We start from the raw sequence: 253,346 nt of genomic DNA on the forward strand, positions 1-253,346 counted from the left end.
ACCATCCATAACAAGTATGTCCTACTCTGTGTCAGGCATTGTACCAAGTGCTTTATTCACATTATCTCATTTAATCTTCACAATTCTATGAAGTCAGTGCCATCCCTGCTTTATGGATGAGGAAACAGAGGCCCAGAGAGATTCAGTTAACTTGCCTAAGGTTATTCAGCCAGGAAGTGAGGCAGCCAAGATCCAAACTAAGCAGCCTAACTGCAAAGCTGGACTCAAAGCCACTGCGGTGTGACGAACAGATTCAGACTCATGTACTTGGTAAAACTCAGATGCCTTCTGATTTCTTTGGAGGTAGAAGGTGAGGTGAAAGGAAATGACTCCAAGGTATCTGGCTTGGATTACTAGCAATTAGAAATTTGGAACTACAAAAGTCCTTAATGATCACCCAGTCAGGCTGCCTATCCAATGCCAAAATTTCTCCTTTACCACCTCTAACAAATAGTTATCCAGCCTATGACTGACAGGACAACACATGACTTAGCTGAGTCAAACTCTGCCTACCATTACTAAGACCCTAACGATGTCAAATATGTTGAGAGTTGGGCCTTCTGAGATTTTTATCCCCTGATTTTCATACTGCGATATACAGAATTCTAGAATTCTGCTAGGACCCCGGGGGCTATCCCAGGCTGGCTCTTCCTCCTCTCTCCTGCTTCAGCCAAGCACTAGCAATTTTATAATACTCATATGTTGAGGGTCCTTGTAAGATGTCACCGAGAAAAAAAAAGTACAGTACTTTTAAAGGTTTCATGATCAAGGCCGGGCGCGGTGGCTCAAGCCTGTAATCCCAGCACTTTGGGAGGCCAAGGCGGGTGGATCACGAGGTCAAGAGATCGAGACCATCCTGGTCAACATGGTGAAACCCCGTCTCTACTAAAAATACAAAAAATTAGCTGGGCATGGTGGCGCGTGCCTGTAATCCCAGCTACTCGGGAGGCTGAGGCAGGAGAATTGCCTGAACCCAGGGGGCGGAGGTTGCGGTGAGCCGAGATCGCGCCATTGCACTCCAGCCTGGGTAACAAGAGCGAAACTCCGTCTCAAAAAAAAAAAAAAGGTTTCATGATCACTGGTCCAGACCAATACCCCTATTTCATGGCAAAGGAATTTGAGGTTCAGCAAATGCGACCTTGAGTTGGTCAAGGTCACATGGTCATGGTCACATAGACAAACAGTCACAGAGCAAAACAGTCCTGCAAGGATTGTGAACCACCCCACTTCTCTCAGCCATCTTCTTCTCTTTGTTTGAACTGTATACAACAATCTAATTTTTAACAGAACGTTTAAATTTAAAAATATATCAAAATACACATCCTTTTTAGTTTTCCAATAGCTCTAGGTGTCGCCCTAACACTTAATCCCCTTCTGTCTCAGAACTGGTATGTAGTAGAAGGTAACTAATATAATGTATTAATCACTAATCACCACCTGCAAGCTCATGGTAAATGGAGTTACAGCAAGAGATCTAAATTGACTGGCATGGTACAAAATCACAGACATTCTAGGTAACATTTCTGCCTTGTTATTTATGGCCTTGCCTAAGAAAGCAAGTCAACTCTATTAAAATACATGCTTTGGCTTGGGGTCCTTCCATTCCTTGATTCTTTAACTCTCATTCTTCTCTCTTGAAGCTTATAACATAAAACTTGTAATTGATTAAAAGCTATGACTTGATCAAAAAAAAAAACCACAAACATTCCTGCACATCTGAACAAGGACTCAAGACTCACGCATTTCTATGAAGAGCTGCCTCTTCTCTGCCATGGTCTTCCGCTTGTTCCCACTTTCCTCAATCATCCTAGAGACAAAGAAAGATACAATAAACCACTGTATAATTTGACAATTCAATCAAGTGCTAATCATTCTATTGTGAAGAGGTACAGAAAACCAAGTTGCAAATACACATTTTAAGATGGTATCAATAAAAATAAACAGGAAGCCTGATTCAGAAAAAGATAAACCACTGTCCTTTTACTTGATGGCTTCTAAAATATTAATCAATATTTATTTGAGCTCATACAATTGCTTACTGTGCTAAAAATATAAGCTGTCTTATTTTTAACTTCAGTTATTTTCTCTGCAGATTCCTGGATTAGTTGAGATAATTTCCCGTATCTCTACTGTTTCATTTAGATAAACATGTTACTAAATATAATTTAGAAAATAAATGTAATGAAAGGCTGTAATAAAGGACATAAGAACAGTTAGTTAATACATAAAAATATATATAAATAAAATATTCAATTTTATATTAAAGAAATAAGGTATTCATCCCTAATATGGTTTAGCTGTGTCCCCATTCAAATCTCAACTTGAATTGTATCTCCCAGAATTCCGATGTGTTGTGGGTGGGACCGAGAGGGTAACTGAATCATGGGGGCTGGTCATTCCCATGCTATACTCGTGATAGTTAATAAGTTTCATGAGATCTGATGGGTTTATCAGGGGTTTCCGCTTTTGCTTCTTCCTCATTTTCTCTTGCCGCCGCCATGTAAGAAGTGTCTTTCACCTCTAAGGCCTCCCCAAGTCATGTGGCACTGTAAGTCCAATCAAACCTTTTTTTTCTTTCCAGTCTTGGGTATGTCTTTATCAGCAGTGTGTAAATGGACTAATATAATCCCCTAACTAAAAAAGCTCCTAAATACGAATTTTCTATTACATGGTGACAGTAGTTTACATTAACAGACAGGCTATTCCAGTCACTTGGCAATCTCTTTATATGCATTATCTCATTTAATTCTCACAAAAACCCTATGTGCTGGAATTATTATTATCTCTATTATGCAGATTAGGAAGCAGACGTCTAATCTCTAAGTACTATAGACACTATTCTTTTTTTTTTTTAAAATGAATTTTAAATTTTATTTATTTTTAATTAATTAGAATTTATTTATTTATTTATTTATTTATTTATTTATTTATTGAGACGGAGTTTCACTCTTGTTACCCAGGCTGGAGTGCAATGGCGCGGTCTCGGCTCACTGCAACATCCGCTTCCTGGGTTCAGGCAATTCTCCTGCCTCAGCCTCCTGAGTAGCTGGGATTACAGGCACGCGCCACCATGCCCAGCTAATTTTTTTGTATTTTTAGTAGAGACGTGGTTTCACCATGTTGACAGGATGGTCTCGATCTCTCGACCTCGTGATCCACCCGCCTCGGCCTCCCAAAGTGCTGGGATTACAGGCTTGAGCCACCGCGCCCGGCGACACTATTCTTTTAGTATGTCTAAAGGAGTACTAACTTGCTCAAGGGCACACAACTATGAAGTGGCAGAATGGAATCCTAACTCTTTCATTAAACTTCTTAAATAATTATTGCTTGTAGATACATATTTCTAAACCTCTATGTCTAAAAAGCTAGAACAGGCCAGGTGTGGTGGCTCACACCTGTAATCCCAGCACTTTGGGAGGCCAAGGTGGTTGGATCACTTGAGGTCAGTAGTTTGAGACCAGCCTGGCCAACATGGTAAAACCCTGTCTCTACTAAAAATATAAAAATTAGCTGGAGATGGCGGTACACACTTGTAAATCCAGCTACTTGTGAGGCTGAGGCAAAAAGAATCGCTTGAATTTGGGAGGCACATGTTGCAGTGAGCCAAGATCACGCCACTGCAATCCAGCCTGGGCAACAGAGAGAGACTTCGTCTCAAAAAAAAACAATTAAAAAACAAAAAATAAGAAAAAACTGGAACACAAATAGCCTATTACATGAGCCTCACTGATACAAAGTTTGTGACAATTTCAGCTGCAGTTTGCCTTACTCTATTAAGAAAAAAATATCTATAGAGCATATGCCAAATAATTTCCCTAAGTAGATTAAACTGTGTAAATCATTTTCAAATATGATTAAACTCTTGCAGATTTAACTGTTGTAAGTCATTCTCAAATACACTGGAATCACAAATTATATGATGACTACAAATTACATATCCATTAAAGCAAGTTGCCTGGTTATAAAAAGTTGAGTTGTAATATAAAGAAAATTTTAAAATATAAATATATTTCTTAACATTTTACAATAAATATTCTGATTAAGACTGGCTCTTGCTGGGCGCAGTGGCTCAAGCCTGTAATCCCAGCACTTTGGGAGGCCGAGGCGGGTGGATCACGAGGTCAAGAGATCGAGACCATCCTGGTCAACATGGTGAAACCCCGTCTCTACTAAAGGTGCAAAAAATTAGCTGGGCATGGTGGCACGTGCCTGTAATTCCAGCTACTCAGGGGGCTGAGGCAGGAGAATTGCCTGAACCCAGGAGGCGGAGGTTGCGGTGAGCCGAGATCACGCCATTGCACTCCAGCCTCGGTAACAAGAGTGAAACTCCGTCTCAAAAAAAAAAAAAAAAAAAGACTGGCTCTTTAGGCCAAGTACAGTAGCTCACACATGTAATCCCAGCACTTTGGGATGCCAAGGTGGGAGATCGCTTGAGCCCAGGGGTTCAAGACCATGCTGGGCAACATGGCAAGCCTCCATCTCTACCAAAAAAAAAAAAAAAAAATCTTTAATTAGCCAAGCATGGTTACATGGGCCTGTGGTCCTAGCTACTCAGGAGGCTGAGGCAGGAGGATCACCTAAGCCCAGGAGCTGGAAGCTGCAGTGAGCTGTGATTGCACCACTGTAATCCAGCCTGGCTGACAGGGCAAGACTCTGTCCCTAAAAAAAAATTTATTTTTTTTTAAATAAAAGAGTCTTTGGACTTTCTGAAATAAAGCACAAACTAGATACTTTACAAATTATCTAAACTTACAAAATGATAGTATCCTAAAGTCACGTAAACGATTATTACAAACCTGAATCAAACAACACATAAAATCTGAACAGACCCCTTACCAAACGAGATATACAGAATGGCAAATAAGCATCTAAAAAAATGTTCAAAGAAAAAAAAAAAAAAACTCCACATCCGTTAGAATCGCCAAAATCCAGAACACTAATTGTAGGGAGGAGATCCCATAGTGCCGAAGCAGGAGCCAAAAGCCTCAGCCTATTTCCATATAAATAATGAAGAAGAAAGTAACTAGAAATATAACTATAGTAGTTATTAGTTATTCATAAGTGATCTTAATTCTTTTACTAATGCCTCTGATGTCGGATGTGTGAACTTGGGGCGACATTGTGAAATGAATGACCCTAAGGCAAGACACTTTAAGCCCTCTGTCACAGCCCCATAAAGGTTGCTGGAGGGCGCCTTGGCTGTGCAGCAGCGGAAGCACTGGGAAAGCGCCCGCTGTTCAGCCAGCTAGGGAAGGAGACATCCAAAACAGCTGAAACATCTCCTTCCTCGGAGGAGTTAGGAGAAAACTCCGATTCTCCAAGCTCTTGTCTTAAGGCCTGATGGCTGTCAGGTAGGCCTGCAGACATCCGGGGGCTTAATTGTCTCTATGTGATGCTGTGCTTCAATGGTCATGTTCCATGTCCACTCCCATGTTCTGCTTCTGCACCTGGTTCCTTTTTTCTTCTAAGAATTAATCAGTAGAAGTAACATAAATCTTAATGTCTTTGTGACAAGAACAGAAAAAGTACTGACGCATTATGCCCTTCCTGAGCCCCTACCTGCATGACACATGATGCACTTGACCCTATCACTGCCATGCCCTATCTACCCTGCCTCCAGTCTCCAACCACCTAGGCCACGCCCTACCTATCCTGCCCTCAGCAACTCAATAGAAGTGTAAGCATCCAGGCATTGGGGCCACTGCTGGTCTCCACGATTTGGTTAGCAGTGGACCCCTGGGCCCAAACTCTCTTTTCTCTCTCTCTATGTCTTGTGTCTTTTATTTCTACAATTTCTTGTGTCCACATCAGCAGGGAGAGGCTCATAGAACCCTGTAGGGCTGGACCCTACAACTAACAACAGCAAATGCCAGCGAGGATATGGAACAACAGAAACTCTCATTCATCGCCGGTGGGAATGCAAAATGGTATAGCCACTTTAGAAGCCTGGTGGTTTCTTATATAACTAAACATAATCTAACCATATGATTCAGCACACTCCTTGGTATTTACCCAAAGGAGGTGAACACTTATGTCCACACAAAAGCCTGCTCACGGATGTTTACACCACATTTATTCATAATTGCCAAAACTTGGAAGCAACCAAAGTGACTGGGTAAATTTTAGTATATCCAAATAATGCAATGTTATTCAGCACTAAGAAATGAGCTATCAGGCCATGAAAAGACATGAACGAACCTGGAATGCTTTCTACTAAATGGAAGTAGCCAATCTGAAAGACCATATACTGTACAGTATCAGTTATAGGATGTTCTAGAAAAGACAAAATTATGGTAAAAATATCAGTGATTCCCGTCATGGTGGAGAGGGAGGTGTGGATAAGCAGAAGACTTTAAGGGCCATGAAACTATTATAATGGTAGACATTATGTCATTATACATTGCCCAAACACATAGGATGTACATCACCAAGGATGAACCCTAATATTAAGTATGGAATTTGAATGATAATGCTGTATTAATGTAGGTTCAGCCACTGTAACACATGCAGCACTCTGGTGGGGGGCGGTCACAATGGGGAGGCTGTGCATATGAAAATCTCTGTACCTTCCACTCAATTTTGCTGTGAAGCCAGAACTGCTCTAAAAAATAGTCTATTTAAAGAAAAAAAATTGCCTAGAAAGCTTATTAAAACACTGATTATAGTCACAGTGAATAGAAGCAAAAATACAGAATAAAGCCTTTGTTTTTCTTTTTGGAGATGGAGTCTTGCTCTGTCGCCCCGGCTGGAGTGCAATGGCAAGATCTCAGCTCGCTGCAACCTCCACCTCCCAGATTCAAGCAATTCTCGTGCCTCAGCCTCCCAAGCAGCTAGGATTACAGGCACGTGCCACCATACCATGTGCCACCATGCCTGGCTAATTTTTATATTTTTAGTAGGGACGGGGTTTCACCATATTAGCCAGGCTGGTCTCCACCTCCCAGCCTCAAGTGGTCCAGCCGCCTCAGCCTCCTAAAGTGCTGGGATGACAGGCATGAGCCACTATACCTAGCCCCGTTCAGAAATTTCTTCCAGACTCAGTTGCCTGGGACTGGAGTGTGGGAAGAGGACAGATGTGGTTCGTTCACCGGCCATCTTAGACCTTCCCAATATACCTCTCACTCCTTCTCTTGACAACTCCCTTCTGTATCTTTCCTTCACTTTCTTCTACTACAGAATACTTTTTTTCCTTTTTTTCCCCGTCATCCTTCCATGCATATTATCCTCCAGCTTAATCACCAAAACCCTACCAGAGAGACATAATGCCCATTTTACAAATGAGGAAACAAAAGCTCAGAAAAAACAAATTATTTAATCAAGACTACAGGAACTGGCCGGGCGCGGTGGCTCAAGCCTGTAATCCCAGCACTTTGGGAGGCCGAGGCGGGTGGATCACAAGGTCAAAAGATCGAGACCATCCTGGTCAACATGGTGAAACCCTGTCTCTACTAAAAATGCAAAAAATTAGCTGGGCATGGTGGCACGTGCCTGTAATCCCAGCTACTCAGGAAGTTGAGGAGCCTGAACCCAGGAGGCGGAGGTTGTGGTGAGCCGAGATCGCGCCATTGCACTCCAGCCTGGGTAACAAGAGTGAAACTCCGTCTCAAAAAAAAAAAAAAAAAAAAAAAGACTACAGGAACTGATAAGTGCCAGGGCCAAGAGATGCAGCAATTCCACCCAATTCCAAAGCTCATGTTCTGTCCACCACACTGTACTGCTTCCATTTTAAAGCAGTATAGCTCCCTACTCACAAAACAAATTTCTGAGTTACTCTAGGTGAGTTCTATCATAACACAACCACCTTCAGAGATTGACCTGGTTCTCAACCAGGGACAATTGTGCCGCCATGGGACATTTAGTAATATCTACAGTCAGTTTTGGTTGGCACAACTGGGAGGGTGCTACTGGCATCTAGTAGACAGAGGTCAGGACACTGCTAAACATTCTACAATGCACAGGACAGTATTCCACAACAAAGCATCATCCAGTCCAAAAGGGCAACAGTGCTGAGGTTGAGAAACCTTGAGACAGCCCATTTAATGGAATTTTAAAAATAGTAAACGTTATAAAGCGGCCAGTATTAAATTTAGCCACTGTTCAACATGATATTCAACAGCAAAATAGTATCCTGAATTCTAACTATAGTTTTCTTTAGCCTTGAAACTCACCTTGTCATTCAATCTCTGCATCTCAAGTTCATCATTTATCAAATGGATATAATTGGGATATCTATTGGGAAGCGATGTGGAATAACAAAAGAATGAGTGTTTTAGTCCATTGAACTAAATTTCAAACACTAGCTCCAAGTTGGACTATGGAAAAATTACTTAATCATTCTGAACCTCAGATTCATCATCCGTGAAACTGTGATGATCACAAGCATCTTCCTCATGGATTATTGTAAGGACTCACATCAAATGCCTAGAACAATCCCCAGCACATAGTCAGTGCTCCCTAAGTGTTAGAATGAACCAGCACACCCAACTGATGCTAAGAAAAGTCTGTTACCCAACAGTAGCCATAACACTGGCATCATCTGTTGACCTAGCAAGTGTGGCAGACCCTGCCTTTACTGCATTACCCATGCTCCTCTAAGGCCTCACTGTCCAGTTTCTGGTTGCCAGCATCTGCATTTCTTTGCCTGAAGACAGACTGTGCTAAAAATTAGACCCAAGTTCCAATTATCAAAGCAAGCAAATTACAGAGATTCAATTCACGGTCCTGACAAGATTCTCCTGAACCCTCTAGGCCAGAAGCAGCTTTCTTCCTCTTACTACAAGAAGGCCGTCTCGCCTGTCTAGAAACTAAGCAGAGGTCTCAGCTGGGATGCATGCCTCCAAAGATGCCTGCCCTCCTGGAGATACGTGCCTACCTTCCTCACTACTTCTAGGCTAACAACCAGGCATTGTCAGAATAGGGAGGAACTGATCCTCCTTTAGATGAAAGCACTGATTCACTAACACAGTATGATATGATGGGATGTACTGGCAAGAACTGGAAGAACATAGCTGGATCTTGAGAGTGCTGAACTTGGAGGTCAGTATAAGGCTGGTAAGGAAACGTCTGTTGATATGGACCACTCTTCCATGACTCACAATTTAATGTTCCAAAAAGGACATCCTGAGCCAGTCCTAACATGATACTAGAATGGCTCATTTAAGGCGGAAATAAATGTTTCCAATGATGTCTTAAAGGAAAAGAACTGAAGATCCTGGAACTGCACGGCAGGATAGTAAGGAAGGTGTCAAAAGAGTGCCCGCATATCCCCCAACCCTTACCAGGTACACTGGCCTGACAGCCCCTGAGGGTTCTTTCTCTAACCTTGAGTCCATTTTGTTCCCTGCCTGGCAGGCCTGACAGGTTGTAGATCTACCACCTCCTAGAAACAATCTTAACCAATTACTGAAAGAGACAGTATATAAATACTCCACCTACCTTTTCCCTGAAGGACTGTAACTCTAAGACACACGTTTCACATTAGCTCCTAGAGTTTCTCAGTGGGAACGCGGTGAAAAAATCAGTACCTGGCTTGATAACAAATCTTGTATTTGCAAGCTTTGCTATCCTCCCTCTCCTGTCTCACTTCCCACTCCCCTACTGGCTTTTCCAAGGACAACCTCCAAAATAAAATACCTGCATTTAAATCCTTGTCTACAAGTGAGCTACTAGGGAATTAAGGCATTATGTAGTTTCATTTCAAGCAAGTTTATAATTCAGGTTACATAAAATCCAAATTAATGGATTTGGGATACATAAAAACTGAGATTACTATAAACCATTTCTCTAGGCCCAGTAAAAGGGGACTCCATGCCAGTGCTTTATGTACACTAATGCCTGTATCTTTGTGATTATGCTTTTAACAGTTCCATACCTAATAAGAATATATTTACTCCAATACCACAGCTGATTAGATGCCCTTGCCATTCTGATATAATGTTAAAGACCAACCACTACCATGAATGTAAGTTCATCTCTCTACTTCCTTCCAGCTGGACTCCTAGCACTCTGCCTTTTCTTAACCACACCATCTAGATATAACCAATATAATTACGGTAAACACTAACTCTAACTTCAAACCCTGCCATTTCCTTCCTCATAATCACTTTCATATCCACCCTCTTTTCCCATTTCAACTGCCAAAATCTTTGTCCACACTAATGCACAAATAAAATTTTATGACCTTGTGATCGCAGGACTCTCCACCCCTGTCTTCCTATATAGTTCATCCTGTGAGCATACAGAGAAATCCAGTAGGCACATTCATTCAAACATGTCTGATCTTCAGTGGGTCCAAATCACCCTACTCAAGACCTTTATTTCACCCAATTTAAAAAACCAGAATACAGCTTCAGTCTACAAAGTATAAAGAAGACCAGAGTCCTAGGTATGCAAATGTAAGTGAAGTTTCTTAAATCTAAAAGGGTTGAAACCTGGCCAGGCACAGTGGCTCATGCCTATAATCCCAGCACTTTGGGAGGCCGAGGCAGGTGGATCACTTGAGGTTGGGAGTTCAAGACCAACCTGGCCAACATGGTGAAACCCCATCTCTACTAAAATACAAAAAAATTAGCTGAGTGTGGTGGCACAAGCCTATAATCCCAGCTACTAGGGAGGCTGAGGCAGGTGAACCTTTTAAACTCAAGAGCTGGAGGTTGCAGTGAGCTGAGATTGTGCCATTGCACTCCAGCCTGGGCAACAGAGCAAGACTCCATCTCAAAAATTAATAAATAAAAGGGTTGAAACTGAAAGTTAACTAGAAGAAGCTGTTTAATATCTTAAGCCCAAAGCAAAACCAAATGAATGAGTTTGGAAAGCACAACCCCTGAAATAAAAAAAATCAATAAATTGGATTTTATGAAAATTAACTGCCCTGCAAAAGATAATATTAAGTGAATAAAAAGGCCACTGAGTGACAGAAAATATTTTCAAAACACATATCTGATGAACTACTTGTATACAAATTATATGAAGGACACAGGGCGTGATGACTCACACTGGTAATCCCAACAGGATTTGGAAGGCTGAGGTGGTCAGAAAATTTCAGCCCAGGAGTTCAAGACCAGCCTGGGCAACATGGTAAAAGCTCATCTCTACAAGAAAAATACAAAAATAGCCAGGCATGGTGGTACATACCTGTAGTCCTGGCTACTCAGGAGGCTTAGGTGGGAAGGATCACTTGTGCCCAGGAGATCGAGGCTGCAGTGAACTATGATCACATCACTGCACACCAGCCTGGGTGACAGAACAAAACCCCATCTCAAAAAAAAAAATCAAACAAAACTCATAAAACTCAGTAACAAGACAACAGCTCAATCAAAAACAATCAAAAATTTGAACAGAAATCTTGCCAAAGAAGATACACACAGACAGTAAATAAGCGTATGAGAAGATGTTCAACACCACTTATTATTTTAAATTATAAATTAAAACAGCAAAATAACACTACACACCTACTAGAATGGTTAAAAGTCCAAAAAAACTGACAACATCAAATGATGACAAGGCCCGGGTGCAGTGGTTCAGGCCTGTAATCCCAGCACTTTGGGAGGCCAAGGCAGGTGGATCACCTGAGGTCAGGAGTTCGAGACCAACCTGGCCAACGTGGCGAAATCCCGTCTCTACTAAAAATACAAGAATTAGTTGGGCATGGTGGCACACACCTATAGTCCCAGCTACTTGGGAGGCTGAGGGAGGAGAATCGCTGGAACCCAGGAGGTGAAGGTTGCAGTGAGCCGAAATCGCACCATTGCATTCCAGCCTGGGCAACAGGGTGAGACTCTGTCTCAAAAAAAAAAAAAAAATGCTGACAAGGATGCAGAGGCAGCAGAAACTCTCATCATCGCTGATGGGAATGTACAAGCAGTCACGTTGTAAAAAACTTGGCAGTTTCTTACAACACTAATCATAGTCTTACCATATGATCCAATAATTGTACTGCTAGGTATTTGCTCAATTGAGTTGAAAATTTATGTCCACACAAAACATCTGCACCCAAATGTTTACAGTTTTATTCTTGATTGCCAAAAGCTGGAAGCAGTGATGATGCCCTTCAATAGGTGAATGTATAAATAAACTGCAATACTTCATAAATGGAATATTGTTCAGCAATAAACAGAACATAGTATCAAACCATCAAAAGACATGGGGGAACCTTAAACACATAATGCTAAGTGAAAGAAGCCAGTGTGAAAAGGCTACATACTGTTTGATTCCAATTTTATGACCTTCTAGAGAAAACAGAACTACAGAAACAGAAAAATCATCGGTGGTTGCCAGAGGTTTGAGGGAAGCAGGCAGTGAACTGAATAGGTGAAGCAAAGGAGAATTTTTAGGGCAGAGAAACTTCTGTATAACACTATAATGGTGAATACATGATACTATGCATTTGTCAACACTGAAAGAACCTCACAATACAAAGAGTGAATCTTTATTTTTTAATCTTTTATTTACTTTATTTATTTATTTATTTATTTATTTATTTATTTATTTTGTACAGACAGGGTCTCACTATGTTGCCCAGGCTGGTCTCGAACTCCTGGGCTCAAGCAGTCCTCCTGCCCCTACCTCTCAAAGTTTTGGGACTACAGGAGTTAGCCACCACACCAACCACAAAGAGTGAACCTTAATGCATGCAATTTTTCAAACAAAATCAGAGGATCCCAGAATGAAATACAGAATGTGACAAAGCAATCCAGTTGTATTACACATGTATGAAATGACCTCACTGAAGAGGATCAGGGAGAAGGTAGTGACAAGGATGTGGAAGAACTGAGCAACACCATCAACCAAATAGATCAAATTGACATCTATAGAACATTCTACCAACAATAATGAAATGTATATTCTTTTTAGGTGCATGTGAAACATGTACCAAGAAAGACCCGATCTTGGGCCATAAAACAAGCATTAGCAAATTCAAAAGAATTAAACTCATACAGAGTGTGTTATCTGAGCATAATGGTTTTAAACTAGAATTTACTAAAAGAGATAAGTCAATGAAACCAAAAGGTGGTTCTTTGAAAAGATCAATAAAACTGATAAACCTCTAGCAAGACAAACAAAAAAATACAGAAGGCATAAATTATCAATATTACTAATCAAAGAGTGGAAGTTATCACTGTAGAACCCATGAACATTAAAAGAAACACCATAGAAATATTATGAACAATTCTATTCTATACATAAAACAACTTAGATAAAACTGACCAATTCCTCAAAAACTATAAATTGCCAGAACTCGTAACGAAAATAACCTGTAACTGCTAAAGAAATCGAACTCGTAGGGGAAAAAAAAAACAAAAAAACAACCTTCTGTAAAAGGAATCTCCAAGCCCAATTCTACAAGATCCCTTCCAGAAAACAAAAGACAAGTTAACACTTACCTACTCATTTTGTAGCCAACATTACCTACATAACAAAACCCAACAAAGGCAGTACAAAAAAGAAAACTCCCAGCCAGGCACGGTGGCTCATGCCTGTACCCAGCACTTTGGGAGGCCCAGGCAGGCAGATCATGAGGTCAGGAGATCGAGACCATCCTGGCCAACGTGGTGAAATACAAAAAAATTAGACGGGTGTGGTGGCCTGCACCTGTAGTCCCAACTACTCTGGAGGCTAAGGCAGAGGAGCCACTTGAACCCCAGAGGCGGAGACTACATTGAGCCAAGATGGTGCCACTGCATTCCAGCCTAGGTAACAGAGTGAGACTCTGTCTCAAGAAAAAAAAAAAAAAAACTACAGACCAATGTTCATGAACATTGTTCATTTTCATTGCAAAAGTCTTCAACAAAATATTAGCAAATGAAATCCATGAATGTATGAAAACTTACTACAAAGCCACGGTAATAAAAACATGTAGTATTGGCACAAGGATAGCAACAGGAATCAATGGAACACAGGAATCAGTGGAACAGACTGAAAGTCCAGAAATATATCCTTACACTATGGTCAACTGATTTTCAACAAAGGTACCAAGACAATTCAATAGAGAAAGGATACTCTTTTCAACAAATAGTGCTGGAATGAAACTGCAGTATATTCATACAAATTGTGGCAAACACATATAATGGAATATTGCTCAGCCATAAAAAGGAATGAAGTACTGAAGCATGCTACAACAGGGATGAACCTTGAAAACATTACGCTAAATGAAAGAAGCCAGTCACAACAGACCACATATTATATGATTCCAGTTCTATGAAATGGCCACAACAGGTAAATCCATAGCAACAGCAAATTAATCATTGGTTTGCAGGGTTTGTGGGAGGCTGATGGGGGAAAGTATATAGGGGGTAACTGCTGAGTACAGGGTTCTTTTTAGGGATGATACAAATGTTCTGAAGTTAATAGTGATGGTTGCACAACTCTAGAAGTATACTAAAAACCACTGAATTATAAGTTCAATTACATGGTATGTGACATATAACTCAAATAAGTAAACAGAAAAAAGATATCTTACTATACATAAGCCTTGGGTAACTGTTTTCACTAAATATTACATTGCTAAGATGCATCCTATTGTTCATTCATTTTTTTTTTTGCTGTTGCATAATTCTAAAACTGCATTTAAATCTACTCTCCTGCTGATGGAAATGAGTTATTTCTAGCTGTTTTTTTTTTTTTCTCCTATCATAGACAGTGTTGCTATAAACACTGTTGTACCTGTCTCTTGCTGCACAAAGTCAAGAGTTTATCTTGGCTGTATATCTAAAAAGGAATTGCCAAAGTTTTTTGGTTTTTTTTTTGACTCTGTCACCAGGAGCTAGGCTGGAATGCAGTGGCACAATCTCGGCTCACTGCAACCTCCACCTCCCGGGTTCAAGCAATTCTCCTGCCTCTGCCTCCCAAGTAGCTGGGACTACAGGCGCACGCCACCATGCCCAGCTAATATTTGTATTTTTAGTAGAGACAAGGTTTCACCATCTTGGCCAGGATGGTCTTGATCTCCTGACCTCGTGATCTGCCCACCTCAGCCTCCCAAAGTGCTGGGATTACAGGCTTGAGCCACTGCGCCCGGCCGCCAAAATGTTTTTTACAGTGCACCAAAGGACGTTCCTGTCAGTGATATATTTGAGATCGTGTGAATTCCCAATCTCTCCAACACTTGGTCCATCAGGCTTTTCCAATTTTGCCAATAGCATGGGTATATGACATCATCTCACTGTGGTCTTGATTTGTATTTCTTTGATCACTAATGAAGGTGCCCATCTCTAATACATTTACTGGTCATATGTTTCCTTTTCCGTGAGGTGCCTGTTCTTGTCTTTTGCAGTTAAGCTTTTGTTAGTCAGGCGTTCCCAAACTACGGCCCTCGGGCCACATGCGGCCCCCTGAGGCCATTTATCTGGCCCCTCCGCCGCACTTCAGGAAGGGGCACCTCCTTCATTGGTGGTCAGTGAGAGGAGCACAGTATGTGGCGGCCCGCCAACGGTCTGAGGGACAGTGAACTGGCCCCCTGTGTAAAAAGTGTGGGGATGCCTGGTACAGTAGTCTCAAAATATATATATATATATATATATATATATATATATATATATATATATTTTTTTTTTTTTTTTTTTTTTTTTGAGACGGAGTTTCGCTCTTTGTTACCAAGGCTGGAGTGCAATGGCGCGATCTCGGCTCACCACAACCTCCGCCTCCTGGGCTCAGGCAATTCTCCTGCCTCAGCCTCCTAAGTAGCTGGGGTTACAGGCACGCGCCACCACGCCCAGCTAGTTTTTTGTATTTTTAGTAGAGACGGGGTTTCACCATGTTGACCAGGATGGTCTCGATCTCTCGACCTCGTGATCCACCCGCCTCAGCCTCCCAAAGTGCTGGGATTACAGGCTTGAGCCACCGCGCCCAGCTAAAATATCTTTTAATCTCAACATAGGGGAAGGACTTTCTAAGCAAAAGTTAGCCTAAGTTAAAGTACACTTTTAAAAAAATCTATATATCCAAACTCACAAGAAAGATGAAAAGACAAGTCACAGACTGGGAAAGAGGTATGCAATTCATATAACCAAACAACTGGTATCCATGACATGCACACAACTTGTACAAACCAGTAAGAAAATTTGACATAAGATATGAGCAGGCAATTCACTGAAGAGGCAACACACTTTGGGAGGCTGAGGCAGACAGATCACCTGAGGTCGGGAGTTCAGGACCAGCCTGACCAACATGGTGAAACCCTGTCTCAATAAAAGAAAAAATAAAAATTTAAAAAAAAAAAAAAGAAGAAGAGGTAACAAAAATGGGAAACAAATATATAAAAAGTTGTACACAATAACTCAAGACTAAACTAATATCTAAGGATCTACAGTTGGGGTATAAACCCATAAAGAAATCCAAGGAAGAGATTACTATGCAAATCGGGGCAGTGATTGCTCTGGGAGGGAAGGAAGGGACTATGAGTGGGATGAGGTACACAGAGGAGCTTCTAAAAGGGCTGGCAGAATTCTATTCTTCACCCGGGTGATTATGACAGAGTATTTGCTGTAGGATAATTCACTAAGCTATAAGTTTTTTAGTATCTGTTTTATTCTGCAACACAAAATTTACAAAAATGTAATTTATCCATCACACACATCAAATAAAAAAATGAGTCTGAAAATATCATTTATATTGGCAAAAATATGAAGTGACACTAATTCTCATATACTGCTGGTGAAAGCATAAATATAACACTTTGAACAGCAAAAGCAGTATCTAGTAATATTAAAAATGGATATAGGCCAGGCATGGTGGCTCTCACCTGTAATCCCAGCACTTTGGGAGGCTGAGGTGGGCAAATCACGAGGTCAGGAGTTCAAGACCAGCCTGCTCAACATGGCGAAATCTCATTTCTACTAAAAATACAAAAAAAATTAGCCGGGTGTGGTAGTGGGCACCTGTAATCCCAGCTACTCAGGAGGCTGAGGCAGGAGAATCGCTTGAACCCAAGAGACAGAGGTTGCAGTGAGCCAAGATCATGCCAGTGCACTCCAGCCTGGGCAACTAGGGCAAAATTCTGTCTCAAAAAAGGATATACCTAATTACCCAAAAATTTCCCTTCTACAACTATGTCCTAAGGAGACATATATAAGAATGCTTACAATATTGTTTGTAAATGCAAAATCAGAAACAACCTAAATGTCCATCAACAGAAGCATGGAAAAATAAAATTATAGTATAGTCAAGTGCACAACAGAATATAGCAGAGCTACACTTATTGAGATGGATCAATTTCACATTATTAAGTGAAAAGACTTACAAGAGAAAACACACAAAAAATTATTTCCATAAAACTTAAAAACATGCAAATTAGGGAAGGGCACGGAGGCTCACACCTGTAATCCCAGCACTTAGAGAGGCTGAGGCGGATGGATCACAAGGTCAGGAGATCAAGACCATCCTGGCCAACATGGTGAAACCCCGTCTCTACTAAAAATAGAAAAATTAGCTGGATGTGGTGGCACATGCCTGTAATCCCAGCTACTCAGGAGGCTGAGGCAGAAGAATTGCTTGAACCAGGGAGTCGGAGGTTACAGTAAGCCAAGATTGCGTCACTGCACTTAAAAAAAAATGCACATTAGCAGAAGGAGGACTGGGACTACGGTGAGGTGAACAAGGCACCTAGGCACCAAATTTTTTTTTTTTTTTTGAGATGGAGTTTCGCTCTTGTTACCCAGGCTGGAGTGCAATGGCGCGATCTCGGCTCACCACAACCTCCGCCTCCTGGGTTCAGGCAATTCTCCTGCCTCAGCCTCCTGAGTAGCTGGGATTACAGGCACACGCTACCATGCCCAGCTAATTTTTGTATTTTTAGTAGAGACGGGGTTTCACTATGTTGACCAGAATGGTCTCGATCTCTTGACCTCGTGATCCACCCTCCTCGGCCTCCCAAAGTACTGGGATTACAGGCTTGAGCCACCGCGCCCGGCCAGCACCAAATTTAAGGAAGCGTCACTCTGCAGGTCACGCAAGCCTAAGACTGAGGGCCTCCTTACCTTACATTGGGGATCTACATGCCTCTTCATTTCACCCTGGCCCTGAATATAACACACACACACACACACACACACACACATACACACACACACAGAGCTAAAGTATAAAGAAGTATATGGAAATGATAATCATCAAATTCAGAAAAGTGAGTATCTCTGGGGACGGAAACAGAATCATGACTGCAGAGGTATACCAACTCCACCAGCTATGTTTTCTTTCTTAGGCTGGGTTCTAAGTACAATATATTATTCTCTTTCTGTGTTTAATTTATTTAAGTGGAAATAGATACATATAGAGAGAGAGACAGATATAGATAGATAGATAGATAAATTCTTTTTGAGATGGAATCTTGCTCTTTCACCAGACTGGAGTGCCATGGCACAATCTCAGCTCACTGCAACCTCCACCTCCCGGATTCAAGCGATTCCCCTACCTCGGCCTCCTGAGTAGCTGGGACTACAGGAGCATGCCGCCACGCCTGGCTAATTTTTTGCATTTTAGTAGAGATGGGGGTTTCACCATGGCCAGGATGGTCTCAATATCCTGACCTCATGATCTGCCTGCCTTGGCCTCCCAAAGTGCTGGGATTACAGGTGTGAGCCACCGTGCCCGGCCAAAATATATATATATTTTTTTTAATTTACTTTAAGTTCTGGGATACATGTGCAGAATGTGCAGGTTTGTTACATAGGTATACATGTGCCATGGTGGTCTGCTACATCTGTCAACTCATCATCTAAGTTTTAAGCCCAGCATGCATTAGGTATTTGTCCTAATGCTCACTCCCCTCTTAACCCCACTCCCTGACAGGCCCCTGTGTGTGATATTCCTCTCCCTGTATCCATGTGTTCTCATTGTTCAACTCCCACTTGTGAGAACATGTGGTGTTTGGTTTTCTGTTCCTGTGTTCGTTTGCTGAGAATGAGGCTTCCAGCTTCATCCCTGTTCGTGTCCCTCCAAAGGACATGAACTCATTCTTTTTTATGGCTGCATAGTGTTTCATGATGTATACAGGCCACATTTTCTTTATCCAGTCTATCACTGATAAAGTCTTTATCCAGTCTATCACTGATGGACATTTGGGTTGGTTCCAAGTCTTTGCTATTGTAAACAGTGCTGCAATAAACATATGTGTGCATGTGTCTTTATAGCAGAATGATTTATAATCCTTTGGGTATATAACCAGTAATGGGATTGCTGGGTCAAATGATATTTCTGGTTCTAGATCCTCAAGGAATTGCCACACTGTCTTCCACAATGGTTGAACAATATATTATTCTTTATGCTTCATATGTCCTATTTCTTTATAACATTTTAGATCATCTACTTTTAGTATATTCTCTGGTAATTTTTTTTTTTTTTTTTTTTTTTTTTTAGACGGAGTTTCGCTCTTGTTACCCAGGCTGGAGTGCAATGGTGCAATCTTGGCTCACCGCAACCTCCGCCTCCTAGGTTCAAGCAATTCTCCTGCCTCAGCCTCCCGAGTAGCTGGGACTACAGGCGTGTGCCATCATGCCCAGCTAATTTTTGTATTTTTAGTAGAGACGGGGTTTCACCATGTTGACCAGGATGGTCTCGATCTCTCGACCTTGTGATCCACCCGCCTCGGCCTCCCAAAGTGCTGGGATTATAGGCGTGAGCCACCGCGCCTGGCCTTCTGGTAAATCTTATTCTGAGTGGTTTGGAGGCAGGGAGAGGCAGTTCTCCATATATTTTATTATTAAAACAGAGTATACCAAATACCACAAGCTCTGTATTTTTAGCCAAATATACACGAACTCTCACAAACTCTACAATTTGGTACAATAGCCATCATTTCAAATCTTCAGCAATGTGTTCTACCAGTATCTCAATAATAGTTGCTAATAAAGGATACATTTCAGTTTTACATCATACTCAAATTATTTATCTATATATCATTTCAGCCACTGTTACCAAACTGGCAGAACAAAGGTTTATGGCTTTTTTGTCTTTTATTCTTAAACCTCAAAAAAAACTTCTAAAATTTATTATTGGCCAGGCTCATGCATGTAATCCCAGCACTTTGGGAGGTCAAGGTGGGTGGATCACAAGGTCAGTTCAAAACCAGCCTGGCCAGGATGGTGAAACCCCGTCTCTATTAAAAATATAAAAAATTAGCTGGGCATGGTGGCAAGCACCTATAATCCCAGCTATTTGGGAGGCTGAGGCAGAGAACTGAACCTGGGAGGTGGAGGTTGCAGTTAGCTGAGATCACGCCACTGCACTCCAGCCTGGGTGACAGAGTGAGACTGTCTCAAAAAAACAAAAATTATTATTAAGCTTAATAAAATTTTAAGGTACTGGATTAATTACAGCACAACTGAAAAACATCAATAAGTCTGTCTTCATATTCTGAATGCTTACTTTTTAAATATCTCAATTTATAACATGAGCTCATAATACCATTAGTGAATACCTTCAGACACAATGTACTCAACAGTGTATATAAATCCATATTTTAAATAGTTTTAGTAATTCTAAGCTATTTTTTTTATTACTGATTCTCCATCCGATTGGATTACCATTGTTTTTCTATTTTGCATTTGACTGATAAGTTCATAATAGAAATAGAAGTATCCCTGTTTTTCTGGCTGTCCATGTGTGTTTGCATTATTGTTTCAATCTTCAGTTGACTCTGAAACTTCATTCTGCATTTTCTTTGCAGGAATCTTTGTAAACCATTTGTCTATTCAGTAAGGTTCATTTTATTCAAATAATATAATATGATCTGAAAGACCCCTAAATTCAGCAGAGGTGAACTAAAATATGTGCTAAAACAATATAAGCAGGTAAATAAGGAGGATCACATTATCGACTGCTTCTAGCTTATCATACTGGACAGACAGCATCAGACTCACAGATGAAGTAAAAGTGTCAACTTTACTCATATTTTCTTGTAATACCCTGCCTAGAGAATGATTTTACATACCTCCCACACTTTGGAGACTATTGCTCTTTTTAAAACTAGGTGAGAAGACAGGACTGTGCTGAACTTGAGGAGATAATCAGGAGTAGGGATGTTAGAAGCAGAGAGGAAACCAGGGGTCTAAGTGGTCAGGTAACTTGGCCTGAAGTTGCAAAGCTAGGAATCTGTGGAGTTTTGACCACCACGAAGCTCAAGCCCACTCTCTTTTCTACTGTGTCACATCGCCCCCTCCAGGGCAGCATGAGGCCTCAAGGAATGAGGAAAGAATACAGCTCCCAAAAATGGGGTGCTAGCTCAGACCTTAAAATCAGAGAGCTACGTAGGGTTTGGAAGAGAGTGCAGCAAAAACTTTGGATCCTTGTTAGTCCTTATACTCTGTTCTAGTCATAGAAGATAGAGTTTCAGACCTAGACTACGTCTACACGCAGAAGTGATATAACTCCCACAGTAAAGACTAAAGGAAAAGGAGAGAAGGCTTTGAAAGTATCTCCAAAATGTCTCTGTACTGCCTTGGTATTAAATAGCCTTTATTTCCTTTAAATCTTTTTGTTAATTTCTTAACCCTGCCAGCTCTCAGCTACGTCAAAGCATCCAAGTACTGAGATTTCTTATATAAGTTCACCATCTCCCAGTCAGGTTTTCTTTGGATGTCGATTTAATTAAGAGTCATTGGGCCGGGCGCGGTGGCTCAAGCCTGTAATCCCAGCACTTTGGGAGGCCGAGGCGGGCGGATCACAAGGTCAAGAGATCGAGACCATCCTGGTCAACATGGTGAAACCCCGTCTCTACTAAAAATACAAAAAAAAATTAGCTGGGCATGGTGGTGCGTGCCTGTAGTCCCAGCTACTCAGGAGGCTGAGGCAGGAGAATTGCCTGAACCCAGGAGGAGGAGGTTGCAGTGAGCCGAGATCGCGCCATTGCACTCCAGCCTGGGTAACAAGAGCGAAACTCCGTCTCAAAAAAAAGAGTCAGTGATAACTAATATTCTCAGTAACACTCAGTTGTAACAAGCCAAAATTTACTGAAAGAGAACTTCCTTATTTCAGAAAATTCTCAAATATCCTTCCTCTGACACTTCTTTTCTCTTCTCTTTCAGGTTAAAAAAAAGGGGGGGCCAGGAAAAATAAATGTTCATAAAATCTTAGAGATTTGCTTTTTACAAACCTAAAAGAGTTCTCTAGGTTACAATTAAAAAATTCAGTAATTGCACTCCAATACTACAAAGAGTTCTAAATAGCTAAATATAACCTCATATGGCTATAGTAACTATTAAATATACCATGTAAAGCATTTAGCACAACGACTGGCATCAAATAAGAGCCCAATAAATGTTAGCTATTATTATTGATATAATTATGTACTATTTGAATATAATGAAGTTACAATGATATTTAGTCCAAATAGTCCTATTTTGACTTATATATATTGTTAATATACAAAAATTCAAGTTTAAAACGTGTTTCCTTTAAAGGTCGTGAAGTTTTTTTGTTTAAAACGAATTAACAAGTACATCACATACATCTGTTTCTCTCAGTTACCTACAACTCAAGAGAGGTCTATCCTACTCTCGGCATGTTAAAGAGGGGAAAAAATAATTCCAAGAAATGCCAAACAACAACAAAAAAAGGCCTCGATAAAATTCAACACCCAATTAAAAATACCAAGAAAACTTCCATAAATTGACAAAAGACATCCTCCAGAAACCATCAGTAAACATTGTATTTAACAGTAAATCACTGGAAACATCACCACTCAGGAAAAAGATTTAAATGCCCACTATCATACTTCTTGTACTGGAGGGCCTAGGCAATGCAACAACAAATAAAAAAGTCATTCGTATAAAGTTGAAACAGGAGTTTGGTTAACTAAATCTTCTAGTCAAAGTGGCCCAGTAAGTACATTCTTTGATGCAGCCTTTTGGCTCCAAATATACAATAATGAATAAAATATTTTTTAACAATATTTTTTAAAAATAGGCTCAAAAACAAGATAAATCTCTATGTGGAGACACAATGTTGCAAGCAGGACTGAGGCTCTGGGCTTGCTGGATCCTGAGTCCAGAACCAGGTGTACACTTCCTGCAGGGCGGTAGTAACAGAAAGCACAAGATGATGAAAATGAAGACATCTGGGCCAGACTCACCGCTCAGGGCCAGCCATGATGCTGGAGCTGAAGGGATGCTAAAAAATACTGCTGCCAATCTCTGCCTAGAACTACAGTTTATATAATGCTCTAGGCTTAGGTAAGTGGGAAAATATAAACAGCCTCAGGACCAGGAACTGAGTCAAGACTCATATGCTATGAGGGGTGGAAAATAGCCCCAATTAACTCAAAGGGCAGGACCCTGACCCACAATTATCATATCTGATTCCAGACTGAGGTCCTGTAGGTCAGCCCAAGCACCTGAAATATCACCACACAGAGGAGAGTGGGTACAGAGATAAAAAACAAAATCAAAAGCACTCACTCTCAAGATGGGTCTGTAATTAAGGGGAGCATGGTGGCTCACACCTGTAATCCCAGCACTTTGGGAGGCTGAGGCAGGCAGACCACTTGATGTCAGGAGTTGGAGATCAGCCTGGCCAACACGGTGAAACCCCATTTCAACTAAAAATACAAAAATCAGCCAAGCATCGTGGTGGATGCCTGTAATCCCAGCTACTCGGGAGGCTGAGGCTGGAGAATCCCTTGAACCTGGAAGGCAGAGGCAGAGGCTGAGCCAGACTCTGCCTCACACACACAAAAAAAAAGCAAGTCTGTAATTCACAACTTCAAAACACATGAAGAGATATACTGCTAAGAAAGACAGCCAACAAAACCAACAACTGAATATTATTCCAGATGAAGTTTAATTTTACAGAACAGTCTGACAGACTTATTCTATAAGCACATTTAGGGTACTTGGAAATAAATTTTTTAAAGTGAGAATGCAAATGGTACAGTCACTTTGAAAGACAATTTAATAGCTTCCTACAAAGCTTAATACATTCTTACAATACGACCCAGCAATCACTCTCCTAGATATTTTCCCAAGGGAGTTACAAACTTAATGTCTACACAAAAACCTGCACACAGATGTTTATAGCAGCTTTATTCAAAATGCCAAAAACTAGAAGCAACCAAGATGTCCTTCAGTAGGTGAATGAATAAACAAACTGGTAATTCCATCAAATGGAATATTACTATTCAGTGTTAAAAAGAACTGAGCTATCAAGTCACAAAAAGCTTAGAGAAAACATACATGCATATTGCTAAGTGAAAGAAGCCCATCTGAGCAGGCTCCATACTATATGATTCCAAATCTACGACATTTCCAACTCTAGAAAAGGTAAAACTATAGCTATGTGAGGACATTTATTCTGTCTGTACTGTTGAGTGTTCTAGAAATGAGTGTCCTTCTGAGCCAATTTGCAGAGTTGTAACATGCAGTGACGCCATGTAATGACATTACACGTAATGTCATATTAATGATACATGACATTATGCATTTGCCAAAACCCACAGACCTATGCAAAACAAAGAGTGAACTCTAATAGAAATCGTGAACTTCAGCTAATAACAATGTATCAACTTGGTTTATCAATTATAACAAATGTAGCATACTAATGCAAGATGTTAATAATAGGGGAAATTTTGTATGGGAAAGGGTGGGTATATGGCAACACTGTACTATCCACCCATATTGGTCAAGGTTGTGTTCATCTATTTTTATCCCATTATGTATATTATTTTTAAAATTGTATTACTGACAATTACACTTGAATACATACATAAAAGAGTTGGAAACAGAGACTTACACAGACATATGCATACCAATGTTCACAGCAGCATTCCTTACCATAGCCAAAAGTGGGAAACAACCCAAATGTCCATCAGTGAATAAACAAAACCTGGTATATTCATACCATGGAATATTATTCAGCCTTAAAAAGGAAATTTTGACACATGCTACAATATGAATGAAGTTTAAGGAAATTATACTAAGTGAAATCAGCCAGATACAAAAGGGCAAATTTTGTAATGATTCCATTTATATGAGGTGCCTAGAGTAGTGGAATTCATAGAGACAGAAAGCAGAATGGTGGCTGCCAGGGGATGAGGGAAGGAAGAATGGGGAATTGGTGTTTAAGGGGTACAGAGTTTCAGTTGGGGAAGATGGAAAAGCTCTGGAGACAGTGGTGATGGCTGCATAACAATGTGAATGTATTTCATGCTACAGAACTGTACACTTTAAAATGGTTAAAATAGGGCCAGGCGCGGTGGCTCACACCTGTAATCCCAGCACTTTGAGAGACCGAGGCGGGTGAATCACAATGTCAGAAGATCAAGATCACCCTGGCTAACACGGTGAAAACCCGTCTCCACTAAAAATATAAAAAAATTAGCCGGGTGTGGTGGCACGAGCCTGTAAACCCGTTCTCCACTAAAAATACAAAAATTAGTTGGGTGTGGTGACATGTGCCTGTAATCGTAGCTACTCAGGAAGCTGAGGCAGGAGAATCACTTGAACCCAGGAGGTGGAGGTTGTAGTAAGCTGAGACTGTGCCACTGAACTCCAGCCTGGGCGACAGAGCAAGGCTCCGTCTCAAAAAAAAAAAAAAAAAAAAAAAATTGTTAAAATGGTAATGTTTATATTATGTGTATCTCACCATAATAAAAAAAAAATGAAGTGCTGGAAAACTAGTCATCCTAATTGAAAAAAAAAATTCTCTCTCCATCATACTATACATAGAAATAAATTCCATATGGAAAGAAAAACTTTTTAGAACTTTTGGAAGAAAATATAAGAATATATAATTCACACCCCAGGATAGAGGAAATTTTCTTAAATCAGATACAAACCCAAAAGAATGACAAGTCATTTAAGGAAATTTTTTGTAAATATTACATTAAACTTAAATGGTATATGCAACCAAACACATTGCTAATAAAGGGAAAGAAAAGCCTAGCACTGGCAGCGTACATTTGCAACACATAGACCCATAAAGAATCAGCATCTAAGGGAACCCAACTGTTCTTCAGTGAGTAAAAGACTCTGTGTAGACATTATGCTGTGATGTAGGTCTACAGTGGGGCCAGGTACAGGGGCTTACGCCTGTAATCCCAGCACTTTGGGAGAATCACTTGCCAGCATGAACAACATGGTGAAACTGCATCTCTGCAAAAAACTGTAAAATTAACCAGGCCTGGTAGCATTCAACTGTGGTCCCAGCTACTTGGGAGAATCACCTGAACTCTGGAGTGCCACTGTACTCCAGCCTGGGCAACAGAGCAAGATCCTACCTCAAAAAAAAAAAAAAAAAAAGTCTACACTGAATACTGAATACACTCAGCAGTTAAAAATAAATGGATTAAATCCACAAGTAGCCACATGGGTAGAGCCCCATCAATTATATGGTCAAACGCATACCTCTGACCCAGCAATTGTATTTTTTCATTCACTGCACCAATGGCCCTTTTTTTTTTTTTTTTTTTAATTTGAGACGGAGTTTCGCTCTTGTTACCCAGGCTGGAGTGCAATGGCGCGATCTCGGCTCACCACAACCTCCGCCTCCTGGGTTCAGGCAATTCTCCTGCCTCAGCCTCCTGAGTAGCTGGGATTACAGGCACGCACCACCATGCCCAGCTAATTTTTTGTATTTTTAGTAGAGACGGGGTTTCACTATGTTGACCAGGATGGTCTCGATCTCTTGACCTCGTGATCCACCCGCCTCGGCCTCCCAAAGTGCTGGGATTACAGGCTTGAGCCACCGCGCCCAGCCACCAATGGCCCTTAATGAGAATACTAAACAAACTACAATACGTACTGCATAAGAGACTGCGTAGTAAGAAGACTCAGGTTGATTCCTGTGTTCCAACACGAAAAGATCTCAAAATCATTCTGTTACAGGAAAAAAAAAACTGCAGAACAATGTGTACGGTATGATGTCATTAATGCAGAGGAGAAAAAACTGCTCTTTTTTTATTCTGTATTACCTATACATACATGAATCTACATAAAGGTCTGGAAAGACCACAACAAACTGGTAACTTCAGTTTCCGTGAGTAGGTCAAGGGGGCCTTTATTCTGTCTGTACTCTTTGAGTATTTGACAAGCGTGTGTGCATTCTGAGCCACCTGCAGAGTTGTAGCACACAGTCAAACAGAGCGCGCACTACACAACTCCAGGAGCTGCCAGGCACAGGGACTCCAATGTGAATGGTGCTCCCTAAAGCTGATCTATACAACTAGATGCCACAGCTCTGATGCTCGTGTAATTAAAAATCAATAGAAGGGGGTGGGGAAGGATGGTGAATGGACTGCAAACCAGCATACAGGAACATTCCGGGGCCATGGAAATGTCTTGACTGGAATGGTGGTTACAAAGTATGCAGCAGTCCCCCCTCAGAAATAAACAATTCATAAGTTTTAAGTTGTGCACCATTCTGAAGAGCGTGATGAAATGTGCCATCCCGTTCTGTCCCACCTGGGATGTGAACCATCCCTTTGTCCAACATATCCACACTGCATAAGCCACACCCTGGTTACTCACTTGTAGCTCTCTCAATTATCAGATTGACTGTCATGGTATCACAGGGCTACTGTTCAAGTAACCACTGTTTTACTTAATAATAAACCCAAAGTGCAATAGTAGTGATGCTGGCAACTGGGATAAGCCAAAGAGAAGTCAAATATATGCCTAAGAGAAGTTATTAATCTCTCATGGCACCTAACTCATCAGTTACAACTTTATCATAGGTGCTTATATACAGGAAAAAAAAAAAAAACAGTCTGTATAGGGTTTGGAATTAGCTGTGGCTTCAGGCACCCACTGGCTCTTGGAACATATCCCTGAGCTAATGGGGGCACTACTGTGCGCATTTTTTCAAAACTCATCCAACCACTCATGGGAAATCGGTGCATTTTATCGTGTCAACTATGTGTCAAAAAGTTAGTTTTAAAATAAATATATAAACAAAATGAGAGGGCCTGGAATAAGGCACCCAGAATTGCAGAATCTAGGCACCCCTAAACAAGAGTCCTGCTGGTTGTACAGTCCTAAAACAGGAGAAAGTAATTTACTTCTTCAATGCTTCCTATACAATGGCAGATTTTGATTATTACTCTTATTTTTCATACGAAGAAACTAAGGCCCCGAGAGATTAATATAAAGCCATAAAATAAACAATAAATTGAATTTCTCTTGGTTTTGAGTCTAATTTTCCAACCATAGGTAGAAATTTGTCTTTCAAATTTCTAGTGGACATCCAAAAACCCTGCCAGCACTACCTTGAGTGCACAACCCCCTTCAAAGGCAACTCCACTTATGCATGATAAAAATCCTCAAAGAACTCATAAAAGGTCAAGTTTTAATTTGGCAGACAAAGTAACCCAACAGGCACTGCAACCCAGCGAACGGAAACAGCAGCCTGGAGCTCCAGACTTCAGAGACTCAGCCAAGGCACAGAACAGGTAGAATTCCAGCCCTTCCAGAAAAGCAAAGACACAAACAGGCTCGGACTACAGATCTAAGATTCAAGAACCAGGATAAAAATGAAAACGTGTTCTCTAGACAAAACTACCCTCTTCCTTCTCAAGTGACAGAAAAAGCCAATGGGAGAAGGAACAAAATGGGATGATCTCAAGCAACAGATGAAGGAGCAAGCTCCTGACAGCCAACACGCAAGCAACATGGGAAGGTGGTAGCATGGCTACAGGAAACCAAGATCTCGCCCCCTTAGCCATTGCTTTAACGTGCCCAGACCTAAGAACCGGGGTTGAGTTCAGAGAGAGAGAGAGAGAGAGAACTTGAAGAACAGGGGAAATCCAGCAACCTTCCCTAACACTAGAGTGGCTGATACTGCTCCATGTCAAATGTGGCAAAACCTTGCCTGTCCATTCATTCTTGCAATAGACATTAATGGCTCCACCGCTGTGAGCCAGGCAACATTCTGAGGATTTAGCAGTGAATAGTCATGGAGCTTAGTTCCACCCGGCAAGGAAGGAAACTTCCTTTCTTTCCAAACGTCTTGTTTCCCCTCTGAGAGTCCCCTTTAAATGGTACCCATAGGAGCCTTCAAAACGATCCCAAATTTCTCCCACAGACTTCTTTGACCTTTCTGCTTTATCCCCAAAACCACGGAACTTATGGCTCCAATTTCCCAATACTGAGAAAAGACAAAAGAAACCTCAAGTGAATAGGACACGAGACATAAAACTCGATGCTCCTTTGTACTTTATGTGCATCCATCCCTTCACACCCACACTGTCAGCACCTCAATAACAAATGACGGTGTGTTTCACACTATCTCGTGGCCCCAGTGCTGACTAAGGTTCTCTACCCACGGTAGACGGAAGGTCCCCCTAATCCCAAGGCCTGACACAGGAATTTAAGGGCAAGCATTCGTTACCGGCATCCTCCTCTCGGGACACTTTCCAGTCCAGGGTGACCTCCCGGACAGGTTCGCTATTAGGCGCCTCGGAAAACAGTGATTGGTGTGATCTGAAACAAATGCTCTTCCCTCTGCCAGGGCCTGCCCGCCTCACCTGCCCTCTGCCAGGACCTGCCTCCCTCGCCCCTTCAGCACCTAACGCAGAGCCGCCTCCCGGCGAGCCGGGATCGGGCAGCATCAAGCCGGCGCCGCGCCCCCGCTCGCGCCCGCGCCCGCGCCCCGGCGCGCTCCGGACCCCGAGATCCCTCGCGGCCCGGGCTCAGCCGCATCCCCTCCGCCTGGTCCTCCTCGCAGCCTCGAGGGTGCAGCGGCCCCGGCTCCCTGCGCCCTCCCCACCTCCCGCGGCCCCGCACCCGCAGGCTCCCGGGTCCCTGGTCCCGGGTCCCGGCGCAGCGCAGGCTCCCGTCCCGCACCTCGCGGGCGCCAGGCTCCAGCCCCGCTCTGCTCCCCGCAGCCCCAGCGGCCGCCGCGGACCCCCACCTTGCTCACTTCCCAGCCGGAGCAGGGGGCGTCGGGAAGGTCTCTGGCGGCCTCACTCCTCCGCCCGCTCCAGCCAGGCCCCCTCGGCTGAGGCAGCAGCGGCGCCCACTCAGGCCCCGGAGCCGCCCCCGCGGCGAACGTTCGCAGCGCCCGGCTCGCGCCGCTTCCCTGCCCGGCACGCGCAGCGCCCGCCCCCGGCGCGAGGGCGCGAGGGCGCGAGGGCGGAGGGCGGAGGTGGCGAGGGGGGCGGGGAGGGGGGTGCGCGCTCAGCGCGCGCGCGCGGCCGGGGGCGGGGCTTCTGCGCGTGGGGAGGGGGCGGGAGGGGGCGGGAGCAGCCGAGCACCCCCCTCGACCCCGCCCCCGAGGCCGCGCCCCGCCCCCCGGTCGCCCGCGGGTTCCGGGCAGGCGGGAAGCTGGCTCCGTCCAGGCTTCTCCCGCTCGCTGGCGCCGGGCCGGGTGCCTTTCCATCCGCAGGTATCTGCCCGCGGGGTGCCCGGCCCGACGTGACTACAGGGCAAAGAATGCAAAGAGCCACCCCGTGAATCATTCCCAGCGCCTGAGCACGAGCCTCTGCCCTAGTGACCCTCTGTGAACTCTGCAAGCTCGCTCGGCAGCGACGTGCGCCCCGCGCTGCACCAGGTGCCTGTGGGCGCACGGTCACGATCACGGTCACGGCGCCTGGATTCGAGGCGCCCATAACTTAGCGGGGAAAACAGCCATGTACACAGCCCGGTCCGGTGACCCGTGCAGAGCCAAGCCTCGGTGCGGTGCTTCGGGAAGGCACAGGAGCTAGAGATGATTTCTACTTGGACGCTGCGGAGAGCTTCCTGGAAGAAGCGGCATTTATGATCAGCCTCGAAGGAAGAAAAGTCTTAGGAAAAAGGGAGGACATCAGGGCTGGGAAAGCAGCTTGGGCAAAGGAGCCAGGGGCAGCCAGGTTTACCTTCTCAGTGCCAATTTTTTTGTTTTACTGTTATCCATCTTTTATAGAATTCTTTCCAAACTATGTGAAATGCAGGAGATGGTGCCAAATTAGGAATAGGTAGAACTTTTTAAATGGCTCGAATGGTCATTTTTCTCAATGTTACTTAAGACTCAAAACAGCAATGTCCTTTAAGTGCTGTTGGTCAATGACCAAGGCTGTAAGCTCCCGAGCTAAGCAACCCAAGGCCTGCATGCTGGGAGTATGGTTTTCACTGTTTTTTGGCACCTTATGGTAAGGCAGATCGTGCCACCTCCTGCTGCTGTCTGCCTGCCTGCCTTTAGAACACCCTCTTCCTCCTCCTCTCCTCTTTTTATTTTTAAACTCCTATGGTGAAGGAAATGCTGATAACCAACTTTGTTAAATGGGAACAAATCGGTTCCTCAAAAGATGGGCATTTTCTGGCTGGGCACTGTGGCTCCGCCTGTAATCCTAGCACTTTGAGAGGCTGAGGTGAGTGGATCACTTGAGGTCAGGGGTTCGAGACCAGCCTGGCCAACATGTCGAACTCCCATCTTTACTAAAAATACAAAAATTAGCTGGGCATGATGGCATACGCCTGTGATCCCAAGCCTGTAACCCCAGCAGTTACTTGGGAGGCTGAGGCAGGAGAATGGCTTGAACCCAGGAGGCAGAGGTTGCAGTGGGCTAAAATCGTGCCACTGTACTCCAGCCTGGGCAACAGAGTGAGACTCCACCTCGAAAAAGCAAAACAAAACAAAAAGATGGGCATTTTACCTTTCATGCATAAAGTGTGTGAATATTTTCATGCTTGAGGAGACTTATCTCTTGTAGGCGCAGTCTTCGCTATGTTTTGAACATGTTAAGATACTCAGAATACAGATAAGAGACATCTAGTTTCTTCATTTGCCCTTTTTGAGCACCCACTATGTGGAAGGCACTGAGAGTGTAAATATTGATTCTGTTCTTTGGAGAAAAGATGTGTAAATAATATAAAGTAAATGTGTAAATATTGCTTGATATGTTTGTCCTATCGATTGAAACCAAGGTAATTATAATACGTGGACTAGACAAGCATGAACCATAAGGGAATTAAATCCTTCAAGTACACTTGTATTCGCATCTCACCATCTCTGTTCTGTATTTCTTCACCTCCCACATCCTCAGAAAACTTTTCAAACATCTTTCAATCATTCTCCCCCTCTCACTCCAAAATTACCAACTTCTCTTTACTTTTCTCTTTCCTTCATCATCTTGTCCTCAAGAAAAAGGGAGAACCCCTTTCTCTGTCTCTCTGGATTCTGATTCGGTGACTAGTCCCTCTCCATGTTTCCCTTCACAAATGTCTTGCAAGTCACCTTCTCTCATCTCTACCTCGTTGGCAGCTCCTCAGCTCCTCAAAGCTATGGAGTTTCTGTCCACACCGCATCACTGCACTGCTCTCAGTCATGAATGGCCTGTTTGATCCTAAATGCCACAAGCCATATTTGAGTCCTCCTATTATTAGAACTCTCAGTGACATTTGACAACACAGAGCACTCCACTCTTTCTGGAACTCCCTTGGTGACATGGCGTGACTCCTCTCTTAACCCCTGTGACCACTTCTCAATCTCACAGATTCCCTCCTCTGCTCATTTCACTCCACACATCCTCCCTGTCTGCATCTGCCACAGATGAGCAACACCCAAGTGCTCTATCTCTAGCTCAGGCCACTCAGCTGGGTTCCTTATTCACAAAAGCCTGCTGGACTTCTGTACCTGGGTGTCCTAGAGACACCCACACTCTACACATCTAAACTACTGTCCAAACAGTTGCCCAATTCAGAATCCTGGGAGCCATTCTTCATTGCTGCTTCTCCCTCCACCCCTCTGCCCTGACTCCATACCTAACAACCGCTAAGTCCCATTGATGCTGCCTCATAAAAAAATAACTAGAATCTGTCCCTTTTATCCCCTTTCCCCTAAACTAATGCAGCAGTTTTGTTTTTTTTGTTTTTTTGTTTTTTTTTTTTTTTTGAGATGGAGTCTCGCTCTGTCACCCAGGCTGAAGTGCAGTGGCGTGATCTTGGCTCACTGCAACCTCTGCCTCCCAGGTTCAAGCGATTCTCCTGCCTCAGCCTCCCAAGTAGCTGGGATTACTGGCTCCTGCCTAATCAGGCTAATTTTTATACATTTAGCAGAGATGGGGTTTCACCATGTTGGCCAGGCTGGTCTCCAACTCCTGGCCTCAAGTGATCCGCCCTCATCGGCCTCTGAATTAGAGGTGTGAGCCACTGTGCCCAGCTGGGAATGCTTATTCTTAAAGCCCTGAGCTGTTATGTAAAATATGTAAGTCCCCAGAAAGGTCCTACATGGAGGAGAGCACCTAGCTGATCCTTGCTGGTATGAGTGAAACTGTCATAAATGCCCTATATTACCCCAAACATAAGCTGAATACCACTGAGTGACCTCAGTTGAAGCCATGTGGAACAGAAGAATCATCCAGCCAAGCCCTACCCGAACTCCTAACCCCAAAGACTGTGAAATTATAATTTAAATGATTCTTACTTTAGCCCATTCTTTTTAGGGTAGGTGTTTTATTATGGCATCTGGTAGCCAAAATAGTTGGCGTCAGACTTCTCAAGAGCAACATACAAAGCTAGGCAGTAGTGATACAGCATTTTCAGCATTTTCTAGAAACTTAAGGAACAAAGATGCAAGCCAAGGATTTTATATCCATCCATTCGTGCTGTTTTTAAAACATCCAGTCGATAAAAAAGAACTATTTACAAAATGTATGACTCAGAGAATGCTGTACATACAAGCCCATCTTAAGTGTCTAGTAGAGCAGGGTCAGCAAATTTTCTAAAGCATCTGATAGTAAACATTTTAGGTTTGGTAGCCTGGCTACACCAGCCTGCTGCTGTAGCACAAAAGCAACCATACATGATATGTCAGTAAGTGATCCTTGGGCAGATCACGAGGTCAGGAGTTTGAGACTGGCCTGGCCAATATGCGGAAACCCTGTCTCTACTGAAAATACAGAAATTAGTCAGGCGTGGTGGTGGGTGCCTGTAATCCCAGCTACTCAAGAGGCTGAGGCAGAAAAATTGCTTGAAACCAGAAGGCAGTGGTTGCAGTGAGCCGAGATCACGCCACGGCACTCCAGCCTGGGTGAAAGAGTGAAACTCCATCTCAAAAAAAAATATTTTACATTTCATATTTCCTTTGACACATCTCCTTGACAGGTAGTTTGACTATATGAGTATAATTATCTTTTGAAATTTAAGATTTTGCCTAGATGCTGTAAGGAGATATTGACCATATGTTTCAATCTCAACAAATGGCTTGTTATGTGACTGAATGAAAATATCTTTGCTGCTTTGATCACGTGCACCTTGAAGGAAGGAGTAATTTAATAGAGGCTGTCATAGTTCATCATTGTCCATAAACTTTGACCTGACCTTTAAAAAAAAAGATTACATTCTGACAAAATTATATTTACAAAAGCAGACATTGGTCTGGTTTTGGCTCATGAGCTATAGTTTGCCACCCCTATACTAGAGGAAAATAAATAAATTTATTAAGTAAGCACCTCACAAAACACATGGCCAGTATGATTTAAGAAAATAATATACCGGCCGGGCGCGGTGGCTCAAGCCTGTAATCCCAGCACTTTGGGAGGCCGAGGCGGGTGGATCACGAGGTCAAGAGATCGAGACCATCCTGGTCAACATGGTGAAACCCCGTCTCTACTAAAAATACAAAAAATTAGCTGGGCATGGTGGCGTGTGCCTGTAATCCCAGCTACTCAGGAGGCTGAGGCAGGAGAATTGCCTGAACCCAGGAGGCGGAGGTTGCGGTGAGCCGAGATCGCGCCATTGCACTCCAGCCTGGGTAACAAGAGCGAAACTCCGTCTCCAAAAAAAAAAAAGAAAATAATATACCATGATTCAAGTGGGGTTTATGTATTAGTCCACTTCAGCTGCCATCACAAAGTATTCAGATTGGTTGGTTTAACAGAAATTTATCTTCTCACAGTTCTGGAGGCAACAAGTTCTAGATCAAGAAGTTGGCAAAGGTGGGGCATGGTGGCTTATGCTTGTCATCTCAATACTTTGCGAAGCAGAGGAGGAAGAAGTACTTGAGCCTACGAGTTCAAGACCAGATTGGGCAACACAGTAAGACCCCACCTCTACAAAAAAAAAAAAAAAAAAATTTGAGATAGAGTGTTGTTCTGTTGCCCAGGCTGGAGTGCAGAGGTGTGATCTCAGGTCACTGTAACCTCTGCCCCCCAGGTTCAAGTGATTCTCCTGCCTCAGCTTTCCAAGTGACTGGGATTACAGGCACCTGCCACCACACCCAGCTAATTTTTGTTTGATTTTTAGTAGAGACGGGGTTGGTCTCAAACTCCTGACCTCAGGTGATTCACCCGCCTCAGCCTCCCAAAGTGCTGGGATTACAGGCACGAGCCACCACACCTGGCCCTGCCCCAAAATTGTTTTTAAATAGTCAGGCATGGTGGTGGGTGTCTGTGGTCCCAACTACTCAGGAGGCTGAGGCAGGAGGATCCCTCAAGCCCAGGAGTTCGAGGCTGCAGTCAGTCGAGATAGTGCCTCTGCACTCTAAAGCAAGACAAAGCAAGACTCCATCTCAAAAAAAAAAAAAAAAAAAAAAAGATGTTGGCAGGGTCAGTTGTTCTGAGGCCTCCCTCTTTGGTTTGTAGGTGGCCGCCTTCTCCCTGCGTCTTAATGTGCTCCCTCTCCACTGTACATGTGTGCACCTTAACCTCCTCTTCCTACAAGTACACTAGTCCTATTGAAGTAGGACCCATCTATAATAACCTCATTTAACGTAATTACCTCTTGAAAGACCCTAGCTCCAAATATAGACACATTCTGAGGTACCAGGGACTAGGACTTCAGCAATCTAAATGTAAAAGCGAAGACCATGAAACTCTTAGAAGAAAACATAGGTACAAATCTTCATTACCTTGGGGCCGGTAAAAGCAAATGACAAAAGAAAATATAGCTACATTGGATGTTATCAAAATTTAAAACGTTTGTACGTCAAAAAATACCATCAAGAAGATGGAAAGACAGCCTACAGAATGGACAAAAATATTTCCAGATGATATATATAATAAGGAACTTACATCCAAAATATATAAGGAGTAACTAGACACAACAATTATAAAACAAATCAGCCGGGCACGGTGGCTCACACCTGTAATCCCAGCACTTTGGGAGGCTGAGGCCGGCAGGACACCTGAGGTCGGGAGTTTGACATCAGCCTGACCAACATGGAGAAACCCCGTCTCCACTAAAAATACAAAATTAGCTGGATGTGGTGGTGCATTCATCCAATCCCAGCTTTTCAGGAGGCTGAGCAGAATTGCTTGAAGCCGGGAGGCAGAGGTTGCCGTGAGCCGAGATTGCTCCACTGCACTCCAGCCTGGGCAACAAGAATGAAACTTCATCTTAAAAAAAAAAAAAAATCACCCTATTGCAAAATGGGCAAGATATTTGATGAGTCATTTCTTCAAAGAAGTTATATATAAGGCCAAGAGGCACACAGAAAGATGCTCGACTTGATGAACTATTGGGGATATGCAAATCAAAAACACAATGAGATATCACTTCATCCCCCCAGATGACTATGTTATTGGGCAATAAAAAAAAGAACGGAGTGCTGCCACATGGATAAACCCAGAAAACATTACATGCTAAGTGAAAGAAGCCAGTCACCGAAGACCACATATCGTATGATTCCATTTTATTTTATTATTTTATTATTTTTTATTTTTGTTTTTATTTTTTTTTTTTTTGAAGCAGAGTTTCACTCGTTACCCAGGCTGGAGTGCAATGGCGCCATCTCGGCTCACCGCAACCTCCGCCTCCTGGGTTCAGGCAATTCTCCTGCCTCAGCCTCCTGAGTAGCTGGGATTACAGGTATGCACCACTATGCCCAGCTAATTTTTTGTATTTTTAGTAGAGACGGGGTTTCACCATGTTGACCAGGATGGTCTCGATCTCTTGACCTCGTGATCCACCGGCCTTGGCCTCCCAAAGTGCTGGGATTACAGGCTTGAGCCACCACGCCCAGCCTCCATTTTATTTTATTTTATTTTATTTTATTTGTTTCTTTTTTTGAGACGGAGTCCTCGACTGTTCCCCGGGCTGGAATGCAATGGCACAATCTCAGCTCACTGTAAACTCTGCCTCCCGCGTTCACATGATTCTCCTGCCTCAGCCTCCCAAGTAGCTGGAATTACAGGCGCACACTACCGTGCCCAGCTAATGTTTATATTTTTTTAAGTAGAGATGGGATTTCACTATGTTGGCCAGACTGGTCTCGAACTCCTGACCTCATGATCTGCCCGCCTCGGCCTCTCAAAGTGCAGGGATTACATGCATGAGCCACTGCCCAGCCTGATTCCATTTTATGAAATGTCAAGAATAGGCAAATCCACAGAGACAGAAAGGGTATCAGTCGATACATGGGGCTGGAGAGGTGGGAAGGAGTGAGGAGGAGCTGCCAGTGGGTATGGGATTGCTTTTGGAAGTGATGAGAATGTTCTAAAGTTGATCGTGGTGATGGCTGCACAACTCTTGTTAATATACTAAAAACTATTTAATTGTAAACTTTACATGGGTGAATTATACAGTTTGTAAATTATATCTAATAAAGTTGTTTTTTTGTTGTTGTTTTGTTTTTTCACTGTTGTTGTTGTTGTTGTTGTTGTTGTTTCAGACAGGGTATTACTCTGCTGTCATGCTGGACTGCAGTATCACCCAGCTCACTGCAGCCTCGCCCTCCCAGGCTGAAGCCATCCTCCCACTTCAGCCTCTCTCACAAGTAGCTGGGACCATAGGCGTGCACCATTGCACCCAGCTAATCTTTTTACTTTTTTTTTTTTTTTTTTGTAGAAACAAGGTGTCACAATGTTGTCTAAGCTGGTCTTGAACTGCTGGGCTCAAGTCATCTTCCTGCCTTGGCCTCCCAAAGTGCTGGGATTACAGGTATGTGCTAGTGCACCCAGCCAGCTGTTTCCATCAAAAAAATAAAACTATGAAACCCTCCTCAAAGATGCATATGTATACTTGAACAAGACATGACTTGGTTTTGTTTAAAATATCTCAACGTTGTTAACAGTTCTCCTTGTATTAATTTATAAATTTAATATGATTCTCCAAAAAATCTGAACAAATTCTTTTCTGTAGCTATACAAGTTGATACCAAAGTTTATGTGGAAAAATAAACACTCAAGGATAACCAGCAAGACACAGAAAAGAAAGAGATATGAGAGGAGACTAGCCCTAGCAAATATTAAAACATGCTATAGAGCTTTCTGAATGAAAACAGTGTGGTTCTGTTTCATTTGATTTCATAGGCAAACCAATGACATCAAACAGAAACTTCAGAAATTAACCTACTGCTTATGAAAATCCAGTAGACAATAAACAGCCAAATGACTGAGGCAAAGATGGGCTTTTTAATAAATGGTGTTGGGAGGCAGGGCTCGGTGGCTCATACCTGTAATCCCAGCACTTTGGGAGGTTGAGGCAGGCGGATCACTTCAGATCAGGAGTTTGAGACCAACCTGGCCAACATCGTGAATCCCTGTCTCTATCAAAAACTACAAAAATTAGCTGGGTATAGTGGTGGGCACCTGTAATCCCAGCCACTCAGGAGGCTGAGGCAGGAGAATCGCTTGAACCCAGGAGGCAGAGGTTGCAGTGAGCCGAGATCACTGCCATTGCACTCCAGCCTGGGCAACAGAGCAAGACTCTGTTTCCAAAAAAAAATGGTATTGGGGCAATTGAATATTTGTACTCTGTTGGTGAGATTATGGAAAAACACATTGCTGTAAGAAATGAAAAATAGTACAGCCCTTATGGAGAAGCATTTGGTAAGATTTAAAGAAACAATTTGTACACTTACATTTCAACCTAGCACTCCCACTTCTAGGATTTTATGCTGAAGATACCTCCAAAATACATAGTCATGCTTACATATGTAAGCTTCTTCATTGCACCATAATTTGCAAAAATATTTGTATTTGCATGGGAAACTAACTAAACACCCAAACATAAAAGATTGATTGACTACACTATGGTACTTAAATACAACGGGATGTTAGGAGGCCATCAAAAGAAATTCAGAAGATTTTTACTGACTGATACATAGTCATTAGCAAGATATATGATTGGGTTTTTTTGTTGTGTTTTTTTTGTTTGTTTGTTTATTTTGAGACAGGGTCTTGCTCTGTAATCCAGGCTGGAGTGCAGTGGCGCAATCCTATCTCACTGCAACCTGGACCTCCCAGGCTCAGGTAATCCTCCCACCTGAGCATCCCGAGTAGCTGAGACTACAGGTACATGCCTCTATGCCCAGCTTATTTTTTTGTAGAGACAGGGTTTCACCATGTTGCCCAGGCTCAGAAATCTCAATTCTTAGAACTTATTTTATTAAAACATTCAGTTGTGTGTAATTAAATGTATGCAATAGAATATCTTACCAGAGTTATTTCTCAAAACCAAAATTAAAAAAAATACAGACCTCTGATTAAATTACGTGATAGAAGAGTCCCAAGTCATTAAAATAACACTGTAAAAGAATGTTTTAGATAATATAAAATGGTATATGTAGTATGGCTCAAATTTTGTTTAAAAATATGTGTGAGAGACCAGGCATAGTGGCTCCTGCCTGTAATCCCAGCACTTTGGGAGGCTGAGTCAATTGAATCACCACCTGAGGTCAGGAGTTCCACAGCAGCCTGGCCAACATGGTGAAACCTCTTCTACTAAAAATACAAAAAAAGCAAAGAATTAGCTGGGTATGGTGATGCATGCCTGTAGTCCCAGCTACTTGGGAGGCTGAGGTAGGAGAATTGCTTGAACCCCAAAGGCGGAGGTTGCAGTGAGCTGAGATCCATCACTGCACTCCAGCCTGGGTAACAGAGCAAGACTCCATCTAAAAAAAAAAAAAAAAAAATGTGCGAGACAACACAATAGAAAAAGGGGCAAGCATTTTATGGAAGAGAAAACACATGGCCAATAAACATAGAAAAAGATCCTCGATTTCATTAGCATTCAGGAAAATGCAAATTAATACTGCAAAGTTGTACAGCTACTAGCATGGCAAGTTTTAAAGTTTCACAATTCCAAATGTTGGAAAAAAGACTAATCAATTGGAAACTCCTGTACAGTAATGGTGAGAGTATAAATCGTACAACCATTTTGCCAATACTTAACAGAGTTGAAATTCTACATACCTTATATCTAGCTATTCAACCCCAAAGACACTCTTCACGCATGCCCCAAGGGGAATGTACAATCACTGCACTGTCCTTAGTACTTTTTTTTTGGAGGCAGAGTCTCGCTCTGGCACCCAGGCTGGAGTGAAGTGGCATAATCTTGGCTCACTGCAACCTCTGCCTCCCGGTTCAAGCAATTCTCGTGCCTCAGCATCCAGGGTAGCTGGGATCACAAGTGAGCACCAGCACACCCAACTAATTTTTATATTTCATAGAGACAGGGTTTCACCATGTTGCCCAGGCTGGTCTCGAACTCATGAGCTCAGGCAATCTACCTGCCTCAGCCTCCCAAAGTGCTGGGATGACAGGCATGAGCCACCACCCCCAGTCTGTTCTTGGGACTTATGAAAACAATCCAAATGGCCAGCAAGAGAAAAATGAATGTATAAATGTGTATATCTCCACAGTGGAAATATTAAACAGCAGCAAAAATAAAAGAACATTTGCATAACACAACATGGATAAATTTAACCAACATCTTTCTTAGTGAAAAACGCAAGAAACATATGACTCATAGCATGTTACCATTTTTACAAAGCCCAAAATCAAATAAACACAAGCAATTTCTAAAATTACTTTAATAAGGCAAGGAAAAAAAATAAGGCAAGGGAATGATACTCCCACCCCATGAGAGGAAGTGGTAGTCTAAGGGGTACACTTAGGTAAATGACAATTACTGCCATTATTTATAATGGTTTTTTTTTTTTTTTTTTTTTTTTTTTTTTTTTTTTTTTTGAGACGGAGTTTCGCTCTTGTTACCCAGGCTGGAGTGCAATGGCGCGATCACCGCAACCTCCGCCTCCTGGGTTCAGGCAATTCTCCTGCCTCAGCCTCCTGAGTGGCTGGGATTACAGGCACACGCCACCATGCCCAGCTAATTTTTTGTATTTTTAGTAGAGACGGGGTTTCACCATGTTGACCAGGACGGTCTCGATCTCTTGACCTCGTGATCCACCCGCCTCGGCCTCCCAAAGTGCTGGGATTACAGGCTTGAGCCACTGCGCCCGGCCTATTTATAATGTTTTGATTCTTATGGGGGGAGTGTAATGTTACATATATTTTTTGAACATATCAAATATATTTTTCAAAGATAAAGGGGAAAAGTGTGTGTTTGTTGTGTTCCTTGAATAAGACTGGATGAATATAAATCAAAATATTAGAAGAAGTTATCTCTAGGTAATAGGATTAAGAATTATTTTAATTTTCTTTGCATTTGTTTGTATTTTCAAACTTGTCTTAAATGAACATGTACTTTTTTGGAGGCAGGAAGAAAAATATTTTTTAAAATCTGTGCTAGAACCCGTTCTATTTCCATTCCACAGTCTGAACATCCAAGTCTTAATTACCATAGTGATAAATGATCTGGGGAAGAGGTGCGTGGTGGAATCGCCAAGGTCATGTGCCAGGTAGCGAGTGAGCTGAGAGCGGCAGGGAGGAGGCTACAGAAGGATGTGAGCGAACTGCGTGGGAGGGCAGACACCTGCCCCCGAGTGTCAGTGTGGGCAGGAGGAAGGTAATAACAGCTGAAGGAAAACAATTTAATGAACCTGAAAACCATTCCTTAAAGTTGTAAATAAAATCCACTGTCCAGCCTGCTCTGGCTTCTAGCCTCCTCCTCCCACCTCCACCCCCATCCCGCCAAAAATACCAAGAACATGCAGATAGCAATACTCAAAACAAAACATCATAATTGCATCTTTGTATCAAATTATTATACATTGACACCATAATGTGTGTCGTTCTGTTCTCTGCCATTTACAGATGGCGTGACAGGACTGGAAGCGGTCCAAGAGAGAGTAATTAAAATGATTAGCAGAAAGAGGGTCCTTCACAGGAGGCAAAAACCAAAATCCATCTTTCAGGGGACGGTGAGAGCTTGGCTGCCAAAGGTCCGCACAGTCCGGACACAGAAAATGTTGCCAAATCTCACAGTACCAGCAGTACGGGGTAGCGCGCCATCAGTGTTGACAGAGGCAGATTTGGAAGAAATGAATAGGAACTGCTATTTTGCATGGCAAATAACAATGTGGAAATCCTTACCCCCAGAGGCTGAAGCCTGAGTCCTCAGTCTTGTCCAAATGTGGAATGAAGCTGGCACAGAAAACCAGCTCCAACACCTCTGAGTGGGATTCGGAAGGCAGGGAAGAGAGGCAGTGCTGGATGGCGGTGTTGATCTTTACTCTGTATCATCCTGTGGATTATGAGAGCCTGTGACAAATTGCATGAAAAACCTTTCGAGACAAAGCTTTCTAAGATTTATCTCATGAACAGCAGTTGTGTTCTTCAATAAAACTGTCCTTGGGTGTCAAGCTGAAGTTTGGACTGGCTTGGATAGCTAGCGAGACTTCTGTCGTAGTATTTTCTGGGCGCTGGGATTACAGGTGTGAGTAGCTATCATTCTGCCATACCATGCAAAGCTCATGAGGCCGGAGGCTTGATGTCACCCCAAAAGATCCCCAAGAATTACCCCCAAGAAGGCAATCCAGAGGCTAGAGTGTCCAAGGAAGAGTGTCTTATAGGTTTTGGTAGTTTATCAAAGGCTGTTTATTTATGTAGTGTTGTCAAACACCTGAAAATGTCAACAAATTCTATGTTGACAAAACTTTCTAAACTGGCTCAAGGGTCATTCAAGCTGTTCTCACACACCTGTCACCTGGTATGCCTTTGAGAAAATATACCTGCACCCAAAGTTCATCTAGATGAACAAATTTTTTTTTTTTTTTTTTTTTTTTGAGAAGTTTCACTCTTGTTGCCCAGGCTGGAGTGCAATGGCGTGATCTCGGCTCACCGCAACCTCCGCCTCCTGGGTTCAAGCAATTCTCCTGCCTCAGCCCCCTGAGTAGCTGGGATTACAGGCACACACCACCACGCCCAGCTAATTTTTTGTATTTTTAGTAGAGACGGGGTTTCACCATGTTGACCAGGATGGTCTCGATCTCTTGACCTCGTGATCCACCCACCTCGGCCTCCCAAAGTGCTGGGATTATAGGCGTGAGCCACCGCGCCTGGCAGAACTAATTTTTTTTTAAGAGATGGAGTCTTGATCATTGCAGCCTCAAACTCTTAGGCTCAGGAGATCCTCTGGCCTCAGCCTCCCAAAGCACTAGGACCAGGCATGAGCCACTGCACCTGGGCTGAATTTTTTTAAGTGACCCCAAGTGGTATAATGTGCAGCCTGAGCTTCTCCTATTTGTTAAAGTTAATTATTTGAAGGGTTTCTGGCTGTAGGAAGAGTGCAAAGGGCGCTGGAAGCTAGCTGGGATGGAAGTAGAGACCATTCCGCCGGCTCAGCACGCAAGGTCTGAAATACGTCCCGGGTTCCCCTGCATGGTGGTGGGAGAGGGAAGGGAGGCTCAGCTGCTTTATTTTTAATTTATTTTTTAATTTATTTATTTATTTATTTATTTATTTATTTTTTGAGACGGAGTTTCGCTCTTGTTACCCAAGAGTGCAATGGCGCGATCTCGGCTCACCACAACCTCCGCCTCCTGGGTTAAGGCAATTCTCCTGCCTCAGCCTCCTGAGTAGCTGGGATTACAGGCACGCGCCACCACGCCCAGCTAATTTTTTGTATTTTTAGTAGAGACGGGGTTTCACCATGAATGAATTCACCATGTAATGAAGGACCCTCATTACAGGCTTGAGCCCCCGCGCCCAGCCTAATTTATTTATTTTTGAGATGGAGTCTTGCTGTGTTGCCCGAGCTGGAGTGCAGAGGCACAATCTTGGCTCACTGCAACCTCCGCCTCCCAGGTTCAGGTGATTCTCCTGCCTCAGCCTCCTAAGCAGCTGGGATTAGAGGCATGTACCATCATGCCCAGCTAATTTTTGTATTTTTAGTAAAGATGAGGTTTCACCATGTTGGCCAGGCTGGTCTCAAACTCCTGGCCTCAAGTGATCTGCCCGCCTCGGCCTCCCAAAGTGCTGGGATTCCAGGTGTGACCCACCACATCCAGCCTCAGCTGCTTTAGATTTCAGCATGTACCAGACAGCCGTGGGCAGCATTAGGGTATGTTTCCATGGTCCCTGTTATCACGTGAGGAAGGAAAGAGAAGCGAGATACACACTCCCTTCCTTTCCGAGGCCTCTTCCATGCCATCTCTCTAGAGCTGGAGAGAAGGAGGCGTGAGGCCAGCGGGACCCAGGCACAGGAAAGAGCTTTCCAGTTGTGGATGCTGAGCTGCTCCATCTCTTTCTTGTTTCACGTTCTCAGCCTCTCAACATTTGCTCACTTCCTCATGCAGGGTTCACCTGTTCCGCTGTGTGCCTCGAACGTTTGTGTGCTGACTCAGCATTTCAGAGCTCAGCCTCTACACAATTCAGCCCCTCTTCTGGTTCCACATGACTGATTTATTTAGGGCCTGAATCATTACTTTTTTTTTTTTTTTTAAGATGGAGTTTTGCATTTGTTGCCCAGGCTGGAGTGCAATGGCGCAATCTCCTCTCATTGCAACCTACAGCTCCTGGGTTCAAGTGATTCTCCTGCCTCAGTGCCCCCAAGTAGCTGGGATTACAGGTCCGCGCCACCACACCTGGCTAGATTTGTGTTTTTAATAGAGACAGGGTTTTAGCACGTTGGTCAGTCTGTTCTCTTGACCTAAGGTGATCTGCCCACCTCAGCCTCCCAAAGTGCTGGGACATGGCCACCATGCCCAGCCAACGTCAAGTTCTTCAGAACCCAGCACTCATGGTGGTCAGATACATGAATAAGTCGAGCAGCTGTGGTTGTGACTGATGAGAGGCAGGCCTAGGGGCTTTCTTTCTTTTTTATTTTGAGACAGCCTTGCTCTGTCGCCAGATGCCAGGCTGGAGTGCAGTGGCGCGATCTTGGCTCACTGCAACCTCCGCCTCCCAGGTTCAAGCAATTCTCCTGCCTCAGTTTCCTGAGTAGCTGGGACTGCAGGTTCATGCCACCCCGCCCAGCTAATTTTTTTTGTATTTTTAGTAGAGACGAAGGTTTCACCATACTGGCCAAGATGGTCTTGATCTCTTGACCTCATGATCTGCCCGCCTTGGCCTCCCAAAGTTCTGGGATTACAGGCATGAGCCACCGCGCCTGGCCAGGCCTGGGCTTTCTGATTGGGCCCTACAGGATCTGCACCTGGCTGCAGTGCAGGTGTTAGCTGTGATGATGATGAACAAGGCTTTTTCTGCTTGTAGACTAACACAGCTGAAGCCATATTTCTGCCAGCCAACAGCTTTTCATGACTTTTCAGAAACCTGAAACAGTCATAGATCCCAGGAGATTCAGAACCTGTGCAGCACTTTGGGTATCTGTTGAGAAACACCAAGGAGGAACCCCTCACACAAACAGCAATGCCCTGCGCTGTGCTGCTGGTACTCTTTCGCAAGCAGTTCATATTGAATGAATGTCTGCCCCATACTGGCCTATGAAATAGAAGATAGGATAAAAAACAGACCTGGCAACTTCTGCTTAAAGAGGTTTAAAGGTCAGGCATGGGCCGGGCGCGGTGGCTCAAGCCTGTAATCCCAGCACTTTGGGAGGCCGAGGTGGGTGGATCACGAGGTCAAGAGATCGAGACCATCCTGATCAACATGGTGAAACCCCATCTCTACTAATAATACTAAAAATTAGCTGGGCATGGTGGCATGTGCCTGTAATCCCAGCTACTCAGGAGGCTGAGGCAGGAGAATTGCCTGAACCCAGGAGGCGGAGGTTGCGGTGAGCCGAGATCGCGCCATTGCACTCCAGCCTGGGCAACAAGAGCGAAACTCCGTCTCAAAAAAAAAAAAAAAAAAAAGGTCAGGCCTGGTGGCTCATACCTGCAATCCCAGCACTTTGGGATGCTCAGCTGGTAGAATCCCTTGAGGCCAGGAGTTTGAGGCCAGCCTGGGCAACATGATAAAACCCTGTCTCTGCAAAATAAATGTAAAAATAAATTAGCCCGATGTGGTTGCATGCACCTATAGTCTCCGCTGCTTGGGAGGCTGAGGTAGGAGGATCACTTGAGCCCAGGAGTTTGAGGTTGCCATAAGCTATGACCGTGGCAATGTATTCCAGCCTGGATAACAGAGCAAGACTCTGTCAAAAAGAAAAGAAAAAAGGGAAGGGAAGGGAAGGGAAGGGAGGGGAGGGAGCAGCTTAAAGATGGCAAGTATGGCAAGTGAGTTACATGAAACTGATGATTTTCAAGAGACTATATTAAGTGATTTTTTGTTTGTTTGTTTGTTTTCTGAGACAGGGTCTGACTCTGTCACCCAGGCTGGAGTGCAGTGAAGCGAACACAGGTCACCGTAGCCTCAACCTCCTGGGCTCAAGCAATTCTCTCACCTCAGCCTCCCATGTAGCCAGGACCACAGGTGTACACTACCATGCCTGGCTAACTTTTAAAAATATTTTTTGTAGAGACAGGGTCTCACTATTTTGCCCAGGCTTGAACTCCTGGGCTCAAACAATCCTCAGTCCTCCTGCCTCAACCTCCCAGAGTGCTGGGATTACAGGTATGAGCCACCACACCTGGCTGTTAAGTGCTTTTTAATAGAGCTTCAGAGAGTTATGGGAGCCCAAAGACTCATTCCATCTGGAGCCCTGGTGTGGAAGACTGTCACAGTGATGGTCCCCAATGAGTCACACCTCTTCATATGCGTGCTTTTCTGTGTTCCCCTCCTACATGGACTTTGAGGCTGCCATGTGACTTAAAGCAGTGCACACATGACATAAGCAAAGACTGGATAAATACTTACCACTAGGGCCTGTCGTCTTGGCACGTTGCCCTGAGACCACCTTGTAAGGAAGCCAGTCTCCTTAATGGAATATGCAAGGCCTTGTGGAGGGAAACTGAGGCACTCCAGCTGTCCGGCAGCACCTACTGTCAGGCATGGGAATGAGACCAACTAGGGTGCTCCAGGCCAGCTGACCTTACTGTTAAATGCAGCCACTTGGCTGGGCCCTGGCAATGCCAGCAGAGGACCCTCCCGCTGACCTGCAGAATTGAGAGAAACAATAAATCGATATTGTTTGAAGACTAAAAGTTTTGGAGTGATTTGTTATGCAGCAATAGCTTACAGACAGAAATTGGTACCCAGGAGAAGAGAGTGCTGTAATAAAACAAAACACAGCATGTCATTTTGGCTTTTGACAGCATGGCAGAAGGTAGCTAGAAGGGTGGCAAGGAGGTTGCTGGTGCAGTCCAGACGGTTCAGGAGGAAACAGCTGCCAGAGGTTGGAAAGAGAGTGACTTGTGTGTCCCAGCACTGAAAGAAGGAGTAGAGGGAAGAATTCAAGTCATGGACGTAGTGCTGCCAAACTGTCATCTGTAGCAACTCGAAAGACAGGAAACATACCTAGCGGGCCCAGCGCCATGGCGCAAGCCTGTAATCACAGCGCTTGGGGAGGCTGAGATGGGTGCTTCACTTGAGGTCAGGAGTTGGAGACCAGCCTGTGAAACCCCGCCTCTACTAAAAATACAAAACCTAGCTGGGCATGGTGGTGCATGCGTGTAATCCCAGCTACTTGGGAGGCAGGGGAATGGCTTGGACCTGGGAAGTGGAAGTTGCAGTGAAGCGAGATTGCACTGCTGCACTCCAGCCTGGACGATAGAGAGAGACTCTGTCTCAAAAAAAAAAAAAAAGAAAGAAAGAAACACACCTAATGAACTTGTGAATCCAGCTAAAGAAATTTCCAGGTAGAACAATAAAAGTGTAAACTCTCTTTTTTTTCAGAAGCTTTAACCATAAGCTTCCAAAGGAAGCACTGTTCAGTTTGCAAACAGAATTTAGAAGAAACACACAGAGAGGCTGGGATGTGCTGGGCTGTAAAAATAAAATGGCAGATTTCTAGTCTCTCCAACCTACAAAAGAATTGCAAAGACATCGCTTTAGGGTAAAGATCAAATTAAGTTGGAGGCTGGAAGACTCTTTAAGACCTCAAAGAGATTTAAGATGGTGCCGAATAACCCTGTCAGCTAGAAAAGGGGATTTCTAAGAATCTTAAGGGCATTGTCTCACAGCTCTATGACATGCTGCCTAAAGTAGAGGAAGGACCAGCTCTAAAATAATCCTGGGTATGGCTTTTTTCTAATTGAGTGGACTATTTTCTTTTTCTTTTCTTTTTTTTTAAGACAGAGTCTCACTCCATCGCCCAGGCTGGAGTGCAGTGGTGCTATCTTGGCTCACTGCAACCTCTGCCTCCCAGGTTCAAGCAATTCCCTTATTGCCTCATCCCCCCCGAGCAGCTGAGATTACAGGCACACACCACCACACCTGGCTATTTTTGTATTTATTTTTAATAGAGACAGGGTTTCACCATGTTGGCCAGGCTGGTTTCGAACTCCTGACCTCAAGTGATCCACCCACTTCAGCCTCCCAAAGTGCTGGGATTACAGGCATGAGCCACCGCACCTGGCCCAGTGGACTATTTCTGATACATTAGAAGCCGACAAAGTGTTAAGGGAGTTGTGGGACAGAGACAGTTGAAAATGGAAAAGAAGCCGGGCGCGGTGGCTCAAGCCTGTAATCCCAGCACTTTGGGAGGCTGAGGCGGGTGGATCACGAGGTCGAGAGATCGAGACCATCCTGGTCAACATGGTGAAACCCCGTCTCTACTAAAAATACAAAAAACTAGCTGGGCGTGGTGGCGCGTGCCTGTAATCCCAGCTACTCAGGAGGCTGAGGCAGGAGAATTGCCTGAGCCCAGGAGGCGGAGGTTGCGGTGAGCCGAGATCGCGCCATTGCACTCCAGCCTGGGTAACAAGAGCGAAACTCCGTCTCAAAAAAAAAAAAAAAAAAAAAAAAAAAAAAAAAAATGGAAAAGACATCTGGGTCCCAAACTTTCTAAGAAAAAAGAAAGCTACTACCGACAGGAGCCAATTCTTATTGAAAAGGAAGTATACCTCAGAAGACAGAGCCAAAAGCTCAGAGGGCAAAGCTAAAGGCCAAAGACAACAGAGGACTAAGAAATAATTTCCCGGGAGCTAACAGGTGGTCATGCAGTAGCAGTCCTTAGCTCCAAAGCAGAAGGCCTTGACAATGAGTCCTGTTCATTTCAGATGTACAGAACTCCTATGCACCCCCCATTCCTCCTCTTTGTGAATGTTGAGTATTTCCTGAGGTTGTCCCATGCCTGTCTGGCCACCGTGTGTTGGGTGCATGAAGGAGGAGATACTTTGTCTTTTTTTTTTTCTTTTGAGACAGAGTCTCACTCTGTCACCAGGCTGGAGTGCAGTGGCAGTGGTGTGATCTCGATTCTCCTGCCTCAGCCCCGCGAGTAGCTGAATTACAAGCATGCACCACCACACTTGGCTAATTTTTGGATTTTTAGTAGCGATGGTCTTGATCTTCTGACCTCGTGATCCACCTGCCTCGGCCTCCCAAAGTGCTGGGATTAGAGGTGTGAGCCACTATGCCATGTCAATACTTTGTCTTTTTAGATCAAGAGGAGCCATCTGAGGAACTGCACTTGAGCACCAGGGCCACACCTGGGGCTGGTATAGATCATGAGACCCTACACTTTGAGCCTGGGGCCAAGATTGGACGAGACTTCAAGAGATCTGGAAACAGTGATTGGGTTTAGCATGTGGGAGGGATGTGAACCATTTGTGACCCAGGGAGAACTGTAGTAGATCGTCTGAGTAATGGTCCAATGAATCATGGATAACCCTCGCCCATGGACCTGACCTTGGCCTTGTTATTTGCTTTGGCCATGGGAGAACGACACACATCACACAGCCAGAGGCTTGTAAGCACTTGCACAGTGGGGCTTGTCCTCTTGGAACATTGCCCTGAGACTTCCATGTAAGGAAGCCAGTCTGGTCCACTGGAGGATGAGAGACCATGTTGAGGAGAATGGAGGTACCCCTGGTGGCAGCCAGCAACAACTGCTAGATGGATATCTTGGACCATCAGATGGGGTTACCTTATGCTGAATGAGCGTTTCCAGGCACATTCAGCCAATCCACAGAATCATGTCAAATTATAAATCATGATAGATCCTTGTTAGGTAAAATTTTCAAGATGGTTTTGCTAGACAGCAATAGATAACCAATACACAGGAAGACTAAAAAGGGCTTCTTGGCTGGGTGCAGTGACTCAGTCCTGTAATCTCAGCACTTTGGAAGGCCAAGGTAGGTGGATTGCTTGTGCCTGGGAGTTTGAGACCAGCATGGACAACATGGCAAAACCCTGTCTCTGTAAAAAATACAAAAATTAGCCAAGTGTGGTGGCACACGCCTAGAGTCTCAGCTACTAGGAAGGCTGAGGTGGGAGGATCACCTGAGCTTGGGGAGTTAAGGCTGCAGTGAGCCGTGATTATACACTGCACTCTAGCCTGGGCAACAGAGTGAGACCCTGTCTCAAAAAACATAAAAAAAAAAAAAAAAAAAAAAAAAAAAAGCCGGGCGCGGTGGCTCAAGCCTGTAATCCCAGCACTTTGGGAGGCCGAGGCGGGTGGATCACGAGGTCGAGAGATCGAGACCATCCTGGTCAACATGGTGAAACCCCGTCTCTACTAAAAGTGCAAAAAATTAGCTGGGCATGGTGGCACGTGCCTGTAATCCCAGCTACTCAGGAGGCTGAGGCAGGAGAATTGCCTGAGCCCAGGAGGCAGAGGTTGCGGTGAGCCGAGATCGCACCATTGCACTCCAGCCTGGGTAACAAGAGTGAAACTCCGTCTCAAAAAAAAAAAAAAAAAAAAAAAAAAGAAAAGAAAAGGAAAGGAAAGAAAAAGAACAAGGCTTATTGACGGAGCTAGTACTTAAGGATCAGAGAGGGTTAGCACATGGAGAGGTAGAGAAAGGGCATTCTTGGCATCATGAGAGAAGGTAGAGACATAAGAAAAGGCATGGGGGACAGACAGCCTTGAGGCCACTTCACACTTATTATGCCAGTCTGCAGGGATGACTTCAAGGAGAAATAGTGATGGCCCCTTTTAGAAGGTAGTGCCATTAAGTCTTACATTATTTAACAGAGGTCTTGGTTTAACTGTGGGGTCTTAAAGATCCAGAGCAGGCCAGGCCAGGTGGCTCATAACTGGAATCCCAGCACTTTGGGAGGCTGAGATAGGTGGATCACTCGAGGCCAAGAGTTCGAGACCAGCCTGGCCAATATGGTGAAACCCCATCTCTACCATAAATATAAAAATTATCCAGGCATGGTGGTGTACACCTGTAATCCCAGCTACTCAAGAGGCCAAAGCAGGGGAATCACTTGAACATGGGAGGTGGAGGCTGCAGTGAGCTGAGATCACGCCATTGCACTCCAGCCCGGGTGTGCTGGGAGTACAGGCCTTTTCTTTTTGAGACAGGATTTTGCTCTTATTGTCCAGCCTGGAGTGCAATGGCGTGATCTCAGCTCACTAAAACGTCTGCCTCCCAGGATCAAGTGATGCTCCTGCCTCAGCTTCCTGAGTAGCTGGGATTGAGTAGCTGGGATTAAGGCACCTGTCACCATGCCCAGCTAATTTGTGTATTTTTAGTAGAGATGGGGTTTCACCATGTTGGCCAGGCTAGTCTCAAACTCCTGACCTCAGGTGATCCACCCGCCTTGGCCTCCCAAAGTGCTGGGATTAAGGTGTGAGCCACCAGGCCCAGCTAGGAAAAGATTTTAATGCACAATTAAATATGAAAGTGACTTCCACATAATAAGCAATCAAACATCTGTTGAATCTGAATAAGAATGAGCAATACAATGGACGATGGGAGCACTGAAATACTATTATCTATAAATCAGTACAACTCTATAAAAAGCATGTGAGGATAATAATCAAGAGTCATAAAAACATTCATCCTGCGACTTTGTAATCCCAAGGAAGTAATAAAACATAAGATAAAAGTTACATGCATCACCTCTAAGGTAAAAAAACAGAAACAACCTAAATGTCTAATGAAAAGAATAATTATCACCTGTGCAATATTATACAGCCATTAAGGATTATTATGAAAGCTGTAAAATCATGGGTGTTCATGATTTCCTATCAATGGAGGAAGTAAAATATTATCCTATACTATTTCTAAACCTATCTGAAAATAGATAATGCATATGGACAAAGGCCAGAAGGAAACATGCAAATATGAAAATAGCTGTACAAAAGAGCTGAGGCCCAGCGCAGTGGCTCATGCCTGTAATCCCAACACTTTGGGAGGCCAGGGCAGGTGGATCACCTGAGGTCAGGAGTTTGAGACCAGCCTGACCAACATGGCGAAAGCCTTCTCTAATAAAATACAAAAAAATTAGCTGGACATGGTGGTGCACACCCGTAGTCCCAGCTACTAGGAGGCTGAGGCAGGAGAATTACTTGAACCTGGGGGGTGGAGGTTACAGTGAGCCTAGATTGTGCCACTGCACTCCAGCCTGGGCAACAGAGTAAGATCCTATCTTAAAAATAATATAATTTTTAAAAAGCTGAGATTATATTGAAGATTTTTAAAAACACATTATTTTCCTTAAGGCTCTTATAGGTTACCCTTATAATAAGGCTTTAAAAAATGTATTAAGAGCCGGGCGCGGTGGCTCAAGCCTGTAATCCCAGCACTTTGGGAGGCCGAGGCGGGTGGATCACGAGGTCGAGAGATCGAGACCATCCTGGTCAACATGGTGAAACCCCGTCTCTACTAAAAGTGCAAAAAATTAGCTGGGCATGGTGGCACGTGCCTGTAATCCCAGCTACTCAGGAGGCTGAGGCAGGAGAATTGCCTGACCCCAGGAGGCGGAGGTTGCGGTGAGCCGAGATCGCGCCATTGCACTCCAGCCTGGGTAACAAGGGCGAAACTCCGTCTCAAAAAAAAAAATGTATTAAGAGACAGGGTCTCTATCATTGGGACTGGAGTGCAGTGATTCGATTATAGCTCGCTACAGCCTCAAACTCATAGGCTCAAGAGATCCTCCCACCTAAGCCTCCCAAGTAGCTGGGACTATAGGTGCACGCCACCACACCTGGCTATTTTTGTTTTAAGGGATAGGGTCTTGCCATGTTGCCCGGGCTGGTCTCCAACTCCTGACTTCAAGTGATCCTCCCGCTTCAGCCTCCCAAAGTCCTGGGATTACAGGGATGAGCCACTGTACCCAAACAGGCTTTTAATTTTATTATTTTTAAACTGGTCAAGTACAGTAATGAGAAGGAGGGAAAGAGTTCAACAAAGAGCTTGATCCATGACTGCGAACAATCAACCGAGATAACTAGCTGCCTTTGGACCAGCCTATAATAAGGCTTTCTAAAAGACTACCATGTCTCTGAGTCCTTCACTGTAGTGACTGACCAGGTGTTCCTGTGGGAGAGTGGGAAAGCCCATGCCCTCAGCCCCAACACCACTGCACAGCAGGTCTGGGGGTCACCTGGAGCCCAAGCCAGCAGGATCCCTGAAACAGACATGAGCCTCTCCTGGTAGCATCCAAGAGACCCACTGGGGATTAAGAGGGGCTCACCAGGAGTCCCTGCCCAGCGAGGGTCATTCATGTCACCCAGAGCCACATCACAGAGGGGAGCCAGGGAGAGAGTAACGAGGCAATTCAGAGAGACCCTCAGGCGCCCACCTTTTACCCACGATGGTTCTGGCAGGAGATCTGACAAAATGGAACCTGTGCTGACCGGACATGACCTGACCAGTGTTTTTGTTGCTGGAAACCAGAGAAGCACCAAGAAAAGAGGCATCACCTCATCCTCCCATCAGCAGTGAAGATCATTTCCATTCAAACCGGCTGGCATCATTGAGCAACCGCTTTGTATAAGACCCTGAAGAGGGTAACGAAAATGAGTAAGATGGGGTTGTTGCTACAAGGAGCTTGAAACTGGGCGGGGAGGGACAGAGCGGACTATGCTACCAGTCAGGACTTTGAAGGGAGGAAATCGGTGCTACCAAAGTCAGGAAGAGATCATGGTCAGCTGGAAGGTCACCTGCAATGGGTTTTGAAGGGTTTTGTCAGATGGAGGTGATGCCTGGGGAAGGAGTTTCGGGCTGAGTAACCAGTGTGAGCCAGAAAGCAAAGGTTGGGGAGCCACAGCGCACTCGGGGAGAGGTGAGTGGTCCCGCTTAGCCAAGCCAGACAGCACAGCAAGAGATACATGGGAAAGAGAGGTTGGACCCGGGAGGGGCTGCATGGTGAATGGTCTGCCTGGCTGTGCTTTAGAATAATGCACAGCGCCAGGAGCGTGAAGACACAATCAGCGTGGGGAAGCCAGGAAGTGAAGCACAGGAGAAGTGATGAGAGTTTGATTGGGCTAGGATTTCAGCCGCTGAACGGAAAGGCGAAGACAGGTGTGAGCAGCACCGCAGGGCCAGGATTGGTAGATTCACTAACTTGCTTTTCCTGGTCTTAAGGCCTGGGAGACAGAGCACTAGTGACACTGATGATGAGAACAGAAAACCCAGAAGAAAGGGGCTTGGGATGTGGTGAGTTAAATGCAAGTGGCTGTGTCTTACAAGCAGTTGAGTTTAGGTGTGAGCTTGGGAGAGCAGTCGGGGCTAGGTTTGGGAGCTTTTCACTGAACAGGCTGCAGCTGAAAAGGTAGCAGTGTCTAAGAACAACTAAGGCCAGGCGCGGTGGCTCACACCTGTAATCCCAGCACTTTGGGAGGCCAAGGCAGGCAGATCATGAGGTCAAGAAATCAAGACCATCCTGGCCGGCATGGTGAAACCCCATCTCTACTAAAAATACAAAAATTAGCTGGGCATGGTGGCAGACACCTGTAGTCCCAGCTACTTGGGAGGCTGAGGCAGGGGTATCGCTTGAACCCGGGAGGCAGAGGCCAAGATCACACCACTGTACTCCAGCCTGGCGACAGAGAGAGACTCTGTCTCAAAAAAAAAAAAAAAAAAAACCCACAACACTGAAGGCAGAAGCTTCGAGAACGATGTTTAGGTGTTAGAAGAACAGATGTTAGAGAAACCGGTGATGGTGATGGGGTCAGAGGAGATCAATGCCCCGAAGGCTGGGACAAAGAGAACGTCTGCTGTGGAGGGCGCCGGGAATTTGGCTGAGTAAGGCAGCTGGGGTGGGGACGGGGCCTCATGAGAAAGCTTGCGGGTGGGGGAGAAGCCAGAGTGTCAGGAGTTGAGAGCACAGCCACAGAATGGAGACACACTGATAAATTTTTCATTAAGTTTGATGATAAGGAGAGGAGAGCTGGGCTGCCAAGCTAAACGCCTCAACAAGATCAAGAGGAGTATTTTTTTTTTTTTTTTTTTTTTTTGAGACGGCGTTTCACTCTTGTTACCCAGGCTGGAGTGCAATGGCGCGATCTTGGCTCACCGCAACCTCTGCCTCCTGGGTTCAGGCAATTCTCCTGCCTCAGCCTCCTGAGTAGCTGGGATTACAGGCACGCGCCACCACGCCCAGCTAGTTTTTAGTATTTTTAGTAGAGACGGGGTTTCACCATGTTGACCAGGATGGTCTCGATCTCTCGACCTTGTGATCCACCAGCCTCGGCCTCCCAAAGTGCTGGGATTACAGGCTTGAGCCACCGCACCCGGCCCAAGAGGAGTATTTTTTAGGGTGTGTGCCTCTGAGCATGTTTGCAGGTAAGAGGTTGGTAGGTAACGATTATGTGAGCATCAGATAATCAGTGTGTGCAGGAAAGGGGACTGGGGCATTGGTGGGTCAGCTTCCTCAGGGGACAGACACTTGAGCCTCCAAGGCAATACCATGAAAAAAAAGTTTTTAAACAACAGATACTTTCAGACTAACCTTATTTAGAATCCCAATATCTAAAATCATTGATGCTGAGTTGAAACGGGATGGAGAGGGTTGTAGAAGGCCTTTGTCGCCCTGGGGCATCAGCTCCAGGACAAACGAGTGGATGGAGACAAGATGGATAAGAACATGATGAGGTTAGAGAAGCAGGAAGGGAGATATTTTGCTGTGGGCATGATGGGGATATGGAAAAGTGAAAGCTTAAAGAAAGCAGAAAACTTTGGAAGAGTCGCAGTGAAAAATGAGCTACTGATTTGACCGGCTGGGAAAAATGGGATTGCCAAGCAACACAGAGGTCCCTGCTGGGCGCAATAGCATTGAGTCCGCAGCAGAGCCAGCTGGCTCATTGCTTCTCCCCAGCAATGCTGGCAGCGTCACGCCGAAGCAGCATACGATGGTGATTATCCAGGCTGGGGACCCACTGAGTCTAATGGAAGTTTGGGACATGAGGGCTCTTAGGAGCTCTCAAGGACATGCTGAAGACAGCCAGCCTTTTCTGAAGCCTCCTGTTTATCAAGCCAGACAGCAGGGCTGTCCCTGTGCCTGGGAGTGTGTTCCTTGGGTGGGTATCCATGAGCAGACAGCTGCTTTAAAAGAGAAGACATTGGCCAGGTGCGGTGGCTCGCACCTGTAATCCCAGCACCTTGGGAGGCCAAGGCAGGTGGATCACAAGGTCAGGAGTTCAAGACCAGCCTGGCCAATATGGTGAAACGTCATCTCTACTAAAAATACAAAAATTAGCCAGGTGTGGTGGTGCATGTGGGTAGTCCTAGCTACTAGGGAGGCTGAGGCAAGAGAATCGCTTGAACCTGGGAGGTGGAGGTTGTGGTGAGTCGAGATCGCACCACTGCACTTCAGCCTGGGCAACAGAGCAAGACTCTGTCTCAAAAAAAAAAAAAAAAGGACACGACATTAACAACCTGGAGGTGAGATTTTCAGTGATATATATGTTTTAATTTTTGAAAATTGTGATAAAATGCATAAACCTAAAGTTTACCTTAGTAACCATTTTTGTGTGTCCAGTTCAGTGGCATGAATTAGATTCCCATTGCTGTGCAGCCATCACCACCCTCCATCCCCAGAACTTTTCCATCCTCCACAGATGAAATGTTGTACCCCTTAAACAATAACTGCCCATTTCTTTGCCTCCTATGCCCTTCCAGACTCCAGGGACCTGGGACCCCTCTGCTCACTGGCACATTAGCCTTAAGCTGCCCAGAAAAAGAAAAAGGCAGAAACACTGCACCTTTGCCTTCTAGTGGTGAAATAGGCCCACTGCGGGTACATGCAATAAATTACAAGTTCATATTTTATTGGTTTATGAATCAGGGGTCAGGTCTAATTTACAAATATATATCTGAGTCACCAGCAATATATCACTGTAACTAAAGCTTACTGCCTAGCATTCATGGTTAAATATCATATAGCAGAATGATAAGAAGACATCATTAAATGGCTGGCATTCATTGGCTTTGCCTGACTGACTGTAACACTAACTGTATATTTAGCCTCGTGTTCATTTGTTTGTAAATGTTGAAGGGTGGGTGACTGAGGACAGCAAGAGACCACTGGGTAGTGTGGCCTGAATGTCTTCAGCGCAGAGATATCCTAATACCCTGGGCAGGAACACAAACGAGCAGCAGGAGGCTGAGGTGGGGGTCGCCAGGAGTTTGAGACTATCCTGGGCAACAGAGTTGTTTTTTGTTTTGTTTTGTTTTGTTTTGTTTTTGAGACGGAGATTCGCTCTTGTTACCCAGGCTGGAGTGCAATGGCGCGATCTCAGCTCACCACAACCTCCGCCTCCTGGGTTCAGGCAATTCTCCTGCCTCAGCCTCCTGAGTAGCTGGGATTACAGGCACGCGCCAACATGCCCAGCTAATTTTTTATATTTTTAGTAGAGACGGGGTTTCACCATGTTGACCAGGATGGTCTCGATCTCTTGACCTCGTGATCCACCCGCCTCGGCCTCCCAAAGTGCTGGGATTACAGGCTTGAGCCACCGCGCCCGGCGTTTTTTTTGTTTTTTTGTTTTTGTTTTTTTTAAGACAGAGTCTTGCTCTGTTGCCCAGGCTGGAATGCAGTGGCACAATCTTGACTCACTGCAACCTCTGTCTCCCAGGTTGAAGAAATCCTCCTGCCCCAGCCTCCCAAGTAGCTGAGACTATAGGTATGCACCACCATGCCTGGCTAAATTTTGTATCTTTAGTAGAGATGAGGTTTCACTATGTTGGCCAGACTGGTGTCAAAGTCCTGACCTTGGGTGACCCACCCACCTCTGCCTCCCAAAGTGCTGGGATTATAGGCGTGACCCACCACAGCCAGCCAAAACAATTTTTTTTTTTTTTTTTTTTTTTTTTTTTTTTTTTTTTGAGACAGAGGCTTGCTCTGTTGCCAGGCTGGAGTGCAGTGGCACAATCTTGGCTCACCATAGCCTCTGCTCCCTGGGTTCAAGTGATTCTCCTGCCTCAGCCTCCTGAGTAGCTGGGTTACAGACGCACACCACCATGCCCAGCTAATTTTTGTATTTTTAGTAGAGACAGGGTTTCACCGTGTTGCCCAGGATGGTCTCAATCGACTTTGTGATCCGCCTGCCCTGGCCTCCCAAAGTGCTGGGATTACAAGTGCTCACCACCACACCTGGCCAAGAATTTGGTTTGATTAGCCGGTTTGGTGGTTTGTCTGTAGCTTATCTACTCAAGAGGCTGGGGGTGAGGATTGCTTGAGTCCAGGAGTTTGAGACTTCAGTGAGCTATAGTTGCAATACTGCACTCCAGCCTGGTCAGAGGAGTGCAGCCTGGGTGACACAGTGAGACCCTGATTATTTTTTAAAAGCACAGACTGGGCACTGTGGCTCATGCCTGTAATCTCAACACTTTGGGAGACTGAGGCAGGCAGGTCTCTTGAGTCAGAACTTTGAGACCAGCCTGGGCAATATGGTAAAACACCATCACTGAAAAAAAAAAAAAAAAAAATACAAGGCTGGACGTGGTGGCTTACACCTGTAATCCCAGCACTTTGGGAGGCCAAGACAGGCAGATCACAAAATCAGGAGACCATCCTGGCTAACATGGTGAAAACCTATCTCTACTAAAAATAAAAATAAAAAAAAAATTAGCTGGGTATAGTGGCAAGCACCTGTAGTCCTAGCTACTCAGGAGGCTGAGGCGGGAGAATCACTTGAACCCGGGAGGCGGAGGTTACAGTGAGCCAAGATTGTACCACTGCACTCCAGCCTGAGTGACACATTGAGACTCTGTCTCAAAAAAAAAAAAAAAGAACAATTCACTGTGTGTGGTGGCGAGCATCTGTAGTTCCAGCTACTCGGGAGGCTGAAGTGGGAAGATCACTTGAGCCCAGGAGGCAGAGGCTGCAGTGAGCTGAGATCACACCACTACACTTCAGTCTGCATGCAAAAAAAAAGGCAGGGTGGAGATCTGGAAAGATGTGATTTTGGAGGTGATCCATGAAGGCTCCAATGCTGTTCTTTAGGAAGGCTGACAAAACAGGAGCTAGCAGTAGACCAGCAGCTGCCAAGCAGGGCGCCCACTATGGCTTCAGGTCTGGCTGTTTTGGGTTCTCACTGGAGAACAGTTCTCTTAGCGGCAGGATGGGCCCAGCAGAGAGGAATTGGCATGCAGAGGTAAGACAAGCTCAGGGGCAGCACGGAGGAGGCAGCGTGAGTGCACTCAGCAGGACGAGAAGGTCCCCCACAGGACTCAGAGTATGTTGGGTTTGGGGTGGGAAGACGGGCTTAGAAGATAGAAGAGGAGGCAGATGGGTGGCTATCACCTGGTGACCTCCCCAATGGCCTGGCAGACAATGATGGCTTCTGTGCTGGACAAGGCTGTGTCCCGCATTTGAGCAGATGGTGTCATGGAGGTCTGTGAGCCGGCAGTTGGGCCCAGCTGGGACTGGGGAGGGCAGAGGGAGTTAAACAGATCCCCATTTCTTGGGAACTAGGCAGAATCCACTGGTAGAAACCCAGCTATAACATCAGGAGGTGCTTCCAGCCTGAAAACAGTCTTGTTACAAGTCCCTGAGCTAGGTTCCAAGGCAGCGTGTCTCACATCTACTTGATCATTATAAAAGGAAAATTGATGTACTTGTCAAAAATGCTCACTCCTTGCTCCATCCCAGACCTGTCCATCAGAGGGCCAGGACTGAGGATCTCTACTTTCAGCACTCCCTTCCCAAGGCAGTTCCTACCACACTGGAGTTTGAGACTCACAGATCAGCAGTCGGGGATGCCAGGTGCTCGGGCAGGGCCACGTGGCGTCAGCTATGACATGAAGAACTGGGGAAGCAGGAGGTCATCACACAACCCAGGTCAGTCCCCAGCACTGTCCACTCCCCAGTTCCTGCTTAGAAATGCCTGCAGCAGCTATGCTATTCCTGGGGCACAGTAGAAGTTTTATCATTTGGTGACCAGCGGGCTCTGGCTCTTGGACCCTGGGAGGGCACCATTTGATTCATCCAATACTACAGAAGACATGAGCCTCAACATTTTTTCTTTTCATGAGTTTTTTTTGTTTGTTTGTTTGTTTTTTGATGAAGCATGAGTTAAGGTACATAGAACCAGGATAAGGCAGCCTCTGATAAGGCCGGTGAGTGACTTGTGTGGGGCATCATACTCCAGCCCTCACACAGCAGTGGGCATCAGCACCCTGCACTGTGGCACCCTGACCACCCCCCTCTGCAGCACTGAATTCATTGGCACCCTTTACCCTAATGATTTTGCTGACAAAAACTTAACATACAACAAGCAAGGAAATGGTATGTCATCTGTTATACATACTGACTCAGTGAATGTGGCAGTCATTTCTTTAAATGAAGAAATCCTTAAATTTCTTATAAAGATTACATAGAAACTTAGGGAAATGTTTATAGTATTAAATATATATTTTCATCAGTATGCAAGACAGACTGCAAAAAAATATATTTTTCAAGAATAGAAAATACAAATATGACAAAGCAATATGCAAAAAATAATGTTTGTGAAGAATTGTGTCAAGTAATCTTAATTTCTTAAAAACTTTTAGGCTGGGCGTGGTGGCTCACACCTGTAATCCCAGCACTTTGGGAAGTTGAGGTGGGTGGATCGTTTGATGTCAGGAGTTTGAGACCAGCCTGGCCAACATGGTGAAACTTCCTCTCTACTAAAAATACAAAACTTAGCTGGGTGTGATGGCATGCGCCTGTAATCCCAGCAACTCAGGAGGCTGGGCAGGAGAATCACTTAAACCTAGGAGGCAGAGGTTGCAGAGAGCTGAGGCCATGCCACTGTACTCCAGCCTGGGTGACAAGAGTGAAACTGCATCTCTTTTTTTTTTTTTTTTGAGACTGAGTTTCGCTCTTGTTACCCAGGCTGGAGTGCAATGGCGCGATCTCGGCTCACCGCAACCTCCGCCTCCTGGGTTCAGGCAATTCTCCTGCCTCAGCCTCCTGAGTAGCTGGGATTACAGGCACATGCCACCATGCCCAGCTAATTTTTTGTATTTTTAGTAGAGACGGGGTCTCACTATGTTGACCGGGATGGTCTCGATCTCCTGACCTCGTGATCCACCCGCCTCGGCCTCCCAAAGTGCTGGGATTACAGGCTTGAGCCACTGCACCCGGCGAAATTGCATCTCTTAAAAAGAAAAAGAAAAAGAAATGTGTTAGTGTTACAGTTATCAATCTTTCTACTGTCTCTTTTCTTCCCTGAATTACGGGATAACCCATACTCAGGACTGAAACCTACAATAACAGAACTGTATATAGTTATAGCCCATTTGAGAGCACTTTGCTTTATTGTCCTTCATAGATACTGCATTTTTGACAAATGGAAGGTTTGTGGCAACCCTGTGTCGAGCAAGTCTATTGGGGCCATTTTTCCAATAGCATGTGCTCACTTCATGTCTCTGTGTCACATTTTGGTCATTCTTGCAATATTTCCAGCTTTTTCATGATCATGATATCTGTTTTAGTGATCTGTGATCAGTCATTTTTGATGTTACTATTATAATTGTTTGCAGGTACCATGAAGATAAAAGTCCATAAAAACCAGGGAACGTAATCAATAAATGTGTGTGCGTTCTGACCACACTCCACCAACTGACAGTTCCCCCGTCTCTCCCCCTCTCCTTGGGCCTCCCTGTTCCCTGAGACACAATATTGAAATTAGGCCAACTAAGAACCCCACAATTTCTTCTAAGTGTTCAAGTGAAAGAAGTCACAGGTCTCTCACTTTAAATCAAAAACCTAGAAGTGATTAAGCTCAGTGAGGAAGGCCTGGTGAAAGCCCGAAAGGCCAAAAGCTAGGCCTCCTGTGCCAAACAGTCAAGTGAATGCAAAGGAAGAGTTCTTGAAGGACATTTAAACTGCTGCTCCAGTGAACACGGAATGATAAGAGAGCAAAACAGCCTTATTGCTGATACGGAGAAAGTTTCAGTGGTCTGGATAGGAGATCAAACCAGCCACAGCATTCCTTTTAGCCAAAGACCAATCCAGACCCAGGCCCTAACCCTGTTCAATTCTTTGAAGGCTAAGAGAGGTAAGGAAGCTCCAGAAGAAAAGCTAGAAAGAAGCTAACAGAGGTTGGTAATGAGGTTTAAGGAAAGAGCTATCTCCATGTCATAAAAGTGCGAGGTGAAGCGGCGTGAAGCAGCAACTGCTGACGGAGAAGCTGCAGCAAGTTATTGAGAAGATCTAGCTCAGATCACTGGTACAGGTGGCTATCCTAAACAACAGCTTTCTAATATAGATGAAACAGGTTTCTATTGGAAGAAGATGCCATCTAGGTATCTTCATGACTAGAGAGTAGAAGTCAATGCCTAGCTTCAAAGTTTCAAATGACAGGCTGACTTTCTTGTTAGGGATGAATGCAGCTGGTGACTGAAAGTTAAAGCCAGTGCTCACTGACCATTCTGAAAATCCCGGCCACCCAGGAGCTGTAGTGGAGATGAATAAGGAGATGAATGCTGTTTCATGCCTGCGAACGCAACATCCATTCTGCAGCCCCTGGATCAAGGAGTAATTTTGACTCACTAGTCTTATTCTTAAAGAAATATATTTGTAAGGCCATAGCTGCCATATATTGTGATTCCTCTAATGGATCTGGGCAAAGTAAATTGAAAACCTTGTGGAAAGGATTCACCATTCTAGATGCCATTAAGAACAGTCATAGGAGGAAGTCAAAATATCAAATTAATAGGAGTTTGGAAGAAATTGATTCCAACCCTCCCAGATGACTTTGAGTAGTTCAAGACTTTAGTGGAAGAAGTAACTGTAGATGTGTAGAAATATCAACAGAACTGCAATGAGACATGGAGACTGAGGATCTGACTACATTGCTGCAATCTCATAATAAAACTAGAATGGATGAGGAGTTGCTTCTGATGAGCAAAGAAAGTGGTTTATTTTTATTTTTATTATTTTTTTTTGAGATCAAGTCTTGCTCTGTCACCAGGCTGCAGTGCAGTGGCACAATCTCGGCTCACTGCAACCTCTGCCTTCTGGTTCAAGTGATTCTCCTGCCTCAGCCTCCCGAGTAACTGGGTCTACAGCCACCCGCCACCACGCCCAACTAATTTTTGTATTTTTAGTAGTAGAGACAGGGTTTCACCATGTTGGCCAAGATGGTCTTGATCTCCTGACCTTGTGATCCGCCCTCCTCGGCCTCCCAAAGTGCTGGGATTACAGGTGTGAGCCACTATGCCTAGCCAAAAGTTGTTTCTTGAGATGAAATCTACTCCTAGTGAAGAAGCTATGAACATTGCTGACATGACAACAAAGGGCTGAGACTATTACAGAAACTTAGTCGGTAAAGCAGCAACAAAATTGGAAAGGATTGACTCCAATTTTGAAAGAAACTCTACTGTGGGTAAAATGCTGTCAAACAGCATTGCATGCTACAGAGAAATCTTTCATTAAAGGGAGTCAATTGATGTGGTAAACTTCCTTGTCTGATTTGAAGAAATTGCCACAGCCAGGCCAGCCTTCAGCAACCAATATCCTGATCAATCAGCAGGCATCAACACTGAGGCAAGACCCTACCAACAAAAAGATTAAGACTTGCTGAAGGCTCAGATGATCCTTAGTGTATTTTAGCAGTCAATTATTATTATTATTATTTTGAGACAGTTTCGCTCTTGTTGCCCAAGCTGGAGTGCAATGGCGCAATCTCAGCTCACCACAACCTCCTCTTCCTGGGGTTCAAGCAATTCTCCTGCCTCAGCCTCCTGAGTAGCTGGGATTACAGGCATGCACCACCACACCCAGCTAATTTTGCATTTTTAGTAGAGGTGGGGTTGGCCAGGCTGGTCTCAAACTCCTGACCTCAGGTGATCCGCCCACCCTGGCCTCCCAAAGTGCTGGGATTACAGGTGTGAGCCACCGTGCCCAGCCCATAAAGTTTATATGCACTGGGAAACGAAAAAATATGCGTGACTCACTTTATTGCAATATTTGCTTTATTGTGATGGTCTAGAACCAAGCTTGCAATCTCTTTAAGGTATGACTAACTTTGAAAGGTCAAAAAATGTTCCCCAATTAAGTCTACCATAGATACACTGGCTGGCAGCTCCAAGCTGGCCTGTTGCCAGCAGCCAGGGCCTGAAGCAGCTCACTAATGGCCTGAAGCAGACATCGGGAAGGAGCAGCAGCTCCTTTGCAGCTGTGGAAGCAGCAGGCTGGGCCATGCTCTGTTCACAGGATGAGAGGGTGGCGCTAGGGCTAAGGGGCGTGAACAGCTCAAACTCTAGCTTGGTGTGTGGACAGTTTTTGGTCGAGCTGTACTTTGACTTGATTGGTGCCTTGTCCCATGCTTTGTTCTAGAGTGGCAGATTCCAGCCTCTGTCTATACGTGGATGGAGGAAGAAGTGAGCCTGAAAGGTACCCAACTCCTTTCACAGCCTGTGAAACAGGGGAGCTGTGATAACAGCCTATAAATACCCCAAGGTGGAGATGCCAGGGCTGGCTACTCCTGGGCAGAATTGTGTAAGTAAGCAGTGTTGCTATGAAAGGAAACACAGAGAACTATCAGCCTGAATGTCAAGTTTTCCTCCAGTGAACTCCTGAGATAGCAGAGTCAGTTTCCCTTGGGGGAAGAGAGCAGTAGGAGGGAGTGCCAGCTCCCAAGACATAAGGAGAAATTTGGAGGATTTTGTTGGAGAGAGGAGACCCACATGGAACGCAGGGGAATGCTTGAGTACCGAGAGAGGGTTAGTACCATAGTGGTGGTGGGTACAATAAGGGAAGGAATTGGGAGAAGGTGAAGGAAAAGTCTCTTTTTCAGAGGGAAACATGGAGGTACAGGCTCATTCTAGTGCTTCCCTTTTTAGCCTTTGGCTTTTCCAATCCCTAGGAAATATAAGGACATACTTTATCATTGAGCTAATTCCACCTGTGGGTCTTAAAAATGGTTCTATAAAAATGGAGGTGACACTGGGCACGGTGGCTCATGCCTGCAATCCCAACACTTTGGGAGGCTGAGGCAGGAAGATCATCTGAGGTCAGCAGTTCGAGACCAACCTGGCCAAAATGGCAAAACACTGTGTCTACTAAAAATACAAAAATCAGCCAGGAGTGAAGGTGCACACCTGTAATCACAGCCACTCGGGAGGCTGAGGCAGGAGAATAATTTGAACCTGGGAGGTGGAGGTTGCAGTGAACAGCCAAGATGATGACACGGCCCTCCAGCCTGGGTGACAGAGTGAGACTCTGTCTCAAAAAAAAAAAAGAAAGAAAGAGGGAAATGGAGGTGACTAGACAAAAAGTTGCCAGTTTCCTGATAAAATTGGAAACATGCTGGGCTCAGTGGCTGACAGCCACTGTAATCCCAGCACTTTGGGAAGGCGAGGCAGGCAGATCACCTGAGGTGAGGGGTTTGAGGCCAGCCTGGCCAACATGGTGAAACACCGTCTCTACTAAAAATACAACAATTATCCAGGCATGGTGGCGGGCGCCTGTAATCCCAGTTACTCAGGAGGCTGAGGCAGGAGAATCGCTTGACCCTGGGAGGTGGAGATCGTAGTGAGTCAAGATCGGACCACTGCACTCTGGCCTGGGTGACAGAGTGAGACTCCGTCTCAACAAAACAAAAAGAGCAACAACAACAACAACTCAAACAGTGATGCGCTGAAGTGAAAGACGCAGATTTCACACAGTAGTCTGAAGCTTATCAGCGTTATTGAGGCTGTTTCCTTCTAAGCACAATGTCTAATTTGGGTAACTTACAGGAAATGTGTAATGGGGTCAAGATTTGGCCCTGCTGCCTTTATAGTAAGACATATCTAGGTATGAATAACTAAAAGTAAAAAAAAAGTGAGGAAATTAATACATAATATCTTCATACTCTACACACTATAATTCTTTTTTTTTTTTTTTTTTGAGATGGAGTTTCGCTCTTGTTACCCAGGCTGGAGTGCAATGGCGCGATCTCGGCTCACCGCAACCTCCGCCTCCTGGGTTCAGGCAATTCTCCTGCCTCAGCCTCCTGAGTAGCTGGGATTACAGGCACGAGCCACCATGCCCAGCTAATTTTTTGTATTTTTAGTAGAGACGGGGTTCCACCATGTCGACCAGGATGGTCTCGAACTCTTGACCTCGTGATCCACCCGCCTCGGCCTCCCAAAGTGCTGGGATTACAGGCTTGAGCCACCGCGCCCGGCCTCACACTATAATTCTTAATCCACGGCTACTATCTCATTATTCAGTAAGATACTCTCCCTCCTTAAAGGTGAGTAATACATTTTATATGTTTTTATCTTCAAAATTTCAGTTACTAGTACCTATGTAAATTCAAGTCAATAACTTAACATACAATAGTTTATTTAAAAATTCAACACAACATACCAAAATATGGGCTGCAGCTAGCGCAGTGCTTAATGGAAATGTAGAGCTATAAATCCTTCCATTAAAAAGAACACGCTCAAATCAATAATTTACCTTCCACCTTAAAACAGAGGAAAAAAAGAGTGAAATAAACCTAAAACAAGCAGCAGAAGAAAATAATAAAGATTAGGATGGAGATTAATGCAATCGAAAATAGATAAAGGCCAGGCGTAGTAGCTCATGCCTGTAATTCCAACATTTTGGGAAGCCAAGGTGGAAGGGGTCAATTGAGTCTAGGTATTAGAAACCAGCCCGGGCTACTTCGTGAGACCCTGATTTTACAAAAAAAAAAAAATTAAAAATTAGCCAGGTGTGGTCGGGCACAGTGGCTCATGCCTATAATCCTAACACTTTGGGAGGCTAAGACAGGCAGATCACTTGAGGCCAGGAGTTGGAGACCAGCCTGGCCAACATAGTGAAACCTTGTTTCTATTAATAATACAAAATATTAGCTGGGTGTGGTAGCATACACCTGTAATCTCAGCTACCCAGGAGGCTGAAAATTGCTTGAACCTGGGAGGCTGAGGTTGCAGTGAGCCGAGATCCTGCTGTTGTGCTCTAGCCTGGGTACCATAGTGAGACTCTGTCTCCAAAACAAAACAAAAAAAACAGCCAGGTGTGGTGGCGTGCGCCTGTAGTCCCAGCTACTTGGGAGGCCGAGGTGGGAGGATCATTTGAGCACATGATGGCGCCACTGTACTACAGCCTGGGCAAGGCAACAGACTGACAGCCTGTCTCGACCCCCCCGCCCGCCGCCACCCACCGCCCAAAAAACAAGAAAATAGAAAAAAATAGAGAAAAATAACAGAGAACATCAATAAAACCAAAGCTGTTTTTCTGAAAAGATGAACAAAATTAACAAACTTTCAGCTAAAATAACCAAGAAAAAGACAACATTCAAATTACTAAATTCAGACATGAAAGAGGAGGCGTGTCTACTGACGTCACCAAAGTAGAAAGGATCACAGGCAAAGCTGTGCCTAACCGTATATTAACACATTCGGTAACTGAGAGGAAATGAACAGATTCCTAGAAAGACAACTATCAAAACTACCAAAATGGATGCAAAAGAAATAGCATCTAGGGAAAAAGGAGATGAGATTCCACTCTTACACGCCTTCCTTCTCTAGACAGTCCTGCCATTCTTTCCGGCTTCGAGATGGAATCTGAACAAGAAGAAGGATTCACGGTGGCTCACGCCTGTAATCCCAGCACTTTGGGAGGCCGAGGCGGGCTGATCACGAGGTCAAGAGATCGAGACCATCCTGGCCAACACGGTGAAATCCCGTCTCTACTAAAAAATACAAAAATTAGCCAGGCATAGTGGAACGCGCCTGTGGTCCCAGCTACCGGGGAGGCTGAGGCGGAAGAATCACTTGAACCCAGGAGGCGGAGGTTGCAGTGAGCCGAGATTGAGTCACTGCACTCCAGCCTGGCAACAGAGCAAGACTCTGTCTCAAAAAAAAAAAAAAAAAAGAAAGAAAAAGAGAGAGAAAAAGAAGAAGGATTTATACATTTTCCTATTGTGGGGTTTAGATGAAAACATGGCTGGTGGCCAGGCGCAGTGGCTCATGCCTGTAATCCCAGCACTTTGGAAGGCTGAGGCACCTGGGTCACTTGAACCCAGGAGTTCAAGACCAGCTTGCGCAACATGGCAAAACCCTGTCTCTACTAAAAATACAAAAAAAAAATTAGCTGGGCGTGGTGGCATGCACCTGTAATCCCAGCTACTTGGGAGGCTGAGGCGGGAGAACCGCTTGAATCCGGGAAGCAGAGGTTGCAGTGAGCTGAGATCAGGTCACTGCACTCCAGCCTGGGCTATAGAGCAAGACTTCATTTAAAAAAAATAAAAAGAAAAGAAAAGAAAAGTAAATACAAATTACCAAAATTCAGTGGCTTAAACAACACAGAATGATTCTCTTACAGTCCTAGAGATCAGAGACGCAAAATGAGTTTTTCAGGAATAAGTTCAAGGCGCCTGACGGCTGGCTCCTCTAGAATCTCCAGGGAAAGCCCATTGCCTTTCCAGCTTTAAGAGGCTGCCCCCCTGTTCCTTGTCTTGGGGCCTTGTATCACACTGCCTTTCTCCCTCTGCCTCCATCATTACATCACTTTCTGCCCACACCAGTCCTCTGCCTCCATCTTACAAGGAGTCCTGTGGCCCACACAGATAATCCCAGACAATGCCCACATCTCAAGATCTTTAACTCAAGTGCACCTGCCAGGTTTCTTTTCCCTTTTGTCACAGTTCCAGGGATGAGGGCACGGACCTCTTGGAGGGGCCATTATTCAGCCTCACAACACACTAAATGATAACAAAAAAGCCTGCCCATCCAGAAAGCTCTTATTGAGTACTTCTTAAAAATTGCCGCAGATTTATGGCACAGCTGATTCATTTATCGTGTATATTATTTAATGTGGCTGAAAAAATCATGACCCATACCAGCCCATTGAAAACATAGTAGCTGCTGGGCGTGGTGGCTCTCGCCTGTAATCCCAGCACTTTGGGAGGCTGAGGTGAGCAGATCACCTGAGCTTGGGAGTTTGGAACCAGCCTGACCGACATGGAGAAACCCCATCTCTATTAAAAATACAAAATTAGCTGGGCGTGGTGGTGGGCGCCTGTAATCCCAGCTACTCGGGAGGCTGAGACAGGAGAATCACTTGAACCCTGCAGGTAGAGGTTGCGGTGAGCTGAGATCATGCCATTGATCTCCAGCCTGAGCAACAAGAGCAAAACTCCGTCAAAAAAAAAAAAAAAGAGGGCAGAGCTGAGTGCCCCTTCTGACAGAAGGAACAGATGCAAATGGGCTTATGCTCTATAAGGACACTGGGGAGCAGGGAGAAGATCATTCGGAGTGAGCTTCAGAGTATTATATAGAACAATAATGCATTGTCGTGGTTAATGTGTTTATCCCTATTTGGAATTTTATTGTTTACATACATGTTTCTTTCCCACTATTACCCCTCACCAGAATGTCAATGCCGTGAGAGCAGGAACTATCTGTGTCGTATGTCCCCCCAGGGTCTTGAAAAAGTCTACAAGTGCTAGTAGGAGCCAAATAGTAGTTCAATAAATATCTGAATACATTTTAATTTTTAATTTTTTTATTTTTTGAGACTGGGTCTCATTCCTGTCACCCAGGCTGGAGTGCAGGCGTGATCACGGTTCACTGCAGGCTCAACTTCCTGGGCTCAAGCAATCAATCCTCCTACCTCAGCCTCTCTAGTCACTGGGACTACAGGTGTGTGCCACCACATCTGGCTATTTTTTTCTTCGTATTTTTGGTAGAGATGGGGTCTCTACTCTCTATTTTTAGCAGAAAGGCTGGTCTCAAACTCCTGGGCTCAAGTGATAAACCCACAAAGAGCTAGGCCTCCCAAAGTGCTAGGATTACAGGAGTGAGCCGCTGTACCTGGCCTACATTTTTTTAAAGTACAAACTACTAACTTTCTAATTACTGCTATACAACTAACTTTCTGGCCAGGTGCGGTGGCTCACACCTGTAATCCCAGCACTTTAGGAGGCCAAGGTAGGCGGATCTCCTGAGGTCGGAAGTTTGAGACCAGCCTGACCAACATAGAGAAACCCCATCTCTAATATAAATGCAAAAATTAGCTGGGTGTGGTGGCAGGCACCTATAATCCCAGCTACTCAGGAGGCTGAGGCAGGAGAATTGCTGGAACCCAGGAGGTAGAGGTTGCAGTGAGCCAAGACTGTGCCATTGCACTCCAGCCTGGGCAACAGGGCAAACTCTGTCTCAAAAGACCAAACAAACAAACGAACAATTAATTTTCCATGCATTAAAAAAGAAGTGATAAGGAAGGACCAAACATTTGCGTTTACCTACATCAACAGAATTTGATTAATAAAATAATAGAAAATAATTTTAGCCTGTTATATGTAATATATGACATGAGTTCACATTATGAAGGACAGGGATATCATAGGTTCAATTGTTCACATATCATTTTCCCTGCAGAATTAAGAACAGAATTTGATGAGTACATAGATTTGCTTCCTGTCAGGCCAGAGTATCATCACCTCTTTTCTTTTTTTTGAGATGGAGTCTCATTCTGTAGCCCAGGCTGGAGTGCAGTGGCACAATCTCGGCTCACTGCAGCCTCTGCCTCCTAGGTCCCAGTTCAGGCAATTCTCCTGCCTCAGCCTCCTGAGTAGCTGGGATTATAGGCATACACCACCATGCCTAGCTAATTTTTATGTTTTTAGTAGAGATGGGGTTTTACCATGTTGGTCAGGCTGGTCTCGAACTCCTGACCTCGTGATCCACCCACCTCAGCCTCCCAAAGTGCTGGGATTAGGGCATGAGCCACCACACCCGGCCAGTGTATCTCCTCTTTTTTGTTTTCTTTTTTATTCTCAAAACCACAATCAGAAGAATAGTGTGTCTTCTCTTAAACAACAGTTCTATCTAGATGGAGGGGTGAGGTGAACCCCATCCCATGTCCTTGTTGTGAGATGCCATCCTGATCTCCTTACCTCAAGTCAACCTGCTCCCTTGTCCAGGAAGAACCGCCTACCCAGGCTTACACCTGGTGTGAGTGGTGGGGGTGCTACACCACTCGTTTATTTGAACTTCATTTCTGTTCTGTTTTCTTTGGTTCAGCCTACATCTCCACAGCAGACCTAGCTTCCTCCCTGCAGTAGTGCTCCCAGTTAAGGGAAATGGTGTCACTGTGCCCTGCCGCTCCTCTTTGAATGAAAGCATCTTGGTTTCCACCATCTCTGCTAGAAATGGTTATGTGCTTGGCTTTCTGTGCTGCCTGGTCGCACTCACTGACTTACACCAACAACCAGGTTGGTGACCACACAAATGCCCAAAGCAAAACTTTTTTTTTTTTTTTTTTTTTGAGACAGAGTCTTGCTCTGTCGCCCAGGCTAGAGTACAGTGGCAGGATCTCGGTTCACCGCAGCCTGTTTCCTCCTGGGTTCAAGCAATTCTTGTGCCTCAGTCTCCCTAGTAACTGGGACTACAGGCATGTGCCACCACGCCCAGCTGTTTTATATTTTTAGTAGAGATGAGGTTTCACCATATTGGCCAGGATGGTCTTAATTTCTTGACCTTGTGATCCACCTGCCTCAACCTCCCAAAGTTCTGGGATTACAGGTGTGAGCCACTGTGGCTGGCCAAAAAGCAAAACTTTTTTAAAAGAATTAAAGAGCCCCGTGAGATAAATATATGTAAGAAACAGCTTCTGTATCCAGCTAGCTTTATGCCTCACATACGTGTGTGTATGCGTGTGTGTGTGTGTGTGTGTGTGTGTGTGTGTGTGTGTGTAATCTAGAATGCTAGCATGCATGCTCCCCAACACTGCACCTTCCCCTGGTGGGGTCTGGGCAGCTGCCAAGACCTCCGGCTTATCTGATGTCAGGGATCTTGCTCAGGCCTCTCTGGGAGGCAGCGATTCACTCGGTGGTCCTGTCTACAGCAGGAGCAGTGAGCAAGTGCCAGATCATGAGTTCTGCCTCGTCTTGTTCAATCTCATAATAAAGCCTGCATGTTTTGCCTCTGCCTGTTCTTAGCTGGCCAGTCCAGTCCTGCCTGCTGTTTGTCCTGGTATTCCTGCTGCACAGTTGCTTGACAGAGCTTGAAGGCTATTGGCTCTGGACCAGGTCCTGTTCATCTGCTCCTCTCAAGCCCACACAGTAGAGACTACAAGACCCCTACTCAAAACCATTCAGGGAATTAGAACACATGGGATGCAGGAATGGCAATCACTAGCTCCACTCTGGAAGATATGTGTGGAACAAATATGGAGTCAGCCCAACCTTGCATGGTTCAAATCCTGGGATACCAGCTAGCAGCTTTGTGATTTGAACAAATCATGCAACCTCAAAGGGCCTGTTTCCTCATTTGTACCGTGGAGATGATACAGTAAAACCCCAGCATGATGTGATGAGTGGAGCAGAAGTGGTCAATCTTATAAAATGCAAGGTGCATTAGTGAGAAATGAATGTCATGACTTGGGTTTCCAGGGTGCTGGAAATGTGAGCCAAATCCTTCCCAGGCTCAGCTGTGATGTCGTGCCACCTGGGTATTGCTTACTCTAGTTTAAATATTGATGGGGACAAGTACGGGTTTTGTGGCTGACTGACGTTCCCAGGAGACAGCAGGAATTATTCCAGGGATCTCCTACTTACCAGCCACCTTGTCGTTTGGATCCAGAGAAAGGTGGCTGAGCAAATACAGAGGACATGGGGACTCACTCTCTGCTTCTCCTCTTCCCAAAAGTGAGTCGCAGTCCTCCCACTTCGCGTGCGTAGAAATTTTAGCTCATTTCCATAGAAGCTGGGGGAAGGCAAGGAACTGGGAATCAAATAACAATTACATGACATCTGGATTTGCTTTGAGGAGACTTACTTGGACTTGCTTTATTGAAGAGTCTTACTTTAACACCTATCCTATTAGTGTTGTTGTAAAGATTAAGGATGATATATGAACATGTCATAGTGCTTTGGCATATAGCATTTGCTCATTAAATGGTAATAATGTCACAAATGTTTTTAAGCACATGCTATGCCCAGGGCACTATACTGGGTGTAATAACCATAGTAGTAAATATGACATGTGCTGTTCCTTCCCTTTTGAAACACAATAGTTCAGCAGAAGTCATGCTTGGAGCAGTGCCCTGGAACCTATGAAGGTTAAGCTATCACTATTTTTTTTTTCTAAAACATCATCTTTCCCTAAATATTTACAAACACTTAAGCTCTTACATGTATATCTTGGAACAGAATATTTCACCCCCCTTCTCTAAAGCAGTGGTTCTCAAGAGGAGTTGATTTCCATCTCCCAGAGGATATTTGGTGATGTCTACAGACATTTTTTATTGTCATAAATTGTGTGTGTGTGTGCGTGTGTGTGTGTGCGTGTGTGTGTGTGCGTGTGTGTGTGTGTGTGTGTGTGTGTACTCCTGGGATCTAGTTGAGTGGAGGCCAGTGATGCTGCTAAACATTCTATAATGCCCAGGTCAGCCCCTACCACAAAGACTTACCTGACCAAAGTTTCAAGAGTCAAGGTTTAGAAACCGTGGTCTAGAAGGTACCTGCTTCATCCACGGTCATTTATTTTTTGGCTGCAAAGGGAGAGGAACCCCTTTTACTCCTAAAAATCTTAGAAAACCTGGCCTTTATATTCTGTGTTCCATGGAACTTGCCCATGATTGAGGAGAGAATGAACAAAGCCTTCCTAACTTCTGGATTCAGAAACACATTCCTCTCAGGGAAGAGAAAATTGACCTGGGAATTATTGCTTCAGGGTTTTTAGCACTCTAACATAGTAATTCTTTTGGTGAGGGTTATAGTTAACTGGTTTTCTTATATAAATATGTTGTTTAAACAAAGCTCCTGGAAAAGATCTTGCCTTCTCTGCCCTTTGAAAACCCTACCAAGATATGCAAATGAGCCAAATCATCTCCAGGTCACTGAACCCGTCTTCAGCTCATTTGGCCTTCTTTCTTTCTTTTTAAAGTGTTTTCAGAGTTTGCTTGGGCATAATTAATCCAATTTGGTCTTTGGGGCAGCCCAGATTTCCAGAGTAACTGGGTTTGGATCACAGTGTGCAGCAAAGCAATCAGATTTTGGACAAAGCAGAGGATCAGGAAGAGTGAGGCAAAATAGGATGACGTAAGGGAGGGGCGGGTGTAGCGCAGAGAGAGAGGGCGAGAGAGGACACGCAAGGAGTAGGGAACTAACCAACACCGAAAAATCAAAACCACCGAGACGGCCAGTCCTCTGCCCGGGTTCATGCGCCCTGGTTCCCCACCTCAACTCACTTCTTTGCCTCCTGCTCTGTTTCCCAGAAGCACTTCAGTGGATTCCAGCCTACTTCCTCTCTTCTACCTTCTGGGTAGAGTGGGGACTGCCTCTCTTACAGCTGGGTTCTGAAGCAGAATCCTGTCTTGTAGCAGCATTCCCCTCTGAAGGGAAGCGAGGAAGTATATGTAAAATTCATATTAGGTTGGTGCAAAAATAATTGTGGTTTTTGCCGTTAAAAAAAAAAAGGCAAAAAGCACAATTACCTTTGCACCAACCTATTAATTTTGGCATGTTTATTCACTTTATCATAGGGGATTATCAGTAAATATGTACTGTTGTTGTTAATGAGGCTTGGAGAGCCACTGGTTAGTGCCAGACACAAGATGTATGAATCGTCTCTCCACACTTTGGTTGGATGATGATTCAAACTGTGACATGAACCCTTTGAACTCTATTTTGTGGCCCATTGGCAGAACAAGCTACAACTTTTTTTGATTTTTAAATGTGCAACATCTGATCTGAAATGTGCAAAACATTTTTTTTCCATTTCAGTATTTTACTTGGAACTTGTTGCAGATATCAAATATGCTATTATAGATTCTTACTCTATTACATATATAACAATTTCTGAGGTCATCAACAGATGTTATGCCTACATGAGAAAATCACCCACAGTGGAAAGCAACAAGTTAATAAAAGTCATTTGTGGCCGGGCGCGGTGGCTCAAGCCTGTAATCCCAGCACTTTGGGAGGCCGAGGCAGGTGGATCACGAGGTCGAGAGATCGAGACCATCCTGGTCAACATGGTGAAACCCCGTCTCTACTAAAAATACAAAAAATTAGCTGGGCATGGTGGCACGTGCCTGTAATCCCAGCTACTCAGGAGGCTGAGGCAGGAGAATTGCCTGAACCCAGGAGGCGGAGGTTGCGGTGAGCCGAGATCGCGCCATTGCACTCCAGCCTGGGTAACAAGAGTGAAACTCCGTCTCAAAAAAAAAAAAAAAAAAAAAAAAAAAAAGTCATTTGTAATACCTGTGGTTAATAGAATTTTATCTGTGTTCTATGAAGCACTATTCTTTTTTTTTTTTTTTTCTTCTGAGACACAGTCTCGTTCTGTGGCCAGGCTGGAGTACAGTGGTGTGATCTTGGCTCACTACAATCTCTGCCTCCCAGATTCAAGCGATTCTCCTGCTTCAGCCTCCCAAGTAGCTGGGACTACAGGTGCAGGTCACCACACCCAACTAATTTTTGTATTTTTAGTAGAGATGGAGTTTCACCATGTTGGCCAGGATGGTCTCGACCTCTTGACCTCGTAATCCGCCTGCCTGAGTCTTCCAAAGTGCTGAGATTACAGGTGTGAGCCACCGCGCCCAGCCAACACTATTTTTTTTTTTAAATGTTGTTGCTGGTTGATGGCAAATATTCTATAGATCTTTCCTAAAAGAAACAATAATTTAATAAAACCATCCTGAAACATATTTCATTGCTTAAACTTGCCCCTGACATACTGACCTTCAATAACGATCCTAAACCTTAACGGCTATGCGCACGTTTTGACCAAAGTAACTTTCCTTCTTTTGAATTTCTCTAACTTTGGTTTCCCTAACTCTTAGGGATCTATTGAGTTTGTTCTGGCTTCCTTCAAACATGAAATTTAATAAACTGTCCACATGGCTTGCACATAGTATGAGTGTTCAGTGTTTGTTAGAACAAGAAGGGCTTTGCAAAATGGGATATCAATACATTACACAATTGACTGTCAACTGGGTTTCCACCGATGGCCTTTCCTTGTTCCCTGTCTCTCATCTGAGCATTACTAGGACTGAAGAATCTCTCACCAGGCCAGTGTCCCTCCAATTCTGATGGAGTCTGGATTGTGCTGGAAATTGAAGCAGAATTATCAACATGGTCTTCCTCAGCAGCCCAGACGTTTCTCAGTCAGTCAGCATGTCTGCTCTGTTAACATTTATCTCCAAGCCCGAGGGGTGAGGTCAATTATATAGAAGCCCAAGCTAGTGAGAGGAATGGCAATGAGGCTTGAAAATTCTTCAGTCTTTGTTCTTCTGATGGGTGACAGGATAATTAGTCCAAATGAGGTGCAACCTCTCCCAGACTATATTTAGTCTAATTGCAGAGCTTTCTTTCCCCTGGAGGAGCCTTGGACCCCTCCCTGGTAGATGGTAGTGCCCGCAAGAGAACAATGTGGAGCAGGCCAGCGGCAGTCACAGTGGGGATGCTCTCCCCGTCTCGGGAGGGAGGTGGGGCTGGGGCAGCTCAGCTTGTGTCCAGGATTCAGAAAATGGGGTTCAACCCCTAACTCTGCCACTGGCTGTGTGACTGAGGACGCCTGATCCCCTCTGAGCCTCGGTGTTTTGTATGTTCAATAAGCATGATAATCTCTACCTCACAGGAATGTAATGAGGATGAAATGTGGTAACTTTTGCAGAGTGCTTTGAGAAATGTACCTATGCGACACAAATGTAGGTGGATTGCCATAAATAACAGAAATGCCCAGATTTCCCCTTTCTCAAAGGGCCAGTGCCTGTTTAACCTTGACATGTGAGGCTCTGTCACACTTATGTAGAGATTTTGTCATTACCTTTGCTCCCTTCCTCCTGTCTGAGACCACTGTTTCCAATCCTTAGGTACATGGTTAATGCTAAAAAAAAAAAAAAAATTCCCAGTGTTACTATTTGCAATTAAAATAGAAGTATTGATTCAGCAAAGAGAAGAGACACAGTGTTGTAATTAGTCCATTTTGTGCTGCTATAACAAAATGCCTGAGACTGGGTAATTCACAAAGGATAGAAACTTAATTCTCACAGTCCTGGGATCCAGGAAGTCCAAGATCAAGGCACCAGCATCTAGTGTGGGCCTTCTGGCTGTGTCCTCACCTGTTGGAAAGCAGAAGGGCAAGAGAGAGCAAACCCCCTCCCACAAGACTCACCCTTTTTAACTTTTTTTTTTTTTTTTTTTCCAGGACACAAAGTCTTGCTCTGTCACCCAGAATGGAGTGCAGTGGCACCATCACAGTTCACTGTATCCTCAAACTTCTGGACTCAGGCAATCCTCCTGCTTCAGCCTCATGAGTAGCTAGGACTATAGATGTGTGCCACCATGCCCAGCTAAATTTTCAATATTTCTTTCTGTAGAGATGGGGTTTCACTATGTTGCCCAGGCTGGTTTCAAACTCCTGGCCACAAGCGATTCTCCCACCTTGGCCTCATAAAGTGCTAGGATTATAGGCATGAGCCACCATGCCAGGCTCCCTTTTTATAATAAAGCAGTAGTTATCCATTCATAAGGGTGGCGCCTTCATGACCTAACAACACCCTAAAAGCCCCTACCTCCCAACCACTGTTGTATTGGGGAATATATTTCCAACACATGAATTTTGGGGGACACATTCAACCATGGCAACTGTATACTGAATTGTCTAAATATACATATTTGCAAATAAGTTGAGGAGAGGTCATGGTTAGAAAAGCATTTTTTTCATTCTCAGTAGGAACACGTAAAAGAATATAACATTGATATACCTTTATCCACTCAGCTATAAGTTTATGAATTTAATCATTTTAATATAATTTGATATTAAAGTATTTAACTTTTCCCTCTCTGAAATGCTTCCTTCTCCTTCTTGTTTTGTTTTTCCTGTTTGTCCACCTCTCAAATGTAAAAGAAAAGAATTTGAAAATTGCAAATGAAGAATTATATTAAATTAGACCTATATTTACGGAACCCCTAGTATGCAGAACTAAAAAAAGATTGAAACATACGGGGTTTTCCTTCCAACTCATCCTTGTCATGGTACTGTAGGTAACAACATACACATTAAGAACCATTCATTACCCAGGCTCTCAGTGTTTGAAACTTTTCCTTCACCATTGTTAACACTACTGATCCAGCTGAGGTAATAACACACTTCTCCTTCTCAGTGGTTCGCCTTGCACCCTACCCTGCCAAACCTTTCAGTCGAACAATAAGGTTGAAGCTTACTTCTCAAGGAAATTGGATAGACACTGGCTAAAACAAAGACGTTATGGCTCAGCTTTGGGCTTCAATCAGACTTTTTTTTTTTTTTTTTTTTTTTTTTGAGACGGAGTTTCGCCCTTGTTACCCAGGCTGGAGTGCAATGGCGCGATCTCGGCTCACCGCAACCTCCGCCTCCTGGGCTCAGGCAATTCTCCTGCCTCAGCCTCCTGAGTAGCTGGGATTACAGGCATGCGCCACCATGCCCAGCTAATTTTTTGCACTTTTAGTAGAGACGGGGTTTCACCATGTTGACCAGGATGGTCTCGATCTCTCGACCTTGTGATCCACCCGCCTCGGCCTCCCAAAGTGCTGGGATTACAGGCTTGAGCCACCGTGCCCGGCTTTTTTTTTTTTTTTTTTTTTTTTTTGAGATAGAGTTTCGCTCGTTACCCAGGCTGGAGTGCAATGGCGCGATCTCGGCTCACCGCAACCTCCTCCTCCTGGGTTCAGGCAATTCTCCTGCCTCAGCCTCCTGAGTAACTGGGATTACAGGCAGGCGCCACCATGCCAAGCTAATTTTATTTTTTATTTTTTAGTAGAGACGGGGTTTCACCATGTTGACCAGGATGGTCTCGATCTCTTGACCTCGTGATCCACCCGCCTCAGCCTCCCAAAGTGCTGGGATTACAGGCTTGAGCCACCACGCCCGGCCTCAACCAGACTTTTTTAAAGTCCATAGTGAGACAACTGTCTTGGATGCTAGGCTTTTTTTGAGAAAGACAGAGCTATTTCTCAGATCTCTAAAGCCGGGTTTCTACATGCAAAGAAATAAAGCCTCTTACAGGGCTTATAATAAAGAATAAACCACAGAGAGTAGGAAGCATAAATTTGTGCCATTCATGGAGGAGAAAGCCCTTCCACCAGAGAGGGAAGGATCTGCAGACGAAAAAGAGAAGGGCAGGAATTTAGGTGCAAATTCTCTTGGCTGACCTGTGTCAAAACTGCAATAGTGACATACTTACATGAGTATGGGTTAATCCAAGAATATCAAGGCTGGTGTCCTTATTCCCCACACTGAGTGTGAGGATACTAATTGCAAGTCTCAGAGAAACTGTGGCACTAGACTGATAGAGCAGCAATGGCTGAGAGAGGGTGTCTCAGTAGGTGGGCCTGGAGTGTAGCCCCATCAAATACCTCATAATCCAGAGCAGGGCAGAGCAAGGTTCTCAAAGTTTTTGATTTTGAGAAGGCAGACTAAGTGTCTACTGAGACTGTTTCTCTAGGGAGTGATTTTTGGATTCAGGATACAATATCCAACATACATATGTATGTGTGTGTATATATGTATGTAGAATTTTAGTATTTTTAATTCCTCAAAAAGTCTTGAAGTGTTGGGAAACTGTCAAGCTCGTGGTGGTGGGTATATATTTCCCCCCAGTGTTTTACTTTAAAGCTCAAATTTTAACATTGCCAACAAATACTGTCAATTGTTCTTTTTTTTTTTTTTTTTTGAGATGGAGTCTCACTCTGTTGCCCAGGCTGGAATGCAGTGGTGCAATCTCAGCTCACCACAACTTCCACCTCCTGGGTTCAAGCAATTCTCCTGCCTCAGCCTCTGGAGTAGCTGGGATTGCAGGTGCACACCACTGCATCTAGCTAATTTTTTTTTTTTTTTTTTTGAGGCAGAGTTTTGCTCTTGTTACCCAGGCTGGAGTGCAATGGCGCGATCTCGGCTCACCGCAACCTCCGCCTCCCGGGTTCTGGCAATTCTCCTGCCTCAGCCTCCTGAGTAGCTCGGATTACAGGCACGCACCACCATGCCCAGCTAATTTTTTGTATTTTTAATAGAGACGAGGTTTCACCATGTTGACCAGGATGGTCTTGATCTCTTGATCTCATGATCCACCCGCCTCGGCCTCCCAAACTGCTGGGATTACAGGCTTGAGCCACTGCGCCCGGCTAATTTTTTATATTTTTTAGAAGAGACGAAGTTTTGCCATGTTGGCCAGACTGGTCTTGTAACTCCTGGCCTCAGGTGATCCACCCACCTTAGCCTCCCAAAGTGCTGGGATTACAGGTGTGAGCCACCATGCCTGGCCAGTCAATTGTTGTTCTTAAGTGATAGGCTTTGTTCATTTTCCAGAAAATTCCCAAATCTGAACCACCACAGTCAGTCATTCTCTTGAGTAGTGTTACATGAAAAAAGCACTAGCTCAGCTCATGATTCAACCACACAAATACTTTTTCTGTGACTATCCCTTAATATGCAGTGAAAGTGTTTTATGTATGAACTCCCAATTTTGTCATACATACGGAAATGACAGGAAGTGGGGTTGAGATTCAACACGTTTTGAAACGTTTATTCTAATAGACCATTTAAAAATGGAACTTACAATGTATTTTGAAAGGAAGGAAAATGACATAGCAGCATATCAGAACTGCTGAGATGCTGTGAAAGAAATACTTGGAGATCTATAGTAATGAGCACCTACGTTCGAAGAGAAGAAAGGCCTGAAATGAATAACATCAGCTTCCAAATTAAACACTGGGCAAAGAAGAATTAAACCTAAAGAAAGCAAAATAACTGAAACCAATGAGTATCAGAGTGAAAATCACTGGAAAAGAAAACAGAAAACCAATACAGAAAATCAGTGAATCCAAAGCTGGTTTAATATCCTGAAGTCAATCAACGTAATTCATCATATTAACAGACTGAGAAGGTCAAACTGTATCGTATCAATAGATGCAGAAAAAGCGGTTGACAAAATCCAACATCCCTTCCTGATTAAAAAACAGTAAAAAACTCTCAGCATATAATAGAACAAAACTTCCTCAGCCTGACAAAGAGCATCTAGGAAAAACCTACGGCGAACATGATATTTAACAAGAAATACGAAATGCTTTCTCCCTAAGATCAGAACAAGGATGCCCTCTCTCTCCACATCTTTTCAACATAGCACTGGAGTTTAGAGCCAGAGCAGTAAGGCAGGAAAAGTGATCCAGAATAAAACTGTCTTTGGAGACGACACTGTTATCTGTATAGAAAATCCAATGAAATGTTCAAAGAAGCCAGGAAATCCGTGAGTTCAGCAAGGTAGTAGGATGCAAAATAAGTACAAGAATATAAATTGATTGTTTATATCGATTAACATTCAGAAAATGAGTGTTAAATTTTAAAATTTAAAGTTTTTTTATGGTATCATTTAAAATATTAAAATGTAGGGTTGAATCTCACAAAAGATGTGTAAGACCTATTCACTGAAACCTATATAAGACATTCAGTGAAATTAAAGAATACATACACAAACAGAAAGATGGATGAACAATATTGTTCAGATCTCAATTGTCCCCAATTGATGTATTGTGTAAAAATAATCCTAATCAAAATTACATTTTTGCAGCAACTGATAAGCTGATTCTACAATTCATATAGAAACCAAGGACTTAACAGCCTAACCAACTTGATACATGAAAAGCAAAGCTGGAGGACTAACATTACCGAATTTTAAGATTTATTTATAAAGCTATAGTAATTACGACAACGTGGTACTGGTTCAAAGATATATAAATTTATCAGTGGAAGAGTTCAAAAAATAGACACACACACATAGACAAAACTGATTTTCAACACAAATATGGAAGTCATTCAGCAGAAAAATGTTTTTTTTTTTTTTTTTTTTTTTTTTGAGACGGAGTTTCGCTCTCGTTACCCAGGCTGGAGTGCAATGGCGCGATCTCGGCTCACCGCAACCTCCGCCTCCTGGGCTCAGGTAATTCTCCTGCCTCAGCCTCCTGAGTAGCTGGGATTACAAGCACGCGCCACCATGCCCAGCTAATGTTTTGTATTTTTAGTAGAGACGGGGTTTCACCATGTTGACCAGGATGGTCTCGATCTCTTGACCTCGTGATCCGCCCGCCTCGGCCTCCCAAAGTGCTGGGATTACAGGCATGAGCCACCGCACCCGGCCGAAAAATGGTCTTTTTAAATGTGATGGAACAACTGGATATTAACATGCAAAGAACTTTGATTTATATCTCATGATATACAAAAACTCATGAACACTTCATGAAAGATATATGGATAGCAAATAAGCACATGAAAAGATGTTCAGTAACGTTAGTCACCAAGGAGATACCACCACACACCTGCCAGTGGCTAAAACACTGACCCTATGTTGATAAGGAAGTGGAAGGACTGGATCTCCCATACTGTGGGTGGGAATGTAAAAACAGTACAACTTTGGAAAATAATTCGGCCATTTCCTAAAAAGTTAAGCATATATCTACCTTATTATCCAGCCATTCTATTCTTAGGTATTTGACCAAGAGATATGAAAGCGTATGTCCATACAAAACCTTGTGCAAAGCAGCTTTATTTGTAAAGATGACTAGAAACAACTCGAGCGTCCATCAAGAGATGAATGGATAAACTGTGGCATATCCATACACTATTACTCAGCAACACAAAGGAATGAACAATTCATACAGTGACAAGACAGATAAATGTCAAAATAATTGAGCTGCGTGAAAGCCAGACCCCCAACCAATAAAAGAAACCATTCTGTAGGATTCTATATATATAAAATTTTAGAAAATGCAAAATAATATATAGTGACAGAGAGATCAATGGTTGCCTGGGATGGAGTCAGGGAGGGTCGGGAGGGACAACAAAGGAGGACACTTTGACAGGTGATGAATATGTTCCTTATGATTGTGATGGTGAAACATGGGAGTATTTATCATATTGTACACTTTATGTGCGGTTTGTTTAAAATCAATTTTTTTTTTTTTTTGAGATGGAGTTTTGCTCTTGTCACCCAGGCTGGAGTGCAATGGTGTGATCTCGGCTCACTGCAACTTCCACCTCCCAGGGTTCAAACAATTCTCTTGCCTCAGCCTCCTGAGTAGCTGGGATTACAGGTGCATGCCACCACGCCCGGCTAATTTTTTTAATTTTTAATAGAGATGGGGTTTCACTATGTTGGTCAGGCTGGTCTCAAACTCCTGACCTCAGGTGATCCACCCGCCTCAGCCTCCTAAAGTGCTGAGATTACAGGTGTGAGCCACCACGCCTGAGCCAAAATCAATTTTACCTGTTAAAATCTAAACCACAGAACACGTAGGAAAAGAAAGGGGGTTAGGCGTCTTTATACTCTGTGTGGGGGCTAAAGGGCTTTTTTTATCTTTGGAGACAAGGTCTTGCTGTCTCACCCAGGCTGGAGTACAGTTGCTCAGTGATAGCTCACTGCATCCTCAAAACTCCTGGGCTGAAAAGATCTTCCTGCCTCAGCCTCCCAAATAGCTGGGACTATAGGTGTGCACCACCATGCCTAGATACTTTTGTATAGATGGGGTCTATGTCGCCTAGGCTGGTCTTGAACTCCTGGCCTCACACAATCCTCCTGCCTTGTGGGTCTGATCCCACATTCTGGGTTCCTGGCTGTACAGGATGTTCTAGTTGGTTCCATTTTTGGCTGTAGCTTCTTAGTTCCAATGACACTATTCCAAGTCACTGGAAAGTGGTCTCTAAGAGGCTTGTTTCCTTTGAAGACACATGGCTGCTGCTTACATCACGACTAGTTTCTCTAGACCTACAGGCTTTTTCTTAACTCTGCTGGTTCTGTATTTCCTTAAACAAACTGGTTTTAATTTAACTTCTTCAGCTTGTTCAGACAATATACATTTTCCTCTATCCACTTAGTTTCCTTAAAAGAGGTAAAATATGCATAAATTTGCCATTTTAACAATTTTTAAAGCATACAGGTCTGTGGCATTAAGTATGTTCACAATGTTGTGCATACATCACTACTATCTCCAGAACTTTTTCATCTTTCCCAGTGGTAACTCTGTACTCTAATATTAAACACTAACTCCTTAATCCTTCCCTACTCCCTAGCCCCTGATAACCAGCATTCTATTGTCCCTAAGAATTTGGCTAGATATCTGATATAAATGGAATCATCCAATGTTTGTCCTTTGGTCTATTTCACTCAGCATGTCTTCAAGGTTTATCTATGTTGCAGCATGACAGAACTTTTTTATAAGGGCAATATTCCTTGTATATATTTATACACACATTTTGTTATCCATTCATCAATGAACATTTCCACCTTATGACTACTGTGAATAATGCTAAAAACATTGACATACAAATGTGTTTGTGTCCCTGCTTTCACTTCTTTGGGGTATATACCTAGAAATGGAATTGCTGGATCACATAAATTTTTTGAGTATGGTTTATACTGTTATCCACAATGCATACATTTCCACCAGCTATGCACAAGGTCCTTTGTGCACATCAAGTCCTTTGCCCATTTTTTGAGTTGTTCTTTATATATTTCAGTTATTATCAGAAAATGATTTGCAAATATATTCTCCCATTCTGTGTGTTGCCTTTTAACTGCTGATAATGTCCTTGGAAGTATAATTTAAAAACTGTTTTTCTTTTGCTGCCCATGCTTTTGGCATAACATTCAGAAATCATTGTCAACCCAATTGTGAAACTCCCCGTTTTCTTCTAAGACTTTTAATTTTCCCCTAGTTAATTCCTGTATACTGTTTAAGGGTCCAATTTCATTCGTTTGCATGTGGATATCGAATTTTCCCAACACCATTTGTTTAAGACTGTCCCTTCCCCACTGACTGATCTTGGCACCTATGTTGAAAATCACTTGACCATGTATGTGAGCAGTTCTTTCTGGGCTATTCTATTCCATTGGTTTATATGTCTGTCTTTATGCCAGGACCACACCTTTGCGATTACTACTGCAGCTCTGTAGTATGGGTTTCCTTTTCATTCCTGAAAGATACACACTTTGTCTGGCTCATGTTGAGTTCTTAAACCCCCTTTGTTTTCTGACAAGATTAGCACTCCCTGTAGTACTCAACTTTAGTTAGGTCCAGCTGTGCACGGGGGACTGGACAACAAACAGGTAAGCCATTCCACATGGTGTCTGGTTCCCCTGTAACAGAAAAGGGACAATCACTAAACTGTATGCCTTTATTCACCATAGAATGAGTCAGTAAAATATGGTTTGTCCATGTGCAGAAACATTATACATTCAACTTTGAAGGTAGTTTTTAAACGACCAATGAAAGAAAAGTCTAAAACTGAGAGGTAAAAAGACGATAGTGAGGAGCTAAAAGGCATAGTTTATTTGTCAAAGTGCCAAGGCCGATGTGCACAAAGGTCTTAAGTGAAAAAGAATTACATAGGGTCAATTCTTCCATTCCGACTTCTCTTGGTGCTGGTGGAGCATGTGATGCATTCATAGAATTAAGACAGGTTTTAAAACAAAGGTGAAAGCACTTACAGCTAAGTTTTTTTTTTTTTTTTTTTTTTCTAGAGTTTCATTTGTCATGCTCTCTAGATCTTTCACGGATTCCAGAAATTTTGTGTATTCTCCAAGAACTTGCTCTCTAATCAGTGCTTTATTATTAGAGAATAAATTAAGATGTTTGTCCCAACCTAGAATCTATCTCCTTACCTAACAAAAGGGTAACCAAATCCAAGACTTTGGAAGGATCTAATTAACTTAAAATGTGTGCAAAATGATTTATATGTAGGTTAAGCTGGGGTCACTACTGAAGAGGTCTCCAAACTACTGAAACTTGCCTAAAAACCTAAAATGAAAAGAACTGCTGACTTAGGGTCAAAGCCCAACTCTAGCATTTCGAAGCTCTAGGTATCTGAAGACATTAGATTCTGTTTTTTAAAAGAATGTAAAATTTTATGTACAATACTTTCCATAGGAAAGACATAAGCTGTGTGTAAAATAGTTCTAAAGTATCTTCAGATACTTGGTCACATTTAATGCAGTGCTTTTTAATTGGGTGAATTTGAATCTTAAATATTTAAATATTTCAAGAATCCCTAACTTAATAATTGTTTACTCAAGTTGGTCTAATATAGTGTTTAGAAAGCCAAGTTCCATTTCACTTGGTAAGAGGTACACAATCCTAAATCCTGATTAGTGGCAAAGCCACCACAGTTCAATAGAAAACTAGTCTTTACCCCAGAGAATGTCTCAAATCAAGCTCCAGGTTACACTTATGGCAATTCAACATTACATTAAGTGAGTCTAAACCCTTAAAAAGAAATCTCTCAAAAATGGAATAAGCTACTTAATTCAAAGTTTACTTAAATCCATTTCAAACCAAATTCCAAGAAAGAGAACCAAGGTTATCTTTCTTCTCCCTAAAGCATCCTCTAGGTTTTACAATTAAGAAGAAAATCGGGGTTTTAAAAAATTCCCTTTAGGTTCTTTAGGGTTTGAAGCAGTACAAAGACGGAGGTTGAAGTTTCTCTTCAGGAAAACCCACTATCTAACCCAGTCATACCCAAACTTTTTACACAGGGGCCCAGTTCACTGTCCCTCAGACCGTTGGAGGGCCAAGACATACTGTGCTCCTCTCACTGACCACCAATGAAAGAGGTGCCCCTTCCTGAAGTGCGGCGGGGGGGCCGGATAAATGGCCTCAGGGGGCCGCAGTTTGGGGACGCCTGATCTAGCCACACCCCATCTCCAAGTTGATCATTCCTGGCTCTTCTGGTTTCACTTTTTCTTCCTGTCACAAGATCTCCTTCCAGGGAATCTCTTTTTAGGTTAAGGCAGAAAGTTACATCGAAGTACAGTACACAATATCCATGAAAAAACAAACAAACAAACAAAAAACAAAAAACAAAACCCCTCAAAACCCAATCTATTGTTAAAGGTTACCAAGTATTAGGAAAACCGAGGACATCCATCCTCCTGGTTCCTGGACAGAGTTGAGACTACATTACATAATGGAATACACCAAATACTTCTTTGAAAGGCGCTAGAGTTCTGCTGAAAGCCCTTTTTAATTCAAGTTGTGACTTAAGAGAAAAAAAAAAAGAAGAAAAAGTCAGTTCTACAACATTAGAAAAGGACACAAAAGTAATTTTATCCATTATGGAGAAAAAAAAAAAAAAACTGGGATGCAAAAATTCCAAATGAAGACATACAGTTACTTATCATCTATAAGATGAAAATCATGTTTTAGGAAAAATTCCCTTTAGCTCCTTTTGGGTTTGATCAGTGACAGGAAAGCTGCATTATTTACTCAGCTGTATTTGAAAGGGTTAGTTTAACCCTTTCAAAACACAAACTTACTGACCTAAATTAGAAGACAGGGATTGCTGTTGGCCTGCTTCTAATTTAGATGTTACCGACTTCTCGAAATTTCTATTAACAACTTTAGCTATTCCAGTAATGGAGTTCTCAAAAAAGGTGCATTTTATTAATAATGGCTACTCATTTCCACACTTTCTTCGTCTAGGGACCTTCTTTCCTTTCTTCATGTTTGCCACTATTGTGTCCAGTGTCTCAATTTTTCAACGTATCTTGGGAAAAAGTTTAGCATTTATTACTCCTTGAGCCCAGAACTTGAAATATGCTGTATGGTCACTACTTTAGGAAAATCTTTCTGCAATTTACATGACTATTTTCACTTACCTTTGTATAACCAGCACTTTAATAGTGCTTAGCGCACGGTAGGTGCTCTATAAACATTTGAATTAGTAATTAACATGATTTGTACATAAAAAATTAGACTTCTAAAGACCAGTTGAGGTCAGGTAGTCTCAGAAGCAATGAACACAGGTTTCTATGACTCTGTGAAGTAAATAAAGGGTAGCTGGGGGTCCAAGTTGAAGCTGTCTTGTCGTCTGGTATGTTGCTTTCTCCCTCAGCTGCAGAACAACTCTACTTGCAGGCACCCAAGTCATCACCTGAATACAAATTTTATCTTCCCATTATCTTCCCAGGAGGCCCATCTAAATAATGATAAATATGTACCAGAAATGAGGAGTCAATCTTTGTAAATGGTCATTATGGATTAGTTTGTACAGATTTAAGTATTTTACCTGCATTCTTATATATGGAAATTATGAAGATGCTGACGTTCCCTGAGACTTAAGTTTCCTTTAGAAATAGCAAATTTTCAGTTAAGATCTAGACTGCTGTTTTCTTGGAAGGTTGAATTACCTTCAACGTCTCGGGACAACCCAGATATTTGACATTTCAGTATTTAAAAAATAAAAATTGTCTTTTAAAAAGCCAGTGTATCCTTAACTTCCAAAATACACTTTGCTTTCTTTTTTCAGTGAAAATAACCACAACTGGGCAATTATGGGAACTAGTGAACTACAATAAAAAGACAAAGTCTCATGGGTCATCAAGACACATTCTTGAAAATCTGACCTTAATAATTTTTCTTTCAGGTCATCAATGATTCAATGTATTACTCATTTGTTAACAATTGGGCTATATACCTTTCTTTACAAAGACCATGTAGGCACCATTTTTGCTCCTATCATATCCTAAAATCAGGTATTTACTTTGAAGCCACAAATTAGTTCTCATGAATTAGACAGCAATCTCAGTATGGCATACAATTAACCTCTCCTAACAATTGGCTCAGTTCTCATTTCCATAGCTACCCTTCCTGACACAAGGGAGTTCAAAATTCAAGTGGCACGTGCTGAAATAGAACCTAATCAAGGCACAGGTGGTTTTTTCACACAATTCTCCCAGCTCTTTAAACTCTCCAGATTAGACAGGCAGGAAGGACGTGATTGGCTATGAAACTCACTTCTGAGAGAACTGGGAAGCGGAAAAAAAGATTTTTTTTTTCTATCATCTTCAAGAGATTATTTCTTCATATTCCCCTAAGGCCTGGAAGGTGGTGGCAGTAAATGTCTGCTAAGAATTATTAACCACTGTGGAGAAAGGAAAACCTATTTTTTTTCCCCTGAGATATTTCCTTACCATTCTTTGATTTAGAAGCAAACAATGGGCACATTAACCAAGAGGCTGCACCACGTTTCTTCACTTCTCCAGTAAGTTAGGTAGTTAGGAGACAAAACAGATTAAGGGAGAAAACATGGAGACAGACAGACGAGGAAAATTTAATCAGTTTTACTTAAATTCCGAAACAAGTAAATACACTACCCGGATTTATCACCAAGTTCCTCATTTTACTCTCGTCCATACAATCTGTGGGAACCATCCCATAGTAGTATAAGGCAACAACTGAGGCCCTTCCCCACACCACTCTCAGATGTATGTCAAACCTTAAAATTCACCAAAAACTCCAAGATTTTTATTTTCACTTTTAATGATCTTTTACTTAATAATAAAATGAAAAATAAGAATATAGGAATACATACAATCTATATACATATATTTATTGCAAATACTTAAAATTCTTATGTAAAATGATTTTCTATATTTGTGAAAAAATATGACTTTTTAAATGGTGTTGACACCAACTTCTCTGTACATACCCTCAATTCCAATGTTAACAATTCCTTTAAAAAGGCAAAAGACACAAAAGTTTAGCATTTACCAAACCAGTCTGTACAAACCTTATAGCCAGAAGGGAAAAAAATAGCTTGTGGTAAATAAGTCAATTTTCTTTTAAAATAAAAAATAAACCCCAAAACTATTCCCCTTATTGCATTTTTCTGAAATAATCTGAGTGTCTTTAGAGTAACTTCCTTTGAAATAATTTGTGCCTTAACAGTGAGGTCCTACATCAAACATACCATATATGAGAAATTCAGTCTTCCACTGTCACTTTTTACATAGATATTAAAATATATATTACTTAAAATATATTACTGGAAAGCTATTTTTAAAATTGATCTTTAATAGTTGTATCAAATGTAAAGCATTAAAAAAAATAAAGTAACCAAGAATCTACGAAGCTACTGCTTCAACTTTAGGAAATGTTTTACCTACTGTTCTCTTTCAATAGGTTTGTAGGTATTGAAACATGGTAGAAAAGGTCCCTGCCTATCATCATGTTTCTCAGAGTCTCTTTGGACTATTCTATAAATTGAGCTGAAACTACCCTTGGCCAAGTTACTTACTTAGCACACTGTTGGAATGAGATGGGGAGACTTTTCACTCCTTGCTATGATGTGAAACCTCTAGGTCAAAGAGAAAACACTCTGGCACTGCTCATTGATTGACAGTGAGTTCTAGAAATAAATAGCAGTGTAATGACCAGAGAAGCCCCCAACCCCCCACCCCCTTACAGCAAATCACTTCACCAGAGAGTTAGTTATGGCCCTCTGAGATGGAGAAAGGCAATAATAATCAACAGAATGTTAACTGTCAGGTCATTAATATGTATGACTTTGCACCTTCACCTGGAAGGCAATGAGGTCTTCCTTTGGCTAGTTAAATCTGAGATAAGATCTAAAACAGGTACTTCTGTGTGCCTTCACAGCCCAATAGGTATGCTCTCTCCACCCCAAGAAAAGTTTCCCATTTGCCAGCTCTTAGAAATGTTCCATGAAATACCATAGATAGCTTCAGTATCTTGAGCACAGGGGTTAAGGAACAGAAGCAGGACAAACAACTCCAGGTTATTTGGCTTTACTTTCTGTTTAATAGGATGGAAAATTCTAATCAATCAAAATTATTTAAGATTCAGGGAGACTTCTTTGCTAGACAACTTCTAATCTGTATAAACAAGACTGAGGCTATATTAATAATGCTATCTCCTGAGGTGACCTGCAGTGGAGGGTATTTGAAGGCTGGAGAAGGGTACACGGAAGGCGTATGCATCAGACATAATGCCTGACAAGTCACTGGAAATAATGCCAGGTCATACCCTAAGAATAAGCTCAGCATTTATTAAAACTTTTCAGATTGAGCTGAAAGGTAAAACAATTCAAAAACTAAGGTAAAGATTACTTTAAATGTGCTGTTAGAGTACCATACTATTAATTTAAAGGTTTTCTTGTTTCTACTGCTTCATTTTCTAAAAGGTCAGATTGTAATTTTTTTTCTGTTCAGCTTATAAGAATAATTGCTTTCCACCGGAAACCTCTGTGTTGAAACAAACTAATAAATAGATTGGTGTTCAATTTTACTACTCATCTAAGAGAATTTAACTGTTCTCTCATCTGGTCAAGATTGAGGCAGTGTATCTAGATGGCAATATCTGTTTTAGGAGTATTCCTAAATGCAAATATTTAGCTGAGTATTATTTGTTAAGATAATCTGGTGAAGAGCAATGTTTAGGACCTATCTATAATAGCCTGGGTCAAGATGGAGAGGCACAATATGGTTTGCTCTCTAAACGAACTTAAAAATCCCTGATAACTTTCCTCCTTTCCTGGTTATAGTCTGCTCATCCTCAAGTTAAGGGAACCACAGAGAAAAACCTTTCCAATAGGAAAGGAGTAAAGCAGAAAAATTACTTTCATCAATCCAAATTGGTAACTGACATTTAGCATGCAGTCAATTCTGAAACTCTCAACCTCTTCCAGCATGCAGACCAGCCCTCAGCCCTGGGACTATGGTGGAGTGAAGGGGTGGGTGGGGCAGGGAGAGTTCTACTCAGCAACAGGTCTCTTTAAACTCATCTTGGATTGCCTGAACGTTTGGGAGCACCATGATTTCTGTTTCCTACTGGTTCTTGGCTTGAAAATATACTCCTTATCCCCGATCCTTGCAGTCTTCTTATCTCTTAGCTGTGTGTGTGGTGGAAGAAAGGCGTAAAGATGGAAGAACATATTGTCCTGACTGAAGCTGGAACACAGATATTAATCCTATATTGGCTTTGGGCCACAAAAAAGCCAGAAGTGAAAAGTGAAAAACAGGGAGTTTCTTAGGGGCAGAGTAGGGACTGTGGGAAAGCATTAAAGAGTTTGTGATGTTGGGGTGCGGTGAGCAGAGGTGGGTAGTAGAATGGGGGCAAAACAGAGATTATTGCCTATTTTCTCCTGATCTGGAATGTGACTTAACAAGTTTAAACTGCTTTGCATTTTGTAAATATCACATCCTGAATATGAATGACAAATACAACTGTACTATGTTGCACTAACATTTGTACTTTACACATTCCAAATCAGGAGACTTGAAATCAACATGCAAATGATGCAAATTGACACCCGCCCATTTAATACAAAATTCTGGTAAACTGCAGGTTTATTTTACTGTTCCTTAACCATGCTCTAAATATTATGTACTCACAAATTCTTCAATCACTAGAGAAGGATTAAAAAAAAAAAAAAAAAAAAGGAAACAAGAAGGAAAAAGAAACAAAAACAAATAAAAAAACTTCGGGGCAAAAAAATTTTTCTTCCTTTCCAGATGTTCCCTTAGCCATTCACTAAGACCCCTTTACATTAGAAATTTCTAATGCTCAGACAGCAGTAATTCAAACAGGAAACATATTTTCTAAAGCAGGAAAAGTGTCTTGTACTGTGTCTGCATGTGCACATACACGTATGTGTAAAGTAAGATATAATAAGATTATGTCATCATGTTCAGATGCCTGGGAGGTCTAACAGGTTGAACAGAATGAACAAACGTGGCACTGGTGAGCTTTTCTACTTGTAACAGCTGACTACAGAGCACTAGGTTCATAGGTTGGGAGAGAAGAGGAAAAGAGAAGCTACCTCGTTTTAGTGTCAAAATTGTTTTCCGAAGTTCTTTACATTCAATTTGACAGTTTCTGTGGTTTCACTCTCCTTGCTCAACAAGATGTAGGTCAAATCACCCAATCACTAACACTTCCCTGTTCATTTTCTATTAGTACTTAAAAACAGTTATACTGCAAATGAGTAAGTGCAGGGACAGGATGTTTTTGTTGGAATTGTTGCACTGCACAGCCTATAATAATACAGGGGGTCCCAGAGAGGTACTCCCTTCACAGACTACATTCACTGTCTCAGGGCAGGGGGTGCAATTAGGGAGCAGCAGGGATCCACAAATTCCAAGCAGAGTGCTTGGCAACAGTACTAGTCCATGGAAGTCAAGAACCAAGTCAGGGCTTTGAGAGTCTGAAACACTACCTGTGAAATGAATACCTTGCCAAAAATTTCAACTCAAGAAGATTCCACCTAAGGTAAAGGGACTGAGTAAGCCCTGAATCCAAGTCCTGCAAAGGCTGAATAATCTAGGAATAACCTGTGGTCAGACTGTCCAGACACAATCAGTGTGAATGGTCATTCCTTCACTTTCCTTTTCCTAGCTTCCTAGGAAATGTCAGAAGGGAGACAGCTTCCTTTCACCATGCTGGCATTAAATTTTTCTCAGAGTCACAAGTAGTAGAACATAAATCTGAATTCAAAGTAATACATTATTACCTAAACACTTGGAAAATAATGTTTAAAAAAATGTGACATATTTACATGATTTTGTAAGTGCAAACTTGTCACAAATTCACAAAGTCTTGCTTGACTCAGACTTACTACACAAGGTGCTCTTCCTCTATAATGTACTTTGTATTCCTGATTAAGTAACATTTGTCTCTGAAGACAACTGAAACCTACTTGTTCATTTCTGTGATTCCAAAAGGACGCAAAAACACCAAAAGCAAAACAAAACAAAACAAAACACAAAACCAAACTGGTCAACCCTTCCCTTCCCCCTCCTTTACAGTGTGTCTCTTTCTAGTCTCCTTACCGAACGACAAGGCAGGAGACGCACAGTTTGGAGGGGCCAATGCAATCATCGTGGCAGAAAGCTCCACACCCTTTGCACATGATCATGGCTTTCAAGCGGCAGTAACATTTCGAAGGCGTGCCCTCTATGCTGTTCTCTTCAGGGAAGGCCTGAACAGGAATGGTCTGGCCATGGCTGCTGGGATTCATAGCTTGGGTAGCAGGGATGGTAGTGACAGTCACTGAAAATGACATGACATCACCTACATTGCTAGATACCTGGCTACCTGGTATAGTAGAGTTATGGTCCATGTCAGATGAGGTGGAGACATTGATCATGCCTCTGTAGCTTGGCCCTATCTGAGTGGGGCTTCCATACAACTTCGGGGTTTGCAGGGGTGGGAGGAGCAGAGGCTGGTGGGTGGGGCTGTCTGCAGGCAGAGGAAGAACGGTAGAATTGAAAAGCTCCGGGCTGCTACGCACTGTCTTACCTCTTACTGCATGAACCATCTGCTTCTGTGCTGCCTGAATTAAATCTCTGGCTAGGGTCTTTTCATCAAATGTTTGACCTCTAGTGAACAGGTAATTCTCCTTACTTAGAGTGGTTTGCTCATTCACTGGTATCTCAGCCTTCACATTCTTGCTAGCTAAGCAATCACTGGTAGATAGAGTTTCCCTGCTGTGGGGTGCTGAACTTGCATCACCTCTGCCAGTACTCTGGGAAACCTGGGGCTCCTCTTTCCCCATGACAGATTCCTGCTCATCACCAGTACTTTCCTCCTCAGTGTCATCTTCTTTGCTGCTGCTGCTCTCTCCTGCTGCATTTTTATAGTCCGTATATCCCATTTTCAAGGCTTCAGTGGGGCTGCTTAGACAAAAACGGTCTTCAGGGTTTAAGGAATGGGTCCTCCTAAAGCTCTCTGAGCCCCGGCCATAGGTAGAAATATTCAGTAAGTAGTGCCCTGCCATTGCAGGTTTGGATGTCCTTCTGCCAGCAAAACCCAGCATGAACCTCTGGCTTGTGGAGATGTCTTCCAGCTGGAAACCTGAGTGAGCAAAGTTGAACTGCGAGGGTGGCACAACTGAGAGAAGATTCTGCCTCCGAACCCTCTGAATGAGAGTCTGAAGGATCTGATCTTGGGTTGCTTTACTTAGTCCTTCCTGGTACTGGTGTGTGTCAATGCTAGAGTCCCTCAGCTCCTTAGCTGAAAAGAGCTGAAGAGGTCTTGGAACGTGGGGGAGCTGCTTACTTTGCAAAGTTTTGCCCAGCTGCTGCTGCTGCTGTGTAGCTGGATGTGACTGTCTCTCATTAACTTCTTCTCTGGTGCTATTTTCTGTTGTGTTGGTACCTATGAGTGCTCCAATCCCCCTTTCCTCTTTCATAGTCAGTGGAACTGTTTTCATTTCAACTTTGGTGAGAGGTTTAGGCAGAATTTGCTCCATGGGAACATCTTTGCCTTGAAGCAGCTGAGTCACTAAAGGATTATTAGCAGGGATACTAGAGGTTGGTCTCAAAGTGGGTCCATTCATGTTTAAAGAAGTTCCTGGGGTTTTAAGGCTAGAGGCTGCTGGCAAAGTGCTCGAGGGTGGAGCTGATCCGGCAGGTCCTGTAGTTGCACTGACCTGGGGTACAGGAAGCTTTTCTAAAGTGGCTGTGGTCAACAAAGATGTTAAAGGGGAGGGAGTTGCAGCCACTGGCACACTAGCGTCTGCCTTTGATGAAGCTGAAAGGTTAGGTATATTCTTACTGGGACCTGCTTTGAGCTCAACTATGCCGTCAGCTGCAAAATGAACAGGTGAGGCACCTGAGATTAGAGCAAGACCTGTTGGAGGAGAAGGTGCTTTCTCCCGTCTGCAACTACTGGGCCCCTGTGGATGGCTGAGAGAGGCCACTGTGGCTGTTGCCCTGGTGGGGTTCAGTTTTTCATTATCCAACTTCTCTATGTGGGCTGGTGATGGGACACTTGTGCATGCTCCACTGACGGCAGGTGTTGGAGGCACTGGGGGGGTTTGCTGTAGTTGTGCTCCAGAGACACTATGAGGCTGTGCCTGGCCTGGGGTGGTCTTGGTCTCAGACTGGGGCTGAGTCTCTGGACCACAGGGTAAAAGCTCTCTCGTACCTCCCCTGCTTCCAGTTCCTGCCAGTTCCAGTGTGGAGCCCTTTCCGGCTTCACTGACTCTGTCTGAGGCTGGACTGCCTCCTCTAGCAGTCTGCCCTTCACCATCCTCTCCTGGACCTTGTCCACCCCCTGGCCCAGGTCCTGGAATGGTCCCTCTAACTGAGGCGGCTGCAGCAGCTGCGGCGGCAGCTGCAGCTGCTGCCCTCTGTGCTTTGACCAGTTGGGCTTTTGCTTTGATGTCTGCAAGAGTTCTGGCTCCTGTTCTGTTAGGACTAGTGATGGAGACTGGAAAACGAGCCCTGGGAGAGACCTGCGATGGATGAAATGACATTGGGGAGATTCTGGAGACCGGGATCTGAAAAAAGTAGAGGGGAAAAAACAACAGAGCTTAGTTTTCATTTATAAGAATAACAAAACTGCATTAGCCCTCATACTTTAAAAACAGATGAACACTACAGTACCTGTGACAAACATGGGAGGTCTATGGCTGAGAGGTCAAACCTTGGAGACAGTAACACCAATTTGTCTCTAGGGTCCTTACATCCACTTTTTCTATTATTGGTGCCAAAGATGACTGCTTCTGCTCTCCCCCCAAATCCCCATGCCTGTTTTCAACCTCAACATCCTCATAATGTTACTATTACAAGTGCTCATTATGATACAAAGCTTCCTATGGTCTTTGCTTTTTTTTTTTTTTTTTGAGACGGAGTTTCGCTCTTGTTACCCAGGCTGGAGTGCAATGACGCGATCTCAGCTCACTGCAACCTCCGCCTCCTGGGTTCAGGCAATTCTCCTGCCTCAGCCTCCTGAGTAGCTGGGATTACAGGCACACACCACCATGCCCAGCTAATTTTTTGTATTTTTATTAGAGACGGGGTTTCACCCTGTCGACCAGGATGGTCTCGATCTCTCGACCTCGTGATCCACCCGCCTCGGCCTCCCAAAGTGCTGGGATTACAGGCGTGAGCCACCGCACCTGGCCTGGTCTTTGTATTTTTAAAAAGTGTGTCTATGTTTGAGAAAGAAGAGAAAAGCAAGCCTGCCACCCATAACACTTCTTAGCTTTTTTCTTTTACTTCTTAGCTTTACTACCAAGGTCCAAAGGAAAATACTTGCTCTTCTCTGTTCTACACACATACACACACGCACACAGAGTTGGGCTGGATTATCTCAATTTACACAGGCTTCTAGACAGCACTGGAAGGAAGACAATGTGTGATCTATAGGAGCCCCCACAATGCCCACACACATAAGGGAGTATGTACATAATGTTTACCAGCCATTCTCATCTCTGGCTGGTATTATATTTACTTGAGCAACCTTTTAAAAATATACATGCTTGCCGGGCGCGGTGGCTCAAGCCTGTAATCCCAGCACTTTGGGAGGCCGAGGCGGGTGGATCACAAGGTCGAGAGATCGAGACCATCCTGGTCGACAGGGTGAAACCCCGTCTCTAATAAAAATACAAAAAATTAGCTGGGCATGGTGGTGTGTGCCTGTAATCCCAGCTACTCAGGAGGCTGAGGCAGGAGAATTGCCTGAACCCAGGAGGTGGAGGTTGCGGTGAGCCGAGATCGCGCCATTGCACTCCAGCCTGGGTAACAAGAGCGAAACTCCGCCTCAAAAAAAAAAAAAAATATATATATATATACATGCTCTGGGTCCTATCCCAAAATGTACAAATTAGAACCCCCAGGACCTTAGGAATTTTTTTTCTTTTTTTAGACAGGGTATTGCTCTGTCACCCAGGCAGGAGTGCGGTGGTGTGATCTTGGCTCACTGCAACCTCTGCCTCCTGGGTTCAAGTGATTCTTGTGCCTCTGCAACCCGATTAGCTGGGAATACAGGTGTGTGACACCACCTCTGGCTAATTTTTGTATTTTTAGTAGAGATGGGGTTTCGCCATATTGGCCAGGCTAGTCTGAAACTCCTGACCTCATGTGATCCACCTGCCTTGGCCTCCCAAAGTGCTGGAATTACAGGCATGAGCCATTGCACCCAGCCTGAAAAAGCCTGGCTAACATGGCGAAACCCTGTCTCTACTAAAAATACAAAAATTTGCTGGGCGTGGTGACAGGCGCCTCTAATCCCATCTACTTGGGAGACTGAGGCAGGAGAATCACCTGAACCCGGGAGGTAGGGAGGTTGCAGTGGGCTGAGATTGTGCCACTGCACTCTAGCCCGGGCAACAGAGGGAGACTACAGCTCAAAAAAAAAGTGTTTCTAAAAAGCCACTGTGAGATTCTGATGTCTGTCATGTTTGAAACCACTGATTTTCTTTTTCTTCTTCTTTTTTTAAGATAGAGTCTTATTCTTGTCACCCAGGCTGGAGTACAGTGGCACAAACTCAGCTCACTGCAATCTCCACCATCCTGGGTTCAAGCAAGTCTTGTGCCTCAGCCTCCCGAGTGGCTGGAATTACAGGCGTCTGTCACCACTCCAAGCTTTTTAAAAAAATTTTAATTTTTAGTAGAGAGGCAGGGTTTCACCATGTTAGCCAGGATGGTCTCAAACTCCTGACTTCAAGTGATTGACCCATCTTGGCCTCCCAAAGTGCTGGGATTACAGGTGTGACCCACCACACCTGGCTGAAACCATGATTTTCATACCATAAAATCATCAGTCTGAAACAAATCTGCCTTCTGTCATGAATAATACTTTGATAATGCATCAAAATGTGGACCTTCTAGTAACTGGTTGAATTTAAAACAGCTAATAACTGTTAAGATATTCTAAAGCATTTAATTAAAAAAAATTAACCCACTAAACTCTAAGAAAATGCATGCAATTTTTCTTAATGTTCTTAAGAATAATATAGTCTCTAAACATGTTTAATGATTTGCAATACTCATTTCTCCAAAGATCAGTAGTCCTGAAAAATTGATTCTCTCTAATTCAGAAGTGAGAGCCATGGGACTTCATAACAGGCATCACAAAGTATCTATTTTCAATCAGGAAATGGACTTCATCTCTCTAAGAGATATATCTATTTTACATCCAATTCTAATAAGCCTAAATAGTGTATTTACTCAGCATGTAGTATTTTAGAGGCTGTCCACAGTAAGAAAGAAGCAGTTACTGTCCTTTATTTATATCATATGAAAGAAACTGCAGGGGAAAAAATGGGAAAAAATAGGTAAAACTAAAGAAGTAAATACAAGAAAGGTGTTTAGGAGAATTTATTTAGGGACAAACAACTTTATAAGAGAATACTCTTGAGAGTAACACTATACCTAGCATAACACATGATATCTATCATCATGACACAATCATTAATAACATGTTGAAATCAAGTAAGACTAACCATTAAAAGTGGTTAAAATTAAAGGTTTCAATAACTAAAAATAAGTTTCAGTTACTTATGTAATAGCCCTATTACCTGATTATGCAGAATAAATCATACTTCTTTTTAAGTGCAATACCACTCAACGTTGTCCAGGCACTGATAACAATTTAATTTACTGAGAAGCTCTACCCTGTGAGAGCAGAGAGATTCAATCCTTTTCTTTTTAAGTGTACAGTCATCCCTTGGTATCCATGGGAGATTGGTTCCAGGGCCCTGGAGGATATCCAAATCTGAAGATGCTTAAGTTCTTTATATAAAATGGCATAGTATTTGCAGATAACCTATACATATCCTCCCATATACTTTAAGTCATCTCTAGATTACTTATAATACCTATACAACGTAAATGCTATATAAATTGTTATACTGTATTTTTACATTTGTATTTAATTTTCTTTTCTAAATATGTTCGATAGGCAGTTGGTTGAAAATATTGTACTAACCTTGACGATGCGGAACTTCATACAGAGGGCTTACTGTATATGGAATGTAAAACATACGATGTGCATGTATGTGTATACAATTTTTTTTTTCTGAGACAGAGTCTTACTCTGTTGCCCAGGCTGGAGGACAGCAGCATGATCTCAGCTCCACAACCTCTGCCTCCCAGGCTCAAGAATTTCTTCTGGGCCGGGCGTGGTGGCTCACGCCTGTAATCCCAGCACTTTGGGAGGCCGAGGCGGGTGGATCACGAGGTCAAGAGATCGAGACCATCTTGGTCAACATGGTGAAACCCCGTCTCTACTAAAAATACAAAAATTAGCTGGGCATGGTGGCGCACGCCTGTAGTCCCAGCTACTAGGGAGGCTGAGGCAGGAGAATTGCTTGAACCCAGGAGGCGGAGGTTGCGGTGAGCCGAGATCGCGCCATTGCACTCCAGCCTGGGTAACAAGAGCGAAACTCCGTCTCAAAAAAAAAAAAAAAGAATTTCTTCTGCCTCAGCCTCCTGAGTAGCTGGGAAACAGGCACACACCACTAGGCCCAGCTAATTTTTGTACTTTCAGTAGAGATGGGATTTCACCATGTTGGTCAGGCTGGACTTGAACTCCTGACCTCGTGATCCACCATGCTCGGCCATATAATTTTTATATACATATGTGTGTAACTAAGTTATAACATTTATACCACATTGTAAATTTTGTTTTCTATTTAAATTTTGTTTAAAAGGTTTTGTCCCATTATAAATTACATTAAGCTTTGTCTAAGAAAGCAGTATTTGAGGTAAGGACTAAGCAAAGAGGTTCTGGAGAAGTCTTTTTTGAGGGAAACAAGAAAGGAGAAAAGAAAAGAATGAAAAAAATAAAATTATATTAATTTGGTCACAGTGGATTAAAGTTTCTGTATAGTCTCTCTGGACTAGCAGAAAGCAGACAAAATATAATGCAACCCAGCCTGTTTACAGGTAAAGAAATAGAAATGATGGGTCTTGACAACATTTTTAGCAAAACCTAAAGAGTTACTCAGCTCTCAGGTCTGGAAATAAGCTGTGAATGACATTTATTAAAGAAAAGTTTCTAATATATTTAAAAGTGACTATAACAAAAATCAGAATCTCTGGCAATACATGACAATGTATGTTAATGGTTAAAAAAAAAAAAAAAAACTCATAATAGTTTTTTTTTTTTTTTTTGAGATGGAGCTTGCTCTGTCACCAGTAATCCCAGCACTAAGAATCTAAGAAGTCCTGTGGAGACAGTAAGAATCTAAGAGGTCCTGTGGAGAAGTTCTATAAAGGCTGAGAATTATAACTGAGTTTTTGGAAGTCCATTTAAATTCTACTTGGTCTAAATCTAAAATTCTGAGACCAGGTGCCTCTGAGCTCGAGTAGTGAGCAGGGGGGTGGTTTACATTAGATGCCCAGGTACCTTCCTTATTCAAACATCAGGAAAGACCTATATGTAGGACTGCAGTTCTGAATGTCTGTTTATCATTTTTTTGTGTAAGACCATAGTTACATGCTTATCAAATACATCTAACTGCTTCTGCATTAAGAACTACCACACATTATTTGAAATTTGGTAGGTATGACCAAAAACAGAGGGTTCAGATCATCTCTCCTTTTCAATTCTTCCCACTCTCTTACCTTGAGAGGTGGTACTTTTCGCACCTGGACCCTGTCCCCTCTGTTGAGAAAGGGCTGTGGTGAGACCTGAAATGGCTGCTGGTGCTGGCGATTCTCAGTGACACGTGGCCTCTTCTCCCAGCTCACAAGAACCTCTTCTTGGGTGAGGGAAGACTTCCTCTTGAGGCTTTCCAGGTTCTGATCAACAAGAGATGCTAGAGGTTCTTTCATAGTGGTCTCCTGTGGACCTGCTTCTGCTATGGGCTTCATCCCAGGACTAATGGGTTTGCTTGGCGATGTAACCAAAGACTCTTGGCTTTCACTTTTGTTATAATTAGAAGCTATGGTGAGATGATTCTTCTCAGATTCCTGTTCAGCAGAGGTGACTGGCTTCTGCTCCAAGAGATCCTCATCGTTTGGGCACTTGATGGGAAGAACGCTGCTAAGCTCATGTGTATTGAGAGCTGAGGAAAGCAGGGGCTCTGTGGATGTGGAGAAGTTTGGCTGCACTTCATCTTGGCTTTCACACTCTTCTTTTCTGCCTGGTGATGACGTATGCAATGCTTCTTCTTTACACTCTGACTGGGGGACTACTGGAACTATCCTGACAAGAGAGGCCTCTGATACAGGCATGGATTTTGGTTGTTCAGCTGGGGTTTTCTTTACTTTGGGATCGCTGGGAGAAGCTGTCAATTTCTTAGAATCTTCAAGGCTCAGGCCAGAACTAAAAAGGGGGGAAAAAAAAGATATTCTAGTTGAAATGTAGAAAAATCAGCTTATAGAACTTTTTTGAGATAGGCTCTCGCTTCATTGTCCAGGTTGGAGTGCAATGGCATAATCTTGGCTCACTGCAACCTCCACCTCCCAGGTTTAAGTGATTCTCCCACATGAGCCTGGGTCTACAAGTACACACCACTACACCCAGCTCATTTTCTGGTATTTTTTTGTAGAGATGGGGTTTTGCCAGGTTGCCCAAGTTGGTCTCAAATTGCTGGGCTCAAGTGATCTATCCACCTCAGCCTCCCAGAGCATTGGGATTACAGGTGTGAGTCACTGTGCTTGGCCACAACTTATGGAACTCCTTTTTTTGAGAGAGTCTCGCTCTGCCACCAAGGTGGAGTGCAGTGGCAGGATCTCTGCTCACTGCAACATCTGCCTCCCAGGTTCAAGCGATTCTTCTGCCTCAGCCTCCAGAGTAGCTGGGACTACAGGTACAAGCCACCACGCCCAGCTAATTTTTGTATTTTTAGTAGAGATGGGATTTCACCATGTTGGCCAGGAGGGTCTTGATCTCTTGACCTCGTGATCTACCCACCTTGGCCTGCCAAAGTGCTAGGATTACAGGCATGAGCCACGGTGTCAGGCTGCTTATGGAATTCTTAACCTCAAGAGGAATCTTTCCTAAATGACTGTGAAGGAGATGGATAAATACTAGTTGGAGACAAGGAAAAGGAGCGCTTAGTTCTCAAGCTGTGGTTATGGGTCTCCTTAAGGGCTGCCACTGGTGTGCAGAAGGAAGGAAGGGAGACTAACAAGTAGGAGTCTAGGTGTTCAATCCTATTTCAAACCAAACATTTCCACTACTATCTATTTAAATGTCCCATTACAATTTCATTGTTGGACCTTTTATTGGGGGAAAAAACTGATTTAGGCTACAGCCCCTTTTAAACAGAATTTATCTCTTGATTCAGCTATGTACATCTCCCAGCATGCCTTTTAAAGAGGAGAGGCTGTTTAATCACAGGTTAGTTCTAATAGTCCATGTTACAAAATTCCTAAGATTCCGTAGTGATTCTGGATAGCTACATTTTGGGATAATTAGCTACTATAAAGAGTGGACAGAACCTCAGTATTCTGTCCGGGTGCAGTGGCCTGTCTGTAATCCCAGTACTTTGGGGGCCAAGGAAGGCAGATCACCTAAGGTCAGGAGTTCTAGACCAGCCTGGCTAACATGGTAAAACCGCATCTCTACTAAAAATACAAAATTTGCCAGACATGGTGGTGCGTGCCTATAATCCCAGCTACTTGGGAGGCTGAGGCAGGAGAATTGCTTGAACCTGGGAGGCAGAGGTTACAGTGAGCCTAAGATCATGCTATTGCACTCCAGCCTGGGCAACAAAAGGGAAACTCCATCTCAAAAAAAAAGGAACTTCAGTATTCTTCTGTCTTATAAAGTAACCAGAAGAAAAGCCAATCTTTTCAAAGAACAGAACTCTTAATTCAAGATTTTTTTAAAAATTTATTTTTAAAGAAACCATCTCACCTACAATGACAGTTATAAGGGTAAAGGATTATGAGTAATCTAATTCTGTGAACCTGTGATTTATAATAAGAAAAAAAACTCCCTAAAGAAGAATCGGTGAGACAAAAAAACCAGAAGGAAACTAGGGCCTAGATTTTCTGTTAAGGTAATGAGATAAAGCACTACATGACATATATGCAAGAAATAACATTTGGTTTATAGAACCTGTCCTAATATTACCTCTGCCCATAGTAGCTTTCAAAGAATTGTTCTTTCCATGGCTCCACTTTTTTCTCCTTCTCAATCTCTTGCCGAATTCTCACCTGCATCTCAGGTGTAAACTCACCTGTAATGTACCCAAAAAAGGATATTCAATGGAAAAATGCTATTTGCAACACACATGTAACTCTTTATAAATCATGAAAGACTCATGCAGGAATCAGAATACTAACATGTGAAAGTAACCAAAACTTCCCAAAGCTCCTCACTGTAAAGGAGGACCTAAATGCCACTAGGTGAAATAAAAGTGTTTGCACACCACTCCATGTAGCTTTCAGTACTCATCTGAGGCTGACAGAGCCTTTTCCCCGGGGCTTCCCTGTGGTACCTTCCTCAAGCTCCAAACATCACATTCCATACAGATTTATTTTATTTCTTACTTTGAACTTCCAATTTATTTTCCACTAAAAAAAAAAAAAAAGTGATGTGTTTTCAATAAACTACACCACTAGACATTTTTACTATTTTAAAGTTCAGTTTCTCCAAGGCAACTTAATTTTAGGCCTTCTACCTCTAACTGCATAAAGAAAAGCTGTGGCCCGACTTAAAAGCATTTGAGATTCCCATAAAAAGGTAGGGGGGAGTTATTTTTGAGTTGTCAGTTTTCTAATTGTTCTAGAAACTGTACCAGGCTAATGCTCTAGCAAGAAGGTACTCAACATGTGAAAAACCCAGCTGCTCTGAATATGCCATTTATTTGCATATGCTACCAACCACCTCAATCCTTCCCACTCCATCAGCAGACAACAGTGAATGTGCTTGGTAGGCCATCTTCAAACTTGTGTCTCAGATAGGCTGCTCCCTTTTATACTCTAATACCCAGGACATCAAGGAATAAAAGGTAGAAATGGCAGAATTTGAAGTTTAAGACCTCCTGGGGGTGAGAAGAAGGAAAGGAAAAGTATTGTTAGAGGACTGTGAACATCACAGTCGTGGGCAAAGGATTGGGAAAAGAGGGATTTAGCTTTCAGAAACCAACCCAGAACTTCTGATGTTGAGTCTACTGTGTATCCGAAAATAAGGAATAAAATGTATTGAACTCTGTTCACATACGTACGGTGTTCCAAGTTTTTGTTGCTCATAAAATACGATCACATGACTATAGGTATAGCAGTCACTGCTTGCATGTTAAAAAAAATGTAACACTGATAATAACTGTAGTATCACTGCTGACAGTGCCTACTTACAAAAAAGTGGGGGCTGAGGAGGTAAATCCTTTACCAATTTATTCTTAAAGAAAGGTATTGGTAACTGGTATGTTTTAATGTTTCTGGAAAAAAAAAATGGCTGGGGGGGGGGTGTCTCTGCCTCAAAAAACCTATAGGAAAAATAAAGGACCAAAGTAATCAGAGCAAGAGATCCCTTCTACATAGAACTTCCTCTAAAAGAAGCGGATGGGAAAAAGTCAACAACTTCAAGAAACAACCTAGATTAATTTATTAGCTATTCATTTAACTCGAATTGTTAGGGATCTGACAGAAAATAAGCATTGCATAGCATTCCTAATGTGCTCTTTACAAATGTATATATTTTAGAGTCTCTCACACTTGTTTTAGGCTATTCTTTGGTATATGACTTTTCTCTTTTTTTTTTTTTTCTTTGAGACGGAGTTTCGCTCTTGTTGCCCAGGCTGGAGTGCAATGGCGCGATCTCGGCTCACCGCAACCTCCGCCTCCTGGGCTCAGGCAATTCTCCTGCCTCAGCCTCCTGAGTAGCTGGGATTACAGGCAAACGCCACCATGCCCAGCTAATTTTTGTATTTTTAGTAGAGACGGGGTTTCACCATGTTGACCAGGATGGTCTCGATCTCTTGACCTCGTGATCCACCCACCTCGGCCTCCCAAAGTGCTGGGATTACAGGCTTGAGCCACCGCGCCCGGTGGTATATGACTTTTCAAGTGCTACTTTTTATTCTATGTATACTGAAAAACAGATGTAATAAAAATAATTCAGCCAGTGGTTTTACTTATGGCTGCATATTAGAATCGTTAGGGAAAACTTTGAAAAAAGAAAACTAGGTCGCTTTCTCTCAGTGGATCCCTGCGGCAGCGTGATGGCGGAGCTGCGTCATCCACAGCATAGACCTAGCGGGCACAGCCTCCCTTTGGGACAACTCTGGGCCTCCTCCACGTATTTCAGGACAGCCATGCCGGGGTGCGTGTCCACCAAGAGACTGAGCAAGAGTGTCTGTGATGAGCTCTGGTGCCACCAGAGGGCGCCTGAACCCACTCCTGACCAACTTCCCTCTCTGGTACCAGAAGCAGCCAGGAGCTTGACTTCCTCGGCAGCACGAGGGTCCTGTCAACTAAGCATTGTTCATGGTGTGTCCCCAACAAAGTGTCAGAGCCTTTAACCTAGACCTTCCAATGGAAACAAAACAAAACCAGTATAGTCATAAAAGAAGAACATTTTCCACGAACTGTGTGTGGATTCATCCCCTAAACCAGATGATGAAGACTTGACTTACTACCAAGGTTACAGTATCCTATTAACCCAAAATGAAATCTCAAATGTCTTCGATTCTGCATAAAACCCATGCTGGCCCCTCAGTGGAAAATATCAACCATGAATTCTGGGTCTCTTCACTTCACCTTCACACCACCGATTTCCGTCACACTGCCTGTGCTTATTACCATCTATGTCTAGTATTAGACTGGACTCCTACGGAAGAGGAACTCACATTCATTTCTGGGTCCCGAGAGCAAAACTCCCAAGTGTAATTAAGGAAAGAACTCCAATTCTTTCAAGTTCTGAATTCCTGGTCCTTTCAAAAATGGCAATGTGTATTCAAGCTCTGCTTGTTTTCTTGATTCAGTTCTCTCCCTTACAAATAGGCCAGGAAGGCAAAAATGTCTAGAGATTACTCCCTCATGATAATATCTGCAAATAAAACTTTTAGACCTAACTTTATACAAATAAAATTTTCATGATACCTTTAAAAAAAAAAAAAAAAGAAAAAAGAAAACTAGTAAAGTTCAGACACTAATCCAGAGCAATAAAAACAAAATAATTGACAGTGGTGTCTGTACATCAGTATTTTTAAAAACATCACAGGTGTTTTTCAATAGTAGAGATGAAGAACTACTAGTAATGACAGACACTACATGCAGTGCCTACACACAGTCAGTCATCAGAAGCACGGCACACATGGCAGACCAGTGATTGTAGTCAGTAATTCTACGTCATGATCCATACTTACTAAAATGTTTTGACTGCCAATTAACTGTACATTTCAAATGGCTGAATTTTATGTTATATGAAATATACCTCAATGAAGTGATCTTTTTACAAGTTCTCACTGATTCCTTTTACTATTAGTTTCATTAAGGCTAGGCAGTGATAAACAGGTTATTTCATTGCTTACCGAACTGGGATGCAAAGCACCATAAAATGACTAATTCTATACTCTTATTAGGGAGCCTACTGAAACTTCAATTCCTAGGCATTAATGTAGAATTGCTGAATCAGAGTCTTTAGGAACAGGGCCCCAAAATCTGTATTTTTATTTTCTTAGAAGACTTTATATCATTAAAGAAGCATTTTGCTGGACTCCATCTGGTGTTAATCTGGTTACACAGGCTCCAGATAGAAGTCTAATAACGTGTTTCACAAAGGATAGCTAATTCTATCCTATAGAAACATCCTGTCCTTTACCTTCCAAAATTGCTTAATTACCTGATGAAGAAGAGAGGTGCTCCGAGTGCACACACCGCCTGGGAGACACATTAGGTAGAATACTTACCTTCTGAAAGTCTTTCCTTCCAGCCTTGGGCTGCTGAAGTGAAGAACTCATTGTTAAGGGCTGAGCCATTTAACTTCATTAAACCATCTGGACCAACCTGGGTCAAAGAATAAGCCAAGGAAAGCTTACAAAGAAAGTGAAAGGTATCATGTAGTATTTGACTTCCCTTTCATTTTAGAAAAGAATGTATGTGTATTACATTCCTTTCCTATTTACCTTTCCTCACTCCTTTCTCTCCATTCACGTCCATTCCCTAACAATTAAAGATCTACTCACAGAACCACACATAGAATGCTGGAACAACTATTTCTACTGGCTATTCACCCAGTAGAAAATAAAACTGAATCCCAGATTCAGATTAAAAAAAAAAAAGATGATGAATTAAAAATCTAAATGTCAATTTTAAGTCAAAAATAGTTCCTTTTGAAGAAAATTAAGAAAATGATTTGGACATCCTTAAGACTGAGGAACTCTTCTTAACCCACTTAACTTTCTAAGCCTATGTGGGTTGACAGCATTTCCCCATGGTTCTACAGCAGAAATTGGTACACTTTCTATTAAGGGATAGACCACAAATACTTAAATTTTGCAGGCAATATGGCTTGATTTCAGCTACTCAACTCTGCCACTGTAGCACAAAAGTAGCTATGGACAATATGAAAACTAACAGGAGTGGCTTTAAGTCAATAAAACTTTATTTTATTTTATTTTATTTTATTTTATTTATTTTTTTTTTTTGGAGACGGAGTTTCGCTCTTGTCACCCAGGCTGGAGTGCAATGGCACGATCTCGGCTCACCGCAACCTCCGCCTCCTGGGTTCAAGCAATTCTCCTGCCTCAGCCTCCTGAGTAGCTGGGATTACAGGCATGCACTACCATGCCCAGCTAATGTTTTGTATTTTTAGTAGAGACGGGGTTTCACTATGTTGACCAGGATGGTCTCGATCTCTCGACCTTGTGATCCGCCCGCCTCAGCCTCCCAAAGTGCTGGGATTACAAGCTTGAGCCACCGCGCCCGGCTATTTTATTTTTTTGAGACGGAGTTTCGCTCTTGTGACCCTGGCTGGAGTGCAATGGCGTGATCTCGGCTCACCGCAACCTCCGCCTCCTGGGTTCAGGCAATTCTCCTGCCTCAGTCTCCTGAGTAGCTGGGATTACAGGCGCGCGCCACCATGCCCAGCTAATTTTTTGTATTTTTAGTAGAGACGGGGTTTCACCATGTTGACCAGGATGGTCTTGATCTCTTGACCTTATCATCCACCCACCTCGGCCTCCCAAAGTGCTGGGATTACAGGCTTGAGCCACTGCGCCCGGCCTAATAAAACTTTATTAATTAGGCGGTCAGCTAGAAATTGCCTAGTGGGCTATAGTTTGCTGACTGCTGATTCATACTCTAGAGAATTGGTACAAGGGTAATGGAGTTCCCTATAAGAGCAGTTAATCCAGCCTCCACTTGAGTATTCCAGTGATAAAGCAAGTTACTCCACTATAAGCCAATCTATTCTGCAGTTTAATTCTCCAATTGTAAAAAAGTTATTTTAACCCTAAATCTGCTTTCTGTAAAACAAAGTTTACCTCTTCTATATCATGGGCCTTCAAATATATTGAAAGAGAGGTGTTTTCATCCAAACCTATGTTTTTCTCTGGTCTAAATATTTTTCTACTGCTCATTGCTAGATATTCCACACACTGACGTATGACTTCCAACTTTTCATTCTAGTGACAATTAGAATTCTTTAAACATTCTAAATTTCATCTGACAATAGTTTGTATTTCACTTAATCGAAATTCCATATTCTCTACACATAAGGACAATATTACTCAGATTAATGTGAGCTCCAACCATATTAACAAGGACAATATTACTCAGATTAATGTGGGCTCCAACCATATTAACAACTGAAAAAGACTAGCCAAGTAACCTCCTATTAAGAATATCCCTCCAGGATTGCACTCTATGGGAAAATGAACTAGAAAACCTCCAAGATTCCTTTTAATTCTAAAATTGTATGTGGCAATCCTCAAGACTCAGAGGTTGATAAAGGATATCAGTCAAAAGATAGTTCTGAGGAAACAGCATTAGAATTCCATAACCAGGCCCTCATATTGGGTCCTGTACTAGTATTCCCAGTCCAACAACCTTGAGTCTTAAAAAAACAAAACAAAAAAACAAGATGAGAGCAATCTTCAAGAGGTTCTCTTAGAACTGCTGAAACTTCAGTCTCCTAACTTGTCCTAACCAAGAACTGGCATCCTCAATGCTGTAATTTCTCCAAGAAGAGTTAAAATAGGGAAAACAGTCACCGAGAAGGACTACTTCTTTGTCCCTACTGCTGTAAGAATATCTCATTTATTTGCACTCTCTGGACAATGGACTCTGAACTTCTTTGACATGTTCTGATTCATAGCACTACGAAATTGATATCAAGGTAGTTTCTAGTAGAAAGATGATTTTCAGAATTACAAAGACTTAGTTTTAACTTTATGAGTCAATTAGCTAATAATGAATTCTGTAGCTTATTCTCTATTATCCTCTTACTATGAACAAGAGAGTATAATAGTCCTTTTACTGTAAACTAAGGAAAATAACTCTTTCATCATTTTAATAAAAATTCTTAAAAGTTGGGGGTTGGGGGAACCTATCACATTACTTAGAACATAGTTGGTATTTGGAAATAATACATTTTTTAAAAATCTCAGAAGTGAAGAAAGCTTAACAAATCATAATTGTTCTATCTTCCTTTTACAGAGGAGGAAACAGAAGATCAGAAGGGGAAGTGACTTGGTATACCGTTTTCATTGATGAAAGCCAGAGTCTCAGACTTTTACTTTATTCCTGACCAAGCTAAATCACTAAATCTCTCTGGTCCCTGCCTTGATGCTTGCCAAACCTTTGGCATTTCTTTTTGCTACTTTTTTTTTTTTTTTTTTTTTGAGACGGAGTTTCGCTCTTGTTACCCAGGCTGGAGTGCAATGGCGCAATCTCAGCTCACCGCAACCTCCACCTCCTGGGTTCAGGCAATTCTCCTGCCTCAGCCTCCTGAGTAGCTGGGATTACAGGCACGTGCCACCATGCCCAGCTGATTTTTTGTATTTTTAGTAGAGACAGGGTTTCACCATGTTGACCAGGATGGTCTCGATCTCTTGACCTTGTGATCCACCTGCCTCGGCCTCCCAAAGTGCTGGGATTACAGGCTTGAGCCACCGCGCCCGGCCTACTTTTGTTTTTTTTAAAGCGTAACTTACACTGGGTTTTCTTTATTATGAAAGTTATAAATGTTTTTCTTAGAAAAATGTAACAAAAATGCAAACAGCAAACATTCCTAAGTACACCACTGTTATACCATGTTGTACTGTCTTTCTAGCTGTATTTATTTATCTGGACCCATGTTTTTGGCTTATTCTTGACATTTTACCATGTTGGCCAGGCTGATCTCGACTCCTGACCCTCAGGTGATTCGCCCTCCTTGGCCATCCAAAGTGCTGGGATTATAGGCATAAGCCATCACATCTGGCCCTCCTCCTGAATTTCATTCTATGGATATCTTACATCCTAATTCAGTCAAATTAATTCTGTAATGTTGAAATTCTGGTAGGAGAATTTTTTCCTTTTCTTCAGAAGCCTTATGAAGCCCACCTATTAAGAAACTTAGGTAAAAATATTCTTACTTCTCACTTAGTACCATTAATACCACTTTACAAGTATACATAAACAGCTGTTTAAAAATCTTAAGGAGTTCAGTGACGCACCTGTCGATCTACCTCTGGGAGCAGTAAAAGCAGTCGCTGTTGGCAGTCTCCAGGAAGGACTGAAAATGTGTGCTTGTTGATCAGTGCTCGCAGATTTGTATTAACCAGAATGGAGTCCGGTGTCTCAACATCGATGTCGGCACATTTGGTTCTTTTCATTTGTCCTACAAAAACATGGAAAAGGATCATTTGGGCCTCCCTCACAAGTCCTATGTCTATATAAACTGTAGCTTTCTGTGCAGTATAAAAAAACCCACAGGTTGTATTTAAATATCACACTGTGAAGAAAAGAAGGTAACACTTAAAATCTTAGGATATTCTTCCAAAACTAACAAAACAAGTTTTGCTCATTTATAGAGGATAAAAGAATATAATGTAGTATCTTCTCTGAAAAAATCGAACAAGGTCGGTAAAAGTGGGTCTTTTACCATACTAAAACTTCATTTTATGTTTGAGACTAGACTATTTCCCCCCAAAAGAACTGAGAAAGTTTATGATACAAAGAATGTCTAAGAAAGAAAACTCAAAATCTATAAATCATACTGACATCCTTTGCCATGAATTTTTTTTTTCCACTGATTTTAATTTACATTGACTAAAAATGTTACGATTTAATAGCTTAGCAGTTTCAGGAAATCTGTCCATAACCAGAAGGTTACAGTCTTTAGAAAAACTGAGTACACAAGGGATTAAAATGTAAAAAGAATTTACACACACACACACACACACACACACACACACACACACACGCGCGCGCGCGCGCGCACAAGACTAACTTCAAAAAAAACATTTGCGGCCGGGCGCGGGGTGGCTCATGCCTGTAATCCCAGCACTTTGGGAGGCCAAGGCGGGTGGATCACGAGGTCAAGAGATCGAGACCATCCTGGTCAACATGGTGAAAACCCGTCTCTACTAAAAAATACAAAAAAATCAGCTGGGCATGGTGGTGAGTGCCTGTAATCCCAGCTACTCAGGAAGCTGAGGCAGGAGAATTGCCTGAACCCAGGAGGCGGAGGTTGCAGTGAGCCGAGATCGCGCCATTGCACTCCAGCCTGGGTAACAAGAGCGAAACTCTGTCTCAAAAAAAAAAAAAATATTTGCAAGCCATGACAAAAGGTTGCTATTCTTCATATGAAAATAGCAAGCTGGGTGTGGTGGCTCAAGCCTGTAATCCCAGCACTTTGGAAGGCTGAGGCAGGTACATCACCTGAGGTCAGGAGTTCGAGACCAGCCTGGCCAACATGGTGAAACCTTGTCGCTACCAAACATATAAAAATTAGCTGGGTGTGGTGGTGGACACCTGTAATCCCAAACACTCAGGAGGCTTAGGCAGGAGAATTGCTTGAACCTGGGAGGCAGAGACTGCAGTGAGACAAGATTGTGCTATTGTACTCCAGCCTAAGCGAGAGAGTAAAACTCCATCTCAAAAAAAAAAAAGAAAAAGAAAAAAGAAAACAGCAATTACAAATCAATAAGAAAAAGACATGGAGAAACACTGTCTCTTCTAAAAATACAAAATTAGCCAGGTGGTGATGCACACCTGTAATCCCGGCTACTCAGGAGGCCGAGGCAGGAGAATCGCTTGAACCCAGGAGGCTGAGGCTGCAGTAAGTCAAGATAGTGCTACTGCACTCCGGCCTGGGTGACAGAGCGAGACACTGTGTCCAAAAAAAAAAAAAAAAGCAAGCTGACTTCATATTAACAAGCTTGATCCATCAAGTACAAAATTCTGTGTTGAACAAGTAGAATATATTTATAAAATTCAGTATTAGGTCAAAAAAAGTAGGTCTCAGTAAATTTTGAATAATAGTAGTGCAGTAACAGCAGTAACAGGAGCGGCAAACTCATATAGGGCTTCCTAAGTGCCAGACACTATCCTAAGCATTTACATATATTTGCTCATTTTTTCACACAAGCCTATGAAGTAGGTAACTATTACCATCCCATTTCACAGGTGAAGAAAATAAGGCCCAGATATGATAATGCCCAAATTACACTATTAAGTTAGTGTAGGAATTTAAACTCAGACATTTTGATTTTAAAGTCTGTTGTTTACAATTACTACATAGGCATAAGCATCACACAGTCCATGACATCTGACCAGAGGCTTCATAACAAATAGGTAAAACAAAAATCTCTATATATGTGGAAATTAACAACAACAAACCAAAAAAACTTCAAAATAACTCCTGGGACAAAGAATAAATTACAATAAAATTTCAAATCTTTTCAAAGTGAATGATAATAAAAACTGTCTAAGAGGTAAATGCTGTTTATAAATTCAAACAGTAGCTAAAGACGCAAAATGAAAAATGAAGGTTTCTACATTCAAACCCCAACCCTCCTGCCAGAAATGACTTTTTTTTTTTTTTTTTTGAGACAGAGTTTCGTTCTTGTTACCCAGGCTGGAGTGCAATGGCGCGATCTCGGCTCACCGCAACCTCCGCCTCCTGAGTTCAGGCAATTCTCCTGCCTCAGCCTCCTGAGTAGCTGGGATTACAGGCACACACCACCATGCCCAACTAATTTTTTGTATCTTTAGTAGAGATGGGGTTTCACCATGTTGACCAGGATGGTCTCAATCTCTTGACCTCATGATCCACCCGCCTCAACCTCCCAAAGTGCTGGGATTACAGGCTTGAGCCACTGCGCCTGGCCCAGAAATGACATTTTAAATTTGATGACACGAAATCACAATGTACGCGTTAATCATATTTAGTTTTTAATTTTCACTAAATATCTTGAACATTTTTCAAATTATCACCTACAAATCCATCTTTTCTTTTAAAAAAGCTGCATCATATTCCAACATATACCCTACTGGTGTCCAATCTTTTGGCTTCCCTGGGCCACAATGGAAGAATTGTCATAAGCCACACATAAAATATACTAACACTAATTGATGAGCTATAAAAAATAGGTAAATAAATAAAAAAATCACACAAAAAAACCCCTCATTATGTTTTAAGAAAGTTTATGAATTCCAGGGCCACATGCAGCCCATGGCAGGTTGGGCAAACTTGCTATATAACATGATTAATTTAAATGGAATACTATTGATGATAAAGGTAAATGGCTACCAGTCTTTTGTTTGTACTGATACAAACAATGTTGCAATGTCTCTATAAACTTTTGAAAAGCAACAAGTTTTCAAAAGAATTAATGGAATTGGGCTGTCAATCTTCCTTGACTAATTTTCACTATTTACGCATTCATTGTACCTGCATATTACAGCCAAACTTCAGTTAAAATGTTAACTTTTTACAAGACTGGGAAGTAGTTATGAATTATTTTCTAGTATTGATCAAACTCTACTGTGAAGATACTTTTGTGCCTCAAAGTGGTCAGTTTTTTTTTTTTTGAGATGGAGTTTCAGTCTTGTTACCCAGGCTGGAGTGCAATGGCACGATCTTGGCTCACCGCAACCTCCGCCTCCTGGGTTCAGGCAATTCTGCCTCAGCCTCCTGAGTAGCTGGGATTACAGGCACGCACCACCATGCCCAGCTATTTTTTTGTATTTTAAGTAGAGATGGGGTTTCACCATGTTGACCAGGATGGTCTCAATCTCTTGACCTTGTGATCCACCCGCCTCTACCTCCCAAAGTGTTGGGATTACAGGCGTGAGCCACCGTGCCCGGCCTCAAAGTGGTCAGTTTAAGTCCTCTAATTTTAGTGAAGATGGCTTAACCCAAGTGTTTTCAATTTAGGTTGCCTTAATCTATTATATTATACTTGAAACCTGAGTTATGTTTATTTTTCTGACCAAATCTGGGATGTAAAAATATATATTATCAATTTTACAGAAGTTAAATAAAAATGAAAAGTGTCAGGTAGAAAGTATTTTATGGGCCGGGCGTGGTGGCTCAAGCCTGCAATCCCAGCACTTTGGGAGGCCGAGGCGGGTGGATCACGAGGTCGAGAGATCGAGACCATCCTGGTCAACATGGTGAAACCCCGTCTCTACTAAAAATACAAAAAATTAGCTGGGCATGGTGGCGCGTGCCTGTAATCCCAGCTACTCAGGAGGCTGAGGCAGGAGAATTGCCTGAACCCAGGAGGCGGAGGTTGCAGCGAGCCGAGATCGCGCCATTGCACTCCAGCCTGGGTAACAAGAGCGGAACTCCGTCTCAAAAAAAAAAAAAAAAAAAAAGAAAGAAAGTATTTTATGTAAATTAGCTAATTTAGTTTTATCATTTATGTTTTACACAACTTCCTCCATGTGTTTTGAAAATAGTCATTGTAGCTATGTTACAAAAATTCCCACACTATTTCCCTTAATGCTCATTTGCTTGAAAGATGATGGACTTTTGCTTACTTCTCAGCCATTAGGTCAAACTTAAATAAACAGAAACAGTGCTTTCTTTTTTTATGGTTAATTTTTCCTAGTTTTCCATGGAAGTTAGAAATTCCTGGTCCATACTTTCCCAATTTTGTACCTCTATATTTCTTTTGGAATTTACTAAAACTGCAATTTTAACTGATTTAAGTAGAATATGGGCTCCATGAGGAAGAAATATTGTTCTTTTCATCACCATAGCCCTAGGACTCTCAATCTGTGTTTGGCATATTAGCATACCTTCTACAGATATTTGTTTAATAAATAAATATTTCTATCCTTAGCAGTAAAACTGATGATCAAAGGGTACATTCAGTTTAAATATGTGACATACTACCATTAAGAAAAATGTACAATCCCCTCTAGAATCAAACTAAGTTTTTTGTTTGTTTGTTTTTGTTTTAACAAAGCATTTGTCTGAAATACTGTTAATTCTGTTCTCATACTTAATAGTTTAGATCAGTCTGGAATACGTAAATGAATACAGAATAAATTTCCCTCAGAATGTGTCAGCACTGCTGCACTTTTAGCTTTCATGTTGCTGCTAAGGATGTCTGTATTCCCAAATCTTGAATCTTTCTATATGTAGTATTTTTCTTCATCTGGAGGCATTTTGTTACCTTCTCATGACCCTGGATATTTTGAGATTTTAAAAAGAATGTGCCTTGGCATAGGTTTCTTTTCACTCATGTTTCTTAATGCCTATTACACACTTTTAATCTGGAATTCTGTGGCTTTTGATTCTAAATAATGTTCTTATTGTGTTTCTTTCTATCACATTCTGTTCTTCCTTTCTGATACTCCTACTCGGTGAGACATTGTACAACCTAGATTGGTGTTCTAAGTTTCTTTCTTTTTCTCTCCTATGAACCTCTTTTTCACTTTAACAGATTTTTCTAAGAAATTTCTTCAGCTTTACTGAAACATTATCAAGATAATCTCTACTTAGCTGGAAACCTATACATTTGCCTGCAGAGTTTTTTCTAAGACTATTCAATGTCTTTAGGTACCAATCCACCAATGTCAAGCTGGAGCATGATGGGAAGAAGAAGGTAGTGGTGTTAGAAATATGCCTTGTTAGTAGAATTTTGAAAGCCTAGGAGGAGAATCCCTATTCAATATTTACATTTTACTTGATTTTCCAGATTTCAGTATAGTGCCTCCTCATCTGCCCCCAGCTATGTTTGATATCCCTGAATTTGGAGTTTCTCTGGTTCAAATTTCACCTCAAAATAAACCTCCTGTCTTCTGCTTGGGTAAGGCATCAAACTGCCTCTTACTAACTTTCAAACAAGATTCCCCGCTTCTCTTCTGTAACACATATCTCCAATTCTGGAGCCTTCCTGGTGTTCTACAGCCTTATGTGGCTTGCTTATCCCTAGCAACTGCTCTTCAGCTCAGTGAAAAATTCTATCCAGTTTTCAACTCTCAAAATGTGCTGACATCACTTGCCCAGCTGTGGTCTTGTTTTATTAGCCTGTATGGATTTTATCTGCTGTATTTCCATATTTTCATTTCAGTGGGATTTCAGAAGAAACAGAAAAAGGTTCAGAAAAAAAGTTGTCATATATATTTAATTATAACCCTTTTCTTTCTTTCTTTACACAGAAATAAAACTTGAATAATATCGGACAAAGCAACCTATTGGCAGAAAGGGAAATAAACCACAAAATGGTTGACAATAGATCTTTCTCTGAAATAAAGTTTGTTAAGAGGAAGACAGGAAGAACATGAATACTGTAAAGAGCTCAAAGGTAAACAGGATAACAGGAGAAAGACATATTAAACCAATTCTGTTCCTGTTACTTTTCATTTCTTAAAAGTAATCATGTTACCAACAACAAAACTTATGGCTAACCTTTGCTATGTAACTCAAATCTAAGTTTTAAGTACCTAAGCCAGGTAGCTGATGAATTTCAAACATGTAGCTGATAAACCATGGCAAAGAAAACTGAAGTCTTTGTAAGCAAACTTACTCGTATGGAGTCTCTCAGATCTCTGGAATGACTTCTTCCCCAAGCCTAACAAAGGATTTTCCACTTTAACTGACGAAGAAAAGCTGGAGTTTGAGTTTTGAGGGCTGCTTGATGGTCCATCAGATTGCTTTCCTTCCCATATTGCTAGGAGAAAAAAATATGTAAAGACTGGTAGCACTGAGATTATAGACAGAATCAATCAATCAGTCATTCAACATTCACTAAATGAAGTTATGTATGAGGCAATGTGACCCTCCCTAATGTGTTTTGAGTTTGAGAATTAAAGTCAAAGAGTAAAATAAAACCCTGTTTTTCCTCCCAGCATACTATTTGCTTCTGGTGGCAAATTTCCTTTCTCATAAAAATGCAGTTCTGTAAGATTCAGAATGAGTCTGGCAAGCCCATAGTATCAGCTTATGGTAGGTATCAAACTGAATTATGTAAAAGTCTGTATCTAGAAAGTCTAGAGTAGAAACAAAACAAGCAACCAGGACAAAAGATCCAAAGGCCTTATAGACATGTCCAAAGGTAGTATGTATTCTCAGGAAAACGTGTTTTTACAGAAAACTGGCTAAGAATTTAGTCTGAGCCTCTTGGAAACATCAGATTTTAAGGTTGCTGATTAGAGGTTTTCAAATATTATTAGATTAGACCATCTTGAAAGCCAGTCATTGATTTCCTTCTTAAATGCAGTCCCAGTGGTAACATTTTTTTGTAAACAAGGTCTCACTCTGTCATCCAGGCTGTAGTGCACTGGTGAGATCAGGGCTAATGGCAGTCTTGACCCCTCAGGCTCAAGCAATCCTCCCACCTCAGCTTTCCGAGTAGCTGGGTCTACAGGTATGTACTACCACACCTGGCTAATTTTTTTTTTTTTTTTTTTTTTTTTGAGACAGGGTCTCACTATTTTGCCCAGGCTGGTCTCAAACTCCTAGGCTCTGAGGCTTTTTTTTTTTTTGCGGTGGAGGATGGGGTCTCGCTCTGATACCAGGCTGGAGTGCAGTGGTGCAATCTCGGCTCACTGCAACCTCTGAGGCATTTTTTGATAACTCCACGGTTATTTTGCATACAACTTTTCCCATTTATCCTAGAAGGATTTATATTGATGTTTTGACAGTACAAGGATTGTGTAAATAAATGTAATTTAAAAATGAATGGTATCATTAGCTGGGCATGGTGGCATGTGCCTGTAATCTCAGCTACTCAGGAGGCCGAGGCAGGGAGTTGCTTGAACCTGGGAGGCAGAGGTTTCAGTGAGCAGAGATCGAGCTACTGCACTCCAGCCTGGGCAACAGAGAGAGACTCTATCTCAAAAAAAAAAAAAAAAAAAAGTCATAAATAAATTAGGAAAACCAACACAAAAATACTAGGAAAAATAAACTTCCATTGAAAAAATGCCGAAACTGCCTACCAGGTTTGGCAGGTACAGAGTCACTGGCTGCTTTGACAGTCTTTAGAGAGAGATGCTGGTTGGAGGAGATGGATATGCTTGGCCTGCATTGCTGCTGCTGCTGCTGCTGCTGCTGCTTCTTCTGCTGTTGCTGCTTTAGTGCCTATAAAGATAAAACAGACTATAAGAAACAAAACAAATCAGTTTTTTAGTAATAATGTAAAGTAAATGACTTAATTTTTAAATGGCAAGAAGTATGCTGATCATTCAATATCTTTGCAATCTATCAAAGCAAACAAAAACCTAAATTAAGCCAACTATTCCTTTTTGGCCTTTTGACTAAGATCAAGTGTAGTATCTATTCTTATTGGTTTGAATTAAGCCAACTAAACACAAACCCTGAATGATTCTTAGAGTTTGGATAGTTTTTGTCAGTATCATTCCCTTATATAAATGTGAAAAGTAGTCATTAGCATTTTTTAGGACTTAAAATATCACTAGGTAAGCCAAAAACTTCCCAGTCTTGTAAGCAGAGACTGTATGCTTTCAATCATTTCTAGAAACAAAATTCTAAGCCTTATAACAAAAAGAGCCCTATCTACATCAAACCTGTGTAGAAATGTAAATATTTCGTTTATACAGGCTTCAGAGGTACTATATTTTTACACAAGTTTGTAAATAACTACATCAGTTATCTTGGGTGACAGCAATGAGATGTGTCCCAAATATCAAATCTCAGCAATTTATAGCAATGCAGTAAACAGAGGAGGAAGATTAGACAACACTGGTTCTAACAACGGTGTGGTTCCTTTTGTCTGCTTCAGAAAATTCTGATTTCTATGAGGTTCTGAATTTTCAAAATATATTCAATAATATTTAAATGAACAGAAAAAAAGAAATATCCAAATTTTAATCACAAAAATATTATGAAAGCAACTTTTTTTTTTTTTTGAGACGGAGTTTCGCTCTTGTTACCCAGGCTGGAGTACAATGACGCGATCCTGGCTCACTTCAACCTCTGCCTCCTGGATTCAAGCAATTCTCCTGCCTCAGCCTCCTGAGTAGCTGGGATTACAGGCATGCACCACCATGCCCAGCTAATTTTTTGTATTTTTAGTAGAGACAGGGTTTCACCATGTTAACCAGGATGGTCTCGATCTCTTGACCTCGTGATCCACCCGCCTCGGCCTCCCAAAGTGCTGGGATTATAGGCGTGAGCCAATGCGCCCAGCCAAAAGCAACTTTTAACTAAAGGTTTTTTTTAACAAAGAGATAAAGAAACAAAGAAAGTAATTTCAGGAAAAAAACTGAAGTTTGACTTTGCCAAGTTGCCAGTTTTAAGCTTTTAAGACCATCATGTAGAAAAGTGTGGAATAACTGGCTACTTTTGGTTTCCTATTCTCTCTTCTCAATACAGTCTCCTCCTGCTTAACATTTCACATGTATCTCTGGCTATACTACAGGCACAGTGGCAAGAACTGATCTCCTCACTCTAAGTTGCCAATGTAGAAAAGCAACAGAGAGAGCTCTGTGTCTGGCGTAGCCTCATCTACATTTATAATAGGTGAGGCAGAGGCACAAAGTAAATAAAATGGCAGTATTGACTGACCACTCATTATGGCTTATTCTCTCATTCTTTGTAATTAGATCAGAAGATGTTCATAGACTTCCTGGGGATGTAGCCACCAGTATTCATTCCTTGCTCCTCACAGGACTCGTGGAATTTCAGGTCAATGTAAAATTTAGTAGAACCACTTGACTACATCTACTTCTGCTGTGATTGTGTAAATTCATTTATTCTTTATTATTTATTTATTTATTTTGAGACCAAGTCTTGCTCTGTCGCCCTGGAGGGCACTGGCATGATCTCAGCCTACTGCAACCTTCACGTCCTGGGTTCCAGCTATTCTCTCTTCTAATTCTCCCAAGTGGCTGGGACTACAACAAGCACGCGCCACCACTCCCGGCTAATTTTTGTATTTTTAGTAGAGATAGGGTTTTACCATGTTGGCCAGGCTGGTCTCTGAATTCCTGACCTCAGGTGATCTGCCTGCCTCGGCCTCCCAAAATGCTAGGATTACAGGTGTGAGTTACTGTGCCCAGCCAAGTTAAGGGTACTGTAATATTAGAAAATCTAGGCCAAGTGCAGTGGCTCACTCCTGTAATTCCAGCACTTTGGGAGGCTGAAGCGAGTGGACCACTTGAGGTCAGGAGTTCAAGACCAGCCTGACCAATGGGGTCAAACCCCATCTCTACTAAAAATACAAAAATTAACCAGACATGGTGACAGGCGCCTGTAATCCCAGTTACTCGGGAGACTGAGGCAGGAGAATCTCTTAAACCCTGGAGGTGGAGTTTGCAGTGAGCTGAGATCACACCACTGCACTCCAGCCTGGCAACAAGAGCGAAACTCTGCCTCAAAAAGAAAAAAGAAAATCTAACTGTGTAATTCGGCATATTAATAGGTTAAAAGAGAAAAATCTACATGATAATCTCAATAAATCCCAAAGAAAACAAACCTGAAAAATTCAACACCTATTCATGATTTTAAAACATACATACAGGCCAGGCACGGTGGCTCACGCCTGTAATCTCAGCACTTTGGGAGGCCGAGGCAGGCGGATCATCTGAGGTCAGGAGTTCTAGACTAGCTTGGCCAACATGGTGAAACCCTGTCTTAAAACAAACAAACAAACATACATACAAACAAAAGATTCTGAGCAAACTATAAACAAATTAGACACTTAAAAAATGTGACAAAAAGAGTATCTACCAAAAACCTGTAACATGCATTACAAAGAGGTGTATAAATTACTAAAACCACACTGGGCTACTGCATGAAGTTTCCACTGACAAAGGCCCAGTGTAAAAAACTTTCAAGAAATATCTGATGACTGCCAGAGGTGTGCATTTTTAATGTGAAAGATTATACTTGATAAACACAGACTAGCAATGCTTACCTGCTTTAGGGCCTTCTTGCTGTGCTTCTGTGATGAAGAAATGACTTTACCTGCTGGAATGGTGGGTGATGGGCAGCCTGACTGTGGGGAGGACGACGATACTAGGGGAAAAAAGTGACAATAAAAGATTTTTGTTAACAGAGATGATATCAAGCACCATTCCTTCCCCAATCATATGCTGCTACCTGGAGTAAGAACTGTGACCAAACATTTTTGGGAACCATCTGTTTTTTGGAGTTTTACTGCAAACAGCCTGCCTTTTCAGTTTACTTCCTCTGAAAGCTCTGGTGAAGAATGATAGGATGGGGAGGGGATTTTTCAATAGAACTGATGAAAGAAGAATGACTTATCGAATCAAATAAAACTCAGAAAAGATTCTAGGGCCTTTTAGACAGTATCTATGGTCTCACAGTAAATCTAATGACAACATGACACAGTGAAAGGGCCTTGGATTGGCAGTTTAAAATGAAGACATTAAGGCCATTCAACCTTGAAACTCTACCATAGTTTTAATCTTTACATTCCTTCATCCCTTATGTCAGTAGTTACAGGTTTACCAGTGTGAGAGGCATTTTAAGATTTCTCTAATGGAAGCAATTTGAATTTGAATAGGATGTAACCACTCTCTACTTTATCACTAACTGTTTTATATAGCCTGGCAGAGCTTAGCCTGACCTGACTGGGTCATATGTGAATGAGGGTTCTTTCTTTAAGAATCTATACTTTTTAGAATAAACAGCAAGTAGATATTTGTGTCCTACAAAATTCAACAGTATGTCAGTAGTGTTTACGATAATGAAATAGAGATATTGCTGATTCAGTCCCCTTATAAAAAAAAAAAAAACCTAGAAAAAAATTATAATCACTACTGCTAGTGATGACTCTTGAAGAAGGCGTCTTTACTAAAGTCTTCCTCTTTTCATAGCAGTTGAACTGAAAAGGCCCAAAGAGCAAAATGATATGCCATGGTAAGGCCAATAAGCTTTAAGATGTTATAAAAATACATACAAGGCCATGTGTTGTGGCTCATGACTGTAATCCCAGCACTTTGGGAGGCTGAGGCAGGCAGATCACCTGAGGTTGGGAGTTCAAGAACAGACTGACCAACATGGAGAAACCCTGTATCTACTAAAAATACAAAATTAGCTGGGCATGGTGGTATCTGCCTGTAATCCCAGCTACTGGGGAGACTGAGGCAGGAGAATCGCTTGAACCCAGGAAGCAGAAGTTGTAGTGAGCCAAGATCTCACCATTAATCCAGCCTGGGTAACAGGAACGAAACTCCGTCTCAGGAAAAACAAAACAAAAAAAAGTACATATGTACTAGTAGGTAGCTAGCTACCTGACATAATAATGTAGAAGCAGCCAGGTGCAGTGGCTCATGCCTGTAATCCCAGAACTTTGGGAGGCTGAGGCGGGCAGATCATGAGGTCAGGGGTTCGAGACCAGCCTGACCAACATGATGAAACCCAATCTCTACTTAAAAATACAAAAATTAGCTGGGCATGGTGGTGCACACCTGTAATCCCAGCTACTTGGGAAGCTGAGGCGGGAGAATTGCTTGAACCCGGGAGGCAGAGGTTGCAGTGTGCCGAGAGCATGCCACCACACTCCAGCCTGGGTGACAGAGCGAGACTCCATCTCAAAAAAAAAAAAAAAAAAAATGTAGAAGCCTAATAGTTCATTGGAGTATGCAAGTTTTGGACTACAGTATTTCAATTTACTTAGATGTCCTAAGAAAGGAAGGCACAGTAGATGCATTTAAAGAAGACAGCAGCAAACAAGATGATGACTTGGCCAGGCGTGGTGGCTCATGTCTGTAATCCCAGCACTTTGGGAGGCTGAGGTCGTCGGATCAGCTGAAGTCAGGAGTTCAAGACCAGCCTGACCAATATGGTGAAACCCTGTCTCTACTAAAAATACAAAAATTAGCTGGGCGTGGTAGCACACACCTATAATCCCAGCTACTCAGGAGGCTGAGGCAAGAGAATCACTGGAACCTGGGAGGCAGAGGCTGCAATGAGCAGAGATCACACCACTGCACTCCAGCCTGAGGCAACAGAGCAAGATTCGGTATCAAAAAATAAAAAAAGATGCTGACTTGTCGTACTTATTTAGCTCTGTATCCCAACCTTTATGAAAAGGTTTATATATGGAAAAGAGCTGAAGTACAATAAGCTCGATGTTTAAAAATGACTAAGTAATTCAAGAGTTCAGCAGCAAAAAGAAATCATAGCCTCAGTATACTTTGATACTGACCAATTTTTTAGTAGCTTTATTAAGATAAAATTTATATACCATACGGCAGGCACGGTGGCTCACACCTGCAATCCCAGAACTTTGGGAGGCCGACACAGGTGGATTACTGGGGTTAGGAGTTCAAGACCAGTCTGGCCAACATGGTGAAACCACCCCCTCTACTAAGATTCCAGATGAAAAACACACATGCACGTAAGAAGTGGAATAATTAATTGGGTGATATTTTCACATGAAAAACTACATATAAATTCAAAACAGCCTACAGAACATGTAAAAAGCCATGTACAAAAGTTCATGCTGCACAATATTTACATAAAGTGTAAAAGAGGTAGAAGTAGTGTTATGTGTGGTGGTATGTGCCTGTAGTCCCAGCTACTCAGAAGGCTGAGGCAAGAGAATCGCTTGAACCTGGAAGGCGGAGGTTGCAGAGAGCTGAGATCGCACTACTGTACTCCACTCTGGGCAACAGAGTGACACTCCATCACACACACACAAATATAAATATATAAATATATATATATAATTCATATATTACATATATGTAATTCATATATTATATATCGTTCCTAAAGTATAAAATTTGAAGCCTCTTTGAGGGTCAAAGGTGGGAGAAGGGTGAGGATCAAAAAACTACCTATCACGTACTATACTTCTTTCCTTGGTGACAAAGTATTCTGTACACCAAGCCCCCAAGACACATAATTTACCTATATAAAAAAACCTGCACATGTACCCCTGAACCTAAAACAAAAGATAAAAAAAAGTAAACATAACATACACAGGTCATAAGTGGGTAGCACAATGAAGCTTTTATATTTAAAATTTAAAAAAACAGGATACTTTAAGCTCACTGCTATTTTTCTGTGATCCCAGCCGGTCACTATCCTCAAGGATGAGCACTACACTGCCATCTCTGCACTACATTGCAGAGGTTACTTTTACGTCTTTCACATTTTATATAAATATTGTAGAGTGGGAACTTTATATATGGTTTTTTAGATTCTATAGGCTGTTTTATATTTATATGTAGTTTTCTACATCCTTGTCAACACTTGGTATTTTATGTCATTTTCATTTCAGTCTCCTGGTTGCTGTTTATCATTAGGCTTTTCTCTGATTGCTAAGAAAATTGAACACTTGTTAACACTTTCTGGGGGGTCATAGAATAACCTCTATTTTGAAGCCTGTTATTTTATTTTGCCTCGCTTCCTGTTGTTTTATTAATAACTGTCTTTTTCTTGTTGGTTTGTGTGGTTCTTTACGTATGCTAGATAGGAGTCCTTTTTTAGTTAGTCTTCCGATACAGTTTGGCTCTGTGCTCCCACCCAAATCTCATCTCTTTTTTTTGTTTTGTTTTCTTTTTGAGACGGAGTTTTGCTCTTGTCACCCAGGCTGCAGTGCAATAGCACGATCTCAGCTCACTGCAACCTCTGCCTCCCAGGTTCAAGAAATCCTCCTGCCTCAGCATCCTGAGTAACTGGGATTACAAATACTCACCACCACGTCCAGCTAATTTTTGTATATTTAGTAGAGAATAGGTTTTGCCATGTTGGCCAGGCTGGTCTCAAACTCCTGACCTCAGGTGATCCACCCACCTCAGCCTCCCAAAGCACTGGGATTACAGGCATGAGCCACCCCACCCAGCTCCAAATCTCATCTTGAATTGTAATCCCCACTTGTCAAGGGAGGGACCTGTAATCCCCACTTGTTGAAACAGGAACGTGGGGGCAGCTTCGCCCATGCTGTTCTCATGAGATCTGATGGTTTTTTTTTTAAGGCAGTTTTCCCTGCTCTTGCTCGCTTCTCTCTCCTGCCACCATGTGAAGTTTGTTTCCCATTCGTGCTTCCCCTTCGCCTTCCGCCATGATTGTTAAGTTTCCTGATGCCTCCCCAGCCATGTGGAACTGTAAATCAATTAAATCTTTTTCCTTTATAAATTACCCAGTCTCAGGTGTTTCTTTATAGCAGTGTGAAAACAAACTAATACATCTTCTGTCTCTTTCTCCTCTCTGTCTTTTGATGAGAAATACTTAAATGTATTTAAATAATCTCATTTGTCATTTCCCCAGTATACTAAGTATCTTTTGTTTTATTTAAGGAATCATTCTCTATCTTAAGACCACAAAGATGTTATTCTGTTTTCTTTTAAAAGCGTCAGGATTTAGGTTTAAACTTTGGTTTTGCAATCCATTCAGAATCAATCTGTTGTGTGGTTAGTAATGTGATTTTCCCTGGTAAGCTAACAAAATTAAATTTATTCTGATAATGCTGGGGGGAAACAGTGTAAAATTTAATGGTTTTTGGTATATTCACAAAGTTGTATATCACCACGACTCAAAAAATACCATAAGGTATTGATCGACTTACGACCTATGCAACTTATGACCATTTGACTTTACGACCACAATCACTAGCCGCGACTGCTCTGCGTCTGGCAGTGCAAACGTTGCCCAGCTGGGCGTACAACAGTGTGGACCAGCTTCTGGCAGCACTACCATCTCCGCACGCACCATTTCAACTGTACATATAGCCGACTCAACTTATGACCAAATCGTGTTACGGCCATTCTGCAGTCCTGACCGTGGTCATTAAGTCGAGCACCAGCTGTACATGTTAACTGTTACTCATCTTTTACCCAACCTATGTCCCTGGTCTCAGGTAACCAGTAATCTACTTTCTGTCTCTCTAAGTTTGCCTATTAGGTATATTTCGTATAATGAAATCATACGTTAGTGCTCGTTTGTGATGGTTTTTTCAACAAAGCACTTAACTTTTGAAGGCTCATTCGTGCTTCAATATGTATGAATACTTCACTCATTTTTATTGTAAAATAATATTCCATTGCATACATATGTTGCATTTTGTCTGTTCATCAGGTGATGAATATTTGGACTGTTTCTACTTCTTGGCTGTTATGAACAATGTTATGAAGAACATTTGTGTGCATATTTTTGTATGTATATGCTTTTAGTTCTCTTGGGTTCATTCCTAGGAGTGAAATTGCTGAGTCTTACAATAATTCTATGTTAAACTTGAAGAACTGCCAAGGTGTTTTCCAAAATGGATGCACTATTTTTACAATTCCACTAGGAATGTATGAGGCCACTTTCTCTATATCCTTACCAATGCTTATTATTGTCCTTTTTACTTGGCCAATGTTTTTAAAGAAAAAAAGTATAAGTTAAAACAATTAATATTTAACTATGTTTATTCTCTCAACAATGTCTTGGAGAAACCTTAAGACTATACATTTCCTCCCTTACATCAAATACCACCTGATTACAAACAGGAAATAAAAAGCCAACATAACACCTCTAGAAAATATAAGAATTCTACTTTGTAGCCCAGAAAAGCGACAAAAGCTGTCTGTAATTACCAGGACAAACTGCTTGGAATGTTTACCCTTAAGCCAAATGCTCTTTTTAACAAATGAAACCACAAGCATTTAACTAAGCCAACCAAAATAAATCATGAAAATTACAGAACCCACCAGTATAAACATTTCCCAGAATTGACTTAATGTTAAGTACTAATCTCAACTTCTATGAAACTTAAGCACTATTTTAACTTTATTATTATTTTATGTTATTTTTACGACAGAGTCTCACTCTGTTGCCCAGGCTGGAGTACAGTGACATACAGTGACATAATCTCAACCCACTGCAGCCTTGACCTCTCAGGCTCAAGCAATCTCGTACCTTCAACTCCTGAGCAGCTGGGACCACAGGTGTGTATTATCACATCCAGGTAATTTTTTTTTTTAAAAAAGGTTTTTGTTTTTTTTGTTTGTTTGTTTCAGAGATGGAATCTTGCTATGTCGCCTAAATCTTGTTCTAACTTTTGAAATATTAAAGGCTCAGTATTACAATCAGCAAACAAGACTTAAACACAGGCCTGGCACAGAGGCTCACACCCATAATCCCCCCAAAAATCCTAGGCCTCATTTTGGGAGGCTGAAGTGGGCAGATCATTTGAGGCCAGGAACTCAACACCAGCCTAGGCAACACAGTGAGACTCTGTCTCTGGATTTAAAAAATTAGCTGGGCATGGTGGCATACACGTCTTCGCTACTTGGGAGGCTGCACTCCAGCCTAGGGGTGATAGTATGAGACCCTACCATTTAAAAAAAAAAAAAGGCTTAAAGAGTTAAACTTTACTGAGAAACTTATCTCTCATAATTCATTTTAGTCATCATATTGAGTATCTTTGAAGATATATAATTTTACTTTTAATAGTAATAGCAGACAAGTATCTTCTATATGGCTAACACTGTACTAGGTTCATTTTAGCAGGAGTTCACTGAATTCTCATAACTACTCTCTCTTAGCATAGTTTTCTTTCTACTCCTACCTAAACTCCTCAAATTATACTTCTAGGTTTTACTAAAATTTCTGGTTGGCATCCTTATGATATTTTTCTATGCAAATAAAAATACGAGAATTATCTTAAGGCTATATATTTATATAAAAAAATAAATTTCGAAGATACATATTCATCTGCACATTACTATGGTATTATCTCAGTTTTACATATCAGGAGATTAAATTAATTTGCCAAATGATATACAGCCAGTAAGGAGCACAGCCAATACTTGAACTTCATTTTCAGAGTAATGACTAGGTAACGTATAGCTGGCTGATAATGGTGGCCACCAAAAAGATGCATCCATATTCTAAGCTCCATAACCTGTGAATGTTACTTTATTTGGGAAAAGAGTCTTGGCAGGTATAACTGAGTTAAGGATCTTCAGACAAGAAGATCATTCTGGATTATTCAAGTGGATCCTAAAGCCAATGACAAATCTCTTCAGAAGAGACACATTAAGAGAAGACAGATACAGATGAGAAGGCAATGTGAAGACAGAAGCAGAGACTGGATAATGTGCTCATAAGGCAAGGAAGTCAGCAAGGAAAAGGTTAGAGAAAGCAAGGAGCAGATTCTCCCCCAAAGCCTCTGTAGGGGGATACAGACACACCAACATCTTGCTTTCAGACTTCTGGCATTCAGAACTGTGAGAATAAATGTTTGCTTAAGCCAGCCACATTGTGATAAACTGCAGCTTCAGAGAACTCATACAATAACTAAAACCAACAAGTTCTCATATATGTTTATATATTTGAAATATTAAAATCAAATGCAAATATCAAAGATTTGATACTGTACACCAAACTACATATAATGTTTAAAAATATATGTATTTAACACTCCAATTGTCCCATTTTGACTTAATGGAACTTCCTTCAAGTTGTAAATGCTCTTGAGCACATGGTTCCACCAGTATTTGAGGTTTTTTTTTTAACTACCTATCACAGAAAGTTGTCCCAGGCAAATCCTGCGTAACTTTTGGCTCAAGCTAGACTCCTATTTCACAGAAATCTAGTTCTCTTCCTTAACTATACCACTCTATCTCTCTCTTTCTCTATAGAAAATCATTTTAATGGGTTTTTGTTTGCCCTTTCATTGTTTTTATTTATACTTTTCCTTTATTTTATGAAAATATAGCATATATGTTTTAATACTTTTTTTTTTTTTTCCTTTTTAAGACAGAATTTCATTTTTGTTGGCCAGGCTAGAGTGCAATGGTGGGGGGGTCTTGGCTCACTGCAACCTCTGTCTCCTGGGTCAAGTGATTGTCCTGCCTCAGCCTCCCAAGTAGCTGGGATTACAGGTGCCTGCCACCACTCCCAGCTAATTTTTATATATATATATATATTTTTTTTTTTGAGACAGAGTTTCGCTCTTGTTACCCAGGCTGGAGGGCAATGGCGCGATCTCGGCTCACCGCAACCTCCGCCTCCTGGGTTCAGGCAATTCTGCTGCCTCAGCCTCCTAAGTAGCTGGGATTACAGGCACGTGCCACCATGCCCGGCTAATTTTTTGTATTTTTAGTAGAGATGGGGTTTCACCATGTTGACAAGGATGGTCTCGATCTCTTGACCTCGTGATCCACCCGCCTCGGCCTCCCAAAGTGCTGGGATTACAGGCTTGAGCCACCGCGCCCGGCCTAATTTTTATATTTTTAGTAGAGATTGAGTTTCACCATGTTGGCCAGCTGGTCTGGAACTCCTGATCTCAGGTGATCCACCCACCTCGGCCTCCCAAAGTGCTGGGAATATAGGCATGAACCAACATGCCCGGCCTGTTTTAAATACTTTTACTTATTTCTTTAAACAAAAGATCATACACCACTGTCTAGCACGGTTTTTTGTTTTGTTTTGTTTTGTTTTTTAAAGAAAGGGTGTAACTCTGCCACCCAGGGTGGAGTCACTTTGATTTGAATGAAAAAACTCAATGTATCCTGGAAGATATCCTAGAATAGAAAATGGAATTCTTCTGCATTATTTTTAATAGTTGTATAGAATTCCATTGTGTATATCTATCATGATTTCTTCCACCAGATTTTATTGATGGGTATTTGGGTTCTTTCTGGTCTTTTGTCCTCATGACTACATCTTAACCAGTGGTTCTAAGGTGTGGTACCCAGAACAACATCATTACTATCTAAAAATCTATTAGAAATGAAAATTACTGGGTGTAAGCCCAGATCTATTGAATTAGATACTCTGAAGGTGAGGCTCAGGAATCTGCATCATATATTCTCCGGGTGATTCTGATGCACGCTCAAGTTTGAGAATCGCTGCTTAATCTCTGTCATTTTGTATTTTTGACAGTTTATCTCTGAGATTGATTCTCAGCAGTGGGTTTGCTAGGCAAAAAGATAAACACGTACCCTTCAAGAAGCATCAGAGAAAAAAATTTCATTATTCTCAGGTTTTAAAAATTCACCCATGTTTTCCTGTAGTTTACATTTATTATAACTTATTTTATAATATTTTACATTTATTATAACTAATTTCTTTGGAATTTATCTTGGAGTATAATGTGAGGAATGGGGGTATTTAGTTGTTTCAACTTCTTTTTGCATGGTGCAGTGGCTCATGCCTGTAATCTCAGCACTTTGGGAGGGCAAGGCAGGTGGATCACCTGAGGTCAGTAGTTTGAGACCAGAATGGCCAACATGGTGAAACCCTTACTCTACTAAAAATACAAAATTAGCTAGGTGTGGTGGAGCATGCCTGTAATCCCAGTTACTTGGGAAGCTGAGGTAGGAGGATCACCTGAGCCTAGGAGGTTGAGGCTGCAGTAAGCTGTGCACTCCAGCCTGGTGACAGAATGAGAGCCTGTCTCCCCACTAAAAAAAGAAATTAAGAAAGTAGGTGACATCAAGCCCTTGTACGTATAAGCTTCCTTGCCCTTCAGCTTTGGCTGCAAGTCTCACTTAAAGATGATTAAAACATTAACAGAAAGATTATGGCAGCAGAGATGATGACTATATAATACTTTAAAAGATTTCACCAGAATATAATGTACTGAATACATTGTATACTGAAGAATGAATTTTATGTCCTGTATTAATTCTCCAGGCCTGTCATTTTAAAAGTACATAACCTAGGTGGCATAAAACAACAGACTTTTATTTCTCTCACAGTTCTGGAGGCTGAAAATCCAAAATCGAAGTGTCAGCAGAGACAGTTCCTTCTGTGAGATAAGCCATTGCATCCCTTTCTCTTAGTTTCTGGCAACATCCAGAAATCGTCAGCCTTCCTTGGCTTACAGCAGCATCCCTTCAACCTCGTCTCCATCCTCACATGACACTCTCTTCATGTCTCCATGTCTTCATATGACCAATCTTATAAAGACACCAATCTTAGTGGACTAAGGACCCACCCTACTACAGTTAAGACTTAATCTTAACTAATTAAGTCTACAACAACTCTTTTCCCAATAAGGATACATTCTGAGGTATTGGAGGTTACGACTTCAACATATCTTTTTGAAGGGAACACAATTTGAAGCATAACACTTGCTTTTACTTAGCCTATTTTCCAGAGCTACACAGATGTTGTGAACTTAACACTGTCATTCACTGAATATAAGATATAATAGTGCTGCCCAGGCTAATAGAATTTTTCCCCAAGTCAAGGAATTATAAGTATTCTCATTTATTCTAAATCATATTCTCATTCATGTATGTGAATTATAGACTTGTAATCTGTGTGTTTTATCATATTTCTGTTAAACTCTAATTAAAAGTAAAATATCCCTAAAAAGAAATATTTCAGCCTAAGCTTAAACTTCTATCAGGAAATTCTCCCCAACTTTTTTTTTTTTTTTTTTTTTTTTAAAGACAGAATCTTGCTGTCTCCCTGGAGTGCAATGACATGATCTCCGCTCACCACAACCTCTGCCTCCTGGGTTCAAGCAATTCTCCTGCCTTAGCCTCCAGAGTAGCTGGGATTACAGGCACACGCCAGCACGCCCAGCTAATTTTTTGTATTTTTTTAGTAGAGACAGGGTTTCACCATTAGGCCAGGCTGATCTCAAACTCCTGACCTTGTGATCCACCCATCTTGGCGTCCCAAAGTGCTGGGATTACAGGTGTGAGCCACTGTACCTGGTCACTTTTTTTTTTTTTTTTTTGAGACAGAGTCTTCCTCTGTCCTCCAAGGCTGGAGTGTCCACCCATCTTGGCCTCCCAAAGTTCTGGGATTACAGGCGTGAGCCACCGCACCTGGCCACTTTTTTTTTTTTTTTTTTTTTTTGAGACAGAGTCTTGCTTTGTCCTCCAAGGCTGGAGTGCAGTGGCACAATCTCAGCTCACTGCAACCTGTACCTTCAGCTTCAAGCAATTCTCCTGCCTTAGCCTCAAAAGTATCTGGGATTACAGGCACCTGCCCCGACATCAGGCTAATTTCTGTATTTTTAGTAGAGGCGGGGTTTCAGCATGGTGGCCGGGCTGGTCTCAAACTCCTGACCTCAAGTAATCTGCCCACCTGAGCCTCCCAAAGTGCTGGGATTACAGAAGTAAGCTACTGTGCCCAGCCCCCAAAACTTTTAAGGAAGAAAAACAATCTTTTTGTTTTGAGACAAAGTCTCCTTTTGTCCCAGGCTGGAGTGCAATGACATGATCTTGGCTCGCTGCAACCTCCACTTCCCAGGTTCAAGCAATTCCCCTGCCTCAGCCTCCTGAGTAGCTGGGATTACAGGTACCCACAACCATGCCCAGCTAATTTTTGCCATTTTAGTAGAGACAAGATTTCACCATATTGGCCAGCCTGGTCTCAAACTCATGACCTTAGGTGATCTGCCAGTCTCGGCCTCCCAAAGCGCTGGGATTACAAGTGTGAGCCACTATGCCCAGCCTACAAAAACAACGATCTTATAAAAATTCTTTCAGAGAATCAAAAACCAATTACTAAGTTTTTTATGATACGAAATTTTGACAGGGACATTATATGGGGAAAAAATGCAGGCAAACCTTAATAAAATAAAAAAGTTAAATGCAAAATATGAGCAGATAAAATCTAATGATATATAGGATTAATAACATATCACAAACAGCCGGGCGCAGTGGCTCAAGCCTGTAATCCCAGCACTTTGGGAGGCTGAGGCGGGTGGATCACGAGGTCAAGAGATCGAGACCATCCTGGTCAACATGGTGAAACCCCGTCTCTACTAAAAAAAAAAAAAAAAATACTAAAAAAAAAAAAAACATATCACAACCAAGTTGGTTTATCCAAGGAACACAAGGTTGATTTAACATTTAATAAGTAAAATCAATGTAATTCACTATAAGAATTATGTACATGAAGGAAAAGCAACTGATAAAATTCAACATCTGTGCATTATAAAATCCTTTAGCAAATTACAAATAAAAGGGAACTTCATCTACTAAAGAATGTCTACAAACAAGCTACTATGACACATCATTCTTAAAACATAATTTTAAAAAGCTGGGCACAGTGGCTCATGCCTATAATCCCAGTACTTTCAGAGGTTAAGGCAGGTAGATCACTTGAGGCCAGGAGTTTGAGACCAGTCTGACCAACACGGCAAAAACACGTGTATACTAAAAATACAAAAATTAGCTGGGCATGGTGACGCACGCCTGTAATCCCAGCTACTCAGGAGGCCAAGGCACAAGAATCACTTGAACTCTGGAGGTGGAGGAGATTGCAGTAAGCCAAGATCATACCACTGCACTATACCCTAGGTGACAGAGCAAAACTCTGTCTCAAAAAAAAAAATACTAAAAGTTTTATCTTAAAGATAGGGAATGAAAAGGATAATTGATAACCATGTTTATTCCATTATTTACTGTAAGTCCTGGCTGGTACAAAATGGCAAAAAAAAGGAGAGACAGAGAGAAATAAAATTGCCAATATTCATAAAATGTTTGTATAAGTAGACAATCCTAAAAATAAAACTCATAAAATGTTTGTATAAGTAGACAATCCTAAAAATAAAACTATGTATAGACTAACAGATTTTAAAAACTAATTTTATAATGTTGTTATATCCAGTGTCAATGTTCAGAGATGCAATCCATCACAGGCCCTGAGTGCTACTGTGTCTACATGCAAGGAATGCCAACAATGTTTTAAGTCCCAGAACACTCTTTACCTGGGCCATCTTTCAGGGTTATGTTTGCAGTTGCAGAGCAACCATGAGATGAGGCAATGTCTCCTCCTAGGCAAAATATGCTTGCTTCTGCTAAAAGCAGTGAATCCCTCAAACCAATGTTTCTTGGCTGAGATGCAAACGCACTGCACGAATAGCATACGCCTGGGCCTCTATCTCATCACCATGAGTCTTGGGGTAAGAGAAAGGTGACACAAAAAGTATGCTGATAGTCATATTGCTTACTATAACATGGGTAATACAGTATTTTTTCTACGACCCAAGATTCTTGTTTCTTCTGTTAACATCCATGAAAGGCTAACTTGTTCACATACAAATCAGGTAAAATCCTAGACACTTCACAGACACAGTCAATTTATAAAAACTGTATTTCTATATATCAGCAACACATAATTATAAAGCAAAAAAAGTTAAAGCCATTCACAAAAGAATTTAAAAAGTTAAGGAATAAATCTAACAAGAATGTGTAAAGACCTGTAAGAAAGAAAAATCCATAGCATTAATGAACAAAATTGAACTGCAAAAAATGTAGTAACACAATAAAAAAAGTCAACAGAACTAAAATTTATCTATAGATTCAATGCAACCCTAACCAAAATCAGAGCAGGCTAATGGGAGAGGCGACATGTGGAAACTGACGAGCTGCTTCTAAAATTTACATGAAGATGAGATCAGTCGGAAAAGCCAAGAAAACACTGAAGAACAGGAAGAATTAAACTATTAGATATCAGGATTAATGATAAAGCTAAAGTAATTAAAACAGGGTGGTACTATTACAAGGAAAGACAAAACATAACAGAACAAAGCAAAGTCCAGAAACTAAACCATAACTATATGGTCAATTGACTTATCACATAGAAGACACTGCAATAAAGGAAAGAAGTCTTCAAAAAAGGGTGCTAGGTAATTTAGATATCCCTGCAAGGTAAAAGGAATAAAATGATGATCCTCATCTCACATAATACAGAAAAATTCCACATGGTCTATAGATCTAAACATAAAAGATAAAAGAATAAAGCTTTCATTAAAATATGTACACAAACATGCATATACACACAGAGAGAGAAAACTATCTTCATGTCAATGTACTGGGCAATTTTCTAAAGAAAAGGACATACTCGGTATATTAAAAAGTTGTATTCATCAAAACATAACTTTAAAAAAGTAAAAGGCAAGCCACAGAAAAGTTATTTGCAATAAATATATGCAACAAAGGAATACATGAATAACTCTTACAAGTTACTAAGAAAAAGATAATTCACAGAAAAATGGGCAAAGACCACAACAAGCATTGCACAAATATGGTATCAAAATGATTAATAATGAAAAGGAGTCCAACTCCAGTAGCAACCACAGAAAGGCAACTTATAACCACATGCGATATTATTATACACTCACCGAAGTTCCAAATTTAAGAGACTGATGGTACCAACTGTTAGTGATCACGTGAAATAATGGGAATGCTCATACATTGCTGGTGAGAATTTAAACTAGTACAACTACTTTGGAAAACTGCTTGGCTGTACATAGTATAGCTAATTCTACTTTGGAGTATATATCCAACATAAATAAGTACAAAAATAAATTTTTTTCTAAAAGTAGAATTAATCATAATAGGCAAAAAATAAGAATAACCTAAATGTTCATCAATGGTAGGATAAATGAATTTGGGTACTGGTGGATGTTTATACAATGAAAATACTATATAGTTTTAAGAATCCCAAATAAAAGCAGGAAAAAAAAAAAGACAAGAATCAGATATATTTCTACACAACAGAAGGTGAATGATTCTTACACACATGCAAATAATGTAATAGCAAAAAATTATTTAAGTATGACTTGATTATATAAATTTAAAAACTTTCTCTGGACATTATCCTGTTCCAGACATGTCTTGTTTATGCTATAAGAAGTTGTTAGAATGGTTATTTTGGGGCAATGGGTGTGACCAGAAGGGAGCTCAGAGGAGAGATACTAGGGCAGTATTTTGCTCCTTAATCTGGTTGCTAGTTTATAGTACTGTTTTGTTTGTGAAAATCCTACAAGTGTATACTTATCATATGTCTACTTTAATGAATACAGGTTGACCACTCCAAATCAGAAAACAGGAAATGCCCCAAATCAGAAAATTTTTGAGTGCCAACATGATGCTCAAAGGAAATGTCCACTGGAACATTTTGGATTTTGAACTTTCTGAATTTTGGATGCTAAACTCAAATAATGCAAACATTTCAAAATCTAAAAAAATCCAAACTCCAAAACACTTCTGGTTCCAAGCCTTTCAGAGAAAAAGTACTTTATATATATTATAATCTAATTTAAAATTTTTAAAAATAAGCAACGTGACCCAAATTGACAGAAGTTAGGACAGTAGCTACTTTTGAGAAAGGATCAGTAGTGATTTGGAGATGTCATGATGTCTGTGCAATGCTGATGAAGCATCACAATAGTTAATTATTTACCAGGGAGGTGGGGTTATTTTTTGTTCTGAATTTTTTAAAAAAGAGACAAGATCATTTCATGTATTTTCTCCTTTCAAGATAAAATTTAGCACCTTCTCACCCTTTTTAAAAGTAAAGCTGAAAAATCATCTAAACTATTGCTGTTTAAATGTCCACAGACTGGACTGTAACAAGGTAAGTATAAAAGCAGGAACACTTAGGCACTTTCAGAGAAATGTAACATTGCTGGGCCATTCTGGATGCATTTTACACCACTATCAGTCCACAATGGACTGGAGGAAAAAAACTGGTCCTTGCATGATGAATAATTTGAGAATAAACTAGCTAACAACTGAGGTGGTGGTGATAGGAGTAGGAGGTGTGTGAGAAGGGCATGAGCAAGGTTTCCTAGGACTACATCTTACAAAAAGAAAAACTATTAAAAATAAAACCTTGTTGACTGGGCATGGTGGCTCACACCTATAATCCCAGCACTTTGGGAGGCCAAGGCGGGTAGATCATGAGGTCAAGAGATTGAGACCATCCTGGCCAACATGGTGAAAGCTCGTCTCTACTAAAAATAAAAAATTAGCCGGGAGTGGTGACACGTGCCTGTAGTCCCGGCTATTTAGGAGACTGAGGCAGGAGAATCATTTGAACCCAGGAGGAAGAAGTTGCAGTGAGCCAAGATTGTGCCACCGCACTCCAGCCTGGCAACAGTGGGAGACTGTCTCAAAAAAAAAGAGAGAGATCTTGCTTAAAAAGTAAGCATTAAAAAAGGAAAAAAAAAAAAAAATTAAAGCTGCATTTAACTATATCGAGACTCTTGTTTATAATCTTTTCTCACAAAGTGGCACTTACAGAAAAATAATCCCTCATATTTCTCTATTACTAGTTCAAATGAAACTAGTCAATGTCACCAATTAATGTCATCCTGCACAGAAGTATATGACTCACAAAAATGATGTTCTTTTTTTCTGAGATGGAGTCTCGCACTGTCACCCAGGCTGGAGTGCAAGGCATGATCTCGGCTCACTGCAACCTCTGCCTCCCGAGTTTAAGCAATTCTCCTGCCTTAGCCTCCTAAGTAGCTGGGATTATAGGCACATGCCACACCATGCCTGGCTAATTTTGTTTTTTGTATCTTTAGTAAAGACGGGGTTTCATCATGTTGGCCAAGCTGGTCTCGAACTCCTGACCTTGTGATCCACCTGCCTCAGTCTCCCCAAGTGTTAGGATTATAGGCATGAGCCACCGTGCCCGACAACAAATGATTTTCAAAAGCAAAACAAAACTTTTAGCCTGTATACCAGTGATGAGAAATAAATTGAGCTAACTTAAACACTAGCGAGTAGAAAAACAAATAAAAGAAGCTAGTTTATTCACTCAGAAACTTTCAATGAACAAAAGTGTGAAACCAACAAAAAAGGGTCAATAAACAGTCTTTTTTTTTTTTTTTTTAAGACAGGGTCTCTCTCTGTCACCAAGCTGGAATTCTATGGCACCATCACGGCTCACTGCAGTCTCAAATTTCTGGGCTTAAGTGATTCTCCCACCTTGGCCTCTCAACGTGCTGAGACTACAGTTGTGGAACACCAAAACCAGCCTATAAACAATCTTGATCTTCCTAGCATCTGGCTATAAAAATTTGAAGAGTCATCAGTCATAGTCTCTGATCTATACCTCAATTTTCCTAAGAAACTTTGTGCATAACAATATCCTGTAAATAATAAGACTATTATTAAAGGTTAACATATGATCCAAATTTCTTTCCCTCCACAAACCCCTCTCCCAGTCAAATTTATCTTTTTATGGCTTCCTGAAAACACTATACACATTCGCACGTTCTTGCCTTTATAGATGTTTTCTTTCCATAATACATCCTGTCTTCCCTAGAGATTAAACTCTCTAGAGAAGAACAGTATCTTAGAACTTTTATAGCTAATACTTAGTAACCCAGGCAAAGTTAACTTAGTATCCCTTTTCTAATGCGGTCATAACATGATAAATATAAACACATGATTTATGAAGTTATGTGCTAATTATCTACTTATTTTTCTATTCCTCTAAATATGTAGAGACAACTTTAAGGGTGGGGCCGACACCTCATTCAAATTTGTTTCCGAAGTACCTGGCAAATACTACAGACTGAAGAAGGCAGGAGTGTAAAAAGTAGTTTATTTGCTTGTTTATTCGTTCATTTTTGGAGACAGGGTCTCTGTCATCTAGGCTGGAATGCAGTGGTGCCACTTATAGGACACTGTAGCCTCGAACTCCTGGCCTCAAGCAATTCTCCAGCCTCAGTCTACCAAGCAGCTGGGACTACAGGCACACACCACCACACCTGGCTAATTTTACTTTTTATAGAGACAGGAGTCTCACTATGTTGCTCAGGCTGGTCTCAAACTCCTGGGCTCAAGTGATCCTCCACCTTGGCCTTCCAAAGTGCTGGGATTATAGGTGTGAGCTACCATACCAGGCCTAACAAGTAGTTTAAACAGAGATATTACTTTGACTGTTATAAATGAACCAATGGCTTAACCAATACTTTTCAGGATTATAATTATCCTCTAATGTGGACTGCTCAACAGATTAAAACAATTCTTAGCACACTTTTTTATCTAATTAGAAACAAAAATGCTTGCTTCTATATAAACATATAAAAGATTAACAAATTCTGATCAAAAGATCAATACTTACTATGATTTTATGTTAAAAAAAATTTAACAAAAACCCAAACAGTAATCTAAAAAAAAATTTTTTTTTTTTTTTGAGGTGGAGTCTCACTCTATAACCCAGGCTGAAGTGCAATGGTGCAATCTGGTTCACCGCAACCTCCGCCTCCTGGGTTCAAGTAATTCTCTTGCCTCAGCCTCCCAAGTAGCTGGGATTACAGGCATGCACCACCATACCTGGGTAATTTTTGTATTTTTAATAGAGACAGAGTTTCACCATGTTGGCCAGGCTGGTCTTCAACTGCTGACCTCAGGTAATCTGCACTTCTGGGCCTCCCAAAGTGCTGGGATTATAGGCGTGAGCCACCGCACCTGGCCAATACATTATTTGTTTAAAGCTTAATTTACGTGTTTTCAGAAAAACTAAAACAAAATTTAGGCTGGGTGTAATGGCTCATACCTGTAATCTCAGCACTTTGGGAGGCCGAGGCAGGCAGATCACTTGAGGTCAGGAGCTCAAGACCAGCCTGGCCAACATGGCAAAATCATGGCTCTACTAAAAATACAACAATCAGCTGGGTATGGTGGTGCACACCTGTAGTCCCAGCTACGGGGGGAAGCTGAGACAGGAGAATTGCTGGCACCCAGAAGTGAGGCTGCAGTAATCCGAGACTGTGCCACTCACTGCACTCCAGCCTGGGCGACAGAGCAAGATTCTGTCTCAAAAAATAAATAAAATAAATACAACAAACAAATTTTAGAACTTGAGGCTTATCAGTCAGTTTTACATAGCTCACTAAAGCAGTTTTGCGTTGCTGGATATTTACATACTGCTCACTAAGTTTAAGTCAAAAGGTACTACTTTCCACAACATTACAGCATGGAGAATTTTCCATTTCAATGGATGATTATAATGTTGAACGAGGTCAAAAAGATACAGACTATTAATATTAGATGCATTTGAGTTAAAAGTTTTAGTAAATAATCTCTGACTTAAATTCTTATTTTCTCCCAAAGACATTTAATGGGCCCCTATTAAGTATTAGGGAGATAACAGAAACTGAAGCACTGATAACAAAATTGAAACTTAAGAGCCATATATAGCTGAAGAATTGATTGTTGAAGGAATGATAACAATTGAAGTTTCCAAAATGATTTTAGTCTTTAGAAAGTTACATTTCTCTTGAAGGAGAGTTTTTATTCTAACAGGCCTTTCTTTAGAGGTAATAGATCCTTTTTAGTTCTAAGTATCTTCCTCCCACACCAAGTACAATTTACTCCAAACTAGGCAGGTGGAGTTTCCTGATTACATTCAGAGTCCCTTGGCCTAAATGAGAAAGGCCACACCTGAACACTTTCCTTGCTTCTGGGTACCCTGACTATCCAAAGCCCTAACAGTGTAGCCATCCTTAACATAAGACAGAGCTAAAACCTCCAATTCAGCCACCAATCATAACTCCAGAAGAAAACAGAACATCTCCAAAAGGTCTCTCTCCATCTAAGTTAACTAGCCAAAAAAGGTTTTGCTTCCAGTATACTTTTACAAGGAGACATAATCATCCCCATTCGGTAACTTAACACACATATAAATGTTAGAAGGTAGATAGGTTTATGGTATTTTAAATAACTCCAGACACAATATATATCAAATTCCTGATTTAAAGTAGTTCTGAACAAGCAGTACAATTAACATTAATCCACACTAGAGGAAACAGTGATTCCTTACAGAGAAAAGTATATTTCATGTAACTGATATCATTCTTAAGACATTTTAAAAGCAGACCAAAATCTAACAAAACTTTTTCTATCACAAGATAAAAATAATAGTCCTACAGTTGCTTCATAATGCAGTATTTTATTTTGGGGAATAGGCAGAGACTTCACTTAGCTATGATCATAAAAAAGCAATATAAATAGTTGATTTCAGTATTTGTTTTTCTGCAGTTATTATTCCACCTTACCTTGATTTGGAATTCCATAAAACTCTTCTCTGAACATTGTGTTTCCTGTCTGAAAACTAGAAACCAAAACTAGAGTTCTTCCACTTTACATAGAAATCAATAAACTAGTTTTAATATTGGACTGAATTTCAAACTTCTATTCTCTGTTCCTATTGGGCTGAAAGGTGTACATATATCAAGAAAGTTTCTATCGATTTTCAACTAGAAGTATCAGTTTTGCTGTCAGAGCTCTTTATTTTTGTACATAAAAGGAAGTGGGTTTTGATACTATCTCAGTGTTCTTCCTGTCTTACAATGCATTTGAAATAAAGTGATACCAGACTAAGAGTAAAAGCCCTAAATAAGAAGAAGTAATAGGCACAATTAGCTTGCTTTACCTTTATTGATAACTAAGATTTAGAACTGCTTTGCTGCATGCTCACTGCTGGTTACACATGTCACTTTAATTTGCACTGGACTACAAAAACATTCATAAATGTATAACATATACCTAAAAATTATATGGTATCTATGTCATATGTATGATTCATAAATGATAGATGCATATTCTATGAGACTAAATAATTCTTCATTATTGGTACCTTGGCATTCATTCATTCTTGAGAATATCAGAGCTACTTAAATAAACATGAATTACATGTGACATGTGCACCTCTCACCCCACCTTCCAGATATCACAGTCAATTTTCCTCTCAGCTTTAGACTACCTACAACCAGAAAAGAGCTTTACAGAACAACTCATTTTACTGTAAACCAAGGAAAAATAATCGATATTATGATAATTTCTGGAAAAGGAACAAAGGAAAGGCAGCTCATAAACAATTGGACCCAACATTCAATTTGACATTACCTTGCTGTTCATGTATTCTATTATTATGCAGAGTGTGGGGCAAGTTTAAGCTACTCATATCTATCTATCTGGCTACTGGCAATAGGGTTCTATGGTTATTTCTTGTGACTTCCTATATCTTAATATATACATCTCAAATTCTTAGAGATAGTCATTAATAACCATTAGTTTTTTGGTTTTTGGGTTTTTTTTTTTTTTTGAGGCAGAGTCTTTCTCTTTTGCCAGGCTGGAGTGCAGTGGCACAATCTCAGCTCACTGTAATCTCTGCCCCCTGGATTCAAGTGATTCCCCTGCCTCAGCCTCCTGAGTAGCTGAGACTACATACAGGCAAGTGCCACCATGCCCGGCTAATTTTTTGTATTTTAGTAGAGATGGGGTTTCACCACGGCCAGGATGATCTTGATCTCCTAACCTCAGGATCCGCCTGCCTCAGCCTCCCAAAGTGCTGGGATTACAGGCATGAGAAACCGCACCCAGCAATAACCATTAGTTCTAAGCAGAAGAAATAGAGATACCACAGCCACTATTCAAAGAGCAGCATATGTGGCTCTTGAAAAAGCAAGGGCCCCAACTATATTCCCATTTTACTAGACTGTCTTTCTTTAATATTGATTTCCCTGTCCCAATCCCATCCAGAAAACATGAATTTTGCTAATTGCTTCCCTTATCTGATGACCTGGCTCAGTTCCTAATCTTAGATCTGCAATTCCAAACTTCAAAGGAAAAGCTTAAAATGGGGAGAATGAACACTTGTGAAAACAAGGGAAAAAATCAGAATAAAAGAATAAAATAAGGAGAAGCAGGGGATAGACAGAAAGAGCCCTTTACACTTTTGGATTCTTTCAAAAATAGGTGCTTAGTGGACCCCAGGGAATTCGGGGCTCTGAACCATACCTCCTTTCATTATTGACAGGGATTACTTTAAAAACATATATCAACAATACTAGTCAGAAGCACCCTCTTTCTCTTGCTTTCATTCCCTTTATTCCTAACAATTCAGATCTGGGTAGCTAAGTGGTTATCATCTTAAGCTAAGATTCTCTGATTACAAAGTTCGCTCAAATTATGTATGTAGTAGCTATAGCAGAGAGCACAGATGAGGCCATCAATTATCTCAATTCTTTCCAGGAGTAGCAAGAACATTAACAGAGGGATGATAATGAATCAGAACTATTTTTCTAACATAGGCATATTAACTGTTCTGAAGGGACTTAAATGAATGAGTCTAGTATTCCAGCATAACCTGAGCTAGCTAGCTCCAAAGACAACTTACCTATCATCACTCAAATCTAAGAGGATATTCAAGCTAGGAAAAGCATGAATGTCTGTTTTGCTCTGGAACATAACTATTATCAGTCCTTGTGAAAGAATCATCAAGAGTTGGTTTAAAATTTGCCTTGTTATATACAGCTAAAATTATAAATATTGAGATAAAAAAGATTTGCCCACTTTGAATAGACTCCGACAAGAAGCTACAGAATAATTAGCAGGAATAAATAGTAATTCATATCCTAAACTAGAAAATCCATTCCAGGGAAGCTGCAGCAACATACATTACTGCCTAAAGAAAGCTTTTCGAGTGAGCTATGAAGTAGACACCAAAGGGAATGAGAGCAAAGACCAGCAGACTAAATTCGGTGTTTCCTAGTAGAAACAAAAAGCATTCTTTTCCTAAGGAGGGTTGTTAGCGCATTAAGGGCTCAAAATTTAGAATACAGGATTACAGAGGCAAGTAAAATAAAAGCATCCTAAAAAGGCTATGAATGACTTAAGACCTAAGAACAAATCCAGGTAAAACCTAGAACATTGTCTGGTGTGGTACCCACTATCCTCATGTGGCTATTTAAACTTAAAATTAAATTCCTAACTAGAAATCCACAGGTAAAAAACAAAGCAAATCCAGATACAGGTCTCATACCCTTCACATAAAATTAACTCAAAATGGATGACAGATTTAAATAAAAATGAACATTTCTAAAACCCCTAGAACATACCATACCATACCATACCATATTAAAGAAAATTTAGGGGTTTTGTGATGACTTTTAGATACAAGACCAAAGACACAGTTCACAAAAGAAAAAAACTTGATACACTAGACTTCATTAAAAATTTTTGATCTGTGAAAGAAACTGCCAAGAAAATAAAAAGACAAGACAGCCTTGGGGTGGTAGCTTGGCGGGTTGTGGTGGCTTGGTGGGTTGTGGTGGCGTGGCAGGTTGTGGTGGCTCAAGCCTGGAATGTAATGCCAGCACTTTGGGAGGCCAAGGAGGGCAAATCACAAGGTCAGGAGTTCGAGACCAGCCTGGCCAACAGGGTGAAAACCCATCTCTACTAAAAATACAAAAATCAGCTAGGCGTCGGGGCAGGCGCCTATAATCTCAGCTACTCAGGAGGCTGAGGCAGGAGAATCACTTGAACACAGGAGGCGGAGGCTGCAGTGAGCCAAGATGGCACCACTGCACTCCAGCCTGGGGCAACAGTGCGAGACTATGTCTCCAAAAAAAAAAAACAAGACACAGAAAATATTTGTAAGATATATGATAAAGGACTGTTACTCAAAATATGCAAAGAACTCTTAAAGCTCAACAATTAAGAAAACAAACAACCTAATTTTAAAATAAGCCAAAGACCCGATGAGACTTCTCACCAAAGAAGATATGTAGACTGCAAATAAGCAAATGAAAAGGTGCTCCACAACATATGTCACTGGAGAAATGCAAATTAAAACAATAATGAGATACTATTAAACACCTATCAGAAAGGCCAAAATCTAGAACAATGACCACACCAAATGCTGATGAGGACATGAAGCAACAGGAACTGATCCACTGCTGGTGGAAATGCAAAATGGTACACTCACTTTGGAAGACAGTTTGGAAGTTTCTACAAAACTAAACATACTCTTAACCATACGATCCAGCAGTCACACTCCTTGGTATTTACCCGTAGGTGCTGAAAACTTAGGCACATACAAAATCTGCACACAGATGTTTAAAGCAGCTTTATTCATAATTGCCAAAACTTGGAAACAACCAAGATGTCCTTCAGTAGGTGCATGGATAAACAAACTGTGGCACACCTAGACAATGGAAAGAAAGGATCTATTGCAAACGAATACTAGAACAGAAAACCAAATACCGTAAATAGGAGTTCAATGATGAGAATACATGACACATAGAGGGGAACAACACACACTGGGGTCTTTCACATGGTGGAGTTGGGGAGGAGAGAGAGAAACAGGAAAAATAACTAGTGGTTACTAGGCTTAATTCCTGTGTGATGAAATAATCTGCACAACAAACACCCATGGCACAGGTTTACCTATGTAACAAACCTGCACTTGTACCCCTGAACTTAAAATTAAAGTTAAAACAAAAGAGAAAGAAATGACTTATCAAGCCATGAAAACACAGAGGAACCTTAAATGCATGTTACTAAACGAAAGCCAATCTGAAAAGGTTCCAACTATATGATATTATGGAAAACGTAAAACTATGGAAGCAGTAAAATGTCAGTGGTTGTCAGGCTAGGCACAGTAGCTCAGGCCTGTAATCACAGCACTTTGGGAGGCCAAGGCAGGTGGATCACCTCAGGTCAGGAGTTCGAGACCAGTTTGACCAACATGGTGAAACCCTGCCTCTACTAAAACTACAAAATTAGCCAGACATGGTGGTGGGCGCCTGTAATCCCAGCAACTTAGGCGGCTGAGGCAGGATAATCGTTTGAACCCAGGAGGCAGAAGTTGCAGTGAGCTGAGACTGCTCCATGGCACTCCAGCCAGGGCCACAAGAGCAAAACTCCATCTTAAAAATAAAATTAAAAAAAAAGTCAATGGTTGTCAAGGGTTTAGAGGAAGGAAGGGATGTAAAGCTGGAGCACAGATTTTAGGGCAATGAAACTATTCTGTTTGATACTATAATGGTGAATACACACCATCATACATTTGTTCAAAGCCATAGGATGTATCTCCCAAGAGTAAATTCTAATGTAAACCATGGACTCTGATGGGTGATGATTTGCCAATGTAGGTTCATCAGTTGTAACAAATATACCACTCTGGTGGAGAATGTGGGTAGTGGGAAAGACTGTGCATGTAGCGAGAGAAAGGGTACATGGTAAATCTCTGTACCTTCCTCTCAATTTTGTTGTGAACCTGAAAATGCTCTCTAAAAGAAAGCATTTTTTATTTTTTAAATTCCTTGGTCATAATAACCATATTTCAAGTGTTCAGCAGGCCCATGTAGCTAGTGACTACTGTGTTGTGCTGGACATAAAGACATAAATGTCTCCATCATTGCAGAAAACTCTCCTAGATCAGACTGTTATACAGGGTACGGGAAAGTGACTCACTGACCTGGGGTTTGGGAAAAGAGAAATTACTAACAATGGCATTTGTCCTACAGCATTTAGTACTTTGATGAAGGATCAGGTGGATTTACCTTTCCTTTTCCACCTGCTCTTTTTTCCCTCCTTGTTGCTGCCACCATCACTGCTGCTGCTGCTGTTCTCAGAACTCTGGGAATCTGACTGACCATCACTGCTTTCTTCTGAACCTTCTGATAGTTCTTTCACCCCATCCGGCACATCTTTCTGAAAATGTAGGCATCCAATTAGGATTAATCATTACCATTTCAGCAAATAAAAATTAAATTTCTGATACGCAATGTTGCAACTTAATCGCACTGATTAATTTTTGTTACTATAGGATTCAGTAGCAGAACCAGCAATATTTTCTGAATTCCTGTCATCTCTTTGAGGCAAATAAGCTCATGTTTCCAATTATATCCAAAGATAGAAACTATATACAACAGTCATATGCAGGCACAACAGAGGTTTAAATTAGACAAATACTGGGTAAATGATGATAATAGTCTAAGGTAAATGATGATAATAGTCTAAGTTTTAAAAACTACATAGTAATTTTATTGGCTGGGTGTGATGGCTCATGCCTGTAATGCTAACACATTGGGTGGCTGAGGCAGGAAGACTGCTTGAGCCCAGGAGTTCAAGACCAGCTTAGGCAACATGGTGAAACCCCATCTCTACAAAAAAAAAATTAGCTGGGCATGGTGGCATGTTCCTGTAGTTCCAGCTACTTGGGAGGTTGAGGTGGGAGGACTAAGCCCATGAGTTTGGGACCAATCTGGGCTGGGACCAATCTGGGCAACACGGTGAAACCCTGTCTCTACAAAAAAAAAAAAAAAAAAAAAAAAAAAAAAAAAAAAAATTAGCCAGGTATAGTGGGCACCTGTGGTCCCAGCTACTCAGGAGGCTGAGTTGGGAGGACTGCCTGAACCCAGGGAGTTTGAGGCGGTAGTGAGCTGTGATTGCACTACTGCACTCCAGCATGGGTAACATACTGAGATCCTGTCTCAAAAAACGAAATAAAATAATTGTATTAAATATATGTATGTCCATGTGGGTATGTGTATAAGTACCATTACATAACTCTGAATTCAACTACAGAATAACAGTCTAGACAGCAAGAGATAGTGCATTATTTGAATCTCACTGGTTCCTGAATATTGGTTAGTAAGTAGCAAGAATTAAATAAAAAAAGAAATCTTTTTTTAAATTTGTCTGTCTCCTTCCTGACAGACAAAAGAAAAAGAAAGAAATCATTTAACAAATCATATGAAACTCTTTGGTTTCTGCACTTAGATAGAGGGAATGCTAATCAGAAAGGATAACTGTGTCAGCTTAGTATGTGAGAGAGGTAACAGAACGGTTCCAAGAACAAAGACTAGAGAACAAGATTTCCTGGCTTTACCCTCTCCTAATTGTGCAGCCTCAGTTAAAATCTTAACCTTTCCTGCTTCAGTTTCCCCATCTATAAGGTGGGGATAATAGTACCTACCTTAAAAGATCATTAATCTATTAGCTCAAGTTAAATAAGCTAATAAATGTAAAATGCTTAGAATCATGCCCAATCTAAGAGGTCAAAAATATTAGCTATTATGTATTTACATAATATATATAAAAATACACATGTATGGCTAAACACAATAGTGTTTGTGCTTTTTTCTTTTTTCTTTTGGGAGACAGGGTCGCACTTTGTCACCTAGGCTGGAATGCAGTAGTGCGATCACACCTCACTGTAGCCTTGACCTCCCAGGCTCAAGGAATCTTCCCGCCTCAGCCTCCGGAGTAGCTGGGACTACAGGTGTGTACCACCATACCTGGCTAATTTTTTAAAATTTTTATACAAATGGGGTCCTACTATGTTGCCCAGACGGGTCCTGGGCTTGAACTCCTGAGCTTAAGCAATCCTCTTGCCTTGGCCTCTCAAAGTGCTGGTATTACAGGCATGAGCCACTGCGCCTAGCCTGTGAATATTATTTCTAAGTCAAAAACTATGGATGGTTCTTTTTTCCTCCAGTATTTTATTTTCCCACATTGTTTTAATAATCAGATAAAAAATAATTCTGACAGACACAAAAATGTGATCCTCCAACACAAAACTGATATCTATATGACACTGCAGACAAGACTATAAACTTTGATCTAGGTAAGTTAGCTGTTTTTCATTTAAGTTTATGTCCTAGTGCCATTTCTCTCTGAGTCATCTCTTACGTTATACACTTTTTTAAAATACACACCCCATATTTTTCTATTCTTTCCTTCAAAATGCAGGACAGCTTTTATAGAATTAGTTGCCAGCCAGACATCTTGACTTGTAGGTTGAACAAGTATCTGAAACATAAATATAATTATCTTCTTTTCTTAAAATTTGTGATCCATACAGGATCAATTGCTCATGTCCCAATTTCTAGAATCATTTCAGTCCTTTTTACCCATTCCAAATGCCACATATTCTATTTCTTCCTCTAATGACCCTTGTCTCCATCTCTTTTACTTGTCTCTTAATTCAGGCCCTGAGTATTTCTTCCAACCAACCATAACCACCTTTTTGACAAATGTTCCTGCTTCACCCTTCAATCTCTGAATTTTCCTCTTAAACTTGGATTTTATCATGCTTTCTTTCCAGAAAAACCTGTGACATCTGCCAACCCCCAACCCACACACACACTGCTCAGTCAGGTTTTGTTTTTATTTTCTTTTTGTTTTGTTTTCTTTGCTCAGCCAGGTTTTCAAAGGCCTCCAATGTTTGAGCTCTCTACCTGATGTTTACCACACCGGCACGCAAAGATTATGGTCTTATCACTCCAGTTTACTTTCAAGGCCACTCTGAATCTTTCCAACTGTTGTGCCCTTGCTTAAGCTATTCCCATGTCCTGGAAGGCCTTTCTTATTACTTATCTAACAAAGTCCAGCTCAAATCTTATATGTTAACAACAACAAAAAAACTTCTATATTCCTTTATTCAAAATTAATTCTTATTTTTCTATATTATTTTTTAAAACACAGAACATTTTGAGAGTATGCAGTTATTTTAGAAACCATAATATGAGCTTCAAGAGATCAGGGCCACAGCTTAACCCTCTTTACAGCCTCTATAGTGTCCAGCACAGAGGTAATATCAGGATATCGTTTGAAATATATATATTTGGTTCCTGATACAGTTCCTGACTTACAGCTCTTTTTAGCTCTTATAATTTCCTAAGCAATAGTGTTACTAGTAGAATCTTTTGCTCTCATATTTGGTCTTTGACCCCAGTTCCCAACACAGAGTTCCTAAGACCTCTGCAATTTCCTGAGTGAAAGGAGTATCTGATACAGCTCCTATATCCCTTGGAACTTCCTGAGTGATAGGAGCATCTTTTGCTACTCTTGGTGAGCTACTGCATGGTCTCAAGATGGGGGCTGGTTTCCAGGGGAACCAACTATGTGACTAGAGGGTTAGAACTTTCATCCACTCCACAATCTCAGGGAGGCAGGAAGCTGAAGGTTGAACTGATCACCAATGGCCAATAATTTAATCAATCGTGTCTATGTATTTTGGCTTTCACAAAAATGCGAAGGATTGGGTTCTGAGAGCTTTCAGATTTAGTTGATCATAGCTGGGTGTGGTGGCTCAATGCCTGTAATCTCAGCACTTTGAGAGGCTAAGGCAGGCAGATCACCAGACGTCAGAAGTTCGACACCAGCCCAGCCAACATGGCAAAACCCTGTCTCTACTAAAAATACAAAAAATTAGCCGTCTGAGGTGGCGGGCACCTGTAATCTCAGCTACTCCAGAGGCTAAGGCAGGAGAATTGCTTCAACCCAGGAGGTGGGGTTGCAGTGAGCTGAGATGGTGCCACTGCATTCCAGCCTGGGTGACAGAGCCAGACTCCATCTCAAAATAAGTAAATAAGTAAATAAATAAAAAAAAAATAAAAGATTTAGCTGGGCTGTGCGTGGTGGCTCAAGCCTGTAATCCCAGCACTTTGGGAGGCCAAGGCGAGTGGCTCACGAGGTCAAGAGATCGAAACCATCCTGGTCAACATGGTGAAACCCCGTCTCTACTAAAAATACAAAACATTAGCTGGGCATGGTGCCGCGTGCCTGTAATCCCAGCTACTCAGGAGGCTGAGGCAGGAGAATTGCCTGAACCCAGGAGGAGGAGGTTGTGGTGAGCCCAGATCGCGCCATTGCACTCCAGCCTGGGTAACAAGAGCGAGACTCTGTCTCCAAAAAAAAAAAAAAAAAAAAAAGATTTGGCTGACCACACGGAGATTCCTGGAGGGTGGCAAGCCCGGGAAGCTCTGTGTACATTCCTACAAACCTCACACTAAGCATCTTATCCATCTGGCCATTCATCTGTATCTACTCTAATATCCTTTATAATAAATGGGTAAATGTAAGCAAAGCATTTTCCTGAGTTTAGTGAGCCCTTCTAGCAAATTAATCAAACCCAAGGAGGGAACCCCAACTATAACTAGACAGTCAGAAGTACAGGTCACAACGTGGTACTTGCAACAACTGGCATCTGAAGGGGATGAGAGGGTGCCAAGCCCTCAACCTGTGGAATGTGACACTGTCTCCAGATAGACAGCCAGCCAGCATCAGAATGAAGCTGAATTAGAGCAGCAGTCCCCAACCTTTTTGCACCAGCGACAGGTGTTGTGGAAAACAATTTTTTCACAGAAGGGTGGGGAGTTGGGGTGGGTGGTTTCAGATGAAACTATTCCACCTCAGGTCATCAGGCATTAGATGCTCATACAGAATGCACAACCAAGATCCCTCATACATGCAGTTCATAATAGGGTTCACACTCCTATGAAAATCTAATGCCGCCACTGATCTTACAGGAGGCAGAACTTAGGCAGTCATGCTTACCTGCCCACCAATCACCTCCAGCTGTGCAGCCAGGTTCCTAACGGGCCACACACTGGAACTCTAATTATTGAAGGACAACAACCTAATGTCTGCTGGAGAACTGCTTGGTATGTGAGGAGAAATCTCCACTCATCTGGTGTTAGAAGTACTGTACTTAATGGTGGATGGGAATAAGAAAAACACTTTGGTTTTCCTTTCCCCCTATCTCTACTATAGAATAAGCATTTAATAAATTTTGTAAACAGTATGGAAGGTCTAGAACAGCTAAAACCGAAAAGAAATACAGAAAGTTTAATGTGAGAATAAAACCCTGTAACCCTATGAAGTTCAACCAAGTACGTATATAAAAAGGAGAAAGGGAGAGAGGGAGGGAGGTTAGATCTTTTTAACGTTAGGGTTCCACACAACCACTGGGCATAGTGATGACTACAGCTCAAAGCTAAAAAGGTAACACATATATAAATGGACACAGTCACTGCCTGCCAAGCATTCATTCCCCTCCAGCTGATAAATTTCCTTTGGAGAAAATCCTCTCTCCTCAATTCACCCGGCTTGAGCAAGATTAATTTCAACCATATCTACAGCTGGGCAATCAGAAGACTACATACATTTGACAAGCATGATAACTAAGGTAAACTCACATGTGGGCAAAGCCAAACCAATTAAGCCAAATCAGAATTAAGTCAGAGCCTCCTACTTTAGCTCCTATCTCTTCTCAGATTTACAGCCTGCAGTGTGCAGGTTGAGGGTGAAGTTATGTATGATAAGGAAAGACCCTGACGAAGCCAGAAGAAAGTGGAGACGACAAACCCTGATGATGTCAACTGAGCTCCTGGATCCAGCCTGGGTTTCCTTAGAATTTTCAGTTACATGAGCTAATAAAATGTCTTTGAAACTAGCAAGCTTGTTATGCTAGAAAGAATATGGGCTTGGAAACTCAGTCAGATCTGGGTTCCTGTACTGGTTCTGATACGATATGGGCAACACTGGGCAAGAAAATACAATCTTCTGAACTTTCACTTTCTTCATTATAAAAAAGGAATTAATAACCACAACTGTGAATTGTGGTAGAGAATGAAATGAGAATGTAATGTAAAGCATCTAGGCAGAATGCTCCAAAGTAACAATTATTATACAAATGTTGTGGAGCTCCTTAAAAGGTCACTGGAAGTCATCTGAATTTTCTTTCAAGATAAGATTATCCTAAAGAATAAAAAATAAAGTTATTCTGATCTACCTATAGTTAGCTATAGATTAGTTTTTAAAAATGTACTGGGTGTGAGTTTGAAAATATTACCTCTTTCTGAAAACAAGCTCTTCAAGAACAGAATTCTGTCTCTATGAGTCAAATATTTTTATGTGGTCACCTCCTGGTTTTTCTTTTTAAATGACTCCCCAACAAAATATTTACCTTCAAAGTATATACTCCCATTCTACCTGGAACCTTATAGAAGATGCCCTCTTCACCTCTGGAGTTTGTATGAAGCATTGCATTCAGGCATGCAAGAGGGGAAGTTCCACTGCAAAACAAAAAGACGTGATGAGGAACACAAAGATTAATTTCTGTCTCGAAGTAACACTTACTTAAGATAAAATTAGTCAATACTCCTTTGACTTAAACATGTCTTATGAACAATAAAAAGTCTACCAATTTCTTTAAAAGAGGCTTCCATGGAGAAAATGGATGTAAAAATCATTCCCATGTATCTACAAAATAGTAATTCCTTAATGCTGATCCAGTATCTAACATTTAAGTCAAGAAAAATACAGAAGTATCACAAACATATTTTGTAAACAGTCTATTTTATTTGGTGCAAGCTTTACAAATGTCCAGATGTACAATGAGAAAAAAAGCACACACACAAACACACACAGATTCAAATAAACAATAATAATTTCCGGGGCCGGGCGCGGTGGCTCATGCCTGTAATCCCAGCACTTTGGGAGGCCGAGGCAGGTGGATCACGAGGTCAGGAGATCGAGACCTGCCTGACCAACATGGTGAAACCCTGTCTCTACTAAAAATACAAAAATTAGCCGAGTGTGGTGGTGCGCGCCTATAATCCCAGCTACTAGGGAGGCTGAGGCAGGAGAATCACTTGAACCTGGGAGGCAGAGGTTGCAGTGAGCCGAGAACAAGCCACTGCACTCCAGCCTGGGCAACAGAGTGAGACTCCATCTCAAAAAAAAAACAAAAACAAAAACAAAAACAGTATTAATTCCCCTGCATACTGCTGCACCAGACTGAATCTTGTTGTGAAACTAACATGTTGCCATTGTCTCTTGTATTCGAACCTATCATGAGATCACTTTAAAAGGTATTAAGAGCTGGGTGCAGTGGCTCACGCCTATAATCCCAGCACTTTGGGAGGCTGAGGCAGGCTGATCATGAGGTCAGGAGATCGAGACCATCCTGGCTAACATGGTGAAACCCCGTTTCTACTAAAAATACAAAAAAATTAGCCAGGCATGGTGGCATACGCCTGTGGTCCCAGCTACTACAGAGGCTGCGGCAGGAGAATGGCTTGAACCAGGGAGGCAGAGGTTAAGTGCACCAAGATCGTGCCACTGCACTCCAGCCTGGGTGAAACAGTAAGACTCTGTCTCAAGAAAAGTTATTAAGTAGGCTTCTGAGTATTTATTTTATATGTAGCGACTTGGTTAAATGTTTATTAATTCTAAGATATTTATCATCTTTACTAGAATTTCAGGTGTATAATAACCCATAGAAATTATATACATATATTATTTTCCTAACTGTAATATTTCATTTTTCATTTTCCTGTCTTCTTGTACTTATCTAACAAAACAAAAAGCAATAAAAATTATTAAATGAGTATTCTTGATTTTGTCCCTTCGCTTTTTTTTTGTTTTTTTTCCCCCAGACAGGGTCTCACTCTGTCACCCATGCTGGAGTACAGTGGCACAAACATGGCCCACTGCAGCCTCAACCTCTTGAGCTTGGTATCTTCCCACCTTGTCCTCCCAAAGCGACTAGATTACAGGCATAAGCCACCACGCCTGGCCTGTGCCTTCCTGAAGAGAATAGCACCCAATGTTGGCTTCACCACCCAATGTTGGCTTTTTGTTTAAAATAATGACTCACATATTAAGAGGAAATAGAACTATAACTTAAATGCATGCTTTCTGACATACAACCAAATGGAATCATGTGCATGAAAGAGTGAGTTAGTATAGGCCAGGCATGGTGGCTCATGCCTGTAACCCCAGCACTTTGGGACGACAAGGTGGGTGGATCACCTGAGGTCAAGAGTTCGAGACCATGGAGGTGGAAGTTGCAGTGAGCCAAAATCTCACCACTGCACTCCAGCCTGGGCAACAAAGTAAAACTCCATTTCAAAAAAAAAAAAAAAAAGAGTTCAGTATAAAATATCAAATTATAAACTGACTAGAATAAAATTATATAAAATTTTTATCTCCAATTATTAACCTTTAGTTTTTACATAACAGGAATTACAAAAAGACCAAAAAGTTGGCCTGTCATGGTGGCTCACCCCTATAATCCCAGCACTCTGGGAGGCTAAGGCAGGTGGATCAATTGAGGTCCAGAGTTTGAGACCAGCCTGCCAACATTGTGAAACCCTGTCTCTACTAAAAATACAAAAATCAGCTGGGTGTGGTGGCATGCACCTGTAGTCCCAGCTACTCAGGAGGCTGAGGTAGGAGAATCGCTTGAACCGAAGAGGCAGAGGTTGCAGTGAGTGGAGATCATGCCACTGCATTCCAGCCTGAGCGACAGAGTGAGGCTCAATCTTAAAAACGAAACAAAAAAAAAAGAAGTTGGACAAAAACAAGAGCTTCTAAATAAGAACAGTATTAAAATATAGAACACAAAAGTACAGTTGTAGGAAAAATATTGTTAAAAGTCTGGTGATTAGCATAAGATTAAGAGCTGTAGTAGTATTAGGTTGGTGCAAAACCACAATTAATTTTGCACCAACCAATATTTTAAAATAGTGGTATAATACTTAAAGACAATGTTTGTACATCTAAGGAAAATAACAAAATCATTAGATAAAAGATTATACTTCACAAGAAAAAAATTAGGTAGCAAGCAAACACACAGTTCGTATGGAAGTAATGAAATGGAATCAGTGGTCTAGAGTCTCAGGAGATGTGTGGCATTCTTAGCTTTTAAAAAATTTCTCACAATATCTGAGGTATAAGGCAGCTTAACCCCACAATTCCAGCTCTTTTCCCTCTCAGTTCTCTGTTGACAATACTCAATAACCAAAAATAAGCCTACTAGAAGAGGCTGTTGGATTCTTAGTCTATCTAAAGAGTTCTCTGTTGGGGAGAGCAGGGACATGAGTCCACTGTGTCTTGGAACTGTGAAAGTGTCCAGGGTCAAAAACTACAGTTTCACCCCCACAACACTGGTAAACAGTAACAAAGAAAAGCAAACCCTTTTGCAGAAGAAACTGTTGAGCATTTCCAAATTCGTTTCCACAGTTATGCTTATCTAATTTCGATTTCCATGTTAAAATATATATATAATTCCAATCAGGATCCCAAAGTTTATATCAAATAAATATGTAAAAATTGCCAAGAAATTTCCAGGAAAAAAATGATGGGAGACTTGCTTAACAAGATATTAACATGTACTCTTAACCACTATTACTGAAGCAGTATGTTTCCGAGAGAGAAAAATCACAACATGAATAAGAAAACAGAAAATGCAGAAACAGGTCATAATCAATTTAAAAGATACCATTTGTGTTTAGTAGGAAAAACATGAGGTCATGCCATAGTCCCCTGTAGTTTGACTACCTGATATTTGGGGACAGTACCCAAAAATTTCCTGTGAAACAAAACTTCTACCACTTTTAGTCATGTGGTTGAGAGGGACTTAATACCATGCCCATCCCAGGGGTAAATCTAAACTAGTTTAAATTAATCAGCTTTTACACACACACACACACACAATCTCTCTCTCTCTCTCTCTCTCTCTCTCTCTCTCTCTCTCTCTCCTCTCTCTCTCCTCTCTCTCTCTCTTTCTCTCCCTCCTCCCCTCCCCCTACCCCCTACCCCAAGTCCACAGTAACAGATTCGGGAACAGATGCATGACTTAATCAGAGCCAACTTAATCAGAGCCAACAATCTACGGAGCTATTTACTAGGGCATACGGGGGAAAAAAACTTGTTCTCCAGGGAATCTTCTGAAAGGGATCCTTTCTCTTCCCTTGTGTGGTATTAGGATGCAACGCCTAGAACATTAGTCATTGTGTGACCACAAAGGAAGGATCTAGAATCAGAATGGAACAATACACAAATAGACTGAGGAATGATACAGTACAGACCATAAGGAGAAATCCAACACCAAAAAGGGGCAGACCTGAGAAAAGTCGGGAAGCAATTTTTTTTTGAGACTGTCTCACTCTATCCCCTAAACTGGTGTGCAATGGCATGATCGCAGCTCACTGCAACCTCTGTCTCCTGAGTTCAAGTGATTCTCATGCCTCAGCCTCCCAAGTAGCTGGGATTACAGGTGCCCACCACCACATCAGGCTAATTTTTGTATTTTTAGTAGAGATGGGGTTTTGTCATGTTGGCCAGGCTAGTCTCGAACTCCTGACCTCAGGTGATCTGTCCACCTCAGCCTCCTGAAGTGCTGGGATTACAGGTATGAGCCACAGTGCCCAGCCAAAAATTTTAAAGTAGTATTACTTTTGCCACTGTATCAAGCATTTTGTTTTGATTTTTGGAGAAACTGGTTCTTCAATTCAAAAAGACACTTGTCAATATTCAATATCAGAAGAATCGCACTATTGATTTCTCTTTCTCCCAATCGGCCCCAAAGAGACTACATCGAAGAAGAATGCATTTTAAACCAGTAAGCTGCAGGATGTACATCTAACAGACCTCATTGAAATCTTACCAGAAAATGGGGATTGGGTAGGAAAGAAACTTTAAAAGATCAGCAAACTGCCAGCCCACACACTATGTAGAGGCTGTCACAAACAGAGTGGCCGGGGTGCCGCAAACCCAAAGAAGCAAAGCTTCAAACTAATAAAAAATTTGAACCCTTCCCAACCTCCCTCCCCTACCCCCACTTCCCTCCTTCCCTCCCTCCCTTTCTCTCCCTCTTTCCTTTTTCTTGCTGATTTTATGCAAAGGGCTGGCATTCTGATTGTTCTATTTTCAGATTTAATCCTTATTTTAATAAAGTTTTCAAGCAAAAAAAAATTTTGAAGTTTTGTACGTAGGCTATTCAAGATTTCTCTAGCACTGACTGATATAAGGTACAATGAGACGGTACTTTTAGAGAAAGCAGCTTCAAACCAAGAAAACAAATGATGAGATGAGTTTCATATGGCTAAATCAGTGGCAAAAACATAATCATCTCTCTCTGGCAGGAACGTAATTAAGGGGCAAATGATCCATTCTATAAGCAGTTGGGAGGGGGTGGAGATGGAACAAAAATTTGGTCCCAGAGGTCTTACCATCTTAATTTGGTCACTTTTAATGAAAAAAAGAAAAAACAGAAGTAATATTGCCCAAAGATATCTTAAAGCTGAAAACCTGAGAAGCACATTTTTTTTGTTTTTGTCGTTGTTTGGCTAACTTCTCCTGGAATCACCTTTCTGGTTTGGCTGGTACTTTGTACAGAGCAATGAGGTTTCCCATAGTGGAGTCTTTCCCTGGGCTCTGTTTGGTTCTCAGTAAGGCAGGCCTATACCTTTTCTTCTCCTCTATGGAGAGGGCAATATGCATTGAGCTGAAAAGTTACCTTCCAAAAGTGAGAAAGGAATGGATTGCTGCTTCAAAGCTGTGGAATTATTTGGAATGCTTTAAAAATGATTGCTATAAAACAACAAAAAGGTATTAAAAATGTATATATCACAACATGCTTTTAAAGACATTATTCATTGTGCTCACATTCCCTTAAATGCTGTTGCCAAAGGTGCTCAGCCTCTAGCCCAGCTGGAATCTCTGGGAAGAGGAAGAGACAGTTTGGCAAAAAGAGACACAAGGGAGGAGGGAGCAGTGAAAGGAGAAAGCAGCCTTCCAGTTAAAGATCAGCCCTCAAACTAAAGGTCAGCTTTGGGCAGGCTGGCCTGAGGCGGAGTCAGGGTCAGAGGGAGGAAGAGCAGCAGGGTGGGACTGGGGTGCTCTACATCTCACTCAGGTCAAGCAGAGTCTGGTCCAGCATCATTTGGGTACAGGGTGCTCCTCTTATGGCACATTTTCAGTTTATCTTCCAAGTCATCAGTTGTCTTTTCCAGCCTGGCTACCGATATCTCAGCAAACTCAACACAGGTCTCTGCCTCCTTGAGTTTATCAGTAAGAATATTAATCTATTCCTCATATTTGTCTTCTTTTTGAGAGCACTTTCCTTCAGCAGCACTCAGGCACTTCAGGTTCTGGTCCACCAGTCTGATCTGCACATTCACCTCTTGGCAACGGGACTCTGCCAGCCCAGCTCGTTCCACTGTGTGTTCCAAGTCTCCTTTAATGATAACCAACTTACGAGCCACCTCTTCATACTCCCTATCTGCCTATTCTGCAATAGGCTTAGCCTCTTGGAGTTGGATTTCCTGGAGTTCCATCTTTTCTTCATCTTTTAAGGCCCAGTTTTCAATAACCTTCATACCTCTCTCACTCTCATCCGCAGCTTTTTCCACTTCTTCCAGCTTTTTCAGGGCAGTGGCCAGGCGCTCCTGAGTACAGTCCAGCTCCTCCTCAACCAGCTGGATCCTATGGTCCAACAAGGCCACCTCAGCCTGTTCCTGGGCTGCCTTTCTCCCTCAATTTCTCACTGGAAGCACTCAGCTCTCTCCTCTGAATCATCTGCTTGCTGCTGCAGAACCTGGATCTTGCGCTTCACTGCCTCTATGGTGGTGATCCCAGCCACGGTGCCCACCCAGCTACTGCTCATGCTTCACATCCTGCCTCCTGCAATAGGTGTTGCAGCTGCTTCTCACCATTTTATCAAGTCTTGCCTTGAGCCAGTACTACCTTTGGAATTTTGTTGAGATTTATGTCACAAGAAGCTGAAAAAGTCCTAAATAAAACAGTTTAATAGTGCTAGAGTATCTCATACATCTGGGGGGGGGAAGTGCACACAATATTTAAAAATATATTCCAAATGAACTAAAGGCCAAAGGCAAAATATTAAAGTTTAAAAGAAAACAGTATAACCATCCAGGAACAGTGGCTGATGCCTGTAATCCCAGAGGCTGAGATGGGTGGATCACTTGAGCCCAGGAGTCAAGACCAGCCTGAGCAACCCATCTCTACAAAAAAAAAAAAAAAAAAAAAAAATAGCTGTGCATGGTGGCACATGCCTGTAGTACCAGCTACTTTGGAGGCTGAGACAGGAGAATCACCTGAGCCCAGGAATTTATGGCTGCAGTGAGCCATGATCATACCACTGCACTCTAGGCTGGGCAAGAGAGTGAGACCCTGGCTACACACACACACACACACACACACACACACACACACACACACACATATATCCAAGAAGGCAGAGAAAGCTACATACATATACTTACACGCACACACCGGCAGAGAAAGCTTTCCACCAAAGAGAAAAACCCAAAAACCACAAAACAGAGAAACATATTATATAAAAATAAAAATTTCTACACAGGAAAAAAATACATGCAGCAAAACTACAGAAAATATATGAAGCTAGAATAATTAACTGCAAAACATATGGCAGATAAAAGAATGATTTTTGTATTTTTAGTAGAGACGGGGTTTCACCATGTTGACCAGGATGGTCTCGATCTCTTGACCTCGTGATCCACCCGCCTCAGCCTCCCAAAGTGCTGGGATTACAGGCTTGAGCCACCGCGCCCGGCAAGAAGAGATTCTTTTAGGAAAACAAAGAGCTCATTAGAAAAAAAAAATGGAAAAAGGACATGAAGAAATGATTCATAAACCACAAATGTAAATCACCAATAAGACATCTAAGAAGCAGCTCAAACATAATAGTGGTTATAAAAACACAAACTAAATCAAGATACCATTTATTGGTCAGAGGGAAAGAAATAAAATGATCCAAGTCTTAGTTAAGAGTCTTATACCAGTGTCAATTTCCTGGTTTGATATTATAATATATATTTATACTTATTTATATTTTTTTGATTCAGAGTCCCATTCTGTCGCCCAGGCTGGAGTGCAGTGGTGTGATCTTGGCTTACTGCAACCTCCATCTCCCAGGTTCAAGCGATTCTCCTGCCTCGGCTTCCCAAGTAGCTGGAATTAGAGGCACATACCACCACACCAGCTAATTTTTGTATTTTTAGTAGATGGGTTTCACCGTGTTGGCTAGGCTGGTCTTGAACTCCTGATCTCAGGTGATCCACCCACCTTGGTCTCCCAAAGTACTGGGATTGCAGGCGTCAGCCACTGTGCCCGGCCTGATAGTGTACTATATTTACATAAGACATTGCCATTAAAGGAAGCTGGGTGAAGTGTACATGAGGTACTATTTTTACAACTTCCTGTGAGTCTATAATTATTTTTTTTAAAAAGGCCAGGCATAGTGGCTCACACCTGGCACTCTGGGAGGCTGAGGCGGGTGGATCACCTGAAGGTCAGGAGTTCGAGACCAGCCTGGTGAACATGGTGAAACCCCATCTCTACTAAAAATATAAAAAATTAGCCAGGTGTGGTGGCACATGATTGTAATCCTAGCTACTCAGGAGGTTCAGGCAGGGCAGAGGCTGCAGGGAGCCAAGATCATGCCATTGCACTTCAGCCCAGCCTGGGCAACAAGAATGAAAATTAGTCTCGAAATGACAACATCACAACAAATGGATTAATAAAATCCATTGCTGAGAAGGTTATGGGCAAATGAGCTCTCTTATAGACTACTGGGAGGACAGAAAACTGCTACCTTTTCCTACATTACTCAATTCTGCCTTAAGAAAGTAATACGGAAATATGCATTAAAACTAAAAATATTTAGGACCACTGATGCAACAATTCCACTTGAATCTGTCCTATAAAACCAAGGCCAAAGGACTGAGGGATAAATGTGCAAGGATTTCGTCCATCATTGAAAGCATCAAAGCACTGAAGAATGGTCTCAAAGTCTATTAAGAAGGGGATGTTGCCGGGCGCGGTGGCTCAAGCCTGTAATCCCAGCACTTTGGGAGGCCGAGGCGGGTGGATCACGAGGTCGAGAGATCGAGACCATCCTGGTCAACAAGGTGAAACCCCGTCTCTACTAAAAATACAAAAAGTTAGCTGGGCATGGTGGTGCGTGCCTGTAATCCCAGCTACTTAGGAGGCTGAGGCAGGAGAATTGCCTGAGCCCAGGAGGCGGAGGTTGCGGTGAGCCGAGATCGCGCCATTGCACTCCAGCCTGGGTAACGAGAGCGAAACTCCGTCTCAAAAAAAAAAAAAAAAAGAAGGGGATGTTGACCATGTAATAAAGTAACCAACAAGACAGAAATCAGTACAGCCATGTTGGCTAAAGGAATGCTAAGTTCTAAGAAGCATTTTGTTTAGTCCTTACAATAATCTATGAGGTGAGCAAAATTAATACACCATTTTTACAAATGAAGAAACTATAGGTTTTCAATAGGCTGTTAAACATCACCTTATCACTAAATGGTGAAGCCAAGATTCCAGTAACAAGAAAGAAAAGAGAAACAGAACTGGAAGAGGTGACTTTAAAAAAGAACATATAACCAAGAAAAAAAATTTTTTCAATAATCTACTTGGTAAATTTATCCCAATTAATGGCATTTGGTTCCAATATTAAGTACCTACTCTGTTTAGGGAAGTAAACTAGGATCTGTGGATCCAAAGAGGGAAGTTTTCTCAGCTCAGAATCAAACAGAGAAGATAGACAAGGGAGCAAGCGGCCACACGACACTGTGACCAGTGCTATTAATATAAACACAAGTCCACAATGCCTGATCTAAAACACTTAGGCCAAATGTTTCAGACAGAAGAATTTTTTTTATTTGAAAAAGGTAACATGATATGCCATAAATGATATAACACTGCCATGGAGATTAGGGGCAGCATCCCATAACCAAATGCAACGAAACATTAATACTCACACTAAGTGGGATAGTCTCATGGCACTTCAAGAGAACTGTTGTTGTCAACAAGTTTGGTGCTAAATGTACAAGGAAACTTTGTTTTTCAAGCACTGGGGATACTGTAATTACAGATAAGAGACTGCAAAAGTGTGTACATAAAGTGTTTTAAATCAGAAAGGAAAAAAACAATCTAGTCTAGGTTTAAGTACTTAGAACAACAAATAATAACAAAACAGTCCTTAAAGTAAAACCTATAAAATGAAAGTAAATGGCACACACATCTGGTGAAAAGATATGGCAAAAATAACTATACATTGTCATAATATTTTCCTTGCAAATCTGGATATAATTTTCTTTGAAGAAAACAAAAAAGCTTTGAAACACCCACAAGATATACAGGACACAGTACCATTTAAAACAAAATTTAGGCCGGGCGCGGTGGCTCAAGCCTGTAATCCCAGCACTTTGGGAGGCCGAGGCGGGTGGATCACGAGGTCGAGAGATCGAGACCATCCTGGTCAACATGGTGAAACCCCGTCTCTACTGAAAATACAAAAAAATAGCTGGGCATGGTGGCACGTGCCTGTAATCCCAGCTACTCAGGAGGCTGAGGCAGGAGAATTGCCTGAACCCAGGAGGCGGAGGTTGCGGTGAGCCGAGATCGCGCCATTGCACTCCAGCCTGGGTAACAAGAGCGAAACGCCGTCTCAAAAAAATAAAAAAATAAATAAAAATAAAACAAAATTTAGACATGATCTCAGGAAAATACAGAAAGTTAAAGAATCACGCCGGGCGTGGTGGCTCAAGCCTGTAATCCCAGCACTTTGGGAGGCTGAGGCGGGTGGATCACGAGGTCAAGAGATCAAGACCATCTTGGTCAACATGGTGAAACCCCGTCTCTACTAAAAATACAAAAAATTAGCTGGGCATGGTGGCACGTGCCTGTAATCCCAGCTACTCAGGAGGCTGAGGCAGGAGAATTGCCTGAGCCTAGGAGGTGGAGGCTACAGTGAGCCGAGATCGCGCCATTGCACTCCAGCCTGGGTAACAAGAGCAAAACTCCATCTCAAAAAAAAAAAAAAAAGTTAAAGAATCCTGGCAGAGTTTATTTTAATGAATAATAAAACAAGAGCAGAGAAGCAACACAGGACACACTACCCATGGTGGCTAGAATATATCTTCATGGGAAGGTAGAGCTCCAGAATTCTGTAATTAAATAAAAATGACTGAGTGACTTGAAGAAATAAGACACCATCTGCATGGACAATAAAACCACAGTACTGAGATCAATACCAACTTAAAAGTACAAGTAAATTCAATACGGTAAGTACTAACACCTGAAGCACCTTAAAGATTATTAGTAAGAACCACCTTAAAGATTATCTAACTATCACGAAACAAGTCAGCTTCTAATTTTTCCTGTCCATGCTCAAGAGATTGAGGCTGAAGAGGTAGGGTTATAAAGAAATGGACAAGTGCAGTGTTATTATAATTTTATGCTGTAAGCATGTAAGCAAACATACTATGTTTTGTACATAAGGCCCAAAGAACTAAAGTGACTTTGATCATATTGCCAATGGCCCTTTTAGTTCTCTATGTAATAAGATTAGTAGCTGGCAGGGCTAGAGGCCAGAAGTCAATAATTGCATTGCTTAGAGTCCCGAAACTACAGCCCGCGGCCCCCTGAGGCCATTTATCCGCCCCCCTGCTGCACTTCAGGAAGGGGCACCTCTTTCACTGGTGGTCAGTGAGAGGAGCACAGTATGTGGCGGCCCTCCAACGGTCTGAGGGACAGTGAACTGGCCCCCTGTGTAAAAAGTTTGGGGACGCCTGGCTTAGATGAAGCAAATACAGCAACTAGTGAAAAGAGTCATCACTGCATGGTAAAAGAGCCAGATTTAACAATTCATACCAGTCTGAATACAGATGAGTGTAACCTGGCCAAGTCATTTTAAATACCCTTAATTTACTCATCTGCAAAATAGAGGTAATACTGCCTACTGTGTAACTCAATTGTGCAGATCACAGATAATGTACATATAAAGTGTATGTCACAGGGTCAAGATTCAGTAACTACAGCAGTTACTTTACCAACTTACTCTCCTACCCTAATCTGGTAGTGTTCCAGTGTTCCCTATCTCGAGTGACAGTAATCTCACCCTCACACATAAATATTCTCCACTTTGAAGCCAGAGTAACCTTTTATATATAAATATGATCACACTACCCCTGTCCAGCTTAAAATTCATCCATAATATCATAATGTTCTTAGGATAAAGTACAAAATTATCAAAATAATCTGACCCTGACCATTCTGCTACACACTCTCTCTGCCATCCTGCTCTACCTTTCTTTTCATTTGGTAATTTAAAATTCTTTTGACTACTTGGCCTAACACTTCTTCTTGCAATGATAACCCTCACCTCTTTTTCTCCTAGCAACCTCCAATTCAACTTTTCAGGTTTCAGCCTTAATGTCTCTTGCTAAAAGAAGCCACTTGTATGTTCTACAGAATCCTATACTTCTCTGAAACAAGTATTTACAAATATATACACTGTAAGGAAAAAATCTGACTCAATTGTGAGCCAGCCAGACTCAGTGATGAGTGATTTTATTTAATGTCTCTGAAGAGTAGAATCTCTCTTCTCTTCCATAACTGAACCCAAAATATCCAACTCTAAAGCCTGTGACCAGTCATCTTGCAATTATGATGAATGAGCCTACTGAGAATGGAACAAAATTGAAGAAGCAGAGTTGAGACACCGATGAAACTGACTGGAGCACTGGGATAAAGTTTTGCCTATTTTTTTTTTCCACTTGCATTAAATAATGAATTTCCTTTAGTGTTTAAGCCAGTTTACATTGTGTTTCCTGCCATTTACAGATACAAATCACCTACATAAAAGCATTCAAATTTAGAGATTATGAAAAGGAAACAGAAGAAGAATAGAGAATATTCACAGGTAAACCACTCTCTTTTGTTAATGAGAAAAGATGATTCTTATGAATCAATAATGTATATTACATGATAATGCAAAAGGCAAGATGCTACCCAAATCTGTACATATTAACCCCAAGTACTCAGATACTCAGAAACACCTAATGTTTCCTAAATCTTGGTGGGGCATGGTGACTCACACCTATAATCCCAGCACTTCGGAAGACTGAGGTAGGCGGATCACTTGAATCTAAGAGGCAGAGGTTACAGTGAACCAATGCACTTCAGCCTACGCGACATACTGAGCCTCCATCTCAAAAAAAAAAAAAAGTATTTTCCTAAATCTTAAAGCTTCAAGGATAAAGAAAAAAGTCAAATCAGGTTCTAGGCATTAAAAGCCGAAGTGGTAGCCTGACTTAGTCTTTTTTATTTCATCATTCATACCATCTTGCGACCTTGCAGTACACTAAATTAAGTGAAATAGATTTCCCTGACACAGGGATGTTGGGCTTGGCCACAAGATTTGATCTGATCGATGAAATAAGAGACATGACGGAAGCAAGGGCTAAAATGTACTTGCTTGTTTGACTGACTCCTGTGATTGCCATGAGAGCAAAGTGACTGATTCCTGCAGAACAAGAGAACAATCCACAGCCTAGAACGAAGTCTAGCCAACAATAACTAAGCCCCAGTTAACCTAAAGACATGAGGAAGAAAGTATTTGTTGTTATAAGCCACTGAAATTTTAAGATTATGCAGCAAAACACTGATCGATAAAGCAAGCACTGTATAATGCAGGAAACATTTGCTTTCTTAGCAATACTCAATGCCAAAAGGCAGTAAACGAAGTTCTTAAGAATATGGATGAAAAATTTTTATCTAGCATACATGGCATTCAAACAAAAAGGCAAAGAAAACATTCTTGGCTGAGTGCGGTGGTTCATGCCTATAATCCCAACACTTTAGAAGGCCAAGGTGGGTGAATCACCTGAGGTCAGGAGTTCAAGGCCAGCCTGGCCAACATGGCGAAACCCCATCTCTACTAAAAATACAAAAAAAGGTGAGCATGGTGGTAGGCTATTCGGGAAGCTAAAACATGAGAATTGCTTGAACCCAGGAGATGGAGGTTGCAATGAGCTGAGATCGCACCACTGCACTCCAGCCTGGGTGACAGAGCAAGACTCTGTCTCAAAAAAAAGGAAAAAAAGAAAACATTCTTAAGCCCACAAGAACTCAGGGAAAAGATCATCCATAAACTTAAAAATTCTATCTGATGATGAAATCCAGCCAGAAAGAAATGCACCAAAGTAAACAATTCAGGAACGGAGAAAACGTTTTTTGAAAAAAAAGATGGAATACATTTGCAATTAGGTAATATAAAAGAAATGTAAATGTTTTCTATTTTTTCCAACTTTCATTTTTAAAATAACAACACACTTCCAAAATTTGTCTATTTTCTTTTTCCTCAACTTCAGAAATCATTGAGGAACTAATATTACCTCAAAGTGAAGAAACGAAAGCTTAGCAACTTTCTTGGTTTATTCAATTAAATGCAATAAACAATGGTTATTCCAACTAAGAGATTTTCAGGATATGTTCTTCAGTGTACATTTTTTTTCACTGATTAATTTAATTGGGGTGGGGGTCATCAGGCATCATTTCTACAAGAAATATTGAAGCAAATACTCCAGAAATATATGAATAAACCATTAAAACAAGGAAACTTCTGAAAGACAATATGGCTCTTTTTCAAAATCACTTTGTCACAGGGCATGCTATTAAAAACAAAACAAAAACTAGAACAGCTTCCTTTGGTTGCTAGAAAAATAAAGAAAAAAAAAAACTAGAACAGCAGGTAAGAGGGGAAATTGCATACAGATGGAAATGAAAAGACTTTCACTTAAAAAGACACACCAAATAGCAAAGTACTTGTTCGCTAAGTACAAGAAGACATACTGAAAGAGAACCCCGAACGCCCACAAGTAAGAAGGGGATGCCTATACATAACAATCGAAGATCAAGAGACAAGCCAAATATAAAGCTGAGAAAACTAGTGGTTTTAGAATGAGTATATTTAGATCTTATCACCAAAACTTTTAATCATTTAAAACTTGGTAATGATTTTTAGGGGAAAATTAGTTTTTCACTTAAAAAGCATTAACATTAAAGCATTTTTAGCATTTTGGTGGTAACTTGAAAATCTGCTGCATCAAAGTATATTTTCAAATAGAATTTCAAAGGCTTTGCAAACATATGATACAATGGCTCACATGTTAAAATTTACTTTTCATCTATACTATATTTGACAAATGACTTACTATACTTCAAATCCTGTTTAGAAACCCATGCTGGGCAGAGCAGTGGTTCATGCCTGTAATCCCAGCACTTTGGGAGGCCGAGAGAGGTGGATCACTTGAGGTCAGAAGTTTGAGATCAGCCTGGCCAACATGGCAAAACGCCGTCTCTACTAAAAATACAAAAAACTTAGCCAGGCATGGTGGTGGGCACCTGTAACCTCAGCTACTCGGCAGGCTGAGGTTGCAGCGAGCCGAGATCATTCCACTGCACTCCAGCTTGGGCGACAGAACAAGAGTTCATCTCAAAAAAAAAAAAAAAACAACCCATGCTAAAGACTTCTTTAAATGCTGTTCTTGGAGGGATTAACTGCTACTTATTCTAAAGCAATAAATGATTATAGTAGAAATAACCCAAAGAATAAGAATGCATGAGTTCATTCTGATAAAAATAAATGAACAAATCAACAAGTGGGGGAGAATTCCTTGCAGTACAATTCCAACAACAACAACAAAAAAAAAAAAACACCAAGAATGATGGAATTAGAAAATCACCATAAGTGTTAACAGTGATAGTTAAGTTTCAGGTAAGTAAGACTAGTGGATGCTGTGGTAGACAGACCTAAAATGGCTTCCAGTAATCTCTGCTTCCTGGTACTCATAGCCCTACATAATCCCTCCACCTGCAATATGGGTAGGGCCTGTAACCTGCTTCCAATCATCAAAAAAGAACAAAGGTGATAGCATCTCATATAAGTGACTATTTCACGTAAGATTGCAGTATCCTTGCTTGGTGACTTTTGCTTGCTGGCTTGGAGGAAGTATGTGGCCATGCTGGGGAGACTCAGGACATGGCAAGAACTCAGGACAACCTCTAGCCAAGTGCCAGCTAAGAATCCAGACCCTCAATCTGATAACCCACAAGGATCTGAATCTTTCTAACAACCACATGAGCTTGCAAGTTGATCATTCCCCAATCAAGTCTTCAGGTAAAAACTCAGCTCTGCCCAACACTCTGCTGCACTGCCGAGGATGAGGTAAAGCCATGCTCAGACTCCTGACACATAGAAACTGATATAATAAATGTGTTGTTTTAAGCTGCTAAATCTCTGATAGTGTTAAGCAGCAACAGATTAACTAATAACGACATGCTAAAACTAGTGGGCAAAGTTACAATGTAAAACAAGATGTTTATAGAGTGAGTCTCAAAGTATCTTCGCCCCAAAATTCTTATTAATTACAAAGGGGAAAAATGGTATCTTTATAGTGAAGAAACTTGGCAGACATCAAATAAACCAAGAAATCACAGTTACCATCACCAATACAGTGATATACTGAAATCATGGGCTTCCAGATATCTTGTGGTAAACATGGCCTATCAATCCTGTGACATTCCTGCCAAAAACGCACAACTTAAATCATGATTAAATACCGGAAATAAAAATTGAAAAACAATCTGCAAAATAGCTGGCATGCACTCAAAAAATGTCTAGTCATGAAAGACAAAGACTGAAGTACAATTCCAGATTAAAGAAGAGTAAATGAAAACTAAATGCAAATACAACATAACATGTGATCCTGGATTAGAACATCAGTGGAAGAATTATCAAATTTGGACAAAGTCTGATTAGATAATAATATTGTGCCAATGTAGATTTTCTATTAACTACTTTACCCTGTAGTTCTATAAAAGAATGTACTTGCCTTTAGAAAATATATTCTGAAGTTTGCTTGGTTGCTTGATTCTTTTTTTTCCCCTTGAGACAGGGTCTTGCTCTGTCCCACAGACTGTAGTGCAGTGGTGCAATCACAGCTCATTGCAGCCTTGAACTCCTGGCTCAAATTTGATTCTCCTGCCTCAGCCTCTAGAGTAGCTGGGACCACAAGTATGTGCCACCACATCTGGCTAATTATTTTATTATTGTATAAAGACAGGGTCTTACTTTGTTGCCTGAACTACTACTCCTAATTATGTTATTATTGTATAAAAGGCAGGGTCTCACTTTGTTCCCCTGGTCTCACTTTGTTGCTTGAACTCCTACACTCAAGCAATGCTCCTGCCTCAGCTCCCAATGTGCTGAGATTATAGGTGTGAACCACTACATCCAGCCTACTCTGAAGTATTTAAAAATGAATGGGGCATTATGTCTACAATTTATTCTTAGACATCCCACAAACACCAATTAGATAGATGTTAACATTTGGAGAATCTAGGTAGAGGTTGTATCAAAATTCTTTGTACTACTTTTGCAACTTTTCTAAAAGTCTGCAATTAATGTCCTATAAATAAAATAAAAAGTTAAATAAATATATATTATTTTTTAAAAGTATGTATATGAGAAAAGTCTGTACAACAATATGGACCAATGAAAACAAAGAAAGTACTGATCAATGCAACAAACATGAACTAACCTTAAAATACCATATATTATATGATTCCATTTATATGAATGTCCATATATGGCCAAACTAGGGGTGAGGAAAATATTCTAAAACTGGATTATAGTGATAGTAACACAATTCAGTAAATTTACTAAAAACCATTGAATTGTGCACTGAAAATGGGTAAAGTTTCTGGCCTGGTATGGTGACTCACACCCAAAATCCTAACGCTTTGGGAGGCTGACGTGGGAGGACCACTTAAGCCCAGGAATTTGAGACCAGTCTGGGAAACATAGGGAGAACTTGTTTCTACAAAAAATATATATATAAAAATTTAAAAATTAGCCAGGAATGGTGGTGTGTGCCCATACTCCCAGCTACTCCAGAAGCTGAGGTGAGAGGATCGCTTGAGCCCAGGAGTTTAAGGCTGCAGTGAACTATGATTGTACCACTGCACTCCAGCCTGGGTGACACAGCAAGACCCTGTCAGGAAAGAAACACAAAGGAAAGAAAAAAAGGGAAAGGAAAAAAAAGAAAAAGAGATGGAGTTTGGAGTTTACAGCATGTAAACTATACCTCAATAAAGTTGTTGTTTTTTTTTAATATGGAGGGGGGGCTGGGTGTGGTGGCTCACGCCTGTAATCCCAGCACTTAGGGTGGCTGAGGCAAGCAGATCACCTGAGGTCAGGAGTTCAAGACTAGCCTGACCAACTCAGTCTCTACGAAAAATACAAAAATTGGGCAGGTGTGGTGGTGCATGCCTGTAATCCCAGTTACTTGGGAGGCTGAGGCAGGAGAATCATTTGAACCCAGAAGGCGGTGGTTGCAGTGAGCAGAGATCATGCCATTGTACTCTAGCCTGGGCAACAAGAGTAAAACTCCATCTCAAAAAAAAAAAAAAAAAAAGGTGGGGGGTGGCCCAGCTCTTTGTGTAGTTTACAAGTACAGAAAGAAAAAAAAAGAAAAAATAGGGGCCTGGTGTGGTGGCTCACATCTGTAATCCCAGGATTTTGGGAGGCAGACTTGGGTGGATTATTTGAGGTCAGGAGTTTGAGACCAGCTTGGCCAACATGGTGAAACCCCATCTCTACTAAAACTACAAAATAAAAACAACTAGCTGCGTGTGGTAGTGTGCACCTGTAGTCCCAGCTACTCAGGAGGCTGAGGTAGGAGAATTGCTTGAACCCAGGAGGTAAAGGTTGCTCTGAGCTGAGATCACACAATTGAACTCCAGCCTGGGTGACAGGGCAAGACTCTGTCTCAAAAAAAAAAAAGGGCGGGGGGAGGGAGACGATCAGGAAAAATAACTAATGGGTGCTGGGCTTAATACCTAAGTGATGAAGTAAGCTATACAACAAACTGCCATTGACACAAGTTTACTTATGTAATAAACCTGTATGTGTACCCTGAACAAAAGGGGGAATGATCTAGATCTCCATCTTCACTTCTATTGCCTACTTCTGAGATGTAAGTTCAAGGAATTTGCTGGTTGTAGGAAAAAGACAGCAAGGATGGATGGATGGATGGGTAGGTGGCAGGAAAGAAGGAAAAAAAGGAAAAAGGGAGGCAGGGAAGGAAGAAAAGACTACTTTTTTTGTGTGTATTTTAGTAGAGACGGGGTTTCATTATGTTTGCCAGGCTCGTCTGGAACTCCTGACCTCAAGTGATCCACCCACCTCAGTCTCCCAAAGTGCTGGGATTACAGATGTGAGCCATCACGCCCAGCCTATTCCCATATTTTCTATGAACATACATATATTCTCCCAAGGTCAAATATAACAAAATGTGTCTAGAAAACAAAGCACTTGACCACTTGACTCGCCAAATGGAAAACCATTCCAAAAAAACACCATAAATATCCACTTCTCAAATAAAAAGCAGCAAGGAAATGAAAACGTTGGAGCACCTTAAGTCTCTCTGTTTTATTTAGAGTGTTCACCTTTCTGCTGTTTCCGGACCTGCACTATGATGAAAGGTGGATGCTAATGAATGCATTTAATATGGCACAAACTGATCTACCATGTAAGGAGTACAATAATGTCACTGACACTCCCAGAACATCTCCTGCTTGTGATGTAATGAATTGCAAGTAATTCAGATTATCTGGTAAACTACAGATTTAATCCACGCGGTGCATTCTAGGGACAAAGGTTGAGCACAGCTGCTGCTGTGGCCTGACGGGAGCAAGAATAGGTTATGACAGGGAGAAAATGCGGAGTTACTACTGGAGAGAAGTCGACTGTCTAGCAGCAGCGGCAGCAGCAGCCACCAGAGGCCCGCCCACCCGTTCACCTGTCCCCCTACCCTGTTTACAATGCAGCCTGCTTCTGCAAAGTGGTATGATGGAAGGGACCACATCTTCACTGAATTTTGTGTTGAAGACAGTAAGGACATTAATGCAAATTTTGAAAAATGCAAATTTGCATCAGTTGTCTTGGAGGAAGTGATAATTTTAAATATTTAAATGAAATTGATTTTTTTCACTGTATTGATTCAAATGATTCCAAGCATAAAAGAATGGACAGATCAACTTTTTGTTGTTTACAAAAAGGAGAATCTGGCCAGTCGTGGCCAAGGTTAACAAAAGAAAGGGCAAGGCTTAATTGGCTTGGTGTGGACTTCAATAATTGGAAAGACTGGGAAGATTATTCAGATGAAGACATGTCTAATTTTGATCGTTTCTCTGAGATGATGAACGACGTGGGTGGTGATGAGGATGTAGATTTACCAGAATTAGATGGAGCAGATGATGATTAACAAGACAGTGATGATTTAAAAAATGCCAGATCTGAAGTAAGGAATATTGTCATCACCAGGACTTTGAGAAAGAAAAATGACTTCTCTGTAAGATTTCATAATTGAGAGAATTCTTGAGTTGATAGCTCTAAAGGCAGATGCTGTATTTGCCTACTATCACCCATTTTCTATCTGTTTTTTAAAAAGCTTCACTAAGGATTGATATGTACCACTGTATGGGACAATTTTAAGTCAGCTAAGGCAATAACCTTATGCATGAACATTTCTCAGATTTTCATGAAGCTGTTGAGGTCCCAGGCAATTGATGCAGCAGTTGTGATACATAAAAACATCTCACCTAAGTCTCCTTTTCTTCATATCATAGATGCTGACATGACAGGAGGCTCTCAGCTTAAGGAAAGAGAACTAAATTTTAGATTACAGAACATGAATTCAAAAGTGGCTGGAACAAACTGGCTGACACCTTACTGGCAACCTGCTGTTCTTCTGGTGTTATCCTTTAGGATCATTCCACTAAAGTTTATTTTTCAAAAACTCGACTTCACATCATTCTATGTGAGTGATCACTTGTCAGTGTTCCAGATGTATCTTAGCTAAAACTAGAGAATGCCCTAACTTAAGATGGTTTTTGAAGCCTATATATTTGGTATTGTTTGACCCTTAAGCTTTTACATTTCTTAGCATGGAGGACGAAGAAAGCTGTACATTGTTGTTTGACTCTGTACATTTAGACCAAATTTGTACCTGCATTGTCAGTATGGCAAATGAGTGAAAAATGTTTAATACACTGTTGGATTTTTATTTATTTATTTTTTTGATTCAGCTTATACGAGGGCTGAAAACCTCAATTTATGTTCATGACAGTGGGGATTTTTTTAAACGTCTCTATTCTTTCTAATAAACTGTTGGAAGACTTCTTGGCTATACTTTTAAGTGTCTGGCTTACTGTCATTTTTATGTATTTACCATTTGCTGGAATGGAGTTTTTATTTTTATTTGAGGAAGAATTTGGGATTATTCCTCTGTTTGAAAAAAGCGGCTTGCTATAATGCGACAGAAACCCTTTTTAAAATGGGTAATAATAGAATATTGTAGATGCACTTTGCAGCAGCTGGAAAAGAAAGTGTTGTGATTTGATTGAAATAAAACTAAATGTGTTGTCCTCCTCTAAAAAAAGTGTGTGTGTGTATAAAATAATTAGTAGTTATGCTGAAATTATTAATTTGAAACTATGTTTATGTACTGAAAAGATAAATACATTTATAATGCTGTTTTGAACCAATGGTTTCAATGTAAAAGAAAAAAGATAGAAATATAAAATCAAATAATATTAAAACTCCATAAAGTTAACTCAGGAAAAAAAATATGAAAAAGAGGCTGTCTTGGTTCCTCATTCATTTAATATTTACAAAGGACCTATCATGTAGCAACACAGTGGTATGTTCAGGTGATATAAAAGAGGAAGTGGAAGTTTCCATAAGAAAGAAGTACTCATTCTTACATTTCAATGTAATAATAAAAATAACTGAACTGGAGCTAGGCAGAGCCAAATGACACAGTCTACCTTATTTGCTAGTGTGTGCGTGCACACGCATGTGCACACACACACACACACACAGGAAAATACAGCACATAAGTACAAGTTTAAAATGTACACTATCTAAAAACTGTTAGCCATATTTGCAATTCTGCTATCAATTCAAGAAATGAACAAAATCAGAAACTCAGGTTTAGAGTTTATGTTTTCCCATTTGTCTGTCTCCAACCCCCTGGTTTACAAACAAGGGTATATTCAACTATAAATACAGTAGCACTTGCAGCAAAATGATTCTTAATGTTTTCTAATTAAATACATTTTTAAAAAGAGATTTCTTACCAAAATTAACTGATAACTTTTCCCATAACTAATGAGGTCTAATTTCTCCACTGAAAATCATGACATTTTCACTATTGTTTCTTCCATTCTTAGTTTCTTTCTGGGGCTCAAAGACACATGTAAACAAAGTCCAGAATAAAGTTTGTTAGGTATACATGGCCCATCGACTTTCCAGTGAAAGTTAAAAGTCTATTCCTCAGCTTCAGCTTGCTCTGTCTTGTCTATAATTCTCCCCATTCTAAATGCTCTTGCCAAAACTCTAAAACTTACTTGTTTTACCAATTCTGAATCATCACATTGTGAGAAGTTAATAAAAATCACACTCTTATCCTTCACTTTCGTAACCACCCATCACTGTCTAGATTTTAAATTTAACTAGGTAAAATGAACATTAACCTTCTTTAAAAACTTAAAGACATACCTCTGCTCATTCTCTTTACCTTAGCCAAATGTTTTCTATTTCCTACTAATATAACATGATGGCTGTTACTCCTACATTAGATTAAATTGTGCCTCATTCAAATAAAAGCAAAATCCTACACTTTCTTATTGTGATAAAATACACATAAAATTTATCATCTTAATCTAAGTGTACAGGTTCAGTAGTGTTAACTTCACTCACCCTGTTGAGCAACCAAGCTTCAGAACTCTTTTCACTTAAAAAACGGAAACTCTATACCCACTAAACAACAACCCTCTTGCCCTGCCCACCAGCTCCTGGCAACCACCATTCTACTTTGTCTTCATGAATTTGACTATTCTAGGTATCTTATATAAGCAGAATCATACAGTAATTGTTATTTTTTGTCTGGCTAATTTCATTTAGTACAATGTCTTCAAAATTTATCCATGCTGCAGCAGATGTCAATTTCCTTTCTTTTTAAAGCTGAATATTCCATTAAATATATATGCTACATTTTGTTTATCCATCCATCCACCCAACAATGGATATTTGGGTTGTTTTCTCCTTTTGGCTATTGTGAATCATGCTGCTATGAACACTAGTGTTAAAACTATCTGTTAAGTTTCTGCTTTCCATTCTTTTGTCTATATAAGCAGAAGACAAATTGCTGGGTAAAATAAAATCCTACAACTTTTATTCATTCTTTACTTAATGCTCAGTTTACACAACTCTCTCTCTTTTGAACACTAACTGACAAGAATCAGATAAATCTATAGGTTGACAAGGGAGTTTCATAGGTGACCTACCCATTTACCTATAGGTACTTGTATCCCATCTGAAACATCTAAACAGGTAATCATCTAAACAGGAGCTTCATAGGTGACCTAGTCCATTTACTTATAGGTACTTGTACTCCCTCTAAAACACCTGAACAGGTAATCATCCAATGTGTTATACAAGTGGTGGAGAGGCATTATGTCCTCAAGCATTTCCAGTCATTCACAAATTCCTTCTTAAGCTAAGCTAAATAATCTTCCTGTAAGTCTATTTACAAGTCTACCTTTATGATGGAAATCAGTAGCATAATGGTGGGAAAATCTGGGGAGCTCTTTGTTTTCCTCTGCAGTGTTTGAATTTTGAAACTGACTTTGCAACAAATTATCTTTGAAAGTGGGTGGGAAAAGTTTGATATTATTTCTTTATCATTCCAATCACAGTCATTCAAGTATTTTAAGACTTCATGAAACCCTGAAGTCTATTCCTTTCCAAATTATTTTTGGTTTCCTCACTGGCATTCCCTGATGTACCCAATCCAAAGAATGTTAATACAATAAGCTTGTACTGTCCATCCTCAAATTCACCAGTGTCCACCAGTATTTGTTATCCCAATTTCAAACCTTTAATAAACAGGTTTAAAGGACATAACATCAAACAAATAGAAAGAAAACCACTAAAGACATAGAGGAAAGAGTGTGTAGGAAAACTGTTAAACAAGTATTTTGGGGTAAGTAGGTCCCAAAATTCAACTTATTTGATTCTAGAGATATTCTCCCTTGCAATAACAAGTTACCCTAATTCCTATTTTAATCCCCAATCTCTTGTCCATTTTTTCTGTACTTCTTCCTACAAAATACAGTTGTCAAAACTTGGCCTTAAGGCGACGATGATTAATCATCTTCTCTATTCCTGGCTAAATCATACACAATCTATATTTATCCTTCAAAGCTCAATCCCTTGAACTTCAATAAAATTAAATAATAGACTCAGACTTTCAAGGTAAAAAAAAAAAAATAAAGTCATCTAAACCAGATGCTTAAATGCCCTCATGTCAAGACTACTTAATTTAATTTATTTATTTATTTATTTATTTTGAGATACAGTCTTGCTCTGTAACCCAGGCTGGCTCAACCATACGGCAGCCTTGAACTACTAAGCTCAAATGATCCTCCCACCTCACCCTCGTGAGTAGCTGAACCACACGCCTGCACTACCACGTCCAGCTAACTTTGTTTTTTTTCTTCTTTTTGGTAGAGACGGGGTCTCCCAATGTTGCCCAAGCTAGTCTCAAACTCCTGGGGTCAAGTGATCCTCCTGCTTATACTACCCAAAGTGATTATAGACATAAGCCACCACACCTGGCCTAAAGTCAATTTTAAATGTAAAAATATAAATGTATAGTCAATGTATCTACAATCTTTCATTTACATGATATAAACTTAAACATGTATCTGTAAACACCCATCCATAATCATTATTCACATATAAACTCTCAAAATGTAATACTACTTATCTTTAAAACCAAAAATAGATTTTTACCTCATACTTAACATGCATTTATAAATAGAACACACAGAACAAAACTGACCTCAACAGCACACTTAGACTGGAAAACAGTGAATTCAGAAATTATCAATTTAATAGTCTTGGTAGATTTTAGATTTAAATTTAAATCTGTGGACTCCTATACACTTTCAGTAAACATTCTTCCTTCCCTTGATCATATTACTTGCAATTCCACCAATGATCGATTTATTCAGATTAACAACTAACCTGCTTTTTAAAAAGAAATAATATAGGCCGGGCGCGGTGGCTCAAGCCTGTAATCCCAGCACTTTGGGAGGCCGAGGCGGGTGGATCACGAGGTCGAGAGATCGAGACCATCCTGGTCAACATGGTGAAACCCCATCTCTACTAAAGATACAAAACATTAGCTGGGCATGGTGGCACGTGCCTGTAATCCCAGCTACTCAGGAGGCTGAGGCAGGAGAATTGCCTGAACCCAGGAGGCGGAGGTTGCGGTGAGCCGAGACTGCGCCATTGCACTCCAGCCTGGGTAACAAGAGTGAAACTCTGTCTCAAAAAAAAAAAAAAAAAAGAAAGAAAGAAATAATATAAATGTCGCTTTTCAATCTAAAACTTTGATTTAAAAAGTAGATCTGCCTCATCCACACTTTAATGAATTTGTTTCTTCATACTGTTTTCCTCCCCAAAACATATCATCAAACAAACAGGAATAAAACCACTAAAGACATAAGAGAGAGTGTGTAGAAAAACTCTTAAACAAGAATTTTGGGGTAAGTAGGTCCCAAAATGAGTCTGGGTCAACTGAGCAGCAGATGCGCGCAGAAGAAATGAGCAGGGTGATCTAGGAATTGCCTAGAGAGGGAGGTCATAGCAATAAAAGATTCCTTGGAAATTTTTTTGTTTGCTTTATCTTACTCTTAATTATAAACCTTCCCTCTATTACTCCATTATTGTCTTCCACTAATGTCTTCTAAAAAGCATGGCTTTGTCCACGAGCAGTAACAAGTGGACATAACACTTTCAAATGAAAAAAGAAAAAAAAGGAGTCCAGTAATTCTATGCTCTATTTTTAAGTAAACAAATGAAGTAACAAAGTTCAATATTATCAGTATTATTTAGATTAACCACAAACTCTTGGTATAGGGGGTCTTAGAGAACAATCTAACTTTTCACCTAAAGAGAAATACAAAGTTCATTAAGATCCTTGTCCAATCTCCTAAGTCCTATTCAAAAGTGAGGCAGCAAAAACCACTTATATTTTAGACTCACAGATGTGGGTTCAAGTTCTACCACTAATTAGATATGTAATTTTTCACTGATTTGATGTTATCTATGAGATAATGACTCCACAGGGTTTATTTAAGATTAAACAGACCATGTGAATGGACTCCCAACTTAGTCAAGACCACTTTAACTACTGGTTTATTACAGCATCAGGCTTTTCAATCTTATGAGGAATAGGTAATAAAAAGTAGGCCAGATGTGACAGTGTACACCTGTGGTACCAACTACCATAGAAGCTACGGTGGGTGAATCACCTGAGCCCAGAAGGTTGAGGCTGCAGTGAGCTATGATAACACCACTGCACTCCTGCCTGAAACAGAGACAGAGACAGAGACACAGAAAGAGAGAGAGAGAGAGAGAGACACACACACAGAAGACTAAGAGAAACAGAATGCTTATTCATTCTACCTTTTGTAAAAGGTCATTCTACCTTTTGTTAGAATGGTGACTACTGCATATAAAGAAATACTGACTACTTTTATTTTACCTGATTAAGGTGCTAACATTTCTTTTTCTTTCTTTCCTTTTTTTTTGAGACAGAGTTTCGTTCTTCCCACCCAGGCTGGAGTGCAGTGGCGTGATCTCAGCTCACTGCAACCTCCACCTTCCTGGTTCAAACAATTCTCCTGCCTCAGCCTCCTGAGCAGCTGGGATTACAAGTGTCCACCATCACACCTGGCTAATTTTTATATTTTTAGTAGAGACAGGGTTTCACCATGTTGGCCAGGCTGGTCTCGAATTCCTGACCTCAGGTGACCCACCCACCTCGGCCTCCAGAAATGCTGGGATTACAAGTGTGAGCTACCTTGCCCCGCCAAGATACTAACATTTTTTTAAAATGGCTAGATCAAGTTCCTAACACAGTATATTTTTCAGAATTAAAAAGGTAGAGAAAAAGGTTCCCTATGAGGGTATACTGTCTGAGGTAAAAGGAGCATTAGTGAGGAAAATAAAATACTTATGAATGAATATAAAATATGGGCATGGTTCTGAAAGAATTCAGCTGAGAGAGAGAAGAAAATTCAACAGATTCAATTACGTAAACCAAAAGACAGAAATTTTGCAATTGTATACCTTTGTCCTAGTTGATATTCTTACTGATTTAGCACACAGAGCTTGGATATCTAAACACCTAACACTATTTATTACAATTTTTTCTACTTTGAACCAGAACTACCAATCTTGATGTAGCCATTTATATTGAGATTCAGAATTCTGAAGTAGTTGGCTGACCCATTAATCTTACCAATTTCTGGTATTTCCCAACGAAGAGAAGTAACTTAGTTGTGGTAGATCTTAGGAGATTATTAAATGACTTTCGTTGCGAGTTTTATGTTCCCTTAAGTCTCAAAAAAAAAAAAAAAAAAAAAGACTAGACTAGGGGAGACCAAATGGCACCACCAGTAAGTGGGAGAAGATCACAAAAAAGAGTCCAGCCCAGGAAGCCTCTTTGTCCTTGTGGTCTGAGACTACAACACCTCCTTCCCACCAGCAAGATGCTGAGCAGCCAAGTAGCTCAAGCAAAGGGGGTCAGGCCAGGAAACCCGTCTGTCCCCACAGGCTGAAGACTCCCTTTTCTCCATATCCGCAGGCATCAAGCAGCCCAGCCTGCGAAAACTCCAACCCCCTCAGACAGAAGCAACAGAGATCAAGAAGCAGCAGAGGTCAATGGGAGCCTCTGCGGCACCATATAAAACAAGCAGACCCAAATACCATTGCAAAGGCTCTGAAAAACTGTTACTGAAACCACAATCCACCAAAACAGTCCAGGACCCGCACGGTAAACCTAAGTTAAGCATGGTTACTGCCCGCCTAAGTAAGACTGGACATCCCCTTACATGATAGCAAAAATATTCAGTGTTCAATGGAAAATCACTATCTGAATGAAAGAAGACAATTAAAGGACGCCAACATTGAGACAGACGTTAAAACTATAAGAAAAATTCTGGAATAGGCCGAGTGCAGTGACTCATGCCTGTAATTCCAGCACTTTGGGAGGCCAAGGTGGGTATATCACCTGAGGTCAGAGGTTCAACACCAGCCTGACAAATATGGTGAAACCCTGTCTCTAAAGTACAAAAATTAGCTGGGCGTGGTGGCAGATGCCTGTAGTCCTAGCTCCTCAGGAGGCTTAGAGAGGAGAATTGCTTGAATCCGGGAGGCGGAGGCTGCAGTGAGCCGAGATCACGCCACTGCACTCCAGCCTGGATAACAGAGAGAGACTCATCTCAAAAAAAAATAATAATAATAAATAAATAAATAAATATTGGAACTGCTCTCATAAAAATGCTTCAAAAAGGACTTAAAATTCTCTTAAACATACAGAAAATATCAGCAAAGAACTTATAAAAAGAAATGAAATACACAGAAATGAAAAATACATTAAGAAATTTTAAAACTCACTAGATGAAATCAATAGGAGAGTGAAGATGACAGAGGATAGAATCAGTGAGCTTAAGGACAGGTCAATACAATTACCCAATGTAGGCAGACAGAAAAAATAACACTGAAAAAAAAAAATTAACAGAATCTCAAGGCACTGTGGGGTAACAACAGAAGATTCAACATTCAGAGCATCATCATTCCAGAAGGAAAAGAGAGAGCAGGGTAGAAAGATATTAAAAGAATTCATGCGCCGGGTGCGGTGGCTCAAGCCTGTAATCCCAGCACTTTGGGAGGCCGAGGCGGGCGGATCACAAGGTCAAGAGATCAAGACCATCCTGGTCAACATGGTGAAACCCCGTCTCTACTAAAAATACAAAAAATTAGCTGGGCATGGTGGCACGTGCCTGTAATCCCAGCTACTCAGGAGGCTGAGGCAGGAGAATTGCCTGAACCCAGGGGGCGGAGGTTGCGGTGAGCTGAGATCGCGCCATTGCATTCCAGCCTGGGTAACAAGAGCGAAACTCTGTCTCAAAAAAAAGGAAAAAAAAATAATTCACTGGGAGTAGTAGCTCATAACTGTAATCTCAACACTCTGGAAGGCCAAGGTGGGCGGATCACTTGAGATCAGGAGTTGAAGACCAGCCTGGCCAATGTGGTGAAACTTAATCTCCACTAAATTAGCTGGTATGGTGGCACAAACCTGTAATCCCAGCCACTAGAGAGGCTGAGACAAGAGAACCACTGGAACCTGGGAGGCAGAAGTTCCAGGGAGCAGAGATCATACCACTGCACTGCAGCCTGAGTCAGAGTGAGACTCTGTCTCAAAACAACAACAAGACAACAACAACAACAACAACGAGAGAATTCAAAGAATTAACAGCTGAAAACATCTCTTATTTGGCTAAAGACATATACGTAGGTTGGGCACAATGGCACATGCCTATAATCCCAGCACTTTGGGTGGACAAGGCAGGCAAATTGCTTGAGCTCAGGCGTTGCTTGAGACTAGGCTGGGCAACATGGTGAACTCCTGCCTCTATAGAAAATACAAAAATTAGTTGGGTGTGGTGGTACACACCTGTAGTCTCAGCTACTCAGGAGGCTAAGGTGGGAGGATTGTTTGAGCCCAGAAGGCTGAGGCTGCAGTTAGCTGAGATCACACTACTGCACGCCAGCCTGGGCAAGAGAATGAAACCCTGTCTCAAAAACCAAAAACCTGGCCAGGAGCAATGGCTCACACCTGTAATCCCAGCACTCTGGAAGGCCAAGGCGGGACAATCAAGAGGTCAGGAAATAAAGACCATCCTGGCTAACATGGTGAAACCCCGTCTCTACTAAAAATACAAAAAAGTAGCCAGGCATGGTGGCGTGCGCCTGTAGTCCCAGCTACTCAGGGAGGCTGAGGCAGGGGAATTACCTGAACCCAGGAGGCGCAAGTTGCAGTGAGCCGAGCGAGATCATGCCACTGCACTCCAGCCTGGATGACAGAGCAACACTTGGTCTCAAAAACAAAAAACAAACAAATGAACAAACAACAACAACAAAAAACCTGAAGACGTAACAGGATTTAAAAAGAAAAAAGAAATAAACCTGCAGATTCAAGAAACACAGTGAATCTAAATAGGATAAATCTAAATAAGTCCACCAAGACTAAGTCAGTCCACTAAGATACATCATAATTAAAATTCTGAAAACTAAATCCAAAGAAAAAGTCTTGAAAGCAGTCAGAGAGAAACAACACATTACTATAGGAAACACCAATTCAGATGACAATAGATTTCTCAACTAAAACCATGTAGGCCAGAAGGAAGTGGCATGACATTTCACAAATGCTGAATGAAAAGAACTGTCAGTTGTGAATTCTGTATCTGATGAACCAGCTTCAGACTAAGTAAAACTAAAAGTAGTAGTTTACTAAAAGGAGTAGACCTATTCTTACAGAATGACTAAAGGAAGCCATTCAACAGAATGGAAATGATAAAAGAAGCAATCCTGTAGCACCAGGAAGAAAAAACAGAGAGCAGAATAAGTATATACCACAGACTATGCTTCTCATAAATTGTATAAATCACATTTGACAATCGGAACACAAATTTTAATACCATCTCATGCTCAAGAATCTAAACAGAAGTACGGTTTCCACACTTCACTTCAAGTGGTAAAATGTTATCAGTAGATGGTGACAAATCACATGGATATATTGTAATACCCAGTTGAAACAGTTAAGAAAACTATGTAAAGACATACAAATAAATACAATACTATAAATAAATCAAGGCAGAATCCTAAAATACGATCCATGGGGAAGTCAAGAAAAAGAAACAGAGGAATGAGAAATAGAGGAAGCAAACAGAAACAAAAAAATGGCAGACAAACTCACCTATCAATAATTACTTTAAATATATGTGGTGTAAATACACAAATCAAAAGGCAAGGATTGGCAGCGTGGGCCAAAAAAACCTCTAAACTCTATGCAGTTTACAAGAAATTCATTTAGTTTCAAGGTGTCTTTCATATTAAACATGCACTTACCACACAACCCAGCAACAGCATTTTCTGCACATTTATCCCAGAGAATGGAAAATGTATGCCCATACAAAAACATTTACACAGATGTTCATAGAAGTTTTATTTTTAATAGCCAAAACCTGGAAACAATTCAGATATTATTCAATGGATAAAAAGTTAGAAACTGGTATATCCATGCCAAAGAATACTACTCAGCAATAAAAAAGAATCAACTATGGACACGATAACTTGGAAGACTCTCCAGAGACATACCATGAGTGGGGGTTGCAGGGGAGCCAATCCCAGATGGTTACATATTGTATGATTCCATTAAACTCTTGAAATGACAGAATTATAGAAATGTAGGACAGACTAGGATCAAGAATGTGGGCTAGAGGAGGTCCTAGGGAAGTACATGTGATTCTAAAAGGAGAACAATATGTTGAAAGTATTCTGTATCTTGATTGTGGTGGTGGGTACATGTGTCTATACACATGATAAAAATCACCTAGCCCCCACCTTAAAAATAAAATAAAATAAACGAAACCCCATCTTAAAAAAAAAAAATCACCTAGCACCCCACACACATACATATGTCTAGGTACCAGTAAAACCAGGTGGATTATATCAGAAACAATATTCTGGCTGTGATACTGCACTATGGTTTCATACAATGCTACCTTTAGGAGAATCTGCATAATAGGTTACTTCTTACAACTGCTTATGGCTTACATTTTTCGGTTATACTCTAATTTTCTATAGTGAGCAACGGACATCTATTGTTTCTGCCTGGCCAATATCCATTCCCTCTTCTTCCGTAAAGAATGCTCAATTTTGGTTGGGCATGGTGCCTCATGCCTATAATCCCAGCACCTTGGAAGGCTGTGGCAAGCAGATCACTTGAGGACAGGAGTTCAAGACCAGCCTGACCAACATAGTGAAAACCTGTCTTTACTAAAAATACAGAAAATTAGCTGCGTGTGGTGGTGTGCACCTGTAATCCAAGTTACTTGGGTGGCTGAAGCCGGAAAATTGCTTGAACCCAGGAGGCAGAGGTTGCAGTGAGCCGAGATTGTACCACTGCACTCCTGTCTGGTCAAGAGAGTAAGAAAGACTCTGCCTTTAGAAAAAAAAAAAAAAATGCTTACTTTTGCTTTGGGAAACTATGTCCTACTCTACTGGAAGCAGTCTTGGTAAGACTGTCCCTCAAGACGTCTTACCATCCCTAGGCACTGGGCCAACCAAGTTCACTCTTCCTTAAAGTTTAACTTTGAGCAGAGTAGACAATGACTAATTTAGCCCAGCTGGAATGTCTTGATGAGACTAGGTATTAGTTCTATCCACCTGATCTATGAAGCTGCCTTCCTTCTCCTAATTTCAGAGCCTGTTTCTTGCCTTTCAGTCTAAGTCTTGCCTTTATCTCCACATTCTCCAAATAAACCTCATTTTGCTTAAGTTATTCACATTTGGTTCCTATCATCTGCACTTAACCCAATCAATGGCTGGGTATGGTGGCTTACACTTGCAATCTCAGCACTTTGGGAGGATGAGGCGGGACTTCCTTGACTTGAGGTCAGGAAGGCGAAACCAGCCTAGCCAGCAGGGTAAAATCCCGTCTCTACTAAAAATGCAAAAATTAGCCAAGAGTGGTGGCAGATGACTGTAATCCCAGCTACTTGGGAGGCTGAGACAGGAGAATCGTTGAAATCTGGGAGGCAGAGGTTGCAGTGAGCCAAGATCGTGCCACTGCACTCCAGGGCTTGGGCGACAGAGCAAGACTCTGTCTCCAAAAAAACAAATAAGTAAATATGCTCCCTTCAAACAAACGTAACACAAAACAAAAATTTACCTAGTTTTTGATTTAATTATAATTTTAACTTGGTAAGACCTTAATTAAACTTTCATCCACAAACTCTTGCTTACAATAAATAGGTTCTTACAAATGAACTTAATGAACTACAGAGTTAACTAGAGTTAAAAAGACTAATTAAACTCTAACTGTAACTCAAGCATGCCATGTCCACATAACATTAAAATACATGGACATGACTGTGGCCTCAAGTCTCACAGGCAAATTAGACAATAATATAACACGGGAGCTGCTATGGCGGAGACAAATCTAAAAGGCCATGCCCACACACAAAAGGCCAATTCAGTAAAGTATCCAGACTATGATGTTTAACCCATTTTGCCCTGGCTTTAAGTATCATGGCCCTAAAGGATTTACCAATTTCTTTTTTCTTTTTTTTTGTTTGAGATGGAGTCTTGCTCTGTTGTGCAGGCTGGGTGCAGCGGCTTGATCTCGGCTCACTGCAACCTCTACTTCCCGGGTTCAAGCAATTCTGTCTCAGCCTCCTGAGTAGCTGGGACTACAGGTGCCCAACACCATGCCTAGTTACTTTTTGTATTTTTTTAGCAGGGATGAAGTTTCACCATATTGGTCAGGCTGGTCTCGAACTCCTGAGCTCAGGTGATCTGCCCACCTCAGCCTCCCAAAGTATTTGAATTACAGGCGTGAGCCATCGCGCCTGGCTGATTTACCAATATTTTATCTAAATTAGAGCATAAACATACATTTTCAATCTTACAGCCATAAAGCAAATGTTAACATACATGTTTCCAGTCTATTAAATATTTTATTTATTTTTTCTTATTTTTTTTTTCTTTTTAGAGATGGAGTTTCACCATGTTTGTCAGGCTAGTCTCGAACTCCTGACCCCAGGTGATCCACCCATCTCGGCCTCCCAAAGTGCTGGGGTTACAGGCGTGAGCCACCAGGCACGACCTAAAATTTTCATTACTAATCTGCAAAACACTTAGTATTCCAATGCTATTATAAGTCAAATGTTGATTTTAATAAATGTTAATGAAGACTGGATTTCTAAACTTATGATCAATGATTACAAACTGCAAGAACCAAAAAAAGCACACTTAATGAATTAACATTAACATAATAATAAATATTAGTTTCTGGACAATTATTTAAAGAGTAAAACTCATGCATCCAAAGGTAAGTTCAATTAAATTTACAAAAGTGTGCTTTATAATTGCATAATACTTCTTTAGAATAAAGTAATACTTCTTACCTTCTGGAGTTGGAATGCAGTGCAGCAAAATGAAAGAAGGGAAAAAAAAAGCTTTTAATCGTTTTTTATTTTTCTTACTCCCAGCAATATCCACAATTCCCCCAATTAGCAACCCCCTCATTATGCTACATAAAACATTAATTTCTTCATTAAAATTTAAAAGTTAGCAAAAAATAATATCAAAATATATCTAAAAATATACAAATTTAGCTAAAAAGTCTAAACTTCAGAAAACAGTTGCAGTAATTTGATTCTGTAACAGAGTAAAACTGTTAGGGCAATTTACAGTTAAATGTGTATACAATGAATACTTCCCATTCTTTAATATTCTTCCCATGCATTTCAATATCAAGGAGCCATCATAAAGCCATCAGCTATGGACTTAAGGTTTATGAGCTTCCCTGTGACCCAAAATAGAGTTCTTGAGGATGTGAATTACAATGGATAAGAATACTCTTTTCTGTCAAGACCCAAGCACTTTGTTGTCATTTTTTCATTATTAATCCTTCTTGACATCCCTACCAGGTTTGTGAACCTCAAAGCAGATTGCAACTAATAGATAGGGAAGATGGCTGGGCACAGTGGCGCATGCCCAGGCCAAAGCAGGAGAATTGCTTGAGCCCAAGAGTCCAAGATCAGCCTGAGCAACATAGTGAGACCCCATCTCTACAAAGAATATTTTAAAGATGTTTAAAAAGAAGAAGAGGAGGAAGATGCAGGCTTAACCATGAAGGTATCAGCCAACCTTAGACATAGTATCAATACAATGAATAATGTTCTTCATTCTAAAACTAAGCTTTTTCTAATGAAATCCTAGCAAATAATCGATCTACTCTGCAGGGGTAAGGATTTCCACTGGAAAGTCACAGAGAACATTGACTTTATTTCCCTTGCTATAAAGTTTGCATGTGGAGAGATGGGGAAAAAATAGGTGCTCTGATTGGTTTTTGTATAAAGTAAGCTAAAACATATAACCTTAAATATTGTAGGAAAGAGATTATTTTCTTCATAGACAAATTGGTACTGATCAGATGTCATTAGGACTCCCCCAAAGAGGTAAAATCTCAATCTCTAAAACGTTTACTGAGCATGATCTTTGCTGGGTGGTTCCCAGAGTTCTTTACAATCTAGGCAGTTGGCCACATGCATTCATTAGCTTTATAACTTACATATATTCATCTTATATGTAATATATGTGTGAAAGATTCAAACTCATCAAAATTACTAATTATATATCATGAACCCTTGGGATCACTCACAAATGATTTAATTCAGAAAATGCCGAATTCATGGATGATAAATTCATGAACAAATAATCTTCCTAATTTATTTTGCCTCTTCTATTCATGAATGGAAAGACAAGAAAAACTATTCAGAGAATAGGATCTCAAGAACTGAATACTTTATTATTTTTCTCTTCTTTCCTAAAAACTCTGTTTCTCTATTAGCTGATACAAGAAGAGTCAAGATAATACAGCTAACAAAATGAGCAAAGCAGGTTAAGGAAACTCCAAAGGCAGGGAGGGGGGAAAGCACTAAAGGTAATAGCTACTTTAGAAGGAAGGCATTAACTCCTACACTTAATGCTATAAAAGCACATCTGTCAACACCAATGGCAGCCACAGGGAGGGGAAAAACCTATTGTATATCTAGCCTAAGAGTAGAAGTGGTAATGAGTAACAGTAAAGAATTAACAGGCATAGTTTCAAAGAGTATTCAGGGTGCGTATTCTGTCAACGGTGTGTATGCTTAATGTGTAGAGTTAATTGTTTTATTCTTTATAACAAGCCAAATTATCCAAATTGCACACAACTAGTCTCAAGTTATCTGTGAGATATATACTGACATATTCATATGATAAAATGACTGCAATTTATTTCAGAACACCCAAGGTGTAAAGACTATTTATAGTTTTTAACGGAGGATGTATACTTTTTAGTTTAGAATTTTCCAAAAGTAAAATTTTATATTTTAAAAAAGTGTCCTTAGGCCAAGTGTTGTGGCTTACACCTATAAGCCCAGCAGTTTAGGAGGCCAAGGTGGGAGGATCCCTTAAGCCCAGGAGTCTGAGACAAGCCTGGGCAACACAGAGACCTTGTCTCCACCCAAAATTTAAAAATTAGCCAGGAATGGTGGTGTGTGCCTGTGGTACCAGCTGCTAGAGAGGCTAAGGTGGGAGAATCACTTGAGGCTGCAGTGAACTGTGATTGGAAAAAATAAAAAAAGAGGCAGTCAGGTACAGTGGCTAATGACTGTAAACTTTGGGAGGCCAAAGCAAGAGGACCACTTGAGTCCAAGAGTTCAAGACCAGCCTGAGCAACATGGCAAAACCCCATCTCTACAAAAAATACAAAACATTAGCCAAGCATGACGGCATATGCCTGTGATACCAGCTACTTAGGAAGTCAAAGCTGCAGTGAGCCATGATTGTGCCACTGCACTCTAGTCTGGGTTACAGTGAGACCCTGTCTCAAAGAAAAAAAAAAGACAAAAAGAAAGAAGTTACATTCACTCATGTGTTTAGCTGTACCTGTGTATTTTCATATATTACATAAATATGCAGTAGCTAGTATTTATTCCCCAAAAGGTTGGACAGGTTCCCCAGCAAAGGGCTTTACAGCAAAGCTCTTCTAGTACCTAGCAGGCAGTTTTCCTGTGGCCACCTCAGGCTACAGCACCAATGAACTTTGTCATCCACTGAACCAGAGCCCTGCTTCCTCTTTACCTTTGAATAGTTAATCCCTGGTTAATCTGTTAATAACTTCCAGCTGATAACGATCCTGTTCAAATTACTGTGTAGTTTCTGGTCTTCTGATCAGACCCTAAGAACTCTAGAACTGTATATAGCTCAGAGGCTTATAGAGAACATTTAAATAAACTATCAATGCCCAAAATCTCAGAAACAGTTCCATGAAGCTGTGTGGGAGTGGCTATGGGAGCATATTCGGGAGGCTGCCGTTTGAATCACCTCTGACACTTCCTGACCAATGGCATAGTTTATAATGACAAGAAGAAATATGGGCTCGAGTTGGGAGAAACTTAAAAACAAACTGGGGCACTAGGTGTTCTTTGTTTCTCTGCAAACTGTAAAATCAACATCATCAGACAAAAAGGAAAGCGCTTTTTTAAAGGGCTATTTTATATCCCGATGGCTAATGACAGCCATTTTGCCATAAATGTTACTTCGATTCAAGGTAACATAGAATTCTGAATTGTTTCCCTTAGAGAGTAACTGAAGTATACCATCAAAATGTACACAAGTGGACACATCTCTCTGAATCCTTGGTTTTATTTCTAGTGTCTCAGAGGGAAACAAAATACCTAACCATTCCTTGAATATTTAGATCATACAAACGCACAGTATAATCCAGAATCAACACACGAGATACAATAATGAGAATATGGGCTCTTTTTTTAAGAGATGGGGTTTCACAGGGTTAGCCGGCATGATCTCGATCTCCTGACCTGGTGATCTGCCCGCTTTGGCCTCCCAAAGTGCTGGGATCACAGCCAGAATACGGGTTGTTTAACTAAACAAACCCAATAAACAAAATCTCTACCCAATATATAGATTGATTTTTTTTTTTTGGAGACAGTCTTGCTCTGTTGCCAGGCGCCAAGCTGGAGTGCAGTGGTGCAATCTTGGCTCACTGCAACCTCCACCTCCCAGGTTAAAGCAATTCTCCTGCCTCAGCTCCCAAGTAGCTGGGACTACAGGTGCGCGCCACCATGCCCAGCAAATTTTTGTACTTTAAAATACAAACCCCAAAGTGTTGGGGTTACAGGTGTGAACCACCATGCCCAGCCTAAACTATCTTTAAAATTAGTGCATTAATGCATAAAATAATAATAATGGAATACACAAAGTCATAGGTAATGGTGAGGGGGAAAATTTAAGTACCTTTTTCTTCCTGTATTTTCTAAAATGCTGCTATGCTTTATAGTTATAAACAAGCATTTAATTTAAAGATTGTAATTTTTTTTTAAAAAAAAAAAGGAATTCATGTTTCTGATTAATTCTGAGAATTCCATACGTTGGATAAATGGTTGTCAATCTTACCACCTAACTTCTTAAAGGGGTTAGTAGCTGAAGCTTTCTCAGCTAGGAGCTAACCACTTCTTTTTAAATATTTTATTGGTTGATTGCAGTAAAACCCACATAACATAAAAGTTACCATTTTAACCATTTATAATCAGTAGCATTAAGTAAATTCACAACATTGTCACCATCATCCATTTTCAGAACTTGTCTACGTCTCTAACAGAAATTCTGTCCTCATTCAATAGTAACTCACTTTCTACGAATTTACCTATTCTAGGTATTTCATTTAAGTAGAGTCATATATTTGTACTTTTGGGTCTGATTACTTCATTTAGCATAACATTTTCAAGGTTCATCCATACTGTAGCAAGTATCAGAATTTTCTATCTTCTTAAGACTGAATAATATTCCTTGTATGCATATAACTTATTTTGTTTATTCATTAATATGTTCATAAATATTTCAGTTGTTACCACTTAATTTTAAAATCAAACAAAAATGGTATTGAATAATCTATGCAAAATTCTTCCAAATGTGGGAGCCAAAGGAAAAATATAAAGGGAGAAGAACTCCAAGTCACGTATTGAGGTCTGAGGAATGAAAATAAAACAATTAGTCACACACCTTTGAGAAGCATAGTATGTGTTTCATTCTGTAATCTTTCTAAAAAACTTTTAAGAATATACTACTACCAGCTGGGCACAGTGGCTCACGCCTGTAATCCCAGCACTTTGGGAGGCCAAGACATGAGGATCGCTTGAGCCTAAGAGTTTGAGACCAGTGTGGGCAACATGGTGAAACCCTTGTCTCTACAAAAAACACAAATAAAAGCTGGGAGTGGTGGTACATGTACCTCTCATCCCAGCTACTCAGGAGGCTGAGGTCATGAGATTGCTTGATCCCAAAAAATGAGGCTGCAGTGAGCCAAGGTCACGCCAGTGCACTCCAGCCTCGGTGACAGAGTGAGACCCTGTCTCAGAAGAAAAAAAAAAAGACTACCATTTGACACATCACTGCAGGAAGAGAATAATCTATAACTACATATGAAAATGATCTTCCAGGCTGGGCGCGGTGGCTCATGCCTGTAATCCCAGCATTTTGAGAGGCCAAGGCGGGTGGATCACCTGAGGTCAGGAGTTCAAGACCAGTCTGACCAATACGGTGAAACTCCATCTCTATTTAAAAAAAAATAAAAGAAAAAAGTAAAATATGAAAGAAAATGATCTTCCAACCAATAATACCTCATATATTCATTAACAAGTAGGTTTGAAATACTATGGACCATATTTATGAACCATATGCTGAGGGGTGAGGGAAAGATAATGTCACTGCCTCTGGAGCTAGCTTAATGTAAGGTACTGAGAAATTATATGTTTTTTTACAGTTACAAAAATGTATAATTTCAAACCTTAGTGGTCTGAAGAACACAGAACACGCTGGGCGCAGTGGCTCACACCTGTAATCCCAGCACTTTGGGAGGCCAAGGACGGCGGACCATTTGAGGTCAAGAGTTCAAGACAAGCCTGGCCAACACGGTGAAACCCTGTCTCTACTAAAAATACAGAAATTAGCCAGTCGTGGTGGCACATGCCTGTAGTCCCAGCTACTTAAGAGGCTATGGCAGGAGAATGCCTGAACCCGGGAGGCAGAGGTTGCAGTGAGCCAAGATAGCGCCATTGCACTCTAGCCTAGGCTACAAGACCAAAACTCTGAATCAAAAGAAAAAGAAAAAAACACAAAACACTACAACAAACTAAAATAGGTAGATATGATCAAGACCACTAAGTCAGACAAAATTCTCTCTGAAAAAGAGGTACCCAAATGGAGACCCAAAAGACTTAACTGTCACATAGCTGAGTGAAAGCACATCCCCTACTAAGGGTGGTCAGCATGTACAGAAGCTGAGAGGGAAAGTAGCTTCCTTATACATGTGGGAGTTAACAAAACAGAAATGATATTTAAAGCTATGGGAATGGAAATAAAAACTGCATTTAAATTGGAGAGAAGGTTATTAGCACAAACACTGAGAAAGAAAGCTTAAAGAGGAAGGAAGGTAGAAAACTTCATAGTGTCTCTTAAGTTTCAAGAAGGAAGTAATATAATAGCCTCCTATGTTAAATAATTCTAAGACGCAGGAGAGGCAAGAAGTAAAAATCCTGTAGATTTGGCAAAATCAAAGTTACTGGTGACGTAGAAAGAACTGCTTTGTAGTCCCATAACTGCATAACCACAATATACTTTAACCAGGAAAAGCTACTTTAAATTGTCACCAAGTGAACCAGAAGCTATCTGATGATCCACATACTTGACTACCTTTTTTTAAAAAAACTCTTCATTTTTTCCTGTGGTTGTTTTGTTTTGTTTACTAATCTTTATTTACTATTCCTGCTTGCTCCCTGGAAATAAGCATGGTAAGTTTAAAGTCCCAGAGGCTTACTATGTTAGAGCTGGATGATACTGACATTTAGACCTCCTGATCTCACATGATCTGCCTGCTTCGGCCTCCCAAGGTGCTGTAATTACAGGTGTGAGCCACTGCATCCAGCCCACAAATGGTATTTTTAAAAGTGAATTCTTCAGACGTATTTTTTGAGATGGAATCTCGCTCTGTTGCCCAGGATGGGGTGCAGTGGCACAATCTCAGCTAACTGCAATTCCTACCTCCTGGGTTCCAGCTATTCTCCTGCATCAGACACCCAAGTAGCTGGGATTACAGGCGCATGCCACCATGCCTGGCTGATTTTTTTTTTTTTTTTTTTTTTTTTTTAAGAGACGGGGTTTTACCATGGTGGCTAGGCTGGTCTCAAACTCCTGACCTCAGGTGATCCACCTACCTCAGCCTCCCAAAGTGCTGGGACTACAGGCATGACACACTGTGCCCAGCCTTCAAAATGCATTTTAATGTTTTAATTTTAAGATAGGTACACTCAATTTTTCAGGGATGTGTTATATAAAGTAAGATAGACTAATTTATAATTTACTTTTTCATATCCATGAAGCAAACCTAATTTATTTCAGCCTACTTGTTTCACTATAAATCAAATCAAAAAAAATTTAAACTGCTTTAGAGAGAGCCAATTTTAAAACTCTATTAGAATTTCATGTCAAAGAAAAGAAAACGAGTGCTCATAGTCCCAGCTTCAGAAGGCAGAGATGGGAGAATTACTTTAGGCCAGGAGTTAAAGGCTGTAGTACACCATGATCATGGCTGTCAACAGCCACTGCACTCCAGGCTGGGTAATATAATGAGACTCCATTTCTTTTTTTCTTTTTTTTTTTTTTCTTTGAGACAGAGTCTTGCTCTGTTGCCACGATGCAGTGCAGTGGCTCAATCTCAGTTCACCACAACCTCTGCCTCCCTGGTTCAAGCAATTCTCCTGCCTCAGCCTCTCGAGAAGCTGGAATTACAGGCATGCACCATCATGACCAGCTAATTTTTGTATTTTTAGTAGCAACGAGGTTTCACCATGTTGGCCAGGATGGTCTCCAACTCGTGACCTCGTGATCTGCCCACCCTGGCCTCCTAAAGTGCTGGGATGAGCCACTACACACAGCCAGAGACTCTATCTCTTAAAAAAACAAAAATAAAAAAGGCTAGGCATGGTAGCTCATGCCTGTAATCCCAGCACATTGGAAGGCCGAGGCAGGCAGATCACCTGAGGTCAGGAGTTCGAGACCAGCTCGACCAACATGGAGAAATCCCATCTCTTCTAAAAATACAAAATTAGCCAGGCGTGGTGGCACATGCCTGTAATCCCAGCTACTCGGGAGACTGACGCATAAGAATCGCTTCAACCTGGGAGGCAGAGGTTGTAGTCAACCAAGATCATACCACTGCACTCAGCCTAGGCAACAAGAGTGAAACTTTGTCTTAAAATAAAAAAGAAAATGAGAAATAAAATCTAGAACGTGCAATGGCCATTCATCAGGAACTATACTGTCCATTTACAAATATTTGGGCATAGCTTCCTGTTTCTCAATGGGAACACTACTGGTACCTGAGATGAAAAACTATTCAATGTGAAGCTATATCCAGCACAACACCAGACATGTAGCATTCCTGTGACCTGCCCACTAAATGACATTGTGTTCCTCTACCGCAATCACTGTATAATCAAAAACAGCCCCCCAAAATTCTGAACTCTTTCTCTGAGTGTTACACAATCCCACGCATCGCTGAAAACCACTAGTAGTTTGAAAGCACTGCAACTTTTCCTATCTTAATGAAAATCTAACATAGACTCCCAATTTTCTGTCTTAATATACAGAGCATACTTAATATAATTTCTTGAGGACAGCCTTGATTAAGAACACTGACTATTGGCCGGGTGCGGTGGCTCATGCCTGTAATCCCAGCACTTTCGGAGGCTAAGCCAGGTGGATCACCTGAGGTCAGTTCAAGACCAGCCTGGCGAACACGGTGAATCCCCGTCTCCACTAAAAATACAAAGATTAGCTGGGTGGGATGGAACATGCCTGTAATCCCAGCTACTCAGGAGGCTGAGGCAGGAGAACTGCTTGAACTGAGGAGGCAGAGGTTGCAGTGAGCTGAGATCGTGCCACTGCACCCCAGCCTGGGCGACAGAGCAAGATTCTATCGCAAAACAAAGAACACTAGCATGTATTACTGGTTTTTTTGTTTTTGTTTTGTTTTGTTTTGTTTTTTAACAAGACAGAGTCTTGCTCTGTCACCCAGGCTGGGGTGCAGTGGCACCTTCTTAGTACCCTGCAGCCTCAAACTCCTGGACTCAAGCGATCCTCCCACCTCAGCCTCCCAAAGAGCTAGGACTATAGGAACACACCACCAAATCTAGTTAATTCAATTTTTTGTAGAGATGAGGTTTCACTGTGTTGGCCAGGCTGGTCTCAAACTCCTGGCCTCGAGCAATCCTCCCATCTCAGCCTCCCAAAGAGCTAGAATTACAAGTGTGAGCCACCATGCCTAGCTTGTTACTGTAATATAATACGGTTCCTAGAAATTAAAGTGTTATCTTTAATCCTGTATTAGTGACCCAAGTCTATTATATTTGAACATGATACGATCGTTATTTGACATATAAACTGCTTTACAGTTCTTTTTCATTTTATCCTTTTTAGCCAGTGTTATTTCTTCCTAGACTATCTGTCGACCTATAGGACTCTCCCTGTACGACAATAACTTTTATCACTAATGGCCAAGTTTATTAAATCAAAAGCCTGAAATAACAGATGAAGGCTTGAAGATGGCTCCAGCCCTTCCTAAAATTTAAAGTGCATGAGCTTAAAGATAGTTATGCTTTCTAAGAATTTGATTTACTTCTGGTTTTAAAACTATGTAATGACTTAAAAAATTCCAAGGATCCAACAGCTGAGTAAATCATTAACAAATGATTAAAATTTAATAAATAATTTTCAGGACTAAAGTATACTACTATATACTACCAAATACTCTGATCAAATATTATTAATTATTACTAATAATATTTATAAATAACTCACCTGATTTCTTTTAGTCCTTCTCTCTGGATAACCTGAAGAATTTCTTTATGACTCATGGGTGTATTGGGGTATTTTTCTAAGACCTGAGAAACAAGTACATAATAATAAATTATTTCTTATTTTAAGTTCTTATAATTCTATATGTAAGTATATTTCTTATAGTTGTACCTTAATAATTATATCCAGACCATACATATACAGACTTTTCATTCCTTATATTTCAGAATAAAAGAAAAATTAACAATATATATCAGATCTTCTTTCTCTCAGTCATAAATAGTAAGTCAAATCCTGAAGCAGAAATTGACTAAAAAAGCTAAAATTAATAACCCAATTATTCACTACTAATAAATACGTAATTGTTTACTTCTGCCTCCATCCCCACATCCCTTCACTACCTGTGATCTACTGCAGGGTAATCTACCGTTAGATTACCCATTTCCTGGTAAATGTATAGCAAAGCCTAGTAAATCACAGATACACAATAAATCCTTAACCAAAATAAGTAAACAATATAATTATAATAAAATTAAAGTGATATCTATGTTCTGGTTCCAGTGAAGAGCAGGCATAGTCCATTCTGTCTCTCCCACTGAATGTAACTAAAAACCTGGACAGAATGCATGGAGCAGCTATTTGAAGACTTGGGAAATAGTAGCAGGTGGCTTGGAGAGAAAACCACAACCAGGAGTACCACTAGTCCAGCAGTGATTTTCCCGATTTTGTTTCCCTCTGGTACCTCCCCTGAGCCTGGACTCAAAGGCAGCCCAAAACCCAGAATTACAGGCTAAGTGTAGGCAGAAAGTCTTGCAAAAGAAAAATCTCTTCTTTTGGTCTGAGGCACAGTCAAGAGGACATTTCTAAATACTGGATAGAGAAAGGGAAAATTCTCTGGGTTTCTCCCCCGTTTTCTTTTTCTCTGCCCTTGGCCGAGGCAATCCCATGGGAGCAGCTTTGGTAACATCAGCAGCAGCTAGACAGGGACCTGAAACTCCAAGAAAGCGCAACCTCGCAAGGGGTCCTACAAGCTGGGCACACTGGCTCATGCCTGTTACCTCGGCACTTTGGGAAGCCAAAGCGGGCAGATTACTTGAGGTAAAGGAGTTCAAGACCAGCCTGGGCAACAGGGTGAAACCTCAACTCTACTAAACACACACACACACACACACACACACACACACACACACACACATACACACACACACACACAATTAGCTGGTCCTGGCCATGTGCGCCTGTAGGCCCAGCTACTCAGGAGGCTGAGGCAGGAGGATGGCAAGAACCCCAGAGGCGGAGGCTAGAGTGGGCCAAGACTGCACCACTGCACTCCAGCCTGGGTGACAGAGCAAGACTCTGCCTCAAAAGAAAAAGAAAAAGAAAAAAATTAGCCAGGCGTGGTGGTGAGTGCCTGTAATCCCAGGTACTCAGGAGCCTGAGGCAGGAGAATCCTTTGAACCCAGGAGGCAGAGGTTGCAGTGAGCCGAGATCATGCCACTGCACTCCAGCCTGGGCAACAGACCAAGACTCTGTCTCAAAAAAAGAAAAAAAAAAAAATTAGCCAGGCGTGGTGGTGTATGCTTGTAATTTTAGCTACTCGAGGCACTGAGGCCAAGAATAGCTTGAACCTGGGAGGTGGAAGTTGCAGTAAGCGGAGATTGTGCCCCTGCACTCCAGCCTGGGCAACAGAGAAAGACCCTGTCTCAAAAAATATATCTATCTATATCTAATACACAATTCAAACTTACTCAACATATGAAGAGTAAGGAAATCAGTAACTCACAAGAGAAAAAACAAGGTATACACAATAAACCCAAGGTGGCACAGATGTTGGAATTATCAGACAAAAGCAGCTATTTTAACTATGCTTCAAGATGTCTGGTGAATATTCTTGAAACAAATAGCTAACAGAGTCTCAACAGATATACATGTATTATTTCATATATGTTTATTTTGTTGTTTACACTTACATTTCTATATGAAATAAAAATGCAATAACCAGTAATATTTCCAAACATAACATAGCAAGATAAGTGGCAGCCAAAATTCAAATCCAAGTCTTGCATGACAATAACACACTGTCTCCTGTGTTTGCAACTATTTTCTCATTTGGTCAGCCATAAAACCCAACACTTATTTCTGTTGATCATCTTCTTTGATCTCTCTGCTACATCTGACATTATTAACTGTTCCCTTCACAGACATCACACTCCTAAACTTCCCTTTTTCCCAAAAATATTTTTCTCAGTCTTCTTTGTAGATGTCTTTTTCTATGCCTATCCCTCAAATATTTTATAAACATCCACTTACCCCTTTTACTTTTCACTCCACCAAAATCTCCCTGAATAACATTATCCACACTAAGCCTTAAGCACTCACACTTTGATGGATCAAGCCGCAGTCTACTAAAAACTATTAAAAACCTGTAATCAAGCCGGGCGCAGTGGCTCAAGCCTGTAATCCCAGCACTTTGGGAGGTCGAGGCGGGTGGATCACGAGGTCAAGAGATCGAGACCATCCTGGTCAACACGGTGAAACCCCATCTCTACTAAAATTACAAAAAAGTAGCTGGGCATGGTGGCACATGCCTGTAATCTGAGCTACTCAGGAGGCTGAGGCAGGAGAATTGCCTGAACCCAGGAGGCGGAGGTTGCGGTGAGCCGAGATCGCGTCATTGCACTCCAGCCTGGGTAACAAGAGCGAAACTCCGTCTCAAAAAAGGAAAAAAAAGAAAAAGAAAAACCTGTAACCGTTGGATATTCCGTAAGCTTATCAAATTTCAGTTGTCCAAAGTTGAACTTACTGCCTTCATCAGGTTAAGGCCCACACAGAAAACCTAACCTTTATTTATTGTCTACATGTTAAAAATGTATTAAAGTACTGAAAATGAACAAAAATACACTATGGACCTGGACAAGTAATAGTTCACAAACGGGTTAATATAACTGGACAATAACCATATGAAAAAGCATTTGCACACTGATGTATTCATGGATGAAATCATGTGATGTCTGGGAGTTACTTCAAAAAATATACGAGGATAGGGGTTTAAATATAGCAAGACTGGCCATAAATTGATAATTATAGAAGCTAAATGGTGAGCACAAAGATATTCACTATGTTATTGTCCACTTTTACGTACATAATCAATTTCCCATAATAAAAATCTATGAAGCAAATGAAATACATTTGACTTTAATAGCAGTCAAATATAATACATTTCAATGTGGGTTTTTTCCTGCCAATTTAAATGGCAAAAACATCGCAATAATAAACACCATGAAATGGCTACTTGTATGAATACGTACATCTGTCCAAGGAGCTAGAAAATGGAAATTAATATTTCTGGAGTATAATTCTCTGGCATATCAAATCTTAATTGAAAGGTGATTATTAAATCATTATCAGAATGAGTCACACTCAGAATTGAAAATATTATATTCGGCCGGACGCAGTGGCTCACACCGGTAATCCCAGCACTTTGGGAGGCCGAGGCGGGTGGATCACGAGGTCAAGAGATCGAGACCATCCTGATCAACATGATGAAACCCCGTCTCTACTAAAAATACAAAAAGTTAGCGGGGCATGGTGGTGCGTGCCTGTAATCCTAGCTACTCAGGAGGCTGAGGCAGGAGAATTGCCTGAACCCAGGAGGCGGAGGTTGCGGTGAGCCGAGATCGCGCCATTGCACTCCAGCCTGGGTAACAAGAGCGAAACTCCGTCTCATTAAAAAAAAAAGAAAGAGCCGGGCACGGTGGCTCAAGCCTGTAATCCCAGCACTTTGGGAGGCCGAGGCGGGTGGATCACGAGGTCAAGAGATCGAGACCATCCTGGTCAACATGGTGAAACCCCGTCTCTACTAAAAATACAAAAAACTAGCTGGGCGTGGTGGCGCATGCCTGTAATCCCAGCTACTCAGGAGGCTGAGGCAGGAGAATTGCCTGAACCCAGGAGGCGGAGGTTGCGGTGAGCCGAGATCGTGCCATTGCACTCCAGCCTGGGTAAAAGTGAAACTCCGCCTCAAAAAAAAAAAAAAAAAAGAAAGAAAGAAAATATTATATTATCCATGCTAATAAAAATTAACATTTTCTGATATATTCTGCAGAACAAGGAATTGCTATTTTAATATTTTAATGTGGTTGAAACATAAGACATTAAACTATTACAAGTGGAGACAAAAAACCATGTTGTTTCGAGGTCTCAAGGATTTCACTGATTTCCCAGATGTTCTATATTTTAATAAAACAGAGAAAACCTGCTAGTTAAAACTACTTAAGGAGGCTGGGTGTGGTGGCTCACACCTGTAATCCCAGCACTTTGGGAGGCCAAGACAGGCAGATCACATGAGGTCAAGAGTTTGAGATCAGCCTGGCCAACGTGGTGAAACCCTGTTTCTACTAAAAATATAAAAATTAGCCAGGTGCGGTGGTGGGTGCCTATAATCCCGGCTACTAGGGAGGCTGAGGCAGGAGAATTGCTTCGACCCAGGAGGCAGAGGCTGCAGTGAACTGAGATCACATCATTGCACTCCAGTCTGGGCAACAAGAGCAAAACTATCTCTCAAAAAAATATGTATGTATGTATGTATGTGTGTGTGTATTTACACATATATATACACACATATTGTAATCACAGCACATTCGGAGGCCAAGTTGGGCAGATCATGAGGTCAGGAGGTCGAGACCAGCCTCACCAACATGGTGAAACCCCATCTCTACTAAAAATACAAAAATTAGCCAGGTGTGGTGGTGCACACCTGTAATCCCAGCGACTCGGAGGCTGAAGCAGAAGGATCAGCTTGAACTTGGGACGTGGAGGTTACAGCAAGCTGAGACCATACCACTGTACTCCAGCATGAGCAACAGAGCAAGACTCCGTCTCAAAACAAACAAAAAATGTTTATCACAGCTTCATTTAAATGCTAGGCATTTAAACTTAGTTTTTTTAGGCGAGGTTCGGTGGCTCACGCCTGTAATCCCAGCATTTTGGGAGGCTAAGGAGGGCAGATCACTTGAGGCCTGAAGTTCAAGACCAGCCTGGTCAAGAAGAAGAAACCCTGTCTCTACTTAAAAATAAATAAATAAATAAATTAGGCCAGCGTGGTGGTTCACGCCTATAATCCCAGCACTTTGGGAGGCCGAGGCGGGCAGATCACGATGTCAAGAGATTGAGACCATCCTGGCCAACATGGTGAAATCCGGTCTCTACTAAAAATACAAAAATTAGCTATGCATGGTGGTGTGCGCCTGTAGTCCCAGTTACTTGGGAGGCTGAGGCAGGAGAATTGCTTGAACCCGGGAGACAGAGGTTGCAGTGAGCTAAGATCACGCCACTGCACTCCAGTCTGGCACCAGAGTGAGACTCTATCTCAAAAAAAAAAAATTAGCCAGCTGTGGTGGTGGGCACCTGCAATCTCAGTTACTCAGGAGACCGAGGAACAAGAATCACTTAAACCCAGAAGGCAGAGGCTGCAAAGAGCCAAGATAGCACCACTGTACTCCAGCCTGGGTGAAAGAGCAAGACTCTGTGACCAAAAAAAAAAAAAAAAAAGAAAGAAAGAAAAGAAAAAGATTGGTTTTTTGTTGTTGCTTTTTTTGAGACAGGGTCTCACTGTATTACCCAGGCTGCAGTGTAGTGCTACAATCACAGCTCACTGCAACCTCCGCCTCCAAGGCTCAAGCTACCCTCCCACCTCAGCCTTCTGAGTAGCTAGAACTATAGGCATGTGCCACTACACCTGTCTAATTTTCATATTTTTTTGTAGAGACAGGGTTTTGCCATGTTGCCTAGGCTGGTCTCAAACTCCTGAGGTTTTGTACTTTTTGTAGAGATGGGGTTTTGGCATGTCGTACAGGCAAGTGTCAAATTCCTGGGCTCAACGTTCTACCTGCCTTGGCCTCTCCAAGTGTTAGGATTATAGGTGTGAGCCACCATACCTTGCCTAGAATTAGTTTTAATTTTAAAAAGTATTATACTAAATTTTCTCAAACTATTTAAAGCTATAAGCAGTTTGGGGGAGAAAGAAAAATGTTTTTCAATTAAAGACTTAAATATTACACCTTTAAAACATTTGACTATGGAAATTTAAAAACGTTTACCAAATTAGAACATTACAGTGAACCATCACATACCCCTCACCTGTTATCACAATTATCAACACATGGCCTATCTTGTTTCATCCATATATTCAGCCACCCTCTCTTCAAAAACTGGGTTATTCTGAAGCAAGCCTTAGACATTTCATTCATTAATATTATATGTAGTATATATCTCGGACAACAAGGACTTAAGAAACATTATCCACATCAGAAAATGACTATAATTCCTTAATATCAAATTATTTAGTCAATCTCTTAAATTTACATGGAAAAAACTTTTTTTTAATAGTTGGTTTGTTCAAACCAATAGACCCACACACATTGCATTTGGTTAACACATGTCTTGAAGTATCTTTTAATCTATGGGTGTCTCTCACTCTTTTTTTCTTCCCATTTACTTACAGAAGAAAACTAGTAAACTGTACTATAGTTACCCACATTCTGTATTTTGCTAATCATATAGTCCTCTGTCTCTTGCATTTCCTAAAAATTAGAACTGAAACCTAGGCTTGCTCAGATTCAGAGTTTTAGAAAGAAAATTTCATAGGCATACTGTGTACCTCCTACCACACCACATCAGAACATACAAAGTATCTATAATCTCTTTTTTGAGATGCTAAGATACATCAGTGGATAGACGCGGTCTACTTGATCCACTTATTATAAACTCTCCCATTGGCATTTCAGTCTAATTGTTTTAGCAGCCACCAGTGATCACTATCTCCATCCATTTTATTTAGGAGCTGGAAAGTGCTGATAGTCTATTGTTCCTTTTTCATTTATAAGCCACAGTCCTTCTAAAAAGAAACGTTTTCCACCATCTACTTGGTTATCTGAGGTACAATTCATATTAAAAAAAAAAAAAAAAAAAAAAGCAGGATAAGGCTGGGCACAGTAGCTCACACCTGTAATCTCAGCACTCTGGGAGGCCGAGGTGGGTGGATCACCTGAGATGAGTAGTTCAAGGCCATCCTGGTAAAACCCTGTCTCTACCAAAAATACAAAAATTAGCCAGGCATGGTGGCACACACTTGTAACCCCAGCTACTTGGGAGGCTGAGGCAGGAAAATTGCTTGAACCCAGCAGGCGGAGGTTGCAGTAAGCCAAGATTGCATCACTGCACTTCAGCCTGGGCAACAAGAGCAAAACTCAATCTCAAAAAAAAAAAAAAAAAGCAGGTTGGGTGCGGTGGCTCATGCCTGTAATCCTAGCACTCTGGGAGTCCGAGGCAGGTGGATCAAGAGGTTCAGAGTTGGAGACCAGCATGACCAACATGGTGAAACCCCCATTTCTATTAAAAATACAGAAGTTAGCTGGGTGTTGGTGGAATGTGCCCGTAATCCCAGCTACTCAGGGGGCTGAGGCAGGAGAATTGCTTGAACCCAGGAGACAGAGGTTGCAGCAGTGAGCCGAGATCGTGCCACTGCATTCCAGCCTGAGCAACAGAGTGAGACTCTGTCTCAAAAAAAAAAAAAAAAAAAAAAAGCAGGATAAGTAACTTGGTTGTTTTTGTATTTATTGTTTTTAGAATAATTAGCTGGTTTTCCAGCATGCTCCCAAGCTGATGTTGGTTTTTGTCTGAAATACATCATAAATCTTATCACTACCATTTTATAAAGTAGCATTACAGATTTAAATATATTTTTGTGCTTTAATTACTGTATTTCCTCACTTGTGAATTGGCTATTCAAGGCCATCGTCTACTTACTTATATACCATTTGTGAGAGCTAATTTATATTAAATATATTGAAACATTTACTGTCACATTTAGTACAAAACCTTTCACCAGTTCATTCTTCATCCTTTTTATCACTACTGAATTTCCATGGAAGTTTTTATTAATTTTATGTATTGTAACTGACTGCTCTTTTCAATTTATTTTAGCACGTTTACATTTAAATGTAGCTTCCCCCCCTTTGACAGCTTAATATTTTTTTCTATATTCATTTACATTTAACTCTTATAATTCACATAAGAAACAGTGCATGGGCCAGGTTCCGTGGCTCCCAGCACTTTGGGAGGCCAAGGCAGGCAGATCATTTGAGGCCAGGAGTAAGAGACCAACCTGGCCAACATGGCCATATCCTGGTTCTACTAAAAATACAAAGATGAGGCCGGGTGCAGTGGCTCACACCTGTAATCTCAGCACTTTGGAAGACCGAGGCGGGTGGATCACTTGAGGTCAGGAGTTCAAGACCAGCCTGCCCAACAGGGCAAAACCCTGTCTCTACTAAAAATTAAAAAATTAGCCAGGCGTGGTGGTGAGCACCTGTAATCCTGGCTACTCATGAGGCAGAGGCAGAAGAATCACTTAAACCCTGGAGGCAGAGGCTGCAGTGAATTGGGATCGAGCCATTGCACTCCAGCCTGGGCGACAGAGCAAGACTCGCTCTCAAAAAAAAAAAAAAAAAAAAGAAAGAAAGAAAGAAAGAAAGATTAGCTGGGTGTGGTGGTACACACCTTGTTATCCCAACTACTCAGGAGTCTGAGGTTGCTATGAGCTGAGATCATGCCACTGGACTCCAGCCTGAGTGACAGAGTGAGACTGTCCCCCTGCCAAAGAAAGAAAGAAAATGTGCATAGATAGAAATGAGAAAAATATGCAGACACACTAGAAAAAAACTAAGAGAGAGAGAATGAGGGAGAAAAAAAAACCCTAAATGGCCACATATATTACTGGGCAAATATGCTGTATAAAACCACTACATTATTTTTACGAGTAGAAAAGACTACGTACAGCAGTTTTGCAAAACTGTTAGGTTACATTAACCACAGGAGGGCAGTGTTTATCAAAGAAAACCTGATTCCACTGAAATGTTCATGTAACTTTAAAGTACAATTTTAGAAACTATTTTATGACAAGATGAATAACCACTCAGAAGAATTAAAAATCAACACTACACAGATTTAAATCTAGATTTTAAGAGGATGCTTAATATATTTATTTCTTAGCTTGCAGATTCCTAATTCAGTTAATAAAAAGGATTTGAAAATTATATTTTCGAGCAGTCAAGAATAACTGAGTTGCCTCTAAGATTCAAGTTTGATTCTAGCCTAAATAACAGGAATATTTCAATTATTGTTGCACTATGAATTCATTCCAGATATACAGATGTGCACAGTCTGAATTCTGTATAATCTACATGACTGTTACATTTAAAATGTGCAAGTTAATAACACAGTGATCTTTACATACAGTTGTATCAGTGTCATAAGGCACATTTAACCACTCAAAAGCTTTAATTAGGGTAACTTGTGCCATAGCAGTAAATCAGATCAGCCAGCAACAGAGAGTGAGAAAAGATGAGGGCTTATGCTACAGAACAATATATAATCTTTGAAAGCCAGAGAAGAAGAGCTAACAAATAAACCAACCAGAGGGATAAGAAAAAAAAAACAGGCCGGGCGCGGTGGCTCAGCCTGTAATCCCAGCACTTTGGGAGGCCAAGGTGGGTGGATCACGAGGTCGAGAGATCGAGACCATCCTGGTCAACATAGTGAAACCCCGTCTCTACTAAAAATACAAAAAACTAGCTGGGCGTGGTGGCGCGTGCCTGTAATCCCAGCTACTCAGGAGGCTGAGGCAGGAGAATTGCCTGAGCCCAGGAGGCAGAGGTTGCAGTGAGCCGAGATCGCGCCACTGCACTCCAGCCTGGGCAACGAGAGCGAAACTCCGTCTCAAAAAAAAAAAAAAAAAAAAAGAAAAAAAGAAAAGAAAAAAAAAAACAGAAAACTTTGGTGTTTCAGAAAATACTAAAGTATTCTAAGGTGTAGGTGGTCAACAATGTCAAATACTGCCTAGAGGCTGAGATGTATCCCCTGTATTTAGCAACAAAGGGATCTTTAATTAACTTTGTAAATTTAGATTCCACTTAATCCGGAGGGAAGAAATCAGACGTAAGGGGATTTAGCACTGACTGGGAGTCTAGAGGTAGCAACAGGGAATTAAAAGAACTCTTTCTAGGACAATAAAGGAAACAGAAAATGTGGAATTGAGGAATAATTGTCTTGTCAAATGAAGTTTCACTGAACCAGGATAAAGGGAGACCCAAATATCCCTTAGATATATCCCCTCTCCCTGCTTCCCACCAGTATTTCCCTGCAAGTAATTTCGGATACAGTTTTTGACAAATTCCTCATTATCTGAACTTGAGCCATCATCTGAACTTGAGCTACTAGTTCAGATTTGACACTCAAGAACGAAATGAATTCAGAGGATGGATGTGGTTTCCTTCAGCCACCAAACTCACTATACAAACACTCACCTGAGTTCAGGAGCTCAACACATGAGAATAGCAAGGAACACGCAGTATTCAGACAGAAATGTTATCCAACAGAGCCTTCAGAGGAAAGAGGGGAAAGGTCCTTACCTGGCAGTTCAGCAGTATCTGTTGATCCCTACCTGTGTCCTGAGATGCACTTCTCTGTTCAGCTTCTGTCACACTAGACTCTTGTTGGTTCACTCTACTCTACCTCTCCACTAGCAACTTCCTGATTCTCCACAGTCTTTCCATGTTTGTCTTCTTCAGGATGCTTTTCTCCTCAATTTCTACTCTCCTTAGACATTTTCGTCTTCCCATGGCTTCAAAAATAGCTACGCTCCTAGAGCAGCACCCTATACATCCCCAGTACAGTTTATCACAGTGCACCGGTTTTTTGTTTTTGACACAGGGACTCGCTTTGTCACCCAGGCTGGAGTGAAGAGACATAATCAGAGCCCACTGCAGCCTCAAACCCCCGGGCTCAGGCAATCCTCCCGCCTCAGCCTCCCAAGTAGCTAGGACTACAAGTGTGAGCCACCATGCCCAGACTGAAACATTTAGTATTACTAGTGCCTATTACATGATGGATATAAAACACTTAATGGTTGCCTGAGGAAATTAGGAACATAGGTGGCAAGATTAGCTTTAGACACTAGTAAAAATGCCTCTTCAAAAAAATAAAAGGATAAAAGGTAAGGGAAAATGCAAATAAATTTACAGATTTGGGGGCAGAAACTTGAGAGTAAAAGTAGCTGATAATACTTAAATACCAAATCTATACAGAGAGGCACCTACGGATATACAGAGAAGATTACAGAAGCTGACTTTGTAAGCTCATGGGCATAGTTTACCTAGGGGTCCCTCAATTCTGAACAGCTCTGTCAAGTCACTTTGGTTTAGTCTTTCCTAGCTTGGATTCTTTTAATTATCCAAAAAGTCTGGATGTTATATGTGCTCCCTAGTTCCAGAAAAAAGCTCTCAACCAAACTCTCTTCAAACTCTGAAGAATTAATAACAATAACAGTTAATACTTATCTAGTATTTGTCAAGCACTATTCTAAGTGATTTATATCTATTAGCTTATTTAACCTCTACAATAAACCTATGAGACAGATACTATCAGCCCATGTTTTTCAGATGTGAAAACTGAGGTCCAGAGAAATTAAATAACTTGCCTAAGGTTTTGTCAGCTAATTAATGACAAGAGCCACTGCTGCTACTAAGTTGCCCAACTTGTCATCAGCAGAATCCAACTCTCGGCACCCTATGTTACAATTCCTCAAGAAGAGCCAACCATTTCAGTGGCAAGGCGGTTACACTGAATCTCTTCTGCCCTGAAGGTGATAGCAATTTGTAGCTTAACCTAGCAGGTGCTCCTCAGTGCTTACACATCTAATAGTAACAGTCAAGTAAAGTATATGGTAAAGACATAAGGAAAAGAAAAATAGGGGCTTAGACTCCTCAGGAATGATGGCCTCAGCCAAACAACCTCGATCAGCTGCAGTCTGGCCATGAGTGAAGGAAATCTAGGCAGTGGCAGAGGGAGATGATGAATATCAATATGGCCCTGGAACCAGCTGCTGCAGCAGAGACTATGGCCTAGTCCACTAATCCTCTATAGCAGGCGTCCCCAAACTGTGGCCCACAGGCCGCATGCGGCCCTCTGAGGCCATTTATCCGGTGCCCCACCACACTTCAGGAAGGGGCACCTCTTTCATTGGTGGTCAGTGAGAGGAGCACAGTATGTGGCAGCCCTCCAACGGTCTGAGGGACCGTGAACTGGCCCCCTGTGTAAAAAGTTTGGGGATGCCTGCTCTATAGTGAGCCATTTTAAGAGACTGCCAGTCTTTCTTGAGGAGCTGGTGTCAAGCACAGGTTTAGTGTGGAGCACAAGCCATGGAAGAAACACATCCAAATAGAATCTTTCAGTGTCCTGCAACACACATGTCCCTCATAAACCTCCTCAGCTCTGGCAGACAGTGCCTCTCACACACTGCCAGCATGCCACCTTCATTCATGCTGCTGTTATGACATATCTTCCCTACTCCTTTTGACAGATACCTCAAAGTTTATGACTTAACAAAACAGCAAAGATTTTTAAACTAGTAATATTCGATTCTTCAAGAGCAGAAAAAGACAGGCACTTACACACTCAACAGCGGAGAAAGTAAAATGATACACCTTTTTAGAAAGTAATTTGGCAACAGGCCAGGCGTAGTGGCTCACACCTGTAATCCCAGCACTTTGGGAGGCCAAGGTGGGTGGATTGCTTTGAGTCCAGAAGTTAGAGAACACACTGGGAACATTGTGAAACTCTATCTCTACTAAAAATATAAAAATTAGGCTCACACCTGTAATCTCAGCACTTTGGGAGGCCAAGGCACGCAGATTGCCTGAGGTCAGGAGTTTGAGACCAGCCTGATCAACATGGCAAAATCCCTTCCCTACTAAAAATACAAAAATTAGCCAAGCGTGGTAGTGCGTGCCTGTAATCCCAGCAACTCAGGAGGCTGAGGCAGAATCACTTGAACCCACAAGGCCGAGGTTGCAGTGAGCTGAGATCATGCCACTGCACTCCAGCCTGGGTGACACAGTGAGACTCTGTCACAAATAAATAAATAAAAATATAAAAATTAGCTGGGCATGGTGGCACACACCTGTGGACCCAGCTACTCAAGAAGCAGGGAGGACTGCTTGATCTCAGGAGGCAGAGGTTGCAGTGAGCTGCAATCATGCCACTACATTCTAGCCTGGGTGACAGAGCGAGACTCTTATCTCAAAAAAAAAAAAAAAAAAAAAAAAAATTGGTATTAATTTAACTTCAAGAGCCTTTCAAAGAGTAACACGCTCTTGCCCAGTAACTCTTCTTCTAGCAATTTATCAAAGCAAAGTAACAGAAATACATGAGGCCTAGGCACAAAAGAGTTACTGCAGTATTATCTGTAACATAGTTATAAAAATAAATAATCTAAATACCCAACACTAAGATAATTGAGTAATTTAACTCACATTCCAAAGAGATCCTTAGTAGAGAAGCAAAGAGAGACCACAAGCCTATCATATTTGTGCTCCTCAAATTAGAAAATACCCAAAAACTTAAGAGAAACCCAATAAATTATTCCTAAATTGAAAATGAATATATTATGCTGTCATTAAAAATGCCTTTAGGCCAGGCACGGTGGCTCACGCCTATAATCCCAGCACTTTGGGAAGCTGAGGCAGGCAGATCACAAGGTCAAAAGATTGAGACCATCCTGGTCAACATGGTGAAACCCCATCTCTACTAAGAAACACAAAAATGAGCTGGACGTGGTGGCACGCGCCTGTAGTCCTAGCTACTCAAGAGGCTGAGGCAGGAGAATCGCTTGAACCTGGAAGGTAGAGGTTGCAGTGAGCTCAGATCATGCCACTGCACTCCAGTCTGGTGCCTGGCGACAGAGCAAGACTCTGTCTCACAAAACTTTTAAGTAGAGTTTCCAAAGATAAGGAAATGCTTATGATATACAAAATTGAATACACAGTAAGATTTCAATTAAATTTTAAAACAGAATGATTAGAAATAAATATACAAATATTAGTATGACCTTAGGCTGGGAGCATGGCTCATGCCTATAATCCCAGCACTTTGGGAGGCCGAGGTGGGTGTTACCACTTGAGGTCAGGAGTCTGAGACCAGCCTGGCCAACATGGTGAAACCCTGTCTCTATTAACAATACCAAAAATCAGCCAGACATAGTGGCGGGCACCTGTAATCTCAGCTACTCAGTAGGCTGACACAGGAGAATCACTTGAACATGGGAGGCAGAGTTTGCAGTGAGCTGACATCACACCATTGCACTCCAGCCTGGGCAACAAGGGCAAAACTCCACCTCGAAAATAATAATAATGACTTTAGATTAGAGTATTTATTTATAATTCAGGCCCACAGTATAAACAGGTTTCAGGAGTCCATGAACCCCTTTGGAATTAGATATAGTATTTAGTGTTTATATCTTTTTCTGGGGAGATCCAGTTTTCATCAAGTTCCAAAGGAATCATTTGCAGTGACTCTTGGTGGGCAGAAAAAGGAAAACAAATTCCAAAAGGGAACGATGACCCCAAAATGAGTAAGATAATTTTGTTCCTCCTTCTTTACGTTTTGCTGTTTTTATTTTTGTTTATTTACGTTGAGACAGAGACTCACTCTGTCATCCAAGCTAGAGGGCAGTGGCATGATCTCAACTCACTGTAGCCTCTGCCTCCCAGATTCAAGTGATTCTCATGCCTCAGCCTCTTGAGTATCTGGAATTATACCCCCATGCCCAGCTAATTCTTTCCATTTTTGCTATGTAGAGACTGGGTTTCACTATGTTGGCCTGGGTGGTCTTGAACTCCTGGCCTCAAGTGATGCTCCTGCTTCAGCTTCCCAAAGTGCTGAGATTACAGACGTGAGCCACTGTGCCCAGACACATTTTGCTGTTTTAAAATTTTCTACAAAAAAAAAAGAAAAGGAAAAAAGAAAAAAAATACAAAAAAAGAAAAAACTTTCCACAAAATATGAAGCTGGGCTTGGCACTTTGGCAGGCCAGGGCAAGGAGGGCTACTTCAGGCCAAGTTTAATAGCAGCCTATGCAACAGAGTAAGAATCCATCCATTTCCCTCCACCCGCGTGCACGTGCGCGTGCGCGTGCGCGCGTGTGTGTGTGGGTGTGTGTGTTTGAGACAGGGTCTCTACTCAGGCTGGAGAACAGTGTCACCAACACAGCTCACTGCAATCCCAAGCTCAAGCAATCCTCCCACCTCAGCCTCCTGAGTAGCTGGGACCACAGACACATGCCACCAAGCCCTGTTAATTATTTGTATTTTTATTAGAGATGGAGTCTTGCCATGTTGACCAGGCTGGTCTCAAACTCCAGATTGTGGGCTCAAGCAATCTACCCACTTTGGCCTCTCAAAGGGCTGGGAATACAGGTGTGAGCCACCACACTTGGCCCCATCTCTAATTTTTAAAATATAATAAATTTAAATGACCTAAATGCTAAGATGTTTCCTCAAAACATTTCTATTATCTTGAAACATAATAGTTTTAGTTTGTCTTAAATAACCCCAACTCTTATCCACACTGGAGGATCAAGATTTCATACTGGGTCCAACCAACAAAGAAGGAATAGTAGCAGGAAACCAAGGCTGACGGTGCCATTCTACAAATATACTGTATTACCATCACAGAAGAACTTCACTAGAAGGATTCTACGTCTAAGCTAAAAAGTGGGTTTCAAATTCTAGTTGTTAGACCATCCCTGATTTTAAAAACAACAACAACAACAAAAAAGGCCAGGCTTGGTGACTCACGCCTGTAATCCCAGCACTCTGGGAGGCCGAGATTGAGACTATCATGACCAACATGGTGAAACCCTGTCTCTACTAAAAAAATACAAAAATCAGTCGAGTGTGGTGGCACGTGCTTGTAGTCCCAGCAGCTAGGGAGGCTGAGACAGAAGAATCACTTGAACCAGAAGGTGGAAGGTACAGTGAGCCGCGATTGCACCACTGCACTCCAGCCTGGTGTCAGAGCGAGACTCTGTCTCCAAAAAAAAACTTCTAATAAAATGAAGGCTAAATCATACACTAAGAAAATGGAGCTAATAGAGCAATCACAGATCCTAACTAATACTAAAGTACATCTCTCATCCCAGTATTCCCTCTACTATAATTCTCACCCAGGTCTATAAACAGTAAGTAATAAGAATATATGAATGGTAAAATCAGTCAGACTAATTTAAAAAAAAAATTTTTTTTTTGAGACAGGGTCTCCCTTTGTCACACAGGCTGGAGTCCAGTGGTGGGATCACAGCTCACTGCTGTATTCACATCCCAGGCTCAAGCAATCCTCCCACCTCAGCCTCCCAAGTTGCTGTGAATACAGGAGCACATCACAACACACAGCTGATTTTTTTTTTTTTTTTTTTTTTTTTTGAGAAACAAGGTCTCACCATGTTGCCCAGGCTGGTCTCAAACTCTTGGGTTCATACAGTCTTCCTGCCCTGACCTTCCAAAGTGCTAGGATTACAGGTGTGAGCCAGCACGCCTGGCCTCAAACTTTAAACTCTTCAGAAATATTTCAGTTTTTATCCCAATCAATAATGGAATGGTTCCAAAAATTGACTGTTTATTAGAAAACCTGGAAAACTGGCCAGGTGCAGTAGCTCATGACTATAAGGCCGAGCTGGGCGGATCACCTGAGGTGAGGAGTTTGAGACCAGCCTGGCCAATATGGCAAAACCCCATGTCTACTGAAAACACAAACATTAGCTGAGAATGGCGGCGCATGCCTGTAATCCCAGCTACTCGGGAGACTGAGGCAGGAGAATTGCTTGAACCCAGGAGGTGGAGGTTGCAATAAGTCGACACCCCACCACTGCACTACAGCCTGGGCAAGAAGAGTGAAACTTCAACCAAAAAAAAAAAAAAAAAAAAAAGACCTCAAAGCCATAAAGTGTTCCAACTTATTTTCTGATTAAAATGCAAGAGGACGGGTGCAATAGCTCATGCCTGTAATCCCAGCACTTTGGGAAGCAGAGGCGGGTAGATCACAAGGTCGAGTCTGAGACCAGCCTGGCCAACATGATAAAACCCTGACTCAACTAAAAATACAAAAATTAGCCGGGCGCTGGGGCAGGTGCCTGTAATCCCAGCTACTCAGAAGGCTGAGGCAGGAGAATCACTTGAAACCAGAAGGAAGAGATTACAGTGAGCCGAAATCACGCCACTGCACTCCAGCCTGAGCAATAAAACTAAAAACCCGTCTCAAAAAAGGGGTGGGGGGGGGCGCGGGGCAACAAAACCGGTTGGCCATTGTGACTCACCCTCGTAATCCCAGCACTTTGGGAGAGCCAGGTGGGTAGATCACCTGAGGTCAGTAGTTAGAGACCAGCCTGGCCAACATGGTGAAACCTTGTCCCTACTAAAAGTGCAAAAATAACAAGGTATGGTGTCGTGCACTTGCAGTCCCAGCTACTCGGGAGGCTGAGGCACAAGAATCACTTGACCCCAGGAAACAGATGTTGCAGTGAACCGAAACTGCACCACTATACTCCAGCCTAGGCAACAGAGGGAGACTGTCTCAAAAAAAAAAAAAAAAAAAAAAAAAAAAGCAAAAAAAAACTAAGTTAGCAATAAAAAAAATTTTCTTATAATCATTTTCCATCTCTACTGCCAAAAAGTCTTGGATCAACAAGGAAATCACAATTATATCTACTTAAGAGAAGTAAAATGAAAGGTATAATTATGGAAAAGGAAACAATTTATTTGTAGATGTCTGATACTCTTAAAATTGATTTTTTTTTTTTTACTATAGTTGATTTGAACAAATGCCTAAGCATCTTACTACAGTTGCATTTCCTAAAAAGTCATTCAAAATACGGCTGTACTGTGACTACCCAAACTTATACTCTACTGTCCTCAATAGATTAGCTCCACGAGATTAAGTCAGTCCAATTCCAAAGTCCCTCAAAAATAATTCTCACATATGCCTATGATAATGAAGCTATCCTCCGTTAAAATGGCATTTTGTGCTCACTTCTGCAGCACACACACTAAGAACATGCAGAGATCAGCATGGCCCCTGCACAAGGACGACATGCAAATTCATGAAGCATTTTGTGTTTTTTTTAAATAATAAACAAAAAAATTTTTAGGGGGCCGGGCGCGGTGGCTCAAGCCTGTAATCCCAGCACTTTGGGAGGCCGAGGCGGGTGGATCACGAGGTCAAGAGATCGAGACCATCCTGATCAACAAGTGAAACCCCGTCTCTATTAAAAGTACAAAAAATTAGCTGGGCATGGTGGCGTGTGCCTGTAATCCCAACTACTCAGGAGGCTGAGGCAGGAGAATTGCCTGAACCCAGGAGGCGGAGGTTACGGTGAGCCGAGATCGCGCCATTGCACTCCAGCCTGGGTAACAAGAGTGAAACTCCGTCTCAGAAAAAAAAAAAAAGAAATTACAGTGTTTTAAGGCACCAAAAAACCAACGAGCTTAACTTATATTACAATGGCATGTATCAGTATATAAACAATTATAAAAGTATGCAGGGTACATATATTTCCTAATTTCATTCTCCAACCACTTATCTTTAATACATTAAACCTCCAAGAGATCTAAATATCTGATTCCACAAGGAGGGGGGAAATTAGTCAAAAAATACATTTCAAATTAATTTGACAAGTATTAAATGTCTATTATGTGTATATTATACAACAAGTCCTAAAGATAGAAAATATTTTTTTTTCTGAGAGGGAGTCCTCTTCTGTTGCCCAGGGTGCATTGCAGTGGCATGATCTCAGCTCACTGTAACCTCTGCCTCCCAGGTTCAAGTGTTCCTCCTGCCTCAGCTTCCCAAGTAGCTGGGATTAGAGGCACACACCACCACACTCGGCTAATTTTTTTTGTACTTTTAGTAGAGATGGGGTTTCACCACATTGGCAAGGCCTGTCTCGAACTCCTGACCTCAGGTGATCCACTTGCCTCGGCCTCCCAAAGTGCTGAAATTACAGGCATGAGCCATCATGCCCAGCCAAAAAATAAAATTTTTAGAAGACATGAATTCTTGCCCTCAAAAAAGCTCTTATTTTGGTAGGAAAGACAGAGGGACAAATTCATTACAATACAATATTTTTTAATACAATCATATTTTAAAATGCACACTAAAGAAACTCACAACAGGAAGTAATTAACTTATCTGGACGTGAGCTTTCATCTGGAATTTAAAATAAAAACAGGCCAGGCACAGTGGCTCACACCTGTAATCCCAACACTTTGGGAGGTTGAGTCAGGCAGATCACTTAAGGTCGGGAGTTCGAGACCAGCCTGGCCAACATGGTGAAACCCCATCTCTACTAAAAATACAAAAGTAGCTGGGTATGGTGGCAGGCGCCTATAATCCCAGATACTCGGGAGGCTGAGGCAGGAGAACCACTTGAACCCGGGAGGCAGGGGTTACAGTGAACCAAGATCCCACCACTGCACTCCAGCCAGGGTGACAGAGCGAGACTCTGTCTCAAAAAAAAAACAAAATAAAATAAAATAAAAATAGAAGTAAACTTAATAAGTGAAGAAAGGTGAGGGAATTTCAGAAAAAGTAAACAAGAAAACACATATACCCAGAAGAAATGGCATTTTTCACGAACCACTCATTACTGGTGGAGCACTGGACACAAAAACAGCAACAGTAAAAGAGAACTGAACAGAGAAGCAAGGTCAAGATCATAATAAAACGCCTTTAATGCCACACATTAAGCTTTGAATTTACCTTACTGGCAGGTGAGGAGTTAGCAAAAAACTGAGAAAAGAAACATTACAATGAGACTCACATTTTAAGATTATTCTAACAAAAACAGGGAGGTGAGATGGATTGGAGGGGGCTTTAATAGACAGGTAATGAAATCCAGTTTTGCAAACTACAGCAACTAAACCTCACAAATTGGAAATGGAAACGAGAGATTTCAAAAATCCATGATTTTTAGTGGCAGGTGACCTTAAAAACACAGATGATTCTAGGTTTTTAAATTTTGATAAAGAAAGGAAAATAAAATACAAATTTAAATGTTTTTGGTTTTTTTTGAATTTTGATAAAAGAAAGGAAAAGGAAATGCAAAAGGAAGAACATGTTTTGAGAAGTTAGATTTAGTTTTGGGTACATGGTAATCTTTTACTTAGTCACAAAAAAACATCAACTTAAAGATGGGGTTTCACTATGTTGGCCAGGCTGGTCTCCAATTCCTAACTTCAGGTGATCCACCCACCCCAGCCTCCTAAAGTGCTGAGATTACAGGTGTGAGCTGCCGTGCCCAGCCCAAATTTACAATTTAGATCCAAATACAGGCCGGGCACAGTGGCTCACCCTCGTAATCCCAGCACCTTGGGAAGCTGAAGTGGGTGGATCACTTGAGGCCAGGAGTTCAAGACCAGCCTGGCCAACATGGCAAAACCTCGTGTCTACTAAAATGCAAAAAATAGTCCAGGTGTGGTGGTGTGTACCTGTAAGTCCCAGCTACTTGGGAGGCAGAGGCACAAGAACTGCTTGAACCCAGGAGGCAGAGATTGCAGTGAGCCGAGATTGTGCTACTGCGCTCCAGGCTGGGTGACAGAGCGAGACTGTCTCAAAAACAAAATAAAAATGAAACAAAAAAACCTTTTAAATCCAATTATAAAACAAAGAGCTTCCATTTTAAGTAAAAATTAAAATAACATTAGAGTGTTAACCACATTATAATGGTCTTAACTCCTACTCATGAGACCTGAGATGTGCTCTGCAGACACATGTGACCACATTTTCCTATTCAAACTATGGTGAAACCTTCATTCTATTGATGCACCATGATGATAGCTATGACCTTTGCTTGGTACAAATGCATCATTTCCCTCTCGTCTGCCTACTCCATTAAATATGGATACCAAAATCACACAGCAAGTTAAAAATATGTAACTTTTGGCCGGGTATGGTGGCTCAAGCCTGTAATCCCAGCACTTTGGGAGGCCGAGGCAGGTGGATCACGAGGTCGAGAGATCGAGACCATCCTGGTCAACATGGTGAAACCCCGTCTCTACTAAAAATACAAAAAAAAAATTAGCTGGGCATGGTGGCGCGTGCCTGTAATCCCAGCTACTCAGGAGGCTGAGGCAGGAGAATTGCCTGAACCCAGGAGGCGGAGGCTGCGGTGAGCCGAGATCGCGCCATTGCACTCCAGCCTGGGTAACAAGAGCGAAACTTCGTCTCAAAAATAAATAAATAAATAAAATGTAACTTTTAAGATTGCCATTAAAGCTTAAAACTTCAATTTTCATAGACAACTTTCAGAATCAACAAATTCCCTATGAGAGGTCTATAAGAAATCAAGTTTGAGGCCGGGCGCGGTGGCTCAAGCCTGTAATCCCAGCACTTTGGGAGGCCGAGGCGGGTGGATCACGAGGTCGAGAGATCGAGACCATCCTGGTCAACAAGGTGAAACCCCGTCTCTACTAAAAATACAAAAAGTTAGCTGGGCATGGTGGTGCGTGCCTGTAATCCCAGCTACTTAGGAGGCTGAGGCAGGAGAATTGCCTGAGCCCAGGAGGCGGAGGTTGCGGTGAGCCGAGATCGCGCCATTGCACTCCAGCCTGGGTAACGAGAGCGAAACTCCGTCTCAAAAAAAAAAAAAAAAAAAAAAGAAATCAAGTTTGAAAAACATTTTCATTAAAACTTTGTCATTTACTACCTCTTATTACTACCTCTTATCTGCTAGTAAACAGAGCTGAGAAATACATATGAAGCAATCCAATCCTAACTGGGAAATGGTTGCCCTTCTTGTCCCCCACATCTGTTCTCAAGGTTCGACTTTTATGTTCCAAACCAATGACAGGCAGGTTTTCACCTGGCAAAAGTGTCCTTAATTTTTGCCAGAAATAAATATATCAATATTTACTTTCTTTTATTTTGAAAAAGAGTCTCACTCTGTTGCCCAGGCTGGAGTGCACAGGTGTGATCTCGGCTCACGGCAACCTCCGCCTCCCTTGAAGTAACCCTCCCACCTCAGCCTCCTGAGTAGCTGCGAGTACAGGCACGGGCCACCATGCCCAGCTAGAAATAAATATATCAATACTTAATAGTGTTTCCACAAAAGACATCATGACTCCCAGAGTCACTATGGTATACAACTCCAGGAAGCAGTATTAACATAGAAAAAATTATGTCCTCCTGATGACAGCTAAAAAAGAAAAATTTTTTTTTTTTTTTTTTTTTTTTTTTGAGACGGAGTTTCTCTCTTGTTGCCCAGGCTGGAGTGCAATGGTGCGATTTCGGCTCACCGCAATCTCCGCCTCCTGGGTTCAGGCAATTCTCCTGCCTCAGCCTCCTGAGTAGCTGGGATTACAGGCACGCACCACCATGCCCAGCTAATTTTTTGTATTTTTAGTAGAGACGGGGTTTCACCATGTTGACCAGGATGATCTCGATCTCTTGACCTCGTGATCCACCCGTCTCGGCCTCCCAAAGTGCTGGGATTACAGGCTTGAGCCACCGCGCCCGGCCAAATTTTTAATTTTTAAATTAAAAACAAAAATTAAAAAAAAAAATAGACCAGGTGCAGTGGCTCACGCCTGTAATCCCAGAACTTTGGGAGGCCAAGGAGGGTGGATCACGAGGTCAGGAACTTGAAACGATCCTGGCTAACACAGTGAAACCCCGTCTCCACTCAAAATACAAAAAATTAGCCGGGCATGTGGCACACGCCTATAGTCCCAGCTACTCGGGAAGCGGAGGCAGGAGAATCACTTGAACCTGGGAGGTGGAGGTTATAGTGAGCCAAGATTGCACACTGCACTCCAGCCTGGGTGACAGTGAGACTCCATCTCAAAAAAAAAAGGTCCCCCGCCGGGCGCGGTAGGTCAAGCCTGTAATCCCAGCACTTTGGGAGGCCAAGGCGGGCGGATCATGAGGTCAAGAGATCGAGACCATCCTGGTCAACATGGTGAAACCCCGTCTCTACTAAAAATACAAAAAATTAGCTGGGCATGGTGGTGCGTGCCTGTAATCCCAGCTACTCAGGAGGCTGAGGCAGGAGAACTGCCTGAACCCGGGAGGCAGAGGTTGCGGTGAGCCGAGATCACGCCATTGCACTCCAGCCTGGGTAACAAGAGCAAAACTCCGTCTCAAAAAAAAAAAAAAAAGTCCCCATTACTTGTGTAACACACAACCCTAATTAATTTTTTTAAGATAAGAGTCTCGCCCTGTTGCCCAGGCTGGAGTGCAGTGGCACGATCTCAACTCACTGCAACCTCCACCTCCCGGGTTCAAGCAATTCTCCTGTCTCAGCCTCCCGAGTAGCTGGGTTTACAGGCATGCGCCACAATGCCCAGCTAATTTTGCATTTTTTTGTAGAGACAAGGTTTAATCATGTTGGCCAGGCTGGTCTCAAACCCTTGATCTCAGATGATCCGCCTGTCTTTGCCTCCCAGAGTGCTAGGACTATAGGCGTGATTCCCCCACGAGGAGCCAACCCTGATTAAGTCTACCACCTGAACCAACCCAAAGACCAGCAGCACGGAGGAAGATGGTATGGAAGGAAGAGTGCAACAGAAAATCCAAGAAAAGACAGGCTCAGTGACTTGCACCCATAATCCCGGCTACTCAGGAGACTGAGGTAAGAGACAGCTTGAGGCCAGGAGTTTGAGACCAGCCTCAGCAACATAGTAAGACCCTATCTCTGAATAAAAAACTGTTAATTAGCCAGGCATGGTGGCATATGCCTATAGTTGCAGCTACTTGGGAGGCTGAGGTAGAAGGATTGCTTTAGGCCAGGAGTTAGAGACCAGCAGGGATTAATATAGTGAGACCCCATTTCTACAAAAAATAAAATAAATAAATAAATAGCCAGGTGTGGTAGTGCACACCTGTAGTCCTGGCTACTCCGGAGGCTGAGGTGGGAGGATCACTGGAGCCCAGGAGTTCCAAGTTGCACTGAGCTGGTATTGCACTATTAAGTGACATAAGCAAGACACTGTCTCAAAAAAAAAAAAAAAAAAAAAAAAAAAAAAAGAAGAAGAAGAAGAAGAAGAAAAGAAATTCAGGAAAAACAAAAAACAAAAAACAAGACCTAGAATAACTAACTGGGGGACAGAGTGTTAGTTTTTTTTTGTTTTTTTTTTCTTTAAGAATGAGAGTTGGCAAGGGAGACCAACCAAAAAAAAAAAAAAAAAAAAGAATGAGAGGATTTGGCTGGGTGCAGTGGCTCACGCCTGTAATCCCAGCACTGTGGGAGGATAAGGCAGGGAGGTAACCAGAGGTCACCAGTTCAAGACCAGCCTGGCCAACATGGTGAAACCCCATCTCTACTAAAAATACAAAAATTAGCCAGGCATGGTGGTACACACCTGTAGCGTCAGCTACTCAGGAGGCTAAGGCACAAGAATCAATTGAACCCAGGAGGCAGAGGTTGTAGTGTGCTGAGATCAGGCCACGGCACTCCAACCTAGATGACAGAGGGAGACTCAAAAAAAAAAAAAAAAAAAAAAGAATAATTACATTGTGCTGTAGAGTATTCCAAGACCTCTTATATGTGTGGAAACTTCAGGAGGCTGGCAAAAAAGTAGAAGGCACAGTGGCTCACATCATAATCCCAGTGTTTGGGAGGCCAAGGAACAAGGATAGATGGAGGCCTGGAGTTTGAGACCAGCCTGGGGCAACATAGTGAGACCCTGCCTCTACCAAAAAAAAAAAAAATCTTAACTAAAGGTGTTAAAAAGCTGTAAGCAGGATAAGAATAGGTTAAAAAAAAAAAAAGGTATGAAATGAGAAAAATGTGAAAGACGGTAAAAGAAATTTATATCCCCTCCCATCAGTCTTTCCTGCCCTCTACAATATATCCCACAAATGCCCCAATCTGCTTAAAACAGACACATTATTATCTCCTGCCTAAAAGTTCTCTATTATTCCTAGAAAATACCTGTCAGCCTAACTTCTACAACCCTCCACATTTTGGCCCCAACCTACCTTTTCTGGTTTTATCTACCATTATGCTACACAGCACTCACAGGTTAATTAGCCACACATCAAACATATCCTACAATTTTCAGCCTTTCCTCTTTTCAGCTCTTCCCTCTGCCTTGAATACCCTTGCCTATTATTCACCTGTAAATACTTTATCCATCATCCTTGAATACCCAAGTCAAACCTTCTTTGAGGCAACCCTGCTCCATCATACTCCCAAATTTTAGTATTACTATTAGATTGCTATTATAACAACACAGATTCATTTTATTTATAAATTTTATTATCAAATACAGTAAAACACAAATTTATCTCACAGTCTCAAGTGTGTCAGGATTCTGGGCACGAGTTAGCTGGGTCCTCCGTGTAGGACCTCACTAGGCTGAAACTGCAGCATCAGCTAAGGCTGTGAATTCACCTGAGTCTTGGAGTACTCTTCCAAGCGCACTAGTTGCTAGCTGTTGGCAGCTTTCAGTCCCTTTTGGGTACAGGGCTGAGGCTCTGTTTACCACTAGCTCTTAGACGAGAGTCACTCAGCTCCTAGAGGCTGCCTGCCATTTCTTGCCACATGGTCTTCTCCACAGGCAATTCACAGCATGGCTTGTTTGCTTCAAGACCAGAAGGAAAATCTTTCTTGCTTCTCTCTGACCTCTAGATTGTGTTCTAAAGGGCTTGCCTCATTACATCAGGGGTTCACCCTTTTGATTAAAGTCAGAGTACAGTCACTCCTTGATGCCCATGGAGAAGTGGTTCCAGGGCCATTGCAGGTGTCAAAAAACTCAAGTCCCAAAGTTGGCCCTGTGTAACTCGCTAATACAAGTACCACAAAGCAGCCCTCCATATATACAGGTTTTGCATCCCTGGAATACTGTGTTTTCAATGCGCATTTGATTGCAGATGCGGAACCCACTGATACAGAGGGCTGTCCGTATTTAATGCAAAAAAAAAAAAAAACCACCCATAAGTGGACCCATGCAGTTCAAACCAGTGTTGCTCAAGGGTCAACTGTAATTATCTCTGCAAAATACCTTCACCTTTGCTGTAAAACATAACCAAATCACAGGAGTTGTTACATCCCATGTATTCATAGGTCCTGCTCGTGCTCAAGGGATGGGTATTACACAGATGAGAATATTCTGGCCATCTTAAAATACTACCTACTAAAACTAAATTCTCATGAGATTTATATATATACGTATGTGTGTGTGTGTACACACCCATATATATACATATCTCTGTGTGTGTGTCTGTGTGTGTGTGTGTATATATATATATATAAATATATATATATATAAATATAAATATATATATATATATTTTTTTTTTTTTGAGACAGGGTCTCCCTCTGTAGCCCAGGCTAGAGAACAGTGGCACAATCTCGGCTCACTAAAGCCTCAGCCACTTGGGCTCAAGCTATCCTTCCACCTCAGCCCCTGACTATCTGGGACCACAGGCATGCACCACCATGCCTAATTGTTTTACTATTTGTAGACATGAGATCTCACTATATTGCCCAGGCTGGTCTCAAACTCCTGGACGCAAGTATTTCTGCTGTCTAAGCCTCCCAAAGTGCTGGGATTACAGGTGTGAGCCACTGTGGCCAGCCTATACACTTTTGTCTTTTCTTTTTCTTTTTTTTTTTTTTGAGGCAAGTCTCCCTCTGTCTTGCCCAGGCTGCAGGCTGGAGTGCAGTGATGCAATCTCTGTTTGTCTGCCTCCCAGGTTCAAGTGATTCTGCTGCCTCAGCCTCCCAAGTAGCTGAGATTACATGAGCGCGCCACCATACCCAGCTAATTCTTGTTTTAGTAGAGACAGGGTTTCACCATGTTGGCCAAACGGGTCTCACACTCTTAACCTTGTGATCTGTCCGCCTCAGCCTCCCAAAGTGCTAGGATTACAGGCGTGAGCCACGGTGCCCAGCCCAGCCTACATATTTTTAAAAGACAGTCTCACTACATTGCCCAAGCTGGTCTTAAACTCCTGAGCTCAAGAGATCCTCTTCCCTTAGCCACCTGAGTAGCTGAGATTATAGGAGGGCACCACTGCAGCCAACAGTATATTTTTTAAAATACATCTTCATAAATATCAGTAATAACCCATTAAAAGTATAATGGAGGCCGGGCGCGGTGGCTCAAGCTTGTAATCCCAGCACTTTGGGAGGCCGAGGCGGGTGGATCACGAGGTCGAGAGATCGAGACCATCCTGGTCAACATGGTGAAACCCCGTCTCTACTAAAAATACAAAAAATTAGCTGGGCATGGTGGCTCGTGCCTGTAATCCCAGCTACTGAGGAGGCTGAGGCAGGAGAATTGCCTGAACCCAGGAGGCGGAGGTTGCGGTGAGCCGAGATCGCGCCATTGCACTCCAGCCTGGGTAACAAGAGCGAAACACCGTCTCAAAAAAAAAAAAAAAAAAAAAAAAGTATAATGGAAAAAAGTATTTTTAGTAGCTAAAAACATAAAACTTGTATAAATCATCACAGCTTCTATAAATCATTTTTCTGCCTTCTATTCTATTGTGAACTCCAAGATGGCAAAGACAGTGTTCTTCATGTTTCTCATAAGCACGACATAGCACAGAATCAGTGATGTATTCAATTAACACCAATGGATGGAATAAAATGAACTGCAGTTGACGCAACAGGAAGACACTCTAGTTCAAAAGCAGAGGATGAAAACAGTATTTTAAACAAATTATGAAAATGCAGTTAGATTCACACTCAAACATCATTACTAAAATGGTGGCAGGAGGTAGAGAAGAAAAGCAGTTGAAGATACTGTGCAAATAAGGGGTAGTTCTAGGGTAGAGATGTCAGCAATTGAGATGTGAGGCAGGAGAGTGGGACTGTGTACAGAATCTCCTGAACACAGCTGGGTTAAGTCTCTGTGTGATTCCAAATTGACTCTGGGAAACAAGCAGCAAATGAGGCTTTCCTGAAATAAAACAAGTTTTCATCAGAACTGTCTCAAACCTCTGCACTTACTTGCTGCTAAGAAATAACATTGCTCTCGGCCAGGCGCGGTGGCTCAAGCCTGTAATCCCAGCACTTTGGGAGGCCGAGGCGGGTGGATCACAAGGTCAAGAGATCGAGACCATCCTGGTCAACATGGTGAAACCCCATCTTTACTAAAAATACAAAAATTAGCTGGGCATGGTGGCGCGTGCCTGTAATCCCAGCTACTCAGGAGGCTGAGGCAGGAGAATTGCCTGAACCTAGGAGGCGGAGGTTGCGGTGAGCCGAGATCGTGCCATTGCACTCCAGCCTGGGTAACAAGAGCGAAACTCCGTCTCAAAAAAAAAAAAAAAAAAAAAAGAAAGAAATAACATTGCTCTCTTGCTCCCATTTTTTTAAATAAAGATGGGGTCTTGCTTTGTTGCCCAGACTGGTATCCAGCTCCTGGCCTCAAGTGATCCTTCCATCTTGGCCTCCCAAAGTGCTGGGATTACAGGTGTGAGCTGGCTCAGAAATAACATCTTTATGTATTTAGTTTTCCTACTCAGAAACACAAAATAATTCACGTTTATTAATTTCTAAGTAATATTTAAAAACAGTGCTTACAATATGCCAGACATTGTACAAATAACTTTTTATACATTTTTGCCTCATCACCTAACACCCCAAATGGAAGGTTTATTATCTCCATTTTAAAGTTGGGGAAATTGAGACAGCTTAGAAAACATAAAGTCTTACAACTCCAAATATGGTCCTTGGACCATAGCACCAGAATCACCTGGGAACCTGTTAAAAATGAAGACTCGGCCGGGCGCGGTGGCTCAAGCCTGTAATCCCAGCACTTTGGGAGGCCGAGGCGGGTGGATCACGAGGTCGAGAGATCGAGACCATCCTGGTCAACATGGTGAAACCCCGTCTCTACTAAAAATACAAAAAAAAAAATTAGCTGGGCATGGTGGCGTGTGCCTGTAATCCCAGCTACTCAGGAGGCTGAGGCAGGAGAATTGCCTGAACCCAGGAGGCGGAGGTTGTGGTGAGCCGAGATCGTGCCATTGCACTCCAGCCTGGGTTAACAAGAGCGAAACTCCGTCTCAAAAAAAAAAAAAAAAAAAAAAATGAAGACTCTCTGGCCATACCACAGACCTACTGAATCAAAATCTGTCTTATAACAAGATCCCCAGATGATTGTTATGCACATCAATGTCTAAGCACTGGTTTAAATAACTAGCTCAAGCTAATACAATGAACAGTAAAGCCAAGATCAAATTCAGATCTGTGTGATTCAAAGTCAATGTTCCTAACCACCAACTAATAATTAGTTTTCTTAAATAGGGTCCACATTTTTATTGTTAAGACTAGTCTCAGCCAGGCATGGTGGCTCATGCCTGTAATCCGAGCACTTGCAGAGGCCAAGGTAGGAAGGTCACTTGAGCCCAGGAGTTCTAGACAGCCCAGGCAACGTAGTAATACTCTATCTCAACAACGACAACAACAAAAATTTTAATTTTAAAATTAGCCAGGCTTGGTGACACAAGTCTGAGGTCTTAGCTACTCTGGACACTGGAGACAGGAAGATCTCTTGAACCCAGGAGTTTGAGGCTGTAGTGAACCATGATCACACCACTGCAGCCTGAGCAACAGAGCAAGACAGTATCATTTAAAAAAAAAAAAAAAAAAAGGCCTTCACAAGTTATTAAAAATAGTCCTTTTTCCACTGGTGTGGTGGCTCACACCTGTAACCCCAGTACTTTGGGAGGTTGAGGCTGGCGGATCACAAGGTCAGGAGATCCAGACCATCTGGCTAACACGGTGAAATCCTGTCTCTGCAAAAAATAAAAAAAAAATTAGCCAGGCATAGTAGCACATGTCTGTAGTCCCAGCTACTCAGGAGGCTGAGGCAGGATAATTGCTTGAACCCAGGAGGCGGAGGTTGCAATAAACTGAGATCATGCCACTGCACTACAGCCTGGGTGACAGAGCGAGACTCCATCTCAAAAAAAAAAAAAAAAAAAAGTCCTTTTTCCATTACGTCTTTTATGTCTTTTAGTATGAAAACCATTTTTCTATTATCTTTATCTTGTAATCCATCCCTTTTACATTCTTACACAAACACAAAATATACACAAAAAAAGAAAATCTTTCATAACACTAACGTATTTCATGGTTACATCTGTTTCTTACAAAATTTGTCAGAACCTCTCAAATCAGACAGGAAACTCATCACTATAAATCAATAGCAAACTTTTAAAATGTTGTGTACCATTTAGAAATAAGTCACTAACACCATTGAACACTTATTTGAAATTGAATATGGCTAAGCCAACTACTGAATAATTCAAACATCACTGAGTTAAAGATTAAAGATGACATGGGCCATCCCAGGCTGTGAAGGTCAATGAAAGCCCATTCTAGTATCAACTCCTAATTAATGTCAGTAGCCAAATTTTCAAATGGAAACTCTTTCACAACATAATTTTTGCCAAAAGATGATCCACTTACTCAGAGGATGTTATAAATAGTTAAGTTTTACAGTGCCCTCAGATGCCCACGATGAACTAACTAACTACATGCATTTGTACCGTTAACCAAGTTTTGTTCTGTCAAGCAATGTCAGACGTAGGAATTATCACAGACATTTCCCAACATCCAAATGTAACTCAAGAGAGTCTTCGGAGGCAAACAGCTTGGTGTGTCTCAGTATAATTTTCTTTCACAGAGATACTCAGTTTTCATGGCAAACAATACTTAATATATTTGACTAGTTTTATTCAAATTATCCTCTCTTAAAAGTGAGAACACACTGGGGGCAATGGCTCACACATGTAATTCAAGCATTTTGGGAGGCCAAGGCGAGAGGATTGCTTGAGCCCAGGAATTCAAGACTACCAAAGGCAACACGCTAAAACCCTGTCCCTACAAAAATACAAAAAATTAGCCAGGCATGGTGGCACGTGCCTGTAGTCCCAGCTTCTAGAGAGGATGGGGTAGAAGGATCACCTGAGCCTGGGAGGTCAAGGCTGCAATGAGCTGAGATCACACCACTGTACTTACTCCAGCCTAGGCAACAGAGTGAAATGCTGTCTCCAAAAAGTGAGAAAAATAATCTTCTCTTTTATCTCCAATTTTTAAAAGTTACCCCCCCCAAAAAAAAAAGATTTAGCATTCCTATGTAAGAAACTTAGTTAAGGTCTACAAGTAAAAACACTTTAAATGAAAGCCTTTTGTTTTTTTGTTTTTGAGACAGGGTTTTTGCTCTTGTCATCCAGGCTAGAGTACAACGGTGAGATCTCGGCTTACTGCAACCTCTGCCTCCCAGGTTCAAGGGATTTTCCTGCCTCAGCCTCTTGAGTAGCTGGGTTTACAGATGCCTGCCACCACGCCCAGTTAATTTTTGTATTTTTAGTAGAGACAGGGTTTCACCATGTTGGCCAGGATGGTCTTTATCTCTTGGCCTTGTGATCTCCCTACCTCAGCCTCCCAAAGTGCTGGGATTACAGGTGTGAGCCACCGTGCACAGCCTAGGCTTTAAGATGAAAGAAGCATTTGTGAACTTACAGAAGCTCTTTACTACAGAATCTCCACTAGAGCCTCAATTCACCATGCCAGCTAACAGCTCAGATGCATCTTCAGAAGATGTAATACAGCCTGGGTAGGGAACATAGTGAGACCCCCATCTGTACAAAAAAATATATATATATATATTTTTTTAATTAATAATTAACCTGGCGATCAGGCACGATGGCTCACACCTGTAATCCCAGCACTTTGGGAGACCAAGGCAGGTGGATCACGAGATCAAGAGATCAAGACCATCCTGGCCAACATGGCGAACCCTGTCTCTACTAAAAATACAAAAATTAACCAGGCGTGGTGGCATGCACCTATAGTCCCAGCTACTTGGGAGGCTGAAGCAGGAGAATCGCTTGAACCCAGGAGACGGAGGTTGCCGAGATCATACCACTGCACTCCAGCCTGGTGACAGAGCAAGACTCTGTCTGAAAATAAATAAATAAATAACAACAACCTGTTATGATAGCACATGCCTGTCATCCTGGCTATTCAGAAAGCTGAGGCAGTAGGACAGTTTAAGCCCAGGAGGTCAAGGCTGTAGTGAGCTGGGAATGCCACTGCACTTCAGCCTGGGCAACAAAGCAAGACCCCATCTCAAAAAAGAAAAGGAAAAAAAAAAGAAAGCAGATATTAAATATACAAGTTATGACATGAAAAGATATCCATGATATTCATAAAGTTATAGAATTTCATGTAAAATATAGGTATACCTGTTTGAATAAACAGGGTAAAAAATCCAGAAAGCCATATGTAACAAGCTATCAACCACAGTTAATTTCAGTACGGTAAATATTTTTAATATTTCAGTACTCAGACATACTTAATCTCCATTTTCAGTATACTGAATCATCCAGGATTAACTCTTTATATACTTCTACTTGTTTGTTTAAAAAAAAAAAATGAGCCTATATGGAATAGGAAATAAATTTAAAGCAAGTATCACTATTTTAAAATCATATTTAATATTCTAAAATTTAGTACATTCAATAACCTTTTAACAGTAAAAACATAAATCACACTGTACTAAAAATACTAAATTATAAAATATCATAAACTATGAGGACGGCCTCTGTGAGATGTAAAAAGAAAGAATACAGAACTAGAGGAGCATTCAGAGTTCTCTTGTAAACATAACAAAGATAGCAAGTTTAGTTATATCTTCCACACACTGGCCTCCTTTCAGACAGCTTTTGTAGTGGGGGAAAAAAAATGTCCCTTCACCCACAGCAAAACTGTCCAGCCTCTCAAGCATAGACGAATCTGTGGATGGGAAAGCAGCAAGGACTTTCGCAAACCAGAGGTTATTTTCTCAACGCCTTTCAGAATTCTATGAGATGCAGAAGTAGCAGCAGCAGCAGCAGCACCTTTCACAGAATTTTTTTTTTTTTTTTTTTTTTGAGACGGAGTTTCACTCGTTACCCAGGCTGGAGTGCAATGGCACAATCTTGGCTCACCGCAACCTCCACCTCCTGGGTTCAGGCAATTCTCCTGCCTCAGCCTCCTGAGTAGCTGGGATTACAGGCACGCGCCACCATGCCCAGCTAATTTTTTGTATTTTTAGTAGAGACGGGGTTTCACCATGTTGGCCTGGATGGTCTCGATCTCCTGACCTCGTGATCCACCCACCTCGGCCTCCCAAAGTGCTGGGATTACAGGCATGAGCCACCGCGCCCGGCCAGAATTTTTTAATTTAAGTGTTCAAAAAAGATTCTGCCTTTTTCCACCCCCCTTCAACAAGCTAGGAGGCTTGTCTGCTTTCCAGATAGAGAAATAAAAACAGGACAGACAAAATTACAAAATTAACACAAAATTTATGCAGGAGAACTTTAAATAATACGGCAAGAAGGAAGATAAGTCAAGCAAAGTGTTATATCAAACCACCTAATACTAACAGACTTGCAGAAAGTAATTTCATGAATATAAATACACAGTTGTTTTGAAAATTATGCATGAGAGCAGTTTCTCGATTTTTTTTTTAATTAAAGAACTTTGTATTAAACTCTTGGGTGAAAGGAGAAATAAACTATAGAATTTCAGAAAAACAATGAGTAAAAATTTTGCATATAGATCTACGGGATAAATGTAAAGCAGAGATCAGAGGAAAATTCACCAGACCAAAGAGCTACATCAATTAAAAATTAGCAGAGCACAGTGGCTCACACCTGCAATCCAAACACTTTAGGAGGCCAAGACAGGCAGATCGCTAGAGCCCAGGGATTTGAGACCAGGCCAGGCAGCGTGGCAAAACCCCCTCTCGACAAAAAAATACAAAAGTTAGCCAGGCATGGTAGTGTGTGCTTTTGGTCCCAGGTACTTGGGAGGCTGAGGCAAGCGGATCCCTTGAGCCTGGGAGGCAGAAGCTGCAGTGAGCTGAGATCAAGCCACTGCACTCCAGTCTGGGCAACATGCAAGACACTGTCTCAAGGGAAAAAAAAAAATTAAAAATTAAAATAAATAGGCCAGGTGCGGTGGCTCATGCCTGTAATCCCAGCACTTTGGAGGGAGAGGTGGGCGGATCACAAGGCCAAAAAGATCGAGACCATCCTGGCCAACATGGTGACACCCCATCTCTACTAAAAATACAAAAATTAGCTGGGCACTGTGGCAAGCACCTGTAATCCCAGCTATTTGGGAGGCTGAGGCAGGAGAATCATTTGAATCCGGGAAGGCAAAGGTTGCAGTGAGCCAAGATCGGCCACTGCACTCCAGCCTGGGTGACAGAGTGAGACTCATTTTAAAAAAAATAAAAAAGGCCGGGCGCGGTTGCTCAAGCCTGTAATCCCAGCACTTTGGGAGGCCGAGGCGGGTGGATCACGAGGTCAAGAGATCGAGACCATCCTGGTCAACATGGTGAAACCCCTTCTCTACTAAAAATACAAAAAATTAGCTGGGCATGGTGGCACGTGCCTGTAATCCCAGCTACTCAGGAGGCTGAGGCAGGAGAATTGCCTGAACCCAGGAGGCGGAGGTTGTGCCATTGCACTCCAGCCTGGGTAACAAGAGCGAAACTCCGTCTCAAAAAAATAAAATAAAATAAAATAAATAAAAAATAAAAAATAAAAAATAAAAAATAGGGCCAGGAGCGGTGGCTCAAGCCTGTAATCCCAGCACTTTGGGAGGCCAAGGCAGGTGGATCACAAGGTCAAGAGATCAAGACCATCCTGGTCAACATGGTGAAACCCCGTCTCTACTAAAAATACAAAAAATTAGCTGGGCATGGTGGCGCGTGCCTGTAATCCCAGCTACTCAGGAGGCTGAGGCAGGAGAATTGCCTGAACCCAGGAGGCCGAGGTTGCGGTGAGCCGAGATCGCGCCATTGCACTCCAGCCTGGGTAACAAGAGTGAAACTCTGTCTCGAAAAAACTAACTAAATAAATAAATAAATAATAAAAAATAAAATAAATAAATTCCCAACTCAAATAGCTAGAATAGTAACAAAGGAAACCAAAACAAAGCCTAAGAGTTAAATTGTAAAGGTTTAAATGAACTAATGAGGTCAGAAAATAGAAAAACAATTCATAAACAAAATCCTTTTCTTTGGAGGAAAAAAAAAACACCCCACAAAAAAAAAAACACTAGCAAAATTAACAAAGAAAAAAGACAGTAATACAAATATACAAAGTAAGCATCAATAAGGGAAAAATAACTATAAAGAGAAAAAAATTTAAATTCTAAGAGATTTTCCACAGCTTTAAGCAAATAAATTTGAAAATCTATATTATATGGATAATTGTTAATGAAAATACAATTTACTAAAATTGACCCTCGTGGTGAGAGGATGCTTAGCCAAACTAAGTTCCACAGAATACACAAAATTATCAAGGAATTAGCTCATCAAAAAGGACAGGGCCCAGACGGTTTCTCAGAAGATTTTTTTTTCCCAGAAGTCTCTATTTATTGGCTCCTGGGGGGGGTTGTAAGTTCTTTTTTCCCCCCCAATACTTTTTGGTGAACAGGTAGTGTTTGGTTACATGGTAAGTTCTTTAGTGGTGACTTCTGAGATTTTGGTGCACCCATCACCTGATCAGTGCACACTGTACTCAATGTTTAGTCTTTTATCCCTCATCCCCCTCCTACCCTTCCCCCACCCAGAGTCCCCAAAGTCCATTCTATCATTCTTAGGCCTTTGTGTCCTCATAGCTTAGCTCTCAGTTTCTCAATGTTTAGCGTATGCCACTGATAATGCTTTCTCACTAATTTTTATATAATCCATGAGCCAAGATTCTGCCCAGTTTTACTTTCTAAAGTTCATATAATAAAAATTGGCCACGTGTGATCATCTGAGCTACTTGGAGGGCTGGGGCAGAAGAATCGCTTGAATCTGGGAGGTGGAGGTTGCAGTGAGCCAAGATCGCACCACTGCACTCCAACCTGGGCAACGGAGTGAGACTTCATCTCAGAAAATAATAATATTTCCATTTTCTACCCTTCCTACATCAAAGTAATGAGCCTACCAGTGTTACCCCTTTAATGGAAATTTTCTATCTTCTACCCTATTCCCTAAAATTAAATAAGGTAAATGACAAAAACTAAAATCTTGTGTACATTCAAAATATTAATCAATGAATCAGGTCTACATAAATTAAAAAAAAAAAAAAAGACTTTTTCTTCAGTCTACAAATTATATTCCAAAGATCTACACTACAGGTTATGTTCCTCATCTCTAACACCCACACCTTGTTTCTCATATTTTTCATCACTTTCCTCCCAAAAAAATACCCAACGTCCCTTCAGTGTATAATCTCTAAAGTCTGCCTCTCCATCTCCTTCACCTACCATCACACAGATACATTTGTCCTTTTGGGACTCTTTTGCCTTTTAATGCTTCTCCAGCGATGGGTAAGAAAGGAAAAGTCAAAAAGTAAACAAGATCAATAAGACTGCTATTTTCAAAGTTCTGCTTTGCAAAAACTGCTAGAATCCTCAGGATGTAATCAAATATTTAGACGATTCATCTTTCTTTTTAATGAGCCTAACTTTGAACATAATTCTCAAGTCAACGCAGGCAAGGTGCAGTGGCTCACACCTGTAATCCTAATACTCTGGGAGGCTGAGGCAGGCAGATCACTTGAGTCTAGGAGTTCGAGACCAGCCTGGGAAAATTGGTGAGACCCGCCTGGGAAACTTGGTGAGACCCTGTCTCTACAAAAAAAGTTTAAAAATTAGCTTTAGCTGTGGGCCCTGTGCAGTGGCTCACACCTATAATCCCATCACACTGGGAGGCTGAGGTGGACAAATCACCTGAGTCCAGGAGTTTGAGACCAGCCTGTGAGACATGGTGAAACCCCATCAATAGAAAAAATCAGCCGGGCATAGCAGCACATGCCTGTAGTCCAAACTACTTGGGAAGCTCAACCAGGACAACTCCTCGAGCCCAGCAGGCAGAAGTTGCAGTGAGCCAAGATCACACCACCGCATTCCAGCCTGGGCAAATGAGTGAGATCCCCTCTCTCACATACACATACACACACACACACACACACACACAAATTAGCTGGGCATGGTGGCACATGTGTGTACTACTAGCTACTCCACAGGCTAAGGCAGGGGGAGCCCTTGAGCCCAGCAGCTGGAAGTTGCAGTGAGCCATGATCACAAAATTGCACTTTAGCCTTGGTGACACAGTGAGACCCTGCCTCAAAAAATAAAGTGAGTGTAATAGTTCTCAATATCCCTGGTTAAGTACAAGTTTTTCAATTTAAATTGTAGTAAACACTACACTATATATAGCTCACCCAAATCATTCATTACCACCACCACTACTGTCCTTAAAATTTAAAACATGCAGCTGAGTATGATGGCCCACATCTATAATCTCAGTACTTTGAGAAGCTGAGGCAGGACTATCACTTGAGCCCAGGAGTTCGAGACCAGCCTCAGCAACACAGGGAGACCCTATCTCTACAAAAAATAATAATAATAATAATAATTATCTGGGAGTGGTGGCGCACACCTGCAGTCCCAGCTACTCAGGAGACTGAGGCAGGAGGATTGCTTGAGGGGTTGGCTGAGGTTGCCATGAGCCACCATTACGGCACTGCACACCAGCTTGGGCAACAGAGCAAGATCCTGTCTCAAAAAAAAAAAAAAAGAAAAGAAAAAGTAAAACACGTGAAACTATTAACTAAATACTAGAATAATGCTTTTTGTAACTAGCATATTTAAATAAGACAAACAAGATCAACAGGGAGTCAGTGCAGTGTAGTCAATGAGCATTCAAGATCAGCTCAATCGGGGCCGGGCACAGTGGCTCAAGCTTGTAATCCCAGCACTTTGGGAGGCCAAGGCAGGTGGATCACGAGGTCAAGAGATCGAGACCATCCTGGTCAACATGGTGAAACCCCGTCTCTACTAAAAATACAAAAAAATTAGCTGGGCATGGTGGCCCGTGCCTGTAATCCCAGCTACTCAGGAGGCTGAGGCAGGAGAATTGCCTGAACCCAGGAGGCGGAGGTTGTGGTGAGCCGAGATCGCGCCATTGCACTCCAGCCTGGGTAACAAGAGCGAAACTCTGTCTCAAAAAAAAAAAAAAAAAAGATCAGCTAAATCACAGCTATATCACCTCTCTCTGGTGTCCTTAGTTACTGGGGCGAGTGTATACATTCAAGTTCATTTTATCACCCTTTTGGCATCGTCTAATATAATAGCTATGAAGCCAGACCAGTGACACATGCCTCTAGTCCCAGCTACTTGGGAAGCTCAGGTAGGATGATCACTTGAGCCCAAAAGTTCAAGGCTGTAGTATACTACGATCATACATGTGAAGCCACTGCACTCCTGCCTGGCCAGCACAGCAAAACCCACTCTAAATAAATAAATAAAGTGATAATGATAATTATGAATCTTACTATTTTGCGTTCTTATAGTAACCTTACCTCAAATCATGTAGCTCTCCCACACACACACACACACACACACACACACACACAGCCCGTATCATCCCAGTATCACATATATACATTTACTGTGTTGAATATATCTGTTGCTATATTATTGGTTAGGAAAACAACTTCAATAGTACTCTCCAAAATATGATAGCTCTACTATGAAGGTACCAAGAACACATGAAAAAAAAAAAAAAGACACTTGCTTTCTTGATGAAACTGTTTCTAGATCACTTGACATCCTAATGCCTAAGAAATAAGTTTAAGACTTAAAATCTCTTTTCCTATTCCTCTTGATCTAAATACTAGCATTCTTACTTAGGTCAAAGTTACTTTCGTTTGTCAAACCACTAATTTTCTGATTTCATTATTCTGCAGTCTGAAATATTACAGATGTATCTTTGCCCAGTCCTTTCATTTTCATCTATTTCTCCTAAAGACAGAAATATTTTGAACACTGAGATTTAGTTTAATCCCCTCACATATAGGTAATAAAATAACCCAAAAAAATTAGTGTTTTCTAGATTTTGGCTACTAGACAAAGAAAAACTTAAGCGTCATCATTCTCTTTCTAAAATACATTTTCACTGAGACTGGGGATTTATGTATTTGCCAGAATCAAAGAAAAACACCAAGCTACTAATATACTGGTTCCCTCAGGAACTCTACTAATCAAAGTAGTCTTTCCAACTTTTAAGTATTATATTTTCACATAGCTAGTTAGGGCATGAAATGAGCAAACAGTCTAATAGAAGCTAAGTAGATGCAGAATAATTTTTCCTATTCGTCACAATCTCCCAATGGCTAGATTTTATCAAAGGGATCATAAAATCAAAAAACACTCTTAAGATTCTAGAAACTTCTGTAATATTAGTGCTTTGAGAGATCAAGGCAGGAGGACTGCTTGAGCCCAGGAGTTCAAGACCAGACCTGCCTGGGCGACAAAACAAGACCCTGTCTCTGTATTTTTTTAAATTAAAATAACAATTTTAAAGATCCTAGAAACCTAAAATTAATTGCCATAAATTAGGGACCAGGTCTGCTTACCTATAATTAAAATTCATCATGCTTCTTTAACAGAAAGAAGTCTTGAAGTATCCACCAAAGAGAGACTAAAATAGCCTTCTGTGAGAAGCAGCCTTCTCCATCAAAAAAAAAAAAAAAAAAAAAAAAAGTATTTCTAGAGTCTTATCTTTTAGAGGGAAAATACTAGCACAGGAAGCTATACGAAGATACACTGTAAGTGAAAACACACAGTAAGTAAAAAAGTGCTATTATTTCTTAACTTTTTTTACATTTCCAACTAAGAGAAATACAAACAAGATTAATCAACCTCCTGATGCATAAGGTTTACAAAACGAATGCACAAAGTTTACAAACAATTGCACAAGTCTCAATAATCAGTATGACCTAGATTTGGGGAAATACAGAAAAGAGAATAGATAGATTGTAATACACCAAATATTAGCAGATATAGCCGAGGGGTGAAATGTGATTTTTTTAAAAACTGTCTTATTGATACTTTTTTACAACTTTCCAAATTTCCCCACAGTGAACATTACTTTTATATTTTTTAAAACTCATTAAAAAATAAACCATATGACATATAATAAAGGGTTCACTAAGAAGGGCTCTCTATGGTGTCCAATTATTACTGACATGATTCACCATTAAAGGGATGAATACCCTTCAATTTCCACTATTAAAATGCTGCTGTTTAACGTCCTATTATTTTTCTGTTGCACCCTCAACGATGCAATGAACTTCACTATCTCCTACCATTTCATTTCTGCATACAACACGCTTTTAATTTTTCTTAAAATATGGTAAAAGTTCTCTCTAGAAAAAAAAAAGTTCTCTCTAATCCTCAATATTCCACTTTTTAAAACCTATCTCTAAATTTCGTCATAACGGAATTAAGAGGAAAAAACTGTTTTAACCAAGAATTACAACTTCGTTAAGCCACCATCACTTTGGCTAGGGAAAAGTGAACGCCGGGTAAACTACACGTCCCACCATGCATTGCTGCCTTGTTCAGAGTAGGTCTCTACGGAAACAGGAAAAAAAAAATTCTACAAGTCCCACCTGTTACTTCGTTTCTAAACACCTCCTGCACTTTCGGCTCCAACACCAAACAAAAACAAAAGCCTCGTGATCTCACGTCCGCTCCGGGAGCCAGACAAACAGGGGCCCCGAAGTCAGGCGGCATGTCCGCCGTAACGGGTAAATTCTATCCCGCTCTAGCGCTCCCCTCTCCTTTCCGGGGCTGGATGCACGCACAAGCCTTCTCCTAACTGCATCCAATGGGGGCTCTCCAGCCGCACAAGGGAGAAGAACCGGCTACCGTGCAAGCACCACAGACTTCCCCGTCCGGGGCGGGGGCTACCACAGAGCGGAGGTGATAGCGACGTGACCCCAAGAGACAGCCCCAAAGCACCGAGAGGACTCGCCGCAGACGCGGAGAGAAGCCATGGCCCCGCGGCGCTCACGTTCCGCCAGGCGCCTCCATTCCCACAGGGATCGCAACCCCGACACTAACCGCCGCCCTCTACGCGCGGTTTTGTGCCCCCTCCACCGGGTCGCTGAGCCAGTGGCCTCCCTTCCCCTGCGACTGGCGGGCGACAAGGAGCAAAATCCTCCCGGCCTTCCCCTTCGCTGTCTCCCCCTTACCGTCTTGGCGGCCTCCGCCCAGGTCCTGCCCTTCTTCCTACGTCCCTTTTCCCTCATGTCGGGTCTTGAACTGACTGGGAGGCTCCCGTGTCCGGGCTCCGGCAGCCCTCCCTGCCTGCTCTGCCCTGCGCTGCTTTTCCCGCGGTGCCGGGAAAGGTGGGAGAAAGGGGAAGTCAGGCCGGAGGGGCACCCAAGCAGAGGAAGCGGCGGGGGTGGTGCGCGGGGGGGTCTATGGGGCGGCCGGTCCTCCTGCTGCCGTTGCCACTGCTACCGCCGCTGCCATATTGGGTTCTTACTGTACAGGCTACCGCTACGGTCATGTGACCGCTCCCGCGCGGCCGTCACTACTGTACGCACCAGGCCGCGCGAACGAGCGCGGGCGCGTCCCCGCCTCCACAGCCGGGCCGCTGAGCGAGCGAGCCGGCGGTCTGCGGTGCCTCGCCACGCCCCCACCCTTCCGGTCTCCACCTCTCCGCAGGAGCATGCGCGCGAGGGAGGCCTCGGCCGCACTCTGCGTCTGACGCCCGGCGCTCACACCTACAGCTAGTATCTGCGGCGGAAGCAGCGCTTGATCCATCCGGGAAGGCTGATCCAGCAGATGCCGCCTGGTGCGAGACGCTGCGCAGGCTGCTTAGACCTGGGGAGCTGACCTGTTCCCTCCCTCGTCCCTCTGCCAACTATCACTTTAGATAAGCCCCGTGCTTGTGTTTTCTCATTTATGTTCATTTTTACAGAGGTTATCTTTTTGAAGGTAGGCAACAGTTCTCGTCTACCTATTAACCCCATTTGGTAGGTGAAGCAACTGAGATTCAGTGACTTGCCAAGCTCACGAGTCTGGGATGTGGAGAAACCAAAAATCACATTGCCAGCTCAGAGCGCTTTCCGTCTCCTCAGAATGCTTCAAACTTAGGTGACTTTGTTTTTAAGGCCACGAGTAACTGCATCCACGCTTTTTACATGTGAAGCCACTCATCAATAACAGAAATGGTGTCTTCTTTATTTCGGTGAGCTCAGTCCCTGGCACAGTGCCTGTACATATCAGGCGCCCAGTAAATATTTGCTGAATGATTCAGCTATTTCTGTGGTCAGAGACCATTATTTGTAGTGCCCATAACAGCCTTCTGAAAGTTCCAGAATGTGACATCTTCTGTTACATTATCTATGTGTTGATACTTGGCAAAGTAAGAAAAGTATAGTAACACCTGCTGATCTCCCAGATCCACCTGCTTCCGGAAGCTGCTTCCAAACAATCTAATTTACCGTAGTGTGGTATAGGACTGAGGATTGGATTGCCTCTTGGGAGGAAAGGCAGATGAGAGCAATACAAGTGAGAGCAACAAAGCAAGACTCTGTCTCAAAAAAAAAGAAAAAGAAAGTCTTCTCCATCTCTGGCTGTTGCGTTGAGTACCGCTTACCATCCAGTCCTGTTGTTTGGTCAACTGGTTTTCAGAACCTGCTAGACCAGATGATCCAACTCTCCTTACTTTGCATTTCTGGAGCTCTATCCCCGGGTTTTAATTTGAAGGATAGGGGTTGTGATGTTGTGGTTCTTCTTAATCTTCCACAGATAAAGATAGTTTAGTATTATTATAGAGGTATAATTCCCCAGAAAGCATTTTATCCCTAGGTCTATTGATTGAATTTGTTATTCCTATTTGCATCTCTCTCATGAACTTCTCTTGAAATTTATGGATGCATTTCAGAAGTTCACGGACTCCCTTAAATTATGAATTATATTTTGTGTTATATGTGAATTTTTTGAGAAGAGGATTCATAACTTATCCTCCATTTTTCAAAAAGGTTCTGTTGTGCCAGAAAAAAACAAAAAGGTATTATAGGGAGTTTGAGAGACCATCTAGAAGTATCTACATACTTATATCTCCCTTCAGTCATGGGTCAGACAGCACATTTCAGCAATTGATATGGATATGTTTTCCCAAATGTCTTTAATAATTCATAGCCCTATCCATTACACATGTAGTATGTACCACCTCCCTCCAAAGCTTATGTCTGTACTCTAAGAAGGCCTTCTCACCAGGCACGGTGGCTCACACTTGTAATCCCAACATTTTGGGAAGCCGAGGAGGACGGATTAATTGAGGTCAGGAGTTCAAAACCAGCCTGGGCAACATGAAGAAACCCCATATCTACAAATAATACAACATTTGGTCGGTCACTGCGGCTCATGCCTATAATCCCAGCACTTAGGGTGGCTGAAGTGGGTGGATTACTTGAGGTTGGGAGTTCGAGACCCGCCTGACCAACATGGGGAAACCCCGTCTCTACTAAAAATACAGTATTAGCCGGGCATGGTGCCATGTGCCTGTAATCCCAGCTGCTCAGGAGGTTGAGGCAGGAGAATCGCTTAAATCTGGAAGGCAGAGGTTGCAGTGAACCCAGAGATCAGGCCATTACACTCCAGTGTGGGCAACAAAGCAAGACTCTGCCTCAAAAAAGAAGAAGAAGAAGAAAAAGAAAGCCTTCTCTGGCCAGGCACAGTGGCTCACGCCTGTAATCCTAGCACTTTGGGAGGCCGAGGTGGGTGGATCACCTGAGGTCAGGAGTTCAAGACCAGCCTGGCCAACATGGTGGAACCCTGTCTTTACTAAAAATACAAAAATTAGCCAGGCGTGGTGGCAGGCATCTGCAATCCCAGCTACTCAGGAAGCTGAAATTGGAATCGTTTGAACCCAGTAGGCAGGGTTGCAGTGAGCCGAGATAGCGCCCTTGTACTCTGGCCTGGGCAGCAAGAGCAAAAACTCTGTCTTAAAAATAATAATACACCGAAGTAAAATAGAACTTGAATGTAAAAAAAATAATAATACACCAAGTTTCCATTTCAACTGAGTTTCTCAAAAAAAAATGATAATAATAATATTTGGTGTGGACAATCAGACAAAAATAAGAAAAAGAAAAAAAAAAAGTCTTCTCCATCCCTGGCTGTTGAGATGAGTATGGCTTATCATCCAGTCCTGCTGTTTGGTCCTGGAGCCCAACTGGTTTTCAGAACCTACAGAACCTACTAGATCAGATGATCCAGCTGACTTTACTTTGCATTTCTGGAGTTCTATCCCCAGGTTTTAATTCCTTTTTTTTTTTTTTTTAATTTGTTATTCCTATTTGCATACCTCTCGTCCACACCGTCATTCTGGATTTCCTTAGATACTCTGTTTCTATTCTCACCCTACTCAAGCCTACCCTTCAGGGGATGCCAAATCTGTCTTCTTAAAACTCCACCCATGGCTGGCTGTGGTGGCTCTGGCCTGTAATCCCAGCACTTTGAGGCAGGCAGATCACAAGGTCAGGAGTTCAAGACCATTCTGGCCAATATGGTGAAACCCCATCTCTACTAAAAATACAAAATTTAGCTGGGTGTTCTGGCAGGCGCCCACAGTCCCGGCTACTTGGGAGGCTGAGGCAGGAGAATCTCTTGAACCTGGGAGGGGGAGGTTGTGGCAAGCCAAGATTGCACCACTGCACTCCAGCCTGGGTGACAGAGAAATCTCCATCCACTACCCTACTGAGATATACTCCCTAGCTCTTGATTGAGTCACAGTTTCTTAGCTTTACATATACAGTTTCTATAATCAACCTAGTCATCCTTTGATTTATCTCTGGTTACTTCCATCAGCATTGGCCACTCCCCTGAAGACTCCTACCCCTACTTTTGCCTCTTTATTTAACTAATAACATTGCTTCCTACATCATGTAAAAATTATTGGCCACCAGTTGCAGTCTCACCTTGCCTTCCTTCAGTCCCTAGATTTACCCATAAGTTCACCCATTCTAACCGCCTTCTCCTCCTCCTTACCATAGCCTAATACCTCTTTCAATACAGGACACTATCCCTTCTCATCTTCCTTGAAATGTTGCTCCATTTTTTTCTTTTTTCTTTTTTTTTTTTTTTTTTTGAGACAGAGTTTCGCTCTTGTTACCCAGGCTGGAGTGCAATGGCGCAATCTCGGCTCACCGCAACCTCCGCCTCCTGGGTTCAGGCAATTCTCCTGCCTCAGCCTCCTGAGTAGCTGGGATTACAGGTACGCGCCACCATGTCCAGCTAATGTTTTGTATTTTTAGTAGAGACGGGGTTTCACCATGTTGACCAGGATGGTCTCGATCTCTTGACATCGTGATCCACCCGCCTCGGCCTCCCAAAGTGCTGGGATTACAGGCGTGAGCCACCGCGCCCAGCTCATTATTTTCTAGTTCTGATACTCCTCCACCTCTTCTATAAGCATATTCAAGACGCTTCCAGCTTAAAGAAATCTCTTTACTCTACCACCCTTTCATACGAAAGTATTTTTCCTCTCTTTCTTGCCCATAAATATCTTCAACGTGTGACCTACACTCACTGTCTCCACTTCCACAACTTCCACCCACTCCTCTGCCCTACTAAGTGTAACAATGCTTTACATCTACAAATAAAGGTTTGACTCTTTCGTGGTAAAGTGAATGAATGACCTGCTTTGACAAACTTTAGCTCAGGGTACTGTAGAAAATGAAATCATGGTTTTTAGGCTACAAATATTCAATCCCAACCCATTAGAATGCTTTATCTTGGAAATCATATAGGATTTTTATTTTCAAAATAAAATTAACTTTTTTTTATCTTTACCAAACTGCTCATTGTAAAAATTCTACAGATATTTGTTTTGTCTGTGGAAGCAGAGACAGCCTTGACTCCTTGTGCAAGTTATATAATGGAGTGCTCTCAGAAGAAACCTGTAACGGTGTGAGGGAAGCATCACAGAGAAGGGAAGAAGCTGGCTGGGCACAGTGGCTCACACCTGTAATGGCAGCACTTTGGGAGGCCAAGGTGGGCAGGTCGCTTGAGGTCAGGAGTTCAAGACCAGCCTGACCAACATGGTGAAACAAGATCTCTAACAAGGCCGGGCGCGGTGGCTCAAGCCTGTAATCCCAGCACTTTGGGAGGCCGAGGCGGGTGGATCACGAGGTCGAGAGATCTAGACCATCCTGGTCAACATGGTGAAACCCCGTCTCTACTAAAAATACAAAACATTAGCTGGGCATGGTGGCGCGTGCCTGTAATCCCAGCTACTCAGGAGGCTGAGGCAGGAGAATTGCCTGAACCCAGGAGGCAGAGGTTGCGATGAGCCGAGATCGAGCCATTGCACTCCAGCCTGGGCAACGAGAGCGAAACTCCGTCTCAAAAAAAAAAAAAAAAGATCTCTAACAAAAAATACAAAAATTAGCTGGACATGGTGGCGTATACCTGTAGTCCCAGATACTTAAAAGGTGGAGGCTAGGCGCGGTGGCTCAAGCCTGTAATCCCAGCACTTTGGGAGGTCGAGGCGGGTGGATCACGAGGTCAAGAGATCGAGACCATCCTGGTCAACATGGTGAAACCCCTTCTCTACTAAAAATACAAAAAATTAGCTGGGCATGGTGGCACGTGCCTGTGATCACAGCTACTCAGGAGGCTGAGGCAGGAGAATTTCCTGAATCCAGAAGGCGGAGGTTGCAGTGAGCCAAGATCGTGCCATTGCACTCCACCCTGGGTAACAAGAGTGAAAATCCGTCTCAAAAAATAAAATAAAATAAAAATTAATAATAATAATAATAAAAGGTGGAGGTGGCAGAATCATTTGAACCCGGGAAGTGGAGGTTGCAGTGAGCCGAGATTGCGCCACCCTACTCCAGCCGGAGCAATAGAGTGAGACCCTGTCTCAAAAAAAAAAAAAAAAAAAAAGAGGCTGGACATGATGGCTCATGCCTGTAATCCCAGCACTTTGGGAGGCCAAGGCAGGTGGATCACAATGTCGAGAGATCGAGACCATCCTGGCCAACATAGTAAAACCCCCCATCTCTACTAAAACACAAAAGTTAGCTGGGCGTGGTGGCATGTGTCTATAGTCCCAGCTACTCTGCAGGCTGAGGCAGGGGAATTGCTTAAAGCCAGGAGGCAGAGGTTACAGTGAGCTGAGATTGCGCCACTGCACTCCAACCTGGTGCCTGGTGAAAGAGCAAGACTCTGTCTCAAAGAGGTGGGGGGGGGGAGGAGAGAGAGAAAAGGTTCTCTCATCTTCACGCTAAGGAAAGCCTAGCCTCAGCCTCACAACTCAGCTAAGCATGAATGGCCCCTCTGTAAGTAGTATGTCCCCTCTGTAGCACCAAACTTTTCACTCAGATGAGATAGCAGGTCTAGACTTGGCAAAGTTGGGTACAGGAAGCGCTCGCAAGCCCATTTGGCCCTCACACAGAAGCTGTTTTATCTTCAACAGTTTTATCATTATGAATGTGATATTTTTATCTCCATCTGCTTGTCTCCTCTAGATAGCTTTCCATTTTTTGTGAAACTTGGCAAATTGGTGGCGGGTGCGTGTAATACCAGCCACTCGGGAGGCTGAGGCAGGAGCATCGTTTGAACCTGGGAGGCAGAGGTTGCAGTGAGCCAAGATCATGCCTTTGCACTCCAGCCTGGGCAATATGGCGAGACTCTGTCTCTAAGTAAATAAATAGAAAGAAAGAAAGAATAGATGTACTTGGCAGTTGGCACACCTGAAGCCTGGTTTATTAGCCAGTGGCATTAGAGCTGCCAAAGTGAGAAAAGCCAGGTAGAAGCCCTAAAACTCCCTTTGCCCTCATTTCTCCTGCAGCAGCCAAAAAAATAAATCAAAACAATATCCAACCCAGGGAAAATGGCATCCCTAAAGACCTAAAGTATTCAGGGGTCTAGTCCTCATATGTTTCCATTTAATTCACTCATCTTATCCCTGCAAAAGTCCAATGGATGTTGGAAGATGACAGTAGACTACTCAGATTCAGTTCATTAGTAATCTCAATTACCACATATGGTGAAATTGAATTCATTAGTAATCTCAATTGTCACATACACTTTTGGAGAAAATAGCTCCTGGCATAATACTAAGGCCTAGTATAGATAGAGCAAGTGGCCATGCAACCAGAAAACTGTCTATCATGAGCTTATTTCTGTCAGTCATCTCCACCAAATTATAAGGTCAGATGGGCTCAGTAGCAACCCACTGTAAGGTGGAAGTGGTTCATCTGGAATTGGGCATGAGCAGGCCAGAGAGCATAAGAACATTATCAACAACAAATGGTCCAGTTTCCATTTCATGCTCCACTGTCACATTGACACCACTCCTTCAGCTCACCTTATGGCTGCATGGGAGATTTTCCTATGACCAACTGACAGAGGAGAAGAAAAGCCAAGCTTGATTCATGGATGGGTCATTTTGGTATTTGATGTGATACGGTTTGGATTTGCGTTCCCGACTGTTGGAGGAGGGACCTTGTGGGAGGTGATTGGATCATGGAGATGGATTTCCCTCTTGTTGTTCTCGTGATAGTGAATGACTTCTCATGATATCTGTTTAAAAGTGTGTAGCACCAGGGGGATGGGGAACTAGGGAAGGGATAGTATTAGCAGAAATACCTAATGTAGATGATGGGTTGATGGGTGCAGTAAACCACCATGACACGTCTATACCTGTGTAACAAACCTGCACGTTCTGCATATGTATCCGAGAACCTAAAGTATAACAAAAAATAAAGTGTGTAGCACCTTCCTCTTCACTCTGTCTTCTCCTGCTCCAGCCATGTAAGAGGTGCCTGCTTCCCCTTCCCCTTCCACCTTGATTGTAAGTTTCCTGAAGCCTCCTAGCCAACTTCCTGTACAGCCTGTGCAACCAATTTTCTTCGCAAATGACCCAGTTTCAGGAATTTCTTTATAGCAGTGTGAGGACAGATTAATACAAGGTCCAATATGCAAATGGATCTCACCTGCCTTACGGTCCCATTCACGAATAGCTTTGAAAGACAGGAGAGAAGGGATACCCTTCCAATGTGCAGAGGTTCAGGCAGTGTACTGGATTATCTACTTTGTGTGGAAAGAGAAATGGCCCAAGGTCAGAATATAAACAGGTTCATGGTAGGTGGACAATAGTTTAGCCAAGTGGTCAGGATCATGGAACAAAAAAGATTATAATATCAGAGGTAACAAGATTGGGATAGAGACGTGGATGAATCTATGAACACAAAATATGAAGATCTCGTGTTAATGCTTATATTAATACCAGAAAGCATAGAAGAACATTGATTGAGTATGGTGGCTCACACCTGTAATACTAGCACTTTTAAAAGGCTGAGGTGGGATGATCACTTCATGCCAGTAGTTTAAGACCAGCTTGGGCAATGTAGCAAGACCCTGTATCTACAGAAAATAATGTTTTAAAAATTAGCTGGGCATGGTGGCATGTGCCTGTGGTTCCCACTACTCAGGAAACTGACGCAGGAGGATCACCTAAGCCTAGGAGGGTGAGGCTGCAGTGAGCCATGATCACAGCACTGCATTCCAGCCCCTGTCTGTGAAAAAAAAAAAAAAGAAAAAACACTAAGCAAACAAATAGAATGACTTAACCAGTTGACATCAGGCAGCATCTGTCATTGACCATTCTAGTGGCACATAATTCATCTGTGAACATAGTAGACGTAGTGGCAAGGATGGAGGCTATGAGTGGACCCAGCACCGTGGGTTCCCACTCACCACTGAACTTTTACCTACTATTGCTACTTCATGTCCAACCTGCCAGCAAGAAAGATGAAGAAAGATGAAAACCAACCATCCGAGGCTGGGCCTGGTGGCTCACGCCTGTAATCCCAGCACTTTGGGAGGCCGAGGTGGGTGGATCTCGAGGTCAGGAGTTTGAGACCAGCCTGACCAACTTAGTGAAACCCAGTCTCTATTAAAAATACAAAAATTAGCCAGGTGTGGTGTCATGCACCTGTAATCCTAGCTATTCAGCAGGCTGAGGCAGGAAAATTGCTTGAATCCGAGAGGCAGAGGTTGCAGTAAGCTGAGGTGGTGCTACTGTACTCCTCTCTGGGGGACACAGTGAGACTCCGTTTCAGGGAAAAAAAAAAGAAAACCAACCCTCTGATTTGACACCATCCCTCAAGTAGACCAATCAGCCACTTGGTGGTAAGTTGCCTACAGTGGACACCTTCACCTTATAATGGGTAGCAATTCACTTTAACTTCAATATGCAAATATTTCAAGTATGAATTTCAAATATTTCCTACTAATAGAGCCTCAAAGTGGTTCTCAGCCAGCAGCACTTTCAAGAGCTTTCAAAATATTTGATCCCTTGATATGGGATCTCATATAACAGTGCATCAGCCGGGCGCGGTGGCTCAAGCCTGTAATCCCAGCACTTTGGGAGGCTGAGGCGGGTGGATCACGAGGTCAAGAGATCGAGACCATCCTGGTCAACATGGTGAAACCCCGTCTCTACTAAAGATACAAAAAAAAAAAAAAATTAGCTGGGCATGGTGGCACGTGCCTGTAATCCCAGCTACTCAGGAGGCTGAGGCAGGAGAATTGCCTGAACCCAGGAGGCGGAGGTTGCGGTGAGCCGAGATCGCGCCATTGCACTCCAGCCTGGGTAACAAGAGCGAAACTCCGTGTCAAAAAAAAAAAAAAAAAAACAGTGCATCAAAACAAAGAGCCCATTTTATAACAAAGAAGATATGGCAGGGGACTCATGACTTTGGGATCTTCTGGTCCCAGGAGCTATATTTTTCAAAAAGCATGTAATTCTTCAAGTCCTGTAGCCCTTCAGGATATTAATTGAATGTATAGTAGTCTACTGTCATCCAACTCCACAGAAATATATGGTGCTTTGTCCCCAATAGGTAGAATATATGGGTCTGGAAACAAAGGGGTGGAAAAAGAAATGGCTCAGCTTTGTGCATCCCATCTCAGCTCTGGGCTCTTTGAGCTTAGAAATTCTGATTTCCAAGAGGACTGTTTCCACCAAGAGGCGCAGCAAGAGTCCCACTGAACTTTATGGTTGCTGCCTGAGCACCTCAGACACCTATGTCAAGGGACCAGACAACATAAAAAGAAGTCACCACGCTGTCAAGGGTTATTGAGCCTGATCATCAGTAGGAAGTAGGGGCCATGCATGGTGGCTTATGCCTATAATCCCAGCACTTTGGGAGGCCAAGGTAGCCAGATCACTTGAAGTCAGGAGTTCAAGACCTCATACCCAACATAGTGAAACCCCATCTCTACTGAAAATACAAAAATTAGTCAGGCGTGGTAATACATGCCTGTGGCCCTAGCTACTTAGGAGACTGAGCTGGGAGGATCACTTCAGCCCAGGAGGCAGAGGTTGCAGTGAGCTGACATTGTGCCACTGCCCTCCAGCCTGGGCAACAGAGCAAGACCCTGTCTCAATACAGAACAAAACAAAAAAACAACAAAAGAGGAAGTTGAGATTCTGTGACACAATGGAAGCTGAAATGACCCTGTTTGGCACACAAAGGCTCCACTTAGCTGTCCTTTAGTACTTTTTTACCCAATTTTGTTAGTAAATGGATAAGTACATCAGCCATAGCTTTACAAAGGATTGTTGGCCGGGCGTGGTGGCTCACACCTATAATCCCCAGCACTTTGGGAGGCCCAGGCAGACAGATCACCTGAGGTTGGGAGTTCGAGACCAGCCTGACCAACATGGAGAAACCTCATCTCTACTAAAAAATACAAAATTAGGGGTCAGGCATGATGGCTCACATCTGTAATCCCAGCATTTAGGGAGGCTGAGGTGTGCAGATCACGAGGTCAGAAGATCGAGACCATCTGGCTAACACGATGAAATTCCATCTTTACTAAAAACAAAAAATTAGCTGGGCATGGTGGTGCATGCCTGTAGTCCCGCTACTCAGGAGACTGAGGCAGGAGAATCGCTTGAACCCAGGAGGTAGAGACTGCAGTGAGCTGAGATCGTGCCACTGCATTCCAGCCTGGGCGACAGAGCAAGACTTCATCTCAAAAAAAAAAAAAAAAAAATGCAAAATTAGTCCAGCGTGGAGGCACATGCCTGTAATCCCACTTACTTGGAAGGTTGAAGCAGCAGAATCCCTTGAATCCGGGAAGTAGAGGTTGCGGTGAACTGAGATTCTGCCGTTGTACTCCAGCTGGAGCAACAAGAGTGAAACTCCGGCTCAAAAGGAAAAAAAAATTGTTGGTTGGGCGCAGTGGCTCACACTTTTAATCCCAGCACTTTGGGAGGCCAAGGTGGGTGGATTGCTTGAGGGCAGGAGTTGGAGACCAGCCTGGCCAACAAGGTAAAACCCCATCTCTACTAAAAATACAAAAATTAGCTGGGCGTGGTGACAGGCATCTGTAATCCCAGCTACTCGGGAGGCTGAGGCAGGAGAATCACTTGAGCCCAGGAGGCAGAGGTTGTAGTGAGCTGAGATCGCGCCACTGCACTCCATGATTGGTAACAGGTGCTTAGACCCCTTGGGCATGAAAGTCTGGGCTGCATCACCAGGTAGGCCGCCTAGACCAGCAGAGGCACTGAGGGTAAGAGGAGTCTGCATTTGGATAGTAAAGGAGACAGACAGTAGAGTTGCAACCTTGAGATCAACTGCAGTGGTGGAGGCTGTCTTTCCCCCCACTCTCCTCTCCTTATCAACTGCCCTCAGGGAAAGAGGCCCACCAGGATCCAGGAAGAGCTGCTCCCAGAACCTACACAGAAAGTGGTTCCAAGTGGACTGAATATAAAACTCGGATTCACTTCCCATCCTCCCCTTCAGGACTGAAATACACCCCCAGTTGTTCAGAATTTTCTCTGAGACTTTCCTCAGCTGAAAAGAGCCATTCTGCCCATGGTCGCTTCTCAGGGCAGCTGATATGTTGGGGTATAAAGGCCTGGCCACCTCACCTTCACTCAGATGACCCTGAAGTACTAGCCCGGCTTCAGAGCTCCCCATAGAGTCAGCTGAAACATTTGCTGAAAGTGTAGCAGAGCCGGAGCTGTCCATGTGCCCAGTCCTGCTTCCTTCACTTCCCCCACAGGTGTCGATCCTGAAGGCACCCTCTAATGGACTTCCCTCATGCTAGCCTACTCTGCATCCAGACCCTCTACCAGTCTGGTAGGTACAATAAAAATTTCTAGATAAAAGTAAATACCTAAGGGTAGTGGGACAGGAGTTGGGAATGATAAAAAAAAAAAAAATAAGACTCACACTTTTTTTTTTTTTTGAGTCAATCTCGCCTTGTCTCCCAGGCTGGAGTGCAGTGGTGCAATCTCGGCTCACTACAACCTCTGCCTCCCAGGTTCAGGCGATTCTCCTGCCTCAGCCTCCCAAGTAGCTGGGACTGCAGGTGCGTCCCACCACACACAGTTAAGTTTTGTATTTTTAGTACAGATGGGGTTTCACCATGTTGGTCAGGATGGTCTTGAGCTACTGACCTCATGATCTGCCGACCTCAGCCTCCCAAAGTGCTAGGATTAACAGGCATGAGTCACTGCCCAGGGCCTTAATATTTTAAAAAACCCTTTAAAATCATTTTTAAGTATACAGTTTAATAGCGTGAACTATATTCACATTATTGTACAATAGATCTCCACAAGTTTTTCATTTTGCAAAACTGAAACTGTGTATCCATTAAAGAACCACTTCCAACCACTTCCATTTTCCCCTCCCCCCAGCCCCTGGTAACTATCATTCTATTTTCGAGTCCATGAGCAATTTTTTGATGGGTGATCAGTAATGCTTACTGGAGACCTCAACAGTCTCAGATCCTATTTTGTTAGGGCAACATAGCTCCCATAAAAGTCCATTTTCTCACATTCACAATCAAGATGAAGCACAGCACCTATTTTGTAGTCTGGCTCCGGTTTGGATTCAGGGCTGGTATCCGTTGCCAACATGCAAGATTAGAATGCTATATTACTCACCATTGTCTTTTTAACTCAGTGAAGAATGCCTGGCACAGTGGTCCACAAACTTCTGGATATAGTGGACTAATTTATTTATTTATTTATTTATTTATTTATTTTTTTTTTTGTCAGTAGTAGTGGTGTGTGCCTGGAGGCCCAGTCACTCAGGAAGCTGAGGTGGGAGGATCTCTTGGGGCCAGGAGTTTGAGGCTGTAGTGCATTGTAATCATGACTGTGAATAGCCACTGCACTCTAACCTGGGCAACATAGCAAGACACTGGCTTTAAAAAAAATACACATGAACACAATTTTTTTTTTAACAGATCACTGACATAAGCTGTTCAACTATTTATTCATATAAGTAAACATATTTTGTGCTTGGTTTGCTTCATTTTGAAACAGGGTCTCACTCTGTCACCCAGACTGGAATGCGGTGACACGATCAAAACTCACTGAAGCCTCGAACTTCTGGGCTCAAGTCATCCTCCCTCCTCAGTCTCCCGAGTAGCTGGGACTAAGCTGCATGCCATCACACCGAGCTAATCTTCTAGTTTTTTATAGAAATGAAGTCTCACCATGTTGCCTAAGCTGTTCTCCAATTCCTGGCCTCAAGTGATACTCCTGCCTCAACCTCCCAAAGTACTAGGATTACAGCTGTGAACTATAGCACCTAGCCAGTAAACACATTTTTAAAAATTGACTACTATCTATGATCTCCATAATTTTAGGAAAGGAAAGACATTTAATAGCAAAAAGCCAAAAAAAAATTTAGAACATAAGCTCAGTCCAAAAGACAATATGTTGTTTTTTCTCCCGTTCTCTCTCTAATTCTGTCTGATGGCATTGCAAAGACAATTTCTTATTTGAGGAAAATTCTGTAGTCTCACAAATAGTAGAACCGATATCAATTACAGGGGGATATTGGTTGTTTTTAAAATGTAATATTGAATGGGCGTGGTGGCTTACACCAGTAAGCCTAGCGCTCTGGGAGCATGAGGCAGACAAATCACTTGAGCTCAGGAGTTTGAGACCAGCCTCCTATTTAATAAATAAATAAATAAATAATAATTTTTTTTTTTTTTTGAGACGGTGTCTCACTCTGTCACCCAGGCTGGAGTGCAGTGGCATGATCTTGGCTTACTGCAACATCCGCCTCCTGGGTTCAGGCAATTCTTCTGCCTCAGCCTCCTGAGTAGCTGGGATTACAGTGTGTGCCACCATGTCCCGGCTAATTTTTTGTATTTTTTTTTAAAGACGAAGCCTCACTATGTTGCTCAGGCTGGAGTGCAGTGGCTATTCACAGGCATGATCCCACTACTGATCAGCATGGGAGTTTTGACTTGCTCCATTTCCAACCCGGGCCAGTTCACCCCTCCTTAGGCAACTTGGTGGTCCCCTACTCCCGGGAGGTCACCATATTGATGCTGAACTTAGTGCAGACACCCAAACGGCATAGTGCACTACAGCCCACAACTCCTGGGCTCAAGCAATCCTCCCACCTCAGCCTCCCGAGTAGCTGGGACTACAGGCACGTGCCACCGCGCCTGGCAATTTTCTGCATTTTTAGTAGAGATGAGTTTTCACCATCTTGATCAGGCTGGTCTCTAACTACCGACCTCGTGATCCACCTGCCTCAGCCTCCCAAAGTGCTGGGATTACAGGCGCGAGCCACTGCACTGGCATATATAAGCAATATTAAATAAACAGCATAGTATGAAAATGCCAGAGCACAGGGATGCTGAGGCCCTCATTAACTCTGCCCTGGCCACAGACTTCAGCCTTGACCACTTTGCCATCTCACACCTGCCTCAATTTATATCATGACTAGGAGACAGGCTGTATGTGGGCCCCTTTCAAAGTCCTTGTATCTGATCCCATATGGGTCAAAACAGTAACTGCACAGAGTATAGTAAGAGGTGCTAGAATCCGACTGCCTGGGCTGGAATTCCTCCACGTGAGTATATTCTACCTATGAAAACTTGGGCAAGCCATTTCTCTCTTCCTTTCTTTTTATTTTTTTGAGACAAGGTCTCACTCTGTTGTCCAGGCTGGAGTGCTGTGGTGTGATCACAGCTTACTGTAGCCTCAACCTCCTGGGCTCAAGCAATCCTCCTACTTCAGCTTCTTGAGTAGCTGTGCATGCTATGACACCTGGCTAATTTTTAAATTTTTTGTAGAGACAAGGTCTCATCATGTTGTCCAAGGTGGTCTCAAACTCCTGGGGTCAAGTAATCCTCCAATATTGGCCTCCCAAAGTACTGGGATTACAGGCATGTGCCACCATGCGTGGCCTTACTTAAGTTCTTTAATTCAGCTTTTTTTTTTCTTTTTTTTTTTTGAGACGGCATCTTGCTCTGTTGCCCAGGCTGGAGTGCAGTGGCGCGATCTCAGCTCACTGCAACCTCCAACTCCCTGGTTAAAACAATTTTCCTGCCTCAGCCTCCCGAGTAGCTGGTGTTACAGGCATGTTTCACCATGCCCAGCTAACTTTTGTATTTTTAGTAGAGATGGGTTTTCACTATGTTGGCCACGATGGTCTAGATCTCCTGACCTCATGATCCACCCTCCTCAGCCTCCCAAAGTGCTGGCATTACAGGTATGAGCCACCACGCCTGGCCAAGAAACATTTTCTTTAGGGACAATTTCTGCCAACTAATATGATGACCTTTAAATAATCAAGTCAATTAAACAGATTAATTTAGTCTCTTTCAAACCTGAGCCAAATACCAAAGACCAGAAAGGAGTATAAGACTGCAGAGCAGCACGGTGGCTCAAGCCTGTAATCCCAGCACTTTGGGAGGCAGAGGCAGGTGGATCACGAGGTCAAGAGATCAAGACCATCCTGGTCAACATGGTGAAACCCCATCTCTACTAAAAATACAAAAAAATTAGCTGGGCATAGTGGCACGTGCCTGTAATCCCAGCTACTCAGGAGGCTGAGGCAGGAGAATTGCCTGAACCCAGGAGGCGGAGGTTGCGGTGAGCCAAGATTGCGCCATTGCACTCCAGCCTGGGTAACAAGAGCGAAACTCCGCCTCAAAAAAAAAAAAAAAAAAAAAAA

At 41.9% G+C, this 253,346-nt stretch overlaps 2 protein-coding genes and 4 pseudogenes across 42 annotated transcripts in view; 3 read left to right on the plus strand and 3 right to left on the minus strand.

Moving 5' to 3' along the window:
• Positions 1-42,254, minus strand: part of DTNB (dystrobrevin beta) — a 318,860-nt gene extending 276,606 nt beyond the window's left edge. For 17 of the 38 annotated variants that reach the window (XM_074395044.1, XM_074395061.1, XM_039477463.2 and 14 more), the window contains exons 1-2: positions 29,833-30,075; positions 1,740-1,807 (exon numbers count right to left, since the gene is read on the minus strand). Coding sequence is in view for 32 of the 38 variants with exons in the window: in XM_039477463.2 (XP_039333397.1) it covers positions 1,740-1,806 (67 nt within the window). In the remaining 6 variants the exon portion in view is untranslated. Of the gene's footprint in view, positions 1-1,739; positions 1,808-29,310; positions 29,472-29,832; positions 30,078-42,112 lie in introns of those variants that run through there. The other 21 variants (XM_039477465.2, XM_039477454.2, XM_039477447.2 and 18 more) reach the window with 5 other exon arrangements.
• Positions 42,255-78,812: 36,558 nt separating this feature from the next.
• Positions 78,813-237,892, minus strand: ASXL2 (ASXL transcriptional regulator 2). 4 transcript variants are annotated; one of them, XM_074395086.1, is made up of 13 exons: positions 237,570-237,892; positions 196,635-196,717; positions 153,279-153,387; positions 147,085-147,235; positions 121,975-122,075; positions 119,036-119,177; positions 117,625-117,768; positions 111,313-111,476; positions 107,563-107,659; positions 103,782-103,887; positions 101,321-102,023; positions 93,794-96,246; positions 78,817-85,303 (listed from the first exon to the last, which is right to left on the minus strand). In XM_074395086.1, exons 1-13 carry the CDS (start codon positions 237,624-237,626, stop codon positions 85,231-85,233), a joined length of 4,383 nt encoding a protein of 1,460 aa, XP_074251187.1. In that variant the 5' UTR covers positions 237,627-237,892; the 3' UTR covers positions 78,817-85,230. The 4 variants fall into 4 exon arrangements, with proteins under 4 accessions (XP_074251197.1, XP_074251187.1, XP_074251191.1 ...); XM_074395090.1 differs by lacking the exon at positions 78,817-85,303 and adding an exon at positions 85,310-89,197; XM_074395092.1 differs by lacking the exon at positions 78,817-85,303 and having other exon boundaries at positions 89,270-96,246.
• Positions 119,334-119,427, plus strand: LOC120361860 (U2 spliceosomal RNA; annotated as a pseudogene).
• On the minus strand, positions 157,967-172,792 carry LOC141583760 (tropomyosin-like; annotated as a pseudogene).
• On the plus strand, positions 172,791-173,373 carry LOC104652526 (prostaglandin E synthase 3-like; annotated as a pseudogene).
• LOC120362162 (U6 spliceosomal RNA) lies at positions 214,543-214,640 on the plus strand (annotated as a pseudogene).
• Positions 237,893-253,346: the final 15,454 nt, after the last annotated feature.

This window comes from Saimiri boliviensis, chromosome 1 (assembly GCF_048565385.1).
Source record: "Saimiri boliviensis isolate mSaiBol1 chromosome 1, mSaiBol1.pri, whole genome shotgun sequence".
Taxonomy (NCBI): Eukaryota; Metazoa; Chordata; class Mammalia; order Primates; family Cebidae; genus Saimiri; species Saimiri boliviensis.

Bases quoted from the DNA above. Each gene is read 5' to 3' on its own strand.
- ASXL2 (XM_074395086.1), bottom strand. From the start codon at position 237,626: ATGAGGGAAAAGGGACGTAGGAAGAAGGGCAGGACCTGGGCGGAGGCC. The intron at 153,388-196,634 runs GTGAGTTATTTA...TTTGTTTTGCAG, and splicing joins GAAGGACTAAAAGAAATCAG to TGGAACTTCCCCTCTTGCAT. The intron at 147,236-153,278 runs GTAAATATTTTG...CTACATTTTCAG, and splicing joins TGGGAGTATATACTTTGAAG to AAAGATGTGCCGGATGGGGT.